At 41.5% G+C, this 256,291-nt stretch overlaps 5 protein-coding genes and 1 long non-coding RNA gene across 6 annotated transcripts; 5 read left to right on the top strand and 1 right to left on the bottom strand.

Annotated features, from left to right (window-relative positions):
• Positions 1 to 54,914: 54,914 nt before the first annotated feature.
• On the top strand, positions 54,915 to 143,170 carry LOC306937148 (uncharacterized protein; the record flags this gene model as incomplete). The annotated part of the gene is made up of 25 exons (XM_079520814.1): positions 54,915 to 55,235; positions 61,032 to 61,121; positions 61,501 to 61,566; positions 62,664 to 62,723; positions 64,963 to 65,022; positions 95,167 to 95,232; positions 97,630 to 97,738; positions 103,700 to 103,770; positions 106,171 to 106,276; positions 112,435 to 112,560; positions 113,748 to 113,921; positions 115,070 to 115,258; positions 116,411 to 116,581; positions 121,779 to 121,853; positions 122,372 to 122,497; positions 122,737 to 122,865; positions 123,110 to 123,193; positions 123,389 to 123,481; positions 133,771 to 134,022; positions 134,343 to 134,426; positions 134,613 to 134,690; positions 137,696 to 137,752; positions 142,560 to 142,718; positions 142,848 to 143,024; positions 143,121 to 143,170. The coding sequence occupies 25 exons, from the start codon at positions 54,915 to 54,917 to the stop codon at positions 143,126 to 143,128; spliced, it is 2,931 nt and encodes a 976-aa protein (XP_079376940.1). The 3' UTR covers positions 143,129 to 143,170.
• A 202-nt stretch (positions 143,171 to 143,372) lies between these two features.
• LOC306936592 lies at positions 143,373 to 167,715 on the top strand. The gene is made up of 4 exons (XR_013791513.1): positions 143,373 to 144,271; positions 149,571 to 149,710; positions 156,700 to 156,849; positions 167,484 to 167,715. It is a non-coding gene; the product is annotated as an uncharacterized lncRNA (long non-coding RNA).
• Positions 167,716 to 180,034: 12,319 nt separating this feature from the next.
• Positions 180,035 to 191,241, bottom strand: nr1d1 (nuclear receptor subfamily 1, group d, member 1). Its single transcript, XM_079519614.1, has 8 exons — positions 190,774 to 191,241; positions 184,945 to 185,226; positions 184,761 to 184,849; positions 184,384 to 184,528; positions 183,400 to 184,133; positions 182,880 to 183,065; positions 182,194 to 182,404; positions 180,035 to 181,765 (listed from the first exon to the last, which is right to left on the bottom strand). The coding sequence occupies exons 1-8, from the start codon at positions 190,826 to 190,828 to the stop codon at positions 181,545 to 181,547; spliced, it is 1,923 nt and encodes a 640-aa protein (XP_079375740.1). The 5' UTR covers positions 190,829 to 191,241; the 3' UTR covers positions 180,035 to 181,544.
• Positions 191,242 to 201,860: 10,619 nt separating this feature from the next.
• Positions 201,861 to 227,302, top strand: LOC306937147 (uncharacterized protein; the record flags this gene model as incomplete). Its single annotated transcript, XM_079520813.1, has 15 exons — positions 201,861 to 202,104; positions 204,674 to 204,964; positions 205,107 to 205,403; positions 206,124 to 206,417; positions 206,516 to 206,851; positions 207,028 to 207,168; positions 208,119 to 208,311; positions 209,364 to 209,541; positions 220,947 to 220,953; positions 222,118 to 222,291; positions 224,291 to 224,608; positions 224,711 to 224,845; positions 226,108 to 226,246; positions 226,472 to 226,576; positions 227,004 to 227,302. The coding sequence occupies 15 exons, from the start codon at positions 201,861 to 201,863 to the stop codon at positions 227,167 to 227,169; spliced, it is 3,018 nt and encodes a 1,005-aa protein (XP_079376939.1). The 3' UTR covers positions 227,170 to 227,302.
• Positions 227,303 to 231,118: 3,816 nt separating this feature from the next.
• LOC306937146 (uncharacterized protein) lies at positions 231,119 to 237,768 on the top strand (the record flags this gene model as incomplete). The annotated part of the gene is made up of 5 exons (XM_079520812.1): positions 231,119 to 231,211; positions 233,489 to 233,532; positions 234,671 to 234,845; positions 235,614 to 235,706; positions 237,418 to 237,768. 5 exons carry the CDS (start codon positions 231,119 to 231,121, stop codon positions 237,766 to 237,768), a joined length of 756 nt encoding a protein of 251 aa, XP_079376938.1.
• Positions 237,769 to 246,916: 9,148 nt separating this feature from the next.
• On the top strand, positions 246,917 to 251,133 carry LOC306936595 (uncharacterized protein). The gene is made up of 5 exons (XM_079520160.1): positions 246,917 to 246,922; positions 247,118 to 247,412; positions 247,861 to 248,235; positions 249,775 to 249,834; positions 250,432 to 251,133. Exons 2-5 carry the CDS (start codon positions 247,145 to 247,147, stop codon positions 251,079 to 251,081), a joined length of 1,353 nt encoding a protein of 450 aa, XP_079376286.1. The 5' UTR covers positions 246,917 to 246,922; positions 247,118 to 247,144; the 3' UTR covers positions 251,082 to 251,133.
• Positions 251,134 to 256,291: the final 5,158 nt, after the last annotated feature.

The raw sequence follows: 256,291 nt of genomic DNA, 5'->3' as shown, positions 1-256,291 counted from the left end.
TGAACCGTGCGGTCACTGGAACAAAGCCACCGTATTAGCATTTGAATACCTGTTCTGTGAACACCGTAAAGGTGTGTGCCTACGTGACAAAATGACCAGGGGGAGGGGATCTTCAGCCTTAATCTCAGTGGGTGCTATTTGCCTTATTCTTTTTTCAGTGGGTGCCCAAGCCCTCAGGCACTCCCAAAGTTGACGCCGTTGGGCGGAGCATACCCATACTCGTCAAACAATCGCACTGATGCTAAGTGATCACTGCGGTCTTGTCGATTGATAACAGTCGAAACAGGTGGAGCGAGAGGCAATGGTTGCAAATGGTCCTTCCGGTGATGTCACCAGGAAGACAGATACCCGATATCGTAGCTGTCGCTTCACATGGAAACCTTGTATGTTCAAATCCGTGACATTTCAGGAAATGGTCAAAAGGAACATGCGTTCCAATAGATCCAATGTAGTTAGGATATTATTGTTATTATTATCACAAGCTAAAGAACACACACTTTCACATTCAACAAAATGTAATGGCAAAAATGGTAGATTTACCATCCCACAACACGTACCATGACGCGTTGTGAGCTTGTAGATCTGCTATTCTTGCTACTTTTGTATGACACTGTAGTGTGAAATATGGAGCTGTGAGGTTTCTGCCTGACAGCAACGATATGACGTTTCTAAATAGAAGCTCTCAGAGTCTGACAATCAGGATATTAGTTTACTATTATGTGAATCTAGATCATGAAATGTATCAAATTTGTTAAAGAGAACGCTTCAACTAAAGTCATTGGCAATTTGGCACCTAGCACAATGAAACATACACATAGTACATTTAGCCAAAAGCTTATGTTTCATACATACAAAGTGTCACAGCATCTGACATTTGTCCCAGATGTAGCCCAGGGCATGCTCTAATGCATGCCCTCTAATCAAGCTAGTGCGCCAGAGCCTGTGACCTTCGGGGTCACCATGGCGGCCTAATCAAATATGGCTGCCACCTACAACGGATTTGAACCAGATGAGCTACAAATGCAAACTTGGTGTCTAGTTCATGTTATTTGACCATTACAAACACGTTGGAATAATTATCATTACAATTGGGTGTGTCTGGAACCCTACTTTTCATATTTCCAAGATGTGGCTATGTGAAAACGAGTTATAACTTTTGACACGTTTGGCAAACTTGGTTGATTTTCTGTTTTTTTTATCATTGGAATTAGATTAAATCTATCTAGAACACTCGGGTTTGCCATTATGGCGTACAGCTTCCTCGCTTTATGCACCTAAACCACCCACTCCAGTGAAGTCCCCACGACGGAGCCTGCCTTCCTCACCAGCCATTTGCAGCATCCTGTTGCATACGCTAAAAGATCTGAGCCTTCTCGAGAAGAACACAGTGCATCAGAGTAGTCAGACAAGTCCAACGGCCTGTTTAGGTGTACAAGGAAACTAGAAACTTGTAGTTGTCTACATTCTCCACCCTATTGGTTGTACCCTATTGGTTGTGTCATATAGTCCACCACCATCTCCTTGGTCTCGTTAGCATTGAGCCAGAAGCGGTTTGCCTTGCTTCAGTGCACAACCTCCTTAACCATGCGTGCTCAACAGTGTTGTGACCTGAGATGGAAGGATGCAGCTGACCACTGCAATGTCATCTGAAAAGTTCTTGTAGTTGAAGCGGAAGTCAGATGTTTATAGGGTGAGCAGGAAGGGTGACAGAACTGTGCCCTAGGGAGGGCCTGTGATGTTCACCAGCACCTCCGAACAGACAACCCTGCAGTCTCACCCTGCAGAGAGATAGTCTGAGATCCATGACACCAAACCATGGTCCACCCCCATCAACGCAAACTACTGCAAGCAGTTGTGACTGAATAGTTTTGAAGACACTTAAGAAGTAAAAAAAAAAAAGCATGATTTTAACTGTGTTGCCCAGGGTGTCAAGGTGTGTGAATACCTTGTTTAGCATGTAGATGATATCATCAAACCCAATGTTCACCTGGTATGCAAACATAAGGGGGTCGAGGTAGTCACTCACCATCGGTAACAATGCAGGAAGATTTCCACAGTTCCTCCCTGTCTTCAGGGAGAGGCATATCGTTTGGATCAGCGGTTCTGGACAACCGGTAGTATAGTATAGTATAGTATAGTATAGTATAGTATAGTAATACTAGTATAGTATAGTATAGTATAGTATAGTATAGTATAGTATAGTATAGTTATACTATACTATAACCAGATATCTCTACTATACTTAGCTCAGGTCCATAGCCCTAATGCCCTTTGAAGCCGTTGCATTAAGGCTATGGGACTGTTATCTTCCTGCCCTCGCATGAAATGCAGACCAGCCTCTCCTCTGTTGCAGAAATTTAAAGAAAGTTTGACCAACTCACCAATACAAAGGCGGCTTGTGTCATTAGAAAGATTACTTTCCTTAGTGGATACACTCTGAGCCCACCACAAGCAAGAATTGCACTTTTTGGACAGAAAGGCCACTGTGCCCTCCACCGATATTGCCAAGAGAAAATCTCATAGACAAGATTTTTCCTTCCGGTGAAACAAATCCCTTTCTGGCCAAAAAGTGCATTTTATACGTGTGGTGGGGGGCTCAGAGTACATCCACTATAAGGAAAATAGGCTTTCTAATAACACAAGCCGCCTTTGTATTGGTGAGTAGGTAAAACGTTCCTTATATTTCTGCAACAGAGGAGAGGCTGGTCTGCATTTCATGCGAGGGCAGGAAGAGAACAGTCCCAATACTATACTATTATAGTATAGTATAGTATAGTATTACTATACTATACTTACGCCAATACCTACTGTACAGTATGTATGAGCATACATACTGTAGGTGGTTCTGGGCAACTACCTATCCAAACAACTCGACACTGGACATATAAATGTCATAATGATAAGTATTCCAACGTGTTTGTAATGGTCAAAAACATGACATAGACACAAAGTTTGCATTTGTAGCTCATCTGGTTCAAATGTTACAGCCAAAACCCTTTTTATGAGCAAACCCATATTAGATTTGGCCGCGATGGCGACCCCGAAGGTCGCCAGCTGTACAAATGTCAGATGTTGTGAAATGTTGTGGTACTTGAATAAATGTTTCATACAATGTGTTGTAATAATTCTGACCTTCTATTACATTTGTTTTTAGTCTTGTCCATTTTTTGCATTATTCCAATTTAGGGGGGCGTGGTAACATTTTCAGCCATTTTGGGCCAAGGTGCGCTACTTTTCTTTTCTACCTTTCATTACACAGTAGGTTGTGACATTTTTTATGTATGAAACATAAGTGTTAAGATGTTCATTAATTGTCTGTATATGAAGTTCATTAATTGTCTGTATATATAAATATCAATGTATGTATATTAATATACCTTTATACTGAAGCATGTGACCGGATACCGGATATGCCTATTTGTCCTGAGATATATATAAGGCGCCTAAATAAACAGTCGCTTGTTGTCATCATCACGAGCAAAGGCACAGCTGCTTCATGAGTCTTTTATTTCTTTGTATCCGTTATGAATGAATTAAGTCTAGCTTCGAATTATTGATTGTCTATCGCTGTAATGGCAGCTCTGCCAACAATAAGCTTTTGGCTAAATGTACTATGTGTATGTTTCATTGTGCTGGGTGCCAATCACTTTTTAACAAATTTGCTACATTTCATGATCTAGATTCACATATGAGTAAACTAAGGCACCAATTCTTCTTTCAGATGTTAGGTATATGTATTTATGACATTTGAGAAAGATTTTGTGTTGCCAAAATTAATTTAACACATTTTACAAGCAAAAACAGCAACACAAGATTTTCGCTTTTTGGTTATATACATTTCTGGCCTGTGACAAAATACTGCAGGATATTATGAGTATAACTTTTAACCCAAAGTCCAGAAGGGTATTATCTATGCAAAAATGCATTGAATGAGTAGTGCCCATGACGCGGGAACGAAACTGAACGAAAAGGGACCTCACAATATGGCCTATATAATTGAAGCTTAGGGATATGGGAAGTTTTCTATATACAAGTGAGGCAGTGATTGTCACCATAATGTGTTGGAAAATAACCATCTTTGTTATTATTAGTCAAGCGGACAGCATCTTTTTTTAGTTTTTCTGGGGATAATGTAGGTCATATTTAAAACTATAATGGTACTAGCAACCCCCCAAATCCTACTCTTATACTTACCCCTATGTGTCAGGATACTCCATGACAAATTTCAGACTTTCATGTCTATTTGTGTATTTTTAGTGAATTAATATTTGCCTTTACACAATTTCGCCAGAGCCATATACCAAAAAGGGGGTTTTGAGGTAGGTGGGACATTTTGACAACTTTTTATCATAGCTCATCATTTTCAGCACATTTTTTCCAATAAGAAAACACTGATTAGAAGTATATTTCCGGGGGGTGCATGATACCCCCCTCTTCCCACTAGACTAATAGGATTAGGAGACACACACACACTCTCTCCGCTCTAATTCAGCGGAGTTCTCGTCTGAAAAGCAGGGCTGGACTGGGTCAAAGGGCTAACATTTGGCTCAAAAACATATTAAAGCAATGGGGGCGGCCCATTCTTTGGGCGGCCCGTTGGCCTCCTGGACATAACGTCAGTCCAGGCCTGATAATCACCGACGAGTTTGCAAAGCAGTGCTTAAATTCGAACGCTGATGTCATGTTGTCCTGTTTTACTTCCAATGTGATTGATATCCATGCCGATCGTGTTTACGTTTACAACTCAATGTGCCGGCAGAAGTGTTGTCCTCTTTCAAGAGGGGTCGAGCAGAGGAGGAAAAGCCTTGTGGCAGCGGTGGCCGAACGGATAGCGGAGTGATCTTGATACTGGAAGGTCGCCATTTCGAATCAGCGGTCCGACACGTTAAAATTACCACCACTGAAGTGCCCTTGAACAAGGCATTGAACCACTACGATGAAATGTGTTCTATGAGCAGGGCCTGGCTGGAAACAAGTTCTTGAGCTTAGCCCAGATACCCTGGGTAAATATAGTAATCATTTCATTTCATTTCTTATCTTGCTCTCTGCTGCCTCCAGGTAGGCAGGGTGTCCTCGACGCAAGGTACGCAACGCAAGCAATATAGTTGCGTAGGCTTAGGATCAGATCTCAACCCGACGGAACGAGACAGATCACGTAACTGACGCAACGCAAGGGAGAAATGTCTCTCACCCTCCGTTGCGTATGTATTCTTGCGTCGATTACGTTCGACTCTGCATGGCACTTAACCCACCAGTGTGTGTAAGGGCTTTTGTAGTGTATTTGTGTGATTTTCTGTGGATTGAAGTAGTCAGAACCCTCACCCCACTAACTTCTTCCTCTTCTCCCCTAGTCGATTGTTGACCGCTGCTTACCCTTTAAAATATTAAATTGTACTGTATAACTTGATGGATTGAATTAAACTAATATTTTATCTTTTTGTTACAATAAATTGAAAGTGATTATCTTCAGAAGCACGTCTCTGCTCCTATGATTACACCGAACCTGTGTTGCACTTTATACTTTTGCACTTTAATTGATGTCCTTGGGTTAAATCCCAAGGTGGCGTAGTCGAAGAATATGTGTATTTCTGCCAAGGTTACATATAAATAAAGTTATTAAAGTTATGACATCATAGGGCCGGAGTTATATTGCATAGACACACATAGTCCATGGGCTCAGACCATAATTTTTACTAGTGAGGGACATTCATGTTTTTTTAAGGTCTATATCCCTAGATAATATTTCAACATGATAGCAGTTCCCAAGTGGTAGCTTAGTTGCAGTTATCAGCCTTCAAAGACACCAACTATAGATTCACAAAATGAAAAATCGCCTAACTGTTTTTTGAATAAAACATGTCATACAGAGGGGAAAATGAAGAGTTATCTGTCTTTCATTCACTTTAACCAATGAACATCATCATAATCATCACTGTCATATCAATATCAATTCTTCAGTATTCATCATCTTCATCATTATCATCACATAATCGATCAGTTTCACTTCAGGTTTGTAACTTGCACATTTGTGCTTTAATTTGTTGGCAAGAGCAATCTGAAAGCTTGCAGGTCCGTACACACTTGCAGGCCATAAGTTCCAGCACAGCCATTTGTGCTGGCGCCCTTTTGCGCAGTGTTCATTGGGTCAGATCAACATATGGAATGTCAGCTCCATATATGGAGATCTAAGGGTGGCAGCGGGGGCAGTGTCTTGAGTCTACGGGGTTGGGTGAGGTCTGGCCATATATGGAGCGTATTTTGAGTGTACAGGGTTTGATGAGGTCAGATTCACCTATGGAATGTCAGAACAGGACAGCTCCAGTTTTGAAGCTCCATATATGCAAATCTAGGTGGTGATCCAGTTTTCTCCATGTATGGCTATCCAGGGTGTGATGAGGGCAGTGTCGTGATCTTCATATATGGAGACGGCCATATATGGATTGTGTCACAAGGCGTTACGGACTGATGGGCATATATGGTCATGTGATGTGTCACGAGGCGTGAGGGACTGACGGCCATATATGATGGTGTGATGTCACAAGGAGAAACAAAACACTACATTCCACTATAATCTTTGGCCTTTGTTGGCAGGCGAAAACATTCAGTGGTAGCATTCTGGTGGCTGATCAACATAACCAAAGTCATATAGTCCTCTTCTGGTTGGACAGCATTTTGAGTATGACCTTGCTCTCTCCTCCGAATAATGTCCACAAGGCCTACAGTGACCTTCGTGATGTGAAGTGCATTATCCACCCAATGGCACAGGGATCTGATTCTTATTGTCTCCACCAGGCCGAAGGCATGGGGAGAGAGTATGTTTTGCACTCCGTCCGTCCGTGTGTCCGTCCGTCCGTCCGTCCGTCTGTGAACAGCTAATCTCTGGCACCGTTAACCCGGTCGATGCCAAATTTTGCACACACACTTGTACCGCTTTGTACAAAACAAAATTTTGGACAGTACACCTACAGATTTTGTCCAAACATCACACAAATTGGTACACAGTCTCTCTAGAGCCATTCAACGAAACAGGTCTTTCAGATTTCTCAGACTCCATCCTGATTGGCTAAGATTGGCTTCCAAAGTTCGCAGGAGTGCTCAGTTTCAAACAAAATGCTGCAAATCATGAACACATCGTGGGATTTCCGTGAAATTGTGCATACACATTCCCACTAGGCCGAGGAAGAAATGCCATGTGAACATTTTCAATTCAGCCTCATGGTGGCGCTATAACTGGCTGAAAAGTGTTTTTACCTCTAACTGCACGGATCTGTGGATAACTTTGTATGCCAACTCCCTAGAGGCCAAGGAAAAACCTTTGCCTGGAATTCTTCACATCTGCTCTTTATAACGCCACCAGGAGGCCGACATATGTAAAACACATTTTGTAATATTACTCCTTCAGATTTTATCCAAATTTCACGCAAATCGGTACACATGCTCTCCATAGTCATGTGATCAAGACGGGTTTGTTTGATTTCTCATAATCCACCCTCATTGGCTACGATTGGCTTCTAAACTTTTCAGGAGTAGCCCGCTTTGTACCCGTTTTGTACAAATCGCCACAACTACTCAACGCAGCGTCCGATTGCGGTGAAACTGTGCATGCATATTCCCACTAGGCTGAGGAAGAAATGCCACTTGACAGTTTTCAAATCAGCCTCATGGTGGCGCTACAACAGGCCAAGCCTTGTCTCACACACACACACACACACACACACACACACACACACACACACACACACACACACACGTTTATATATTACTCCTAAACATTTTGCCAAACATCACACACACTCCTATCCTCCTGGTGGAGACCTGTGCCCAGAAGGGCACTTTTTCTAGTTGAACATGTACATTGATGAATTCTTGTCTTTTAGAGGGGAATGTCTTTTAGAGGGGACGTAGTTTCATAGCACATTGAGAAAAGAAAGGTGAAAGCATTGAGGGAATTTTGGATTACTGGCTTGTATCTTCCTCCAGGATTTTATTGTAGTAGCATGGCCCGCTGCTTCAAGACTGTTATCAGTGTTTGCCATTCGTAGAGCTGCAATCAAACGCAAAGCATGAAGACCTCTGTCAAAGGCTTCTCAGATGCCAGGATTGAGTTATATGCTGACCAGATAGGGATATCCAGGTGTGGTGGTGTTTCCTCAGATCTTTCAGAGGGCAACTAGTCATTTCAATAAGTAGTGACTGCTAAGCCCTCAGGGACATCTTGCTAGGACAGGTCATCTGTTGACATGGTGTACACGACTGGGACATCCTCAGCTGTGCGCATGAAGACTTGAAAGTAGCCAGACCAGACATGCTTGATTCCTTCAAGGCTTGAGCCAGGATTAAAATCATCAAGGTTACATAACTTAATTATGACATTATGACAATTAATCGAATGACACCCTCATCACTGACAAGCTTGATGTAGCCAACTACTTAAACATCTTCTTTACAAACATTGCAACAACGCTGGTTAACAAACTGCCCTCCCACTCTGGGCGTTTTGGTGTAGAGCACATCAAAGCCTTCTACAAAAACCTAGGTGTTTGTAAAGATGATTTTAAAATGGTAATGGTAACAACTGAGGAGGTACTTAAAAAACTGAGCCCTCCAACCCCACAAGGCCACTGGCCATGATAATATTCCCTCCAAATTTCTCAGAGACTCAGCCATTTCCATAGCTCCAATCATCACCCACATAGTAAACCTCTCCATCAAACAGTGACAGGTCCCCCAAGATTTTAAACTGGCCAAAGTAACCCCCTTGCACAAGAAAGGGAGTGTGGCGTTCCACAAGGAAGCATACTAGGGCCTTTAATGTTCCTATATGTAAACGACATGACATCAGCTTGTGACTGCAACTTGTTCCTGTTCACAGATGACTCAGCACTGCTGGTCTCGGACAGGAACAAACTGCAGGTTGAAAAGACCCTCAGCTCTGAACTCGGTAGAATCTGCACCTGGCTCGCTGATAACAAACTATCCTTACACCTGGGAAAAACTGAATCCATTCTCTTCGGATCAAATAGTAATCTCAGCAAGGCAGATGGCTTCTTGGTTAGAGTGGGTGACAATATTATCACACGAAAAGATGAAATTACCTACCTAGGTTCCATCCTGGAGGCTAATCTTTCCGGTGATAAAATGGCCACCAACGTAATCAAAAAAGTAAATCAAAGAACAAGATTCCTTTACAGGATCTCCTCACTGGTCAATAAAAACACCTTGAAGACCTTAACAGGACCCTCGTACAAGGTTTCATTGACTATGCATGCACCTCTTGGTACCACAGCACCTCAAAGGCCCTTAAAACAAGGCTCCAGACCTCCCAAAACAAACTGGTCTTCTTGGCCTCACCCCCCGAACCCACCTCACCCCTGCCCACTTTGACAGGCTGGAATGGCTTAGGGTCGACGACCCTAAGCCATCTTGCAATGGGTCCTGTCCACAAGATTCGATACACCACCAAGATACCCATGTACCTGTCTAAATACTTCCTTAGTGTTAACGAAGTCCACACCCACAACACCAGAGGGAGTGCAACAAACCATGTACAACCCAGATTCGGCACAAACAAGGGACTAAATTCTTTTCGCTCCTATGCCACCAAAATGTGGAACGCCCTACCAACAGTCATTAAGACATGTAAATCACTTGACTCCTTCAAAACCGCACTCAAAGGGCACCTATACGGACGGCTGCAATTCGAAACTGGCCCCCGTAAAATCTGAATCCCTTTCTACCTCCTTTATGATGAATTCCTGTTCTGTTCTTTGACTATATAGAAGTGTCTATTTGTACGTCTCTAAATGTTTTGATGAATTGAACATGGTGGACCCTCTTGTAAACAAGTGTAATGCTTAATTGGGTCGTCCACTCACAGTTAACAGTCTTTGTATTGAGTTTGTGCTTGAAATGTACTGTAATTCTGCAAACTGTTAATAAATATTTCAATCAATCAATCAAAAAGACATTATTTTATGGACATCAAAACAGACTTAGACTGTAAGATCCTTCTCAATAAAGGTAAAGCAAAACATATAGCTATTTATGGGTATCAGCCTAATTATTTCATAATTTATGCAAATATGCTAAATGACAAAAGGTTGAATAATTTAGTCATGGCAAGATACACATTTCAGGACATGTATAGACTCAGAGTCTAAGAGAGACTAAGATAATCCTTGACTAAATTGTGAAAAATGTAGAAATTCCTTATTTTGATCTCATTTCTTTCACGACTTATGCAAATTATGCAAATTAAAAAGGTGGCATGATTGCACTATATGGTAACAGATTAATTTCTAACCATCACAAACATAGACTTAGACTCTTAGATCACCTTTCTAAGTTAAGTAACGCAAAGTTATAGTAATTTCTTGTTGTGGGGATTAATTAGCTAATTATGCTATTATTACTATTATAGTCCTACATGTTTACATACTTTTATATGTCATAGCATTTGTGTGTGTGTGTAATTATAAGTGTGAATCAAACTTAATTGTAACATATACCATCTACAGTAAACTGCACAAAATCCTACTCTGCATATAATGGGAGTTAATGGGGAAACAATGATTGTCCCAAAAAAGTATTAAAACTACTCTTTTGAAAATGCTATCATGTCTCAAAGTACTTATATGGACCCAGCAAACAAAATGGTAGCAAAGAGATTTTGCCACCAAAAATGTCCCTCACTTCTGGTCTGGCCCATGGACTAACAAACACACATGTTAGAGCGCCTAGCACTGCTCAAACATTTTACAAAAAAAGAAACGTTTGTGTAACGAAGACTCTCACTTACATTCATATTAGCTTAACTGGGAGAGTGTTCGTTGGATATACAGTCTCCATATATGGGGATATCCGACTAGGACGCCAGGGCTATATGATATATAGCATGTCTAGTATGACAATCCCTATATTTGGGCCCGAGCCGACCTAGTGCTGATATCAGATAGATGCGGTAGAACCATATATGGATAGATCTAACTGGCTTAGTCATCATGACAAGCCTGGTCGTCGGAGCATATATAAAGGGTCGGCTTCAGGGAAAAGGCAGAAGTCCAAGCATCCTGGTTTAAGTTCTAACCGGACACCACTGCGGGGGTCCTAACCTAAGTAATCAGCAATACAGCCTTGAGCTATTTTATAGTTTGTAAAGAAACGTTTGTAATCGCAGCGCACGGTGTCACTGTCTGTTGATATCAAATTGCCGTGGTTACCTGATATGTCCAATCAGAGTACTTGGATACCGGTCTGATGCCACATAGATCTGTGGAATTCCTAATATGGGCAAAGCTGATGTCATATATGATGTTGTGATTTGAGTAACTCCATATTTTGCCAAATCTGACTTTATGATGTCGTGATTTGAGGAGTTGGATTTAAAAGATGATTCCCACAGTGTGAGTGGCTTAGACTTCACTGGAAGGTTACTAGATAATCAGTTCTGAAGTATTGTTCATATATTTGCAGTTTTATTGTCAGTGCGTGGAGATGGCGTCTGCCAGAGTTCTCCATTATGAAGAGCAGTTCCTGTGTTCTATCTGCATGGATGTGTTCTGTGATCCAATCAGCACTCCATGTGGACACAACTACTGCAGAACCTGTATCACACATTACTGGAACACTAAGGATGTGTATCAGTGTCCACTATGTAACAGAACCTTCCATAAGAGACCAGCATTCTCTGTCAATACTTTTATCTCTGAGATGGTTCAACAGTTCAGGAGTCAGAAATTGAAAGAAGAATACAGCAGAAGGACAGAATCTGAAATCCAGCAGATGATCCAGGACAGACGAGTGAAGATTCAGGAGGTCAAACACTCAGTAGAGCTCGGAAGGAATGATGCAGACACAGAGATAGAGGACAGTGTGCAGGTCTTCAATGCTCTGATCAACTGTATTCGGAGAACCCAGGCTGAGCTCATCGATGTGATTGAACAGAAGCCGAAAACAACAGAGAAACAGGCTGAAGGCTTCATCAGAGAGCTGCAACAGGAAATCACTCAGTTGGGGAAGAGAAGCTCTGAGCTGATGCAGCTCTCACACACTGAAGACAACCTTCTCCAGAACGTCACATCCAGCAACACCACTCCACCCACCAAGGACTGGACAAAGGTCAACGTCCAGCCGTACTCATATTTGGGGACTGTGAGGACAGCTGTGTCTCAGCTGGAGAAGACACTCAGTCAAGAGATTAATAAGCTGTGTGATGTTGATCTGAGGAGGATACAGGAGACCCAACAATGGTTACTGGACTATATGGTTGAGGAATGGAAATGGGTACTGGGCTCTTGATAGCCCTAATGTCCTCCTCCCTGTAAAAGAGGAGCTCCAGAAAGTGGGAGTGGTTTTGAATTATGAGGAGGGTTTGGTCTCCTTTTATGATGTGGAGGCCAGAGTTCATCTGTACTCTTTCACTGGCTGCACCTTCACTGAGAGACTCTACCCATACTTCAATCCAGGATTGAACCTTAATGGTACAAACTCTACTCCTCTGATCATCTCTCTTGTCAATCACAACAATGAAGGACAAGGACTCTGAACCGAGTCCAGTGAGGCGACTCTTCTGCCGTCTGTATGACAAGCAGGTCAAAGGTTATGGCTAAAAGGTTCTGGACAACCAGAACCCCATATGCCTATATATTGGTATATCGGTCAGATAGGCGGTTCTGGGAAAACCACTGTTCTGACCGACTTCTTGCCGGTGGTCACTCTCCCTCGGATCCATGTGGTGATAAATGCAAAGAGTTTGAAGTTTTGCCAGATGGTTCTCGAGTAAGGTTGTTAACTAAAATAATACTAAAAAACGAAAATTGTAATTGAAATAAATAAATAAAATGTAGTTAAATTTAGTGAAAAACAATTACTAACTGAAACGGTTTTCCTGGGTTCTAAACTATTGATTGACTTCTGAAGGCAATACTTATGTCACTCCCCAAGACCAACGTCAAACTGCCTGAAGGGATGCAACGCTCTGATTGGTTCAGAAACTTCAAAGCGGTGTTTCAACTTGAAACCGTCTGAAACTTAAAAATAAAATGTCCACCATTTCCGTTTCACTACGCCTTTAAAATAATTTATCAGTGAACAAAATAATGACAGAAATAATAGTTACTACATCAGTCACAACTTATGTCACATGGCATCATTTAACGTGAGGCAAAACAAAAACAAAGACTGACACAATAACAACTATACATTGATATTGTGACAAAAATATAATCTTACCTTTCAACTGTGGTGTATTTTCACACCCAACTCACCCTAAACTCACTAAAGTAGAGAGATAAATGAACACTCTAGACTAAAGCAAACTGTAGTCATCAGATCGAAGAGAAACAGGCAGAGAGGTGAACTGGAATCCCTCAGAGTAGTATTTATTGCAGAAGTACAAATACAACAGAGTCCAGAACAGAGCTTCAGACCCTGAGCATGGAGCCCAGGGCCCCATATGACTGACCACCGCGGCCAGCCCAGACTAGTGATTTTCCCATTGACAACATGACAAGATATAGTACAGAATTGAATTCAGAGGTGGAGTCAAGATTTACATACATCTCAACAAATGGCCGAGAGACAGCAGATGGCCGTCTCACTGTGTGTTTTGATTCACACCTAAGAACGAGCTTCAAACAAGATATAGAACAAAGCCTAGCCACAGGTACTTCCCTGGGAACTTCTGAAGGTATTTGCACCCAGACTCCAGACTAGCAGTCCCCACTTAACCTGCATCTCAATTTAGCAGTCAAATAAACAATGACCTAAATGTATAGTATAATTATTGGCAGAATATAGCAAATATGGCTATGGACTATATTTTACGAGACCACATTCCCCCCTTATGACAATCACAAGATTGGCATACAAAAAAATACATATAGTCCATATTCAACTGTAGTACACCCCCCTTTGACTCCACATAGTCTATAACACACATTAGGAAAAACAACAACAAATGACACATTACAAAGAAGTACACAAATGATTACAACTGGTTCAGATTACATGTTTACGTTCTTCTAACTGATTCTTCTTCTACATCCTTACAATTTCATCAATGTACACCTAGCATCACTTTTCGACACATCACGACACTCACAATACCGCTGTCTGTAACTTCAAATCACTTTTTTAAACGAATTTCACATAACCTTATCGATCAATGATAGAAATGAAACTTTAAACATACTGACATTAAATGATTTCCGTTACAGTAAGTTACAAATACAATTTCGTATCAGTGGAGAATTCATAAATGATTTCCATCACAGTAAGTTACAAATACAATTTCGTATCAGTGGAGAATTCTCTTTGCGTTATTTCAAACTCTTATGGCTAAAAATGTTACAGAACATTAGGAGGATAATTTCCCTGTTGTTACTCAAATCTAGGATAACATGTTTATAAGCACCAGATCACATGAAACTCTCTCTTTGGAGTTTCACAGGACCGAAATCAAAATAAGTCTTAGACTTATCCTGACCATAACACACCAAATCACATAAACCCCTCTTTTTGGAGATTCACATGAAAAATAAGAAAAAGTAAGGAAGAACACGTTACCCCAGAAGCCAACAGAAATTTAAACCCCTCACTAATAACTCCCATCCCGCAAAGAAAATCGCATTTTAAGCCCTAGAGAACCACAAAGAGTCAAATTAAACCCTCTTTAAACACTGTCGGCACTACACGACTGCCAATTGAATTGCCCTGTAAGTTAATCACTATCCTGACTTTAAACACTGTCGGCACTAAACGGCTGCCAATTGCCCTGTAATTTAATCACTAGACTTTTTGAATACACGACTGCCAATTGAATTGCCCTGTAAGTTAATCACTATCCTGACTTTAAACACTGTCGGCACTAAACGGCTGCCAATTGCCCTGTAATTTAATCACTAGACTTTTTGAATACAGATAACGACTAAATGAATCTCTCCATCCGTTATTAATAAACTTCTTATAATGTCGCACTTCTCATTGTCTCACCTCATGTCCGTTCAGCCATGCTTGGTCAAACAGAAGCTGCATGAAAGTTGCTGTTGAACTCGCGCACCGCCGTCGCTCTGCTTCCATTGTCCCATCCAACACAGCACCATACTCCCCCCTTCCAGACATTATATGAATATGAAACATCACATAAATGACTGGAAAGAAAAATATGAACGCATGTGTAGCTACAGGCCTGATCGAAACAAAGATACGCCGCAAAACGAGCTTGCAGATCCGCTGTTTCTGAAGAATGAAATGAACGTGGTCGCCGTTCGTCCGTGACCACCTCCGCCGATGAAATGAACCATGCGCTGACCGCTCCCCTGCTCGCCGTCCCCCGTGCCGAGTTGATGATCGAAGGCCGCCGTGTGGCTGTCGCGTCGTCGAATGCACCGCTGCCCACCGGCCGGCTGGAAAGTGACGCATGTCGCCGCTGCGCAACACTCCTCACCGGTGGTCCGTCGTCATCATCATCGGTCCGCTGCTCGGTGAAGGCCTTGAAGATCAATCGCCTCCCACGGGTTGGAGATCCGCTGCTCCCCGCCGAGACGTGAAGAGAAGCACGTTTCCCGTCGACGCGTCCGTCGCCGAATCCAGGTCTGCACTCCACGGTCCGTCGGAGATCCGGAGCGCACCGCTTGCGCCGTTGTCCCCCATCTTCGCCGAAGAGAAGACCACTTCTTCTCGCTGTAGACGAACGCCGTGTCGCCGAAAAATCAAACAAACCACCGCTTGCCGAAATCAGACTGAAAATGTCCAAAAGTCCCCGCTGGCCCTCTCCTGCCTGGCGCTGTCGCACCAAAGACACCGGGTTTCGGTCAACATCTATGTGGTGTATTTTCACACCCAACTCACCCTAAACTCACTAAAGTAGAGAGATAAATGAACACTCTAGACTAAAGCAAACTGTAGTCATCAGATCGAAGAGAAACAGGCAGAGAGGTGAACTGGAATCCCTCAGAGTAGTATTTATTGCAGAAGTACAAATACAACAGAGTCCAGAACAGAGCTTCAGACCCTGAGCATGGAGCCCAGGGCCCCATATGACTGACCACCGCGGCCAGCCCAGACTAGTGATTTTCCCATTGACAACATGACAAGATATAGTACAGAATTGAATTCAGAGGTGGAGTCAAGATTTACATACATCTCAACAAATGGCCGAGAGACAGCAGATGGCCGTCTCACTGTGTGTTTTGATTCACACCTAAGAACGAGCTTCAAACAAGATATAGAACAAAGCCTAGCCACAGGTACTTCCCTGGGAACTTCTGAAGGTGTTTGCACCCAGACTCCAGACTAGCAGTCCCCACTTAACCTGCATCTCAATTTAGCAGTCAAATAAACAATGACCTAAATGTATAGTATTGGCAGAATATAGCAAATATGGCTATGGACTATATTTTACGAGACCACACAACAAAAACAAAGACTGACACAATAACAACTATACATTGATATTGTGACAAAAATATAATCTTACCTTTCTGGCGAGCCAAAGAAGTACAGCTCTATTCAGTATTTTAGCTGTGACGTGGGCGCCCCCTCCTGAGATACTTCCGGGTCCTACTTTTGTGTCGCTTTTGTGTCCCCATAGAGTTATACTGTGACGCTCCGTCGGACTAAGTTAGTTACAGACCTGCAAAGGTTGGAACTCCTCGTTAAATGGGACTCGGACCGCTAAGGGCAGATTAAATCCAAATTGCGTGCATGTGCGCGTGTGTGTGTTCAGTTTTGCAATAGACTGGCGTCCTGCGGAGAGGCAGTTGATGTTTCTGAAGTCGGCCTCAGTCATCTGTATTCTGGACGTGGAGATGGGATACCCGACTGCAGGACAGGCCACACTGCTGTCTGTACGCAAAGACGCACAACTTATAGACACTGCACTGCTACAGGTAACGTACGTGTGTGTGTGTGTGTGTAATGTCACACCCCTGTCTCTGTGAGGTTATATGTGATCTTTTGTACCCTAAGTACGACAAGATATTCAAAACAAGTATGGCAAGGCACGCATTTTGAGTTTGACATGATCTATTGTCCCAAAGTGTCATACACGAGATGGCAAAAACATACCAAAGATATCTCATTAGAGCTCGACAGCTCCCATAATAAGTTGAAGCTCCCATAATTATTTTCTTTAGTATGCAAAACTTGTCAGAATGAGTCAGAGCTCCTGGGTTTATCAGGATAATAGATTAACTTCACCAGAATAGTAGCAAAATGTATTGATTTTGTATCTTATTAACAGTTTGCAAAAAAAGTACGGTGATACAGATTTCTCAAAAGAATGCTAACAGGACAACCCAAAAAGTTTATTGACAATGTTTACATGTACAGAAAATACACATACACCACCATCAAAGGGATAAATGCAAGAAAGCCAACGGCTTATTCCCATTGCAGTCCATTCAAAATAATAATAAAAACAATAAATGAGTGTGCGTGTCTGAGCGTGTCTGTGAGTGTTTTGGGAATTAGTTAAATTAAATAATTATTTTCCTTTTTTTGACATCTGCTACTGTTAATTTTGTGTGACACTGTTGTCATGCTGCAAGACAAAGTGACTTGATCTTATTATGTTGAGTGAGTCGTCATAGAGTACCTGCTATTAAGTTGTGGACTGCTTTTGATTTCAGCCTCCCAAGGACAACCTGAGTCTGACACAGTGGTTGGTCTTCCTCAGTTCCTGCACCCTCATCTGACCTGTATGTTAAATTGTCCTCTCTGTCACTCTTTTCTTTAAATGTCAACACCCAACACCTTTTCCCTCAATCTTGCTCTGTAACATTTAAATGTTGTTTTTAATTTGCTCCACAAGGGGGCAGTCTGTGACCTGTATTCTAATTAATAAACCCCTCACATTGAGAACGTCTTTGGTTGCATGTCAAGACTATATTGTTTTTTTTGGGGGAAACAAACCTTTATCATTCAGTATAACTAAAATGACAAAATTAAATAAGTCTGTCAAATAACCATTTCAATGCCTGAATTCTGTGCACGTTTTGGATGATCTCCTGATGTAGTGTGTAAATAGATCGCGCTAGGATTTGTCTCTATTGTCCCTCTACACACAATTCAAAATTCATTTCCATGTGTATTTATTTAAGGTTAAAGGCAGATAAAGTTTTTTATAACATTACTTTACACACTTGCTTATACATTTGACAGATTATTTTTGTCTTTCAGTATCTCAATGTTTAATTTGAAAATAAATTATATTGAAGAAGTATATACTACCCAGCACTAAATATTCTCCAAAGTTGTCATCTGTGCATGAGGAGCCGTTTCGACCGAAAATCAACCGATATTTCCCAGTAGGTTACTTATTACGCCGATCTTATCTAGCCGATCGGACCTACTGCATGTAGTCTGGAGCCTACTGGCTGCGATTGGCGTTGACACGTTAACCGATCTTATTGCTCTACTGGACATGCTGGGAGCCTACTGAAAATGACAAGCCTCCTCATACCCTCACCTAAACATAACCGCAAGCATGTCGCAGCGCGGTCCCAATATTAATGCATGTTCGCCAAACTTAATCCTGTCGTTTTCCGGGTTTTCGTTTTATCAATCGGCGGAGCATACCCATACTCGTCAAACAATCGCACTGATGCTAAGTGATCACTGCGGTCTTGTCGATTGATAACAGTCGAAACAGGTGGAGCGAGAGGCAATGGTTGCAAATGGTCCTTCCGGTGATGTCACCAGGAAGACAGATACCCGATATCGTAGCTGTCGCTTCACATGGAAACCTTGTATGTTCAAATCCGTGACATTTCAGGAAATGGTCAAAAGGAACATGCGTTCCAATAGATCCAATGTAGTTAGGATATTATTGTTATTATTATCACAAGCTAAAAACCTCAGAACACACACTTTCACATACAACAAAATGTAATGGCAAAAATGGTAGATTTACCATCCCACAACACGTACCATGACGCGTTGTGAGCTTGTAGATCTGCTATTCTTGCTACTTTTGTATGACACTGTAGTGTGAAATATGGAGCTGTGAGGTTTCTGCCTGACAGCAACGATATGACGTTTCTAAATAGAAGCTCTCAGAGTCTGACAATCAGGCTATTAGTTTACTATTATGTGAATCTAGATCATGAAATGTATCAAATTTGTTAAAGAGAACGCTTCAACTAAAGTCATTGGCAATTTGGCACCTAGCACAATGAAACATACACATAGTACATTTAGCCAAAAGCTTATGTTTCATACATACAAAGTGTCACAGCATCTGACATTTGTCCCAGATGTAGCCCAGGGCATGCTCTAATGCATGCCCTCTAATCAAGCTAGTGCGCCAGAGCCTGTGACCTTCGGGGTCACCATGGCGGCCTAATCAAATATGGCTGCCACCTACAACGGATTTGAACCAGATGAGCTACAAATGCAAACTTGGTGTCTAGTTCATGTTATTTGACCATTACAAACACGTTGGAATAATTGTCTCCACCAGGCCGAAGGCATTGGGAGAGAGTATGTTTTGCACTCCGTCCGTTTTGCACTCCGTCCGTGTGTCCGTCCGTGTGTGTGTGTGTCCGTCCGTCTGTGAACAGCTAATCTCCGGCACCATTAACCCGGTCGATGTCAAATTTTGCACACACACTCCCTGGATGCCAACGATGAACCTCTGCCCCAGAATTTCCAGAACGGCCTGTTATAGCGCCACCAGGAGGCCGCTTTGTGCAAAACAAGTTTTTGGACAGTACACCTACAGAATTTGTCCAAACATCACGCAAATTGGTACACAGTCTCTCTAGAGCCATTCAACGAAACGGGTCTTTCAGATTTCTCAGACTCCATCCTGATTGGCTAAGATTGGCTTCCAAAGTTTGCAGGAGTGCTCAGTTTCAAACAAAATGCTGCAAATCATGGACACATCGTGTGATTTCCGTGCAATTGTGCACGCACATTCCTACTAGGCCGAGGAAGAAATGCCACGTGAACATTTTCAACTCAGCCTCTTGGTGGCGCTATAACTCGCCGAAGTGTTTTTACCTCTAACTGCACGGATCTGTGGATAACTTTGTATGCCAACTCCCTAGAGGCCAAGGAAAAACCTTTGCCTGGAATTTTTCACATCTGCTCTTTATAGCGCCACCAGGAGGCTGACATATGTAAAACACATTTTCTAATATTATTATTATTTTACATATTCTAATTTTATCCAAATTTCACGCAAATCGGTACACATGCTCTCCATAGTCATGTGATCAAGACGGGTTTGTTTGATTTCTCATAATCCACCCTCATTGGCTACGATTGGCTTCTAAACTTTTCAGGAGTAGCCCGCTTTGTACCCGTTTTGTACAAATCGCCACAACTACTCAACGCAGCGTCCGATTGCGGTGAAACTGTGCATGCATATTCCCACTAGGCTGAGGAAGAAATGCCACTTGACAGTTTTCAAATCAGCCTCATGGTGGCGCTACAACAGGCCAAGCCTTGTCTCACACACACACACACACACACACACACACACACACACACACACACACACACACACACACACACGTTTATATATTACTCCTAAACATTTTGCCAAACATCACACACACTCCTATCCTCCTGGTGGAGACCTGTGCCCAGAAGGGCACTTTTTCTAGTTGAACATGTACATTGATGAATTCTTGTCTTTTAGAGGGGAATCTGAGGGGACGTAGTTTCATAGCACATTGAGAAAAGAAAGGTGAAAGCATTGAGGGAATTTTGGATTACTGGCTTGTATCTTCCTCCAGGATTTTATTGTAGTAGCATGGCCCGCTGCTTCAAGACTGTTATCAGTGTTTGCCATTCGTAGAGCTGCAATCAAACGCAAAGCATGAAGACCTCTGTCAAAGGCTTCTCAGATGCCAGGATTGAGTTATTATGCTGACCAGATAGGGATATCCAGGTGTGGTGGTGTTTCCTCAGATCTTTCAGAGGGCAACTAGTCATTTCAATAAGTAGTGACTGCTAAGCCCTCAGGGACATCTTGCTAGGACAGGTCATCTGTTGACATGGTGTACACGACTGGGACATCCTCAGCTGTGCGCATGAAGACTTGAAAGTAGCCAGACCAGACATGCTTGATTCCTTCAAGGCTTGAGCCAGGATTAAAATCATCAAGGTTACATAACTTAATTATGACATTATGACAATTAATCGAATGACACCCTCATCACTGACAAGCTTGATGTAGCCAACTACTTAAACATCTTCTTTACAAACATTGCAACAACGCTGGTTAACAAACTGCCCTCCCACTCTGGGCGTTTTGGTGTAGAGCACATCAAAGCCTTCTACAAAAACCTAGGTGTTTGTAAAGATGATTTTAAAATGGTAATGGTAACAACTGAGGAGGTACTTAAAAAACTGAGCCCTCCAACCCCACAAGGCCACTGGCCATGATAATATTCCCTCCAAATTTCTCAGAGACTCAGCCATTTCCATAGCTCCAATCATCACCCACATAGTAAACCTCTCCATCAAACAGTGACAGGTCCCCCAAGATTTTAAACTGGCCAAAGTAACCCCCTTGCACAAGAAAGGGAGTGTGGCGTTCCACAAGGAAGCATACTAGGGCCTTTACTGTTCCTATATGTAAACGACATGACATCAGCTTGTGACTGCAACTTGTTCCTGTTCACAGATGACTCAGCACTGCTGGTCTCGGACAGGAACAAACTGCAGGTTGAAAAGACCCTCAGCTCTGAACTCGGTAGAATCTGCACCTGGCTCGCTGATAACAAACTATCCTTACACCTGGGAAAAACTGAATCCATTCTCTTCGGATCAAATAGTAATCTCAGCAAGGCAGATGGCTTCTTGGTTAGAGTGGGTGACAATATTATCACACGAAAAGATGAAATTACCTACCTAGGTTCCATCCTGGAGGCTAATCTTTCCGGTGATAAAATGGCCACCAACGTAATCAAAAAAGTAAATCAAAGAACAAGATTCCTTTACAGGACCTCCTCACTGGTCAATAAAAACACCTTGAAGACCTTAACAGGACCCTCGTACAAGGTTTCATTGACTATGCATGCACCTCTTGGTACCACAGCACCTCAAAGGCCCTTAAAACAAGGCTCCAGACCTCCCAAAACAAACTGGTCAGGCTCCTTCTTGGCCTCACCCCCCGAACCCACCTCACCCCTGCCCACTTTGACAGGCTGGAATGGCTTAGGGTCGACGACCCTAAGCCATCTTGCAATGGGTCCTGTCCACAAGATTCGATACACCACCAAGATACCCATGTACCTGTCTAAATACTTCCTTAGTGTTAACGAAGTCCACACCCACAACACCAGAGGGAGTGCAACAAACCATGTACAACCCAGATTCGGCACAAACAAGGGACTAAATTCTTTTCGCTCCTATGCCACCAAAATGTGGAACGCCCTACCAACAGTCATTAAGACATGTAAATCACTTGACTCCTTCAAAACCGCACTCAAAGGGCACCTATACGGACGGCTGCAATTCGAAACTGGCCCCCTTTCTACCTCCTTTATGATGAATTCCTGTTCTGTTCTTTGACTATATAGAAGTGTCTATTTGTACGTCTCTAAATGTTTTGATGAATTGAACATGGTGGACCCTCTTGTAAACAAGTGTAATGCTTAATTGGGTCGTCCACTCACAGTTAACAGTCTTTGTATTGAGTTTGTGCTTGAAATGTACTGTAATTCTGCAAACTGTTAATAAATATTTCAATCAATCAATCAAAAAGACATTATTTTATGGACATCAAAACAGACTTAGACTGTAAGATCCTTCTCAATAAAGGTAAAGCAAAACATATAGCTATTTATGGGTATCAGCCTAATTATTTCATAATTTATGCAAATATGCTAAATGACAAAAGGTTGAATAATTTAGTCATGGCAAGATACACATTTCAGGACATGTATAGACTCAGAGTCTAAGAGAGACTAAGATAATCCTTGACTAAATTGTGAAAAATGTAGAAATTCCTTATTTTGATCTCATTTCTTTCACGACTTATGCAAATTATGCAAATTAAAAAGGTGGCATGATTGCACTATATGGTAACAGATTAATTTCTAACCATCACAAACATAGACTTAGACTCTTAGATCACCTTTCTAAGTTAAGTAACGCAAAGTTATAGTCATTTCTTGTTGTGGGGATTAATTAGCTAATTATGCTATTATTACTATTATAGTCCTACATGTTTATATACTTTTATAACATACTTTTATATGTCATAGCATTTGTGTGTGTGTGTAATTATAAGTGTGAATCAAACTTAATTGTAACATATACCATCTACAGTAAACTGCACAAAATCCTACTCTGCATATAATGGGAGTTAATGGGGAAACAATGATTGTCCCAAAAAAGTATTAAAACTACTCTTTTGAAAATGCTATCATGTCTCAAAGTACTTATATGGACCCAGCAAACAAAATGGTAGCAAAGAGATTTTGCCACCAAAAATGTCCCTCACTTCTGGTCTGGCCCATGGACTAACAAACACACATGTTGGAGCGCCTAGCACTGCTCAAACATTTTACAAAAAAAGAAACGTTTGTGTAACGAAGACTCTCACTTACATTCATATTAGCTTAACTGGGAGAGTGTTCGTTGGATATACAGTCTCCATATATGGGGATATCCGACTAGGACGCCAGGGCTATATGATATATAGCATGTCTAGTATGACAATCCCTATATTTGGGCCCGAGCCGACCTAGTGCTGATATCAGATAGATGCGGTAGAACCATATATGGATAGATCTAACTGGCTTAGTCATCATGACAAGCCTGGTCGTCGGAGCATATATAAAGGGTCGGCTTCAGGGAGAAGGCAGAAGTCCAAGCATCCTGGTTTAAGTTCTATCGGACACCACTGCGGGGGTCCTAACCTAAGTAATCAGCAATACAGCCTTGAGCTATTTTATAGTTTGTAAAGAAACGTTTGTAATCGCAGCGCACGGTGTCACTGTCTGTTGATATCAAATTGCCGTGGTTACCTGATATGTCCAATCAGAGTACTTGGATACCGGTCTGATGCCACATAGATCTGGGGAATTCCTAATATGGGCAAAGCTGATGTCATATATGATGTCGTGATTTGAGGAGTTGGATTTAAAAGATGATTCCCACAGTGTGAGTGGCTTAGACTTCACTGGAAGGTTACTAGATAATCAGTTCTGAAGTATTGTTCATATATTTGCAGTTTTATTGTCAGTGCGTGGAGATGGCGTCTGCCAGAGTTCTCCATTATGAAGAGCAGTTCCTGTGTTCTATCTGCATGGATGTGTTCTGTGATCCAATCAGCACTCCATGTGGACACAACTACTGCAGAACCTGTATCACACATTACTGGAACACTAAGGATGTGTATCAGTGTCCACTATGTAACAGAACCTTCCATAAGAGACCAGCATTCTCTGTCAATACTTTTATCTCTGAGATGGTTCAACAGTTCAGGAGTCAGAAATTGAAAGAAGAATACAGCAGAAGGACAGAATCTGAAATCCAGCAGATGATCCAGGACAGACGAGTGAAGATTCAGGAGGTCAAACACTCAGTAGAGCTCGGAAGGAATGATGCAGACACAGAGATAGAGGACAGTGTGCAGGTCTTCAATGCTCTGATCAACTGTATTCGGAGAACCCAGGCTGAGCTCATCGATGTGATTGAACAGAAGCCGAAAACAACAGAGAAACAGGCTGAAGGCTTCATCAGAGAGCTGCAACAGGAAATCACTCAGTTGGGGAAGAGAAGCTCTGAGCTGATGCAGCTCTCACACACTGAAGACAACCTTCTCCAGAACGTCACATCCAGCAACACCACTCCACCCACCAAGGACTGGACAAAGGTCAACGTCCAGCCGTACTCATATTTGGGGACTGTGAGGACAGCTGTGTCTCAGCTGGAGAAGACACTCAGTCAAGAGATTAATAAGCTGTGTGATGTTGATCTGAGGAGGATACAGGAATATGTAGTGGATATAACTCTGGATCATGACACAGCACACCCCTGGCTCATCCTGTCTGACGATGGAAAACAAGTGAGTCATCATGGAACCGTAAGGAATAATCTGCCAAACAACACAGAGAGATTCTCTATGTGTGTCTCTGTGTTAGGAGAACAAAGCTTTTCCTCAGGAAGCTTTTACTATGAGGTTCAGGTTGGAGGGAAGACTGATTGGTCAATAGGAGTGGTCAGAGAGTCCATCAACAGGAAGGTAGACATCCGTCTGAGACCCAACAATGGTTACTGGACTATATGGTTGAGGAATGGAAATGGGTACTGGGCTCTTAATAGCCCTAATGTCCTCCTCCCTGTAAAAGAGGAGCTCCAGAAAGTGGGAGTGGTTTTGAATTATGAGGAGGGTTTGGTCTCCTTTTATGATGTGGAGGCCAGAGTTCATCTGTACTCTTTCACTGGCTGCACCTTCACTGAGAGACTCTACCCATACTTCAATCCAGGATTGAACCTTAATGGTAGAAACTCTACTCCTCTGATCATCTCTCTTGTCAATCACAACAATGAAGGACAAGGACTCTGAACCGAGTCCAGTGAGGCGACTCTTCTGTCGTCTGTATGACAAGCAGGTCAAAGGTTATGGCTAAAAGGTTCTGGACAACCAGAACCCCATATGCCTATATATTGGTATATCGGTCAGATAGGCGGTTCTGGGAAAACCACTGTTCTGACCGACTTCTTGCCGGTGGTCACTCTCCCTCGGATCCATGTGGTGATAAATGCAAAGAGTTTGAAGTTTTGCCAGATGGTTCTCGAGTAAGGTTGTTAACTAAAATAATACTAAAAAACGAAAATTGTAATTGAAAAAAATAAATAAAATGTAGTTAAATTTAGTGAAAAACAATTACTAACTGAAACGGTTTTCCTGGGTTCTAAACTATTGATTGACTTCTGAAGGCAATACTTATGTCACTCCCCAAGACCAACGTCAAACTGCCTGAAGGGATGCGACGCTCTGATTGGTTCAGAAACTTCAAAGCGGTGTTTCAACTTGAAACCGTCTGAAACTTAAAAATAAAATGTCCACCATTTCCGTTTCACTACGCCTTTAAAATAATTTATCAGTGAACAAAATAATGACAGAAATAATAGTTACTACATCAGTCACAACTTATGTCACATGGCATCATTTAACGTGAGGCAAAACAAAAACAAAGACTGACACAATAACAACTAGAAATGTCGCAATTTTAAAAAATTGCAAAGTGTGGTTGCCGCAGTGGCTTACATATGCCCCATCCCACTGATATTGCCAGCCAATTACAATGGCTCACCCCTGCGGTCATGCGTAAGTAATTCGGAGGGGATTTATCCCCCCAAAAATAATTTTTCTGCAAGAAACGGTTACATTTTTCGCTTTTGCGGCGCCCCCTATGGATGAAAATATAATCGCTTTTGGCTTTTGGTTGATTAAACCACCCACGACATCTGATTCAAATTTGGGATGGATTGGACATTCCGTTCGTGATTTTAGGCATTTTTTGTAAAATAGGCCCCTCCCGCTAACTTCGGACGACGATTAAGGCCGAACGATACGGACAAAGAAATTTCAAAAAATCTGAAAAAAATTTAAACGCGGTCCGATAGGTCCAGAGATCATGTGTACCGATTTCTGTGAGATTCAGACAAAATCTGTAGAAACAGAAAATAAAGGTGTGTTTTGAAGAAAATTCAAAATGGCGGAAAATCTATCCTGACGCAAATGGGCGTGGCCTATATGGGGAGATGCGTCATGGCCCAAGGAATACAGGGAGAAAGGAATTTTGAATTTACGACCTACGGTTCAAGAGTTATAAGCCAAAACGTAACGTGGGCTGTTATAGCGCCACCATGAGGCCGACCGATGTAATTATAAGTTAATTAATTTTAGTACGTATTACGAATTATCCCTCCAAGTTTTGTAACTATAGCCCTTACGGTCTCCGAGGAAAAAATACTTGAACGTGATTTTTCGCATTTTCCCATTCATGTCAATGGGGAAATTTAATTCACTAATAAATTAATATCAATTAAACTATACAATATTTCTCTTAGCAATGACCAAGCACACCATTCCCGATTTTTCCGTTCAATTTGACATATGGGTCAAGTGCGTACAGTTAAAACTGTGGGAGGAGTAGCGTTTCAAAAAAAGGGTTACTCCAGTAAAATAAACTAGAAATGTCGCAATTTTAAAAAATTGCAAAGTGTGGTTGCCGCAGTGGCTTACATATGCCCCTCCCACTGATATTGCCAGCCAATTACAATGGCTCACCCCTGCGGTCATGCATAAGTAATTCGGAGGGGATTTATCCCCCCAAAAAAAAAATTTCTGCAAGAAACGGTTACATTTTTCGCTTTTGCGGCGCCCCCTATGGATGAAAATATAATCGCTTTTGGCTTTTGGTTGATTAAACCACCCACGACATCTGATTCAAATTTGGGATGGATTGGACATTCCGTTCGTGATTTGTGGCATTTTTGTAAAATAGGCCCCTCCCGCTAAATTCGGACGACGATTAAGGCCGAACGATACGGACAAAAAAAAATCAAAAAATCTGAAAAAAAATTAAACGCGGTCGGATAGGTCCAGCGATCAAGTGTACCGATTTCTGTGAGATTCGGACAAAATCTGTAGATTTAGAAAATAAAAGTGTGTTTTGAAGAAAATTCAAAATGGCGGAAATTCTATCCTGACGCAAATGGGCGTGGCCTATATGGGGAGATGCGTCATGACCCAAGGAATCCAGGGCAAAAATAATTTTGATTTTACGACCTACAGTTCAAGAGTTATAAGCCAAAACGTAAAGTGGGCTGTTATAGCGCCACCATGAGGCCGACCGATATAATTATAAGTTAATTAATTTTAGTAAGTATTACGAATTATCCCTCCAAGTTTTGTAACTATAGCCCTTACGGTCTCCGAGGAAAAAATACTTGAACGTGATTTTTCGCATTTTCCCATTCATGTCAATGGGGACATTTAATGCACAAATAAATTAATATCAATTAAACTATACAACATTTCTCTTAGAAACGAGCAAGCACACCATTCCCGATTTTTCCGGTCAATTTGACATATGGGTCAAGTGCGTACAGTCAAAACTGTAGGAGGAGTAGTACCTCAAATTTAGGGTTACTCTAGCGAAATAATAACTAGAAAGAAGCAATTCTGGGAAATTGCAAAGTGTGGTTGCCTCACTCGCTGATATAGGCCCCTCCCAGTAATTTTGCTAGCCAATGACAACGTCAAGTAACCCTTGTGATCATGTGTAAGTAATTCAGAGTGTTTTTTCCCCCCTGAAATCATGTTTTTGCAATAAACGGGTAATTGTTTTTGCAATTGTAGCGCCCCCTATGGATTAAAATGGAATTGCTTTTGGCTCTGCGTTGATTAAGCCACCCTCGACATGTGATTTGGATTTGGGATGGATCGGACATTCCGTGCGTGAATTGTGGCATTTTTTGTAAAATAGGCCCCTCCCACTAACTTCGGAAGACGATTACGGACGAACGATACAGAAGATCAAAATTCTGACTGTGCTGTTTTAATCGGATAGGTCCGGAGATCATGTGTACCGTTTTTTGTGAGATTTGGACAAAATCTGTAGGTGGAGGATCCAAAAGTGGGTTTTGAACAAAATTCAAAATGGCGGAAAATCTATCTATACGCAAATGGGCGTGGCCTATATGGGGAGATGCGTCATGACCCAAGGAATCCAGGAAAAAAAATTATTTAGATTTTACGACCTACGGTTCAAGAGTTATACGCCAAAACGTAAAGTGGGCTGTTATAGCGCCACCATGAGGCCGATCAATATACTTACACGGTTATTAATTTTAGTAATTATTATGAACCTTCCCCCCAAGTGTTGTAACTGTAGCCCGTACGGTCTCAGAGGAAAAAATACTTGAATGTGAGTTTTTGCATTTTCCCATTCATGTCAATGGGGAAATTTAATCCACTAATTAATTAATATCAATTAAACTATACAACATTTCTCTTAGAAACGAGCAAGCACACCATTCCCGATGAAGCCGGTCGTTTTGACATATGGCTCAAGTCAGTGCGGCAAAAACTGTGGGAGGAGTAGCACATCAAAATAAAGTTTATACAGAAAGAAAAATAAAAGGTAAGGGGAACAATAGTATGGTTGCCCATAGGCAACCACACTAATAAAGTGTTACAACTAGAAAGAAGCAATTCTGGGAAATTGCAAAGTGTGGTTGCCTCACTCGCTGATATAGGCCCCTCCCAGAAATTTTGCTAGCCAATGACAACGTCAAGTAACCCTTGTGATCATGCGTAAGTAATTCAGAGTGTTTTTTCCCCCCTGAAATCATGTTTTTGCAATAAACGGGTAATTGTTTTTGCAATTGTAGCGCCCCCTATGGATGAAAATGGAATTGCTTTTGGCTCTGCGTTGATTAAGCCACCCTCGACATGTGATTCGGATTTGGGATGGATCGGACATTCCGTGCGTGAATTGTGGCATTTTTTGAAAAATAGGCCCCTCCCACTAACTTCGGAAGACGATTACGGACGAACGATACAGAAGATCAAAATTCTGACTGTGCTGTTTTAATCGGATAGGTCCGGAGATCATGTGTACCGATTTTTGTGAGATTTGGACAAAATCTGTAGGTGGAGGATCCAAAAGTGGGTTTTGAACAAAATTCAAAATGGCGGAAAATCTATCTAGACGCAAATGGGCGTGGCCTATATGGTGAGATGCGTCATGACCCAAGGAATCCAGGAAAAAAATAATTTAGATTTTATGACCTACGGTTCAAGAGTTATACGCCAAAACGTAAAGTGGGCTGTTATAGCGCCACCATGAGGCCGATCAATATACTTATACGGTTATTAATTTTAGTAATTATTATGAACCTTCCCCCCAAGTGTTGTAACTGTAGCCCGTACGGTCTCAGAGGAAAACATACTTGAATGTGAGTTTTTGCATTTTCCCATTCATGTCAATGGGGAAATTTAATCCACTAATTAATTAATATCAATTAAACTATACAACATTTCTCTTAGAAACGAGCAAGCACATCATTCCCGATGAAGCCAGTCGTTTTGACATATGGCTCAAGTGTGTGCGGCAAAAACTGTGGGAGGAGTAGCACTCCAAAATAAAGTTTATACAGAAAGAAAACAAAAAGAAAGAAATAAAAGGTAAGGGGAACAATAGTATGGTTGCCCATAGGCAACCACACTAACTAGAAAGGTCGCAATTTAAAAAAATTGCAAAGTGTGGTTGCCGCAGTGGCTTACATATGCCTCTCCCACTGATATTGCCAGCCAATTACAATGTCGTGTCACCCCTGCGATCATGCGTAAGTAATTCGGAGGGGATTTATCCCCCCAAAAAACTTTTTTCTGCAAGAAACGGTTACATTTTTCGCATTTGCGGCGCCCCCTATGGATGAAAATGGAATCGCTTTTGGCTTTTGGTTGATTAAACCACCCGCGACATCTGATTCAAATTTGGGATGGATTGGACATTCCGTTCGTGATTTTAGGCCTTTTTTGTAAAATAGGCCCCTCCCGCTAACTCCGGACGACGATTAAGGCCGAACGATACGGACAAAAAAAATTCAAAAAATCTGAAAAAAATGTAAACGCGGTCCGATAGGTCCAGAGATCATGTGTACCGATTTCTGTGAGATTCGGACAAAATCTGTAGAATCAGAAAATAAAAGTGTGTTTTGAAGAAAATTCAAAATGGCGGAAAATCTATCCTGACGCAAATGGGCGTGGCCTATATGGGGAGATGCGTCATGGCCCAAGAAATCCAGTGAAAAAATGATTTTGATTTTACCACCTACGGTTCAAGAGTTATACGCCAAAACGTAAAGTGGGCTGTTATAGCGCCACCATGAGGCCGATCAATATACTTATACGGTTATTAATTTTAGTAATTATTATGAACCTTCCCCCCAAGTGTTGTAACTGTAGCCCGTACGGTCTCAGAGGAAAAAATACTTGAATGTGAGTTTTTGCATTTTCCCATTCATGTCAATGGGGAAATTTAATCCACTAATTAATTAATATCAATTAAACTATACAACATTTCTCTTAGAAACGAGCAAGCACATCATTCCCGATGAAGCCGGTCGTTTTGACATATGGCTCAAGTGTGTGCGGCAAAAACTGTGGGAGGAGTAGCACTCCAAAATAAAGTTTATACAGAAAGAAAACAAAAAGAAAGAAATAAAAGGTAAGGGGAACAATAGTATGGTTGCCCATAGGCAACCACACTAACTAGAAAGGTCGCAATTTAAAAAAATTGCAAAGTGTGGTTGCCGCAGTGGCTTACATATGCCTCTCCCACTGATATTGCCAGCCAATTACAATGTCGTGTCACCCCTGCGATCATGCGTAAGTAATTCGGAGGGGATTTATCCCCCCAAAAAACTTTTTTCTGCAAGAAACGGTTACATTTTTCGCATTTGCGGCGCCCCCTATGGATGAAAATGGAATCGCTTTTGGCTTTTGGTTGATTAAACCACCCGCGACATCTGATTCAAATTTGGGATGGATTGGACATTCCGTTCGTGATTTTAGGCCTTTTTTGTAAAATAGGCCCCTCCCGCTAACTCCGGACGACGATTAAGGCCGAACGATACGGACAAAAAAAATTCAAAAAATCTGAAAAAAATGTAAACGCGGTCCGATAGGTCCAGAGATCATGTGTACCGATTTCTGTGAGATTCGGACAAAATCTGTAGAATCAGAAAATAAAAGTGTGTTTTGAAGAAAATTCAAAATGGCGGAAAATCTATCCTGACGCAAATGGGCGTGGCCTATATGGGGAGATGCGTCATGGCCCAAGAAATCCAGTGAAAAAATGATTTTGATTTTACGACCTACGGTTCAAGAGTTATAAGCCAAAACGTAAAGTGGGCTGTTATAGCGCCACCATGAGGCCGACCGATATAATTATAAGTTAATTAATTTTAGTAAGTATTACGAATTATCCCTCCAAGTTTTGTAACTATAGCCCTTACGGTCTCAGAGGAAAAAATACTTGAACGTGATTTTTCGCATTTTCCCATTCATGTCAATGGGGAAATTTAATTCACTAATAAATTAATATCAATTAAACTATACAACATTTCACTTATAAATGAGCAAGCACACCATTCCCGATTTTTCCGGTCAATTTGACATATGGGTCAAGTGCGTACAGTTAAAACTGTGGGAGGAGTAGTGTTTCAAAAAAAAGGTTACTCCAGTAAAATAATAAAGTGTTACGATTACAATAGTCTGGTTGCCCTTTAGGGCAACCACACTAACTAGAAATGTCGCAATTTTAAAAAATTGCAAAGTGTGGTTGCCGCAGTGGCTTACATATGCCCCTCCCACTGATATTGCCAGCCAATTACAATGGCTCACCCCTGCGGTCATGCGTAAGTAATTCGGAGGGGATTTATCCCCCCAAAAATAATTTGTCTGCAAGAAACGGTTACATTTTTCGCTTTTGCGGCGCCCCCTATGGATGAAAATATAATCGCTTTTGGCTTTTGGTTGATTAAACCACCCACGACATCTGATTCAAATTTGGGATGGATTGGACATTCCGTTCGTGATTTTAGGCATTTTTTGTAAAATAGGCCCCTCCCGCTAACTTCGGACGACGATTAAGGCCGAACGATACTGACAAAAAAAATTCAAAAAATCTGAAAAAATGTAAACGCGGTCCGATAGGTCCAGAGATCATGTGTACCGATTTATGTGAGATTCGGACCAAATCTGTAGAATCAGAAAATAAAAGTGTGTTTTGAAGAAAATTCAAAATGGCGGAAAATCTATCCTGACGCAAATGGGCGTGGCCTATAAGGGGAGATGCGTCATGGCCCAAGGAATACAGGGAGAAAGGAATTTTGAATTTACGACCTACGGTTCAAGAGTTATAAGCCAAAACGTAAAGTGGGCTGTTATAGCGCCACCATGAGGCCGACCGATGTAATTATAAGTTAATTAATTTTAGTAAGTATTACGAATTATCCCTCCAAGTTTTGTAACTATAGCCCTTACGGTCTCCGAGGAAAAAATACTTGAACGTGATTTTTCACATTTTCCCATTCATGTCAATGGGGAAATTTAATTCACTAATAAATTAATATCAATTAAACTATACAATATTTCTCTTAGCAATGACCAAGCACACCATTCCCGATTTTTCCGGTCAATTTGACATATGGGTCAAGTGCGTACAGTTAAAACTGTGGGAGGAGTAGCGTTTCAAAAAAAGGGTTACTCCAGTAAAATAAACTAGAAAGGTCGCAATTTAAAAAAATTGCAAAGTGTGGTTGCCGCAGTGGCTTACATATGCCCCCCCCCTGATATTGCCAGCCAATTGCAATGTTGCGTGGGGATTTATCCCCCCAAAAAACTTTTTTCTGCAAGAAACGGTTACATTTTTCGCATTTGCGGCGCCCCCTATGGATGAAAATGGAATCGCTTTTGGCTTTTGGTTGATTAAACCACCCGCGACATCTGATTCAAATTTGGGATGGATTGGACATTCCGTTCGTGATTTTAGGCCTTTTTTGTAAAATAGGCCCCTCCCGCTAACTCCGGACGACGATTAAGGCCGAACGATACGGACAAAAAAAATTCAAAAAAATCTGAAAAAAATGTAAACGCGGTCCGATAGGTCCAGAGATCATGTGTACCGATTTCTGTGAGATTCGGACAAAATCTGTAGAATCAGAAAATAAAAGTGTGTTTTGAAGAAAATTCAAAATGGCGGAAAATCTATCCTGACGCAAATGGGCGTGGCCTATATGGGGAGATGCGTCATGGCCCAAGGAATCCAGGGAAAAAAATATTTAGATTTTACGACCTACGGTTCAAGAGTTATAAGCCAAAACGTAAAGTGGGCTGTTATAGCGCCACCATGAGGCCGACCGATATAATTATAAGTTAATTAATTTTAGTAAGTATTACGAATTATCCCTCCAAGTTTTGTAACTATAGCCCTTACGGTCTCAGAGGAAAAAATACTTGAACGTGATTTTTCGCATTTTCCCATTCATGTCAATGGGTAAATTTAATTCACTAATAAATTAATATCAATTAAACTATACAACATTTCTCTTAGAAATGAGCAAGCACACCATTCCCTATTTTTCCGGTCAATTTGACATATGGGTCAAGTGCGTACAGTTAAAACTGTGGGAGGAGTAGCGTTTCAAAAAAAAGGTTACTCCAGTAAAATAATAAAGTGTTACGATTACAATAGTCTGGTTGCCCTTTAGGGCAACCACACTAATAAAGTGTTACAATTACAATAGTCTGGTTGCCCTTTAGGGCAACCACACTAACTAGAAAGAAGCAATTCTGGGAAATTGCAAAGTGTGGTTGCCTCACTGGCTGATATAGGCCCCTCCCAGTAATTTTGCCAGCCAATTACAATGTCAAGTCACCCTTGTGATCATGCGTAAGTCATTCGTAGGGGATTTCCCCCCCAAAAGCATGTTTTTGCAACAAACGGGTAATTGTTTTTGCAATTGTAGCGCCCCCTATGGATGAAAATGGAATTGCTTTTGGCTCTGCTTTGATTAAGCCACCCTCGACATGTGATTCAGATTTGGGATGGATCGGACATTCCGTGCGTAAATTGTGGCATTCTTTGTAAAATAGGCCCCTCCCACTAACTTCGGAAGACGATTACGGCTGAACGATACAGAAGATCAAAATTCTGAATGTGTCTTTTTAATTGGATAGGTCCAGAGATCATTTGTACCAATTTGTGTGCGATTTGGACAAAATCTGTAGGTGGAGGATCCAAAAGTGTGTTTTGAACAAAATACAAAATGGCGGAAAATCTATCCTGACGCATATATGGGGAGATGCGTCATGACCCAAGGAATCCAGGGAAAAAATAAATTTGTTTGTATGACCTACGGGTCAAGAGTTAGAAGGCAAAACGTAAAGTGGGCTGTTATAGCGCCACCATGAGGCCGACCGATATAATTACATGTTAATTAATTCTTGTAATTATTATGAATCTCCTCCCCAAGTGTTGTAACTACAGCCCTTACGGTCTCAGAGAAACAAATAGTTGAATGTGAGTTTTCCCATTTTCCCATTCAAGTGAATGGGGGAAATTAATTCACTAATTAATTCATATCAATTAAACTATACAACATTTCTCTTATCAATCAACAAGCACACGATTCCCGATGAAGCCGGTCGATTTGACATATGGCTCGAGTATGTTCGGCAAAAACTGTGGGAGGAGTAGCACTGCAAAATAAAGTTTATACAGAATAAAATGAAAAGAAAGAAAGAAAGAAATAAAAGGTAAGGGAAACAATAGTATGGTTGCCCATAGGCAACCACACTAACTAGAAAGAAGCAATTCTGGGAAATTGCAAAGTGTGGTTGCCTCACTCGCTAATATAGGCCTCTCCCGGTAATTTTGCTAGCCAATTACAATGTAAAGTCACCCTTGTGATCATGTGTAAGTAATTGGGAGGGGTTCCCCCCCCGAAATCATGTTTTTGCAACAAACGGTTAAGTGTTTTTGCAATTGTGGCGCCCCCTATAGATGAAAATAGAATAGCTTTAGGCTCTGTGTTTATTAAGCCACCCTCGACATTTGATTAAAATTTGGGATGGATCGGACATTCCGTTCGTGATTTGTGCCGTCTTTTGTAAAATAGGCCCCTCCCACTAACTTTGGAAGCTGATTACGGACTAACGATATGGACTATCAAAATTCTGACTCTGCTGTTTTAATCGGATAGGTCCGGAGATCATGTGTACCGATTCTTATGAGATTTGGCCAAAATCTGTAGCTGGAGGATCCAAAAGTGTGTTTTGAAGAAAATTCAAAATGGGCGTGGCCTATATGGGGAGATGCGTCATGACTCAAGGAATCCAGCGAAAACATATTTTTTATTTTATGACCTACCGTGCAAGAGTTATAATGCAAAAGGTAAAGTGGGCTGTTATAGCGCCACCATGAGGCCGACCGATATGATTATATGTTAATTAATTTTGATAATTATTATGATCCTCCCCTCCAAGTGTTGTAACTACAGCCCTTACGGTCTCAGAGAAACAAATAGTTGAATGTGAGTTTTCCCATTTTCCCATTCAAGTGAATGGGGAAAATTAATTCACTAATTAATTAATATCAATTAAACTATACAACATTTCTCTTATCAATCAACAAGCACACCATTCCCGATGAAGCCGGTCGATTTGACATATGGCTCGAGTATGTTTGGCAAAAACTGTGGGAGGAGTAGCACTGCAAAATAAAGTTTATACAGAATAATAAACAAAGAAAGAAAGAAAGAAAGAAAGAAAGAAATAAAAGGTAAGGGGAACAATAGTATGGTTGCCCATAGGCAACCACACTAACTAGAAAGAAGCAATTCTGGGAAATTGCAAAGTATGGTTGCCTCCATCGCACCCGTCGCACAGACGTCGTGGGGACCCAAGGAGTCTGCCAGGAGGTGTTGTGTTAGAGGCCAAGGCCAAACAACATGCCATTCAAATTTGGAGCTGATCGGATCCTGATTAGGTGACATATAGTGTTTTAGTTTTTTCGTAAAAAAAGGCCCTTCCCACTAATTTTACGAGTCAATTAAATGGTCACATCACCCCTGAGATCATGTGTAAGTATTTTGGTGGGGATTGAGCCCCCCAACATATTGTTTTTTCAACAAACTGTGACATTTTGGGCATTTGCGGTGCCCCCTATGGGTGAAAATGGAATTGCTTTTGGCGCTACATTGATTGAACCACTCTCGATATGTGATTAAAATTCCGTGTGGATTGAACGTTCCGTTCATTATTTGTGGCATTCTTTGTAAAATAGGCCCCTCCTACTAACTTCGGAAGCCGATTACGGCCGAACGGTATGGACTATCAAAATTCTGCCAGTGTTCAAGTAATCGGAGAGCACCAGAGATGTTGTGTATCAATTTGTGTGAGATTTGGACAAAATCTGTTGGAGGTGGAGCAAAAAGTGTGTTTTGAAGAAAATGCAAATTTGGTGCAATTTCGTTCTAGACGGAAATGGGCGTGGCCTATGCGGGGAGATCCGTCATGATCCAAGGAATCCATGGAAAAAGACATTTTGATTTTATGACTTACGGTTCAAGAGTTATAGGGAAAAACGTGAAGTGGGCTGTTATAGCGCCACCATGAGGCTGAGTGATGTAATTCCTTTTCAATTAATTTTCATAATTATTATGAACCTCCCTCTTAAGTCTTGTAAATATGGCACTTACGGTTTCCAAGGGAAAAAAATACTTAAATTGGAGCCTTAATTACTCTTCGATCTTCCCATTATAAGTCAATGGAGAACTAATTAATGAATATCAATTAAACTATACAATGGATCTCTTAGCAATGAGCAAGCACACGATTCCCGACGAAGCCGGTCGATTTGACATATGGCTCGAGTGCGTGTGGAAAAAACTGTGGGAGGAGTAGCGAGTCAAAGTATTCCAAAGTAGGGGAACAATAGTATGGTCGCCATAGGCAACCATACTAACTAGAAAGAAGCAATTCTGGGAAATTGCAAAGTATGGTTGCCTCCATCGCACCCGTCGCACAGACGTCGTTGGGGACCCAAGGAGTCTGCCAGGAGGTGTTGTGTTAGAGGCCAAGGCCAAACAACATGCCATTCAAATTTGGAGCTGATCGGATCCTGATTAGGTGACATATAGTGTTTTAGTTTTTTCGTAAAAATAGGCCCTTCCCACTAATTTTACGAGTCAATTAAATGGTCACATCACCCCTGAGATCATGTGTAAGTATTTTGGTGGGGATTGAGCCCCCCAACATATTGTTTTTTCAACAAACTGTGACATTTTGGGCATTTGCGGTGCCCCCTATGGGTGAAAATGGAATTGCTTTTGGCGCTACATTGATTGAACCACTCTCGATATGTGATTAAAATTCCGTGTGGATTGAACGTTCCGTTCATTATTTGTGGCATTCTTTGTAAAATAGGCCCCTCCTACTAACTTCGGAAGCCGATTACGGCCGAACGGTATGGACTATCAAAATTCTGCCAGTGTTCAAGTAATCGGAGAGCACCAGAGATGTTGTGTATCAATTTGTGTGAGATTTGGACAAAATCTGTTGGAGGTGGAGCAAAAAGTGTGTTTTGAAGAAAATGCAAATTTGGTGCAATTTCGTTCTAGACGGAAATGGGCGTGGCCTATGCGGGGAGATCCGTCATGATCCAAGGAATCCATGGAAAAAGACATTTTGATTTTATGACTTACGGTTCAAGAGTTATAGGGAAAAACGTGAAGTGGGCTGTTATAGCGCCACCATGAGGCTGAGTGATGTAATTCCTTTTCAATTAATTTTCATAATTATTATGAACCTCCCTCTTAAGTCTTGTAAATATGGCACTTACGGTTTCCAAGGGAAAAAAATACTTAAATTGGAGCCTTAATTACTCTTCGATCTTCCCATTATAAGTCAATGGAGAACTAATTAATGAATATCAATTAAACTATACAATGGATCTCTTAGCAATGAGCAAGCACACGATTCCCGACGAAGCCGGTCGATTTGACATATGGCTCGAGTGCGTGTGGAAAAAACTGTGGGAGGAGTAGCGAGTCAAAGTATTCCAAAGTAGGGGAACAATAGTATGGTCGCCATAGGCAACCATACTAACTAGAAAGAAGCAATTCTGGGAAATTGCAAAGTATGGTTGCCTCCATCGCACCCGTCGCACAGACGTCGTTGGGGACCCAAGGAGTCTGCCAGGAGGTGTTGTGTTAGAGGCCAAGGCCAAACAACATGCCATTCAAATTTGGAGCTGATCGGATCCTGATTAGGTGACATATAGTGTTTTAGTTTTTTCGTAAAAATAGGCCCTTCCCACTAATTTTACGAGTCAATTAAATGGTCACATCACCCCTGAGATCATGTGTAAGTATTTTGGTGGGGATTGAGCCCCCCAACATATTGTTTTTTCAACAAACTGTGACATTTTGGGCATTTGCGGTGCCCCCTATGGGTGAAAATGGAATTGCTTTTGGCGCTACATTGATTGAACCACTCTCGATATGTGATTAAAATTCCGTGTGGATTGAACGTTCCGTTCATTATTTGTGGCATTCTTTGTAAAATAGGCCCCTCCTACTAACTTCGGAAGCCGATTACGGCCGAACGGTATGGACTATCAAAATTCTGCCAGTGTTCAAGTAATCGGAGAGCACCAGAGATGTTGTGTATCAATTTGTGTGAGATTTGGACAAAATCTGTTGGAGGTGGAGCAAAAAGTGTGTTTTGAAGAAAATGCAAATTTGGTGCAATTTCGTTCTAGACGGAAATGGGCGTGGCCTATGCGGGGAGATCCGTCATGATCCAAGGAATCCATGGAAAAAGACATTTTGATTTTATGACTTACGGTTCAAGAGTTATAGGGAAAAACGTGAAGTGGGCTGTTATAGCGCCACCATGAGGCTGAGTGATGTAATTCCTTTTCAATTAATTTTCATAATTATTATGAACCTCCCTCTTAAGTCTTGTAAATATGGCACTTACGGTTTCCAAGGGAAAAAAATACTTAAATTGGAGCCTTAATTACTCTTCGATCTTCCCATTATAAGTCAATGGAGAACTAATTAATGAATATCAATTAAACTATACAATGGATCTCTTAGCAATGAGCAAGCACACGATTCCCGACGAAGCCGGTCGATTTGACATATGGCTCGAGTGCGTGTGGAAAAAACTGTGGGAGGAGTAGCGAGTCAAAGTATTCCAAAGTAGGGGAACAATAGTATGGTCGCCATAGGCAACCATACTAACTAGAAAGAAGCAATTCTGGGAAATTGCAAAGTATGGTTGCCTCCATCGCACCCGTCGCACAGACGTCGTTGGGGACCCAAGGAGTCTGCCAGGAGGTGTTGTGTTAGAGGCCAAGGCCAAACAACATGCCATTCAAATTTGGAGCTGATCGGATCCTGATTAGGTGACATATAGTGTTTTAGTTTTTTCGTAAAAATAGGCCCTTCCCACTAATTTTACGAGTCAATTAAATGGTCACATCACCCCTGAGATCATGTGTAAGTATTTTGGTGGGGATTGAGCCCCCCAACATATTGTTTTTTCAACAAACTGTGACATTTTGGGCATTTGCGGTGCCCCCTATGGGTGAAAATGGAATTGCTTTTGGCGCTACATTGATTGAACCACTCTCGATATGTGATTAAAATTCCGTGTGGATTGAACGTTCCGTTCATTATTTGTGGCATTCTTTGTAAAATAGGCCCCTCCTACTAACTTCGGAAGCCGATTACGGCCGAACGGTATGGACTATCAAAATTCTGCCAGTGTTCAAGTAATCGGAGAGCACCAGAGATGTTGTGTATCAATTTGTGTGAGATTTGGACAAAATCTGTTGGAGGTGGAGCAAAAAGTGTGTTTTGAAGAAAATGCAAATTTGGTGCAATTTCGTTCTAGACGGAAATGGGCGTGGCCTATGCGGGGAGATCCGTCATGATCCAAGGAATCCATGGAAAAAGACATTTTGATTTTATGACTTACGGTTCAAGAGTTATAGGGAAAAACGTGAAGTGGGCTGTTATAGCGCCACCATGAGGCTGAGTGATGTAATTCCTTTTCAATTAATTTTCATAATTATTATGAACCTCCCTCTTAAGTCTTGTAAATATGGCACTTACGGTTTCCAAGGGAAAAAAATACTTAAATTGGAGCCTTAATTACTCTTCGATCTTCCCATTATAAGTCAATGGAGAACTAATTAATGAATATCAATTAAACTATACAATGGATCTCTTAGCAATGAGCAAGCACACGATTCCCGACGAAGCCGGTCGATTTGACATATGGCTCGAGTGCGTGTGGAAAAAACTGTGGGAGGAGTAGCGAGTCAAAGTATTCCAAAGTAGGGGAACAATAGTATGGTCGCCATAGGCAACCATACTAACTAGAAAGAAGCAATTCTGGGAAATTGCAAAGTATGGTTGCCTCCATCGCACCCGTCGCACAGACGTCGTTGGGGACCCAAGGAGTCTGCCAGGAGGTGTTGTGTTAGAGGCCAAGGCCAAACAACATGCCATTCAAATTTGGAGCTGATCGGATCCTGATTAGGTGACATATAGTGTTTTAGTTTTTTCGTAAAAATAGGCCCTTCCCACTAATTTTACGAGTCAATTAAATGGTCACATCACCCCTGAGATCATGTGTAAGTATTTTGGTGGGGATTGAGCCCCCCAACATATTGTTTTTTCAACAAACTGTGACATTTTGGGCATTTGCGGTGCCCCCTATGGGTGAAAATGGAATTGCTTTTGGCGCTACATTGATTGAACCACTCTCGATATGTGATTAAAATTCCGTGTGGATTGAACGTTCCGTTCATTATTTGTGGCATTCTTTGTAAAATAGGCCCCTCCTACTAACTTCGGAAGCCGATTACGGCCGAACGGTATGGACTATCAAAATTCTGCCAGTGTTCAAGTAATCGGAGAGCACCAGAGATGTTGTGTATCAATTTGTGTGAGATTTGGACAAAATCTGTTGGAGGTGGAGCAAAAAGTGTGTTTTGAAGAAAATGCAAATTTGGTGCAATTTCGTTCTAGACGGAAATGGGCGGGGCCTATGAGGGGAGATCCGTCATGATCCAAGGAATCCATGGAAAAAGACATTTTGATTTTATGACTTACGGTTCAAGAGTTATAGGGAAAAACGTGAAGTGGGCTGTTATAGCGCCACCATGAGGCTGAGTGATGTAATTCCTTTTCAATTAATTTTCATAATTATTATGAACCTCCCTCCTAAGTCTTGTAAATATGGCACTTACGGTTTCCAAGGGAAAAAAATACTTAAATTGGAGCCTGAATTACTCTTCGATCCTCCCATTATAAGTCAATGGAGAACTAATTAATTAATATCAATTAAACTATACAACGGATCTCTTAGCAATGAGCAAGCACACGATTCCCGACGAAGCCGGTCGATTTGACATATGGCTCGAGTGTGTGTGGAAAAAACTGTGGGAGGAGTAGCGAGTCAAAGTATTCCAAAGTAGGGGAACAATAGTATGGTCGCCATAGGCAACCATACTAACTAGAAAGAAGCAATTCTGGGAAATTGCAAAGTATGGTTGCCTCCATCGCACCCGTCGCACCGACGTCGTTGGGGACCCAAGGAGTCTGCCAGGAGGTGTTGTGTTAGAGGCCAAGGCCAAACAACATGCCATTCAAATTTGGCGCTGATCGGATCCTGATTTGGTGACATATAGTGTTTTAGTTTTTTCGAAAAAAATTGGCCCCTCCCACTAATTTTACGACTGAATTAAATGGTCACATCACCTTTGAGATCATGTGTAAGTATTTTGGTGGGGATTGAGCCCCCCAACAAATTGTTTTTTCAACAAACGGTGACATTTTTGGCATTTGCAGCGCCCCCTATGGGTGAAAATGGAATTGCTTTTGGTGCTACATTGATTGAACCACTCTCGATATGTGATTAAAATTCCGTGTGGATTGAACGTTCCGTTCATTATTTGTGGCATTCTTTGTAAAATAGGCCCCTCCTACTAACTTCGGAAGCCGATTATGGCCGAACGGTATGGACTATCAAAATTCTGCCAGTGTTTAAGTAATCGGATAGCACCAGAGATGTTGTGTACCAATTTGTGTGAGATTTGGACAAAATCTGTTGGAGGTGGAGCAAAAAGTGTGTTTTGAAGAAAATGCAAATTTGGTGCGATTTCGTTCTAGACGGAAATGGGCGTGGCCTATGCGGGGAGATCCGTCATGATCCAAGGAATCCATGGAAAAGGACATTTTGATTTTACGACTTACGGTTCAAGAGTTATAGGGAAAAACGTGAAGTGGGCTGTTATAGCGCCACCATGAGGCTGAGCGATGTAATTCCTTTTCAATTTATTTTCATAATTATTATGAACCTCCAGCCTAAGTCTTGTAAATATGGTGCTTATGGTCTCCAAGGGAAAAAATACTTAAATTTGAGCCGGAATTAGTCTTCGATCTTCCCATTATAAGTCAATGGAGAACTAATTAATTAATATCAATTAAACTATACAACGGATCTCTTAGCAATGAGCAAGCACACCATTCCCGACGAAGCCGGTCGATTTGACATATGGCTCGAGTGCGTGTGGAAAAAACTGTGGGAGGAGTAGCGATACAAAGTATTCCAAAGTAGGGGAACAATAGTATGGTCGCCATAGGCAACCATACTAACTAGAAAGATGCAATTCTGGGAAATTGCAAAGTGTGGTTGCCTACATCGCACCGACTCCATCGGGGACCTTCAAACCTCCATAAATCGGACTCCAGGATCGCTGTCCTTGGTGGATATTCTGCCAGTACAAGTATACAGTATAAGCCCATGACATATATGTTCATAATATAGACATGAATGAACAAAGTCAGTCAGGATCGGGATGTATTATTGAGAATTCCACTCTTCAAAGTCGGCGCTCGTAGTCTCGTAAAGGCAGTGACGTCCCTTAAAAGCGACAGGTTCTCTGTCTGCCGTCTCCCTCTGCTCTGTTAACATTATGGGTAACTCATTCAAGTGGTAAATTAAATGTGAAATAGATCCTCTATTGAGAAAACAACAATATATGTTGACAAAGACATACATTTGGAAACATATTTTTATTCAATATAGTCTTCAGTTCATGTCGTATTCTTTTAAAAGTAGGCTAACTACAGTTGAATTTCAATGGACTTCTATGGGCCAGAAGTGGGGCCGCTGTCTCATTTGGGTGCGTGAAATTTAGTCCCTGTGTGTCTATGCATAGGGTTCCCATTCCAAGGAAGCTCTGAGAAGGAAGAGAGTCACGTGACTGGGCTGTGCCATGATACTTTCATGGACACTTTCATGGGAGCCAAACTCACACCGGAAGTGCAATGAATACATGGCAGTGAATGGAGCCAGCTGGACCAGCTCATAACAAACATTATTTATGAACAATTGAGACCTTTTGTAAAGTAATAACGTCTGGAAAATAACAGAAGACATATTATTGTCTGCTGTGTTGTTATTCGATGTGTACACTGTGTAATTTTTTATAGAGGTATGGTATCTAAAGAGCACAAAGTACCTTTCTGAACGCACCAAGTATCGCAAGACTTCCCACCGTTTCCTGTCTGGCAGCCAAATCTCGTGATACTTCGGAGCCAGAAACGATACCTGCTGCTGTTTAGATCCTCAGATAAAATTATATACTGTGCACTCTGTGCACATCGAAAAGTAAGTGATTAGAAAACAACCTGTGATTTGTCTTCTGTTATTTTCCAGAAGTGATTACTTTACAAAAGGTCTCAATTGTTCATAAATAATGTTTGTGATAATTTCAGAGCTGCCAAAACGGTCAAGCAAAGATTAAAAATACTCAACGGTTTCTGCGCCAAAGGAAACTTCGCCGAGGTTTCCGTTGTCTCCTATGCCCGATATATGCTTCTTTTGGAAAAAATCACTATCACACACACAGCGCAGCAAAGGGGTTTGCGTCGGTTTGTATTCTATAATTACCATATAGATTAAGACACATGGGAAGGGACCCTATGTACAGTGTAGTGTAAACAAACAGAGGGTCCCGAGAGGGGCTAATACATTGTGTGAACAAAAGGCTATTAGCCCCATCTGGTGACCTGGGGTGACACCAATACATGTGAACATGATTGACTAGAATACATAGAACATGATTGACATCTCAACTCTGATTGTATACCCATGATTCTGATTAAATACATGATTCGCATGATTAGAGGCAATGCCAGAGATTATTTACAGCATGATTTGACGATTATATAAAAATAGAGAAAAGTAGAAAAAGTTTAAAAACATTTTGACAATATTGAAAGCAGCTATAAGTAGAACCCCAAATAGCCCTATAAGGGCTGTAAATGGTCACCTTAAAGGACGGTAATAGTGTCTACACCAATTTCCAAAATCTGTCTTATTTATAAAAGACAGAACCAGAAAAAAGAGAGAAAACAAAAATACACATGAACTCTATACAATCCTCTATTGGCAATATTTAAATAAATGGCCTAATGTCAAACTCTTCATTGCACGGGTGCCATAGTTTTAAGGTAGTGGATTCACCATAATTCTCTTTAAGAGGAGATTGTCCATATCGCCACCTCATCTTGGAAGGCGTACTTTTTCTATACCCAGGTATCTTAAAGATGAAACATTTTCATCCCCATTTCTGATGGTACTGATGTGTTGTGCAATGCGCATTTTCAATGCACGTTTTGTTTTCCCGACATATGTCCCACAGGGACATCTGAGCAAATAAATTACATGAGTAGTTGTACATGTTATTTTGCCCCTTAGTTTTCCTGTTGATGGGTGATAGAAAAAATGACATTTCTCTGTGAAGTGACATTGAGCACACGGCCCACAGGCACTCTTTGAAGAATGCCGGCTCACTGCATGAACGGCCTGTTCGCGCGGGCTCACGCTGCTGCTTGCAAAACTCCTGAACTGAGCTTGTGCCACATCATGAGTCCTGGCAATGTCTATTGCTCTATCCAAAGTTAGATCGGACCCGACATTGAGCAGCTTCTCTCACACTTGGTGAATTAATCCCAAAGACCACACGTCTCGTACCATCTCTTCACTGTCGTGATAGTTACAGTCCTTAACAAGCAGTCTCAATTCTGTCACAAACTGTTCAAAAGGCTTGTTAGCTCCCTGTACTTTCTCTTGGAACTGGTATCTAGCGAAAGTCACATTCACTTTGGTCTCTACATATGCTTTGAAGCGGTCATAGTATGTTTTCAATACTTTACGTTCCTCCTCTGTAAGTGTCCATGTATTGTAGACATCCCGGCCTTTATCTCCAATCCAGAGAAGCAAGTAGCTGCACTTTTCCTCTTCACTCTTCTTTTTGAAAGGAGCAAAGGACCAGAACATAGGGAGACATATAGCCCCTTTCAGGACCCTCGGTTACCTTTTCTGAATTTTGGACGTACGGTACCCTAGGGTCCCTGACAGCTTATTCCACCCTCCATAGGATGGAGATGTACATACACTCTGTTCACGGAGTTGAGTGTTGGTGAGATGTTTCAAAGATGCATAACGCAGCTATAGGAGACAACGGAAACGTGGGCGAAACTGCATTAACCGCCGAAGCCGTTAAGTATTTTTAATTTTTTTGAAGTTTTGGCTTCTCTGAAATTCTCTCCTCTTCCTTGACTTCCTTATTGACTTCTTGTACCGCCTCCCGCACCAGGGCAGGGTGGTCGGTGCAGAGATGTCGCCGCTCAGGAGGCGGTACAATGGGAAGTCAATAAGGAAGTCAAGGAAGAGAGAGGAGAGAGAAGTTCAGCGAAGCAAAACTTTAAAAAAAGATTAAAAATACTTAACGGCATCGGCGGTTATGCAGTTTCGCCCACGTTTCCGTTGTCTCCTATAGCTGCTGTTGTGAATTATATCCATGCTGTCAGAATGGCAGCCTCTGGTGGACATTCCCCATTCCCTGCATCCACAATCACACATGTGTTTGCCATCACACCACTCAACTCATTAGCCAACCAGTTTAGGTGTGCCCTATATAACCAGCAACTCACCCCACACTCCTCACTCAGTCTCCAGCCTTCACACAGGCAACATGCAGCACCTGCAGATCTCCCTGAGTCTACCCACTACTCCAGCCATGCGTACTTGAGCCTTTGTTCTGCTTTGACTTTAATATATTATTTGTATACAACATGTTGATCGGTTATTGCTCACTTTGCCATAACGTTTAGATAATGCTGTATTCTGAGTACTTTGCCATTGCACTAGTATAGTTGCTAATGTATTCCTTTGTTTGTAGAAACCATGGTGAACGGAGAATAAACTGCCACATTGTTAAGCTATACTTTGGTGTCACAATCTCTCTGACCGGGGATACTTGGGTGGTCAGCTCATAGCCCACAAACACAACCAGAGAATATTTAATAGCTGCGTTATGTATCTTTGAAACATCTCACCAACACTCAAGCGGCGCCGCCGCTCTCCGTGAACAGAGTGTATGTACATCTGCATCCTATGGAGGGTGGAAGAAGCTGTCGGGGACCCTAGGGTACCGTATGTCCAAAATTCAGAAAAGGTAACCGACTCCTGAAAGGGGCTAGGAGACATATCACTTCGTCATATGGTTATTATTGTATTTGTCAAACCGCAAATACAATTTGTCTAATAAAAAAGCAATGGAAGTATTAATTTCTTTCAAAAGTATTTTAGGGGAAAAAAGTTGTATTGTTAGTGTTTTTTGTATATATTGTTGTGTGGTCATTAGTGGTGTTTTATTTTTGTTTGTGATTAGTGCTGTCCAGCGATTATATTATATGCTACTCTATGCATATATGGGACAAGAGTGAGAGTTAAAAAAAAACACTGGTCCATAGTACCAGAGCTAGCCGCAGCCCTCATTAAATCGAATGCCATATTGACCATGCTTGCACCTTCTCCATCCCTATTCTCTATATCACTAAAGACTACGCTTCAGACCTCCCAAAACAATCTGATTCGAGTCATTCGACTACTTCTCGCCTCGGCCTGGGGGATGACTCACCATTCCATTTGGCTAGTTTGGGACGGCTCAGGGTAGAAGGTAGGCCTACTGGTGGCCTAGACTCTCGTATCGTTTTTCATTTTCCCATATTTAAACAAGTCTCAGTGCTTTTCAGTTTATTTTCCTCGTAGAAGTTTTTGTATTGACTTGTGCTTTCGTTTGAAGTGTACCCATTCTACATAGGAAATACAATTTCCAATCTCTCTCTCTCTCTCACACAATATTTGAGTTCAATGAGTTGAGCTTGGAAGTTGGAACTATTTTTCTTAATACTAGAACGCAATATCACTCCGCCTTCTACAACGCTTTGCATGCACGGTGTGGATGTAGATGTAGACTAGAGCCTCAGCCTCGTATCACTCCGCCTCACCTTCCCATCCCCGGGAAATTGCCAATTTCAAGAAGCTGGAAGCACAGACGCACATTTGGTCGTACAACAAGTAAGTTATAATTGTGAATAATGTTTTACAGCAAATGTTTTTATAGTTTAAGTGTGAGTGTTGTGTTGGGGTTGTATTTGAGTACATTTAGCGAATTCAGAGATATAATTTCCATATTTTCCGTCACACAAGAGATTGTAGGCTACAAGCTACATCTTTTAGCTGCTTGCTAACGGCTAACTTTATTTGATGTCATCTTCTAGCCTATAGGCTAATAAACAAGACTTAAAATAGTGGCTGATTTCAACGGTGCACGTTAGTCAACAGTGTTGTTCATGCGGCGCGAAGCGAAGCGTTGTGAGCTTGCAGATCAGCCATTTTCACTAGTTAGTATGGTAGTTTGGGTCCCAGATACACGGTGACAGGTAGGTCGCCCTTTCCATCTCCCCCGCTTTTTTCCGCCGACCTCACGCTGACCGCTCGGTGCGGCCGTACTTCAAGTTCTTGTATTCTTTATTTTGCTTTACTGAGAAAAAGGTTATAAATAAGTTTAGGGTTAGGCATAGTTTTACCGAGGTTAAGGTAGTGCTGCTGAAACCTTGTCATGTCAAGGACCCTTCTGAAAATATGTTATTTCAGGGACCCTGCAGAACCAAATATTTGAGTTTTCAGAAACCTTAGGTTTGGGTTTTTAGAAGGCTTATCCAATTCTGTGCCATGTTTAGAGTCGATGGATTACACAGCACACCTAATTATTGACTGCTCAGAAGTGTCTGATAAAGTCTAGGAGGGTCTTGGAGATAGCATAAACTAGAGGGTATGTGCATGCATAAAGTGAATGGCAGATCGAGTGGAAAAGTGAGTGACAAAGTGAATGTAATGTTTTTTAAAGTCATTTAATGCAATCAAATAGGACTTTTCTGTTTGGATGTATTGGCTGTTAAGGCCAGAAAGTAGTGTTTTGCCACTCGGTAGGCATTCCGGCATAACTTCCAGGTATGATGATGTCACGGGCATACCGTCTATTAGGAGATTTTGTCATTGGTCATTCATAAATACATTTCCTTAGATTTGTATTAAAGGGATAGTTCAGATTTTTTTAACTTAAAGGGATAGTTCAGATTTTTTGAACTTAAGTTGTATGAAATACTTGCCATTAATATAGTGGTTGCAACTGTATTAATTGATTGCCCGAGTCCCATGGTGGGACTTCTGCTCTGGTTTTGGTGAAATATCAAGTAGTTCCGGTCATTTTGTGGGGGGCACTGGGGGCCACGCAGTAAAAGTAAATTAATCCACAAAACTAACGTCATTTGTATTGTTGACCTATTTCTAAAATATTAGTGCAACTTCCGTTCTTTTTTTACCCCTCTATCACACAGAAGTTAGAACTATGTTTTTTGTGTCCATATCACTACGCCCAAAAAATAGTTCCATGTGATAGAGGGGTCAAAGTTGAACGAAAGTCGCGCTAATATTTTAGAAATAGGTCAACAATACAAATTACGTTCGTTTTGTGGATTAATTTACTTTTACTGCGTGGCCCCAGTGCCCCCCACAAAATGACCGGAACTACTTAATATTGACCAAAACCAGAGCAGAACTCCCACCATGGGACTCGGGCAGTCAATTAATACAGTTGCAACCACTATATTAATGGCAAGTATTTCATACAACTTAAGTTCCAAAAATCTGAACTATCCCTTTAAGTTGTATGAAATACTTGCCATTAATATAGTGGTTGCAACTGTATTAATTGATTGCCCGAGTCCTGTGTTGGGAGTTCTGCTCTGGTTTTGGTGAAATATCAAGTAGTTCCGGTCATTTTGTGGGGGGCACTGGGGGCCACGCAGTAAAAGTAAATTAATCCACAAAACTAACTTCATTTGTATTGTTGACCTATTTCTAAAATATTAGTGCAACTTCCGTTCTTTTTTTACCCCTCTATCACACAGAACTATGTTTTTTGTGTCCATATCACTACGCCCAAAAAATAGTTCCATGTGATAGAGGGGTCAAAGTTGAACGAAGGTCGCGCTAATATTTCAGAAATAGGTCAACAATACAAATTACGTTCGTTTTGTGGATTCATTTACTTTTACTGCGTGGCCCCAGTGCCCCCCACAAAATGACCGGAACTACTTAATATTGACCAAAACCAGAGCAGAACTCCCACCATGGGACTCGGGCAATCAATTAATACAGTTGCAACCACTATATTAATGGCAAGTATTTCATACAACTTAAGTTAAAAAAATCTGAACTATCCCTTTAAGAGCTCATATTCCAAAATGGGATATCCAAGTGCAACATTTAAATAGTCACTCATAAAAGTGATGGAAGGTCTTCTGAGTACTGAAACCCTCACCCTCCTGTCTAAGGACTCAGCCAGTTGTACCCATTTAATGTTTTATTTATTATATACCTTTTATATTTGCTAAAACTCATTGTAGGACCCATGAATTGGATTATTGTTTGTTATGTTGATTATATAGATATTTGGTCAATGGAATGAGGGGCTATGGATGATTGATTGACGGGCATAGGGGCTTCAAACACTCAAACGTCACCTGTTCACCTGCTTGACACGGTGAGAGAGAGGGGGCACGTGGGACGCCGTACTTTTTGTTGACCGCTTTACACCGCTTTATGTTTATTTGATTTACTTTATTTACTTTGAGTGGTTACTTTACAACGTTTGAGCACCATAGAAGTTATCTGATTCTTTAATAAACCCCTAAAACACATTGTCTGGACCAAGCAAATTCCTTTTGTTTGCGGAGCGAGTCCGACATGACTCATCTCATCACCTCTCAGCGACTTACATAGTTTAGTCTGTCGCTTACACTCCTATACTGGCATTTGGTGCCCGTGTGATCCTCAAAGTCTCATGTATATAAACATTATGATATCTTCTGTTGATGAATATATTTATAGTGATTGCACTTTTGGGTTTAACTGGTTGGATGTTGTTTGTATCGACTCAGGCAGGGGATGGTGTTGCACCTACGGACATTGTAAATGTGACACCTTCCGTTGTCTGCAGCATACAACGCTGACGAAGGCTACTCGCCAAAATGCGTTCGTTGGTGTGCTGTCTGCTCTGCAGGATACCTTACTACGGTAGTTATGAAACAAAGTGCCTTAAAGTCCTTTAAGGCACTTTGTTCCGGGAGTGCTAGTATAGTAGTATTCTCTTCTTTCCCAACTGTGCAACTGGTAAAATGCTCAGAGATTTTGAGACGAATTGGAGTCGTGCGTACTGCGTGCTTCCTTGATTTAATTAAACCAACAGTGCCTGAAGAAAATAAGGCTGTTCATTCACCACTGTGCAAAGGGAAAATAGTAATGAAAGATATGATTATAGTTGTGGTCAGCAGATGGCAGTGCAGGTACATAGAGTTCTTGATACAGACCGACAGGCCTACAGACACTTGTCTACTGTTACGGTCGTAAAGAGGAGGAGGACACACACACACACACACAGATGTGATTTTGTTTTGTTTTTCCATTTTTTTTTATGAACAAATTGGCTTTTTTTTGTCCTACACAAAGGTAAAATTCCCATTGACAATGAATAGACGCCCCTCACTTCACATGGGTGTGATTTTTATATTCACACCAACAGTAGTGGCAGTAAGTAAAGTGCATGCTTGCTGATTGTTTGAATAGCGCTGGTTCACTAGCACTTGAATTAACCGACAGAACTGTAATCCATCGTTCTGTTATAATATTTATATGGTTTAATGGTTACAATTACGAAGCATAAAAGTAGTAATTCATCCCGAGGAGGAAAATAAAAGTTTGGCCAAAAGTGCTAATGTAGCGTGGTGTTGCCAGGTGGACACAGTTAGGAGTTACACTTACACTAGGTTTTGAGCGCCGCCGCCGTTTTAGTGTTTGGAGACCATCTGCAGTCATTTTGACTTCAGTGAAGGAGCTGATTCAAATTAGTTAGAGGTGAGTGTTCACAAACTCAACTAGTAATGTTTTAATAAGATATGACGAAATGGGCAGATCTACAGGCTCACTAAATCCCGTTGTTTTTCTCATTGTTCACTAAATCCCGTTGTTTTTCCTGTTGTTTCCCATTGTTAGCAAATGGGAACGTAGGCGTGGCCACGGCCGTCTTGAGTGACAGGCACGCTGGCCCATCTCTTACTAGAAACAGGCAGCGCTGTTGCACATCGCCGTCAGGCGATGATTATAGTTTATTATGATTCTATCGATCGACCAACTCGATCGCAAAGTTTGCTAAGAGGATGTTTAAAGGAGTGGTGTGCAACTGCAATGTGCACCACTCTATTATGTTTCTATATACTGCAGTGTAACAACTACCCCAAAAGGTGTTCCCGTCCTAAATGGGTTAAGTGTAGTGTGTGTGTGCCCGTATACGAAGGCTAAATGATGTAATTTAGATGGCATATTATCATGTAGACATAGTTTCATTGTACAGATATTCTTCTGTTGGAGTCCCTCTGAAGTGTGTGTGTGTGTGTGTGTGTGTGTGTGTGTGTGTGTGTGTGTGTGTGTGTGTGTGTGTGTGTGTGTGTGTGTGTGTGTGTGTGTGTGTGTGTGTGTGTGTGTGTGTGTGTGTGTGTGTGTGTGTGTGTGTGTGTGTGTGTGTGTGTGTTGCAGGGTTAATAAGTCGTGCGCGCACACTATCTGGTTGCCATGTCCGACGAGGAACGAAGAGAGCTGCAAAAGGTAACATTAAGCAACCAGCAGTACTAGAGGTCCTGGTAGGATAGAAAACCAGCAGTACTAAAGAGGTCCTGCCTGGTAGAATAGAGAATGATTTTACAGGATTAACAGCACCCCTGATCAATTCAATTGTGTTTGGTGTAATTAAATGATAAACATACTAAGTTAATTGTAAATTCAGGTTGGATGTGACTTGGTGTGGTTAGGTTTTAGGCAAGATTTGTGTTGTTTCAAAGATATTCCTTTTTTCTAATTTATTCTTCGTTCTGATAGAGAACAAAAAAGCAATTGTGCTGTTTGGAAATAGCCTGCTTTCCAGCCTGGTTCTGTGAAGTTGTTTTGTCACTTAGAAGTGACGATAAAACAAATTCATGGAACGCAGCGAATCAGGCTGGAACCCAGGCTGGTTTGGAAATACTTTGAATTTTAATCCGATGAACATGGAAAGCCAAAGAACGATAGCAACCTATCTATAGTTGCATATCCGGTCTACAGAGGAGGATACGGAAACAATTCTGATCTGTGAGAATTACCGGATATACTTTGAGTTGGCTGGCCTTAGACACAGATGTGATTTCGTTTTGTTTTTCCCTTTTTTTTTTACGAGCAAATCGTCTATTTTTTGTCCTACACAAAGGTAAAATTCCCATTAACAATGAATAGACGCCCCTCACTTCAGATGGGTGTGATTTTTATATTCACACCAGCAGTAGTGGCAGTAAGTAAAGTGCATGCTTGCTGATTGTTTGAATAGCACCGGTTCACTAGCACTTGAATAAACCGACAGAACTGTAATCCATCGTTCTGTTACAATAGTCATACATATGGTTTAACTGGTTCACAGCCACATGGCGCCAGAGCTCTACTCCTGAAAGTGCCAGCCGTTTTTCTGCATTTCGCATTTCTGCAAATATTTAATTATATCTCTTCATGAGACAACACTGAAGAAATGAACTGCTGCCAACAAAAGTGAGTACACCTTTAAGTGAAAATGTCCAAATTGGGCCCAATATTTTGTGTCAATATTTTGTGTCCACCATTACTTTACAGCACTGCCTTCATCCTCCTGGGCATGGAGTTCACCAGAGCTTCACAGGTTGCCACTGGAATCATCTCCCACTCCTCCATGATGACATCACGGAGCTGGTGGATGTTAGAAACCTTACACTCCACCTTCCGTTTGAGGATGCCCCAGAGATGCTCAATAGGGTTTAGGTCTGGAGACATGCTTGGCCAGTCCATCATCTTTACTCTCAGCTTCCTTAGCAAGGCAGTGGTCATCTTGGAGGAGTGTTTGGGGTCATTATCATGTTGTAATGCTGCCCTGCGGCCCAGTTTCTGAAGGGAAATAGACGGAGTGCTGCCAGCATTGCTGCAGAGGTTAACACCCTGAGCGCACAGGACGAAGTTCTCCGCCCTTTCAATTAGTAAAGCCCAGCGCTCAGGACAGAGATTCACGGTGCACGGTGGCACAGTCGGTAGTGCTGTCGCCTCACAGCTAGAAGGTCCTGGGTTTGATTCCTGCTGGGGACGCTGGGGGCATGTTCCCTCCTCCGAGTCATCAGTGCCCATACCCGAGGTGGGGTTGGCGAAAGGTCCTTTCTGTGTGGAGTTTGCATGTTCTCCCCGTTTCCCCTAGGGTAGGTACCCTCACAAAAACATGTGGTAGTCCTGGTCTCTAAACTACCTCCCCCTGGCCAGCCGGGGCGCCTGATGGAGGGGAAAATAACTGGTCGGAATAACCTGTTCCTTCCACGCACTACGTCTGGCCAGGGAAATTCCCCCCTGTCAGGTGAAAAGAAGCAGCTTGGACTCCTCATGCATAGAAGGAGGCATGAGGTCAGTCCACTGCCCCCCCCAGGTTGGCAGAGGAAGTGTAGCGCCCAGGATTACATTAGATAATTGGCACTGGGTGAAAAAAATGGGTTTCAAAATCGTGGGATAAAAATTATAGAAAAAAAAAAGGACAGATTGATCAAAAGGACGGAGATTATTGATATCAAAACCGATGGCATCGCTCCACAGGCTGGGAGCGTCTGCTGCGCAACATTCAATGTTATTTTCCGGTGGGACGTCATCGAAAATGTGTGTCCCCCCCCCCCCCCCCCCCCCCCATTTTAGCCGACGAGATCGAAAATCTTAAAATGTGAATAACTCTTGATCTAAATCTTTCTGTCCAATTCTAAGAAAATATTGTGTTAGACGGCCCACCGCGGTGGGCCGTCCCAGTGCTGCCAGCACTGGGAATCTACAGTTAATTGAGGGAACCATGAATGCCAACATGTACTGTGACATACTGAAGCAGAGCATGATCCCCTCCCTTCAGAAACTGGGCCGCAGGGCAGTATTCCAACATGATAATGACCCCAAACACACCTCCAAGATGACCACTGCCTTGCTAAAGAAGCTGAGAGTAAAGGCGATGGACAGCATGTCTCCAGACAAACCCTATCGAGCATCTCTGGGGCATCCTCAAACGGAAGGTGGAGTTGTCCACCAGCTCTGTGATGTCATCATGGAGGAGTGTGAGATGATTCCAGTGGCAACCTGTGACGCTCTGGTGAACTCCATGCCCAGGAGGTTGAAGGCAGTGCTGGAAAGTAATGGTGGCCACACATAATATTGACACTTGGGCCCAATTTGGACATTTTCACTTCAACAGGTTCCGTCCATCCGACGTGTCCACACATCCTAGGAATCCAACTGACGGGTTGCAATGACGTGTGTACACGTCCTAGCGCATCTTCAATGATATCAGGCGAGAGAATAATATTCTGAATTCTTTCCTTTTTTAATTTTTGACTCTTCGTTCATATTAGCGTCCCGTTCACTTAGCTGTTAGCACTGCAGAAAATGCCTCGTCTCTCCTAATCCAGGGCTGTGTTTTTAGTTATTTTGATAACCAAGCTGTACACTGACTACTTTACATAGTATCAAAGTGTAATTTCTTCAGTGTTGTGTTGTCTAATAATCGAGATATGATTATTTGTTTGCAGAAATGCGAGGGGTGTACTCACTTTTGTGAGATACTTTACGTAGACACTTCGTCATTGTACAGAATACAGATATTCTACTGTTAGACGGATGTTATGTTATTAGCTTACTTATGTCTTGTTCTTGTGTGTGTGTGTGTGTGTGTGTGTGTGTGTGTGTGTGTGTGTGTGTGTGTGTGTGTGTGTGTGTGTGTGTGTGTGTGTGTGTGTGTGTGTGTGTGTGTGTGTGTGTGTGTGTGTGTGTGTGTGTGTGTGTGTGTGTGTGTGTGTGTTTAAGAGAGTGAGCGATGCCGATGAGGAGCAGGAAATAATCGATAATTATTCTGCCCATTTCGTTCGGGAGCGGGCATATCTCGATCGGATGCAGAAAGAACTAAATCAAGGGAGGGAAACACATTTAACCCAGAAACAAATCCATCAGAACCGGTCTCGACTCGCTAAAGACCTGGCAATGCTAAAAGAAAAGCAGCGATATCTCGATGACAGTCGGGAGGAGAACAAATCTACTCCTAGGATTTCCTAGGATTTACACTCTCGAAGATGTATTTTCGATAAAATACATCTACGAGAGTCTAAATCTGCTGTTTACCGCAGTGCGTCCTGCCGGCCGATATGAACTTTTCAAATATTTACGCTCCCCGACACATTTGACGGCAAATAAACACCTACAAAAGTGTCACTTACCATGATGGAACTTATAAGTTCCATCTTCTGTCCACTGGACAGCTGCCATATTGTATCAGGATGAAGTGGGAGGGATTAGGAAAGTTACCAGGCTGTCACTCAGACTTCGAGTGAACAAATGGAGAGGCGTCTAACATTATTCAGCGTGGGACCCGCCTTCTAACCTTTCAACCATGAAAAAATGACCCAAAAAAAAGAAATCAAGAATGAAATTAGACATTTGCAATTGGGAAAAAAAATACTTTTTATTCAAAACTAGAAAAACATTAAGCAACTAGCAGTATTAGAGGTCCTGGTAGGATAGAAAACCAGCAGTACTAAAGAGGTCCTGGCTGGTAGAATAGAGAATGATTTTACAGGATTAACAGCACCCCTGATCAATTCAATTGTGTTTGGTGTAATTAAATGATAAACAAAGTTAATTGTAAATTCAGGTTGGATGTGACTTTGTGTGGTTAGGGGTTAGGCAGGATTTGTGTTGTTTCAAAGATATTCCTTATTGTATTTATTCTTCGTTCTAACAAAAAAGCAGTAGTGCTGTTTGGAAATAGCCAATAGTTTCCAGCCTGGTTCTGTGAAGTTGTTTTGTCACTTCGAAGTAACAACAAAACAACTTCACGGAAGGCAGCGAAGCAGGCTGCAAACCAGGCTAGTTTGGAAATACTTTGAACTTGAATCCGATGAACATGGAAAGCCAAAGGACAGTTGCAAGCCCATACTGTATATGTACTGTTGTTGTTGTCGTCCAAAGATAGCAACCTATCTATTGTTGCATATCCGGGCTCCGAGGAGGATACGGAAACGATTCTGATTGTGTGTGAGAATTACTGGATATAGTTTGATTAGGCTGGCCTTAGACCGGATGCATTAGATAATATCTGAATAGAAACCAAGATGATGGGGTTGACTGGTCAGAAAGAAATTAAATGCTGATCAAAACTTTACTTTTATGTGTACTTTGGTTTATGATCCATACTGTGTGTGTAATAGTTGTTACTATGAAAATACATAAGACTGCACAGCTTTATTTAAGTAATATTACACTGCGATACCTTTCTGAACTCTCCATGCGGGCGAGTTCCTATGGTACCAAAGGCGTGTATTAATGACGTTAAAGAACACCCTCTCGCGTAATATTGCAATTATACAACCTTTACCCTTAACACTAAGATAATCGCTGAAAAATAATAATCTTTCAATGACGGATGTAATCACTAAGACCACAATTGTCCCAAGAAACTAGCTAGCCTAGCCACGAGTCTGCTGCGCTCTGAGAGAAAAGCACGGCTGAATTGTTTGTTTTGATTAGCCGGTGAAATAACGTGATTATTTCAACGGCTAGAAGCTGTTTCAACTAATCAGATTGCTTCCTCAAAACGACCTGTTGTATAATTGTACTTACAATGTTAAAACCTCAGAGAAATCGCTGTGGTTTTGTGCTATCGAAAATGGTATCGAATATCAATACTTGTCCATATATCGTTGAAGTTTGAAATCCAGTATTGTGACAACACTACAACAAACATGTCATTTTTGTCTCCACCAGGCCGAAGGCATGGGGAGAGAGTATTTGTTTGCACTCCGTCCGTGTGTGTGTGCGTGTGTGCGTCCTTCCTTCCGTCCGTCTGTTACCAGCTAATCTCCGGCACCGTTAACCCGGTCGATGCCAAACTTTGCACACACACTCCCTGGATGCCAACGATGAACCTCTGCCCCACATTTTCCAGAACGGCCTGTTATAGCGCCACCATGAGGCAGCTTTTCACAGTTTTTACCTAAAACTGCACCGATCTGCATGAAACGTTGCATGCACACTCCCTAGAGGCCAAGGACAAAGTGTTGACCTGCATTTTCCGCATCTGCCTTTTATAGCGCCACCAGGAGGCCGACTTTTGTAAAACAATTTATTTGATATTACTCCTCCAGATTCTGTCCAAAAATCTCACAAATCGTTACACACTATCTCTATAGTCATGTGCTCAAGTCGGAGCTGTCCGATATTTCATATTCCATCCTAATTGGCTATAATTAGCTTTCACAGTTTGCACGATTGCCCCGTTTTGAACAAAAGCCTCAAATCATGAACGCAGCATGCAATTTACGTGAAATCTTTCACACATTTTCTTACTAGGCTGAGGAATATATCCCACCCTTTTCACATTGGCCTGTTATAGCGCCACCAACAGGTTGATTTTTGCAAAACACATTTTTGGAACAAAATGCCTCAAAAAGATGTTTATATTAATCCTAAACATTTTGCCAAACATCTCACACAGTCCTATCCTCCTGGTGGAGACCTGTGCCCAGAAGGGCACGTTTTCTAGTTGGAGCTGCAGTTGACCCACACGCATCTTTTGAGACCAACCGTGGGCAGATCGTGGTCTTATAGCAGCAATATAGTCTTGTGTAGCCAGACAACTATTCCACGATCTCCAAATGCTATATAGAGTCTGGAACTACAGCTCCCGAAATCCGTGTAAGGAAGCTGCCGTTTCCGTTCACGAAAATATATTTTAAAATATCTTTAGAGCTTATTTTTTTATTTCCTTTTCTGCTAAGCAGCAAGCTATATATGCTTAGATGATTTATATTTATATTAGGATAAATCTGCGCGACTGTAAACGAAACGGAAGTGGTGAGGAGGCTCCACTTCCGCTTTATATTTTACCCATGACAGCTCTTCCATGGCTCCAGACCAGGGGTGCCCACACTTTTTTTACTTGAGAGCGACCTTTAAAATGACCAGCTCAACATGATCTACCCACCCAAAAAAACAAACAAAAAAACTGAGCTTTGGAATAGCGGCGCTGGTGTTACATATAGACAAACACACTTAGAAAGTGAAATAGTGGGCGAAAAAGCCTTCCTCCCATTCTGTATGGAAGTGGTAGGTTTCTGGGTTCTTTATAATGCTACTGACTCTGGAAAACAAAGCATTTCCCTACATTTAGAGGCCTTGAAGGGGTCTGACAGGCCCTTCTTGATGTCAATTAATCAAGTCACCTTAAAGGAGAATTCCATGCTAGAAGGCTTTCTTACCTTTCTTACCTTTCTTTGTAGTTGTTACGTCCCCACCAAAGAGGTCCAGGTGTTTTTTTTGTGCAAAAGCTCCTTATTGGCTATTTCCCTTACCATAAGCGCTCAATGAATTGCATTGAATTGAATGGGGCTAATGTTGTGCTAATTTTCTTATTTCCATCGAAATAAGTAGTAAACTGTGCCGCTTGGGATATTATTTACATTATGAAGAGAGGATATATACAAACAAATTATAATTTTGAGCGATGGAAATAAGCGAATTAGCACAACACCCCATAGCCCCATTCAATTCCCATTCAATGCAATTCATTTAGGGCTTATGGTAAGGGAAATAGCCAATAAGGAGCTTTTGCACAAAATAACACCTGGACCTCTTTGGTGGGGACGTAACAACTAAAAAAAAAAAAGGTAAGAAAGCCTTCTAGCATGGAATTCTCCTTTAAGTGGCAGATGCCTAAAAGATGGGTTTTTATATTTGAATTACAATTCTTTAGGGGTATGTCATGTGGTCTACCTGCACAGCCTCTGTGATCTACTGGTACAGTGGACTGGACTCATCCACTGCTAGTTAAATGCACTCTGCATTTTGTATTCTGCTGTTTGGTCCTTACATGCGTATCTGCGGACGAACAGGTACTCAATCGGATGATAAGACAAATGATGCGGGATGCAGACGATCGACATCAACAGGTGATGTAACAGGGTAGAAAACCAGCAGGACTAGAGGTCCTGGGATAGAAAACCAGCAGTACTAAAGAGGTCCTGGCTGGTAGAATAGAGAATGATTTTACAGGATTAACAGCACCCCTGATCAATTCAATTGTGTTTGGTGTAATTAAATGATAAGCAAAGTTAATTGTAAATTCAGGTTGGATGTGACTTGGTGTGGTTAGGGTTTAGGCAGGATTTGTGTTGTTTCAAAGATATTCCTTTTTTTAAATGTATTCTTCGTTCTGATAGAGAACAAAAAAGCAGTTGTGCTGTTTGGAAATAGCCTGGTTTCCAGCCTGGTTCTGTGAATTTGTTTTGTCACTTAGAATTGACAAAAAAACGAATTCACGGAACGCAGCGAATCAGCAAATGGGAACGTAGGCGTGGCCATGGCTGTTCTGAGTGACAGGCACGCTGGCCCAGCTCTTACTAGAAACAGGCAGCGCTGTTGCACATTGCCGTCAGGCGATGATTATAGTTTATTATTATATGTGATTCTATCGATCGACCAACTCTATCGCAAAGTTTGCTAAGAGGATGTTTAAAGGAGTGGTGTGCAATGTGCACCACTCTAGTGTGTGTGTGCCCGTATACGAAGGCTAAATAATGTAATTTAGATGGAATATTATGTAGACATTTATAGTTTCATTGTACATATATTCTACTGTTAGACGGATGTTGTGTTCTTAGCTTACTTGTTCTTGTCTTGTTCTTGCTCACTGTAAGTCCCTCTGGGGGGTGTGTGTGTGTGTGTGTGTGTGTGTGTGTGTGTGTGTGTGTGTGTGTGTGTGCGTGTGTGCGTGTGTGCGTGCGTGCGTGCGTGCGTGCGTGCGTCTCTCTCTCTCTCCCCCCCCCCCCCCCGGACAGGAGACGGAGGCGGACGCGGACAAACAGGTACTCAATCAGATGATAAGACAAACGATGCTTACTTGTTCTTGTCTTGTTCTTCCCCCGGACAGGAGGAGGAGGAGGCGGCGGAGGCGGCGGAGGCGGCGGCGGAGGCGGCAGCGGAGGCGGCGGCGGATGCGGCGGCGGATGCGGAATATTATGTAGACATTTATAGTTTCATTGTACATATATTCTACTGTTAGACGGATGTTATGTTCTTAGCTTACTTGTTCTTGTCTTGTTCTTGCTCACTGTAAGTCCCTCTGGTGTGTGTGTGTGTGTGTGTGTGTGTGTGTGTGTGTGTGTGTGTGTGTGTGTGTGTGTGTGTGTGTGTGTGTGTGTGTGTGTGTGTGTGTGTGTGTGTGTGTGTGTGTGTGTGTGTGTGTGTGTGTGTGTGTGTGTGTGTGTGTGTGTGTGTGTGTGTGTGTGTGTGTGTGTGTGTGTGTGTCTCTCTCTCTCTCTCTCTCTCTCTCTCTCTCTCTCTCTCTCTCTCTCTCTCTCTCTCTCTCTCTTCCCCCCCCCCCCCCCCCCCCCGGACAGGAGAAGGAGGAGGAGGAGTTTTTGGATCAAGAATTGCTGGAGGACCTGTGGCAGAATATGTCCCAGGTAATCCTGGTAGGATAGAAAACCAGCCGGCAGATATGGCAGCTTTTACTCTGAAATCCGGGGGCTTTTGTTCCGTACAAAAACCGGGAGGCATAATGTTGCTTGCTTACCTCGCTATGATTACGATCGAGTCTCTCTAGAAGCGTTAATATTCCGGGCGAGAGGCATGTTGAAGTCAGAAATGAAAACGGAAGTATAGCCATCTGGTCAAAACCACAGAGAGCTCCAGTCCCTAGATTACGCGCAACGAGCATTTCTTTCTGAGCTCTAAACTGGGAAGTGAACGGCATGGCGCATGTGTGAAAAGCAAGGAGCACATTGCAGAAGGATAGGCCAACCCAAAAAAAAGAGAAAAATCCGAATATATTTTATATATATTTGATATCAATGAAAAAGCACTAGGACTTGTGTACACATCGCAATCAGTTGGTTGGATTAGCTAGGACGGCTCCACACGTTGTACGGACGGAATGTGTAAATTGTAGGCATGTAACGATTCACTCAACTCACGATACGATTCGTATCACGATATAAGGTTCACGATACGATTTTTCACGATATTAAAAGAAAAAATATATTTTAAAGAGAAATTACCGTTTTTTAAATTTTATATAATTTATCTTCCCCCCTGAGATTTTTTATTTAACTACATTGCAAAAGTAGCATTACTTTTGACAGTGCAGAAACATAATTGCCTTCCTTGATGAGTATCAACGACCATCATCACCTGGGCACAGTCACAGACACACACAGCTCCCCTCTACAGTGCTCTACTACTGAAAGTGACTATCATTTCTCTCCAAAAGCACTTGAATATGATGGAATATGACTAAAGCTCACATTTCACATTACACACTAGCCCCCCTAAAAAAAAAGATTTCAATGAATCGATTCATATCGTCGGGATTAATATCGATATATATCGATATACGATATATCGTTACTTGCCTAGTAAATTGTAATGTTTTGTTCTTGCTTAATGTAAGTCACTCTGAATTAAGAGTGTCTGCCAAATGCTTAGTGTGTGTGTATGTGTGTGTGTGTGTGTGTGTGTGTGTGTGTCTCTCTCCCCCCCCCCCCCCCCCCCCCCCGGACAGGAGGCGAAGGAGGTGAAGGAGGCACGAGTAAAACAAGAATTGCCGGGGAAGCTGTACCAGGTAACTTTAAGCTAGAGGTCCTGGTAGGATAGAAAACCAGCCCTACTAAAGAGTTCCTGGCTGGTAGAATAGAGAATTATTTTACAGGATTAACAGCAAACAGGCAGAAAAGCAGTAGTGCTGTTTGGAATGGATGTTATGTTCTTAGCTTACTTATGTGTTGTTTTTGCTTAATGTATGTCACTCTGAATTAAGAGCGTCTGCCAAATGCTTAACACAATCAGCGCCGGGATTTCTTTCAAAATAGAAGCTCGGGTGCTGGGCAGATATGGCAGCTTTTACTCTGAAATCCAGGGGCTTTTGTTCCGTACAAAAACCGGGAGGCATAATGTTGCTTGCTTACCTCGCTATGATTACGATCGAGTCTCTCTAGAAGCGTTAATATTCCGGGCGAGAGGCATGTTGAAGTCAGAAATGAAAACGGAAGTATAGCCATCTGGTCAAAACCACAGAGAGCTCCAGTCCCTAGATTACGCGCAACGAGCATTTCTTTCTGAGCTCTAAACTGGGAAGTGAACGGCATGGCGCATGTGTGAAAAGCAAGGAGCACATTGCAGAAGGATAGGCCAACCCAAAAAAAAGAGAAAAATCCGAATATATTTTATATATATTTGATATCAATGAAAAAGCACTAGGATTTGTGTACACATCGCAATCAGTTGGTTGGATTAGCTAGGACGGCTCCACACGTTGTACGGACGGAATGTGTAAATTGTAGGCATGTAACGAGTCACTCAACTCACGATACGATTCGTATCACGATATAAGGTTCACGATACGATTTTTCACGATATTAACTCTTTGAGAGTTTCAAGGATTTCTATATAGTTTTTAGACTTCTCTATGGCAGAATGGCGTTTTTGAATGATTTATTGAAAATTCTCTGCTGTGAATGTGTGACAACGAAAGACCTTCAGAGAAAGCTTGGCTTGTCTGCTTCCAGGAAAAAAATGAACTGAGTTGATAAAATGTTTAGTTTTTGTGTTGGAAGCCATTTAAAAGAGCCTGCATTTACACTGGGTAGTGTTTCTAGGACAACAAAAAAAGTTATGACCGGTTGAAGTTTTATTTTCTAAATAACTTTTTTTCTGCTGGGCGTACATAGCCATGCAATATCTCATTTTAAAGGGTGAGTTGTCTAGTTCAATTAAAATAAAATAAAAAGTTTCTCACATGTACCACTGTAGATATTTTGCCATCTATAAATAGCATGGTCAGTCATGATCAATCTGACCTATCCAGCTAAAAGTCCCCCTAGCTCTGAAATGGAACATCATATAAACTCAATTCTTTTTTGGGGTAAAATTAGACATTCTAACGCACATTTTGATATATACCATGTTTACATAGTCTTACCAGTACCGTGTCTATTCATGCATGTATCTCAAAAACCTGTTGTGAAGAAACAGTTTTGATAAAAAACTCATCCAAGGACATGGTTTTGATATGACTTTGTGCCCATGATATGTATCAAAATATAGACTTGAATGTATACTGTATTATAACAAAAAAATTGGGTTCTTACCATCTACCGTTACAGAGTAAATCACAGTTGAAACTCGCTTAGTCAAACCATAAACCTCAGAATAGTGAACAAAATAGCCATGACAGGTCTAACTCATTGTAAAAGCTTGTCTTTTATTTTTTATGACTACTAACATAATACAATTATAATAAATATTACAGAAAATAATACGATTTTTCACGATATTAAAAGAAAAAATATATTTTAAAGAGAAATTACCGTTTTTTAAATTTTATATAATTTATCTTCCCCCCTGAGATTTTTTATTTAACTACATTGCAAAAGTAGCATTACTTTTGACAGTGCAGAAACATAATTGCCTTCCTTGATGAGTATCAACGACCATCATCACCTGGGCACAGTCACAGACACACACAGCTCCCCTCTACAGTGCTCTACTACTGAAAGTGACTATCATTTCTCTCCAAAAGCACTTGAATATGATGGAATATGACTAAAGCTCACATTTCACATTACACACTAGCCCCCCTAAAAAAAAAGATTTCAATGAATCGATTCATATCGTCGGGATTAATATCGATATATATCGATATACGATATATCGTTACTTGCCTAGTAAATTGTAATGTTTTGTTCTTGCTTAATGTAAGTCACTCTGAATTAAGAGTGTCTGCCAAATGCTTAGTGTGTGTGTGTGTGTGTGTGTGTGTGTGTCTCTCTCCCCCCCCCCCCCCCCCCCCCCCCCCCGGACAGGAGGCGAAGGAGGTGAAGGAGGCACGAGTAAAACAAGAATTGCCGGGGAAGCTGTACCAGGTAACTTTAAGCTAGAGGTCCTGGTAGGATAGAAAACCAGCCCTACTAAAGAGTTCCTGGCTGGTAGAATAGAGAATTATTTTACAGGATTAACAGCAAACAGGCAGAAAAGCAGTAGTGCTGTTTGGAATGGATGTTATGTTCTTAGCTTACTTATGTGTTGTTTTTGCTTAATGTATGTCACTCTGAATTAAGAGCGTCTGCCAAATGCTTAACACAATCAGCGCCGGGATTTCTTTCAAAATAGAAGCTCGGGTGCTGGGCAGATATGGCAGCTTTTACTCTGAAATCCAGGGGCTTTTGTTCCGTACAAAAACCGGGAGGCATAATGTTGCTTGCTTACCTCGCTATGATTACGATCGAGTCTCTAGAAGCGTTAATATTCCGGGCGAGAGGCATGTTGAAGTCAGAAATGAAAACGGAAGTATAGCCATCTGGTCAAAACCACAGAGAGCTCCAGTCCCTAGATTACGCGCAACGAGCATTTCTTTCTGAGCTCTAAACTGGGAAGTGAACGGCATGGCGCATGTGTGAAAAGCAAGGAGCACATTGCAGAAGGATAGGCCAACCCAAAAAAAGGAGAAAAATCCGAATATATTTGATATATATTTGATATCAATGAAAAAGCACTAGGACTTGTGTACACATCGCAATCAGTTGGTTGGATTAGCTAGGACGGCTCCACACATTGTACGGACGGAATGTGTAAATTGTAGGCATGTAACGATTCACTCAACTCACGATACGATTCGTATCACGATATAAGGTTCACGATACGATTTTTCACGATATTAAAAGAAAAAATATATTTTAATCAGCGGCACTCCCATTGGGGTCCAATCACCCAGAAGCGAACGGTACATAATACAGCAGTGCATTAAAATGCGATCTAAAAGCACTATAACCTACTTTATGTTTAAAAAGGCAGCAGCGCTTCACCGCTTATGTAATGTGCACCCATGTATAAATACAACAATCATCCAGAAGAGCGTTAAAATTTAATCTAAAAGCACGCTAATATGTTTTAGCAGCATTTATGTATCAGAAATTATGTTGTACAGGTGGAAACCTTTAAACTTGCAGAGTGACTTGTAGATCGCTTGATGGCGATCTGCAACACTGCTGCCTGCTTCTAGTAAGAGCCAGAGCCATAGAGTAAGACAGAGTTACGACAACTCTGTTCACTTCATGGGGTCAGTCCAATGGCGGCTCTTCTACATAGACCAGTCTATTGGCGAAGAGCATAGCCGGAAGACCGGAAGTTGGCAGAAGTCACTGGACTTAGGCAGCAGCCCAGTTTTAATTAGCTTAAATCCGTTTTATTTTATATCATTTTTTGTAATAGTACAACATAAACATTACAGAGACTTTGTTGTCACTGTACAAAAGTTTAAAACATTGTCATGTTGCACACATGCCTAAAATTGATGATATTTGCGCCACCCTCGTTGAAAACAATGCATTTCAAACTCCCGCTTGTCACTCTCCAGGCTGCATGAACAGCGCCCGGGCACTCAGTTTTCTTCCCCCTCAATGTCATACTCTATGGCTCGTAAGAGCAGCACTTAAAGACCCAAATGGGTACGTCGGCCGTGGCCACACCTAACGTACGCATTTGCTGTCCGAACTGAAAGCAAGCCTTGCAGACTGCTTGTGCCGCAGACTGCTGCAGGGCCTCCTTCAGTGTTGCATAACAGTGACATCACTGTCGAATGAATCCTTGGTATCTTTAGAACCAGCTTCGGCCAGGCTTCGGCATGCAGTCTGTGTCGAGTCCTTTATATCTTTATCCTAACTTCGGCGTGTGTTCTGTGTCGCTAGTACAAGCTGTATTTTCTCACGCTTATGAAACACTAAACAGGATCCTTATTGCATGTCAACAAGTACAACTATCAGATTGTAACCCAGTTTACCCAGGTAAAGTAGTGAGTCACTCTGCAAGTTTAACCCATTTAGACCTGGTGTGACCTATGTTGTTTTACTACACTCACTCACTCACTCACTCACTCACTCACTCACTCACTCACTCACTCACTCACTCAACTGAACTGAACTGAACTCACGTTCAGGTGGACGTTGATGGTAGAGCTGTTTTTAGCAAGCGAGCAGGGTTTTTGTCTCCACCAGGCCGAAGGCATGGGGAGAGAGTATGTTTTGCACTCCGTCCGTCCGTCCGTGTGTCCGTGTGTCCGTCCGTGTGTCCGTCTGTGAACAGCTAATCTTTTCCAGAACGGCCTGTTATAGCGCCACCAGGAGGCCGCTTTGTGCAAAACAAGTTTTTGGACAGTACACCTACAGATTTTGTCCAAACATCACGCAAATTGGTACACAGTCTCTCTAGAGCCATTCAACCAAACGGGTCTTTCAGATTTCTCAGACTCCATCCTGATTGGCTAAGATTGGCTTCCAAAGTTCGCAGGAGTGTTCAGTTTCAAACAAAATGCTGCAAATCATGAACACATTGTGTGATTTCCGTGAAATTGCGCACGCACATTCCCACTAGGCCGAGGAAGAAATGCCACGTGAAAATTTTCAACTCAGCCTCATGGTGGCGCTATAACTGGCCGAAAAGTGTTTTTACCTCCAACTGCACGGATTTGTGGATAACTTTGTATGCCAACTCCCTAGAGGCCAAGGAAAAACCTTTGCCTGGAATTTTTCACATCTGCTCTTTATAGCGCCATCAGGAGGCCGACATATGTAAAACACATTTTCTAATATTACTCCTTCAGATGTTATCCAAATTTCACGCAAATCGGTACACATGCTCTCCATAGTCATGTAATCCACCTTCATTGCCTACGATTGGCTTCTAAACTTTTCAGGAGTAGCCCGCTTGGTACCCGTTTTGTACAAATCACACACACTCATATCAATGTTCCCTCTAATTTTTTTTCGGTCTGAGCAAACACTCAACCCTCCTGAGCAGACATACGTCACCTGCCGTGAGCCCGGGCCGTGACGGTTAGTTGATAAGCGGCGGTTTGTAAAAAATCGGAGAATCTTAATTTCCCTCAATGTCTAACATAAAAATCTAAACATTTAGCTGATACACAGAAATAATACAAAAAGGCATATTATATTGCTTAACCAAATATTTATTTGACCATTGAATTGATTGACGATACAGAGCAAAGTCCTCCCTCCCTCTTCTCTCCCCCCCCCCCTCTCTCTCTCCCCCTCCTTCCATCCCTCTCTCCCTAAACCTCTTTTTCCAGACTCCTCTGGTCTGGTCTTAGCTCTTACTTAGTCCTTTCTGTTAGTCTGTGTGAACACTACACATGAGAACACTGCATCAGAATTCACAACACCTGCACATCAGAACACCTGCACTGTGCACATCAGAACACTACACATGAGAACAGTCAGAACACTGCATCAGAATTCACAACACCTGCACATCAGAACTAACCGACTCCGCCAGATGGGGCAGCAGAGAGTACACTGGGTTCCCCCCTCCTGCTCCCATCTGGGAACTCTCAGGCAGACTTGATGCCCGGCCACAAAATGGCCTGGCCAATCAGCAGCAGCTTCTAGCAGCTTCTAGCAGCTTCTAGCAGCAGCTTCTAGCTTCTAGCAGCTTCTAGCAGCAGCTTCTAGCTTCTAGCTGCTGCTGATTGGCCAGGCCGTTTTGTGGCCGGGCATCAAGTCTGCCTGAGAGTTCCCAGATGGGAGCAGGAGGGGGGAACCCAGTGTACTCTCTGCTGCCCCATCTGGCGGAGTCAGGTTACATCAGAACACCTGCACATCAGAACACTACACATGAGAACACTGCATCAGAATTCACAACACCTGCACATCAGAACACTGCACATCAGAAAAGAGTCACTTGTTTACTCCTCTGTTAAAATAAATAAAATAATCCAAAGGCAGCTCACACCTCTGGTCTGGTTTTAGGCTCTTAGTCCTTTCTGTTAGTCTGTGTGCACACTGCACATCAGAAAAGAGTCACTTGTTTTACTCCTCTGTTCTTCAAAAAATAAATAAAATAAAAAATAAAAGAATCCATGGGCAGCTCTTTCTCCTCTGGTCTGGTCACACTGCACATCAGAAAAGAGTCACTTGTTTACTTTGCTCCTCAAAAAAGAAAAGAGAAAAAAAAGTAATCCAAAGTCAGCAGAAGCCACTTCTCTGGTCTGGTCCGCTTCTTCTGGGAAACAGAGTACAATAGAATAGAGTAATTAGTAATTAATCTTCTAACATAAGATTTTTGCCCAGTTGAAAACACATGTTTGTGTTACTGTTAATACTGTAGTCTTGAAACTGTCTTGGTCTGGAAAATACAAACATGACTAAACAAAATTATGTTAATATTAGCAGTTCTACAACTGATAAAAACAAGCTCTTAATGATTCAGATGATAATTCCTAATGAGTGACAGACAGTATAACACACACATATCTGATCAGGAACTAATGTTACCTTATTTTTCCCGTCTGTCCTTCTCAGTTCTCCAGTGGTTGTACACTTTGTCCAGGCTGATGGTGGTGGCACCGTCTTTGTCTGCTTGCAGCCTTGACTTGATTCGCATCAACTCGTCTAGATGTTCCACTTGAAGACGATTTCTTTATGTTGTTTTGATACGATTCATCAAGCTAAACCCTCTTTCACAGTCTGCACTGGATGCTTGAAATGTCCCACAAATGTCCACAAGCTGTGAGATGTTGCTCAGCTCCTCACATCTAAGTGTTGCAGCCACCATCTGTGCGAATGTGCTGATTGTATTTTGTTTCAGTTTCTGTCTCACAATGTACTTTAAATCAGCATATTCACGGTTGATGGCATCCATAGACTCTGGGCGGAGAATGGCCTGGTATTTCTTTGCCAGCACAGCAACATCTGATGCTCCGTAGTCAAACGTGATGTTGGCTGGACTCAATGCTTCAATTTCAAATGCAGACCACTCTTTTAAACCCTCCACTGGAAAACGAGCATCTAGGTGATCACACAGGCTGTGAATAAACAGGATAATATCCCTGGTAAAACTAATAGTATCCCCATCCGCTTCTGAGGCCCCTATCACCTCTTTGGCTCTGTCACTCCACTGAGGCCCCTGTGCATCATTCAGATACTGTGAACGCAGCTTCTCGATCTTGGCTCTTGCAAGGCAATGTCCTTCCATCACTGTCAGGTTACATTTTTGGAGAGAAAGGCAGAGTTGTGCCAGCTCGCTCAAAACATCTCCAAGAGCAGTGAGTGTAACCTTGTACTTTGGATCACTCAGCTTTTTGTAGCAGTATTTTGCCACTGGATCTCCTTCATCACTGACTCTTCTGCAGTATTCTTCAAGAACAGTGTAGTTTCTCAGAACAGCATTTACAGCTTGGTTGCGTGACAGCCATCGCACTTCATTCAAAGGCCTGAATGACAGTGTATCCTCATCAAGGACCGCTGCTAGTTCCTCAAATCTGCCCTTTTTTACTGCTGACCGGGAGAACATGTTGTAAACACTTCTAAGAAGAGTTTCCACTTCTCTCATCAAAGGCACATGTTTCCAAGCATCATCAATGCCCAAGTCCTCTTTGTGGGCCACACAGTGTTGTTCTGTGAGATGTGGTATTTGGCGTCTCAATATAGCTGCAACTCCATTGTGCTTTCCTAGCATTACTGAGGCACCATCAGAGGTCAGCATCACCATTCTCTGCATGTCTAATTCATGTGTGGAGTAAAACTGTGTGATGGCCTCAACAATAGCTGGAGCAGTGCATGACGTTAACTGAATGATGCCACCAAACTCAGTTTTGTAGTTTACATCCTTTGCCTCCCTGTATTTTATATACAGAACTAGCATTTTGTGCACTGTGATGTCTGTGCTCTCATCTATTATCAATGTATGAAACGGGGCATTTCGAATTTTGCACATACTCTCATTCTGTACAACTGCATTGATTGACTTTACAAACTCAAAGGCATAGTTCTTGCTCCGCCAGTGTTCTGGGATACTCACATATTTTGCAACATGATCATGGATCTGTTGAACAGACAGCATCGATGAGTTCATTTCTATGCCGAGTAGCACATTGTCAATGAGTATTTTAACTTGCTGGCTGTCAGATCTGTTCTTTTGCAACAGCTCATTCCTGTCACATCTTTCCTCTTCATTCTGCAGCAGCAACTGACCGATTCCAACCCCCTTACGTCTCCGTACAATTCCAGCAGCATTCTGGTGCGTTTTGTGCAGAAGGTGGCGCTTGAGGTAGTCCATTTTCCACTCGTCCCATTTTTTCCCTTCAGAAAAGTCACCTGAAACTTTCGCCTCGCAACATGTTTTGCAGATAACTCCTTTCTCCTCCGAAAAAGAAAAAACATCTCCCAGTTGCACATGTTGTCCGTCTATTTGCACAGAGTGCGCCAGCCATTCAGTCTTAAAAGACAGCACTTTCCTCCTTACTTTGGCTGGGTTGACGGTGACGGTGTTAGGCATTATTTTATTAAGTGAATTATCATGCGAGTACGTGCATCCAAGCTAACTGCTATTTGTGTTTGTTTGTGCTCTGCTCAGCTGTAACGAAGGTCACGTGACAAACCTGTGGCTGAGAGAGACGCACGTGCGCAGGTGCGCATGCACAGTCACACACAGGAGGGACCTCGCCGGACCTGTCTGTGTGTGACCTGTCTGTCGCCTAACTGACTGACTCGCCTGTGTAATCTAACTAAAGTTTGTGGACAAATGTCTGGCTAAGTATTACTGTAGACTAATACATGAGATGTGGAGGCGGCGACTTTTTTTTTTCTTCTTTTCTTTTAAATAAAAACTTTTATTTTTTTACACAAACGTTTCTGTGCGCGACAGATTTCATTTGTGCGCGGGAGCATTTGGCCATGTGCGTGCGCGCACGTTAGAGGGAACATTGACTCCTATCCTCCTGGTGGAGACCTGTGCCCAGAAGGGCACTTTTTCTAGTTAACCCTCTTATGGCCACCCTAATTAACAGTGGATTGTGTCTTCTACCTGCACTATTCATATGTTTAATTCATTTTATCAATAGAAAAATCCGTGACATACACACTATCTAATTTTCTATAGTATTATACCCAGTCCTGATGGTGGCGGTAACTTCACCATTATGCCGATTTTGACCAAATAGAGCGAATCTGGCGATGTCATTTCCGGTTCTACGGATCACAACATCCGCTAGTTTTCTTCACTGTGTTACACAGTCAGATGTCCGGGATGCTAAGCTATCATCGTTTATTTTAATAACTAAGTCAAATGAAGCTCTAATCAAGCCCCAAATATCGCATATTACACAGCGATGCACATCCACATTTCCGCCGGTTTTAGGTAGATTACATCGGCCGTTAGCCAAACCAGCCAACAGTTGCTACATTTTGCTACATTAAGCCCCCGATTATAGGGAATACGACATTTACGTCAACGGTTATGATGGCTTTTTTGATTAATTACGTCAATAGCCATAAGGGGGTTAAAGTGCAGCCACACGTAAAATAACAATGAAAATAATGCAGTAAGAGTATAAAACAGTAGTGAAACATCAACTAAGAAAGACGGTTGGAGAGGCTTATTGACGGTATCAGCAAAGAATGCAGGTGTCGATCGCCGTTACCATGTGTTAGACCCCTGGAAACTGAAGCATTCAAAATACAAAATAATTGATAAAATATCATGTGAAGCATAATGTGGTTTCGGAATGGGTTTTCTGATACTGGTATAGGTATCGGCACAACTCTACCTGGGTCCATTAGGAACCCCCTCAAGGAACCCTGAGGGGGTTCCTTTGATTACCACTAGACTAGAGTCACAACTCTACCTGGGTCCATTAGGAACCCCCTCAAGGAACCCTGAGGGGGTTCCTTTGATTACCACTAGACTAGAGTCACAACTCTACCTGGGTCCATTAGGAACCCCCTCAAGGAGCCCTGAGGGGGTTCCTTTGATTACCACTAGACTAGAGTCACAACTCTACCTGGGTCCATTAGGAACCCCCTCAAGGAACCCTGAGGGGGTTCCTTTGATTACCACTAGACTAGAGTCACAACTCTACCTGGGTCCATTAGGAACCCCCTCAAGGAACCCTGAGGGGGTTCCTTTGATTACCACTAGACTAGAGTCACAACTCTACCTGGGTCCATTAGGAACCCCCTCAAGGAACCCTGAGGGGGTTCCTTTGATTACCACTAGACTAGAGTCACAACTCTACCTGGGTCCATTAGGAACCCCCTCAAGGAACCCTGAGGGGGTTCCTTTGATTACCACTAGACTAGAGTCACAACTCTACCTGGGTCCATTAGGAACCCCCTCAAGGAACCCTGAGGGGGTTCCTTTGATTACCACTAGACTAGAGTCACAACTCTACCTGGGTCCATTAGGAACCCCCTCAAGGAACCCTGAGGGGGTTCCTTTGATTACCACTAGACTAGAGTCACAACTCTACCTGGGTCCATTAGGAACCCCCTCAAGGAACCCTGAGGGGGTTCCTTTGATTACCACTAGACTAGAGTCACAACTCTACCTGGGTCCATTAGGAACCCCCTCAAGGAACCCTGAGGGGGTTCCTTTGATTACCACTAGACTAGAGTCACAACTCTACCTGGGTCCATTAGGAACCCCCTCAAGGAACCCTGAGGAGGTTCCTTTGATTACCACTAGACTAGAGTCACAACTCTACCTGGGTCCATTAGGAACCCCCTCAAGGAACCCTGAGGGGGTTCCTTTGATTACCACTAGACTAGAGTCACAACTCTACCTGGGTCCATTAGGAACCCCCTCAAGGAACCCTGAGGAGGTTCCTTTGATTACCACTAGACTAGAGTCACAACTCTACCTGGGTCCATTAGGAACCCCCTCAAGGAACCCTGAGGGGGTTCCTTTGATTACCACTAGACTAGAGTCACAACTCTACCTGGGTCCATTAGGAACCCCCTCAAGGAACCCTGAGGGGGTTCCTTTGATTACCACTAGACTAGAGTCACAACTCTACCTGGGTCCATTAGGAACCCCCTCAAGGAACCCTGAGGGGGTTCCTTTGATTACCACTAGACTAGAGTCACAACTCTACCTGGGTCCATTAGGAACCCCCTCAAGGAACCCTGAGGGGGTTCCTTTGATTACCACTAGACTAGAGTCACAACTCTACCTGGGTCCATTAGGAACCCCCTCAAGGAACCCTGAGGGGGTTCCTTTGATTACCACTAGACTAGAGTCACAACTCTACCTGGGTCCATTAGGAACCCCCTCAAGGAACCCTGAGGAGGTTCCTTTGATTACCACTAGACTAGAGTCACAACTCTACCTGGGTCCATTAGGAACCCCCTCAAGGAGCCCTGAGGGGGTTCCTTTGATTACCACTAGACTAGAGTCACAACTCTACCTGGGTCCATTAGGAACCCCCTCAAGGAACCCTGAGGGGGTTCCTTTGATTACCACTAGACTAGAGTCTATGATGTGCTGATATGTTCTCTGTAGAACAGAATAACCCTTCAACACGGTCCATATATTTGGTTTTGTTACTAAGAAAAAGAAACATTTGTAATGGTCCATATTGTCTCTGTCGCCACTGTTCCATTATATGGAACCATAGCAATACAGTACAGTAAGTCATTACTTGCGCAAGAAGAGCACGCAAGTACTGCGATCGGCTGGGTATGTATGTCGGAGTTGTCCACCCACCAATGGGTATGTAGGTATGTATGTCGGTGTTGTCAACCGGCCAATAAGGGACCACCATTCTTGATGACGTAATTTGGTGTCAACATACTACATACATTTGTCACAACTTAAAAAGGAGAAGGTCAAATCCAGGTTCCTTGGATTTAAAGTTACTGTGCTGAGGCCAACTCTGTAGTCTGTACTAAGTATTAAAGCTACTTCTCAGCACATCTCTCCCCCTAAGGGAGAACAGCCTGACCCCCTCTCAACTCTACAAGTGAAACTAGCTAATGACAAATCTACTGTGTAATTTATGGAGACTGTAACATTAACACAACTGACCCCACTGTTCCCTACACGCTATATGACACAAAGTGTGTGTGTATGTGTGTGTGTGCGTGCGTGTGCGCACACCCAACGTGTGAGAGAATTTCTGATTGTTTAAAAAGCCAGCAGCTGGAAGACATCTCCTTTCAATGTGTCCCCCAAAACCTCATCCACACACCTCTATTTCTCTCTTTCTGTCTTTTTTCCCAAGTTCCTCCCATGTCTTTCTCCAACCCACCTCCACAACTATGCCCCTCGATTTGTATCTCTTTCTGTCCCAGTGTATATCTCCTGAGACTCACCCTGTCTTTGCTCATTTATCTGCGTACATGCATACCGGTACCTACCTTCTCACTTAATCCATCCATTCAATTCACATTGCTTTATTGGCATGATAAAATAAGTTTTATATTGTCAAAGCATACATATAACATAAACCACATTATGTATGCAGTATAATAATTGAAGGAGAAAACGAGTGTTTAACCTATATCCTAACAATGGTTATAATGAAAATAATGTACAATATTTAGCTACCCATAGTAAGTCTTTATGTGTGCATTGTTAATGTTAATGTTAATGTTAATAAAGCCACACAATTTAGTGTTCAGTGGCGCAGCCTCACTATACAGGGAAAACCCAATGGCATCGTCCTGCATTGACAAACTGGCTGTGTACTCCTATAGGACATTTGATGTAAACATTGGGCTGTTACAGTAGATGGATACAGTCATGGACTGTGGTGTTGAAACGTTTTGGCATTGTCAGTGCTTTTCAGTACATTAACACTGCAGGCGGCCATTTCAGTCAACTAGAGTGGTGCCTACTTGGAACGATGCGAGTTGGAAATGTATGCCCCACCCAGTTATTATGTCTGTGTCCCTTTTATGCCCATATATGGAGTTCTTTATCAGCCATGCCCAAATGTGGAGTCTATGCAGATGTCAGAACAGGCCAGCTCCATATATGAAAATATAGGGGTGATCAGGTCCAGACCCCGGGCAGAGGCTTTTGTGCTCGTTCTGGACAACCGGCTATCCGACGGACTTGACACCGGGAACTGCACTCCCTGTGGGCGTGTGGAACGTGTGTCGAACTGGAAGTCGGTGGGGCGAACGGTTCTGGAGTTACGTGGATTACATACGTACGTGTGTAATACTAGAGCGGGCACTGGCCTACTTGGAACGATGCAAGTTGGAAATGCATGCCCCACCCAGTGTACCTTTTGTGCCCATATATGGACTTTTTTGTCAGGCATGTCCAAATATGGAGTCTATACAGATGTCAGAACATATTTGTGATGTCGGAACAGACCAGCTCCATATATGGAGCCCGGGCAGAGTCCTTTTGTGGCGGTTCTGGATAACCGTGGGTGCGACCCACCCAGTTATTACGTCTGTGTCCGTTTTATGCCCATATATGGAGTTCTTTGTCAGGCATGCCCAAATATGGAGTCTATGCAGATGTCAGAACAGGACAACTCCATATGGAGATCAGGTCCAGAGCCCGGGCAGAGGCCTTTTGTGGCAGTTCTGGACAACCGTCGGTCTGACCGACTCGACACCGGGCACTGCATTCCCTGTGGGGGTGTGGAACGCGTGTGTCGAATGTGAAGTCGGTGGGGCGAATGGTTCTTGACTTACGTGGGTTTCAGACGTACATGCGTATGTACACACACAGATACTTGGTGCATTTATAGTTAGATTGGCATCATCGTGACAAGCATTCAGCATTCATAAAGAGTGGTTGTTGCCCTTGAGGAGATGCAGGCAGCATTTGCCACACTCCTCGCGGGAGACTTGCTATTTTGTATATGTAATGTTCCTTTCATAAGAGTACAGCATACGTGCGTGTGAGCAGTGCATTACACACATGGCGGCCTCCTTACAGCGCCTTCCGTCCGCAGGGAAGCATCTTGTTAAGAAAGTATTTAAACCAACAGACATCTTAACCCGGCCCGTTGGATCACGCAGACTTCTGGCGACTCAAGCTCATGCTGCCAATCACGTTGTCCTTAATGTCCCTGAAACCAAAGTGACAGCCTTGGAAAATGGACTACGCGTTGCTTCCGAAGACTCTGGTCTCTCTACATGCACAGTGGGTCTCTGGATAGATGCTGGCAGTCGGTACGAGAAGGATAGGAACTAGAAAGAAGCAATTCTGGGAAATTGCAAAGTGTGGTGGCCTCACTGGCTGATATAGGCCCCTCCCAGTAATTTTGCCAGCCAATTACAATGTCAAGTCACCCTTGTGATCATGCGTACGTCATTCGTAGGGGATTTCCCCCCCAAAAGCATGTTTTTGCAACAAACGGGTAATTGTTTTTGCAATTGTAGCGGCCCCTATGGATGAAAATGGAATTGCTTTTGGCTCTGCGTTGATTAAGCCACCCTCGATATGTGATTCAGATTTGGGATGAATCGGACATTCCGTGCGTGAATTGTGGATTTTTTTGTAAAATAGGCCCCTCCCACTAACTTCGGAAGACGATTGCGGCTGAACGATACAGAAGATCAAAATTCTGACTGTGCTGTTTTAATCTAGGGAAAAAATTAATTTGTTTTTATGACCTACGGGTCAAGAGTTAGAAGGCAAAACGTAAAGTGGGCTGTTATAGCGCCACCATGAGGCCGACCGATATAATTTTATGTTAATTAATTCTTGTAATTATTATGAATCTCCTCCCCAAGTGTTGTAACTACATCCCTTACGGTCTCAGAGAAACAAATAGTTGAATGTGAGTTTTCCCATTTTCCCATTCAAGTGAATGGGGGAAATTAATTCACTAATTAATTCATATCAATTAAACTATACAACATTTCTCTTATCAATCAACAAGCACACGATTCCCGATGAAGCCGGTCGATTTGACATATGGCTCGAGTATGTTCGGCAAAAACTGTGGGAGGAGTAGCACTGCAAAATAAAGTTTATACAGAATAAGAAAGAAAGAAAGAAAGAAAGAAAGAAATAAAAGGTAAGGGAAACATTAGTATGGTTGCCCATAGGCAACCACACTAACTAGAAAGCAGTTCCTGTAGAAACTGCGTGGGCTCGCTAAAAACGCAATGTATAAAGTTATAGCTGTGTCTGTGGGACCAACCACCAAGTTTGAAACCTGGGGACCGGAGTACAAAAAGTTGTATAACAATTTGTAAAAAAAATAATATACCGTAAGCAGTAAAGTATGTGGAAGTAGTATGATGCCCAAAATGTGGCAGAATAAAGTAAGTCAAGTTATAACTGTGTCTACTAATGATTTGTAATGTATGAATAATGCTTTACAATGTATTCTTGATTAATTAAGAAAAGGTAAAAAGAAAAAAATACAACATCAATGGATATGAAAGCATTAATGAGCAGAAATTGTATTAAATAGCATACGTTTACATGTAAAAAAAGGGTCAAATAGCATATAGGCCTATCTTTAAAAGCATAAACACAATGATTATTGACAATGGTCTACGATTTTTCTTTCATTTTTGTGTTTTTAAAAGTTTTTTTAAGTTTTTGTTAGGTTTATTTTTTTTAAGTTTATTTTTTAAGTTCATTTTTTAAGTTTTTTAAGTATTTAAGTTTTTTTCAAGTTTTTCTTTAAATGTTTTTTTCAAGTTATTTTTTAAACGTTTTTTTTTTCTTTTAAGTTTTTTTTTAAGTTTTTCATTTTTAAGTTTTCTTTTTTAAGTTTTTTATTTTTAAGATTTTTTTTTAAGTTTAAAAAAAAAAAAGTTTTTTAAAAAAAAGTTTAAAAAAAAAAAAGTTTAAAAAAAAAAAGTTTAAAAAAAAAAGTTTAAAAAAAAAAAGTTTTAAAAAAAAGTTAAAATAAAGTTAAAAAAAAAAAAAGGTAAAAAAAGAAAAAAGTTTAAAAACAAAAAAGGTTAAAAAAAATATATTTTTTAAGTTTATATTAGTGTTCCTATTGGTGGTGTAAGTCCATAAACAAATTTTCAGGACTGTATCATGCTGCAAACAAAAGTTAGAGCTGTGTAAAGGCCAGCCAATGGGAAGACAGAAGGGCGGGGCTTAAGCAATTAATTAAGTACAGCGTGCTCCTATTGGTGGTCTAAGCCCATGGAGCAAATTGCAAGACTGTAGCATGCTGCAAGCAAAAGACAGGGTTTTTGTGTGTGTGTGTGTGTGTGTGTGTGTGTGTGTGTGTGTGTGTGTGTGTGTGTGTGTGTGTGTGTGTGTGTGTGTGTGTGTGTGTGTGTGTGTGTGTGTGTGTGTGTGTGTGTGTGTGTGTGTGTGTGTGTGTGTGTGTGTGTGTGTGTGTGTGTGTGTGTGTGTGTGTGTGTGTGTGTGTGTGTGTGTGTGTGTGTGCGCGTGTGCATGCATGCGTGTGTCTGTGACTCTGTGTGTAGAGCCTAATTGCACAAATAGCAGATCTACAAGCTGCGTGCGTGCGTGCGTGCGTGTGCATGCATGCGTGTGTCTGTGACTGCACAAATAGCAGACCTACAAGCTCACAAGGTTTCGCAGAGCAACTCATTGAGATCAGCTGTGGGAGAGTAAAACAGTGCTTCACTATGACTGGGAGATTTCAATGGGCCTGAATAGGGAAAAACCTATGCCCGAACAAATTGCTCTATCGCAAAAAGTAAAAGTCGAATGCAAATATTTCTTTCACTGTGAGTGGCCTGAGACATTGAGGTACAACATGTACGATTGTGGTGTTGGTACGATCGAAAATGTGGTTATAAGAGCGAGTTAAGAGTTGTCTTCACGATACTTTCCTCGTAAGAATTATACAATGGAGGTCAATGGGCAGCTTGACTGTATTTGTGTCACTTAAAAGGCTGTAGTTCACATTCTGTATGTATCTGTGCTTTGGTGGTTACATTGTGTGAAAGAGGACATGTGTGGCTACAAAATGACCAAAGAACATCTGTGTAAAGTGAATATTTTGGCCGGGACGACAATTTGTTTGGTAAATTTCCAAGGAAAGAATTTCAGTTTCCACACTCTACTCAAGGAGGCCCCGCACTCTAAGGGGACACTGATTGGGCGAAACGGCCTGCGATTGAACTGCGATTTCGGAAAAACCGTGTAACATATTCGAATACGGTTTGAACCACGACAAAGTCCACAGTCGTGTGAGCTAGCTAAAGTTTAAATCACGTTTCTACGACAAAGTATGCCAGAGTAATGAGGCTGCAAAAGTGAGGTTGATTTAGAGATAAAATCCCATACATTGTCTATGAGAGAAAGATTTTATAAATAAAGTTAAATATTTTAAAAAGTATAAACTTTTTCAAAAAACCTTTTTCACCAATGAAAATTCAAAGATTGATGAACATTTTAAAGTTTGAATGGAGTTTCAAAGTGAAAGTATGACAGAGTAATAAGAGCACAAAAAAGTCAACTGTGAAAAATGGGACGTTTCTCCCATCGACTCTCATTATAAAGAATGTAAAAAAAAGTTTAAAAGTTTAAAAGTTAAAAAAGTATAAACAATTGTAAAAATCTAAATGCAAGCACACATAACTGCAAAGAGCTGAACAGTTTGAAGTTTGAACTAAATTTCTAGCATAAAGAGTGTGAAAGTAGTAGGAGGACGAAAAAAAGGGCGGAAATTGGAAGTATAAATATAAACTGGCAAGAACTAGTGTGTGCTCGCTGTTGCGAGCCCACAAATATAAACTGGCAATAACTAGTGTGTGCTCGCTGTTGCGAGCCCACAAATATAAACTGGCAATAACTAGTGTGTGCTCGCTGTTGCGAGCCCACAAATATAAACTGGCAATAACTAGTGTGTGCTCGCTGTTGCGAGCCCACAATAAAGTGTTACAATTACAATAGTGTGGTTGCCCTTTAGGGCAACCACACTAACTATACATTGATATTGTGACAAAAATATAATCTTACCTTTCTGGCGAGCCAAAGAAGTACAGCTCTATTCAGTATTTTAGCTGTGACGTGAGCGCCCCCTCCTGAGATACTTCCGGGTCCTACTTTTGTGTCGCTTTTGTGTCCCCATAGAGTTATACTGTGACGCTCCGTCTGACTAAATCTGAGACGAAAACAACCACGAAAGTCTAATTTTACCGCTTTCCTCGCAACAACAAAGCTGCGCTGCTCTCCCAAATCTGGCTGTGACAGGCCGTCTGCCCCACACGGAATACTATCGCCATTTTATTTATTTATTTATGTGTCAACTAAATCCTCATTAATGCAAACTAGATTCAACATACTCAAGCCTGCAAACATTCTAAATATGCCCCCGAAATATTTTACTGAGCAAATGGACTGTTACCACCTTCAATAATAATGACTAGAATTTCGCGGGCTCATCCTAGCGCCACGTGTCGACAAATAGGAAGAAGGCAATAGCGGAAAGGCGATAGTCGACTGTATTTTTGTTTGTTTTTTTTACTTGGAAAAGCAAACATGGCAACCATGATGTTTTCATATATCCAGTTGCTTGGGAAGTGCAAACTTGGCAACCTGGATGAGTGGCCCTATTGTTCGTTTTGCTTGTTTTTATTTCCGGCTAAAAGCAAGCATGGCAAGTGGCAATGTTTCTATATACTGTACCAAGTTGCTTGGATGTGGTAAATGTGGCAACCTAGCGGGAATAGTGTACTGTAGTCCTCTGCACTGTCCTGTCCTGCACTGTGCTGCGCTGTACTGTACTCCACTGTGCTGGACTCCACTGTGCTGTACTCCACTCTACTGTACTCCACTGTACTGTACTCCACTGTACTGTATTCCACTGTACTGTACTGTACTGTACTGTACTGTACTGTTCTGGACTGTACTGTACTCCACTGTACCGTACTCTACTGTATTCCACTGTACTCCACTGTACTGTACTGTACTCCACTGTACTGTACTCTACTGTATTCCACTGTACTCCACTGTACTGTACTGTACTGTATTCCACTGTACTGTACTGTACTCTACTCTACTCTACTGTACTATACTCTACTGTACTGTACTCCACGCTACTGTGCTCCACGCTACTGTACTCCACTCTACTGTACTCCACTGTACGTACTCCACTGTATTCCACTGTACTCCACTGTACTCTACTGTACTGTACTCCACTGTACTGTGCTGTACTCCGCTGTACTGTACTCCACTGTACTGTACTGTACTGTAGCATACTGTGCTGTACTGTGCTGCTGTGCCCTGTGTATGTGTGTGCGCACGTGCGTGTGTGTATGTGTGTGTGTGCAGTGAAAAGGGGAGGTGCCGGGGAATGAGAAAGTTGTGATGTAATTTACATCGCAGGGAAATGTTGCGCAATGTGACAAAGTAATATTTGTACAGTAAATATGACAGTTGCGTGGATGCAATGTAGTGCAGCTGGATTCTGGGAGCGTGCAGATTTTGTTTTGCATGGAGAGATGTGTGCTAACAGTGTGGTTTGGTAGGAGAAGGAGCATGGATAAACGGCCATGTGCTTGTGTACCCCCTGTCTATTAGGGTAGAAGGATAATAATAGTCTTTATTGTCTCCACATCATATATTCTTTTTGTCATGTACACTTTTACAAAACATTAATAATTCTACTCGAGTTGGAAGCATTAAGACCCATTTTAACCCTCAATGGCTTCCTTTCTGAAAAATAACGTCATTGTAAAAAGATTCACGCGTTTAGATATTCTATTTACAATGAGATGCGGACGGGAGCTGGTGCCACTTGGACCCGGACGTAACGTAGCACTACAAAATGACGTCGGACTTAAATACTGAATAAAGAGGCGATAGGCCTCAAATATTTGGAATCACCACTAGATGGCGCAGCGGTAGTGCTGCCGGCATCACTCCAATATGGCACCTCAAACACGCACGTAAACATGCACGGTCGCACTGAATGTATACGTTACTAATTTCTGCCATTCATAAATAAATATATGAGAGTAGAATAGGAATAAAACAAGTTCTTGTTTTGTACAGCGTGACTTTTTAACGTTTTAAAGCAACCGGAAATTACGTTATCACTCCAATATGGCGGAGGCACTGTTACTATGGGAGTGTCGCCTCTTTAAGAATCTCTTTGAATGAGTGGCTGCAGTGCCGACCGGAAGAGCACCAGCACTTGCCGCTGGTGCTTAGCGGAGGGTGTGGTGTTGTAGAGGAGGTCTCCCCGGACACGTGCGTATGTCACACTAGTCGAAACATAGCAGGGATTTTTGTCCAGCGTCCACTTTAGTCTGGAAATGTGGTAATTTTGACCCCTGACCTCGTGCCAATTTTTGTTTTACACCTCTGCTGCTTAGCGGAGGGTGTGGTGTTGTAGAGGAGGTCTCCCCGGACACGTGCGTATGTCACACTAGTCGAAACATAGCAGGGATTTTTGTCCAGCGTCCACTTTAGTCTGGAAATGCGAGTTTTTGACCTCTGACCTCATGCCAATTTTTGTTTTACACCTCTGCTGCTTATAGTCCATGAGCCGGACAAGTTTTCATTATGAAATGAGTGGGCAAAACCATACCTATATTAAATTGTTTAGAAGGTCAATATAAGTAAATTAATATATGATAACACTTCCACAGGAGCAGCTTTTTCATATTTATCACACATTTTGTTATTTTCACCTATATACATGATGGGTGAATAGGATGAAAAAAATTAAGAACTAGTGATCACCATGAAACTTCCCTAGTTGATTAATTACATGCAAACAATAGAGCTCCGAAGTCTGACGTCACTTTCAGTAGAGGGTGTCAATCTCCAGGTTCATGTATTTGTTTTTTGCATTGAGATCCCCAAACGGCGATTTTAGGTCGCTTCATATAAGAACTGTGTTTGAAAAATAAACCGACCACCTCGGCGTTTCTCTCAGGGGAGTGGCTGTGCGTCGTTAATGATGTCCATTCATATTTGATACAGCCAGTTTCTAGAGAAAATGGAATTAATGTGACCGCAAAAGCCTTGAAACTACATATGAATGCAATGTCGCTGAGCATATACGTCACGCCCAGCTGTCAACATATTGCGTTCCTGAGATTCCTCGTTGACGTAAGCTCAGCTGGTGGTGACTCGACTCGTACTAACCACGATACATTATATATCAATAAAATAAAAATAAAAATAAACGTAATTAACTTTCAGTTTCTGTTGTGCGACGGGCTGCGGGCAGAAGCAGCCTACCCGGAAATGTAGTCTCTGGGTTGTTTGGCTCGTTTCTAACGCTTATTTTGTTACTCTTTGGGTATATTTGTACATTTCCACCTTCAGTCGATGCTTCATATCCATATGAGTGAAAAGGCCCGGGTGATCGGTTTATTTTTCAAACACAGTTCTTATATGAGGCGATCTAAAATCCCCCTATGGAGAGTACAATGCTTATAAAAACATACATGAACCATGGCGCTCACTGCCCTCTACTGGTAGTAGAGGGCAGTGACGTCAGGACTTCGGTGCTCTATGATTTATTGTATTACAAGTTTTCTGAAATTGTATATTTAAATATGCAAATTAGGTATAATATAGGAAAATATGCCTGATTTTGCCTAACTGACAGAGTCAACATTCTTATTTCATTTTGTTAACATGTCAAAGTCAAAGGTTTTAAACGAGGGAATATTCAATGTCCATATACCGGTAGTAGCCAATGTATCATGTATAAACTATATCAACTATAAATGTAAATATAAAAGTCTCTGTGTCTGTACAGCTGTACGTCTGTAATCCATGTAACACGAGAACCGTTCGCCCCACCTACTTCAAATTCGACACACGCGTTCCACACCCCCACAGGGAGTGCAGTGCCCGGTGTCGAGTTGGTCGGACCCATGGTTGTCCAGAACCGCCACAAAAGGCCTCTGCCCGGGCCACAGCTGACATCACAAGGCCTCTGCCTCTGCAACTCTATATTTGGGCATGCCTAAATACGGGTTCGTCCCACCGACTTCTGACATCTGCATAGACCCCATATTTGGGCATGCCTGACAAAGATGGGCATAAAAGGTGATACCGCTGACATCACCATGACTTGACCAGCTCAACAGAATGATAAATTGGCTAATAGATGGCAGTTACAGATCACCTTTTTTACATGCCAATATGCCGAAAGGTACCCGAGCCTACCGCAACTGGATGCGTGACACACAACAACGTGCACAGAGAGCGGAGTCAGACAAAGCACGAGATGCACGCCTAAAGCTGCAAGATCTGTGATTGGTGTCAATGCGGGATGCACACTCGGTCCACGCTTCACCCTGTGTCCAACCGACATCATCTATCCATTCACTCTGCCCCGCCAACAGTTTCCAGTGAGACCCTACTTCGGCATGACTGTCAATAAGTCTCAGGGCCAGACACTACACCGTGTTGGGGTCTTCTGCATGAGGGACTTCTTCAGCCATGGCCAGTTCTATGTGGCGGCCAGTAGGGTTAGCAAATCAAGCAGGCATTCTTGCTTGAGATGAAGAGACAAACAAGAAGTGCCAGTTTATCAGCAATGTTGTTTTTAAAAGAGGTCCTTACAATATAAGTGCAGTGCCCGGTGTCGAGTCGGTCAGACCCACGGTTGTCCAGAACCGCCACAAAAGTCCTCTGCCCAGGCTCTGGGCAGGGCTACTGGTAAATTCAGTCCTTTATTTCCGAGTCAGTCAAGGCTACCTCTGTGATAATCAGGTCCTCTTCTTGGGGTTGGTTATTGCATGTTTGTAATTTGCACATAATGTGCATTTCAAGCCATGTCAAGCACGTGCATCCTGGGAGCTTGCATTTGCGACTGCAGCAGCTGCAACACTACATCAGGAGCTGGAGATCCCAGGGGTTGACACTAAGGTCTCAGAGGCACTTGCCCGTCGGGCAAGTAAAGGTCATGGCCACTTGCCCCCCAAAATATATTGTAGGCCTACATTTTGCATTACTTTTTTACTTTCTACTTGCATGCTTGCAATGTTTCCTTTCCCAGTTGAAAACTTTGAAAATTATGTTTTTTTTAAGTCACAATAGGCTACAGTGAACAATCAAGTTATGTAAATACTATATTTTATTTTAACAATATGAGGTTTATTTTAACATTAGAGGTAGCTCTCTTCATAGTTGTTCTTCCATTGGGAGGACACCTCATTACTGGAGGTTCCACTTTCACACATCCATTAGCATACTATCAGTATCAGCTAGCCCGTCTCCGGACCCCCCGGGTTGAGCTCCTTTGGACCCCTACCACGTAGGGTCCGGTCTCACCGGATTCAAGCGACATGGGATGCAATCTGATTTCCCCTGACTTACCCCTGTGCTGCGGTGTGGGTGTCACACTGACATATTCAAAAAGAAGCATATGAACGCTATAGGAGACAACGAACCTTCTGACCCCCCCCGCGAACGGCTCAGAAGCCGTTAAGTATTTTTAATGTTTGTACGACCGTTTTGGCAGCTCTGAAATTCTCTCTTGTTGACATCCCATTGTACCGCCTCCAGCCTCTCGGTTGGCTAGCTGCGCCTCCCTACGCGCCTCGTAGGCGCAGCTAGCCAACCGAGATGTCAACAAGGAGGGACCGAAGAGAGAATTTCAGAGCTGCCAAACGGTCGTACAAACATTAAAAATACTTAACGGCTTCTGTGCCGTTCGGGGGGGGGGGGGGTGAGAGGGTTCGTTGTATCCTATAGCGTTCATATGCTTCTTTTGGAATATGTCAGCGTGACACCCACACCGCAGCACAGGGGTAAGTCAGGGGAAATCAGATTGCATCCCATGTCGCTTGAATCCGGTGATAAGGAACCCTACATAAAGTCATCAAAATGTCAGAAACTTTAACGTAGGGTTCCGAAAGGAGCTAAGTATCAGCATGAGTATTGAATGACTGGCAACCATTAAACAACGACGTTCTGAAAACACAATAAACCAACCAGTGATGGTATTGTTGACAATTGGCAGGCAATGTATATTGATGTGTGCACTGTGCACGTTCTGCGAGATTTACTTTGTGGTACAACGGTGGTGTGTGCGTGAAAACAGCTGATCCACACACAAGCTCACGGCGCATCGCATCCCAAGCGTTGTGAAGCATGCATGCAACATTCGAGGCGCGACACCGCCGTACGACGGAGCATCACCGCATAGTGTTTAGCATAGCTTTATTGGTGACTCGCGAAGCGGGTTGTGGCGTCGTCATGATGCCATGTTTAGATTGTTTCCCGACTGAACATACCGGTCAAAAAGCTGGGGAAGTCACGGCAAAACTTTGCAGAGAAGGACGGTGCTGTAGTAGCAGCCATGGAAATGCGACAGTCCACTCCTCGAGAAACTTTTGCTGACGTCGTTCTGACTCATTTACTTTTTCTGTCATCACTTTTTCCTCTCCGTGACTGTGTCCGTAGTATTTTTTACCATTTCCCCAGGCTGCTGGCCTGTTTTGGGGGGCTCAAGATTTTGCAGGAGCAGCTTCACGCGTGCTAGTAGAGCTACAGTAGGCACGTTTACATGTCACGTTCTAATCGGGTTAAAACAAGGTTTTAAATACACCCGATTTAAAATATCCATGTATACACCTAAATAAACCCGATCAAGTCCGACCCGAGAAATTCTAATCGGGTGCAGAGGGGTGGTCTAGACTTTTTTTAGACCCGATCAAGAGGACATTTCTTCCATGTATACACCTTAACCCGATTAGAATCTGATATGTTCTTTCTGCACATCAAATCGTCGGCAATTTCTGTTGCTTAACCTCCTTGTTTTTGGCAGTGCGATGAGGCGGTATTCCTCTCTCGTTCCCTCTCCCCCTCTCTCTCTGCAAGCGCACGTGCGCGCACACACACGGAACTATTGCCGAAAATCTCCCATGCAAATAAAAAGTATAAATAAATAAAAGTGTTGCAGCCACTGAGATAATGGATGATGAGAATCACTCGTAGGCTACCTGAAGTTGCATGCGCTGCCCCCCCCCCCACCCCTGCCTCTGTGATCGCAGATCTGTTTCTGTTTGGCTGAAGAAAGTTGATATCCAATACTATGCCTACATGCCATTATGGTTTAAACTTGAAGCTGGTCAGTTTAGTGTGCTTCAAGTGAGTCAGAGTCGGACCAGCTCCGCTGCTTCAAGTCAGAGTTGGAACAGCTCCGCTGCAGCTACAGTAATTGATTTGACCTAGTTTCACGTCTTTTGCTAGTGATGGTGGCAGCGGTGGCCGAACGGATAGCGGCGCGGTCTAGATACCGGAAGGTTCCCAGTTCGAACCAGCCGTCCGACACGTTAAAATTACCACCGCTGAAATGCCCTTGAACAAGGCATCAACCACTACGATGAAATGTGTTCTATGAGCAGGGCCTGGCTGGAAACAAGTTCTTGAGCTTAGCCCAGATACCCTGGGTAAATATAGATTTCATTTCATTTCATTTCATGTAATCAATACATCATTTGGAACCACCTGCGTAAAATTCCACATTAGCCTATTTTACATTTTAAATGGCTTGCATGCCATGTAGCCTACTCTTAATATTTTTCATTGTATATAGATATTTAATATAATATTCTTTCCATTGCAACTATAGGGTAGGGTAAAATGTGAAAGCTGAATTAATAATAAATAGTATAAAGACGAGACGACTCAGACCATAAGGGTTATTAATTACTAGCCACAAAATAAACTGGAAATCAATCAACTCCGACGTCTGAAGGCTCTACCATTCAGTAGCCTACCATTGCTAAACAAACACAGTCCAAGTAGGCTAGTTGCATTCTCGACAGAGATGAGAGAGGAGAGATGGAACCCAGCCAGCACGCCCACTTGGGTCCCATGTGGTTTCAATGCGGGATACATGGGTACAAGTGGGAATGGGCTTGAACTGGGAACATGTAGTTCCAACATGGTCTACATGTGGGCTAACTTGCATGGGTTGGAAGTGGGCAAGCCTATATAGGTCCCACGTGGTCTACACAAGGGCTAACTGGCATGGGTTGGAAGTAGGCAAGCCCATATTGGTCCAACATGGTCTACATGTGGGCTAACTTGCATGGGTTGGAAGTGGGCAAGCCCATGTAGTTCCAACATGGTCTACATGTGGGCTAACTGGCATGGGTTGGAAGTGGGCAAGCCCATCTACAAGTAGGGCTGTAGCCTGTAGGCCTACACAAACAGCAGCGTTGTAACAGTAGGCCTATAGAGCGTCGCAGTCCCGCCCCCTACATGGCCCAGGAAATGATTCTCCGTTCATTTTCCTCATAGACATTTCAGAAAGTATTTATTTTATTTATTTACTTTTTGAAATGTCTATGGGAAAAATGCATTGGGATTCATTTCCTGGGCCATGGTAGGGGGCGGGACTGTGGCGCTCTATAGCCTATAGGTATTAGGTAGGCCTACCATTACAATCCCTTTGTTCTTCTGCTCATCTTCTCATTTCTCAAATTCTCATTTCCCCCATCAGAAAAGTTGAAGTCAAACTGTTCTGCTGCTTCATTAACGAAACAAATCCAAATACATCCAGTGGCGGCCTTATATATGTTTCAATCGTTTCAATTGAAACGGGCCTCGAGCATTGGGGGCCTCCCGATTAAAAAAACCCAAACAAAAAACAGTTCAGTGTGTGTAAAGGCGGGAGGGAAGAATGGGTAAAAGTGGGAAAACACATGTGGTGACCCATTTTATAGTAATAATAGGCCTATTAATAATAATATGGTTAGCTGTGTGTATAATAATAATAATGTATTATTGAGTGGTGCAGCCACTTAAGGAACGGCAATGTGTGTCCCTATGTCTGTCTGTCCGTTTAGGGTACCAACAGGTGACAAAGTGGCGCTGTCGAGCTTCACACCGTGCACAGGTGCATGATGGGAAGTTGAGATTTTTTTAGTGGAGTGTACTCTCAGCCTACTGTACTGTACTGTACTATACTTTTACATAATAGGTAGTTAAAACACCTTAGAAGCCTGGAACTATTTAATCCATTTCATCCAGGGTGCCCATCATTTGTAGCGCACGGACCACTTTTACCGGCGCACCGGAAGTTGGTGTGCATGTCTGTGTAGCAGCTAACAATAGCCACACCACTCTAGAGTGTCGTTCGACAACAACGGGAGGTCATAATAAATCTATCGCGACTAGCGACTGGACCGCGGAAGGCCGTCAAACACAGGCTATTTTTTCAGAATTAGACGGGATGATTTAGATCGGGAGTTATGATCGTTTTAAGATTTTCGTTTTCGTCAGCTAAACAGGCAGGGGAGATTTTCGATGACGTGTCACTTTTTGACACGTCATCGGATCGGGCAACAAGCGCTCCAAGGCTCTAGAGCGATGCGAACGGTTTTGTTTTCATTAATCTCCGTCCTGTTTATCAATCTCCGTGTTGGGCACTTGACCATGACCTTGAACTTGGACGGAGAACTCTGACTTGGACATCCAAGGTGTTAATCAACTAGTCGACTAGTAAACTAGGCAACTAGTCAACTAGTAAAACTGACTAGAAGTGAATGCCCTACAGTACAATGTAGTACAGTATGAGTACAGTATAGTACAAGTAAGTACAGTACGACTACAGTACAAGTGCATTACAGTATGAGTACAGTACAGTACAATGTAGTAGGCTACAGTACAAGTACGGTATCAGTACAGTACAATGTAGTAGGCTACAGTACAAGTACAGTATTAGTACAGTACGAGTACAGAACGAGTACAGTACATCCAGTGGCGGCCTTATATATGTCTCAATCATTTCAATTGAATTTAAAAATGATGTAATTATTATTATTATTATTATTATTATTTGTAGTAGTAGTAGTATTGCATTGCATCACATCCTTCCAATCAGCCTAGTCAATTATTCATCCTCCTCCTGTACGTCCACTTACCACTAGTTGGCATCAGCTAATAATTGCTGCAGGTTTTTTTGTTTTTTTGATAATAATTATTCATTATTAAAATTATGACGTCATGAACGGGGCCTCCCGCGTGCACTCACTGCACTAGCAGCGCTGAGACACTGACAAAAAAGAGGGGAAAAAAACATTTTTTTTTTTTTTTTAATAATAATTATTAATTATTAAAATTATGACGTCATGAACGGGGCCTCCCGATCTCTAAGGCCGCCCCTGAGTACATCACCACTCTGTTCAGATGGGTCTGATTTCATTATACAAACAGCAGCTAATCTGATTAAAAGTGGGCACATGTAAACACCTGATCGGATTGAACTTGCCCCATGTAAACACTTGATCCAAAACCTTCAATCGGGTTTATTTTAATCAGATTGGAAGAAAGGTGTCCATGTAAACGCACCTAGTGTGTGTGGTGGTGGTGGTGGTGGTGGTGGCGGTGGCAGGGGGTTGCTTGGGAGAGAGATTCTTCTTCTTCTTCTTCTGTTGGGATTTCCGGCAGTGTAGACGCTTTCGCGTATTACTGCCCTCCACAGTTCAGGGTGATACTCCGCTTGGTGCTCTATATATTTTGAAACTATTCCACCCGTGTGCACGTCGCCGTGTTCCCCTCACAGTCTATGGTTCCAATTCCCCATTGATTCTTATCCGGCCCCAGTCGTCTGAGACGACGGGAACCCTTCTTTCAAAATTTTGTTCAGCTCATCTCCAGTGACACCCCCCACATTTAGGAACCTCCTGGCTGCATCCAGCACCATATTGATCCTTTCTGATTTCGTTTTAATTTCCGCCGCACAGTTAATAACCATGGAAATGAACGCTAGGAAATGTCTCTTGTCCATGCTTATGACCTTATCCCCCTCCGCGGTATCCTCCTGTGTGTTCTTCTCCAGAACTGCATGCTGCACTGTCACCGTAGTGCTCCCCTCCACTCTCTTCACTGCTTCCGCATATGACAGCCCCCTCTCTTCTCTGATTCTGCTCACCTTCTTCTCCTGCACTTTCCTTGGGCATTGCGCTGCCCCTGCATAGTGTGCCCCACTACAGTGTACACACCTGGCTTGTTCCTCTTTACACCTCTCTTCGTCCTCGCAGTTGTCCTTCCCACACCTCCCACACAGTTTGCTCCCCACACACACGGCAGCGACATGGCCATACCCCTGGCATCTAAAACATCTTAATGGCGCTCTCTCAAATGGCCTGACCCTGTAACATACATAGTCCATGTATACTCTCTCAGGTAACACATTCCCTTCGAACGTCAGCCGTACGGACTTTGTCTTCTCTCTTACTCCTTCCCTGAACCGAGATAGCCTTCTCGCTTCGCACACACCAACAACTCCCACAAAAATGCTTTCCTTCACTTCCAATGGCACTCCACTTATGACCCCTCTCCTTTTTTCTCTTCCCTCAAGCTTAAAACAGCTCACTGGACACCCTTTAAACCTCCTGATCCTCACTGCTTTGTCCATTTGTTCTTCATTCCTGCACTCAACTATTACCATTCCTGTTCTCGTGATCCTCACTAGTCGTACATTCCCCAGACATTTTCCACAAACTCTCCAACTTCACGCGGGTTGCCGAAGATGCCGTCTTTTTGCTCGACAGCTGTCATCCCGACTACAAACTTTTCCACCCCCTCTGCTGATCCACTTGAGGCACTCCTCCTTCTCTTTCCATGCGATCTCATATCGCTGTCATCTTCAGCAGAACCCTGGCTTCCGTTGCCCTCTTCCTCAGCCATTTCAAAACCCCCACGTCCTCCTCCTGTATCCTCCCCTCTCGTTTGTCTCAGGTCATCGTCAGACACGGTCGGGTTGTAGAACGGACTAGTGGGCCTACTTTCTCTCATTTGTCCCAGCTCATCATCGTCAGACATAGTCGGATTGTAGAACGGATTAGTGGGCCTCGACGGCAGGGGGCTGGATGGGTTGTACCCCCCCTCGTTCCCCGCCACCTTCTTCCTCACTCGCCCCTTCTTCCTCCCTTTTCGACTACCTCCTGTGTCCTCCGCCATCCCTCCGCCTCGACCAATACGTGCTGCCTTCTCCACAGCGTCCCCCAGTCCTGACAACTTCTTGTCCAGCAGACAGCCCAACCGTCATACCGTTTCATCCAACCAGACTCAATTCATACATCATGCAACAAGGTCGCCCAGTGATGGCGTCAGTGACTATGAAAACGGACGACGCCTTGGGAGAGAGATAGAAAGCAGGGGAAGATGCAGAGGCAGCGCGCAATGACCACGTTCAATATCTCATGTTGTGTAAATGTTTATATAGCCAACTAAACTAAGACGTTCACTCAAAATGCACACTTGCCCGATCGGGCAAGCCGGTAGCAACCTTCACCTGCCCGACCATTTTTTTTACTTGCCCCGGGCAAGCGGGCAAGTGTTAGTGTCAACCTCATCCATTCGACATTTCTGGCCCAGCCATGCTGAACTAGGCTTGGGACTTGCAGGTGTTGTTGAAGACTCCCTCTCCAAATGCCAGCCTGGTAGTTGGCACGCATGGCATGCATGAAAAGACAGTCCTTGCATGGTGTCAGCTGGCTCGACTCAAGTGCCCCACGTTGTGCACAGAAAAGCTGGTGACGTAATGTGTTGATGTCCTCATTCAGCATATACTTTCAAATTGGGAAAGACTTATTTTCAAATTATTCCATTTGTGTGCAGAATCTTGCATTAAAACGCCATTTAAGCATATATGAAAGTATTGAATTAGTAAAATGACTATTCCAATCAATTACCCACTTGAATTATGCAGAAAGGTGTGATTATAGGTCTCTACACAACACAATCAAACGTTGATCATATATTTTTGTAAGAATGTGTGTGGTAATATAGGTGTCCACATATTCAATGCATGATAACGACCACTAAGCTATGTGTCTTCAATGGTTATCATGCCAAACTGTGAAGTAGAGATGCACAACAAGTCAAAAAAAATCACACCAGTTTTGCCCACCCATTTGATTCTATAGCTATGGCCCTGGCTCGTACTATAATAGTGTTTCTGATTATATCTCTAGAGTTACAAAAAAAAGTCCATGCACTCCAGTGAATAGCATTTATCCATTTATATAACTTTTTAATTACTTATCTTTACACAGAAACATTACTTATTACTTATTTTTTACACAGAAACATAATGTGTGTCCTATAGCATCGTTTAAATGCGTAATTTATAGTTTTAATGTGCAAATTAATCTTTTTTTCAATACTCTAGAGGGTACTCTTATTTTGAAGAGATCGTCCACCGGAAGTCTTATATTTGCTAGAAATTTGCCAAAAAAAACACTGCCCGGCAAGTGAACCAAGGAAGCTAACTTGAAGTGAACGCCGAAGTGTGTTGGCTGAACATAGCCCTTTGCGTTTACAACGTTATACCGATTGTTTTCAATGGACTGACTGCGACGAACCGCGCGTACTATGTGGATAGTTCGTTAAAGGCTTATTCGGTTAAATGTAGTTACCAAATGGTTCGCTATTAAAGTTTGTTTGACAGACGACGAGTCGTAACTAGCCACTGCTAAGCTAGCGACCACTGCCGAATCAGTAGCATGGACGACAAGCACACGAAGGTAAAGCCTGAAAAATCCTTGCAAATTATGTCTTTGAGATTTTCATAATGTTGCTGATGTCTGAGGTGGGTGGGTCTTTCAGTACCTTCATGATGCTCAGTGACATCATAGAAGGCTATAGGTTTGTTTCCCTGCCCACATGTTTTTTTCTAAAGGAAGGTGATTGCACCCGTGCTTAGTGATCGTGATAGAGAAAAATCCCATACACTTCACCAGGAATGGGTCGACCAAAGGAGAAGTTCCCAGTTTCATTATTATTTTTTTGTGCACAAATAAGGCATGTGCTGCTGTGCACAGCGGAGATAATGCACAACTCCAGGTATCAACCAAAACACTGACTGAAGTGTTTCAGTTCACATTTATTTTTTAAATGAACAATGAACAATATAACACAATGGTGAAAGTAGCTTTACAAAGCATGCAATTATTAGGTTAATTGTCCTGTGGGTGTGGGGGTGCTTGAGTGTCCTCCTTCAAGGAGCAAGGACCCCGGACCCCAAATTGTTGTTAGTTGTCAAACGGTTCATGAGCTATGCGTGGTCAAAGTTTGCATTTTCAATATAGCGCCACCCTTTGGCCAATGGTTGTGGGCTTCGCATCCTCACCGTTTGGCATGGCCCTCTACCATATCTCCAAATTTCGCGAAAACCGACTGCACGGTTCAGCCAGAACTGCTATTTTTGGCGGAAGAAAAAAAACCCAAGTCCTTTCAGGACTGCTTGGTCCTTTAATAATTTGTGTGTGTGTGGCGAGCGCTCTGTGTGTGGCGAGCGCTCTGTGTGTGGCTCTGTGTGTGTGGCGAGCGCTCTGTGTGTGTGTATAAATACCATGTTTTACCTGTTCCAGGTTCCTGCTCCAGGTGACGATCCTCTTCGGTACAGCAGCGGCAAAAGAAAAAGCAAAAAAGTACTTGTAAGTGTTTCTACATAGCAGCAGCATTGATACTTTTACTTAATTATTTTATATTAGAAATTCTAATTATATGATCTAAATAGAGCGTCGCAGTCCCGCCCCCTACCATGGACCAGGAAATGAATCCCAATGCATTTTTCCCATAGACATTTCAGAAAGTATTTATTTAAAGACGGTTACGCCACGGACAAAGCCAACTCGAGTCGTGACAACTCATGACAACACAAACAATATTTTGGACCAAACAAATAATTACCAAGAAGAAAAACAACAAAAAGTGTTGTAACCTGCCGTTTGCTTCTTCTTTCTAATAATTTTTTCGGCCCCAAAAATTGTGTTTGTTCTCATGATTTGTCACGACTCGAGTTGGCTTTGTCCGCGGCGTAAACGTCTTTAAATAAATACTTTCTGAAATGTCTATGAGGAAAATGAACGGAGAATCATTTCCTGGTCCATGGTAGAGGGCGGGACTGCGACGCTCTATAGGCTATGCAGGTGAAAAACGCAAAACAAAGAAAAAGACAACATGTGATGTGACTGGCTGGAATCAGTGTAGACTAGAGTGTCCATCTGGAGATGTTTGATGCCTTGGTCTCTTTGAAGAGATGGATGGATGAGGGACAGAAAGTCTGGACACTACATTTTAAATTCTGGCATGCATTTTTATATTTCAGTCATTTTATGTTATTTGTAAACCTGTTATATTGTTTTTATGAATGTAAAAAATAGATTACATATTGGTGCTACTTAGATTTTGGTGGGTGCTCCTAATTCTTTTCTGGTGCTCCTTCATTTTAAATTGGTAGCACCAGTGCTACCAAGTAAAAAAGTTAATTTCGAGCCCCGAAGGCGCTTCCAATGCGCTCATTTCCAACGCGCGCCAAGGGAATATATCTTGTTCCAGGAGTTTGCACATAGAGCGCGTTTTTTCATGCATTTTGCAGATCCGAAATCCACGAAAAAATTACGTGGACCAGCAGCAGTGAGGATGATCCCCCATTCCCCCTGATGATCTCTGAGTCTTCCAAAATCCAATCTGAACCGTCCCTCGAGTTGATCATGATCACTCTGATAATTTTCAAACATATAGGCTAGCGCTGTATCTGCAAGATTCTGCATGGATTGCTATTGTACAGTGCAGCGGGGGACTCGCAGAAAGACAGTGGAGAGGACGCAATTAATGCTGTCAGCCCGCTGATCAGTGATCACACACACACACACACACACACACACACACACACGCACACACACACACACACACACACACACAGTTCCAAGAATACGCTATAATGTCCATATCTATGCTATATCCCCTTAAACTTTTATATAACTTGCCTATTCCAACCTAATTGTCATGAAACACAACAGCCTTTAATAATTATGACAACAGCTAAAGTTTGTATGTAACGTTGTCCATCTGTAGACTAGAGGAGCCTAGTTCCATGCAGAGAGAGCTCCGCCTCCACCAATCTGCATTGCAAGCCACAATGCGTCGCTGATGCAATGCGGTGTAGGCTTGTAGATCAGCTGTAGATCAGCTCTGTTCCCTGCGTGTATTTTAAAAGGGAAGAAAATAAATAAATAGCGTGTGACAGCATGTCTGTGGGAACCGATAGAGAGAACCGAAATTGAATTATTGTAATGGCTACCCGGTACCCAAGCATGTTCGGTTCGGTTCGGTACATGCTTGGTCCCGAGGATCGGGACCCACCCCTAGTGCTGATATATTGTGCATGTTGGCTCACTGGAAAGACTCTGCTACACCAAAATGAGGTACAATGACCCTTATGGTTGCTTGAGGGGATTCCTTAAATGTCACCTTACAGGTCTGTAACTCTGAGAGTGTACACAGGTCCATTTGGTTCCATGTGTACACTCCGAGTTATGGGGGTCATTGAAATTAAAAGGTTTGAGAACCACTGTACACTATATGGAACAGAGCGTTAATTAGTATCATTTATAAGTATTGCACATAGCTAAATGTTTAAGCATATATTTCATATTTACATGTCGAATTCAGCTCTGACAGTTATTTCAGTATTCTTTAGTGTATTTAGTGTCTGCCTGTGCTATTAACTCATTTTGTATAACAAACATCCTATCCTTCCTATCCTCCTCTGTCAGCTCTGCCATGACTTATCCTGCGTCTTATCCTGGGTCACATATCTGACTTTTATACCACTTAAATGGTATAAAATAAAAGATCGCTTCCTCTGCATCGGGTAAATTGCAGATCACGGATCGAGTCATTTTGAGTGAAAATCGTCCAATCACAGAACGGTGTCTTATATGATAATGGAAGTGGTGTTAAGTGATGCACATACAGAAATCATAACTTCCACAAAGAAGCCATGAACAGAAGCAACAACTGTTTATTGTCACCATTTGTTGTTACAGGCTAAAGAAAAACAGAAGCTGAAAACAGAAAACAGAAAACAGAAGCTGATTAACAAAGTGAGAACATCAAAGATATGTCTGTCGGAGCTGATGGATGCTCAGCATAACAGTGAGTAACAGTGAGAAGTTTTATTTATTTTTTTGAATAATTATTAAATTGTGAATTACTATTAATATGTACCACATAAGCTGTGAACTTAATATTTTTTATAATTCCTACATGTCTTTAATTTATATTTTGGTATAACTGTTACAATTCAGTAGCTTAATGCCAGTTATCATGAAATGAAATGATGAAATGATTACTATATTTACCCAGGGTATCTGGGCTAAGCTCAAGAACTTGTTTCCAGCCAGGCCCTGCTCATAGAACACATTTCATCGTAGTGGTTCAATTACTTGTTCAAGGGCACTTCAGCGGTGGTAATTTTAACGTGTCGGACCGCTGATTCGAACTGGCGACCTTCCGGTATCAAGACCGCTTCGCAATCCGCTCGGCCACCACTGCCACTAAATCACCTTTATGTGACCATTCCATCAAAACCAATATAAGGCAAAACTTTCAAAATGTCATTATGCTTTAAGTAATATGTGACATGTCAAACTAGGGGGTTCATGATTCGGTTAGTTTTCGACACACGTCCAGTCATGTATATACTATGATGTAATTGCATTGTATAATTACATGTATTTACGGCTTGGTTGAATCCTTGATTCTGATTGGAATCACACACAATGTGATTTGCACAACTCTCAAGAATGTCTTTGAAAACATTTGAATCGAGAAATAGACGATGAAGTAAAAAAATTGATTATATATATATATATATATATATATATATATATACACACACACACAACACTTCCTTCTTTTTCAAGGCTACTGTGCGCTGGGCAGTCCTACAATATAGCCTACACTGATCAGTGATCTGATGGAATAGGCTACTTTCATTGCCGTGAGAAAATACCTCGTTTTGTTGTCTACTTTTTGGTCAATGTATTCATTTATTCAGTAAGTACCCTGCCTGCGAGTTGGGTCGTTTACAGCAGTTCCGTGACCGCGGAGAGCAAAGGTCCGTTTCTCAATGGATGTGTCATCTAGGAGGGTTATTAAACAAATTGAGCCCCCATGTAAATCGCAAAAATGTGCGGAATTCATGAGAGCCCCAAATCCATATGGCCACCATCAAAAACCTGTTAAGGTTAGGCAAAAATAGCTAAAATTCATTCTGCTTTCAGTAACGTGTCAAACTAGGGGGTTTTCATGATTCTGAATCCATTCCAAGCATTAGTTTTGCACAAAAAACACTCCTTGGGCTAAAAACAGTCATAGCGGTCATCACAAATGTGATGAGGTCAGCACATTTGAGCACATTTGGGCAAGTGGATATGGCGTTCTTTTTCCTCCTGATCAGGAGTACTATTCCATTCACTATATTTAAATTTTAGTCTATGGAACGGCATATTTTTAGGGCACTTCTGCTTCCTATAAAACAGCCAGAAACCATGCACTCACCGGCTTGGTTCTAGAGACGCTCCGATCACCGATCGTGCAAAATTCACTGATCCGCAAATCCGATCAAAAAAGCTAAAAGCTGTGCAGTTTTCATCCAAAAGAATGTGTCACTCTCTCGGTTCTCCACTGCTGTACCGGAGAAGTATAGCACTCTCGGTTCTGCACTGCTTACTGGAGAAGTATATCACTGTCGAGGGCAGCGCAACTAATCTCCCCCCACCCCACACAGCACACACACAGGCTGCATTCGAATTCATTCCATATGCCCCCCCCATATGTTTTTACAACTTCTTCTTAAAAAATAAGGTGCTGTAGGGTTATTAATTGCAAAGAGGCAGGTTGATCTGCGTGAAAACAGTAAAACTAATCAATATTTTCACTTGACAAATACACTGGGTGTAACAAGAGGAATTCATCTTTCATATATTATGACATTTGATCAAAATATGTTTTTAAAACATTTTCAAAAAGCAATTTAAATGTTGGTAACAGGGTTGAAAAAATGTACCTGCATACTCAAAAAATAAAATAGCCTGAGATGGCACGCCTCATGTTTCTGATAGGTACCAATCTACTACTCTAAAATCAAACACTGAAAATGGAAAATGGCACGTTTTCATAGAATGACCCACGTATACTATTTACCCTGGGTGTGCGTGTGTCTACGATGTGTAGCCATCTGTTACTACATGTGAAGTGCACAATACTGGGTTTAAAAACAGCTGAAACATGAGTGGAGGCTGTCAAATTCCGCCCATTGCGTGGCCCCATCACTAGGATTCCTACATTCTAGTAGGCTATGTGGCCCCGTAACTAGGATTCTGCCACCCAAAGGGAGGCAAAATTCTATTAGGCTACAAGATAAATGTGTCACGGAGGGAGCTTTAACGTGAGTAGTTTTTACATGGCGTTTTCTCTTCTGCAGAGTCTCTCTTCTGCCGAGTCTGCCTTCACAACCTGTTCTCATTTTTAAAGGACAACTTTTTTTTCCAACCAAGGTTGTTATTAGAGAAAGTAAAAGATGAGTGTTCATTGAGTGGTGCTCCTTACGGAGCTATGTGTGTGGGTGGCTGGCTGGCTGGCTGGCTGGGTGGGTGTGTCTGAGCATGAAAACAGCATGGTTGTTTCTTTCTTTACAACATTTTATGTTGATTTATTTTTATTTTATTTACCATAGTCCTACTAGACCCCATCTGGCCACAAAAGATCACGGGAACTACTGGTGTGAAGGAGGAAGTGACATCTTCACATATTGAGCCTACAACACACAGTATGGGAGCCCCCTATAGTATCTCTACCTCCACACCAGTAGGTCCCGTGATCTTTTGTGGCCAGATGTAATTTCTTGGGGTCTAGTAGGATTTGAGTAAATAATAAAAAAGTAAATTACCATAAAATGTTGCAATGAAATGCATATTTAGCCCCATGTTCGAATGCCCCCGTCCCCCTGTAAAAAATCCGAAAGAAAGCATCAAATGGATATTTTTTAACACTCAACTTCTCTAATATTCATTCACATTCACATTCTCTAATAACAACCTAAAACATGAACCGTGGTTGAAAAAAACTAAGGTTGTCCTTTAATCAATTCAAGTAACATTATGTGATTAAACATGTTTGCGTGGTTTCTAATACTGAGCATCTTAGTTAACATTATAACTATGCTCCGAGGCAACTGCATGTGTGGTGTGTGTGCACCGTGTCACATGTAGGGGTGCAACGGTACAGTTGGCCCACGGTTCGGTTCGTACCTCGGTATGGGGGCCACGGTTTCGGTTCGGTTTTGGTACAGTTTAAAAATAATAATAATAATAAAAAAAAACATTTATTGTTTATTAGCAATGAAAGAAAAATCGTTTTATCCCCTATCCAGACACAATCCAGTATTTTCTGCCTTTTCATTATTTTAAAAGGATCCTAATGAGACAAATATGCCTTAAAACCTTATACTTGCCCTCTATAACTAAAATTAAAAAAAAAAAACACTTTCTTTCATAAATAGAGAATCTTTCACTCAATAGGAACTGGTTCTGTCGCAAGTTGATGATGTCATATGTCCATGTGTGGTCCAGCCCTATGGAATATATGGAATGCTAATAAAAAGTTTAAAATATTGCTTTGATGCTCATATTATCCTTAGGAAGTATTACGTTTTTATTAGCATATGCATTCCATACGTTCCATAGGGCTAGACCATATGGACATATGACATCATCAACTTGTGACAGGAGCAGTTCCTATTGTGAAAGATTCTTTATTTATGAAAGAAATCAAATATTTAAAGTGTATTTATTTATTTATTTTAGTTGTAGAGGGCAAGTATAACGTTTTATGGCATATTTGTCTTATTAGCCAGGGATCGTTTTAAAGGAAAAATAACCTTATATCGCTATTTAACACTGGCATAGACGGAGATCTCCGCCTTATCAAATAATCCCGCTCCGCGCCCAGGATGGAGATTAATCACAGGACGGAACATTAATGATATCATAACCGAGCACACCAGTCTACATGGTGGCAGTGTCGATTGAGCAACATTCGATGTCATTTCCGGTTGGGACGTCATCCAAAGTGGTCCTGAAGCAACAAATCGCTGGGCGCCCTGATTTAATGGCCCTAAATACCCCCGGGCACTCCTCATCATTATTATACTCGAGGGATAAAAATGCACGTATGCACTCACATGTGCAGGCTGGCCGCATGCAGGGAAGAGAGGAGAGGAGAGGGATTCACAGGGAGTGTGTGTCCGTGTCGCACAGAAAAATACTAAAGTTTAGTTTACAATAAAGATCTCTGCATGAGGATTTAAGGATATTATGCTTCTATTATTACAAGAAGGGTTTCTATCTAAAGTCATGGAGTATTTAGTTGGGACTTTTCTGACGGAAACTTCTTTTAATAAGCTCCTGCACAAATGCACAAATCTTATCTTCTGGCGGTGTCCCTTGTACAAAACATTTTCAGATAGGGGTCAAATACATATCATTTTGGTGGTCGTTGACCCAAACAAGTTTGAGAAGTACTGAATTAGAAGGCATTTGTAGAATTGGCCTTTTAATTGGCCATGGTAAATATCAACATGTTGGGGTTTTATTTCCAAGGGGCGGTTACACACAGATTCCAATGTCACAGCAAAAAATAGAATAGTGGGCTCTGATTGGTCACCCATACCTATGGTGTGAGGGAAATGAAATTCAAATTGAGTGCCAGACCAATTTAGATCATTTAGATCTTCAAATTAATCCAGATCTAAATGAGATGGCTGATCTAAACGCCACAATTGAAGTACAGAAAAAATCAGAAGTACAGCTGAAGACTTATTTAGAAAAACTGGATGCCACACTCCAGAAGCTGAATGGAGATGATATGACAGGTGAGTGAAGTTAACTCTTTTTTCCCCCCAGGTACGTATATATATATATATATATATATATATATATATACGGACGTCGACGCTAGGTGGCGTCATATCCCAGGTCCGTATATATACACGTACCCCAACGTATACTCCATCTATATAATGGTTGAGGCCTATGGAAGCTTTTAACAGGCAGGCAAACTCTGTCTTTTAAAGTGAACGTGTATGGTGGCACTGGGAACTGGGGTTTATGCTAACAGCTAGCCGCAACTATATATATATATTTTTTGAATAAATATGAAATTGTGTAATTACTATTTATACTGTCATCATTACAGGGGATTTGGAGGTAGATAATCTGTACTACTGCTGATGCACAAATCTTATCTTCTGGTGAGGGGCCCGGGGGGTCAGCCCTAATTTTTTTTTCGAATAGACTGAAGGCAATTTACCTTTTTACAAATAAACTATATTTAAAAAATATTAAATAAACTGTGAACTGGTTAATATGTGTAGCCTACCGTCACTTTAAAAGCTTAACTTTGTTTACCCGGGCAGTGCTGGTTGGCAGGTATTTCTTTCTTGATCCCCTCTTGTCTTGATAGTTTAAACATGATGTCATGGGCCGCTATGCTCAAGTGGCATGATAAGCCCAAAGCGTATAATACCGGGTACTCAATATGCTTGTGATCCTTTTTTTTGGATATGTTATCGAGCTCCATCCCTAATCGGCATCAGGTCTTTCAGGCTAGGCTATGTGTCTCACCCCTCAGTCCTGGGACTGAGGGGTGGTCTTTTAGATGCATCCCAGGGACATTTTATGAGTTCTACTTCAACAACGTTGGAGTACAGTACTTAGTACAGTATTGCATCCCAGGACCTCCGGAGGGTGACATGATTGTGTCCTTTCTAAATTTAGGATGCAGGATGCAGGCTATTTGCACCGCTGACAAGTTATATTGTATGAACATACTCTACCATAAAGTATTTACCCGCCTAGGGTTTTCTGGTCATTTTTTGGTCAGTTTGACCTTTTCAACATGAATTAACAGTATGTAGAAAAAATGTTTTCTCCATGAAATGACTTCTGCTTTTTTTATTTACTGTACTACACACATGATGATCGTAAATGTCAAGCATGTACAACCCCCCCCCCCCCCCCCCCCCCCCCCCCCCTCCCTCCATCAATATAACAGGCAACCTGTTCCAGTTTCCTGATCCAGGTGACCATCCTCCTGACCATCCTCTCAGACTGAGTAGCAGACTTGTAAGTGTTTCTACATAGCAGCAGCATTGATACTTTTACTTAAGTAAAACAGTAATTTTTCCACCACTGATTAGAAGTGAGTAGGCATATTTATAAATACCATGTTTTACATCGAAATTATTTTATATTAGAAATTCTAATTATATGATCTAAATAGAGTGTCGCAGACCCCTACCATGGACCAGGAAATGAATCCCAATGCATTTTTCCCATAGACATTTCAGAAAGTATTTATTTAAAGACGGTTACGCCACGGACAAAGCCAACTGGAGTCGTGACAACTCATGACAACACAAACAATATTTTGGACCAAACAAATAATTACAACAAAAAAAGTGTTGTAACCTGCCGTTTGCTTCTTTCTAATTATTTTTTCGGCCCCAAAAATTGTGTTGTCATGATTTGTCACGACTCGAGTTGGCTTTGTCCGCGGCGTAAACGTCTTTAAATAAATACTTTCTGAAATGTCTGAGGAAAATGAACGGAGAATCATTTCCTGGTCCATGGTAGAGGGCGGGACTGCGACGCTCTATAGGCTATGCAGGTGAAAAACGCAAAACAAAGAAAAAGACAACAGGTGATGTGACTGGCTGGAATCAGTGTAGACTAGAGTGTCCATCTGGAGATGTTTGATGCCTTGGTCTCTTTGAAGAGATGGATGGATGAGGGACAGAAAGTCTGGACACTACATTTTAAATTCTGGCATGCAGTTTTATATTTCAGTCATTTTATGTTATTTGTAAACCTGTTATATTATTGTTTTTATGAATGTAAAAAATCGATTACATATTGGTGCTACTTAGATTTTGGTGGGTGCTCCTAATTCTTTTCTGGTGCTCCTTCATTTTGAAATTGGTAGCACCAGTGCTACCAAGTAAAAAGTTAATTTCAAGCCCTGAAGGCGCTTCCAATGTGCTCATTTCCAACGCGCGCCAAGGGAATATATCTTGTTCCAGGAGTTTGCACATAGAGCGCGTTTTTTCATGCATTTTGCAGATCCGAAATCCACGAAAAAATAACGTGGACCAGCAGCAGTGAGGATGATTCCCCCTGATGATCTCTGAGTCTTCCAAAATCCAATCTGAACCGTCCCTCGAGTTGATCATGATCACTCTGATCATTTTCAAACATGCGCTGTATCTGCAAGATTCTGCATGGATTGCTATTGTACAGTGCAGCGGGGGACTCGCAGAAAGACAGTGGAGAGGACGCAATTAATGCTGTCAGCCCGCTGATCAGTGATCACACACACACGCGCACACACACACACACACACACACACACACACACACACACAGTTCCAAGAATACGCTATAATGTCCATATCTATGCTATATCCCCTTAAACCTTTATATAACTTGCCTATTCCAACCTAATTGTCATAAAACACAACAGCCTTTAATAATTATGACAACAGCTAAAGTTTGTATGTAACGTTGTCCATCTGTAGACTAGAGGAGCCTAGTTCCATGCAGAGAGAGCTCCGCCTCCACCAATCTGCATTGCAAGCCACAATGCGTCGCTGATGCAATGCGGTGTAGGCTTGTAGATCAGCTCTGTTCCCTGCGCGTATTTTAAAAGGGAAGAAAATAAATAAATAGCGTGTGACAGCGTGTCTGAGGGAACCCAAATTGAATTATTGTAATGGCTACCCGGTACCCAAGCACGTTCGGTTCGGTTCGGTACATGCTTGGTCCCGAGGATCGGGACCCACCCCTAGTGCTGATATATTGTGCATGTTGGCTCACTGGAAAGACTCTGCTACACCAAAATGAGGTACAATGACCCTTATGGTTGCTTGAGGGGATTCCTTAAATGTCACCTTACAGGTCTGTAACTCTGAGAGTGTACACAGGTCCATTTGGTTCCATGTGTACACTCCGAGTTATGGGGGTCATTGAAATTAAAAGGTTTGAGAACCAGTGTACACTATATGGAACAGAGCGTTAATTAGTATCATTTATAAGTATTGCACATAGCTAAATGTTTAAGCATATATTTCATATTTACATGTCGAATTCAGCTCTGACAGTTATTTCAGTATTCTTTAGTGTATTTAGAGTCTGCCTGTGCTATTAACTCATTTTGTATAACAAACATCCTATCCTTCCTATCCTCCTCTGTCAGCTCTGCCATGACTTATCCTGCGTCTTATCCTGGGTCACATATCTGACTTTTATACCACTTAAATGGTATAAAATAAAAGATCGCTTTCTCTGCATCGGGTAAATTGCAGATCACGGATCGAGTCATTTTGAGTGAAAATCGTCCAATCACAGAACGGTGTCTTATATGATAATGGAAGTGGTGTTAAGTGATGCACATACAGAAATCATAACTTCCACAAAGAAGCCATGAACAGAAGCAACAACTGTTTATTGTCACCATTTGTTGTTACAGACTAAAGGAGAACAAAAGGCAGAAGTGCAGAAGCTGATTGAAGCAGCGGGAATATCACTCGCTGTCGTGGAGGAATGTCTGGTCTCTCTGACGGAAGCTCAGCTCAGTGAGAAGTTTTTATTAATTTTTTTGAATAATTATTAAATTGTGAATTACTATTAATATGTACCACATAAGCTGTGAACTTAATATTTTTTATAATTCCTACATGTCTTTAATTTATATTTTGGTATAACTGTTACAATTCAGTAGCTTAATGCCAGTTATCATCACCTTTATGTGACCATTCCATCAAAACCAATATAAGGCAAAACTTTCAAAATGTCATTATGCTTTAAGTAGTATGTGACATGTCAAACTAGGGGGTTCATGATTCGGTTAGTTTTCAACACGCGTCCAGTCATGTATAAAATGTATACTATGATGTAATTGCATTGTATAATTACATGTATTTACGGCTTGGTTGAATCCTTGATTCTGATTGGAATCACACACAATGTGATTTGCACAACTCTCAAGAATGTCTTTGAAAACATTTGAATCGAGAAATAGACGATGAAGTAAAAAAATTGATTCTATTATATATATATATATATATATATATATATATATATATATATATATACACACACACACACACACACAACACTTCCTTCTTTTTCAAGGCTACTGTGCGCTGGGCAGTCCTACAATATAGCCTACACTGATCAGTGATCTGATGGAATAAGCTACTTTCATTGCCGTGAGAAAATACCTCGTTTTGTTGTCTACTTTTTGGTCAATGTATTCATTTATTCAGTAAGTACCCTGCCTGCGAGTTGGGTCGTTTACAGCAGTTCCGTGACCGCGGAGAGCAAAGGTCCGTTTTTCAATGGATTTGTCATCTAGGAGGGTTATTAAACAAATTGAGCCCCCATGTAAATCGCAAAAATGTGGGGAAAATTCATGAGAGCCCCAAATCCATATGGCCACCATCAAAAACCTGTTAAGGTTAGGCAAAAATAGCTAAAATTAATTCTGCTTTCAGTAGCCAGGGCTTGACGCTTAGCATTTTTCCAAGTAGCACGTGTGCTACTAAGTTGAAAAATCTAGTAGCACACAAATTATTTTAGGAGCACGATGAAAAGTTAGCAAATGTGTTTTTGAGGGGCTAGCTATACAGCTTTAGTCCCCACACGTCTCAAGATTTGACATTGACAATGAACGGAGAAATTAGGTCAAAATTCAGCTAAATATGACATAAATGAAACATCAAAACATTAAACGCCATTGACAGGAAAATTTACGTCATATGTAAACGAGCAAATCAGCTAACCAATCACAGGCAACAGGCATTCTGATTGGCCAGTATGAGATGATTCATGATGATGTATGATGATAAGAGTGCCCCTCACTTCACACAGGTGTGATTTTTCTTTAATAAAGTGATATGAGGCAGGGGCGGGCAATATGGCAAAATATTATATCACTATCTTGATATTCATCTGGATTTTTTCCGTTGCTCGTTATGCAGGCCACTGACTAATATGTATCCAGTGGCAGCCAGGTGACAGGTCGGTCATTCGTATTGCGCTGCGCAGCCTGCGCGCACACTTTTGTAAGCGAGGTGCTAAGCAAGGGTTGTTTTGGTTATCAATCAATCCGTCCACTCCATGTGCGTGCGTGCGTGCGTGCGTGCGCACGTGCACTCTTTGCGTGCACGGCTGCACGCTGTTTCACCCACGTTTGGTAAAAGTTATATCGAGTGATGTTTGAACATTCCAAACTTTCCAAATAAGTTTAGTATTCAACGTGTCGGGGTCCAAGCAACTCCTTCTATGCTATCATGCTATCCTGCTGTGTTCGCTCCGCTGCTGACAGGGAAGAGAACTTAGCAGCCAGCAACACAGGGAGGGGCGGGGCGGTGGGAGCAAAGGGGACAGATCTTCAAATGAACGCTGCATTGAGCCTCAACACGTTGTTAGCTTGTAGATCTGCTCTTTTTGGCGAACAACACCGCCGTACTAAGAAATATAAATTTAGGAATAGAACCTCGACTATAGAATGTGCACTTGCCTTGTCTTTATCATGATTGAATGGTCAAATTCTGTAGTCGCACCGGTGCTACAAATTTAAATTTACAACTCGCACGTTGCTATTTTTAGTAGCATATGCGAGTACCTAGTCGCACTGTTTTGCACAAAAAACACTCCTTGGGCTAAAAACAGTCATAGCCGTCATCACAAATGTGATGAGGTCAGCACATTTGGGCAAGTGGATATGGCGTTTTTTTTCCTCCTGATCAGGAGTACTATTCCATTCACTATATTTAAATTTTAGTCTATGGAACGGCATATTTTTAGGGCACTTCTGCTTCCTATAAAACAGCCAGAAACCATGCACTCACCGGCTTGGTTCTAGAGACGCTCCGATCACCGATCGTGCAAAATTCACTGATCCGCAAATCCGATCAAAAAAGCTAAAAGCTGGGCAGTTTACATCCAAAAGAATGTGTCACTCTCTCGGTTCTGCACTGCTGTACTGGAGAAGTATAGCACTCTCGGTTCTGCACTGCTTACTGGAGAAGTATATCACTGTCGAGGGCAGCGCAACTAATCTCCCCCCACCCCACACAGCACACACACACAGGCTGCATTCGAATTCATTCCCTATGCCCCATATAGTGCACTACGTTGGGGTTCCGCCATTTTGTTTTAGTGTCCGAATGTGTAGTGAGCATTTTTGCACCCTAATGTAGTGGACTGTATCACTCGGCATACGGCAGAAATGGATTCCGCACATCAAAATCATATAGAAACAACCCATTAAGCACAATTATTTATCAGAATGATATCCCATTTCCAGTTTTTAATGATTAATTATGCTAATTACTAAATTTCTGACCACATGGTTACCTGTATCACTCGGCATATGGCAGAAATGGATTCAGCCCATATCATATAGAAACAACCCATTAAGCAAAACATTTTATCAGAATTATAGCCCATTTCCAGTTTTTTGTGATTCATTATGCTAATTACTCAATTTCTGACCACACGGTGACCCGTATCACTCGGCATATGGCAGAAATTGATTCAGCATCATTGATTCAAATCATATAGAAACAACCCATTAAGTACTTTTCTTCAAGAATGCATACAGGGTCAGTTTCTAAAGGTTTTACTGAGATGTCAACCCTGTTACTTTTATAACTTGTATTTTAATACAACTTAATAAATTAAAAAGCAAATGTAAAGTCAATTCATCTCATATGTTAATTAAAAGTGACCAGTTATCCACACATTTTTTTGTAATATAAAATATTTTGTTTTGACAACTTCTTAAAAAATAAGGTGCTGTAGGGTTATTAATTGCAAAGAGGCAGGTTGATCTGCGTGAAAACAGTAAAACTAATCAATATTTTCACTTGACAAATACACTGGGTGTAACGAGAGGAATTCATCTTTCATATATTATGACATTTGATCAAAATATGTTTTTAAAACATTTTCAAAAAGCAATTTAAATGTTGGTAACAGGGTTGACAAAATGTACCTGCATACTCAAAAAATAAAATAGCCTGAGATGGCACGCCTCATGTTTCTGATAGGTACCAATCTACTACTCTAAAATCAAACACTGAAAATGGAAAATGGCACGTTTTCATAGACCCACGTATACTATTTACCCTGGGTGTGCGTGTGTCTACGATGTGTAGCCATCTGTTACTACATGTGAAGTGCACAATACTGGGTTTAAAAACAGCTGAAACATGAGTGGAGGCTGTCAAATTCCGCCCATTGCGTTGCCCCATCACTAGGATTCCTACATTCTAGTAGGCTATGTGGCCCGTAACTAGGATTCCGCCACCCAAAGGGCGGCAAAATTCTAGTAGGCTACAAGATAAATGTGTCACGGAGGGAGCTTTAACGTGAGTAGTTTTTACATGGCGTTTTCTCTTCTGCAGAGTCTCTCTTCTGCCGAGTCTGCCTTCACAACCTGTTCTCATTTTTAAAGGACAACTTTTTTTTCCCAACCAAGGTTGTTATTAGAGAAAGTAAAAGATGAGTGTTCATTGAGTGGTGCTCCTTACGGAGCTATGTGTGTGGGTGGCTGGCTGGCTGGGTGGGTGTGTCTGAGCACGAAAACAGCATGGTTGTTTTTCACCACCTGTGCGCAACCTCACACACACGCACATATTAACTGTATATATGGTGATTTCGGGTGTGCCAGTTTTTGCTGCTTTCTTTAGTTTTAGCGATTTTAACTATTTTTGACAGGGGGGCGGGGGCGTTTGAGGCTAAAATATATTTCTTTACAACATTTTATGTTGATTTATTTTTATTTTATTTACCATAGTCCTACTAGACCCCATCTGGCCACAAAAGATCACGGGAACTACTGGTGCGAAGGAGGAAGTGACATCTTCACATATTGAGCCTACAACACACAGTATGGGAGCCTCCTATAGTATCTCTACCTCCACACCAGTAGGTCCCGTGATCTTTTGTGGCCAGATGTAATTTCTTGGGGTCTAGTAGGATTTGAGTAAATAATAAAAAAGTAAATTACCATAAAATGTTGTAAAGAAATGCATATTTAGCCCCATGTTCGAATGCCCCCGTCCCCCTGTAAAAAACCTGAAAGAAAGCATCAAATGGATATTTTTTAACACTCACCTTCTCTAATATTCATTCACATTCACATTCTCTAATAACAACCTAAAACATGAACCGTGGTTGAAAAAAACTAAGGTTGTCCTTTAATCAATTAAAGTAACATTATGTGATTAAACATGTTTGCGTGGTTTCTAATACTGAGCATCTTAGTTAACATTATAACTATGCTCCGAGGCAACTGCATGTGTGGTGTGTGCACCGTGTCACATGTAGGGGTGCAACGGTACAGTTGGCCCACGGTTCGGTTCGTACCTCGGTATGGGGGCCACGGTTTCGGTTCGGTTTTGGTACAGTTAAAAATAATAATAATAATAAAAAAAGAAACATTTATTGTTTATTAGCAATGAAAGAAAAATCGTTTTATCCCCTATCCAGACACAATCCAGTATTTTCTGCCTTTTCATTATTTTAAAAGGATCCTAATAAGACAAATATGCCTTAAAACCTTATACTTGCCCTCTATAACTAAAAAAAAAAAAAAAAAAACACTCTTTCATAAATAGAGAATCTTTCACTCAATAGGAACTGGTTCTGTCGCAAGTTGATGATGTCATATGTCCATGTGTGGTCCAGCCCTATGGAATATATGGAATGCTAATAAAAAGTTTAAAATATTGCTTTGATGCTCATATTATCCTTAGGAAGTATTACGTTGTTTTTATCAGCATATGCATTCCATACATTCCATAGGGCTAGACCATATGGACATATGACATCATCAACTTGTGACAGGAGCAGTTCCTATTGTGAAAGATTCTTTATTTATGAAAGAAATCAAATATTTAAAGTGTATTTATTTATGTATTTTAGTTGTAGAGGGCAAGTATACTGTTTTATGGCATATTTGTCTTATTAGCCAGGGATCGTTTTAAAGGAAAAATAACCATATATCGCTATTTAACACTGGCATAGACGGAGATCTCCGCCTTATCAAATAATCCCGCTCCGCGCCCAGGACGGAGATTAATCACAGGACGGAACATTAATGATATCATAACCGAGCACACCAGTCTACATGGTGGCAGTGTCGATTGAGCAACATTCGATGTCATTTCCGGTTGGGACGTCATCCAAAGTGGTCCTGAAGCAACAAATCGCTGGGCGCCCTGATTTAATGGCCCTAAATACCCCCGGGCACTCCTCATCATTATTATACTCGAGGGATAAAAATGCGCGTATGCACTCACATGTGCAGACTGGCCGCATGCAGGGAAGAGAGGAGAGGAGAGGGATTCACAGGGAGTGTGTGTCCGTGTCGCACAGAAAAATACTAAAGTTTAGTTTACAATAAAGATCTCTGCATGAGGATTTAAGGATATTATGCTTCTATTATTACAAGAAGGGTTTCTATCTAAAGTCATGGAGTATTTGAGAAGTACTGAATTAGAAGGCATTTGTAGAATTGGCCTTTTAATTGGCCATGGTAAATATCAAGCATGTGCAACATGTTGGTTTTATTTCCAAGGGGCGGTTACACACAGATTCCAATGTCACAGCAAAAAATAGAATAGTGGGCTCTGATTGGTCACCCATACCTATGGTGTGAGGGAAATTAAATTCAAATTGAGTGCCAGACCAATCTCACCAGGAATTTGTTTTTCTCCAGATCAAAATGAGATGGCTGCTCTAAAAGCCTCAATGGAACTACATGAAGAATTAAAAGTACAGCTGAAGATTTATTTAGAAACACTGGATGCCACACTCCAGAAGCTGAATGGAGATGATATTACAGGTGAGTGAAGTTAACTTTTTCCCCCCCAGGTACGTATATATATACGGATGTCGACGCTAGGTGGCGTCATATCCCAGGTCCGTATATATACACGTACCCCAACGTATACTCCATCTATATAATGGTTGAGGCCTACGGAAGCTTTTAACAGGCAGGCAAACTCTGTCTTTTAAAGTGAACGTGTATGGTGGCACTGGGAACTGGGGTTTATGCTAACAGCTAGCCGCAACTATATATATATATTTTTTTGAATAAATATGAAATTGTGTAATTACTATTTATACTGTCATCATTACAGGGGATTTGGAGGTAGATAATCTGTACTACTGCTGATGCACAAATCTTATCTTCTGGTGAGGGGCCCGGGGGAGTCAGCCCTAAATAAATTTTCGAATAGACTGAAGGCAATTTACCTTTTTACAAATAAACTATATTTTAAAAATATTAAATAAACTGTGAACTGGTTAATATGTGTAGCCTACCGTCACTTTAAAAGCTTAACTTTGTTTACCCGGGCAGTGCTGGTTGGCAGGTATTTTTTTCTTGATCCCCTCTTGTCTTGATAGTTTAAACATGATGTCATGGGCCGCTATGCTCAAGTGGCATGATAAGCCCAAAGCGTATAATACCGGGTACTCAATATGCTTGTTATCCTTTTTTTTGGATATGTTATCGAGCTCCATCCCTAATCGGCATCAGGTCTTACAGGCTAGGCTATGTGTCTCACCCCTCAGTCCTGGGACTGAGGGGTGGTCTTTTAGATGCATCCCAGGGACATTTTATGAGTTCTACTTCAACAACGTTGGAGTACAGTACTTAGTACAGTATTGCATCCCAGGACCTCCGGAGGGTGACATGATTGTGTCCTTTCTCAATTTACTGAGTCTAAGGATGCAGGATGCAGGCTATTTGCACCGCTGACAAGTTATATTGTATGAACATACTCTACCATAAAGTATTTACCCGCCTAGGGTTTTCTGGTAATTTTTTGGTCAGTTTGACATTTTCAACATGAATTAACAGTATGTAGAAAAAAAATTTTCTCCATGAAATGTCTTCTGCTTTTCTTATTTACTGTACTACACACATGATGAAAATCGTAAATGTCAAGCATGTACAATACCCCCCCCCCCCCCCCCCCCCCCCCTCCATCAATATAACAGGCAACCTGTTGGTTCCTTATCCAGGTGACGATCATGCTGGCGGCCACAGCCTCGCGCCCACCGACAAACCTCTCACTGCGCACCGAGAGACACAGCACGGGGCCACCGCCATTCACAAGAACGCCGCCGACTACAACAAGAACATTGCACAGCTTCGGTCTTGTTTAGGAAAAATGAGAGATTTGGAAGATATTACAGGTGAGTGAAGTTAACTCTTTTTTCCCCCCAGGTACGTATATATACGGACGTCGACGCTAGGTGGCGTCATATCCCAGGTCCGTATATATACACGTACCCCAACGTATACTCCATCTATATAATGGTTGAGGCCTACGGAAGCTTTTAACAGGCAGGCAAACTCTGTCTTTTAAAGTGAACGTGTATGGTGGCACTGGGAACTGGGGTTTATGCTAACAGCTAGCCGCAACTATATATAATGTTTTTTTGAATAAATATGAAATTGTGTAATTACTATTTATACTGTCATCATTACAGGGGATTTGGAGGTAGATAATCTGTACTACTGCTGATGCACAAATCTTATCTTCTGGTGAGGGGCCCGGGGGGTCAGCCCTAAAGAAATTTTCGAATAGACTGAAGGCAATTGACCTTTTTACAAATAAACTATATTTTAAAAATATTAAATAAACTGAACTGGTTAATATGTGTAGCCTACCGTCACTTTAAAAGCTTAACTTTGTTTACCCGGGCAGTGCTGGTTGGCAGGTATTTTTTTCTTGATCCCCTCTTGTCTTGATAGTTTAAACATGATGTCATGGGCCGCTATGCTCAAGTGGCATGATAAGCCCAAAGCGTATAATACCGGGTACTCAATATGCTTGTTATCCTTTTTTTTGGGATATGTTATCGAGCTCCATCCCTAATCGGCATCAGGTCTTACAGGTATTTCAGGCTAGGCTATGTGTCTCAGGGACATTAGATGCGTCCCAGGGACATTTTATGAGTTCTACTTCAACAACGTTGGAGTACAGTACTTAGTACAGTATTGCATCCCAGGACCTCCGGCGGGTGACATGATTGTGTCCTTTCTCAATTTACTGAGTAAGGATGCAGGATGTAGGCTATTTGCACCTCTGACAAGTTATATTGTATGAACATACTCTACCATAAAGTATTTACCCGCCTAGGGTTTTCTGGTCATTTTTTGGTCAGTTTGACATTTTCAACATGAATTAACAGTATGTAGAAAAAAGGTTTTCTCCATGAAACGTCTTCTGCTTTTCTTATTTACTGTACTACACACATGATGAAAATCGTAAATGTCAAGCATGTACAATCCCCCCCCTCCATCAATATAACAGGCAACCTGTTGGTTCCTGATCCAGGTGACGTTCCTGCTGGCGTCCACAGCCTCACTGCGCACCGAGGGCCACAGCTCGGGGCCACCGCCAGTCACAAGACCGCCGCCGACTGCAACAAGAACATTGCATTCCTGAAAGCCTCGTGTGACCAATTGCGGGAACTATATGGTTTACTGCAGATGAGAAAACGAAATGAGGAGCACATGACGAAGAGTGAGAGAAGTTAAATATATTTTTGAATACATATTAAATTGTGTAATTTCTATTTATAGAGAATCTGAAACTCATAACTACTGCTGATACACAAATCTTATCTTCTGGCGGGGTCCCTTGCACAAAACGGTTTACAGATAGGGTCAAATACATAATTTTGGTGGTCGTTGACACAAACAAGTTTGAGAATTACTGAATTAGAAGGCATTTGTAGAAACGGCCTTAGGTCTTTCAGGGCAGGCTAGGTGAGACACGATGTATCGAAAGAAGAGCAGGGACACAAAATACAATCACCCCAATTGTACAACTACAAGTTATATTGTATTAACACACTCTACCATACCGATTGGACAAAAATAAAATGTAATAAATATATTTTTTTTTCCAATTTGTCCAAAAACGTTTCAGTTAGTATATTCTACATTATAAGCACATGGTCATATACCATTACATGTTGAGTTAATGCTTTGATAGTTTTATAATCAGAGTAAACTTTTGTGGAGATCTTCTCAATTCTCGTAGTTACTTTGAGTGACTAATAAATAATGACATTCAGGATGGACAATCAAATCCTTTTGGATTTGGGGAGAAGTCGTTTCTGCATCTGGTCTCTCTCAAGCAGAAACAATGAACCGGAAGCAGCGGGACAAAAATCTGATATCTCCATAATTTGAGTAATTTCGAGTTGTAGTCTTGTTAGTTTGTGTTTGCATGTGTGCTGTGGCACAGCTTCAATATGTCATCAGTCTCGCGTTGATCCCGCCTCTAGCGGCCGCATACTCCCGCATATCGCTCCAATCAGAAGGGGGCTAGTGCGAAGTACTTGATATAAACAGATCAAAACATAAAGTTGGACACACACGTGCACACACACACACACACACACACACACACACACACACACACACACACACAAACTGTACAGCTGCCTTCATTTGAGCTGACACACATAACGAGCCATCGTTAATTGTGTGTGTTTGTGTGTGAGAGAGGGCCATACTATTCTCCACTATGATGAAGGTACACGTTTGATATATCGTGAAGCCTTACTGTACATTAATGTTGGCCTATATTTTGTCTGTAAAAACATATTTTGAAGACTCCTGCAATTCATTGAAAAATTGATTAATTGGTACCATCCCTAATTCCTAGAACCTTCGCGTGAGGACCTATTGGGAACCTGTAAGTTGCTGAACATACAGGTTCTGAGCGAGCTGAGCGATGAGACTGGATGCTCTGACCAAGAGTTAGCGGAAATGATTGCCGAACACTACTTAATGATGCATTTCCAGGAGACCTATAACAGACATAATTCTTGGCAAGGTAAGAAGTTAAAAATATTTTAATAAATATTAAATTGTGTAATTAGTGTGGTTGACCAGACTATTGTAATTGTGGGCTCGCGAGCACACACTAGTTATTGACAGTTTATATTAATTTATTATTATTATTTTCGCCATCCTACTACTTCCACATACTTTATGCTAAAAATGTAGTTCAAAGTTCAACATGTTCAGCTCTTTGCAGTTATTTATACTTTCACTTTTTAACTTGTTTTTACAAAGATCTCCCCATATAGGCCACTCCAATTTCGGTCAGGATAGATTTTCCGCCATTTAGATTTTTTTTCCAAAACACAATTTTTGCTGCTACTCCTAGAGATTTTTGTCCAAATCTCTCACAAATCGGTACACATAATCTCTGGACCTATCCGATTAAAACACCACAGGCGTAATGTAATCCGTATCGTTCGGGCATAATCGTCGTCCGAAGTTCCACATTTGAAACACGTCGCGGGTGGTTTAATCAACCCAGAGCCAAAAGCAATTCCAAACTAGAAAGGTCGCAATTTTAAGAAATTGCAAAGTGTGGTTGCCGCAGTGGCTTACATATGCCCCTCCCACTAATATTTCCAGCCAATTACAATGTCGCGTCACCCCTGCGATCATGCGTAAGTAATTCGGAGGGGATTTATCCCCCAAAAATCATGTTTTTGCGACAAACGGTTACATTTCTCGCATTTGCGGCGCCCCCTATGGATGAAAATGGAATTGCTTTTGGAACTTGGTTGATTGAACCACCCGCGACATGTGATTCAAATTTGGGATGGATTGGACATTCCGTTCGTGATTTATGGCATTTTTTGTGATATAGGCCCCTCCTACTAATTTCGGACGACGATTACGGCCAAACGATACGCACTACCAAAATTCTGCCGATGGTGTTTTAATCGGATAGGTCCAGAGATCATGTGTGCTGATTTTTGTGAGATTTGGACAATCTGTAGAAGGAGCAGCAAAAAGTGTGTTTTGGATAAAATTCAAAATGGCGGAAAATCTATCATGACGCAAATGGGCGTGGCCTATATGGGGAGATGCGTCATGACCCAAGGAAGCCAGGGAAAAATAATTTTGATTTTATGACCTACGGTTCAAGAGTTATAAGCCAAAACGTAAAGTGGGCTGTTATAGCGCCACCATGAGGCCGACCGATAACATTATACATTGATTAATTTTAGTAATTATTATGAACCTACCCTCCAAGTTTTGTAACTATAGTGCTTACAGTCTCTGAGGAACAAATACTTGAATGTGAGAAAATGCGAAAAATCGCATTTTCCCATTCATGTCAATGGGGAAATTGTATTCACTAATAAATTAATATCAATTAAACTATACAACATTTCTCTTAAAAAAATACAAGCACATCCTTCCCGATGAAGCCGGTCAATTTGACATATGGCTCAAGTGCGTACAGTCAAAACTGTGGGAGGAGTAGCACATAAAAAAAAAGACTAATCACGTGGAATAATAACTAGAAAGCAGTTCCTGTAGAAACTGCGTGGGGTCGCTAAAAACGCAATGTATAAAGTTATAGCTGTGTCTGTGGGACAACCCACCAAGTCTGAACACTGGAAAAAAGTACAAAAAGTTAAAAAGTATAAAAAATTGTAAATAAATAATAATATAAGCATAAATAACTGCATAAAGCGGAACATGTTGAAGTTTGAACTACATTTCTAGCATAACGTATGTGGAAGTAGTAGGACGCTAAAAAAGAAAGTTGGAAAAATAACGTTATAGCTGTGTCTGTGGGACCAACCACCAAGTTTGATACCTGGGGACCGGAGTACAAAAAGTTGAAAAGTATAACAATTTGTAAAAAATAATAATATACCGTAAGCAGTAAAGTATGTGTAAGTAGTATGATGCCCAAAAAGTGGCAGAATAAAGTAAGTAAAGTCATAACTGTCTACTAATGATTTGTAATGTATGAATAATGCTTTACAATGTATTATTGATTAATTAAGAAAAGGTAAAAAGAAAGAAATACAACATCAATGGATATGAAAGCATTAATGAGCAGAAATTGTATTAAATAGCATACGTTTACATGTAAAAAAAGGGTCAAATAGCATATAGGCCTATCTTTAAAAGCATAAACACAATGATTATTGACCATGGTCTAAGATTTTTCTTTCATTTTTGTGTTTTTTAAAGTTTTTCTTTAAATGTTTTTTTTAAGTTCATTTTTAAAAGTTTTTTTTTTCTTTTAAGTTTTTTTTAAGTTTCATTTTTAAGTTTTCTTTTTTAAGTTTTTTTTTAAGTTTTTAAAAACAAAGTTTTAAAAAAAAGTTTAAAAAAATAAAGTATAAAAAAAAAAAGTATAAAAAAAAAAAAGTTTAAAAAAAAGTATAAAAAAAAAGGTTTAAAAAAAAAAAGTTTAAAAAATATATATTTAAGTTTATATTAGAGTGTTCCTATTGGTGGTGTGAGTCCATAAACAAATTTTCAGGACTGTATCATGCCGCAAACAAAAGTTAGAGCTGTGTAAAGGCCAGCCAATGGGAAGACAGAAGGGCGGGGCTTAAGCAATTAATTAAGTACAGCGTGCTCCTATTGGTGGTCTAAGCCCATGGAGCAAATTGCAAGAATGTAGCATGCTGCAAGCAAAAGACAGGGTTTTTGTGTGTGTTAGAGTTATCATCGGGCCTGAAAATGAAGGCCCGGCCCTACCCTACCCTAACTGGGTCGGCCCGAGGCCCGGCCCGACCCTAACAATTACCATAATGTCAAGCCCGAAAACCCGAAAAAGCCCGAGTGGAGAAAAAAAGGAAAAAGAAAAATGCCACTATATGGCCACGGCGCCGTGGATTATTGAGACGAAATAAAGGATTTATGTAACTCACGTTAATTGGCTGATAATGTTCCATTTTCAACATTCTAATGGTTTCCAGCAATTTCCAGGGGTGAGTAAACATCTTCTGAATCAAAGTAGCAGCGATCCTCTGAAGTGCAGTTAATTATGTCCAATAGGCTACTGTCCCGTTAACAAAGTGCAACCTTTTCATCGTTCACCGTTGTGCAACAGTCCCGAACAGAGCTATACAATATTATGACAATTGTCAACTTGGCTATAATCTACTAGGTTACTGTATAGTTTACATTAATCATTGCCTCTCAAACCCACATACCACGCGTAATGTGCGTTGCCTAACCAAAATAACAGACATACAAACCATCAACATGCCGCTCGATGGCGTGTCGAGTCTGTCGACAGCTTGCAGATCTTTTATTTTGGGCAGTGGTCACACAACAGGCGCGCTGCGCTACGATGGGGAAATTAAATAGCTGTAGGCTACAGCGCGCTGCGATACGATTTGTAAACCAAATAGCTGTAGCCTACAGTGTGACTGTAACATTGCTTGGTCATCATGTAACTATATTACGTGTATGCAGGCGCTTTCATAGTTATATGGAGCATTTACCGTGGTGACGTTGATTAGGTAGCCTAATTTAGCTTATTCTCCCAACTGGGTTCAACGAGACAGCAGTGTCTCGTTAAGCCCCGACGTTTCCAAAACGAGCTATTGCGGCTGAATCGATGGTCTTATAAAACATTTAAGCATATGGCAAGTTGACTTAAGTTATATAGTTGATGCTGAGCAGTAAGCAGCTCATTTGGTTGGCAAACCAGAGGCCAGCCAGCGGTAGCAAGTTCAACAACCACCGTTCTATTCTGTCACTTTGGTGCGCTGCTGCTGATCATCGCCTCCTCCTTCAGTCACATATAGTATAATAGCCTAAACTGTAAAAGTGAATCGCCAACATTCACCAGCTCAGCCCTCTTCATATTAAATAAATACATTACACAAACAACAGAATTGTTATTTTTGTTATAATAAAATTATTTAAAAAAAAAAGAGAAATCACGGAAAATCACAAAGCCCGAGGCTCGGCCCGGCCCGACTAATTATCGTGCATTTTGGGCCCGGCCCTACCCGAAAATGTCGGGCCGGGCCGGGTTCGGGCAGAGATTGAGAACTCGTGTGTGTGTGTGTGTGTGTGTGTGTGTGTGTGTGTGTGTGTGTGTGTGTGTGTGTGTGTGTGTGTGTGTGTGTGTGTGTGTGTGTGTGTGTGTGTGTGTGTGTGTGTGTGTGTGTGTGTGTGTGTGTGTGTGTGTGTGTGTGTGTGTGGAGCCTAATTGCACAAATAGCAGACCTACAAGCTGCGTGCGTGTGTCTGTGACTGCACAAATAGCAGACCTACAAGCTCACAAGGTTTCGCAGAGCAACTCATTGAGATCTTGTAACTCTAATTTTAGCCCTGTAATTAAGCCCTTATATGTCTCAGCTGTGGGAGAGTAAAACAGTGCTTCACTATGACTGGGAGATTTCAATGGGCCTGAATAGGGAAAAACCTATGCCCGAACAAGTCGAATGCAAATATTTTTTTCACTGAGTGGCCTGAGACATTGAGGTACAACATGTACGATTGTGGTGTTGGTACGATCTAAAATGTGGTTATAAGAGCGAGTTAAGAATTGTCTTCACGATACTTTCCCCGTAAGAATTATACAATGGAGGTCAATGGGCAGCTTGACTGTATTTGTGTCACTTAAAAGGCCGTAGTTCACATTCTGTATGCATCTGTGCTTTGGTGGTTACATTGTGTGAAAGAGGACATGTGTGGCTACAAAATGACCAAAGAACATCCGTGTAAAGTGAATATTTTGGCCAGGACGACAATTTGTTTGGTAGATTTCCGAGGGAAGCATTTCAGTTTCCACACTCTACTCAAGGAGGCCCCGCACTCTAAGGGCGCACTAATTAGGCGATACGGCCTGCGATTGAACTGCGATATCGGAAAAACCGTGTAACATATTCGAATACGGTTTGAACCATGAAAAGGTCCACAGCCGTGTGAGCTAGCTAAAGTTTAAATCACGTTTCTACGACAAAGTATGCCAGAGTAATGAGGCTGCAAAAGTGAGGTTGATTTAGAGATACAATCCCATACATTGTCTATGAGAGAAAGATTTTATAAATAAAGTTAAATATTTATTATTTATACTTTGTCAAAACAACTTTTTCACCAATGAAAATTCAAAGATTGATGAACATTTTAAAGTTTGAATGGAGTTTCAAAGTGAAAGTATGACAGAGTAATAAGAGCACAAAAAAGTTTAAAAGTTTAAAAGTTAAAAAAGTATTTGTGACTTTGTACCCCCCCCCCCCCAGTTCAACAGTGGACAGTTCAACAGCTGGAACGCTACATTGTTGATGTCGAGTATAATATTTCTCAACTGAAAATTGGTGAGTGAAGTTAAAAATATTTTTGAATACATATACAATACATATTTGAATACATTACATTGTGTAATTACTATTGACACTGTACTGTAATCATTACAGTAGAGAATCTGAAAATAATAAACTACTACTGCTGATGCAAAAATCACATCTGGTGGGGTCCCTTGCAAAAAACATTTAAGATGGGGGTCAAATACATATCATTTTGGCGGTCATTGACACAAACAAGTTCGAGAAGTACTGAATTAGAAGGCATTTGTAGAATTGGGCTCAGGTATTATAGGTCTTTCAGGGCAGGCTAGGTGATTGATTGATTGAAATATTTATTAACAGTTTGCAGAATTACAGTACATTTCAAGCACAAACTCAATACAAAGGCTGTTAACTGTGAGTGGACGACCCAATTAAGCATTACACTTGTTTACAATAGGGTCCACCATGTTCAATTCATCAACACAAAATACAATCACCCCAATTGTACAGCTACAAGTTATATTGTATGAACATACTCTACCATACAGGTTTGGATCCTTCCATCATCTTGGATGCAGATATGATCCAATTTGAAACAACTTACATACAACAAGGTGTTACAAAACTGAAATGGATGAATGAAGCTGCACATACAAGATTTGATGCATTGCACGGTGAGAAGTTAAAAATCTTTTTCAATAAATATTAACCCTCCTATAATAATAATGATATGGTCTTTGGGTCATTTTTACCCGGTTTTACATTTTCAACATGAATTAAAAATATGGAAAATATGTTTTCTCTATGAAACGTGTTCTGCTTGGCTTATTTAGTGTACTAAACATGTGACATGAAAATGGTAAATTTCAAGCATGTGCTACCCCCCATCCCTCCATCAACATGGAACACCCAGATTCTTCTGAACACCTCCGACAGCTGGCAGTTAAAATTTTGCCTCAGGAGATGAATCCCTGGTCGGAGGAACAAATAGAAGGGCTTTGCTTACGTATATCTGAGGTGCAGAAGTGTCTGAGAAACGAAGGTGAGAAGTCAAAAAATGTTTTATTTCTATTGATACTGTAATCACACAATCTAGATGTATCAAAAGAAGGGCATGGACGCAAATTGCAACTACAAGTTATATTGTATGAACACTCTACCAGACAGATTGATGACATTTTAATTTTGTCCCATCTGTACACTACTGTACTCTGTAAGACCCGGTTCTGCTTGGCTTATTTACTTTGCCCCCCCCCCCCCCCCCCCCCCCCCCCCGATCAACATAGGTCACCAGATTGAATTTCTTGACTTTAGTGACCCTACACAACGGCTACAGCTGCTGCTGCAAGTGCAACTGCTTGATGATCCAGGTGAGAGATGTTAAATATCTTCTTGATATCTTGAATAAATATTAACCCTCCTAGGGTCTTCGGGTCATTTTGACCCCGGTTTTACATTTTCAACATCAATTAAAAGTATGTAAACAATGTTTTCTCTATGAATGTCTTCTGCTTGGCTTATTTACTGTACTAAACATGTGAACATGTGAACCATCGCCTACAAAGACAAACTGCAGACCAAATACCGTACAGAGACGACTAATTGTCGACTAATTGATCACCTGAACAAAGTACTCTACAAGCTGATATCTAAGAGAGGTGAGAAAAGTAAAATCTTTTTGAATAAATATTAAATTGTGTTATTTGTATTGATGCTGTAATCATTACAGGGAATAATGAGGTATAGCGAAGGAGATTAGCATGTGGACATGGCGGACAAAAGCGCAGTTTTTTCACATGCTCTCAATCACCATATGTTTCATTTTGGAAGGGGGGGCACATCCAATTCAGTAGCTTAATACCTGTTAGCGCCATTTATGTCACCATACCACTGACAACCTATATAAGGCATTTTTAAAAAATTACATTATGCATTACAATTGACAATTTTCTCGCTCTTAATCCAGAGCGATTTACAGTAAGTAAGAACAAAAAACGTAGTAATACATCGAAACGGAATATCTATCGAAGGAAACTGTACACTATAGAGTGTTATGTCTTACATTAAGTGCTAATTAGGTTACATAGGTTGAGCCTATGCATACGCCTGTAGGAGATCGAGGCTAGGGCTAGTACTACGGCAAGTACTATGGGCTAAGATGGAGTCTGAAGAGGTGTGTTTTCAGACTGCGGCATAAGATTGGGAGTGAATCTGCAGTTCTGATTGCAATGGGAAGTCCATTCCATAGTTTTCGAGCCAGAAGGTAGAAGAGTTTGGGGCGTGTGCAGCGTTGTCCCTGCGTTTTTAGCGAAGGTACTTCCAGCTTCCCTGCTTCGGCTGATCTGAGCAGTCGGGAAGGTTTGTAGCGTCCGATCAGACTCGCAAGATATGGCGGTGCCATTCCTTTGGTTGCTTTGAATGCCAGCATCAGAGTTGTGTACTCTGTGCGGGCAGCGACCGGGAGCCAATGGAGGTAGCGGCGAAGGGGAGTGACACAGTGAATTTCGTCTGGTTAAAAACCAGGCGACCTGCGCAGGGCCGTGCAGAGAGCACTAGGGGGGCAGGGGCTCAAACTCCCAAAAAGGGCACATGTGTGGGCGCGCGTAGCGCGCAGCGATTTTTGGGGGTGGTCTTTTTGTGGTGTCCTTCCCTTGTGCCATTTCATGTCATTGGACAGTAAAATAAGCAATATGTTCTCATTAGTCTGAAACTAAAACTGACTGATGGCAGATTAAAAGATAATTCATTATGATAGTGGCATTTATCATTACTTGAACCAAATGTTCGTCTTGAAGGGCCAATGGCACTTATTGGCCCCCCACACAAGCCCTTATTGGCCTCCCACATAAGCCCTTATTTCCCCCCCACACAAGCCCTTATTGGCCTCCCACATAAGCCCTTTTTTGCCCCCCACACAAGCCCTTATTGCCCCCCCACACAAGCCCTTATTGCCCCCCCACACAAGCCCTTATTTGCCCCCCACATAAGCCCTTATTGGTCCCCCACACAAGCCCTTGTTTTCCCCCCACACAAGCCCTTATTGGCCCCCCACAAGCCCTTATTGCCCCCCCACATAAGCCCTTATTGGCCCCCCACAAGCCCTTATTGGCCCCCACATAAGATCGTATTGGGCCCCCACCCCCCCCCCCCCCCACACACACACACACACACACACATCTCCTTATGTGGCAATACAAAAAAAGGAAAAAAAAACAACTTTGTTTTGCCCTTTCCCTAAAAAAAATAAAAAATAAAACTTATTTTTTATTTTTGAGAAAGGGCACTTTCTGCAAAAGGGCAGGTGCCTGACTGTCCAGGACAACACCAAGGTTCCTGGCTGTTGGGACAGACGTTACCAAGGCCTTGTCTGCGGAAATAGTTAGCTCCCGCATGGGGCAGGACTTGGCTGGGAAGAAGAGAAGCTCAGTCTTGTCTGGGTTCAGCTTGAGGTGGTTAGAAGACATCCACTGTGAGATGTCAGCCAGGCATGCAGTGATGCGCTCTTCCACCTGAGTAGCAGAGGGGGGAAGGATAGAAACAGTTGAGTGTCATTGGCATAGCAGTGATAAAATAGATTGTGAGCAGAGATGATAGTGCCAAGGCGGGATTTCGTGTATAGGGAGAAAAGGAGTGTACCAAGTACAGATCCCTGTGGGACCCCAGTTACGAGGGTTCGGGGGGATGATAGCAAACCTTTCCAAGAAACCTGGTAGGTTTGGTCGGTTAGGTAGGAGGATAACCGCTTTAGTGCGTCCCGCCAATGCCTAGATCAGCTAGGCCCTAGCTGACACCCTAGCTGCTAGGGTCTAGGAGAAGAATCAGGACTGCAGAGTGGGAAGCAGCCTGGGCAGCATGTAGTGCTTATGTGACTGCGAGGAGTGCAGTTTCCGTGGAGTGGGCCTTCTTGAATCCTGACTGGTTGGGATCCAGCAGGTGGTTCTGTGAGAGATGGAGAGAGAGCTGGTTAGAGAAAACACATTCAAGAGTTTTGGAAAGAAAGGAAAGGAGTGATAACCGGTCTGTAGTTCTTGACATCTGAGGGGTCAAGAGTGGGTTTCTTTAGGAGTGGTGTTACTCTGTCTGACTTGAAGGCAGATGGGACCCAGCCTTTGGTTACTGAGGTGTTGATGATGGAGGTGATGAAGGGGAGCAGTTCATACTTTAAGTAGCATGTGACAGGTCAAATAAGGGGGTTTTCATGATTCTGAATCGATTGCAAGCATTAGCTTTGCACGAAAAACTATCCTTGGGCTAATGTCGGCTATTACTGTCAAATGTGATGACGGTAATCGCTGTAATAGCTGTAATCAGAATCATGAAAACACCCTCGTTTGACATTTGTAGAATCGGCCTCAGGTCTTTCAAGGCAGGCTAGGCGAGACACGATCTAGATGTATCGAAAGAAGAGCAGGGACACAAAATACAACTACCCCAATTGTACAACTACAAGTTATATTGCATGAACATACTCACCATATGGATTGGACAAAATTTAAATGTATTAATACATGGTTTTAAAACAATATAATTAGTGTGGTTGCCCAAAGGGCAACCAGACTATTGTAATTGTAACACTTTATTATTAGTGTGGTTGCCTATGGGCAACCATACTATTGTTCCCCTTACCTTTTATTTCCATTTCCTTTTTATTATTATAGATAAACTTATAATTATATCGGTCGGCCTCATGGTGGCGCTATAACAGCCCACTTTACCTTTTGGCTTATAATTCTTGAACCGTAGATCATAAAAACAAAATTATTTTTCTCCCATTTGCGTCTAGATAGATTTTCCGCCATTTTTAATTTTGTTCAAAACACACTTTTGGATCCTCCACCTACAGATTTTGTCCAAATCTCACAAATATCGGTACACATGATCTCCGGACCTATCCGATTAAAACAGCACAGTCCGTGCACAGTATCGTTCGTCCGTAATCGTCTTCCGAAGTTAGTGGGAGGAACCTATTTTACAAAAAATCCCACAATTCACGCACGGAATGTCCGATCCATCCCAAATCTGAATCACATGTCGAGGGTGGCTTAATCAACGCAGAGCCAAAAGCAATTCCATTTTCATCCATAGGGGGCGCTACAATTCAGAATCAGAATCAGTTTTATTGTCACATCACAGGTTTACAAGGTAAAGAAGTGGGTGAAATTCGTTTTTGTACATCGTTCCCATCGCAACGTTAATTTCCATAGAAAGAAGAGGGGGGGGGGGGGAGAAGAAGAGGGGTGGGGGGAAAGTGGGAAGGAGATCAAAACAAGAGAGCAACAGAATCTACATATTTACAAAAACCTGAGATAATAAAACTAACTAAGGTGCCTGAGCATAGCAGCAATGTATGTATACTGTGCATGTTATACTTATACTGTGCATGATATACATATGGACGTTAAGGTGCTTAGAGAAAAAAAAGAGCAATAACAACACAACAAGAGCAACAATAGAAAAACAAAAAAGTCAGTGCGTTATACATGGGATTAAGGTGCAAAAGGTCAGTGCGTGTCCACCTAGGGTGGACTGACCCTAGTATAATCCGCAAGTAGCTCCATGAGGGAGTGCAACAAAAAGTCATTTGTACCTGGTGTAGTCCACAGGTGTGTCCGAGGGGGAGCTAAGTCCAAGTCCAAGTCATTGTCCCTGGTATAATCCACAGGTGTGTTCAGGAAGAGCCAGAAAAGTTTTTGCACTGCCTGCTGTCAGGCTGCTGAACAAGGCTTATGCCTCATTCAGCATCCTGACAGCAGCCGGATTAAAACTGCACCAGAGCCTGGTGGTGGAACTCTTGATACTGCGGTAGAGCCCCTTGCCCGGTCGCGGTCGTTGTAGGGGTTTGAACAGTCTGTGACTTGGGTGGTGCTTGTCCTTGATGATGCGCTTGGCTTTGACCACGCACCGCCTTTTGTACAGTTCCTGGAGCGCTGGGAGCTCGATTCCCATTATCCGCTCTGCCGATCGCACTACTCGTTGTAGGCTGATCTTTTCTCGGGCAGTGCAGTTCCCGTACCAGGCCGTGACACAGCCTGTTAGGATGCCTTCAACAGAACTGTTGTAGTACAGCCTGAGGATGCGGTTTCCTACTCCGAGCTTCTTCAGGCGGCGGAGCCAGTACAGTCGCTGCTGAGCCTTTTTCCTCACGTGTGTGGAGTGAGTCTCCCATTTGAGGTCTTCCTCGATGTGTACTCCGAGGAACTTGAACTCGCTGACCCTTTCCACTGCAGCACCGTCGATGAGGATGGGCGCATGGTCTCTCCGCGGCCTCCTGAAGTCCACGATCAGTTCTTTGGTCTTGTCGACGTTAAGAGAGAGGTTGTTCTCCCGGCACCAGAGTGCCAGTGATTTGATCTCCTCTCTGTAGTCAGACTCGTCGTTGACGATTCGGCCTATCACTGTCGTGTCGTCCGCGTACTTTATGATGGTGTTGGAGACATGTGTGGCTATGCAGTCATACGTGTACAGGGAGTAGAGGAGAGGGCTCAGCACGCATCCCTGGGGTGCTCCGGTGTTGAGGGTCAGGGGGTCGGATGTGATGCTGCCCATTCTCACCACCTGATGTCGGTTGGACAAGAAGTCCTGTATCCAGTCGCACATGCTTGGGTGTAGCCCTAGATCTCTGAGCTTTTTGTCAAGTATTGCTGGGACAATGGTGTTGAATGCTGAGCTGTAGTCCACGAACAGCATACGTACATATTTGTCCTTCAGCAGCTTGTTGTCCATGTGCGAGAGGACGGTGTGGAGAGCCATGGCAATAGCGTCGTCGGTGGATCTGTTTTTACGGTATGCATACTGCCACGGATCCAGCGAGGCAGGTAGCGTGGAGCTGATGTATTCCCTCACCAGTTTCTCGAAGCACTTGCTGACGATCGGGGTGAGAGCGACAGGTCTCCAGTCGTTCAGGCATGTCACTTTGGCCTTTTTGGGAATGGGCACAATGGTTGACATTTTGAACCCTGCAGGGACCACAGCCTGGGAGAGGGAGAGGTTAAAGATGTCAGCGAAGACACCCGCCAGCTGGTCTGCACATGCCTTAAGGACCCGGCCTGGAATCCCATCAGGTCCGGCTGCCTTGTGGATGTTGACCCGTGCGAAGGCTGTACGCACTTCTCTCTCCGAGATGGTTAGAGGGTTCTCCTCTGCTGGTGCTGCTGATGGCCCCGCTTGGCTGCCGCGGTTGGGGCTGATCTCAAACCGGCCGTAGAAAGTGTTCAGTTCGTTGGGGAGGGAGGCAGGCGGGTTCACCTCGCTTCTGGTTCTTGTTTTGCAGTCTGTCAAGGTGTGTACCGCCTGCCATGTGCTCCTGATGTCGCCATTGCTGAGTTTGTCTTGCATCTTTTTTGTGTAGGCCTTTTTCGCCTTCCTGATGGCGCTGTTTAGGGCCGCGCGCGTCGTGTTGCGCGTTTCCACGTCGCCAGATTTGAAACCAGCATCCCGTTCATGCAGATGTGCACGTACTCCGCTGTCCATCCATGGTTTCTGATTGGGATAGATCCGAACTGTCTTTTTTGGGACTATGTCATCTATGCACTTACTGATAAAGCCAGTGACTGAGTCTGAGAGTTCGTTGATGTTATTCCCAGCGGCGTTCTTAAACATCCCCCAGTCAGTCTGGTAGAAGCAGGATTGTAGCATAGCGTCTGTGTCCTCAGACCAGATTCGGATTTCCTTCTCAACGACCGGCTCCCTTGCAAAAACAATTACCCGTTTGTTGCAAAAACATGATTTTGGGGGGGAAATCCCCTCCGAATGACTTACGCATGATCACAAGGGTGACTTCACATTGTAATTGGCTGGCAAAATTACTGGGAGGGGTCTATATCAGCGAGTGAGGCAACCACACTTTGCAATTTCCCAGAATTGCTTCTTTCTAGTTAGTGTGGTTAACCAGACTATTGTAATTGTAACACTTTATTAGTGTGGCAACCAGACTATTGTAATTGTAACACTTTATTAGTGTGGTTGCCTATGGGCAACCATACTATTGTTCCCCTTACCTTTTATTTCTTTATTAGTGTGGTTGCCTATGGGCAACCATACTATTGTTCCCCTTACCTTTTATTGTCTCCACCAGGCCGAAGGCATGGGGAGAGAGTATGTTTTGCACTCCGTCCGTGTGTGTGTGTGTGTGTGTGTGTGTGTGTGTGTGTGCGTCCGTCCGTCCGTCCGTCCGTCCGTCCGTCCGTCCTTCCTTCCGTCCGTCTGTGTACAGCTAATCTCCGGCACCGTTAACCCGGCCGATGCCAAACTTTGCACACACACTCCCTGGATGCCAACGATGAACCTCTGCCCCACATTTTCCAGAACGGCCTGTTATAGCGCCACCATGAGGCAGCTTTTCACATTTATTACCTAAAACTGCACCAATCTGCGTGAAACGTTGCATGCACACTCCCTAGAGGCCAAGGACAAACCTTTGACCTGCATTTTCCGCATCTGCCTTTTATAGCGCCACCAGGAGGCCGACTTTTGTAAAACACATTTTTTTATATTACTCCTCCAGATTCTGTCCAAAAATCTCACAAATCGTTACACAGTATCTCTATGGTCATGTGCTCAAGTCGGACCTGTCTGATATTTCATATTCCATCCTAATTGGCTATAATTGGCTTTCACAGTTTGCAAGATTGCCCCGTTTTGAACAATAGCCTCAAATCATGAACGCAGCATGCAATTTACGTGAAATCTTTCACACATTTTCTTACTAGGCTGAGGAATATATCCCACCCTTTTCACATTGGCCTGTTATAGCGCCACCAACAGGTAGATTTTTGCAAAACACATTTTTGGAACAAAATGCCTCAAATCATCCAATTGCCATCAAAGGCGTATGAAGAAATGGCTACAGAGATCATGTATTTCTGTAGCCATTTCTTCAGTCATGTGATCAAGACGAGTCTGTTGGATTTCTCAGATTGTACACTGATTGGCTAACATTGCCTTCCAAAGTTTTCAGGAGTGGCCCGTTTTGTACAAAATGCTGCACATGTCCTGCTCATCCAGAATTCTATCCTCAGAGATGCTATGAGTGATCTGGCTCTCCTCAACAAAATGAAGACAATTGTTGCAAAAACAAATAACAAAAAACATCCTCCTAAACATTTTGCCAAACATCACACACACTCCTATCCTCCTGGTGGAGACCTGTGCCCGGAAGGGCACTTTTTCTAGTTAGTGTGGTTGCCTATGGGCAACCATACTATTGTTCCCCTTACCTTTTATTTCTTTCTTTCTTTCTTTCTTTCTTTCTTTCTTTCTTTATTATTCTGTATAAACTTTATTTTGCCGTGCTACTCCTCCCACAGTTTTTGCCAAACATACTCGAGCCATATGTCAAATCGACCGGCTTCATCGGGAATCGTGTGCTTGTTGATTGATAAGAGAAATGTTGTATAGTTTAATTGATATGAATTAATTAGTGAATTAATTTTCCCCATTCACTTGAATGGGAAAACTCACATTCAACTATTTGTTTCTCTGAGACCGTAAGGGCTGTAGTTACAACACTTGGAGGGGAGGTTCATAATAATTATCAAAATTAATAAACATGTAATTATATCGGTCGGCCTCATGGTGGCGCTATAACAGCCCACTTTACGTTTTGCATTATAACTCTTGCACGGTAGGTCAAGATCCTGACGCCCATTTGCGTCAGGATAGATTTTCCGCCATTTTGAATTTTCTTCAAAACACACTTTTGGATCCTCCAGCTACAGATTTTGGCCAAATCTCACAAGAATAGGTACACATGATCTCCGGACCTATCCGATTAAAACAGCAGAGTCAGAATTTTGATCTTCTGTATCGTTCGTCCGTAATCGTCTTCCAAAGTTAGTGGGAGGGGCCTATTTTACAAAAAATGCCACAATTCACGCACGGAATGTCCGATCCATCCCAAATCTGAATCACATGTCGAGGGTGGCTTAATCAACACAGAGCCAAAAGCAATTCCATTTTCATCCATAGGGGGCGCCACAATTGCAAAAACACTTACCAGTTTGTTGCAAAAACATATTTTCGGGGGGGAAAAAACCCTCCGAATTACTTACGCATGATCACAAGGGTGACTTGACATTGTCATTGGCTAGCAAAATTACCGGGAGGGGCCTATATCAGCCAGTGAGGCAACCACACTTTGCAATTTCCCAGAATTGCTTCTTTCTAGTTTCTATCTATGTTTCTTTATTATTCTGTATAAACTTTATTTTGCCGTGCTACTCCTCCCACAGTTTTTGTCAAACATACTCGAGCCATATGTCAAATCGACCGGCTTCATCGGGAATCGTGTGCTTGTTGATTGATAAGAGAAATGTTGTATAGTTTAATTGATATTAATTAATTAGTGAATTAATTTTCCCCTTCACTTGAATGGGAAAATGGAAAAACTCACATTCAACTATTTGTTTCTCTGAGACCGTAAGGGCTGTAGTTACAACACTTGGAGGGGAGGTTCATAATAATTATGAAAATTAATTAACATATGATTATATCGGTCGGCATCATGGTGGCGCTATAACAGCCCACTTTACGTTTTGGCGTATAACTCTTGAACCGTAGGTCGTAAAATCAAAATATTTTTTTCCTGGATTCCTTGAGTCATGATGCATCTCCCTATATAGGCCACGCCTATTTGCGTCAGGATAGATTTTCCACCATTTAGAATTTTCTTCAAAACACACTTTTGGATCCTCCACCTACAGATTTTGTCCAAATCTCACAAGAATCGGTACACATGATCTCCGGACCTATCCGATTAAAACAGCAGAGTCAGAATTTTGATCTTCTGTATCGTTCGTCCGTAATCGTCTTCCGAAGTTAGTGGGAGGGGCCTATTTTACAAAAAATGCCACAATTCACGCACGGAATGTCCGATCCATCCCAAATCCGAATCACATGTCGAGGGTGGCTTAATCAACGCAGAGCCAAAAGCAGAGATGTAACCGTTTGTCGCAAAAACATGATTTTTGGGGGATAAATCCCCTCCGAATTACTTACGCATGATCGCAGGGGTGACGCGACATTGCAATTGGCTGGCAATATCAGTGGGAGGGGCATATGTAAGCCACTGCGGCAACCACACTTTGCAATTTTTTTAAATTGCGACCTTTCTAGTTAGTGTGGTTGCCCTAACAGGGCAACCAGACTATTGTTATTGATCATTTGGATACTTTGACGCAATACTCCTCCCACAGTTTTTGCCGCACACACTCGAGCCATATGTCAAATCGACCGGCTTCATCGGGAATCGTGTGCTTGTATTTTGCTAAGAGATCCGTTGTATAGTTTAATTGATGATTAATTAATTAGTTCTCCATAGACTTATAATGGGGAAGCCCACTTTGTGTTTTGGCTTATAACTCTTGAACCATAGGTTGTAAAATCAAGATGATTGTTGCCCTGGATTCCTTGGGTCATGACGCATCTCCCCATATAGGCCACGCCCATTTGTGTTAGGATAGATTTTCTGCCATTTTGAATTTTCTTCAAAACACACTTTTATTTTCTGATTCTACAGATTTTGTCCAAATCTCACAGAAATCGGTACACATGATCTCTGGACCTATCTGACTGCGTTTCAATTTTTTTCAGATTTTTTAAAAAAAAATTGTCCGTATCGTTCGGCCTTAATCGTCGTCCGAAGTTAGTGGGAGGGGCCTATTTTACAAAAAATGCCTAAAATCAAGAAACGGAATGTCCAGATGTCGCGGGTGGTTTAATCAACCAAAAGCCAAAAGCGATTCCATTTTCATCCATAGGGGGCACCGCAAATGCGAAAAATTTAACCGTTTCTTGCAGAAACATGATTTTGCGTTTTTCCCTATAACTCTTGAACCGTAAGTCGTAAAATCAAAATGTCTTTTTCCATGGATTCCTTCTCTTACTGTACTAAACATGTCATATGAAGATGGTAAATATCAAGCATGTGCTCCCCCCCATACCCCCCCAGATACACAGTACAAGAACTTACCTCGATCAGAAAGTACTTTGGACGGAAAGTTGGTGAGGGGGCTGGAATTCAATTGTGAAGACCTGCTTTACATGCATGACCACCAGGAGAGAGTTTTGATTGCCATACTCTCTGTAAACAAGAAACTGGAAACTGCAAAAGAGAGTCGCATTATAGACCGCAACCAGATGTCAACGATCTTGGTGCGTTCCTCACAGATAGAAAAGCTGCAGGCGGATCCGGAAAACAGAGGTGAGAGAAGTTTAAAAATCTTTTTGAAACGATGTTAAATTGTTTAATTTTTATTGATGATGCAATCACACGATCTAGATGTATCGAAAGAAGGGCAGGGACGCAAAATGCAACCACCCCAATTGTACAACTACAAGTTATATTGTATGAACATACTCTACCATACAGATTGAACAAAAATAAAATGTATTACCGGTAATACATTTCAGTTTTAAAATGAAAATGTATTTTAATTTCGTCCAATCTGCACTTTACTAGAGGTATTCTATGAAAGAGGTATTTCTATGAAATGTCTAATGCTTGGCCTATTTACTTTGCAGAGAAAATTGCACGGCTTTCAAAACAAGAGGATCACATAAGTCTTCTGAAGGTCCGACTGGGCAATCATACAATATATCATCCAGGTGAGAGATGTTAAATATCTTCTTGAATAAATATTTACCCTCCTAGGGTCTTCGGGTCATTTTGACCCGGTTTTACATTTTCAACATCAATTAAAAGTATGTAAAAAAATAAATCTCAATGAATGTCTTCTGCTTGGCTTATTTACTGTACTAAACATGTGAACATGTGAACCACCGCCATCAAAGACGACCTGGAGACCAAATGTACCATACAGAAAGAACTAATTGACCGCCTGGAAGAAATATCCAACGTTCTGGAACCAGGTGAGAGAAATTAAAAATCTTTTTGAATAAATATTAAAATGTGTAATTTCTATTGATGCTGTAATCATTCACAACTAACCGCTATCTTTGTCAAACAAAACTGTCTTAGCTTTGGTTTTTGACCAATGCCCACTTCAAAGATAATCTGATCTAACACGTGGAGCAAATTAATTAATAATGAGCTATTGACAACTAGCTCAGCGATGAGTAGCCTACAGACTCAGAGAGCAGCCCTGCCTGCTTGCTGCACTGCTGCTGAATGATCAGAGCGGAGAGAGAGAGGGAGGCATAGTGCCGGCCCTGAGCAATTTGGTGCCCTAGGCAGGATTTATCGTGATGCCCCCTTGAAAAATGACCATGCCCCCCTTGTATTCTAAAGCACTGTTTTTTTTTTGCTTGGTGGATGCCCCTCATGATGCCCTAGGCAACTGCCTGTTCTGCCTGATGAGAGGCCCGGCCCTGACATGCATGGCATGCACTCTTTCAAACTTCACCGTGCGCTCCGTTAATCGCGCGTCAATGAAATTGACGCCGTTAAAAGGAATTTGCGTGCGTTAACTTTGACAGCCTTATACAAATGTAAAAAAAATCTTCAAGTAATAAAGCTGAAACATGAACTAGTGTTTTGAAGCAGAGAGCGACTGACTATCTGGTTTGACTCGGTCGGATTTTGACTCTTTTTTTTTTTTTTTCACCAAATGCCAATAAAATAATTTGGGTTGCGCATATTTAATAGAGTCGGTCGGCAACCGGAGACCAATTATTTATTTTGATCGGCCTTGTAGTGATAATGCATTGCCGGTGTGAGTGTGGAAGGGAGGTGACTTTGGTGGCAGTGCAATGAGCACTGTACTGTCTGTACTTTACTGTACAGTGCTGTACTGTACTGTACTGTACTGTGCCTTGCTGTACTGGACCTTACTGTACTGTAGCTTACTTTACTGTACCGTATTGTGCTGTAGGGTACTGTACCATGTATGGTACTGTAACATAATGTACTGTATTGTAGCATACTGTACCTTACTGTAACATACTGCACTCTAACATACTGTACTGTATTGCACGGTACTATACTGTACTGTGCCATACTGTACTGTACCATACTGTGCTGTACTTTACTGTACCATACTGTGCTATACTGTACTGTACCATACTGTGCTGTACTGTACTGTACCATACTGTGCCATACTGTGCTGTGTTGTTGTATACTGTAATGTACTGTTCTGTGCTGTACGGCAGAGTTTCCCAACCACCAGAAAGGGATTTTTTTTCACCGGAGGAAAAATATTCTCTGAGGCAATTCTCTGGGCAATATCGGTAGAGGGCGCAGCGGAGTAACTAATTTTTTTTTCCCCCGGTGGAAATAAAATCCCCTTTTGGCCAAAAAGTACCGTTTATACGTGTGGTGGGGGGCTCAGAGTGCGCCCACTAAGGAAAGTAGGCTTTCTAATGACACAACCCGCCTTTGTTTTGGTGAGTAGCGAAAACGTTCTTTTTATTTACGCTAAAGACGAGAGGCTGGTCTGCATTCATGCGAGCGCCGGAAGTTGAGAGTAACATAGCTCTAAATGCAACGCATTAGAGCTATGGACCAGAGCTACCTTGTAACGTTGTGTTCCCGAAAATGTATTCCCGCTGAAATGATCATTGGGTGGGGACTAGTAAACACAGCCGCACCGCGTGACGTAGTTATCTTACACGCAACACTTCCGCCACTTCCGCTGATAGTCTTTTCAGGGTAGGTCTTGCCCAGGGTGCCTCGGAGGACAGTCAAGATGGGCAGTGTCGGTAGGCCAATCACAGGCAGGCGGGGCGTTACCATGCCTATGCTCGGACACAAACGGAATTCACGTTTCACACACACAGGCACAAACACAGATCTCCATGTGGGACACCGGCTGACAGTTAAAACGGGTGCTATGACAACGTATATCATTAGGTTCCCAAGTTGCATCGTTCCCAAGTAGGCCGGTGGCCGATTGCAACGGGCATGTACAGGTCTAGTTTAGGTCAATGATATATAACAATAAAGGGTAGCCTATTTAAGGGCTAGTCAATTGTCTTCCGTGAGGAGACCCCCCCCCCCCCCTTATTGCCGGTCTGTGAACATTTTATGAACTGTCAGCCGGTCCGTGACAATATAAAGGTTGGGAACCCCTACTGTACGGTACTGTACCATGCTGTATTGTACCATACTGTATGGTACTGTAACCTAATGTACCGTACTGTACTGTAACTGTATGGTATTGTAACATACTGTACTGTACCGTACTGTCCGCTACTGTGCCATACTGTGTGCTGTGCAATACTGTTGCACACTGTGCCCTACCATGCTGTGCTGTGCTGTGCTGTACTGTACTGTGCTGTGCTGTACTGTACTGTACTGTACTGTACTGTACTGTACTGTATCATACTATACTGTACCATACTGTACTGTACAGTAGCGTACTGTACTGTACCTTGTGATGTACCATACTGTAGCATACTGTACTTAGTGTACTGTACTGTGCTATGCTGTCCAATACTGTACCGTACTGTACCATACTGTACTGTAGCGTACTGTACGGCAGTGTACTGTACCTTACCATGCTGTACAGTACTGCACTGTATCATACTGTACAGTACTGTACTGTACTGTACTGTAGCATACTGTGCTGTACCGCACTGCTGCGCCGCCCTGTGTGCGTGCGTGCGTGCAGTGAAATGGAGTGGGGTGGGTGAAGGTGGAATGTGTGATGTAATTTGCATCGCAGCGAAATATTGCGCAAGAACAGTGTCAGACAAAAGTAATATTTGTACAGTAAATATGACAGTTGTGTGGGAGCAATGTAGTGCATATGGATTCGGGTGGCATGCTGGCTTCTTTGTGCATGGAGAGATGTGTGCGGACGGAGTGGTTTGGTAGGAGATGGGGATGTCGGTAACGGTTAATTTTCCAGCCGGGTAGCCGATGGCATTATCCGGTTAATGAATGGTTGTTGTTGTTTTTTTTTTTTTTTTAATAGGCTACTCCAAGCGGAGAGACGATGACCCTAACCCTTCAAACATCGAAGCTACAGAAGGTACGGTGGACCGACAACATTCGTTATTATATCGGAGAGAATGTACAAACAGTTTGCACACTCTTGAGTCCGAGTTACATTAGTACACCGAGTTACTGAGGATTTTATTGTGTATCTACTGACCAGTGTTGTAACTAACGCCCTTACATCACGTTACGTTACCCAACGGCGCTACTTTTTGCAGTAACTTGTAACCTAACGCTTTATATTTCCCCATTCCATAACGGCCTTATAGTTATTGTGTGAGCGTTACCCGCGTTATAGCGTTATGTTAACTTATGTGATCCGAGTGAAAAGTCTCCCCATGCAGCGCCGTGCCCGTGAGTAGAGATGCAACCGATCCGATATTATATCGGGATCGGCCTCCGATCCAGCTTAATTAATGTATCGGAGATCGGATTTGACGCAACCGATACACGCTCCGATACAGGAGGGGGAAGCGTGTTTAATGTTTACTACAGTCCGTCCTGCACAGACAGTGCAGTGAGCGAATCCAACCTCCAGTATGTACAGACTGCAAACAGACTATAGAAAAAAGCCCCACTAAGGTGCAATATGCAAGAGAATGGAATCACTTACAGACTTAACAGTATTAGAAGTGTAAAGTTTACCCATCGTCGCACGGATCAGTCAAGTCACTGCATGCGCAGTTCAGTTGTGTGGTGGAGACTCATCTCCACACCACAGCTGCGTTCTGACATTGTTGTTGATGAGATTGCTCTTGTAATCCATTCTTCTGCACACACGTGCTGTTTAGCGCTATGTGAATCAATCTTTGTAACTTTATTATTGCCATTGGAAAAAAAAAAATGCTGTGACGATGATGAAGAATAAGCGCACGTCGTCGTCGCGGTTAAATCCGTCTTTATATAATTGGCTCAGTTATCAAACCATGACATTGTTGTCAGAAGCTCAAATATTGATTCAGATTGTAAGTTTAGTGCAATTCTTAAGACAAAGACAGAGTTTGCAAACTAAAGTAGCAAACACAACACCAGCACCATAACAAACGTCCTGAGACCTGAGGTATTTTTTTTCTCCCCGAGTTCTGTCGGTAAGGCTCAAGGCTTTTGTCACATGATAGCGCAGCTGATTCCAGGCATCACATTAGGGGTAAAAGGTACCAGTGTACATAGCAATAATAATAATTACTATTATTATTATTATTATTAATAGACCATAGTATTAATTAACAGGTTACATGCAGGCATCACTTTAGGGGTAAAAAGGTACCTTTGCACATAATAATAATAGAAAACCATAGTATTAATTAACAGGTTGCCATTTCCTTAAGGTTTACAGGTTAAACACTTCCTATTCTTATTTTTAAACACTTAACCATAAACATCCCCTCTTTGAATTTAAATGTAAGGCATTTGTACATTATTTGCTATTTAGAGATATGCTGTGTATTACAGCCTTGTGTAACATTACACAACAAACAATATTAATAGTATGACTGCTCTATTATTTGAAGCCTATTCTACAATTAAAAAAATCACACCCGTGTGAAGTGAGGGGCACTCTTATCATTGTACATCATCATGACGTAACATGTCTATTTGCTCAGACACTATGATGTAAATTCTCCATTCATTGTCAACAGGAATTTAATGTTTGTGTAAGACAAAAATCTACACTTAGCTGAATATAGGAGGGGCTTGCACCCCTCAAAAATAAGGGGACTTCCCTCAAGTCAGACCACTCGTTAGTCAGACCCATGCTGCGGGTTACAAATCATCGTGGCTTGGGTTAGGTTAGGGTTTAGGATAGTGTTAATAATGGTCTGACTAAATTGAGATCTCTAACCAATGCCACGCTACCAAAAATAATGTCAATGCGCATTTTGTATTTTAATTTTTTGCTATGTAAAATATCGGATATCGGGAGTGTATCGGGAAATTTCAAAAATTAATATATCGGATCGGAATTGAAAAATCAGTATCGTTGCATCTCTACCCGTGATTCTATCTGTCATACAGGCGCGTCTCGTCTCGCAGAAGAGGTCATTGATTGGCTAACGTAGGGACAGATTTCAGGGTAAGCCAATCTGACAGAGTAGGGCGGGTCTTTCGTATGGCTGTGGTAAACAACAGTTCTAAACACAGACACACAAACCCTCGTAACGCATACACAGAAAACGCCGGTTGAACGAACATTATTACCACACGCTACAATGGCAAATGCGGATGACAGCGAGATCGGATGCTTTGTGGGTTGGAAATGCAAGCATTATTTGAGTACTTGCGGGTCAAGGAAATGTTTTAACATGCCATGGAGTGTCCCCGCTGTGTGTGATTCGATTCCCCGTACTTCCTTTATTATTACTGCTGCGTCCCTCCTGCGCAGCACAGTGCCTGACGTTAGCCGTGCGTTAGCCTTGCACACCGTTGCATGCTAACGGATCCCCGTGGCCACCTCCCCGGGCACAGTGATAGGGCTGCCCTCTCCCCCCCCAGAAAAACATTGAGGTGAAAATGCTAATTATGTGGCGGACAGAAAGCATTGTCCACAATGCAAATCTAAGAAAGCATCTTAAATCAGTCCATGGGCTAGGCTGCCTCACATCACCAAAACAGACAAAGATCGATTTTAAATCGCCACAGAGGCATGTCACCAAGAGTCAACTTGACAAAATGATTGCCACTTGCCAGGTATGTTGTTAAGGATTAGAGTTCTCATCGGGCCTGAAAATTAAGGCCCGGCCCTACCCTACCCTAACTGGGTCGGCCCGAGGCCCGGCCCGACCCTAACAATTACCATAATGTCAGGCCCGAAAACCCGAAAAAGCCTGAGTGAAAAAAAAGAGAAAAAAAGAAAAATGCCACTATATGGCCGCGGCGCCGTGGATTATTGAGACGACCGTGTCAGAGAACGCACTAATGGTCTAGTCGCCGAAATAAAGGATTTATGTAACTCACGTTAATTGGCTGATAATGTTCCATTTTCAACATTCTAATGGTTTCCAGCAATTTCCAGGGGTGAGTAAACATCTTCTGAATCAAAGTAGCAGCGATCCTCTGAAGTGACGCAGTTAATTATGTCCAATAGGCTACTGGCAATATTATGACAATTCAAGTCAACTTGGCTATAATCTACTAGGTTACTGTATAGTTTACATTAATCATTGCCTCTCAAACCCACATACCACGCGTAATGTGCGTTGCCTAACCAAAAGAACAGACATACAAACCATCAACATGCCGCTCGATGGCCTGTCGAGTCTGTCGACAGCTTGCAGATCTTTTATTTTGGGCAGTGGGCACACAACGAGGCGCGCTGCGCTACGATGGGGAAATTAAATAGCTGTAGGCTACAGCGCGCTGCGATACGATTTGTAAACCAAATAGCTGTAGCCTACAGTGTGACTGTAACATTGCTTGGTCATCATGTGACTATATTACGTGCAGGCGCTTTCATAGTTATATGGAGCATTTACCGTTGATTAGGTAGCCTAATTTAGCTTATTCACCCAGCTGGGTTCAACGAGACAGCAGTGTCTCGTTAAGCCCTGACGTTTCCAAAACGAGCTATTGCGGATAAATCGATGGTCTTATAAAACATTTAAGCATATGGCAAGTTGACTTAAGTTATATAGTTGATGCTGAGCAGTAAGCAGCTCATTTGGTTGGCAAACCAGAGGCCAGCCAGCGGTAGCAAGTTCAACAACCACCGTTCTATTCTGTCACTTTGGTGCGCTGCTGCCTGCTGCTGATCATCGCCTCCTCCTCCTTCAGTCACATATAGTATAATAGCCTAAACTGTAAAAGTTAATCGCCAACATTCACCAGCTCAGCCCTCCTTCATATTAAATAAATACATTACACAAACAACAGAATTGTTATTTTTGTTATAATAAAATTATATAAATAAAAAATCACGGAAAATCACAGAGCCCGAGGCTCGGCCCGGCCCGACTAATTATCGTGCATTTTGGGCCCGGCCCTACCCGAAAATGTCGGGTCGGGCCGGGTTCGGGCAGAGATTGAGAACTCTATTAAGGAGTCTGTTCCTTTCAGAGCACTGGTCAGCAAAATACTAGTGAAAGCAGGGCCAATGTGCAGAAATACATTTTCCAAATACCTGAACAGTGAATATTCTAAAATGGAAGATGAGCTCAAAAATACATTTGATGAATTAGAATATCTCTCTACCACTGCAGATACACTATATACACTATATGGACTCATTTTTTTTTTGATTATTATTTTTTTTTCATATTGCAAATTTGCACAGCACCATTTGTTTAAGTAAAGTAAAGTAACTTATCTAAAAAAGTTACTTTTTTAGATAAGTAACTATAACTCTTTACTTTTTAAAAGTAACTTGAACAACACTGGTTGTCACATAATGTCACAAGACAGAGCCACAGGCAACGAGACAGACAGACAAACAGACAGTAATGCAGATGTAATGCAGAATGATTTTTAAAATATATTGGAGTTTTTGTTGTAGGCTATTATATTACGCGTATATACGTAATATATTGCATTACGTAGTGTGCATTACCCAACACTGGTGCCAGAGGAGCCTTCTGACATGGAGGTGACAGTCTCCAACAAGAAGGAAGAATACAGCAAGGACATACACAGTGGTGGCAGTACAAGTAGTCTTTCATAAAAGTAGCAATAATACCACAATGTATGTAAAAATAATAATAATAATAATTAAAAGTAAACCCACATATGGGTCTAACCCTAACCACTGTTTGGGAAACAGTGCACAAATATCGGAATCTTTCATGTCACTTGTGTGAATAAATACAGACAGTAAATTAGCTTTACTGTTTTCTCTGTCTTGTTAACAGGAGGAAGGAATTTCTTCATCGTTGGTGCCCATGTCATGGCAACATTTGTTGACGAACTTAAACGCAATGGACAGAACAAGAAGAATACTGTACAAGAAAGTGACTACATCCTGGTTTTCTGCCCAAATTCTGCTTACAAGGAGGCAATAGAGATGCCAAGTGAGAAATGTTATATTAATAATAAAGATTAATTGATGTATGAATCGTCCATCCTGATTAATTAATGCATTAATTTTTCTCTCTCTCTCTCTCTCTCTCTCTCTCTCTCTCTCTCTCTCTCTTTAAAAGGTATGGGTAAACCAGTGGTTCTGGTGGTGATGCATCACGGCTGTGATGTTCAAGAAAACGGCACTAGACATGCGACCAGCGAAAATGTCAAACTCACTGTGGACACTCACTGGGATTGTACCACAAGAATTTGCAGCCACAATAAGAAAGCCGTCAATAAAGTCCTGGAGGCTTTTGGTAATTCTTCTAAATGTTCAGAACATTTGCGTCTAGATAGATCCTCTGCCATTTTGAATTTTCTTCAAAAGAAACATTGTGCTCCCCCTCCTACAGGTGCTTAAGAACGCCGGGACCGTGGAGGGTGGATGGAGGGTGATTAAGCCCCGGGGGGGGGGGGGGGGGGGGGGGCAGCCATCAGGGGTGTCAGACGAGTGGGGGTGGGGGTCAGCTACCAGGGGTGTCAGCTACGGGGGGTGTCAGACGGGTGGGGGGGGGGGGGGGGGTTTAGGTGGGGTTCAGCTATCAGGGGTGTCAGCTACGGGGGGGGGGGTGGGGGGGGGGTAGGGGGGCTGTCAGCTACGGGGAGGTGTTGACTATTGGGGTGTCAGCTACACAGGGTGTTGATTATCGGGGTGTCAGCTACACACTACACAGGGGTGTTGATTATCGGGGTGTCAGCTACACACTACACAGGGGTGTTGATTATCGGGGTGTCAGCTACACAGGGGTGTTGATTATCGGGGTGTCAGCTACACAGGGGTGTTGACTATCGGGGTGTCGGCTACACACTACACAGGGGTGTTGATTATCGGGGTGTCAGCTACACAGGGGTGTTGATTATCGGGGTGTCAGCTACACAGGGGTGTTGACTATCGGGGTGTCAGCTACACAGGGGTGTTGACTATCGGGGTGTCAGCTACACAGGGGTGTTGATTATCGGGGTGTCAGCTACACAGGGGTGTTGATTATCGGGGTGTCAGCTACACAGGGATGTTGATTATCGGGGTGTCAGCTACACACTACACAGGGGTGTTGATTATCGGGGTGTCAGCTACACACTACACAGGGGTGTTGATTATCGGGGTGTCAGCTAAACAGGGGTGTTGATTATCGGGGTGTCAGCTACACACTACACAGGTGTTGATTATCGGGGACGGGGTGTCAGCTACACAGGGGTGTTGATTATCAGGGTGTCAGCTACACAGGGGTGTTGATTATCGGGGTGTCAGCTACACACTACACATGGGTGTTGATTATCTGGGTGTCAGCTACACAGGGGTGTTGATTATCGGGGTGTCAGCTACGGGGGGTGTTGATTATCGGGGTATCGGCTACCGGGGGGTCAGCAACAGGAGGAGCAGGAGTGAGCAGAGCCACTGACTCCACCCCACCATCTCTGACGCCACTGTCCAAAAGCTGGGTGTAGACATGGAGAGCTTGATCACAGTCCCATTGGCAGAGCACACCACACCAGCAACTCCAAGGTAAACCGTTATTTTCTCACTATACAGCCAATTGATGTTTGACGTATTCGTGCAGAAACCTCATATCTCCTTATTCAAATGTTTTGTGTTTTTTGTGAATTAATGTCCTATTTGATCTGCAAACTCAAAATGTGGCGCGAAGTGGCACATTTTGTGTGTGTGTGTGTGTGTGTGTCTGTCTCTGTCTCTGTCTCTCTCTGTCTCTGTCTCTGTCTGTCTCTGCCTGCCTGCCGGCCAACCAGTTGTGGAGATATGGCTTATAGAGTAATGTCTTGCAGAAAACAGCAAGTTGAGAAAACAGGCTTGAAAGGTTCACTTCTGTGGACTCTAACATTACACCTAGCTACATGTTTGGGCATTTATTTCATATTTACATGTCGATTTCAGCTCTGACACTTATTTCAGACATGCTCTAGTATGTGAAGAGTCTGCCTGTGCTATTAACTCATTTAAAAAATGAAAAGAAATTAAATTAAAATTTAAAAAAAATCTCTGGTGAAAAGCTGAAGTTTTTGTGCGATGGCAGTTCCTCAGTCAAATCTGGTCACATATAGTAATGGTTGAGACAAAGCAGATGTATTATGCTGCAATGGTGGGAATGGGATACAGGTATGTATCCCATAAACGATAAACAGAAATAAAATATAGTATTAGCATGAACTTGAATATCAAATTGAACTTAAATATGCACAGCAGGATGAGGCAATCACTAAACAACAGATGCACAGTATATTGAAAGGCCATCAAACACTGGTAGGCTACACTATTATTAAACCCAAACTATGCATGTTAAACTCTAACAATACAAATTGTCTGCACAGTAGGCTATAGTTCTACAAGGAAATCAACACTCCATGTGGTATATAACATATTAAGGACACATAAACGGTCCAAATGTTGATAAACACATAAATAAATCAAATACTGTAACACAGAGTAACAAACAGCATACAAACGGACTAGAGGCAGTAGGGAGCTAAACAAACCAAACAACCATGTGCTGTCAATATTATATTATATGATATTATTTAACTACTAAAGTAACACTTATGACCCAAACATAGTACTTACTTCGATTAAAGAACGCACAGAGGATACACTTGGAGAAAACAAATACAATACACAGCTCTCAACAGGTTGGACTGACTGACCATGCTGATGCCAAACACTAAACTGCAGGCCACTAGGCGGCACTGACAGGCCGCAATAAGAACAATATGCACAAACAATAGGGGTGTGCATCTCTCCCTTACAAGACGATTCGATACGTATCGATACGCATGGGCTACGATGCGATTCGGGGACGATACATTTTATATACAGAACGATTCGATTCGATTCAGTCCAAATCGATACGATTTCGATTTTGTGGAACTTCATGGAATTTGATGCGATGCGATTCGATACGTTGCGAACTTGAGATCTGACACATTTAACCTTCTATAGATTTGTTATTTGAAGCTAGATCTATAAAGAATAGGGTTGGGACTTCATTAAAAAACATCTAATTAATTGGAGGATTTGTGATTGATTAATTAATCTCAATTAATCACATTTTAATCGCATATCAATAGGCCTATTTGACCTGAGCAGTGAGCTTTTATTTTCAAATGGATTTGGATATGAGTGAATCAATGAATAGTGACTACATAAGCATAGGCAATAAAACAAGTAGTAATAATAATAGTGATAATAATATTATTTATATAATGCTTCTCCGAGTACTTAAAGACACTTTTCAAGGAGAACATGAGAAAACAAATAAAAACAACTTTATTAGAGAAAAACTAAGACTATGGAATAAAATAAATGAAAGCTATAGCAATATTCCAGAGGTGGGTTTGAATTTATAGGTGGTGGCATGTCTCTGAGCTTTGGAAGTGCATAGTTTGACAGGTCTGACTGCCTGCTGTGGACAGTGAAACCCTGACCATTAAACACGGGCAGACGCAACGATACAGTCTATCATTCAAATCATTGTTAAAGCTCCAAATGATATTCCCATTCGTCTTTGTGTCTGCCCGTGTAAACGCAGCAGCGAGTGTGAGGGGTTGGGGAACGGATGGAAAGTACATAGTGTTATTAAGGAGGACTCCTAACTATATGGAAGTTAAACTAACGTTAGCTCCCATGCTAGCTACTAGCTAGTAGCTTCCCTCGTCAGACAACAGAACACCACCACAGATCGGGTGGAAGCTGTTGATATCACTGCTTGTGCCCGTGGATGGGAAATAAGATTTAAAAGGCTATGGAAGCGTGGATGAAAGCACAGATGTGTGCAATAAAGTTGTGTCGGATCTGCCTGTGCACCCCGTCTGCTGCTCGTGTGTTGTGAGTGACTGTCGCTGGCTGCTGAGTTAAAGAGCGTCATAAGCATGCACCCTTCCTGCGCTGGAAGTAGCAGATCTACAAGTTATCTACCCGTCGCAATGCACAGCGCTTTGGGCTTGTACATCTGTGTTTTTCCCGCAGTTAGTTGAATTATATCGATTCACAACTTTAGAATCGAACCAACGTCCGATCCAGACGCTATTTTGACCGATCCAGACACACGTGCATCGATGTAGTCGTATCGTTAATGTTAAAATCGATTATCGATTCATATCGATATTTTTTGACACCACTAACACACAAGAATCACAGGCCAGATTTGAACCCACGAGCCTGTGCTCCAAAGTCAAGAGCTCTACCAACTGAGCTAAAGATGGGGAACACTAGACTGTAAGAGGGGGGGAAGAAGAAAAATGGAGGGGGAAGAAGGGGGGAGAAGAAAGAAGAGAAATCTTGAGAAATCAAGGGAATGGATGCAATTCTAATTCAGCTTCATGTAAAATCCTGCTGGAAGCGATCATTTATGCAAATAGTTTAAAAAAGCACTGAAATGTTTAAAACTGTCGTTTCTGGGAAGGGGAAGTATGAACCACAAGGTCGACAGTTCAAGCCCTGCTTTGACCAAGGCCGCCAGCTCGAGCCCCGCTTCGTCCAAAAGTAACCTGACCATAAGAGGTGCTCATGCTGTGTTTTCTATTATTTTACACAATGACAAGTTTGATGTAAAGTGTAGAGTCCTGTCCCTCCACACCAAGAACGATATGTATGTTTTTCTATGGCAGAGATATACCACAACTAATGGTAATGACAGTAGACATTGACAGTGGTGAACGGCAGTCGCTGGCATCTGTTTCATAGTAATTAGATGAATGCAAACTCTTAACAGGCAATCAAATTCTGTATTGTGTAGGCCATTCTGTAGCTCATTATTATATGTGCCAATTGTTATTGAGTCATAACAAATCTTTCAAATATCACTTAATCAAATTAAATTAGCCTACCACCATTATGACTTACACTAAAATACAGTAGCATACACATACCCTATCCCATCCTATTCACACAGGAGGCAAATCAATTCGAATTACTATATAAAATATATGAACCATGTTAGGTTATTATTAATACAAGTAAACTTTATATGGACAGGGTTTGAGCCACTGCAATTTCCTGACATTTGGACATTTAAACATCCCCCTCTAGTCTAGTCCTAGAGTGTCCTAGGAGGAGGTGAAGACATGGTGGAAGACCATCTAGAGGTCCTTTGTTGTCTATTCTGACACCTGCCACACAGCCTCTTTGGACACAGTTTAACAGTTTGAAATTGTTAATTTGTTTAATGGACAGTGTGACAATGAATTTAGACAGACATCAGCGCAGGGATGATGTCTACCTATGTAGAATGTACCAACTACCACTGCTTGTTTTATGACATCATCCGTACATGTCAATACAGAAAATATTAAAATAGGGAGGAGTAACCTGTGTTGCAATTAAATAATGAACCGCAATACTATAAAATCCTAACTCTAAGAGTATACAAATGGAACCAAATTGATCTGCCCCATCTTCTACAGAGCATAGGAGCAATAAATAAATGAGGTAGAGTAAACATATCTGCAATGCATATTGTCACTCATCAATCAATCACTCATTTGATTTCTAACTGTTGTAGCCTTTGGCCTATATACAGCATCAAACTCATTTTTACCCATTATAAAATGTTTTCCATTAGGGACTTTAAGCAACGACTGTTTTCAGGACTGCTCCGCTAGGTGGAAGTACGGGAGCTGTGACGCCGTCGCCGTATTTGTCAAAAGTGTTAAGCAAGCAGGCGACGGCGACATTGGTTCCCATGGTGACGTGTCTATGTAGCATGTGTCAAACTTTAATACACCACGTCGCACGTCAGCTAACTTGCCGATATAAGGTGCTGGAGCAATCTGTTATTCTAAAACCGTTTTAATAAACATGGTTAATATGACATATGGTATTAATGTTATTTCTTCATTCAGAGCATGCCAACACATTACACAGCATAAGACAGGTGATGGAGTAAATTAACATGGTTATCATTTCAATAAATGGTTATGACATGGCTTTGTAGACACTACGTGTAAGTGTAGCTTCTCCCGTAGTAGAAAGGGCTGCGACGGCAAGCAGGTTTATGTATCGAGCACTGATCCATGTCCGGTTGCCGTAGCCGACTGCCGTAGCCGTCGTTGCTTAAAGTCGCTAATATCTAGGTGAATGGCCCATGCACCTGTCATTAATGGCTATGAATCAGACCCATTGAAAATATTGATTGGGGTCAGGGGACCCCCAGGGGTCCTTAAGTCAGTTCCAAGTGGTCCCCAAAATAAATGATTCTTACCAACAAAAATGTGTTAAAACCTTAAATTACCTCCTCGTTTTCCTGCGTCTTTCTAAAGTTTTATTTCAGGTCTTTCTATTTTAAGGGTTTTTCTAGGGTTCAAATAAGGTCCTTCAATCCATTTTTCCTGGATGCTATTTTAAGGTGGCTGTCTTGGTAACTTAACTTGGTAACAACTGTCTTGATTTAAAGGGCAATTCACTCACACAGCACTACATTTGGGTTTAACTTTGGCTCTTTTTGGTCTCATGGTTCTCATACTTACAGTCCTTTATAACTATTAGAGTATTTATCTCATTATTATCATTTAAAAATCTATTAACTACCACCCCGACTTCATTTGTTCATAAATGCAAGTTTGTTAAAGGACACATGGAAAGGAAATTGCAACAAGGTACAAAACTATCTATTCAAAACAAACGAAATGTACTGTAAAACTTTCTGCACGTTTCTGTTTACTTTGTTCCGACTCATTTACAGTACATGTTGACTGTAGATTTTTAGGTGTATGTGCAGATAGCTGTCTAATCATTAGACAGACTCTAATGTCTCTGTCTGTCTCTCCCCTTCTGTCATTCTCTCTATACTCTGTAGATGAGAGGAGGTAGAGCAGGCATCATGGAAGAGTGTTTCGATGGCCGTATGTCTCAGCTGAGCGCCACCCTGGTGGAGGTGACGGAGCGCTTCACCAGTCAAAAGGACATGCTGGCTGAGATACAGGCCCTGCATGATAGGTTGGTAGTGCATTGCACAAGCTTTTGTTTTTAACTAGCTTAATTTTACTTTCATTTTCATGCATTTCTCAGGCCCTAGTTGTAGCGGCCCTCGATTTTGTGAAAGAATAAGATGTGGATGGTTTCAACGGGTGTTTATTTCTCAAAAGAAGCACCAGTCAGACACCGTGAAAACTATAAAAATAGGAAATAAATACTATTACAATCATACAATTTCATAGTTTCACATAATAAAATCTGTGCATTAAATTCATCACTTCAGTAGTACAAACAATAAAATGGTTAAGTTACGGTCAATTATAATTAATGCAGTGATACAATAACTCAATTAATTTCAATGTAAGACAAATACCAAAGCAAAATGCACAATAGCTAAATGTACCAGAAACCAAAAGGAAGCTCAAACAAAATACAATAATTAAGCCCCAAATCAAATCATTGAAAACGAACAAACAAAGAAACGCTCCTGCAGTGATGTAAATAGGTTTTCAATGTAATGGGTCCCGGGATGCACAGGTGGTCATTCAAATGAGTCCCAAAAAAATCTTACGAGTCCCAAAAAAAATCACACCTGTGTGAAGTGAGTGGTGCAACGCCGTGAGGGGGTTCGCGGGTGGGGGGAGTTCCAGACCCCCAGGAATGCCCCCCAGGGGGCCGGGCCGGTTCCGGCGTGCCGCGCCGCGTCCGAAACGGTTGAGAAATGACAGTTACCGTGTGGCGGTCCCTCTACTGTACTGTAATGTACTGGCACCCCCCGAAAGCATCATATATACAGTTAATACTAGTGATCGACCGATATGGTTTTTGGCCGATATATCCGATCACCGATTAGTGGACAATCAAAAAGCCGATAGCCGATATTATGAGCCGATATGAATTTAAGTTAAAAAAAAATGTTTTACAGTAACATAAATTCCAACACAAGAATTCCTTTAAATGCATTGGAGAATATTTATCGCTTATAAAAAAAGGAAGTGCAAACATGTAGCAGCATATATATATTTTTTTTCTCTATCTATCTATATTTGGGCATGCCTGACACAGAAGACAGAACTCCACAAGCTGGCTGCATATAGCCTACTCCCTATTTGGGCATGCCTTACAAAGAACTCCATATATGGGCATAAAAGGGAGACAGACATAATATCTGGGTGGGGCATTCATTTCCAACTTGCATCGTTCCAAGTGCCTACGGGCACCGCTCTAGTTTATCAAAATTGGTGATCTACAAGCCCACAGCACATTACATGTTGAGAATGTAGATGGCTAACGTAGTTCTACCACTGCTCTCTGTGACTGTCCCTCTCACGTGTGGATTTTATTTTGGTTAATTAGTGTGGTTGCAGGGCAACCAGACTATTGTAATAAGCCTATCTCACAGAATTTCCCCACCCCCTTAATACGCCCCCTTTCGGGGTTAGTGGTGATAGCGTGACGTCACTTTATAGACGCTACATGTTAACAGAGGTAATTTAAGAAGTCTACAACTTTTGTTTTCTCAAGGTAAGGTTTGTTCTATCTGTTCGAGCTGATTTACCATCTTGTTTGCTTCATAATAATATTGGTCTGTCACATTTTTACATTAGAAAATGTACTTAGATTCTCCAGAGAAAAAAACGTGTAAATGCTAATGTTAAATGACACCACTATTTACCGGAAGTGGGCGTGGAAAGCGGGCTGTGAGATAGGCCTATCGTGGGCTCGCAACAGCGAGCACACACTAGTTATTGTGGGCTCGCAACAGCGAGCACACACTAGTTATTGCCAGTTTATATTTGTGGGCTCGCAACAGCGAGCACACACTAGTTATTGCCAGTTTATATTTATACTTCTTTATTCCAATTCCCGCCCTTTTTTTCGGACTCCTACTACTTTCACACACTTTATGCTAGAAATGTAGTTCAAACTTCAAACTGTTCAGCTCTTTGCAGTTATTTATGCTTGTATTCTTATTTTTTATACTTTTTTAACTTTTTAACTTTTTAACTTTTTTTTACATTCTTTATAATGAGAGTCGATGGAAGAAACGTCCCATTTTTCACAGTTGACTTTTTTGTGCTCTTATTACTCCGTCATACTTTCACTTTGAAACTCCATTCAAACTTTAAAATGTCCATCTATCTTTGAATTTTCATTGGTGAAAAAGTTGTTTTGAAAAAGTTTATACTTTTAAAAATATTTAACTTTATTTATAAAATGTTAATCTCATAGACAATGTATGGGATTTTATCTCTAAATCAACCTCACTTTTGCAGCCTCATTACTCTGGCATACTTTGTCGTAGAAACTTTAGCTAGCTCACACGACTGTGGACTTTTTCGTGGTTCAAACCGTATTCGAATATGTTACACGGTTTTTCTGAAATCGCAGTTCAATCGCAGGCCGTATCGCCTAATTAGTGCGCCCTTAGAGTGCGGGGCCTCCTTGAGTAGAGTGTGGAAACTGAAATGCTTCCCTCGGAAATCTACCAAACAGATTGTCGTCCTGGCCAAAATATTCACTTTACACGGATGTTCTTTGGTCATTTTGTAGTCACACATGTCCTCTTGCACACAATGTGACCACCAAAGCACAGAAACATACAGAATGTGAACTACGGCCTTTTAAGTGACACAAATACAGTCAAGCTGCCCATTGACCTCCATTGTATAATTCTTACGAGGAAATGATCGCGAAGACAATTCTTAACTCGCTCTTATAACCACATTTTCGATCGTACCAACACCACAATCGTACATGTTGTACCTCAATGTCTCAGGCCACTCACAGCGAAAAAAATATTTGCATTCAACTTTTACTTTTTGCGATAGAGCAATTTGTTCGGGCATAGGTTTTTTCCCTATTCAGGCCCATTGAAATCTCCCAGTCATAGTGCTGGCACGGTTTTACTCTCCCACAGCTGAGACATATAAGGGCTTAATTACAGGGCTGACATTAGAGTTACAAGATCTCAATGAGTTGCTCTGTGAAACCTTGTGAGCTTGTAGGTCTGCTATTTGTGCAATTAAACTCTACACAGTCACAGACACACGCATGCATACGCACGCACGCAGCTTGTAGATCTACTATTTGTGTAATTAGGCTCTACACACAGTCACAGACACACGCGTGCATGCACACGCACACACGTGCGCGCGCACGCACACACACACACACACAAAAACCCTGTATTTTGCTTGCAGCATGCTACAGTCTTGCAATTTGCTCCATGGGCTTAGACCACCAATAAGAGCACGCTGTACTTAATTAATTGCTTAAGCCCCGCCCCTCTGTCTTCCCATTGGCTGGCCTTTACACAGCTCTAACTTTTGTTCACAACATGCTACAGCCTCAAACTTTGTTACATGGACGTAGACCATCAAGAGGAACAAGCTGCAATGGCTTAATTGCTTAAGCCCCGCCCCTCTGTATTCCTATTGGCTGGCCTTTACACAGCTATAACTCTTGTTTGCAGCATGATACAGTCCTGAAAATGTGTTTATGGACTTACACCACCAATAGGAACACTCTAATATAAACTTAAAAAAGAAAACTTTTAAAAAACTTTTAAAAACACACAAATTTAAGAAACATCTTAGACCATCGTCAATAATCATTGTGTTTATGCTTTTAAAGATAGGCCTATATGCTATTTGACCCTTTTTTACATGTAAAAGTATGCTATTTAATACAATTTCTGCTCATTAATGCTTTCATATCCATTGATGTTGTATTTTTTTCTTTTTACCTTTTCTTAATGAATCAAGAATACATTGTAAAGCATTATTCATACATTACAAATCATTACTTACTTTATTCTGCCACTTTTTGGGCATCATACTACTTCCACATACTTTATGCTAGAAATGTAGTTCAAACTTCAACATGTTCCGCTTTATGCAGTTATTTATGCTTATATTATTATTTTTCACAATTTTTTATACTTTTAAACTTTTTTAACTTTTTTCCAGTGTTCAGACTTGGTGGGTGGTCCCACAGACACAGCTATAACTTTATACATTGCGTTTTTAGCGAGCCCACGCAGTTTCTACAGGAACTGCTTTCTAGTTGGAACACTTTATTTTTCCACTCGAGTAGTCTTTTTTTTTAATGTGCTACTCCTCCCACAGTTTTGACTGTACGCACTTGAGCCATATGTCAAATTGACCGGCTTCATCGGGAAGGATGTGCTTGTATTTTTTTAAGAGAAATGTTGTATAGTTTAATTGATAATAATTTATTAGTGAATTAAATTTCCCCATTGACATGAATGGGAAAATGCGATTTTTCGCATTTTCTCACATTCAAGTACTTTTTTCCTCAGACTGTAAGCACTATAGTTACAAAACTTGGAGGGTAGGTTCATAATAATTACTAAAATTAATCAACGTATAATGTTATCGGTCGGCCTCATGGTGGCGCTATAACAGCCCACTTTACGTTTTGGCTTATAACTCTTGAACCGTAGGTCGTCAAATTTATTTTTTCCCTGACTTCCTTGGGTCATGACGCATCTCCCCATATAGGCCACGCCCATTTGCGTCATGATAGATTTTCCGCCATTTTGAATTTTCTCCAAAACACACTTTTGGCTCCTCCTCCTACATATTTTGTCCAAATCTCACAAAAATCGGCACACATGATCTCCGGACCCATCCGATTACAACACCAACTGCAGAATTCTGGTAGTGCGTGTCGTTCGGCCGTAATCGTCGTCCGAAGATAGTAGGAGGGGCCTATTTTACAAAATCACGAACAGAATGTCCGATCCATCCCAAATTGTAATCACATGTCGCGGGTGGTTCAATCAACCAAGTTCGAAAAGCAATTCCATTTTCATCCATAGGGGGCGCCGCAAATGCCAAAAATGTCACCGTGTGTGTGTGTGTGTGTGTGTGTGTGTGTGTGTGTGTGTGTGTGTGTGTGTGTGTGTGTGTGTGTGTGTGTGTGTGTGTGTGTGTGTGTGTGTGTGTGTGTGTGTGTGTGTGTGTGTCCGAAAGAGTGCTAGACTTCCACGTAGAACAGTGTGTGACCGAAAGAGTGCTAGACTTCCACGTAGAACAGTGTGTGACCGAAAGAGTGCTAGACTTCCACGTAGAACAGTGTGTGACCGAGAGAGTCTTCAGTGCAGCCAGGATAAAGTTGCGTCCTGTGGATGCAGAGGTTGTTGGTGTCCATAACTATAAACTGCGTTTTGGGATGCAAAACGCAGGCAATTTACATCACTGCTCCTGTACCTCACTCCGCTTATCGAGGGTGCTATGGTCTGGAAAGGCCACCTTGAGCTTCATACAACTTCATACAAAGTCACAGCAAGCAGGTACTTTGTCACCAAACGATCACACTCTGTGACGGGCACTGTGGATAATACAAGTGGTTCAGTCCACTGAAGCTACAAAACATCTTGATAGTTCAAGATGACCAAATAAATCAACAGTGTACAAGGATGAACATAGCAAACAAACAAACTTCTCATACTGTGTTGCGCTGCTGCGTTCAAACATGCCGTCTTTCCCCCTTGTCACTCTACTCTCTAGCTGTGTGTAGGTGAGTGAAGCTAACAGGCTTCAGCTATATGCACTCTAACCGGAAGTTTCACAATAAAAGTACCCCAAACATACAGGAAGTGTCAAAATAAGCAAAGAAAATAACAAACTTCAAAGTAAAGACATGATTGAAGTTAAAAGAACCAAGTGTCACTGGCACTTGCACTAGTTATTTGTGTTTGTGTTGGGGACAAGGATAGGGTCGGGATCAATTAGGATTTTAGTGATTTTTACTTTTTAGTTCCTTATCGATTGCCTCTTAGAGCAGATTCAAACTGTTCCCAAATACAATTGCCTGGTCCCTGCTGGCCATGATTCACATCTGCCTTGATTCTTCCGCACCCACTTCAACTGTATTCAGTGCATTCACACTGCAGCAATCCGTATCAGAGTACATTTCAATTGGTCTCGACTCCGAGACTTCCTCCATGCGGTCCCGGGAATGGTTGGGTGCAGTGTTGGGAAAGTTCATTTATTTTATGAACTAGTTCAGTTAACAGTTCAGATTTGTTTTTAATTATTGCCACAGCCCATAGCCATATAGAACCGCAGACTTGGGGATTAATAAAGTGACAACTTTTACAATATCTCCATTACCATTATCCAAATTAATTCCTTATTACATATACTTTTTACATTTTGGGGAAAAATAGCTCTTTGCCATGTGAAATGTCACCGAATTCTTATTATGGGCCAACTTGTGAAAGCTGCATGCTTTTATTGTGAAGGGTCTCCGTTCTTACAGCCTGCAAGCTCACAGCCTCACAGCCACAGCCTGCGTTGCGGACTGGTTGTATATATAAATGCACCATTTATATGGCTTACATAGCCTTAGTGGCTATGCTAGCTAGGGTTAGCGTTTGAGGCTAACTAGTAGTTTGTGAAACTAACAGTGTTAGTGGCTACAATCTCAGCACTTATTCAAAGTGTATTTATGTTTTTATAATAGAAAAGTTTTGATTCTGTCAAGTTTAGTCGAATAGTTTAACAGACCCGGAATGCTCTTCCGTCCTATTTGAAACCCTGTAAGAAAACTTAACACCTTGATAAGGGAGAATGCTCTGCGTCTTCAACAGAAGTGCAATTTGAATGCCAGAGTAAACCCCGGGGCCATGCATATAAGGAGGCAGAGTGGGCCATACATGGACCACGGTTTACACCCAGCCAAATCAAATTGTCTGGGAGCTTATCATGTAATGCTTCTGTGATCACGCCAGATGGCGCTCTTTCCCAATGCAAGTCACTGAGCGTAGTATTAATTATAAGAACAGTCGTACATCAACTGAAGCAATCAAAATATGTGATGTGAATGTGTTATGACGTGTTATCGGAATGGCATAGACTGGCATACTCGCCGATACCGGTTCGATACCAGCATTGTAGGCAGTATCGGCAGCTTTTCCGATATTAGTTTAAGTGTGTGTGTGTGTGTGTGTGTGTGTGTGTGTGTGTGTGTGTGTTCAGTTTTGCAATAGACTGGCGTCCTGCGGAGAGGCAGTTGATGTTTCTGAAGTCGGCCTCAGTCATCTGTATTCTGGACGTGGAGATGGGATACCCGACTGCAGGACAGGCCACACTGCTGTCGCACAACTTATAGACACTGCACTGCTACAGGTGTGTGTGTGTGTAATGTACTCTTCATGTGACGCTCTGACTGTAGGTGCGCTACCCGTTCAAAACATCAAAATAACGGTAGTGGGTCGCACAAACGTTTCGCCTATCCAGCCTTCATCAGTGTGGAGAGTGACTGAATGTAGGTTTCTTTTAACACTAGTGTCTGAACTCATCTCACCTACTACTCTGACGGCTGAAAGGTCAGGATGACCGTGTTTTTCGTGCAATTCCATTGGCCACTCTCTCCCTGCATCTCTTCTAATGCTCTTCACACCTCTCCCACCCGCGGCGGGGGGTCAAAAGTCAAAGTCGTACGATTTGTCACACCCGTTACCGCAGTGAAATTTGTTCTCCGCATTTGACCCATCTCTTGGAGCAGTGAGCCGCAGCCAAGGAGCGGTGAGCTGCAGCGTGCGCCGCGCTCGGGAATCATTTGATTAGTAGATTTGACCCCCAATCCAACCCTTTGATGCTGAGTGCCAAGCAGGGAGGCATTGGGTCCCATTTTTACAGTCTTTGGTATGACCCAGCCGGGGATCGAACCCCGACCTCCCAGTTTGAGGGCGGACACTCTAACCACAAGGCCACTGAGCTGGTTTGACAGGGTTGACGACTTGCCATTGTTTTCTAAATGTTACATTCCAACTAATTCAAGGCAGCGTTTCAACTCGACAGGACAACTCGACTTATTTTTTTCTTTTCACTTCACCAAACTATAATTATAGTGACGGTGTGAGGCTGAGCGCTATATTGAATACCCTTGCGCAGCGTGAGGTAATTAACGCCAGCTGCCTGCAAATTATTTGGTCTTTGATTGTGATTAACAAATTATATATATATATATATATATATATATATATATATATATATATATATATATATAATCCTTTTAGACCAAATACAATACTGGGCGTTGGGGGTGTGTCAGCTTGGTCAGGACTCCTGACTCAGGAGGTAACAGGTGGTGCACCAACACAGTTTGGTAATGGATAAAACACGGTACAACTTTGTATTGAGCCAATAAAATACCACACGTTATTGTAACAGCCAGAGCCAGGCGCATTGCTCAGAGTCAGACGAAATACGACATTAGAGTTATATATATATTGTCATTTTGTCTTGTTGTCATTTTTATATAGAGGGGGAAACATTATAGGCATTATTGCCCTTTACGTGTATGGGTAAAGGGCAAGGGCTTATCGATGTAATTCATATATATTTGATTGATTGTGCCAGCTCCAGCGCCAGAGGTCCGCATCTCAGCAGCAGCAGGTTTATAGCAGTACGATTTATATACCATAGGATAGTTCAAGTCCTGTGACGCATCACCGCCACAAATAGTGCTACAGCGTTATCTAAAATGCACTTCCGCATACCTCACCGGCAGTTACTTGGATTCATGAACATTTACATGCCTCCGCGAGAGGGGGAGAGAGAAAAAAGGAAAGAGCCGTGCGTGCAGATCAGTACCACTGGTCGCTTGCAGAAAAGTTTACAGGCAGAGGACGACGGACAGAACTGTTATCTTTTGACTGACAAAACATTTAGAGGTTCGGTAGGTCTATCTGGTTGGAATGATTTCAAACACTTTCATTTTTATTTGGAATCTCATCGGCAAGCATTCTTACTCCAAGGAAAGGAAATGTCGGTCGGGTCAAACCGACCATTCAATAACATCCCTCATCATGGATAATAATCAATTATGAAAAATATCCGTTTTAATCACATTTTCACAAGAGGTACATGATCTACAGGGAAAACTGCCTATCATTATTGGTTCAGGTCTCTTCATATGCATGTCAGCCTTCACAAGTCAGTCTCTTAGACTGGTAGCCCTCTTAAAAGTAAATAATGGGGGGTGTTGAAAAACCTTGTTGAGTGTTCTGTCTGACGACAATATGTGCCTGTGTTTTGAGACAGCGTCTTTGATACTGGGACTAATAGAATTAAACCTAAGTACGTAGTTAACAAAAAAGGGTTTCTTGGTTTTTGTTCTCTTGGTGAACAATTATTTTTCCTCTAGTTTATTTACAGTCTCGACCACTTGACAGCCATGACTCTGGATAACTCTTTTCGCTAAATCTGTTTAGCATGTTGTGGCTCTGATAAATGTAGTCTTCCTCAGAGCTACATAAACGTTTCAATCTGTATAATTGACTCACAGGTAGACTCCGTTTTAACACTAGCACGTCGAAACGTTTCAAACCTTTCAAAATCGGTCTGTCAGACCTATTTTGAAATTTTGAAGTGGATTTTCTTTGCCCATGAAGTCCTGAGAAAGTTCCCCTTGCATGACTTTTTTTTTTTTTTCATCTGAAACGTTTTGGAAATATGATTTTAGACATACTTCTACTACTAAACCTGCTCTTTTTCGGTCCGTCCTCAGACTCCTCACCCTTTCTCCCCCCGCAAGCAGTGCTGTTCACACCTCCCTCCTGGCTGGAGACGGGCATTGTTCAAGCTAATGTGTCATTTGCATTCCAACTACTTCCACATGTAGGCAAACTTATACGAATGTACTCACAACATAGACTAAGAGGCCTTCTACATGAGAACGGCGCGGGCTGTTAGCCGCGCAAGTTTGTGAACGATATAAAACTTTCCTTCGTCCACATTGCGGTTATGTTAATTATTATGCTGTATAGACGAGACCGGTAAACTGCTCCGTATTCAAGTTGTAGTACACATGTAGTACACATGGCCGGCCTGTAGATGGCCACCCAAAAAAAAGAAAAAGCTTATTCTAAGAGTAGGCTATATGAAAGCATTTTATAAATTATACTATTGGTATTTCACACAGGTGTTGCCAAATAACTAATTATCTTGCCAGTCAGATGCGCATATGACATATCTAGGTCATATCAATTTAATCAGCAGAGGTTGCAGAGCAGTGCTTCTCACTCTGCACACACTGACTGACCAGCTAAAGTTTATTCCTAGGCCTACTTTAAACCATAATATGACAAACCTTGGATTAATTCTTCTGAAAACGAGCAGAAAACACAAGGTAGGCCTAAGTGATTCACACATTCAGACGGGCATTATTGGAAATGGAACGAGTAGCTGTGTGCTGCTGCTGACCACTGCGATAAGCATTATGACAGGCGTGTGGCAAGAGAGAGAGAGAGACGAGTGCATTATATAACTAGAAAGGTCGCAATTTAAAAAAATTGCAAAGTGTAGTCGCAGTGGCAACTAATATTGCCAGCCAATTACAATGTCGCGTCACCCCTGCGATCATGTGTAAGTAATGGGGGATTTATCCCCCAAAAAATCATGTTTTTGCGACAACCGGTTACATTTCTCGCATTTGCGGCGCCCCCTATGGATGAAAATAGAATTGCTTTTGGAACTTGGTTGATTGAACCACCCGCGACATCTGATTACAATTTGAGATGGATCGGACATTCTGTTCGTGATTTATGGCATTTTTTGTAAAATAGGCCCCTCTTACTAACTCCGGACGACGATTACGGCCGAACGATACGCACTACCAAAATTCTGCCGATGGTGTTTTAATCGGATAGGTCCAGAGATCATGTGTGCTGATTTTTGTGAGATTTGGACAAAATTTGTAGGAGGAGCAAAAAGTGTGTTTTGGAGAAAATTCTAAATGGCGGAAAATCTATCATGACGCAAATGGGCGTAGCCTATATGGGGAGATGCATCATGACCCAAGGAAGCCTAGTAGCCTTGTAAATCATTTTCATTTTACGACCTACGGTTCAAGAGTTTTAAGCCAAAATGTAAAGTGGGCTGTTATAGCGCCACCATGAGGCTGACCAATAACATTATAAGTTGATTAATTTTAGTATGAACCTACCCTCCAAGTTTTGTAACTATAGTGCTTACAGTCTCTGAGGAAAAAATACTTGAATGTGAGAATGCAAAAAAATCGCATTTTCCCATTCATGTCAATGGGGAAATTTAATTCACTAATAAATTAAAATCAATTAAACTATACAACATTTCTCAGAAAAAAATACAAGCACATCCTTCCCGATGAAGCCGGTCAATTTGAGATATGGCTCAAGTGCGTACAGTCAAAACTGTGGGAGGAGTAGTGCGTCAAACAAAAGGTTACTCTAGTGGAATAATAATACGCATGAACTAGAAAGCAGTTCCTGTAGAAACTGCGTGGGCTCGCTAAAAACGCAATGTATAAAGTTATAGCTGTGTCTGTGGGACCACCCACCAAGTCTGAACACTGGTTTTTCATTTTTAAGTTTTCTTTTTTAAGTTTTTTATTTTTAAGTTTAAAAACAAATAAAAAAAAGTTTAAAAAAAAAAAAGTTAAAAATAAAAAAAAGTTTAAAAAAAAAAAAGTTTAAAAACAAATATATTTTTAAAGTTTATATTAGTGTTCCTATTGGTGGTGTAAGTCCATAAACAAATTTTCAGGACTGTATCATGCTGCAAACAAAAGTTAGAGCTGTGTAAAGGCCAGCCAATGGGAAGACAGAAGGGCGGGGCTTAAGCAATTAATTAAGTACAGCGTGCTCCTATTGGTGGTCTAAGCCCATGGAGCAAATTGCAAGACTGTAGCATGCTGCAAGCAAAAGACAGGGTTTGTGTGTGTGTGTGTGTGTGTGTGTGTGTGTGTGTGTGTGTGTGTGTGTGTGTGTGTGTGTGTGTGTGTGTGTGTGTGTGTGTGTGTGTGTGTGTGTGTGTGTGTGTGTGTGTGTGTGTGTGTGTGTGTGTGTGTGTGCGCGACTCACCGTCTCCACACCATAGCGCAAAACGGTCATAAGCTGCGCACTTCTTAAGCTGCACGCAGCTTAAATTCTGAGTTTTTAGACAGCTGGTGGATGGAAAAGAAGCTCCACCTCCGCGGAAGACTTGAGCGGAGGAGAGCGTTTCCGGGAATCTGGCCGTCGCGCAAGAATTCAGCGGAGGTGGAGCTTAATTTCCATCCACCAGCTGTCTAAAAACTCAAGCTTTAAGCTGCGCGCAGCCGAGAACGTGCGCAGCTCTTTCGACCGTGTGGCAGCACCTACTCTGTGTGTAGAGCCTAATTGCACAAATAGCAGACCTACAAGCTGCGTGCGTGCGTGCGTGCGTATGCATGCGTGTATCTGTGACTGCACAAATATCAGACCTACAAGCTCACAAGGTTTCGCAGAGCAACTCATTGAGATCTTGTAACTCTAATGTCAGCCCTGTAATTAAGCCCTTATATGTCTCAGCTGTGGGAGAGTAAAACAGTGCTTCACTATGACTGGGAGATTTCAATGGGCCTGAATAGGGAAAAACCTATGCCCGAACAAATTGCTCTATCTAAGTCGAATGCAAATATTGTTTTCGCTGTGAGTGGCCTGAGACATTGAGGTACAACATGCACGATTGTGGTGTTGGTACGATCGAAAATGTGGTTATAAGAGCGAGTTAAGAATGTCTTCACGATAATTTCCTCGTAAGAATTATACAATGGAGGTCAATGGGCAGCTTGACTGTATTTGTGTCACTTAAAAGGCCGTAGTTGACATTCTGTATGTATCTGTGCTTTGGTGGTTACATTGTATGAAAGAGGACATGTGTGGCTACAAAATGACCAAAGAACATCCATGTAAAGTGAATATTTTGGCCGGGACAACAATTTGTTTGGTAAATTTCCAAGGAACGAATTTCAGTTTCCACTCTACTCAAGGAGGCCCCGCACTCTAAGGGGACACTAATTAGGCGAAACGGCCTGCGATTTCGGAAAAAACTTGTAACATATTCGAATACGGTTTGAACCACGAAAATGTCCACAGTCGTGTGAGCTAGCTAAAGTTTAAAGTTTCTACGACAAAGTATGCCAGAGTAATGAGGCTGCAAAAGTGAGGTTGATTTAGAGATAAAATCCCATACATTGTCTATGAGAGAAATATTTTGTAAAAAGTATAAACTTTTTCAAAACAACTTTTTCACCAATGAAAATTCAAAGATTGATGAACATTTTAAAGTTTGAATGGAGTTTCAAAGTGAAAGTATGACAGAGTAATAAGAGCACAAAAAAGTCAACTGTGAAAAATGGGACGTTTCTCCCATCGACTCTCATTATAAAGAATGTAAAAAAAAGTTAAAAAGTTGAATACAAGCATAAATAACTGCAAAGAGCTGAACAGTTTGAAGTTTGAACTAAATATCTAGCATAAAGTGTGTGAAAGTAGTAGGAGTACGAAGAAAGTGGCGGAATAAAGAATAGGAATAGGAACTAGAAAAGCAGTTCCTGGTGAAACTGCGTGGGCTCGCCAAAAAACGCAATGTATGACGTACAGTAGTAAATGTATTAAAGCTGAAGGAAAAGTTAAAAAAAATACAAAAAGTTAAAGTATAAAAATTTGTAAAAAGAATAGTATAAGCATAAGTAACTGCATAAAGCGGAGTAAAGTATGTGGAAGTAGTATGATGCCCAAAAAGTGGCAGAATAAAGTAAGTAAAGTTATAACTGTCTACTAATGATTTGTATTGTAATCTTGATTAATTAAGAAAAGGTAAAAAGAAAAAAATACAAATGGATATGAAAGCATTAGCATTCTTTAAGTATTCTTTTTTAGTATTTCTTTAATTGTTTTTTAAGTTTTTTTTTTAAAGCTTTAAGTTTTTTTTTTAAAGTTATTTTTTAAACGTTTAAAAAAAAAGTTTTTTGTTTTGTTTTTTTAAGTTTTTTATTTAAGTTATTTTTTAAGTTTTCTTTTTTATTATATTATAGTGTTCCTATTGGTGGTGTAAGTCCATAAACACATTTTCAGGACTGTATCATGCTGCAAACAAGAGTTATAGCTGTGTAAAGGCCAGCCAATAGGAATACAGAGGGGCGGGGCTTAAGCAATTAAGCCATTGCAGCTTGTTCCTCTTGATGGTCTACGTCCATGTAACAAAGTTTGAGGCTGTAGCATGTTGTGAACAAAAGTTAGAGCTGTGTAAAGGCCAGCCAATGGGAAGACAGAGGGGCGGGGCTTAAGCAATGAAAGCGTGCTGCTATTGGTGGTCTAAGCCCATGGAGCAAATTGCAAGACTGTAGCATGCTGCAAGCAAAAGACTGTGTGTGTGTGTGTGTGTGTGTGTGTGGGTGTGGGTGTGTGTGTGTAGCCTAATTGCACAAATAGCAGATCTACAAGCTGCGTGCGCATGCATGCGTGTGTCTGTGACTCTGTGTGTAGAGCCTAATTGCACAAATAGCAGACCTACAAGCTCACAAGGTTTCACAGAGCAACTCATTGAGATCTTGTAACTCTAATGTCAGCCCTGTAATTAAGCCCTTATATGTCTCAGCTGTGGGAGAGTAAAACAGTCCCAGCACTATGACTGGGAGATTTCAATGGGCCTGGATGGGGGAAAACCTATGCCCGAACAAATTGCTCTATCGCAAAAAGTAAAAGTCTAATGCAAATCTTTTTTTCGCTGTGAGTGGCCTGAGACATTGAGGTACAACATGTGCGATGGTGGTGTTGGTACGATCGAAAATGTGGTTATAAGAGCGAGTTAAGAATTATCTTCGCGATAATTTCCTCGTAAGAATTATACAATGGAGATTTTCAGCCATTTTGAATTTTCTTCAAAACACACTTTTGGATCCTCCACCTACATATTTTGTCCAAATCGCACAAAAGTCGGTACAAATGATCTCTGGACCTATCCGATTAAAACAGCACAGTCAGAATTTTGATCTTCTGTATCGTTCAGTCGTAATCGTCTTCCGAAGTTAGTGGGAGGGGCCTATTTTACAAAAAATGCCACAATTCACGCACGGAATGTCCGATCCATCCCAAATCTGAATCACATGTCGAGGGTGGCGTAATCAACGCAGAGCCAAAAGCAATTCCATTTTCATCCATAGGGGGCGCTACAATTGCAAAAACATGCTTTTGGGGGGGAAATCCCCTACGAATGACTTACGCATGATCACAAGGGTGACTTGATATTGTAATTGGCTGGCAAAATTACTGGGAGGGGCCTATATCAGCCAGTGAGGCAACCACACTTTGCAATTTCCCAGAATTGCTTTTTTCTAGTTTATATCTGTTCTCCAAAAATAGCTCCTCTACAAGCATGCGCGCTGCAGATCGGCTATTTTTGGAGAAGAGATTTATAGACATTATGTGCAAATATAAAATAGCTGTGATACTTATATGTAAGTGGTTATGGTGAAATAAACCATTAACACTGGTTAGTTTGGAGGGGGCGAGGGGACTATGACATCACCGTTTCAGCATATTAGGCGGCATTCGCTGTACACACGGAGACGTGAAAGTCGCGTCTCCAAACTTTCCCACTCTGGAAGGTAGTTTCAAAATTAGCCGTTTAAGTCCCCCAAAACGCCGTCTCCGTGTGACAAAAAGGGCAGATCGGCTAATTACTTGCCCGAGAAACACCGAAATCGTCCTCGTGTGTATACCACCTAAAGGTCTCCACACACCGGGCGCGAATTGGATGCGAATTCGGATTTTTAGCGGCATTTCTGCATCGGTTTTCCGAAAAACGCGGCCGGTGTGCAACCACCTTAAATGTTGTTTTAGATGTTATATTTGTTATATGCGGTTTGCAGAAATAACTGTCTCGAAACGGATAAAAATATATGGTGAAATATGGTGTGTTGACTGACTGGCGTATTGTTTCCACCAAGCGCATATAGCTCAATAGATATAAATACATGTCGACTATACACGCCATCTTTATAGCATAATTATGTTGGAATAATAAAGTTTATAGCATTGTGACTGAGCTGTGACTGACCCGACCGACATTTCCTTTCCTTGGAGCGAGAATGTTTTAAAAGTGCCAGCCAGCCAGGTCGTCACAAGTATAGTACTATAAAACACCGCCACCATGAAGTCATCAGCGCAAAAAAAAAGAGATTTAAATCGTGCTATACTCGGGCAATCTTCAACCGATTGTTCTAATTCCAAATGGCCTATAATCCGTGAAGTGTAAATTTTCATTGGGTGTATAATTCATGTTTTTTTATATGCTTTTATTAAATTATATGAGTGAGATGCTAACATCGGCATATAATGCTCAAGCGCAGTTCACGTGCACTGCATGGCTCTGCTCGACTACACACAGTACTACAGTAGGTTATGTAGTGTAGGCCTATAAATTATGGTTTTATTCAATTGCAATCTACCGGTACGTAGGCCTACAGTTTATAATGAAATCATTGATTTGTCCGCTGCTTCCCCTTGCTCAATCAGAACATGTAGTGGTTACACCTGTGTGTTGATACGCTCCCTCTTACAATTAAATCAAAATGCATTGCCTGCAGGCCCTGCAATGTTTATTGTTTACCATACTAAAAAAAGTTGACTGCATAGAACTGTATGTAACCAAATGATGGCCAGGTGCAAGCGACCAGTGGAACTGATTTGCACGCACGCACGGCTCTCCTTTTTTTTTCCTTTCTCTCTCTCCATCTCTCACAATCAATCAAATATAGCCTATATTAATTACATCGATGTGCCCGGCCCCTTACCCATACACGTGTAGCCTATAATGTTTCCCCCTCTATATAAAAAAAGATTTATATATATAATCCGTTAATCACACGATTGTGTGATTAACGGATTATATATAAATCTTATATATAATGGTCTTAAGACCAAATAATTTGCAGGCAGTTGGCGTTAATTACCGTGCGCTGCACAAGGGTATTCAATATAGCGCTCACACCGTCACTATAATTATAGTTTGGTAAACTGAAATGAAAAAGAAAAAATAACTTGAGTTGTCCTGTCGAGTTGAAACGCTGCCTTGAATTAGTTGGAATGTGACATTTAGAAGACAATGGCAAGTCGTCAACCCCCTGCCGCGGGGGGAGTGGTGTGAAAGAGATGCAGGGAGAGAATGGCCAATGGGATTGCACGAAAAACACGGTCAGCCTGACCGTTAGCCGTCATAGTAGTATTGAATTTAAATCAGTCATGCTAGTGTTAACGGTGCTCGGTGGTGACTCTCAAAGCGTAACAAGTTATTCTTGTCAGTAGGTTTTCTATATATGGTAGTTTTTAATTAGTTTCCGACTTATGATTTCTACATCAAGGAAGTGTATTGAATTCGATACCTGGCACTGCACTCCCTGTGGGGGTGTGGAACGCGTGTGTTGAATGTTAAGTCGGTGGGTGAAACGGTTCTCGAGTTACGTGCATTACAACCGTACACACATGCACACACACGTACGTGCGCATGCAGAGCTGTGGCGCATTTATAGTAGGATAATAGATTAACTTCACCAGAATAGTAGCCTACCAAGATTGATTGATTTTGTACCTTATAACAGTTTGCAAAAAGGTACATTGTTACAGATTTTTACAAAAGAATGCTAAAAGGATAACCCAAAAAGCCGAAGACGTATTTCCATTGATGTCCTGTGTATTCAATCAATCGAGAAAACACTCACCCAGCATCCATATTGTGGGCAAAGCTTTCCCTGAAAATAGCAGATCAACAAGCTTGCAGTAAGCTCACAACATAGCATTGCGTTATGAGCTTGCCTATCAGCTATTTTTCAGCGAAAGCGCTTCAAGCTTGTGGATCTGCTACTGTTCATTTTGTGTGACACTGTTGTCATGCTGCAAAACAAAGTGACTTGATTTTATTATGTTGAGTGAGTCATCAGTACCTGCTATTAAATTGTGGACTGCTTTTGATTTCAGCCTCCCAAGGACAACCTGAGTCTGACACAGTGGTTGGTCTTCCTCAGTTCCTGCACCCTCATCTGACCTGTATGTTAAATTGTTCTCTCTGTCACTCTTTTCTTTAAATGTCAACACCCAACACTGATTCCCTCAATCTTGCTCTGTAACATTTAAATGTTGTTTTTCGTTTGCTCCACAAGGGGGCAGTCTGTGACCTGTATTCTAATTAATAAACCCCTCAAATTGAGAATGTCTTTGGTTGTAAATCTTTGTTTTTTTGGGGGGAAAACAATGCTTTATCATTCAGTATAACTAAAATGCACAGAATTCAGGCATTGAAATGGTTATTTGACAGACTTATTTAATTTTGTCAAGTTATGGATCTCCTGATGTAATGTGTAAATTAAGATTTCTCAAATTTTCATGTCTATTTAATAACTTAAGGTTAAAGGCAGATACCGGTATTTACTTACACTTAATATTCTCGAATAACGTTACTTACTTACACTAAATATTCTCGAAAGTGGTCATCTGTGCGTGAGAGGCAATGGTTGGAAATGGTCCTTCCGGTGATGTCACCAGGAAGACAGATACCAGATATAGTACCTGTCACTTCAGGTGGAAAGTAAACCTTGTATGTTCAAATCCGTGACATTTCAGGAAATAGTCAAAAGGAACCTGCGTTCCAATGGATCCGATGTAGTTAGGCTATTATATATCACAAGCTCTTGTTAATACTTTTACATTTGTTCAATATTCATAAAAACCTCAGACCACTCACTTTCACATAAAAAAATGTCATGGCAATAATGGTAGATTTACAATCATCCCACAACACGTTGCACCATGACACGTTGTGAGCGTTTACTGTAGATCTGCTATTCTTGCTACTTTTGTATGACACTAGTGTGATTTTTTTATTTTTATAAAACAAACAAAAAAGTTGAAATATGGAATTGTGAGGTTTCTGCCCGACAGCAACGATATGACGTTTCTAAATGGAAGCCAATTACATAATGGAATAAAATGGTCTTAAAGCCTAGCTGAGCGATACAGTGCCAGCAAATGCATCAAGGCTTTGAATCTCTGTACCGTGGTTCAGTTAATTTATACTCTAAAAACCTATAGGCACATGAACCCTAGTGTGCCTTTTCTGGGGCTGACAATGTGTTGTGACTGCTTGACTGCTTGTAAAAACAGTGATTTTACAATATAAAGTCTCAGAGATAGTAATGCCATTAAATGGGGGTCCGTAGCTTAATGTATGTCAAACTGGGGGTCCTTGAAATGAAAATGTTTTTAAAGTGACTGCTAGAGCCCTACAAATGGGCGTCCACAGGCTAATAAATGTCAATTTGGGGGTCCTTGACATGAACAAGTTTGGGAACCACTGCTCTAGTCTCTCCTGATTGGTGGAAATTGGCAACCCACCTGTAAATGTATTGTTCATTTATTCAAGAGCTGCAGAGACAGACCCCGGCCTGTTACCTGTTATTTACCATACACTATACTGACTATAGCAATGACTACTATCAGAGAGCTTTTACGTTTTAACACTGTTTTGTTTTTAACCAAAACATATTACTTAAACTACTATAATGCAGAATATAATTATTATGGTCGGGATCCGGAATCGGAAGAAACAAATCCAACATTGAGGAACCAGAATCAGTTATACTGTATTATACACTTGGAACCATTTCCATAACCGGTTTAATCACACGTTCAGTGGTTCTCAAACTTTTACATTTCAAGGACCACCAGACCTCTGATAGTATACAAATAGAACCAAATGGACTCCATTTGTCCATTTGGATCGCCCAAACCTAAATCTATTGCACCGGATAATTTACCCCTTAGCTGGGTGAAATCTCCAGCAGTTCTTCTGTTTGATCACTAGGGGCCCCCCTCACTGCCTCCTCTCCCGCCATGGGCCAGGGCCACTTAGAAGGCATTCCTCTGCTCACTGTAGCCTGGCTGTGACATAACCAGTACCCAAACCCCCCACACGTTAGGTAACTCTATAGGCCCCTACGTGCCACACAGACAAAGGCACCACCTTTGTTTTGGTCTCGTCCACACCCCGATATCTGTACGATACGATAAATTGATTCACGCACACAAATATGACAAGGAAGCCCTAAAGACAGAGAAACTGAGCATGATGTTGTCTTCAATGTAAACTGAAAGGGGAATTGTATTGTGTGAGGGTATAGCCCGCAGCTTCAAAAACTGGGCTTGTGCCATGATAGTTATTAGCTCAAATCCCCATGCCGGAATGGGGACTGTGTGAATCACCTCATCCTTCTAACCGTATAACTGTCTTAAAGGACCACTTCACCACTTTTCAACCTATCTTCATATAATAGGTCCTCACTAATAATCATGATAAAATGGCACGATTATTTTCTACTCTGTCTGTGTCTCATAGGAGGGCTATGGGCAGTTTAGAAACCGTCTTCCAGTGACATCATCATTAGGCAGATTATTTTTTAAACAAGATTTTTTTACAAAAATGTTTAGATTTTTACACTGGCTGCTACCACCCCCACCCACGTATCTTCTGAATGCAGTCTTTGTCAACTCGCATGTTCAGAAATGTGTTAAAGAAATGATAGTCTATCCCCTACAAATGCATTGTCCTCATGGTCCATTTGCACCACTTGCCCACTGTTACCTGTAAAGCTACATAATTATGTTTGTGTAGACGACATAAAGTTATATAAGTTACTTAAAAAGTTATGATAATTCTTTCCTCGGTTGAACTGAGATGACTCAGTCACTCTGACCCCTTTCTTTGGCCCCGCCCAGCCCCACCGCATGCTGTTGTGTGATTGGTCCTTGTGGGATGCTGGGGCTTTGTGTGCCGGCCAATGGAGAGCAGAGAGGGAATTTGGTTACGCTGGCCTGTTGTTTGTGACCTACTTTGGTACCGTGTGAGAGTGGTACACACTACACACACGCCACCTCTCTCCTCGACTCTGCCCCTCATCTCTTCATCTTATCCATTATAGCTCTCACTTCTCTTCCTCCTCCTCCTCAATGGACCTCATCTGTTCATCTTTCCATTATAGCTCTAGTTCTTTTCCTCCTCCCTTCTCTGTATACTTTTCAGCCGTTATTGTCTCTCGCTTGCTCCCACACGGCAAAGGGGATGTTTACGGGTAATCTGAGGTGATGCCAGGTACTTTGGTGGTGGTTGTAAGTGGAGCTGGTCGTCTCCCGTTGCTTTCACAGCATAGCATAAAGCCAACTTTACAGGAAACCACAGAATGAGTCATCATTACCGGTAGAAGTAGGCTACTCGGATTACTCAATTTTCTTAAGTAAAAGTATAGCACAATGTAATACCCTTCCTATCAGAATTATGAGCAGTGAGCAGCCATTCTAGGGTGCTCAGGGTGAAATTAGGGGTTAAGAATTTGAATACGAGACGGCTCGCCCCTTTTCCAACTCGCCCAAAGCGGCGAAGATCGGTCGCCTCAACGGGAAGAGCGGTCGCCCCAACGGGAAGAGCGGTCGCCCCTTCAGTCTTGACATACATACAACATGATGTGTGATGATGTTGCTTTGCCTTATTATTGACTCTGAGTTTTGAAAGTAAAGAAGAGTTGTGTTTAAGCTGTCATGGTCCACTGATTCACAATAGTAGCCGAAAGATTCCACGTAAATTGCACGCTGCCTTCACGATTTGAGTCATTTTCAAAAATCCACCTGTCTCCACGGCTCGGGGCGAGCCGTCATCACTTTTCGAAATTCTGTGGCGAGCCGTCTTCACTTTTCGAAATTCTGTGGCGAGCCGTCTTCAGAGTGGTACACACACGCCGTAATTCTGAAAGTAACCAGTAAAACAAAGTGGCGTACAATTATAATTTATAAAGTATCAAGAAATGCAAAGGCGCCTCAAATTGTAGGCTATTTAAGTATTTGAGTAAATGTACTTATAGTTACATCCCACCCCTGCTAGCAGGTTGAGTCTGGTTAAACTTAGAGTTCAACCCAGTCAAACATGGCCAGGTCTGGTTATAATACAAAAATAGTAAAATACAGTAAGATACACAAAAAAATGCCAAAATATAAATGACCAATGCATTTTCATTTTGTTAGCTATTCAGGGCTGGAACCAGGGTATGGGTTGTCTGGAAATATTTCAATATTCACTCAAATATATCTTATCCACTTAAACTCTATACTTAGTTGACCAGATTGCCACAGGCTCTACTAATAAGCTCCCTCCTGTTTTTGCTGTACACTAAATATCTTCGCCAGAATATTTCTAACAGCTGCATTAGCTTTTCCACAATATAGCCTTATCTTTGTTCACTGACTGAAAATATCAGCATCCATGATGCACCCACACAGTCTCCAGCAGTTACTGGCTTTTTATTTTGGGTGCCATCAGAAAAATGCACATAAAGTGCACAAAGATCCGCACACCGTCTGCACTTGCAACGTGATCACTTTATTAGGCAACGTTTCGGTCAAAGACCTTCTTCAGGCATCAGATGCTCTGAAGAAGGTTTCTGAATACATTGAGCCCTGCCAGTACCTACGCACCCGTCTTATCAGGTGTGCATAAGACTTTGTTGCCTATTTTGGGTGCTATGAAAACATAAGTGAAATACTTGTAGAATTCCCTCCATACTAGTAGGTCATGTCGATGTACATAATTGTGTCTCACACATTTGATCTTCCTCTGCCCCCTATTTTGCGTTTAGCTATTTTAAATGGAATGTAGAATTCATTATTATCCTTGGCTATGGATTTGTTTTATGAGAGACTGGAATAAGAACTGATACTATTTTCTTAGCTAGGATATACATTTTAACAGTTTGTACTTAATCAAGACAAGTATGTTCTCTGTGAAGGCATGTACAGTACAGTAAGAAAAACACATTCTCCATAACGGCATAAGTAATTGATAGAAAAAAAGTCCTTTTGGATGTGAGGTACAGGACAAAAGCAGAGATGGTAGCTCCTTCTCAGAGGCCTCATATCATCTTTGTTGGGTGGAAACCTCATATGTCCAAAACTTACTTTTCTGGATTTCATTCTAGAAGTTCAACTTCAAAATGGGTCGTTTCGAGCTTGTGGATCTGCTACTTTTGATACTTTTGTGTGACACTGTAGTTAATATGATCAAGTAGGGCGTACACACACACACACACACACACACACAAGTTACACTGCCTATACCATTCTGATGGGAACCCATCACTGCCTGGTGATACCGGCCTTTAGTCTACTGATTCTAAACCATAAATTGTGACATATTGCGTATGTCACATCTGTATCTCAGATTGCAGGACAAGTGAGTGAAGAATGTTTATTATTGTTCTTCCATCTGCTGATGGTGGTTTGGAATGGAGTATCTAATTGTATTCTTTAAATAGTATTTCTATCTCATCTGGCTCATGTAGTAATTGGTTAGTTGGAGGGTTGCTTATTTTATTTTATGAACTGTTTACACAGGCATCTTCCCAGGAGTCTAGTTGCTTTTGGACCTGAATGATTCATAATACATCTAATAAAGGACTACCTTATAGGGTCCTTACCTTACCTACTGTATAACAAAGTCCCTTAGCTGTTCTAAAACCACTGTAAACCCATGCCCTCTTGGGGCTCATTGCTTTTATAATATTATTGTTCCCACATCGGCTGGCTTTAATGTGTGGCATATACTTTCTCAAGTTGACACACAAAAGACATTCTAGGCTAATAATCACACAGCCTGTATGGTAGATTTTAAAACCTCAAAATGGGTGCAGGGAGGATGGGGACATGGATGGTGTAGGCTACTATTTAGTTTCATCCATAACTATTCTATGAGTAGAATAGTTGGTACCATGAGAGGTGAAATGTAACCCTCCACCGCCAGGTAAATCTCCATAGGATCAAATGATATCACGATGAATGGTGTTCTTTGTGTAAGCTAACGCTTTATGCTGTGGCTTAACCGCACCCTACACCAACTTATTTCCGTGTGGCATGGCACGCACCACGCAGTACATGTGCACGGTATTTGGATACGCTAAAGATGTGCTTGTTTTTTTAATCAATTGTTCCAGGAACCCTCTTTAGTCTAGTGACTAACTAGACTAGGGGGTAAAAAATACATATATATCTTTTCTCCTATACATGAATTTACATCTTCTATAAAATATTTGCTATGGTCGGGCCTATAATGTGTTGTAACTACATTTATAATGCACTTATAAGGCATTATAACACTTGCATAACAAGGTTTATGAAGTGCTGGTCATAATAAACTCAGTGGAACAGCACATTTGAACTACCGGGTCTTTAATGCATTATAATGCTGCACTACTTAAAGGTTGGGTCTTTCTGTAGAGGTCCCCCAAGGGCAATTTATTACATGGGACAGAATGATTTCTAGGTTTGTGTGGGCCGGGCAGAGGCCAAGGGTCAGATTTCAAACCCTTCAACTCCCAAAGGAGAGAGGGGGCATGGGTCTTCCCAATTTAAAAATGTACTATTATGCGGGATGTTGGTGTAAAGTAGGATGTTGGTGTAAACCAGATTATATAGCAAAATGGAAAGATATGGAAAAGGAATTCGACAAACATCCCATTCAGAATATTATAGGAGACAAAGAAAAGTTTAAGAAAGTAAAACACCGTATTGATCCAACCACCCTATTTACACTAGAGATCTGGTTTAAAATGGTTTAAAATATATAGGTTAGAAGAGGATATAAAGATTTTAAAATGGATGGCGTTTGATAGTTCATTTAAACCTGCAGTGCATGATAAGGGATTTAAAATATGGAGTAATAGAGGAATGACAGCCTGGTGTGTTTTGGAGAAAAATGGGGCATTGGAGAGTTTCACAGATTTGAGTGTTAAATACATGTTGGATAAACATGATTTCTTCAGGTATCTTCAACTAAGGGATTATTATACTAAGGAAATCAAAGGGAGGCCCTCCATAGAAGTGAATGGTATTGTCCAAATTATTAAAAAATATATACAAAGGGAAAAAGATTCGAATTATATCAGCAATATATACAACTTTGATGAGTGGCAGTCATTCAACGGAATATATTAAAAATAAATGGGAAGCAGAACTAAACATAGAAATTACGGAAAAAGATTGGATACATATGTGGAAAATGCACCAATCATCTACCAATTCACGGATATGGAGGGAATTCTCTTTGTATTTTGTAGTTTTGTGTCTAGGAAACTTGATGGGGGGAAAGATACGAGGAGAGGATAGATATCTGGTAAACATTTTTTTTGGCGGCAGGAAAGAAAGCTATCACAAGAAAATGGGGACAGATGGAACCTCCAACACAGGGACAATGGGAGGATTTTATTCAGGAGATACATCTCATGGAGAAACTGACACACCGTCTGAGGCTACAGAAAGAGCAAATGGAGGACAAATGGTCCAAATGGACAACATTTAAGACTGAACAGAATGAATAACAACAGTACATGCCTAGAAATATGTTTGAAACGCAATGTCGATTTTATTTCATTTTATTTTTTCATGTTTGTTTGTACTGTATGTTTTCTTTTTCTGTATGTGTTTTTCTTTCTTTTGCCTTTGTTCAAAAATCAATAAAAATGTAAGTGATAAAAAAAAGGTTGTCTTTAACGCATTATAATGCTGCACTTATAATGCTTCATAACTCTCATTATAAATGCTTATAATTATACATTACAACAACTTTTACCTAGCTACGTTAAGGTTGTTATAATGTGCTGTTTTACTGAGCTTATAATGCATTATGACCAGCACTTATATGTTATAAATGTTATAAGTTGTGTTATAATGCATCAAGCACATTAAAGGGATACTTGAACCCCAAAATAACTTTTTCCCCTATATCGATTACTCACCGCATGGAGACTTGAATTCATGGATCTGTTTGTTTTTGCTTTTCTAAGCCAATCATTTGAGGAGTTTCTTTGTGTCTCCATATAGACAACAAATGGAGGATCTTTGCGTCTACATAGGGAACCAGAGCTGGTCATGAAATTATTGGCTTAGTGAGTAATCGATAGGAATAAAACGTATTTTTGGGGGGTCAACTATCCCTTTTAAAATGCATTACAAATGTGGTTACAAGGCATTACAGACCTGACCGTCTTACCCAGTCGGAAAGTTGTCAAACATGTGAATATCTTGATGAATGTATAGGAAATATAGACCTATGACACATAATTAAAAATGATATCGATATACTCATTTACTTTGTAACACTGCCATGGATTGTCACAGAAACGCCAATGTTGGAAAGGTGTGGTCATGCTGAATAAAAGCGATATCACGTGTAAAGCAGTCATAGCCTGCATGGGCGTTGCATAACAAACAAGTGTCCTACTTCCAAACAAAGTTGTCTTAATGATGAAGTCTCCGGTCCAAAACAAATGATCGGTGGTGAGAAGAATGTCGACATAGTTGCCTATTCAATGTAGCTGCACGGAAAGGACACTTGAGGAAAAGTGCTGCCGGTCTAAAATGTGAATATACTGTATTCATCATTTTCTTCTTTTCATATTATGGAAACAAATCATGTTGAAATTGAATAGAAATATTTAATTTACATCCACTTTAGTTTTCTTTTTGGTTAAATCATTTCTTAAGAATGGAAATGGCTTTGGCAAATGAACCATCACTTATATGAAAAAGAATATGTGAACTGGTAGCTCTGTTAGTTTTGAAAAATGTTGACAAATGTTTTTGTTGACAAAAGTCTTCTCTTGGTGGGTTTGCTGGCACAGTAACGGGGGTCCGCTGTCAAATACATTAGCAATTTGGGGATCCTTAATAACATTCTAGACTGGCCATTTCTTCAGATCAGGCTTCATCAACATACTGTAAAACAAAAAGCCTGAAAATGCCAGTAGGAGCATTTCTAGGAATATTCAAATGGACTCAGGCAGGTATCTTTCTATATGGTTATCTGCTGCTTTCCTACAGCAAAAAGAGGTGATCATGAAAACTGATTTACAATTACAATTCAGGCATTTAGCAGACGCTCTTAATCCAGAGCGACTTACATTTAAGCAATAACAAAAAGCAAGGCATACATCACATACAAGTAGTTATCATGAAACATGCGTAAGCTAAGAACGTAACAGTGGAATATCTATGTAATGAAACTATATATAAACTATACATACTATACTATATTATACTATACTGTACATATGTACTATAAAGTGCTATGACTACATAAAATGCAATTCTAGTGCTGTAGTGTCTATGTAACATGCTATAAGTCTGTATAAAATGCTATCTAAGTCTACATGAAGTCCTATCTAAGGGGGCTAGGGCAAGTGCTACGTGCCATGATGGAGTCTGAAAAGGTGGGTTTTCAGACTAATTGGGAAGATTGGGAGTGAGGCTGCAGTTTTCTCATAAACCCACTGCTGTTACCCCGGGGATGGAAGCATGAGGAAAACATCACAATTATCACTGTATATTGATATTTTAGCCAAGCCCTCGTCCTTATCGAGACGTTTTTCAATGTTTTGTTTATTTGGGACATATATTTTCTTATGTAACTCGTAGACAATGCCTGCTCTCTCCACGTGAGATATTACTGGATTCAGCAGCACAACCACGCCCATCCAACAAGACTGTGGTGTAAAGTAACATTTACTCAAATTTTGGGGTATGTTTTACTTTCTTCAATATTTCCAATTTTCAATACTTTTACTTCTACTCCACTAAGAGGCAAATATTGCACTTTTTACTCCACTACAATTATTTGACAGCCTTAGATTTAGATTATTTACAAAACATACATTAACCACTTAAGCCTTATATACATTTCGGCCATTTGAATATAGCCAATCTCACAATGTGTCGTGATGAGACACATTGTGCGACACATTGTGAGCTTGTATAGATCTAATATTTTCAAAAGATTTGCATACATTTTGAACTTGTGAAATGAGACATTCTGCACAATGAGTACTTTTAGATGCCAATACTTTTGTACTTTTACTCAAGTACATTTTTAATACTAGGATTGTACTTTCTACATTGCAGCATTGATACTTTTAAAAATGTCCTACATGCATCAATATATTCACATATTTTTCTTTCAGGGTACACAACCTTCTGACTGCTATGCTATATACAGTATGTCAACTTGAAACCTATCAGTAGGGTTATCCCGATCACGTGATCGTAAATCGGGGCCGATCACGTCATTTTCAAATGATCGGAATCGGATCGGGAGAAAAACACATGGTCGATCCATAGTATCAATATTATATCCATATCATGATATTAGATTGGATATTGTCTGTGATTTTGGATATTGCACTATTGTGATATGGCATAAGTATTCTATAAAAATATAAATATCAGATTGGGAAAAATCGGTATCGGCAGATACTCAAAATCAAATGATCGGAATTGGATCGGGAGCTAAAAAACGTGATCGGGACATCCCTACCTATCAGAGCTTGTTTTATTAATCTAATTATTGTATAGATGTAAACTCCCCAATGTTAACCATTCGTACAGATTAACAAAAATAAAATAAATAATAATTAGTTTCTTAGACACAGTTTCAGACACAGATTTGCCATTGTGAATGTTTCCTTTTTCATTGTTTTAATAACTGCAGTTGCATCATTCATTGCCACGTTAATTGTCTCAGCCTATTCAAATGGTGCTTTGAACTGCTTCCTTCAGTTTAGAAGTGTTGTGGGCCTAAGCGTTCTAGCAACTTCACACGATTCCAGGCCCACAAAACTAAACTGGAGTCACTAGAAAGCTTTTTATCAATTTCCTGCTTCAGATCTTTTAGTTAATTTCTTCAATTTGTCTACTTTACGCTCGGCTCAACCCTGGCTGAAATTGCACATTTCCAACAGATTCTGTGGAGCAGTGAGCAGTGAGTGTTAAGTCATCCTTTGAGCAATGAGCATCATCATGAATTATTTCCTTCTTGTCCATCACTTTCTTTTTTACTTATAGTTTTCACTCCCCCACTAATTTCCATACTGTATTGTGTGCCAATAAGTGAATTAAGGGGTTAGTTTGAACTTGTTTTCAGGAGCTCAAAATTAAGCAGCCACCTGCTCACCTCACCACCTCTCACAGGTTTCCAATCACAGCAAAACGGTTGACTTTCAAACCTCTCTCACTGTGGTCATTAGGTAAATTACAAACTGCTGATACCCACGTCCTAGGTGGTATAAAATTAAACACTTATAATATTACATTTCCCACATCTGCTGACTAGTGACTATGCTATGTGGCAAAGCCTTTCCCAAGTTGAAACAACAAATGCTAGTCAGGTTAGGTATGTAGCCTATTATAACCTCAAAATGGCTGCTAGGGTTGATGGGGACATGGAAGGAGCAGGCTACTATTTCATTGCATCCATTTCAACTATTCTGAGTAGAATAGTGGGTGCTATGAGACTTGAAATGTAACCCCCCACCGCCAGCTAAATCTCCATAGGATCAAATTATATCATGATGAATGGTGTTCTGTGCCTTAACCGCACCCTATTTCCGTGAGCACGACCATGGCAAATGGTCGGGTGTTTGAATATGTTCAAGATGTGTTTATTTTTTATTTATTAGGGGTCCAAACAGCCACGATCCAGGAACCCTATTTGTCTGTTCTCATTGTTATTTTTATCCACAAAACGTGTTTGTGCAGCAAAATAGGGACGTGCTGACCATTGGGAAATCCGGGACAACTCCAGAACGACCGGTCCAGTCCAGGCTTTATTTTTTTTTATATAGGCCTATATAATTAGGCTGCACCAAACTGAATTAGAGGCTAATTCGCTGTCACCTTTCATTGGTTTGTATTTGGGTCTGTGATGCTGGAGGGCAATTTTTTTCCGGCATGCTGCCGAAGGGTCTCTCCAACTACATTTACCAGGCTGAATTACAGGCCCGGCACAGTGGCACGTAAAAACGTAAAGAATTTAGGTTTGCAATTTCCGACCACTATACTCTCAAAAAACATATCCAACCGTACAATAACCTCAAGGTGGCACTTTTTAAATCAAGTTTACATTCTTGCAATTATTTAATAGGCTACTATGGCTTGGACAAGAGACAATTCCTTTAGCATTTCCCTCAGGTTCATCCGAAACTTTGCTCCACTGTTCTTTAAATTTTATGACTTTTTAAGCATTTTCATTTTTTTTAATCTATTTTCAACATCTTGTCAGAAACTGCAGAGTCAGTCATTCCAAAACGTAGTCAGGACCATCCAACAGTCTTCACTGGTCTCAGGTTGTTGAATATTTTGAAATGCCATTCCATTTGAATGTTTCAATTATACCTACAAGCCAATATTATTATTTTTTAATCAAAATAGCATGTGTCATGTGAGTCTTCCCTGAAGGTCATAGTGTATGACTCGTCATATGTGTAGACTCTTAATAGTCTACACATATGACGAGATGCACCGGAACAGCCTGAATGTGGCTTGAGACGCGGTGGAACCCATTTGTTTGTGACTCCGTTTGACAGTTTCGAAACCTTCAGTCATACCAAACCAGAGTGCCCAAAATCAATTTCTTTGGAAAGCAGAGGGAGGAAGTTCACACAAGACAATGTGATAGATGTTTATTTTTTAATTTTATTCATAATAATGCCTTTTACAACATAAGACACAGTTTAAAATACAGACAAACGGGACATTTGAATTAATTCCTTAAAATGCATGTAATTTAAGTACGTTCGTTTAAACCTTAAACAATTGTGCCCCACACACAATTTCATGGAATAATCACATTTGCACCATGAGCAAATGTCATGGCATATTAACAAAATATGTTTTATACACAATTCCCCAAACTCTTCAAGTATATATTTTGTATTCAATGGTATTTTACAATGGATTTGTACATGGGAACTGTGTATGTGTGGGGGTGTGTGTTAAACAAATGCATAATGTATCACTGCATATGGTGAGAGAATGGGATCTTTGAGGCATCAATATGAACACACAATGATCTCTTCGAGGGTTCATGCTGGTATGTGTGTGTGTGTGTGTGTGTGTGTGTGTGAGAGCGTGCGTGCGTGCGTGCGTGCGTGCGTGCGTGCGTGCGTGCGTGCATGCGTGCGTGTGTGCTTGCGTGCGTGCGTGCATGCGTGCGTGCGTGCATGTTGATGTTGCTGGTTGAGTGGCCTGGAAAGTAGGCTTCTTGTATCATTTGTGTCCTCACTGTAGTACAATTAAATTCAAGTCAGAGTTTTACTACCCCCTTTTGAAGCACACCATTACTACAGAAGTACCCTCACACCATGTCCTTAATATAGTCCTTGCTTTGCAAGTAAACAGTCATCACTAAAATTCCCCTAACCCCATTGGCTGGCTTGGATGCCAGTCAGTTAAAATAGGGACAAAGGGAAATCCGTTTTTTGTCCCCCTTAAAGTTATAAAGTATCCTAGTTTCCTAACCTTTCTTCAAGTGTCAAATCTCTTTGATTTGATTTGTTGTACTTCTTGGTCAATAAAACAGGATCCATAGCCTGTATGCTCTTCTTTTATCCAGCCGTTCAATTGTTTATAGTGTTTATAATTTATTGCCATAAACTTTGTTTGGCAATGAGTCAATGTGTCACTTGCTTGTCACACAGCAAGCACTGGGGATAAGTTACTTCTCGGGCAACGTTGCAAAAAGTCTCGTCAGGCAACAATTCAAAAAGTCTTGTTTTTACCGTGGCAAGCGACATGTTGCCCATGTCGTCGCCACACGCCAATAAGTGATCATGAAATAATCGGGCCTCAAGGAAATTCTACAGTGGCAGTTTGATGATGATGATGATGATGATGATGATGATGATGCAATATTCAGGCGCCAGTGAGGAGGGAAGAGAATTGCCTCGAAGCAGCATCTTGTTTCTTCCCCTGTACAGACTTTGACACTATTTGATGACCTCATCGGCACGCAATAGACAAGAAGGGATGATGACAATAATGATGCTATATCAGAGGCCAATGTGGTTGGAAGGTAGGAAAGAAGGCAGGATTCTTTCCAGGTGGGACATTGCTGTCACTGTTGATGTTATATAGCGCCCCCAGCCAACACGACAGTGGCCACGCAGCGATGGGGCATCAGACGATGCGGAAGGAGAGCAGGTTCTCGGAGTGCATGTTGTTGAGCGTGCGCAGGTCCGGCAGCTTCAGGAGGAGCTTGGTGAAACGGGAGGAGTCACTGTGAAGGTGGTTGTTGTCGATGCCGGGCGAGGAGGTCTTGTTGACCAGCGAGCGCAGAGCTCTGATCAGGTTCTCCTGGAGGTGTTCCACCGAGGCCACGTTCTCTATACCAGACCGGTCTGAGAGAGAGAGAGAGAGAGAGAGACAGAGAGAGAGGTTAAATACCTGGTACATGCTGAAATAATGGAGGCATTGTTATCCGGTCCATCCCTCTTGGGTTGCAAGTAACTCTTTGGGTTAATCGAATAATCAAGAAGACCGTTTATTTTTCTTATATAACAACCAATCGATCGACCACCCTATTTAATAATTCGCCACACAACAGTGGTGTGCCACAAAAAAAATGAAAATAGCACATATACAAGCGTACATGTTGCAATGTGATTTTGAAATTTTCAAATTTTTTGGGGTGTATTGTATTTAAAAACAAAAAGAAAAATCACCTATAATGACATGCCTATTTATTATTATATTTGTAATCATCAATGAAATGGATTAGCTCAATAAATGGTTACACCCTTACATCCCTCCATCCCTGCATGCCTACCTGCAGACACCAGCACCACGGCGGTGAACAGTCCCAGCTCCTCTGTGCTGAGCTCCAGCAGGGCCAGTTTGTGGCTGAATTCAAACATGGCCCCCAGGAGCTCCCCCATGCCCATGGCGCGCAGCTCCTGCAGCCCGTAGGTGGCGCCGGAGATGAAGGTCACCGTCTGCTCCTGGACGTTGAACAGCGAGGAGAAACGCACCATCAGCACCTGCAGGGGGACGAGGGTGGATGAGAGAGGGTTTAGTGGTGGTTGATTTCTGGAAACAATAATGTATTACTTTATTCAGTTAAAAGCATTGTTTGTTTTGCATTCTAGAGTGCTTGTGTGTGGTGTTGTATGTCTTTCAAGAGTATGTTGGTGACTGTGCGTAAGTCTTTACTTGTAAATAATATATCTGACACATGAATACAATGAATATATGGGCCTCTGTGTGAGTGTTTATTACCATCATTTTCAGTATGTGCGTGTTCCTGTGTTCTGCACCCCATGTCACCTTTACTCTTTCTAATGGTCTTTCTATAGAGTGCCGAAGTCTGCCATAATTTACGCTTCCTACCTGGGTCACAAAGATTCTAAGATGACCCAATGTTATTTTCCACAGAAAAAATGTCCGTGACGCCAGGACTTCGGTACTCTATTTTCGCAGGCTCTGGTTCTATTCCTGGAGGTGTGCTGTGTGTACCTCGAAGGTGCCGGCCTTCAGCAGGGTGACCTGGTCGTTCTGAGACAGAGCGCTGAACCCTGGGATGTGCTTGGCAAACTCCACCACCTCCCTGACGGCCGGGGTGAAGGACAGGGAGAAGTCCTCCCAGATGTCCTGGGCGGACTTGGACGGGTCCGCCTGGGGGTACATGTTCATAGGACATGCCTGGACACACAGAGAGAGAGAGAGAGAGAGAGAGAGAGAGAGAGAGAAGAAGGTGGTTTAGGATCGATGCTCACTGCTCAGAACATTGGTTCTCAAAGTGGTGTGTTCTCAAAGGGGTCCTCGAGGAGGTTCGAAATGAGGAACAGTTTAAACACTTAAGCCCTATTTTACTTTTATTTGGGAAAAGCAGATCTAAAAGCTCACAACGCGTCGAATTGTGGCGTGTTGTAAATCAGCTATTTAAAAGAAAATGTTGACAAATCTTCTTCAAATACATACAGTATATTTGGGCTCCTTGACATGACAAATGTAATGTCAGTGTGCATGTTCTCACCAGCACAATGCCCGAATGGTTCTTCATCGGGCAGTTCTGCCCCTGGAAAGCGTGGCTGCCCGGTCCCTCTCCTCCAGTCAGGTTGATGTTATGCAGGCTCCGCCTCCCGTTGTTATGGTAGTTGTGTGGAATGTTGCGTCCGTTGTCGTGCGCCGCCGCCGGGCAGCCGTTGCGCCCCCCGGACACCAGGCTGTTGTTGTTGTGGCGGAAGATGGTGTTGTCCAGGCCGTTGGCATGGTAACTGCCGGGGCAGCGGTTGGGCCCCCAGCTGTCCAGCTCACCGCTGTGCTGCTGCAGCGCTGGGGGCGTGGCCAGCTTGTCGTGGGCGTACAGGAAGGTCTCGCGGTGCGCACGGGCGATGGCGCTGATGGTGGAGTCCACCCCCGGGCTGGGGGGGCAGAATGGGGTCGGAGCAGGCGGGGAGTGGGCTTGGGGAAGGCTCTGGGTGGCCAGGGCAGCGAACGGGAGAGGAGGAGGAGGGGAGGAGGACACCGGGGCCGGTGGGGAGGGGCAGGACGGTGCCAGGGGCAGCGCAGCAGTGTGCTGTGGCTGCTGGGGGGCCAGGGTGATGCCGGGACACGGGGAGGCGTGGGGAGGCGGGGAGGACGAGGAGAGGCTGGCAAGCTGGAAGTCGCTCTGCAGCTGGTTGTTCACCATGTTGTTCATCATGGCGCTCTGCATCTCCGCCAGCATCCTCTGCTTCTCGCGCTTCGGAATGCGACCGAAGCGCACGGCTGGAGGAGAGAGAGAAACGGCAATACGTAAAAAATGCTGTCCTCCATCCAGTAACTCCTATGTGTGATATAAATTCTAAATGACGGGACTTCTATGGGTGTCAGAGAGACAGGCAACTATCAAGTGATTGATAGTTGGGTACCAAATGGACCTTTATGTGTCTGTAACACTAAGAGTTATGCAGATAATGCATACCATTACTTTCAATTAAAAGCTTTGAATGCTGCTGTGTACAGTGTGTGTATTCACCATCTCTGCTCATGCCGACTGACAGGCACTTCTTGAAGCGACACTGCTGACAGCGGTTCCTATTGATCCTCATGATGATGCAGGTCTCATTCTTCAGACACTTCTTATACTGGATGTTCTGCTGGATGCTACGGCGGAAAAAGCCCTGGTGGTGGAGACCAAAGAGGCACGTTACTGACTGGTTCTAGTCGACCGCACTGCGTAAAAGGTCAGTGACTGACTTCCTGACTGACTAATGAATGAATTTCAGACTGCACTGAGTGACTGATGAATGACCAACTGACTGACTGACTAGGCGAAGCATCAACTCGTGGACTGACTGCCAGATAATTTAAATTAAATCAGTGTGTGTGTGTGATTCTTCAGTAGCATCTCACCTTGCAGCCCTCGCAGGCGTGGACTCCATAGTGGAACCCCGAGGCCACGTCACCGCACACCTTACACAGCAACACCATGCCATTCAGCTCTGTAAGACAATGTCAGTGGTGGTCAGAACACTCGCTTGTACAACACAATTTTACAAAAGCAAAATGGCTTGATGGAGTGATTCTGAACACTTACTGGTGAGACTGGCCACAGACTTGCTGGGAGAGGCCCTGAGTGAGGCCCCATCATCTCTGCCCCCCCGCGGGGAGCCACTGGATGAAGATGAGGAAGAGGAGGACAAGCCCTCCTCCCCCGCGGAGCCTGAGCCCGATCCTCCGCCGCAGAAGAGGAAGGAGGGCGGCGAGGAAGAGGCCGAGGTGAAGAACGCCTGAGAGTCAGAAGTGTCGCTGTACATGGAGACGGGACTGGTGTGGCTGGGCGAGCCGGCGCTCGAACCCACGTAGGAGATCACACCACCTGGAGGTGAGAGGAGGGGCGAGATTATTATTATTTTTGTTTTATTTATTTTCTTGCGTTCTTTCATTTATCCTGATCTGAGAGTATAGAGGCCCATGACTCAAAACAACTCTACTTTCTAGGAATTTTGCAAAGGGAGGGGATGGGAGTGAAGAGGAGAATGGAAATACTGTATGTCTGAAGCTAAAAAAAAGGCTCTCTTTCTCATTCCTTGATCCTTCCCCAATGTCTTTACTTTCCATACAAGCAGTTCCCTGACCTTATTACAGTCTACAGACTGCTTATATCGTAATCATTGCAAAGAATGTTAATGGATAATAGTTATTCTTCTGCCCACCTGGCAAGAGAGAGAGACCAGAGCCACAGCGTTATATGGTTAAAGGGTCCAGAGCTTTATTTCCACTTCTCTGTCACTCAGTTTGAACTTCTGGGAATGAGAATTTGTTGCTAGGAAATGTTGGCCCAAGCACTGCCCTACTGAATGCTTTATCTTTTTGTACTGTCTGGAAATGTTTCTTCTACTCGTAGGTAATTTCAATGACATAATTATGCAGATTATACAATAAATTGTTACCAGGTGCTTTATACGAATAACAAACAAATACACTAATAATATTAAAAAAAAATCATTATCCAATAAATTGGTTAATACAAATTTCTGATTAAATCACTAAGGCAGCATCAGCATTATTTTTTATTTTAATATTTCTATCACTAACCACAGTTATGTAACTAATCAATATACAGATGGCTAATCTGACATGTGTGGCCTGCCCTACAGCATAACTAATCAATATGATTACTGTACTGAAGATGGATGACCCAACTTCACCTCTTCCACCCCTCAACGCCCAAATTCCTTTCAGAGAACCCCACCATTCCACATGTGCAACAGCTTAGCCTGTTTTATAGACCGTCCTGCTTTAGCCATGAAGACCAGCCCCACTGACTAAACTGGAAAATGTTGATTTACTGTCAAGATTATATGACACATGATGTGAGGGATATAGGCTCCAGCACCAAATCATTTTGGATGCAAAATTGACAGGGATGTGGTTCCAGGGAGCAGCTGCTTGGAGAAAACCTTTCCAGTGCATGAAACTGGTTAGATTTAGCACTAAAATGTGCTAAATGATGAAGATGGCAATACATTTGAGACTCAATTAATTTGGTGCCAATTCTACCGTGGTGCCATGTTCATTGTATTACAAAATTAAAACGATAATATCCATTAATGTATTAATGATATAATCAATATATCAATATATCAAATGCACAGAAGTGCTAAACCGCAAATGGATGAAGAAAGAACGCCACCCCTCAGTGACACATATCTTGTCTTTATCTAGCTTATATTTATTTCCATGATTTAGGAGCTGCTGACCAGAATATAAGGGCTGTTGATGTGGAAGCCAGCCAGTGTCCATTATTCCGTCTGTGCTGCACAGACAGGTGGTAGAGACATGCTGATTTGATTTTAAGGACACGGAGCCCTCGTTGGAGGGAGTCAAGTGTTCTGGCCTTTCTCATCGTTTGTGTGGCGGTGTCCATGCACGTGCCAGACCTGCACATGGAGTCGTGGACCCATCTCCTCTCCTCTCCCAGGGGGCTAGACTTATGCCCATTTCTTTTTGCGAGACTCCACTGTGTCCTGTTTCATAGCGATGTACCCAATAAATACATAGATACTGTATAGCTAATCATCGAAATATTTCCCATTCAATATTTGCACTGTAGGACACTGAAAACGGCACCATTGCCATAAGACAGGGAGACAATGATAAATACGCCATGAAGGTCTGAGGAAGGGCTTTGGACCGAAACATTACCACTTCTAAGTAAAGTAAATATATGTCTGGGAGCATAAATTAGTGTGCAGACTTTTTTATTCTTTAGACAATGATAAATATGCCTTCCTCTTGCTCATTGTCAAGTCTAGTCTAAAGGCCAATTTATGCTTTATGCTTTCAGGTTTCATCCATTCGTTAATCTCGCTAGTAGCAAGTATAAGCAAGCCAATCGGGTAGCCAACCAGCCAGCCCAAGCCCCCCAGAGTTAACATGATTACATAATAAAATAAGTGTTGTAGGGACAAGCACAGAGGGTCACAGGGTCACTGTGTCAGGTGTCACCACAACAGAGCACGTGCTCTGAGGCCATGGTACTCCTCTTGGCTCCTCCTCTCAGCCCCTCCCCTTGCACTGTAACACATGCTATCACTGTTGTCCTGTCTGTCCAGCAGACCACCAAGCTGCTTTCTCCTTCCCTCCCTTCCTCTTATATTTCCTTCAACATCTCTGTTTCGTCTTTCCTTTCTGTCTCATTCTCCTCTCATGTTTCACCTTCTTTTTGTGTGCCATTGTTTAGGTCTGAAAGCATAGGCCTAGTATTTGTTTAATTAATGTTAGATTAAAACAACATTTCTGTTGGTGGATCGCTTTTGTATTGTAAATAAATCTTGCTGACCAGTCAAGGCCACCCTCTACAGGCATCCACATACAGTAGGTCACCTGCATGACCTGTCACCATTACAAGATGACATTCTTCTTATTGGCCTTCAGCCAGGTTTCAATACAACAATAACTCGGATATTGGTTCAGGCTGAAGTGTGACAGCAGTCAATAAGTAACTTTAGCGGAAATACTGAAAAGGAGGAGGAGAGTGCTATTTTATGACAATTTTGTTGTGTTCCGGAAAGGACAGAGGGTGATCTGTACTAGTAGGCTGTACTAGTAGGCTATACACAAACTGGTGTTGCACTGAAATTGTTGACATATCAATTTATTTTAATGGGGGTCAGAGGGGTCAAGTTCAAGAGACTGAACTCCAGTCATGGCTGGCTGGAAGTTAGTCCCTTTTCTTTCTTTCTTTCTTTCTTTCTTTCTTTCTTTCTTTCTTTTAAATGACATTGCTGAGATTCTCTTCAACTTTAACCTGATGCAACGACCTTGAAGTAATATTTGTGCCCATTCATTTTCTAAAACGTGCTAAATGGGGGTTTTACAATTGGTAGGCGGCAGCAGAGAATTTGCCCGGACTCGGAATTCGATAAGTCACCGTTTACGGTGCAACGCTTGTTTTATTTGCTGCAGCGACCGCCTCCCTCGTGGCGGCTCTTTGTACGAGAGGCTCGCGTCACGTGTTCCAGGCCACGTGCGTCCTCCAACAGCAGGACAGGCAACGAGACTGGCTCTGCTGTACGCCCCGCCCCCGCCAGGGCACCGCCCTCTGGAGAAGGTTCTCACGTTTCCTCCATTCATCCCCTGCACGCGCACATGGACGGATTTCTCCCTGTGTGGCGCTGTCCTTGGTACCTACCTAGATCTGAGGACGCTGTTGCAATACTACTAGGCTACTGGAATAGTACTGGGGGGTAGGAAGGGTGTACAACAGCAGATGGTCACTGCGAAAAAGATCTGTCACAAACTCTTGAATAGAATAAATTTAACATTTCTCTATTTGTCTCTGTCTATTGTCAGTCAGCTATACGACGTCTCCCGTTCTCAGAAAGCTCTCTCCTCATCACGCAGAGTCGCAGACTCAAAGGAAAGGTATAAGCATACCTCTGACAGTTACAAAAGTGCCTGTGGGGATATTGTAGTTACACCTTTTCAAAGTCACATCTAGAGTTGCGAGGCCATTGTCTGCCTTAGATTGGTTTCTTAATGTGTCCCACTTTCTCCCTGCCACGGGAGGGGTTATCCCCCCCCCCCCCCCCCACCCTCCACTCCCGGCCTAAACAGTCAAAGAGGCACATGGCAGGCATGGCTTGCGTCACTCACTCAAACAAACAAATAAATACATAAATAGACATGTCTGAGTCGAGAATGGAGGGGGGTGATACGATCGCCTATAAGATCAACTTTACTGATACCATTACCACCTATAGATAAAATAAAATATTGTGATGCTGGCCTTATGAATAAATGCAGAGAATATAAAAATGAATCATGTAAGGTCTGCATTCTGCAATGAGTATAGATGGATATATGCACCTATATATTAACAGTCATAATTCAGACATCCATTCAGTGTGTCATGAGAGTGCGTGAGGAGAGAGAAGAAAGGACAGGATCATGTGTGGCAGAGAACAGTGAGGCCCCTTTTCCACCGGTTGGTTCCCAATGGGAACCGGTTCAGTTCTTTTTGGTTTTTAGTCCATGAGCCAGAGCTCCAAAATTGAAACGTTAATTATGAATTGAGTGGGCAAAACCATACCTATATTAGATTGTTATCACCATTAAACTTCCCCAATTGAGTACTTACACGAAGACAATGATTTATTGTATTACAAATTTTACATTTTTAAATATGCAAATGAGGCATTATGTAGGAAAATGTGCAAAATAATCGAAAATATGAAAAAGCTACTACTGTGGAAGGGTTATCATGTATTAATTTACTTGTATTGATCCTATAAACAATTTAATATAGGGTATAGTTTGCACACCCATTTTGAAGCTCTGGCTCATGGACTAAAAACCAAAAAGAACTGAACCGGTTCCCATTGGGAACCAACCGGTGGAAAAGGGGTCACAATATACTCATGGGATTATGTAATGAGCTCAAGCTGTGCTGTGTGTATGGCCAATGCATGGCTGGACGCCGCGGACAAAACAAAACGCACATGGCTCGGTTTACCGGGCCATGTGAACGTAAACTATAGTGCTGGCTGGGACACGCGCGCGCTGGCCCGTCCACCACCTGACACAGAAGAACGGCTGCCATGACCCAGTTTTCCAAACTCGGCCACGGGACTTAACCAAAGTCTTTGGGTAGAACGGAAAACGTTTAAGTCTTGTGCAGTCTGTAACTTCTAATTTCTTCGAACGCTTGCATCTATTGCTTATAGCCTATAGTCCTATATACCACCATCACACAATGAATGTATTAATTAGGGTATAGGCTATACCGTATAGCAAAGCAGCCCCAGAATTTAGGCTAAACATGGAGTCGCTTTGAGTCTCATGCAGAATTTGGTAATTCCCCAAAGTTTTGATTCTGCCAAAATGACTATAGGTTAATTACGTATATTTACGCACAAACCCATTCAACAACCATCTGGCACAGTCTCATTCAACTCTACCAAAGATTTAAGAGTGATCCGGCTAGATACGTGATTTGACATGATCAACATTGACATTTCATCATACAACACATCATGCAAGGGGCTTGCCGTAAAATTCGTTACGCGTTAAAGCGCATTTTACGCACAAGACGCTCAACTGGTAGAGCTACAGCTAGGCTACTCCATCAACATTTAACATCAATTCCAAAGGCGCAACAATGCAGGTCACACACTGAAACTAACATGCAATATGACTAGTTACGCACAGCACCGGCGCAGCAAAAAGAAAACTGGGTTATATGCGGATGTGCTGTTTGGCATCTAGAGAGCGATGCGCTTTCCCGGCAAGTTGTAGCCTGTTTAACTAAACGAGGTTTTCCATTCAATAATCAATTTCAAAGCCACAGCACGCAGACCTAAATTATAACCTAATCACAGGCTACATGAACAAAAACACACAATATTGTACCATGTTTTACCTGTGTTGTTGTTTGTGTCCATCGCAGTCATTCTGAGTTCCAAAAAGTCTGTCATGCAAGGAATCTTCTCCAAACCGTGGAGCTGATCTCTTCTTCTGTCTTGGCGTAGAAGCCCGGGGATATTGACGGACGGCAGAGTTTTGCCCTGTCCTGTTTTCTTTCGGCAGTAAAGTCAGCGCTCGTGAATTTAATTATCAGAAATATAACCTCCTCTCGTCCCCCAGGAGGCAGGAGATCAGCAGCCGGAACAGTGATTTAACTGCCTGTGCAGGGACCAGCGGTAGACTCGGTGTTCCAATACTCATTCTCAGTTTCACAGTGTTTACGTGGAAAACAAAAATTGCGTCTTTGATGTGTTTGTCTGTCTGCGTTACTCCGTCTCTATCGATCCGTCGATATCTAATCTGTGTCTAGAATAGATGTGAGTCGCACTTTCCCTCTCCTCTTGCTTTTTGCTCGCTCCCTCCTCCTTACTCCCTCCTCCTTACTCCCTCCTCCCTCCTCTCTCTCTCTCTCTCTCTCTCATCCCTAGAGAATCTGTGCGCGCGCACCGAGAGGAAGGCCTGCCTGTCTTCTTTGGTCGCACGCGGCAGAAAACGGGACCATGTGACCGCTGGGGGAAGAGCCTCGTGCCCCAGTGACACAGTTTCTCTCCACACAGATCCCTGTGTACTTTTTAAAATCCCCGTGCACGTGGAGTCGCTGGCTATTATGTCCCGAGTGACCATGGGACATGTAGTCAAAATGTAGTCATATCTTTGTTTTTTCCACCACTTATTAAGCTACTTAAAGTGCCAAAGTAGGCTACTCAGTATGCAGAATGTCCCATTTCACAAGTTCAATATTTATACCAATCTTATGAAACTAGCGATAAGTGGTTAATGTATGTTTTGTATAATCAATATCTACAAAGTAACTAACTAAAGTTTTAAAATAATTGTAGTTGAGTAAAAGGGCCTACAGTATTCTCCTCTGAGATGTAGGTAAGAAAATTGGAAATACTCCAGTAAAGAAAAAAGACATCAAAATTGTGCTTAGTGTGAGTGTGTGTGTGTGTGTGTGTGTGTGTGTGTGTGTGTGTGTGTGTGTGTGTGTGTGTGTGTGTGTGTGTGTGTGTGTGTGTGTGTGTGTGTGTGTGTGTGTGTGTGTGTGTGTGGAGGGCGGGGGCGCTGAGTGGGTGGTAGCAGAGGAGGAACATATATAGCCAGAGGAGTGTGTAGATTAGCATGCTGTGCACACTGCACACATACACATGCTGCGAAGTTCAACGAGTTCATGTTTAAAGACATGTGAGCTGTGGACTGGAGTGCATGGAGATGCACTGAAACAACCCCTGAGGCCCAATGCATATCAGGATGAGGATGATGATGATGATGATGATGATGATGATGATGATGATGATGATGATGATGATGATGATGATGATAGCAGTCAGCATGAGCAAGTCAATAATTTGTTTGAGTTTTCTGCTTAAATGCCATGCAGCAATGGTAGTATTTGAAAAATAATGTTTAAGTGAGTGATTGAAATCTTTACGGACACAGATCCATATTATGGACAAATTAATGTTTGCACACCAACAACAGTCAAAGGATGAAAACCACAAAAAGCTTGAGAGCATTCATTGTGGTCCTTTGGTGTAAATGCTTGTGTAAATTGTGGATGATAGATTATAGATAGATGGATGGATGGATGGATGGATGGATGGATGGATGGATGGATGGATGGATGGATGGATGGATGGATGGATAGACAGACAGACAGACAAACAGACTGCCAAGTATACTGATGCATTTATATAGTGCCTTTATCCAAGGCGCTTTACAATGTGCATTATATTCACCTATTCACACACATTCATATACACCGACAGCAGAGGAAACCATGCAAGGCACCATTCTACTGGTCACTCATCGGGACTCGGGAGCAATCATGGGTTCAGTGCCCTGCTCAAAGGACACTTTGATACTAACTGGGGGAGAATGGCTGGGGTCAAACTGGGAACCTTCCGGCTCCCAAGTGGCCGCGGCTCTACCTCCTGAGCCAGAGCCACTGCCGCACTCAGGCGCACTGCCACACTGCCTGTCACTTTTGTGTATACTGTATAGGTTTGTGATTGACAACTCACTTCACATGATATGAATCATCCAATGGGTTTTGAACAATAGTGTCGGGCTAGAGTGGAAGGCTTGTGATTGTGAGGTTAGTTGTTTGAATCTATGGCCCAGCAGAGAGGACATATTTGAAAGAATGTGCATGGTGAATAGCTGCTTCACCAGCACTGCTGTGGTAACCTTCTTGAGCATTGGCACCTGATTCATCCGCAACGCGTTGTGAGCTTGTAGGTCACGCCATCATGCAGAAATTAGGCATTACAATGACTTACTTATGTTTGGTATACTGGGACAGCCATTCTGGGGGAAAAAAGAGGACATAAGATGAAATTTGAGGCAGAGTGTATCATAATTAAACACCCCTTAGAACCCAAAATGGAAGTTAGGACAAAGTCCTAACTTCCGTTTCGTAATGTCACAAAAAAGTTTTTTGCTGTAGGGGAAAGCATGCTGGTAGAGCGGATCTGCAGCAAAATAACAGCTTTGAAACCTTATTGGTCAGAATGGAACCACACAGAAGACCAACAACTTAACTGTGTAACATTAAATGTGACATTAACACTGATTCAAGATGTAGGTTAATGTATTTTAGGTTGTCAGCAAGAAACCAATAACCACCATGAACAATCTGTGCCGTGTCAAGCCAATTCATAGCAGCCCCCACCTCGACTATTGTTAACCGCTGTACCTGTGTGCAAGCCTATTAACTGCTCCAGTGGAGCAGGTGAGTGGCCACCATGCAGTGAAGGGCTGCGGTACACAGTAAAAATCATCAGTGTTCATTTAACCCTGTCGATCTCAAACTTTTGGACTCCCATAACGCTCCGAGTTACAGAGGTTTTTACAGTGTATTAGTGCAGGGGTTCTCAACGTTTTTGGCTGGGGACCCCCGGAAATGCTTTGGCCATGTCTCGCGATAACCACAACCATTTCTAAAATAAAACGTATTGGGGGAGGTACAGAGGAGTAAGTGATGCCTGCAGTGTGGATAATTTCAAGACAAGAAAGCTGGTTGCACCAGACCACATGAAATTCTAGAAAGGATAGCATAGCTGAAGTATAAAATATAGGTTTAAAGTGGTTAAATTAACCCATTAAAACCAAGAAAACATCTGTGTCATTTTTTATGAGATATTTTACTCAAATCTTTGCTTCTGGGGGTCTCTGGAACAAGTTTGAGATGGCAGAAAACTTCTCAAAAAACGTCTTCCACCAAAACACTGTGAATCCGACTGGCCCTACCTGCCAGCAGCCCCCTCAAGCTCTGTAATACAGGTCTGCACTGTGAGACAGAAGACAGAAGGAGATATCTGCTCTAATCAGATTAAAGCATTTAATTCCCAATTATATTACCCTGACCTGGGCATGTATCATTTTAACAAGGTGTGAGTGTGACCGCACAACAATGACAAGAGGAGTGGGCTTTTGTGGTAATATATGACATGAAGAAGGGCGGAGGGGGTGGGGTGATCAATACAGGAATCATAGGAAATCTTTGTTGGGTCACAGGTGTCTGTTTTTTCTTTCTTCTTCCACACACGCAAAGGTGGTGTCTTAGTGCCAGATGTGACTGCTGTACCCCTCAGCAGAATGTGTTATTTGTTGTTGTCGAAAAGATTGTCCTTTTGTCTCTCTAGAAAATAGAGCACATAATTTACACATGACATGGATGAATCCCTGGGAGCACTATATGACCAGTCTTACATCCTGGTGAGTGCACTTTTGGCATGTATAATGTTTGGTATATAGGCACACAAGCCATACCCTGCTGCGGTGATTGCCTGCCAAGGATGGCATGCTGTACCCGCATGGCAAACAGTCTAAAAGAAAGAGGACAGAGAAAGAGAGAATGAGAGAGCTGAGTACCACATTTAAAGTTTTTTATATAGGAACGTATTTTGTGCTCAGTGACACGTATGAGAGAACACAATGTGAGCTAAAATGGAACAGTACAACCAGAAACGGGTGAAGAACAAGCAATCTAGTGAAATTACTTAATAATGCCGAAAATGAAATCTCTGCCTGTGCCCATTGATAGCAATGGCCTATTTACTTCAACACAAATAAAAAGGACTTGATGTTGTACATGGTGTTATTTTTTTATACTGAAAAAGCTTTTCTAACCCTGACATAAGTCATCATCAGTAATATTCAGTTTTCAGCGTTATTTTGAGGCAGATTATCATTTTGGAATGAAACCTTGCTCCTAAGTGACTGTAATTATTTGACCTTATGTTTTATTAAAAATAGAAAAAGAAAAACAGGAACTCAAAGGCAGAGCGTAGGCGTAAACCCCCTTTCAAACGCTCCAGAGCAGAGAAATTCCCCTTTCAAGCGCTCCAGAGCAGAGAAATTGCCCTTTCACCAACTTCCACCCCTCTCTTTCATTCAATGGGCTTCTAATACCAGCAGAATTAGGTTTATATTTATCAGTAAACGTAATCCTTTGTGGAATCAAAGTATTTTTGTTATAACAGATTCATTGATTGATTGATGGATGGATGGATGGATGGATGGATGGATGGATTGATTGATTGATCACTGTTTTTGACACAAACAAAATCACCCTATAGCTCCATAACCAGCAATAGGCCTATATAGGCATGCTATAATATTCCTATACAAAATAGTAGAGCTAGCCTCCAGAAAAAGCACCAAACACGCACAAACTCATATCAATCAACGACACACGTCACATGCCGGGTTTTATAATGGACCCTGCTGACGACGCATAAAGTGCATACAGTGGCAAATTGCGCAGCATAGGGAGGGTGTTTTACATGACAGGAATTGTTTGTCCTGACTCCTGAAGACAGTCAAGACACTAGTCAGACATTGACCGAATAAAACATGGGAGGAGGCAGAGGGAGAGAGAAAGGGGACACGGAGTGTGAGGCGGGGTGGGGGGGGGGGGTGTCTATCTTTTTCAAAAAGCTCTCATGCATCTCATCACGTTTACGCCTCACATTGGTTACCTATAGCCCCCCTCCCCCCACGAGGCAAAGATATCTGATGATGAGGTGGATGAGGCAGCAGCTCCCACTCATCAGTGATCACGAGTTGGTTGGTGGTCAGTGCCAGAACAGTGTGGAAAACATGTTGGCTATAGTGGTTCTCCTCTGTGTGATCCGCGACCGCGTAGGGTACACGCACCCAGGGGTCCGAGTCCGACTCCGAGGGAGTTTGATGCAATTTTCGAAAAATACAGACAAATCTTGACATCCTTCTACCCTAATAGACAGCACAGTATGCTACAGTACAGTACATTACAGTACAGTACAGTACTGTACAGTATGGTAAGGCACAGCACAGTACAGTATGGAACAGTACAGTATGGGACAGTATTGTACAGTACCGTATAGTACAGTATGGCACAGTTCAGTACGGTCCAGTACGGTACATTATGGTACCGAACCATACAGTGCGGTACAGTACAGTACAGTACAGTACAGTACAGTACAGTACAGTACAGTACAGAAGAGAATAGAGCAGAACAGAGGAGTACAGTACAGTACAGTACAGTACAGTACAGTACAGTACAGTACAGTACAGTACAGTACAGTACAGTGGAGTATGGTACAGTAGAGTGGAGTACAGTACAGTACAGTGGAGTACAGTACAGTGGAGTACGGTACAGTACAGTACAGTACAGTACAGTACAGTACAGTACAGTACAGTACAGTACAGTACAGTACAGTACAGTACAGTACAGTACAGTACAGTACAGTACAGTACAGTGGAATACAGTACAGTGGAATACCGTACAGTACAGTACAGTACAGTACAGTACAGTACAGTGGAGTACAGTGGAGTACAGTACAGTACAGTACAGTGGAGTACAGTACAGTGGAGTACAGTGGAGTACAGTACAGTACAGTGAAGTACAGTACAGTACAGTGGAGTATAGTACAGTGCAGTGGAGTACAGTACAGTACAGCAGAGTACAGTGGTGTACAGTACAGTACAGTACAGTACTGTACTGTACTGTACTGTACTGTACTGTACTGTACTGTACTGTACTGTACTGTACTGTACTGTACTGTACTGTACTGTACTGTACCGCTGTACCGCCATCTGTAAGACGCCCATTTACCCTTATTCTAGCAACTGGTTTAGAGTAGAGTGCTCTTATACAATTAACTGATTCCTTAGAAAAACCCATTCGCTCCAGTACTTGAAACAAAAACGGCCATGAAACACAATCGAAGGCTTTTTCCTGGTCTAGGCTTGTCAACAACAACCTGGTTTGTCTCTTTTCAACATGATTGAGGACATGTAGGGTACGTCTAATGTTGTCCTGAGCTTGTCTCCCCAAGACAAAGCCTGCTTGGTCTTCGTCGATCAGATCTGTAATAAATGAATTGAGCCTTCTAGCAATGATGGTGGCATAAAGTTTATAGTCCTGATTCAAAATAGAAATTGGTCTATACGAGGCGCACAGTTCTTTGTCTTTGCCCTCTTTTAGTATTACTGCCATGATGGGGGGATAGCTGTGTTCTTAAGGGTCCAGTTGAAAGAGGCTAATAGAAGTGGTGTTATTTCCTCTTTAAAAGCCTTGTACCATTCTGCTGGAAGACCGTCACTTCCTGGTGTTTTATTGTTCTTAAGTCTGCTTATTGCTTCATCTAATTCTTCTCCTGTGAGTTTCCTTGTCATAATTGAATTTTGTTGTGTACCAATGTGGGGTAAATCTAAAGAGTTTAGAAATGTTTGCATGTCTTGAATGTCTGCTTGGGGTGGTTGGGTGTATAATGTTTTGTAATAAGACTCAAATGACTTCTCTATGTCGTCCAAGTTGCTAGATGCCCTTCCTGTTTTGGGGTCTATAATTTTAGTTATGGTATTCAAGGTCCGTTCTTTACGTAATCTTCTAGCTAACAACCTTGTGGCTTTTGGGCCTGCTTCATAATAGTTTTGTCTTAGGAATTTGTGTTTTCTTTTCTATGTCTTCTTTATACATTACATCAATCTCTTTCCTTGTAACTTTGATCTGCTCTAGTAATTGTGGCATGCTATTTACTTTGTTTATTACAGAACGGACAGCAATTATTTTCCCTCTTATCACTGCCTTTAGAGCATCCCAAAGTATGACAGGAGTGACTTCACCATTATCATTTATTTCTATGTATGATTTCATTTCAGTTTGTATCTCTTCTGATATTAAATTATTGTTAAGCAGACCAGTATTCAACCTCCAAATAGTTTTCCTGGGTCTACTGTCTAAATATAGCTTAAGATATATTGCTGAATGATCTGAGACATCCATAGGACCAATAGTGCATTCTTGTATTCTGTGCCTGTCGTTATTATATATAAATATATAATCAAGTCTAGCATAGACGTTATATGTAGCTGAAAGTTTATAGGTTTCTCCCTGTAAAAGAATGCAGTCCTGAATGACTTGAAGGAATGCAGTCCTACTGTGTGGGTCAGCACTTATATAGGTTAGCGGGACGTGGACATGATGTCACATGTAGGCCAAGTTGGTGTGTCGTAGATGACTGACGTCATAGACTGACCTGCTACTACTCTGACAACTGCTACAGCTATCCTATTAGTGTTGTAGTCGAGTCCACCTAATAATAAGGGAAAATTAGCTAAATGTGTGGCAAATCTGCAAAAAAAATGCTTACCACTAGCTTTCTTCACAAATGTGTTCATAAAGGTGTCTACTATCACAGAAAAAATTGTTCCAACCCAACTCCCTTGGGAAACTTTGTGACAGCTGCTGAAAGTTGGGGTACCATAAACATCCAATATAAGGCAACATTTCATTATACTTTAAGTAGCATGTGACATGTCAAACTAGGGGGTTTTCATGATGCTGAATCCATTCCAAGCATTAGTTTTGCACAAAAATCACCCCTTCGCCTAAATATGGCCATAGCAATCATCACAAATGTGATGAGGTCAGCACATTTGGGCACATTTGGGCAAGTGGCTATGGCTGAATTTAGCCCAAGGAGTGTTTTTGTGCAAAACTAATGCTTGGAATGGATTCAGCATCATGAAAACCCCCTAGTTTGACATGTCACATGCTACTTAAAGTATAATGAAATTTTGCCTTATATTGGATGTTTATGGTACCCCAACTTTCAGCAGCTGTCACAAAGTTTCCCAAGGGAGTTGGGTTGGAACAAATGTATATGTGATTGTAGACACCTTTATGAACACATTTGTGAAGAAAGCTAGTGGTAAGCATTTATTTTGCAGATTTGCCACACATTTAGCTAATTTTCTCTAACTAACTGGTGGAGACTTTAATTAAAAGTATTTTAAAGTTCACGTCAAGGAGAAGAGGTTCTGAAATGTTAACTTTTACAAGTGGGTCAATCCGTGCAATATATAGGCTACCCCACAGTCCACACCTGCTAACCTACTGTCCGCGTGACTGCATGCACACTTTGCACAGTCCTGGTAGCCCGCAGCAGCAGCAGACCGGGAATTGTGTGCAACATATGATTGAGGATGAACTTGAAAAAGGTGTCGACGTCTCAATTCTGCCAGCCCAGTGAGCCCAGTCAGACCACTATACTCATGATCATAGATAGGCTACCCTACTTTAGATTAAAATAAAATAAATAGGCTACTGTCGCCTATACTCAGCATGGATAATCATGACATGATAAATAGGCTTATAACTATACACACTGTAAGCCACTGTCGCGTAAGTGTCATGCCATGTGAACGGAGTTCTGCTAACATAGTTGTGTGTGTGTGTGTGTGTGTGTGTGTGTGTGATAGGAGGAGCACTGGAGTCGAATCCTCACTTCACCCCGCATGACGACAGGAGGGTCGAGTTTAGATCACATAGGCTGGAGGCTAGTGCCGCTAGTCTGTTGTCAGGCAACCGTTCATGCGTGGATATATCCATTTGCTGCCTGTGGAGTGTGTGTGGACGGCAAAACTAGCCTATTTGTTATACAAATCTAAATGTAGATCCACTATGACCCCAAACAGTTGTAACTGTAATATAACTAAATTGTAGATGCGTTTAATAAGTTTACACACATGAACCCACATTTGCCTGACAACCGTCTGGCCAATCACAGCGAGGGCATCCGTCCGCGCTATGGGGTGTAGCCTCTGAAGAGGGAGGAGCTATGTGACGGGTGTCCCGCTCGGTCACCAGGCTGCTACACGTGAGCGAGATATGGAGCTGAGCCTGTCAGCTAAGCAGTGCTGCGGAATTCTGTGCTAGTGGTTCTCAATCATTTCATGTCAAGACAATTAAGGACCCCTGCGGACCCCCACTTGAAAATATTTTTGGTCAGGGACTCCATGAGAGAAGATGTAAAAAATATACCTACCTATTTATGTTGGAATGTATTTTTTTAAATAAATCCACTTTAAAAAATAGGCTACAAGAAGCTTGTACATCTGGTATTTAAAAAAGGGAAAAAAATAAAAAGAAAGGTGTCCCGAATCCCTACTCCCTTTACTATTCAGAGCCAGAAAATTGGAGAAAATAGCAGATCTACAAGCTCACAACTTACTTGACACATTGTGAACTTGTAGATCTGCTATTTTCAGCTAAGAGATGGTGTAGTTTATAGAACGCCATATAGGCCAATAGCAAAACCTTAATTTCAGTTACATACCAAAGCCTTTATTTTCATTTTTATTCCAAACATTAAATTGACATTTTGATTATAAATTGAAAGCAACAAAATATAGACACATTGACATTGTTGTTAGACAAGTCATAGACAAGGTACGCTGCCTGGTCCGTCCTTCATGTTTGACTGTACCTGCATGGGGTAGGGCTTTAGACATTATGAATTACTATCATATTTATTAAGCTACTACCATCAAATAAGAAATCACATTAAAATGTTTAACATACTAACCTCTGCTACAGCCTAAAACATTTGGGACATTGTCTATGTTCCTATAACTTGGTTGTGTAGGTTCAACTTGGGTCACAGTCTCAGTTACATAATCCAACTCTCTGCCCCAATACTGATACTGAGACAAATAGTGCCCTCGTGCTGCCAAGAAGAAGAACTGTAGTTGAAAGGACCTGGCTAGTGACTACAATAAAACATGAAACTTTGTCCAGATGTCTTTTAACAGTTTGCGCAAAAGTGTTCTGAGGGGCACGGTCGGTAGCGCTGTGGCCGCACAGCTAGAAGGTCCTGGGTTTGATTCCCGCTGGGAACGCTGTGGGCGTGTTCTCTCTGCCCATACTCTAGGTAGGGTTGGCGAAAGGGCCTTTCTGTGTGGAGTTTGCATGTACTCCCCATGTCTCCTAGGGTAGGTACACTCACAAAAACATGCAGTAATCCTGGTCTCTAAACTGCCTCCCCCTGGTCAGCCTATGATGGAGGGGAAAGGAACTGGTTGCAATAACGTGTTCCTTCCACGTGTAGTAGTTATACTGGGGCAGCTAAAAGGATTTAACCCAAGAAAAGCACTATGGTTTGTTTCCATTGGGGTCATGTGTATTCAGTTCATCGAAACATTTATACAATACTAGGCAAAAGTATAAACGAGAAGCAATCAAAAATGTAGATATGTACAGTAAACAGTTGGGGGGGGGGGGGGTGGCATATTTTGTGGTAAGCTTGGACTCTTTACGGGGGCCAGTTCCGAATTGCAGCCACCTGTAAGTGCTCTTTAAGAACACTTACATGGCAATTACAGGGATTCACACTTTTGTATGACTGTTTAACCCCTTGTTTGAGTCAAATCTGGGTTGAAAGAATCGGTCATGTGTCTTCGCATAATCATAGAGCAGTCATTAGAGTGGAACTCCCCACTATATGTCAACTTTGTCGACTACAAAAGGGCACAGTGTACATAGAGAGACCACCTGGAAGCTACTGAGACACCACAGAGTGCCCACTAAGCAAAACAGCTATTATGGAATGACCTGTAGTGTAGAGAGTGATATACAATGGACAGCTCATAAACCAGTTTGAGATAGAGCACAACAACAGAACAAAGGAAGAATGGAATCCGGTGGACATTATGGACACAGATGACTTCGATTTTGCAGACGACCTGGCACTACTGTCACATAGTCACCATCACATGCAAGACAAGACCAAAACCCTTGCAGAGACTTCCTCACAAGTAGGATTTAACATCCACGAGGGCAAAACAAAAACTATGAGGATAAATACGACCAGTGCAGAACCATTCATTCTAGGCGACACCACGGTAGATGAGGAGTCCTTCACCTACTTGGGGAGTATCATCAGCAATCAGGGTGGTACGGATGCGGATGTGAAAGCTAGGATAGGCAACGCAAGAACAGCATTTCTACGGCTCACAAACATCTTGCGCACTAGAGAGATACAGCACAACCAAAATCAGAATCTTCAACTCCAACGTGTAATCCGTCCTGCTTTTTGGGTCAGAGGCATGGAGAATTACAAAGATCACAATAAATAAAGTTCAAACCTTCAACAACAAATGTCAGCAGTTCTGTGGATGAAGTCAAAACAACTCCCAGCAGCAGACAAAATTGAATGAAGAAGATGGAGATGGATCGGACACACCAGTGTCAAACACCACCAGACCGGCTCTGACTTGAAACCCTCAAGGGAAGAGAAACAGAGGCCTTTGTGGTGCTATGGTACCAATGGTACTAATCATTTCTATAGAGTCTTTGTTTACAAGACCCTATCAGTCTCTCTCCACCATGGGACTCTTAATATGGAGAAAAATACTGTATTTGAACATGAGTGAGTGCCACGTTTCATTATTTTATCAATTGATGTTTCCTATATTAATATATTGAAAATATGTAGGCCTATTGCCCCATTTACAGATCCTTAAAGTTTCTATTTCAATCTTAGTGAAGACAAAATTCTAGCTCAATCTTTGATAGTTTGGTATTGAGTTGAGGCCTTAAGGGCATCATTGTATGTATGAATATTTACTGGTCACAGTTAATGGCACATGTATTGTGCCATTGACATTGAGTTAGACTGTCAGACAGCCTTTTGACATTCATAAGTCAAATTGACAACGTGTGTGTTGGGGGGGGGGGGGGGGGGGGGGCAAAGAATATGAACACTGCAAAACTGAAAAACAAGATGCGAGTATAATCAATGTATAGATCAGAATCAGCTTTATTGTCACATCACTGTTTTACAGGTAAAAAAAATGATGAAATTAGTTTTTGTGCGCAGTTCCCATTATGTCATTTTTTCAAAGAAAAACAAAGAAAGGGAAGAAGAGAGGGGGAGATCAAGGCAGGAAAAGAATGAAAGTTTGAGCACTTTTACCCCAAAAGTAAAGGTATAAAGAGTTTTCTTCTGTGTGGATCTTAGATATTTACAAGCTTTTGCCACAAACAGTAGCCTACAGCCAGAAGGTATTTACAAGCTTTGCTATATTTACACATAGTGGGTGCGTGAGCATGTTGTATCCATGTTGTTGTATATATCCATGTGTTTCAAAGTGTAATGCCATATATTATGGCATTACACTTTGACATTATGATGTTTCTCCCATGCAGTGTCTGTGTTCCTGTACATACCTCCACATACTGGTAAGAATGTTCACTGGACAAAAGGAATACTTGAAAGAAACAGCTATACATTTTGAAAATGAAATGGTAATTTTAATTAGGATGTTGTTGTTTTTTTACTGATAGAAGGTGCTCAGATCAGATTAGTAGGGTCTTCTCGATGCTCTGGAAGAGTGGAGATCTATTATAACAGCCTCTGGGGAACAGTCTGTGATGACAGCTGGGACCTGAAAGACACTGAAGTTGTTTGCAGAGAGCTGGATTGTGGGACAGCTTCAAGCTTCTTCAGCACGAATGGAGGGGGCGGTGGTAACATCTGGATGGATGATGTTGCTTGTTCTGGTAGTGAATGCTCTCTGACTCAATGCTCACATCGAGGATTTGGGACACATGACTGCTCCCATTCAGAGGATGTTGGTGTTGTTTGCTCAGGTAATATTTCTAATCTCTTCTTTCAAAATTGATCTTGTTAAGATAGCATTACCATTGATAGAACCTTATTGAATATTTGATTCTGAATCACGGAAGTAGTGGAGTCCAATGTTCACAAACGCAGTGTGTGAACCTAATTCATCATTATAAGATAATAATTAATATTAACATAAATTGATGTTTTCTTCTGCAGCAGGACAACCATCTCCTACTCTGTCCACATCCAGTTCAGCTCTTTCACCAGGAGAGAAGTTGATCCTCACCTGCTCCATTTCAACCCTGTTCTGTACACCTCTTGATGTGCATTTTTACAAGGATGGATCTTTCATTGGACAGGCTTTAATATCCAAACAGACAAGTGGAATATTAACACTGTCCAATGTTGACTCTTCTCGTCAGGGAAGTTATACTTGTCAATACTCAACTCCTAGCATCACAAGCTCCTACAGCAGCCAAGTAAACCTCATGGTTGGTGAGTAGAATGCTTTTATGAACTTAACCATTAGGAAACTATGAGTAGACTAGACTATACTCTAGTAAAAATTACTCCAGGATCAATGGGATAAGAAGAAATATGTTTGGCCTTTGGCATAGATTTGAGGAAATTAAAAGAATATAGTCTAACTCTAACCCCATGTCATGTTTATTTTTAGAACTTCTGTCAAACTACTTGCATCACTTGTGCAGAAGTGACATAAAACTCAGAAATTAGGCTTGATTGGCTGCTTTTATGAAAGATATATAATAATATTCAAACTTTATACTGTAAATCTGACAAATAAATTGTATTAGTCAGCTAATCCTAACCTTAAAATAACACACTGTCGTATAATGTTTATGATTAGAACGGTTCATTCTTTTTTATTTTCAGTGAGTCTCCCAAAGCCCAGCATCTCAGTGAATCCTGTCAGTGAAGTCACTTGGGGTAACACAGTTGAAATCACCTGTTCGCTCTCAACACAGCATTTGGGTGGAACCCTCACTTTGCGGCAGACCTCTGGTTCAAGAAAGTTCCAAACCACCAGTGGCACGTCATATACCTTCAACATCCCTAATGTGGAATTTGATCACGAAGGGTCATACCAATGTCAGTATGACACAACAGTTTCAAGTAGACGCTTCAACTCTCCTGAAAGTGACCCTGTTAAGATCTATGTTACAGGTGGGGAAATAACTATTGAATTAATTCAATTATTTTAAATGATAATCTAGTGATTCTATCTAGTCATACGTTTTAAACTAAGATACAATGCCAATAATAAAAACCTTTATTTTATTTCACACTCATATCCTACTATCTTCAGTGAATCTCCCAAAGCCCAGCATCTCAGTGAATCCTGTCAGTGAGGTTACCTGGGGTAACACAGTTGAAATCACCTGTTCCATTTCAACTCAGCATTTGGGTGGAACCTTCACTTTGCGGCAGACCTCCGGTTCATTTAGAAAGAAACAAACCACCAGTGGCAGATCCTATACCTTCAACATCCACAATGTGAACTTTGATCACGAAGGGTCATACCGATGTCAGTATGATATGATGACAGTTTCAAGCAGGCACTTCAAATCTCCTCAAAGTGACCCGGTTCAAGTCTCTGTTACAGGTGAGGAATTAACTACTGCATTCATTTCAAAACGTAGTTACATAATTGTACAGCTGGTCATTGCCGGGCAGTTTGAGGACTGGGTCTGGACTAGGGCATTCACTTCTAGTCATTTTTACTAGTTGACTAGTTGCCTAGTTTACTAGTCGACTAGTCGACTAGTTGTTAAACCACCTTTTATGTTTAAAAAAAATAATATTTGTACATTTAAAAACTGTGTACATTGGTGACTATAACTATAATCTACCTGATATTGAGGCCTACAAAATCGGTAAAAAAAAAATGAACTTTTTTGTTTTGTTTTTCTTATCAACTAGTCGACTAGTACCAGCAAGGTCGACTAGTGGATTTACTAGTCGACTAGTAAACTAGTCGACTAGTTGCTTAATGCCCTAGTCTGGACCTATGTCAGAGTTTTGTTGATTCTACTCATATACTGAGTTGGCAAATCGAACCTTTCAAAGTGATAGCATAAATGACTGATTTAACATTACTATAGTGCCACCATTAGGAGTATTAGCCCACAATGCCAGTTAAGTGAGTTTGTCATAGGAATGTACCTGTGTGCGAAGTTTTGTTTATTTTCATGCATGGGAAGGCCGGTTTCCTTATTGGAAGAGAAAAGAACAACAATGGCCGGCAGCATAGCTGCTTGGCGCTTATATACAATGCCAATAATTTAAATGTTTTTCTTCCTTATTCATGTCCTACTATTTTCAGTGAGTCTCCCAAAGCCCAGCATATCAGTGAATCCTGTCAGTGAGGTTACCTGGGGTAACACAGTTGACATCACCTGTTCCCTCGCAACTCAACATTTGGGTGGAACCTTCATTTTGCGGCAGACCTCCGGTTCATTTAGAAATATCCAAACCACCAGTCGCTCGTCACATACCTTCAACATCCCTAATGTGGACTTTGTCCATGAGGGGTCGTATCGATGTCAGTATGAAACAACAGTTTCAAGTAGACGCTTCAAATCTCCTCAAAGTGACCCTGTTAGGTTCTCTCTTACAGGTGAGGAAATTAATGAAATAATTATATTCAAATTGACTAACTAAAGACATGTCTTAAAGTTCCAGTAAGTAGTATGAAATATGTTTCTGTGTGAGCAGTGAGGCTGCCGCAGGCCAACATCTCCCTGACGACACCGTACACAGAGCTGGTCTGGGGTCCTGGGCATTCAGAGGTAACCATGGGTTACGGCTTCTCCATCACCTGCTCCATTGAACCTCAGTATCCTGGAGGCATCTTCTACCTCAAGTTCCTCAACTTCTCTGGCTCCAACACCATTATCATACAGCAGTCAGCAGGACATGACTCTGCCTCTTTCCAGTTCCCTGTAGCAGAGTATGAACACCAGGGCAACTACAGCTGTGTCTATGAAGTCACCATGTCCAAACGCAATTTCACTTCTAAATGCTCAGAGCTGCTCAGCATCTCAGTCAACCGTAAGAAGTTTATTTCAAGGATCAATAAATGCACACACAATCACATACTAGATCTAACAAACTAGTTACTTGTATATTTAAACACTTTCTTTCTTTCTTTCTTTCTTTCTTTCTTTCTTTCTTTCTTTCTTTCTTTCTTTCTTTCTTTCTTTCTTTCTTTCTTTCTCTTCTACCAGCCTCTCCAATCCCTCTGCTAGTGGGTGGTACTGTAGGAGGTGGAGGTGTGCTCCTGCTCTTACTGCTGCTGCTGATTGGTCTCTGTCTGATGTGGAGGCGGAGACTCAGAAAGCCTATGGTCAAGACTGATTCCACAGCCTGTGAGTTAATTATCTCCGCCAGGCCGAAAGGCTGGGAGGCGACCCTGTCCGTGTATGTAGCCATGTGTCTGTGAGCAACCGGGAAAATTTGCACGCACACTCTAATTGGTGCTATAACAGGCCGCGTCATAATTATAATAATCAATCATTAAAAAAATCCCTAATGTATCTTCAATGCATCTTCAACATATGACATTTGAATTGTAAGGTTCTGTGTTTGATCCCATGCCCAAGTATCAAGGCTTGGGTAACTAAGATGTTCGTATACTGACAGATGGTGGTGTGCTCCACCTCAGCAATCTATCTCCCAGGGTTCTAGCTATTTACGTTCATATTATTTTTACTCAAGTAATTCTAGTTTACTTAGAGGACCACTTCACCACTTTTCAACCTACCATATATAATTGGTCCTCACTAATGTTCATGATAAAAATGCCATGTATCTCGTGGGAGGGCTGTGGGAAACCTGTGCACCAGTGAAATCATCGATGGGGAATCCTGAAAAGTTGCAATGCGATAATGGAAGCCATCGTTCTCATGATAATAAAAATCACACCCGTGAGGGGCGCTAATATATTAATGTCTACTCATGTCTAACTCATGTTGATTAGGTGATGTAATGGTGATGTAAAACAAACAGTGACAAAACAAACATTAAATTCTCTTAGTGTTAATGGCATTTAATGTTCGTGTTAGGGACAAGATGACGTACATTTTCCCTTCATTGTCAATGGCGTTTTTAAAACAAACATTGAACTAAAAACAAACATTAAACTTCTATATAGGAGGGGCTACCTCTTGATGATGTTTTGTGTAAAGGTGTTTGAATTGCCATATTGTTGAAATATAAACTGGCCTTACTATGTACCAGTACTTAGATTTCAATGAGATCAAGCTGGTATAACATAGCCTATATGACACCAACACTGATATACTTGATGTCTTCCAAGGTGTGATGAACACCTACACCACAGAGGGCAGAGCCAATGATGAAGATTATGAAGAAGTGTTACAACCCGACCTAGGGGTCACTGGGCGCAACACAATAATGGACTCCCTGCTTCCCAGTCCCCAAACACATCCAGCCAACACCAGCTTAAAAGGCCAAAGTACAGTGGTTTATTGTCTCATTGGAACAAACAGGTAATCAGGGTGGCTTTCACAGAACAGAACCTACTAATACTATACTTACTTACTTACTTACGTGTCTATTTGTACGTCTCTAAATGTTTTGATGAATTGAACAAGGTGGACCGGACCCTCTTGTAAACAAGTGTAATGCTTAATTGGGTCGTCCACTCACAGTTAACAGTCTTTGTATTGAGTTTGTGCTTGAAATGTACTGTAATTCTGCAAACTGTTAATAAATATTTCAATCAATCAATACTATTACTATACTAATTAAGAAAGGAAAAACAAGCTTACCTTTAACAAAAATGCATATTCTTACCTATTACTATAGAAACACACCCACCCCTACAGTACCAAGGCTGAACTAAAACACATTAAGGACATTCCACAAACTCTTGTTTAAACAGTATACTGTTTTAGGTCGTTCTTAAAGATGTCCACAGAGGCTCATGCAGCTCTCAACACCTGCATGTGGAAGGGCTTTCCAATGTCTGGGAGCTACAGATGAAGGGCTCTGTCAGCTTTTGTTATTAGTCTAGTACGGGGAATGACTGCTAGACCAAGCCCTGGTCAGCAGCAGACCTTAAGGTCCTACTGGGCACACAGCATTGGAGAAAGTCAGTTCAATATTATGGGGCCTGACCATGCACATACTGTATAAGACCTTGGCTTGAACTACTGGACCCTGAAATGAACAGGAAGCCAGTCCAAGGAGGCTAAAGTAATATGATCGACATGGTTAACAGTCTGGCAGTATAGCATTGTGGATTAACATTCATCTGTTACTCAGGGAATAAAACATGTATAGGTCACCAACTTTCTGTGCGTGTTGAGGTGCGTAGTCTGATCATTACGGACGCTAACGCCAAGGCTTCTGACTGAGGTTGTAGCGCACATTGGTTTTGAGGGACCCAATACAAACAGTCACCTTAGGAACAATTTTATCTGAGGAATCTGAATGAAGTTACTCGCCATCCAGGACTAAATGGCACACACTAAATGGCACACAAACACACTAGCAATACATTCAAATTAAAATGGTGTCTTCTCTTTGTCGCCCTCAGAGACTGCATGGCAGCCAGCAACATACACAGATACGTCTACTACAACCCTGGTGCGGTAGTAGAGGAAGAGGAGGACAATGATGCTATCCATGCTAATACAGACATGCACCCAGAGAGCAGCACCAAAGAACACCTGAACCCTGAAAGGAGATCAGTGGAGGGCCAGAGTGATGTCGACGTAACTTATGTTACGAAACCCTTTTGGGTCTAGGGATGAGTTTGTAACATAAAAATCACACCTGTGTGAAGTGAGGGGCGCTCTTACCATATCGTACATCATCATGTCGTAAAATAGACACTATGCCTATTTGCTCAGACGCTATGACGTAAATTCTCCATTCATTGTCAATGGGGTTTGTGCAGGACAAAAATACCGATTTGCTCATCCACATATGATGTAAATTCTCCATTCATTGTCAATGGGAATTTAATGTTTGTGTGGGACGAAAATAACAATTTGCTCGTCCACATATCACGTAAATTCTCCATTAATTTTCAATGGGAATTTAATGTTCGCGTAAAACGAAAATCTACACTAATAGCTGAATATAGGAGGGGGCCGAGGGGCTATTACGCCCCTCAAAAATATTAAAGTTTGAATTACCGGGATGTTGAGCATGATAAGTGCAATTGGAAACCACATGGTTTTGGAAGTGCAAAGTGATGTTTTAGTGAGGTTCTTTTTGAGTGGTGTAAACCACTCCTACGACTGGCTTTGTTAGTTTACGTGTCTGTCTGTCTGTCTGTCTGTTCGTACCAAAAAATGAGCATAGATCTAGGAAAGTGGTCACTCAGTTCACACGGGTGTGATTTCATTACGTCAGACATTACGTCAGACCACAGCTGATCAGGCTATATAAGACCTTACACCACTCAGTTCACACGGGTGTGATTTTTAAAAGAACATCACTAAAACAGCACTTGTAATACTAATAGTATTACATGTACAAAATGTATGCACAGGGCATACAATAAACCATAAAGAAGCCACTAGCAAGGGATACAGGTTTTGCCAAAATAACAAATGGAGCAGCTAGGGAAAACAAAGACAGACTAACTAACTAACAAACTAACTAACAAACTAACTAACTAACTAACTAACTAACTAACTAACTAACTAACTAACTATAACTAACTAACTAACTAAAGAACTAACTAACTAGTATAGTGAAAAAAGCACGCCTGCCTGCCTACCTACTCTAACTAAACCAATGTTCAAAAATACATAAGTGGCAAACATCGGGGGTGTTGTCGGGGTGCCGACAGTATGTAGAGGCTTCTGTCTTTCCTGTCCCAATTAAGGCAGCATATACTGTAGGCCCACAATTTTAGTAGGAGAACGAACATACAGTAGGCCTAAAGTACAAAAGTACAAAGTTTGCTCTGGGATTCAAACACAATAAGGATTACAAATCAAGGCTACAAAGGGACAGGGCTACAAGGTGAAATGGTTGAGAGAGTGAACTGAGGTTCAGACAGCTAACTTATGATTGCCTAGCCCTAGGTAAAGGCCATGCCATGGTACTTTAAATACAGTCAGTTCAGAATTCAGTGTATTTAGTCGGTTACATTGATTTAATTATACAGAATTAAAGCAGTACCATACATGTGTCACAAACCGTGACCTGTTCTGTCACCCTGATTTTGTAGTATTCTAGTGTCTTGGTTTCCTCTAGCTACTGTTACCTGTCTTGTCTAACCAGTTGATTTGCCAGCGTTTCCACCTGCCTCTCATCTTGCGCTCCTACACTGGATGTGTACATTTGGATGTCAGGAGATGGATCTCCTCTGTTACAACTTTACAGTTAGTTCAGGTTTGTATATTTTTGAAACATTCTGCTAAATAGAAATGTTGAACTGTCCTTGATTACAAGGCTATAGTACGCTATAATCTCTTGGAAGCTGTAAATTAAACATTTCTGTTATTTAGGTTGCATCATGCATTTTCACTATTTGTACTTTGGCTTTTATACTGTTGCCATTGTTTTGGTTTATGTACATTATAGAAATTATATATAATGAGGCCCAAATGTGACTGTCAACTGCAAACTTCAACTCATCATCTCAATAGTTTGACTGTGCATGACACCCCATAATCATTTCAATGCATATCACTCAACTGCTGTGGAAACAAAAGGAAATTAAATCTGTATATGTTAGGGTGTAAACTTATAGAAATAAGATCTGAGCTTTTAATGTCACAAAGATGACACTGCATAACTTAAAATATATTTGTGTTGATATTAATTACGTTTTAGTTTTTAAGGTACATCTATGGTGCTTGATGTTGGTGTTGAAATAATTGTATGTCAAGTCTGACCGAGGCTGAATGTATGTGTGCTGCATGTCACTGCTCTTTAAAAAGTCAGTAAAGGCTTGTGACCAAAAACAACTTAAATGTCTCTTGTCTTTTCTTGTTTAATTTCTACGCAAAGTATAATGTTGTTAACACTCATGATAACATGAGTGTTACTGTTAAATAAATAATTTAAGAAAGGTTAAGATGTTATATCCTTGTGTTTATTATTACAATTCAATAAACCGTAGCTTGAACTCACATTTTGAATTCATGGTGTTCTGCCCTACTGGGGAAATATTCTGCCCATCCTTGTATTAGGCTTATAATTCTCATTCAGTCTATATACACAGTATTTTAGCATGTGAACTAATGGTAGCCTACTTTCATTTAACACATCTTCATGGGATATGATTGCATTGTCTTCAATTGGATTATGCAGAGGGGGATTTTATGACAAAGTCGCTTATACAGAAGCTCAAAGTGTCGCTTTGCTACGAGTTGTAAACTTGCAGATCGGCTATTTTCAATATTCATGTCCCAAAATGCCAGAGTTAATGTTGAAGGTTATTCCCACTGAATCTGTATTTATTGCACGGAAAAAGCGGACGACAAAAATGTATATTGAACCGCGTACTTCTTTGTGACTTCTCTCACACTGACTCCAAACTTGCCCTCTGACGAGTGGCTGAGACGGTGTAATTACAATCTGATGGACCAATAAAAAAATACAACAGGAGTGCCAATCAGAAACAATCATTTGCACATCACATCACTGGGTCTATTACCTTGTTGGAATGGTCACCCTGACTAATAGTTTGTAAGCTATGTACAGGCTACTACTTTATGTCTGAAAGGGGCGATTCGCCCAGGGCGCCATGGCTATAGAATCGGCCCTTAAGTGTAGCCATGCTTCAGTTGAACTACTTCTGCTCTGCCCTGGCTCGAATCCTGTGGAGGTTTTATTTAATTTATGGACAGCCATGTAATGCAGTACACTCTAAACTTCACATTTGTATCCAAAATACACTCTTAATTGCTTTGCAAACAAATGTAGTGCATTTGATTAGTAGGAGGTTTCTGGCTGAAAATATGTTTTTCACTTCCTCATGTGACAAGAGCATACACAGCAAGACCCAAGAGCTATGGCACTGAGCTGTGTAAGAATGAAACTGACAGTAGGCACTAGGCAGTATAGGCCCAATTTTACTTTGAGGGTGCATGTCATGGTACATGGTGGAAAAAATGAGGTTGGTAACCACTGTGAGCTTGTGCAGTCAATAAGAAATGTCTAACAACAAACGTGATTACACCGATTAATACAATGTTATTGTTACTTATAGTGTTTGGCTTTATGGCTTTTCGCTCAGTTTAGAACAGTAGAATTGTTTTTTTTTAACCTTTTTAACCTTGAACAGACTACTTTTGACCTATACTGTGTATTGTTATTGGTGATCAATAAACTAAATAACTATAGTCTAGAGAACGTAAATGGAAGAGAACTGAATGTCAACAAAGAGGAAGTGTCAATGCATGGTTTCCTGCACAGAGAACTCACCACATCTTCCTAATTCAGTCTTCAACTCCACTGGACAGTGACAGAGAAGACCCTATCAGTCTCTGTGCAATGGGACCTGCAATATGGAGAAGAATCCTGTGCTTGAACATGAGTGAGTGACTGGTTTTATTAACCTGTGTATTATTATATTGAAAATAACGTGTTTTCCCCATTTACAGATTCTCAAAGCTTCTATTTGAATCTTGGTGAAGTGAGAAGTATTGTTGAGGGCATCATTGTGTGTATGAATATTAATATGAAATATTAAGCCAACTGGCACATAGCCCATAGTGTTTCAACACAGTGTTGTCTGCTGTTAGATCTAGATCCTAGAGACATACATTGTGGCATTGATATTGTGAGTTGTTAAAATGGCTAAACTGTTAAACAGGGGTCAAATTCACACAGTGAACGACCATACTGGTCGTGGTGGGCTTGGGAACAAAATGCTTAAGTTATATACACACCAACAATTATTCAACAGTAATACATTAAATGAGTTAATGTTAAGTGTTAAAGGAGTAGTTCAGTAGTTCGATGTCATCGGTCAGTATAGGAGTCTCAGTAGGAGAGGAGACTCCGCCGGTCATCAAATTATTGGCTCAGGAATGTGGCTAAAACAAAAGAATCTCCATAAATTCAAGGTTTCATGGGGTGTGTAATTGATAGAAAATAAGTTGGGTTTTTTTTGTTTAAGGGCAACCCACACACCAAGAACGATAATTACAATGGTGAACGATATCGTTTTATCAGGTCACTGTCAGAGCGCTTTGGTTTGACACATCACATCATTATTATTCATCCGTGTGGATGGATGCTCACATCATTATACTTATCTATCAATCTAGGTGTGGACAGCCTTTTACTGTGCATGTACAGTATGGAAACATTGTGTTTAAAATACACAATATCTAGGTCTCTTTTTCTGTAAGGCCGTGTGGTGATTTCCTCATAGCCATGACATTGTGAATATCATCGTGTGAAAAGAGGAAGATGACAGAAGTTGCGATAGTTGCACTGAATGAGACAAGAGAGTATTGCGTCAATTGTCAAATAGTAGGCCTTCAATAGAATACAGTAGAATACTCCAAAAGCACTTTGGCTTAAACCAGCTCAGTACTAGATTTTGTCCAGTGGCCAACAATCAGTTTTTCCCCACATCAATGATGGATAATGCATTTCAACATTGGCACAGGAATGGACTGGTGTTTTTCTGTGATCTCTTTTCTGATGAGATGTTCATTTCTTTTGAAACACTTGATGCAGTTCATAATATACCCAGATCTCATTTCTTTAGGTTTCTTCAAATTCACCCCTACTTACCACCCAAGAATCAATTGGACATTAATATTGGAATTTAGCCCCACTGGGGAAAAACGTGTGTCTGTGATTTATGATTTGATACGGGATCTAAAACCAGTAACCTGCGACAAGACAAAAGCTGCCTGGGAGAGAGTTCTGGGTGTAGAGCTCCCTGAGGAGATGTGGGAGGACAGTCTACTACGCCATGGTTTAATTCAATTTAAATACTACATCGACTTCACTATTCAGGGGATAAACTGGCCAGGCTCTTTAACATCCCAGACCCTGGATGCCCAAGATGTAGCCAGACCCCAGCCTCATTAGGCCACATGTTTTGGACGTGTCCTTCCCTCACTACCTACTGGAAGCAAATATTTGACGTATTCTCTCATATGTGTGGAACAGTGGTGACCCCTTCTTTCCACACCGCCATTTTTGGCATAATTCCCCCAAACTGTAGCCTACACTCACATCTCCACAAGCAAATGCTTTGGCATTTGCGTCCCTATTAGCCCGTAGACTAATCCTCCTTAATTGGAAGTCCGACGATAAGGCACCTTCTTTTCAACAATGGCTAAAAGAAGTATCATTCCTGCCTCTGGAAAAACTCAGGTATAGAGTGGACAGAGCCCAAAAAAACTGGCTTGGAGTGCCTTTGTGGAGTTTGTTGAGGACTTTTCGTTTCAGTGAACTGTAATCCGGACTGTGTCCCTATCTTGACTCTCTTTTTGACATGCTTTGTCCCACCACTTTGTTTTTGTTTTTTTGCTTTTGTTTTGTTTTTGTTTTTTTAGGGGGGGGGGGGGGGGGGGGTTGTATATGTATGTGTGTTTTGTGTGTTTTCATTGTGTACATGTGTAATGAAGAAATGTAAAAATAAAGTTTACAAAAAAAGAATACAGTAGAATAGATATTTAGCCAGCCTGCTTGAAGGTTCTCCCGTGTTTGTCCCGTGTTCTCTTTTGCAGATTACTGTCACTAATTGACATAATGTGCATATTTAATTAGATAAAGGCCATTAGACAGGTTTGATTGGCACCTATATACCTACCTATCACAGTATTTAATTGCGCCACATATTCTTTATACTAAAATGAGCAGCAAAGTGCCTATAGTTATTTTGTCACTGGATTCCTTGGGTCATGACGCATCTCCCCATATAGGCCACGCCCATTTGCGTCATGATAGATTTTCCGCCATTTAGAATTTTCTCCAAAACACACTTTTTGCTTTTCCTCCTACAGATTTTGTCCAAATCTCACAAAAATCTGTACACATGATCTCAGGACCCATCTGATTAAAACACCAACTGCAGAATTTTGGTAGTGCGTATCGTTCGGCCGTAATCGTCGTCCGAAGATAGTAGGAGGGGCCTATTTTACAAAAAATGCCATAAATCACGAACGGAATGTCCAATCCATCCCAAATTTGAATCACATGTCGCAGGTGGTTCAATCAACCAAGTACCACAAGCAATTCTATTTTCATCCATAGGGGGCGCCGCAAATGCGAGAAATGTAACCGTTTGTCGCAAAAACATGATTTTTGGGGGATAAATCCCCTCCGAATTACTTACGCATGATCGCAGGGGTGACGTGACATTGTAATTGGCTGGCAATATTAGTGGGAGGGGCATATGTAAGCCACTGCGGCAACCACACTTTGCAATTTTTTTAAATTGCGACCTTTCCAGTTTATATTCATATTTGAATAGAAAAGAGAGGTCGCACACAATGCATCGCATCGCGACGCATTGTGAGCTTGTAGATCAGCTATTTTCAAATGGTCGAAATGTATATAGGGTTGAAGTGGTTACAGTAATGTATGTTTTTCTAATCAAAATGTAAATCTCCAAAGTAACTAGTAACTAAAGTTTTCAAATAATTGTAGTGGAGTAAAAGTACAAATGTTGGCTCTGAGATGTAGTGGAGTAGATGTAAATGTATTGGAAATTGGAATACAGTCAAGTAAAGTACAAATACCTCAAAATTGTACTTAAGTACAGTATTTGAGTAAATGTACTTAGTTACTTTCCACCACTGGGTTAACGGCAGGAGGATGAGTTAACAAAACGTCAACAAAGAGAGAAGTATATGACCAAGCTGTCCGTCTGATGACAAAAAAGATTACGAAAGAAAGGAGAGAGACAGAAGACACAGAAGTGGTCAATGTGATCCTCAACTTCATATTGACATCTGTTGTCCAGATCATATCTCACACCAGGGCTGCAGGGCTGAATCATTCAGGCCGCGGTAGTCAAGTCATACACCCAGCATTTCATATTCTGCATTTTAAGTGTTGCAACACTTATACATACACGTGTGGGGATTGAAAAACCATAAAACCTGGGTGATCTACTGAATGCTATCAAATTGTATGTTTATTCACGCAGCATAGTACTGTACAGAATGAATGATACATTCTCTGGCTGATTTTAGTTTCTACCCTTCTAAGGACTAGCTGAGACCCCAACTTTTAGAACCAATGGTGTAGTGACAGGCGGGAACCCCTTTTGGTGTTTTAAGAATTATGTTATACTTTAGCTATTGAAAAATAGCAGATCTACAAGCTCATAGTGCGGCACCGAGTGCCGCGCTACGAGCTTGTAGGTCTGCTATTTTTGAAAAATCGAGAAAATGTGGTGCAAATCTTTGAATATATATTCTGTCAGAGCGATCGTTTTTAACTCAATCTTTGCTTCATGGGGGATCCCTGGAACAACATATTTTCAGATGGGGGTCGGCGGCCAATTACATATATTTTTGGGGTCCTTGACATGAAAAACTTTAAGAACGACTGACATAGAAACATAGGCTTTTCAGAAAACTGTCAGGATTTAGAAGACATTTGCAGAAACGTCTTCAGGTCTAAATGGGTTAAGAGCGTACCGGACCGCATCTCCATGATATGATCTACTGCACCACGGATATGTCAACATGAAGTCGAAATGAGTCATAGTTCTCTCTTTTTGTATCTTTTTGTCATCAGTTTCCTCCTTTAAGTGAAAGAAAAGTAGTGTCAAAATATCTTTTGTATATTCGGTTTCAGGCCGTATGCGGGTATAGTAGCTTTTCGTGCTGGGGCCCTTTACTTTAGAATCATATGATAGACTGACTGATCAGCTGGTTATGTTCTTTCACCACTTTATTATGTGTATATGTAACAATACATAACATTATATGAGAGCCGCTATAATTAAGATTTCCAGGGTGAATGCCTCTGACTTAATTGGCCTAATTTTCTACAGTGCCACCCTGCTCTTTGGGCCCTGCAGGGCTTGTGCCCAGAATTTCCCATTCAGGAATCCAGCTCTGACGCATCCCCAAAGCTAGTTAGTGCAACCAGTCTATTGTAATTGTAACACTTTATTAGTGTGGTTGCCTATGGGCAACCATACTATTGTTCCCCTTACCTTTTCTTTTCATTCATTAGTGTGGGCAACCAGACTATTGTAATGTAACACTTTATTTATTATTAGTGTGGTTGCCAGACTATTGTAAAACGCTACTCCCACAGTTTTGACTGTAGGCACTTGAGCCATGTCAAATCGACTACTTCATCGGGAATGGTGTGCTTGCTCATTGCTAAGAGAAATGTTGTATAGTTGAATTGATATTAATTAATTAGTGAATTAATTTTCCCCATTCACTTAACATGGGAAGATCTAAAAGTCCAACTCAAGTATTTTTGAGTTGGACTATGTAAGCGACTGCGGCAACCACACTTTGCAATTTTTGAAAATTGCGACCTTTCTAGTTATAAATATATTTGCTCTGTCTGTTCGGTTATTTGGCGATGTTGCGCCGGGGCTCCGACCAGCCCATGCAGTTGGCAGAGTATAGAGACTAACACGCACAGGGTGAACTAAATGTTCCAATAATAGCTTATATTTGATGAACTCAAACGTGCATTTTATAGGGTTTTTATTAATTCATATTAATCATAAACACTTACAATCATACATTCACACGTTCTGTTCACACTTCCCCCAACACAAGATGATCTCAGTACCCTGGAGCTCTGTCCTATTGGTCTGTAGTTCTACCCTGCTCTGTTGGTCAGGAATTCTAGCTACCATTTCACACTCTAAACTGTCCCAGATCTTGGTAAAGCTTAGCTTGTCCTTGATGACTTTCAGACTTAGTTCAGTGATAAGTGTATCACTAATTATGTGGTTTTAAATCTACGTTAACATTAATTAATTGCCATTAATCATTGATCGATCAGGACACAAGAAACACAAGAACACTTGGTTACAATCTAAACATCATATTACATCGATTATGAATAATGCACAATTATATATAGCATATAATACATACCGCTGGCGTCTGCCTAACTACATGTATCACGTTCGTTGGTATTGGTGAATCTGCCTAATACTGTGCTACACAGAATAGTCACAGTGGGCTCTGACTGAAATCACACCTCCATGCTAAACACTTTCCCAATCAGATGCCACTGACCATCCTGCCTTTCTCCTCTGAGAGGCAGTTTGTGGTGCAGTCAGCTTCCTGCCTGCACCGCTGACCTTAGCTGTTAGACTATCACATATTTATTATTTAGGCTTTTTACCAACCCAATATATAATAGGTTATTTAGAACACATTACACAATTGAAAGGAATTAAAGATAGAAGTTACTTATTCCCCATTGCCATGTTCTACTTGTGTGAGTTGACACTGCTCTGGGAGGTGCCATAAACTATAGACCCTTCACAGCTGGAATGCTGACAAGCAGCCAACCCCCCAGCAAGGAAGTGGCCTGGCTGTGACCTCCCAGGCTCTCCTTAACTCACCAATGAGCAGTAATTCCCTCTAGTATGGAAATATATCCAGACCCCATAATCCAAATACATTTTCTCCCCAATTTCTGAGAATTAATCTTGCACACCCATAAATAACACGACACTGTCTGTATGTTTTATTCACATTAATGCAGTGCCGGTAAGGTGGCCCTAAGCAAGATTATTTTCTGTGGCCCCTCCATGTCAGGCTCCAGAAAAAATAGTACATTTGCGATGAAAATCCTTCAATCAGGTGCACTTTGAAATCAAAATTAAGAGGTTAGACCTATAAAGAACTACACACATCATATTAGATTATTATCATCTTTACTGTGCTATTGCCATCAATTAAATCAACTAACTGCAATCAACTGCAAACCATTTCACCCGTGGGCAGTGGTCCACTATATGTCACACTCACTCCAGAGGGCCACAATGCATATAGTCAAAAAATAGCTGATCTACAAGCTCAAAATGCGACGTGTTTTGTGCTATCTGCTATTTTTGCTAATTGCTAATTAATTATTTTTAGCTACCGGTATTTCTGAATTGGAATCCTGAAAATTAACATTTTTATTTAATTTCAAATACATATATAATATATATGTATTTGAAATTCTTATGTTCACTTTATGAACTTAAATGCAAATACATTGGACATAAAAAACTAGTACTAGTCATTAAGCTACTAATATAGACTGAAGTAATTAAAGCGGGTCATGCTTGCATGTTTGGAATTTGAACAGCTGAAATCAATAATATATCAGTATTCCGATATTAACCTGCGGGCCGCATTAAGTGAAGGTGGGGGACACATGTGGCCCCTAGGCCACCAGTTGATATTAACCTGTGGGTCGCATTAAGACTGTTGCAGACCCCTGCATTAAGTGAAGGTCGGGGCCAAATGTGGCCCCTAGGCCGCCAGTTGATATTAACCTGCAGGCCGCATTAAGTGAAGGTGGTCCCCAGGCCGCCAGTTGATATTAACCTGCGGGCTGCATTAAGTGAAGGTGGGGGCCACATGTGGCCGCTAGTCGATATTAACCGGCAGGCCGCATTAGGCCGCCAGTTATTAACCTGTGGGTCGTATTAAGTGAAGGTGGGGGCCACATGTGGCCACCAGTTGATATTAACCTGCGGGCCGCATTAAGTGAAGGTGGGGGCCATATGTGGCCCCCAGGCCGCCAGTAGCCCTATATGGGATAGGGGATACATTAAAAAAAAAGAAAAAATCTTCTCCTTGTGATGTGGCCCCCTCAGTGGTTGTGGCCCTAAGCGACCACTTATATTGCTTATGCCTAGAACCGGCCCTGCATTGTCACTTGTCTGTCATTGTCAGTTTAAACACACACTGTCAAGATCAAGCAGGCTTTGCTGACTTCACCTTTGAAACCAAACAACAACCAAAAATGAGTAAAGGGCTGGAAAAACAAAACAAAACTGTCAGAACAAGTTTTATCTGCATGTTACTGTAATGTTACTTATAACTGTTATCACAATGAAAAGTACTACAATGTCACATGCCAGGGTTTTAGACACAAGATACAGGAATGCACATTCCAAAAATAATCAATTTAATCAATGAAACCTTTTTTTTTTTTGCAATTGTGGTGAAAGTCATTTTTGTCTCTGCTCTGCCAGACCGAAGGTATGGCCGTGAGTCTGTGACTATGTTTTCGCCTCTGTCCGTCTGTTTGTGCGTGTGTCCGTCCGTCCATGTGTCTGTCTGTCCGAGTACAGCTCATCTCCAGAGTAGTTGGCCCGATCAACATGACTGCACATACATATACATTCTAGTGCCACCAGGAGGCCGATTTTTTCTTTTACTCCTAGATTTTGTCCAAACATCACGCAAATTGGTACACATTATCTCTCTATAGTCGTGTGATCCAGACGGATCTGTCACATTTTTCATATTCCATTCTGATTGGCTAAGATTGTCTCCCAAAGTTAATTTGCAGCCAGGAGTGGTCTGTTTTGTTGAACAAAATACTCCTACAGTACTCCTATACATTTTGATGAACAGATTTTGATATACAGATGAACGCAGCAGCCTCCGATTGCCGTGAAACATTGTTGGCCCACATTGACCTATACCTACCCTGGCGGAGAGCTGCGCTCCGAGGAGCACATTATTCTAGTCTATCAATGTATTTCAAAGTGTAATATGCCAATAGTATGGTATAATATGTGATATGTTGACATGATTTGAAAAAACATGAAAGTAACTAAGTATGCTCTGTTTCCACCGACAGTGTCTGCTTTCCTGTACATACCTTCACATACAGGTCAGCACCTTCTCTGAAAAAATAAATACAAATAATAATAATAAAAAGAAAAAGTTAATGAAATGAAAATTTTAATATGGATGTTTTTTTGTTTTTGTTCATAGAAGATGCCCAAATCCGATTAGTTGGGTCTTCTCGGTGCTCTGGAAGAGTGGAGGTCTATCACAACAACAGCTGGGGAACAGTCTGTGATGACGATTGGGACACGGATGATGCTGAGGTGGTTTGCAGAGAGCTGAACTGTGGGATGGTACAGAGTGCTCCTGGAAATGCCCATTTTGGCCGAGGGACTGGTCCAATCTGGATGGATAATGTGCGTTGTTTGGGAAGTGAAAAGTCTCTAACTCAGTGCCCAAACAGGGGATTTGGTAAACATGATTGTGGTCATTATGAGGATGCTGGTGTCAACTGTTCAGGTAAGAGTCGATGTCATGTCACTCATTTCAAATAAATGATTGTATATGAAATACACAAATGTGCAACATTCTTTTTTTCTATCCTTTTCTTTCTTTCTTTCTGTCCAGGCCCAGTGGTGAGGCTAGTAGGTGGTAGACAGTGTTCTGGCAGGGTGGAGGTCTATCATAGTGGTCAGTGGGGGACGGTGTGTGAAGACAACTGGGACCGGAAAGATGCTGAGGTGGTTTGCAGAGAGCTAGGATGTGGGACAGTTTCCATCACTAAAAAGAAGTATGGGGAAGGTACTGGTCAGATCTGGATGGATGGTATTGCTTGTTCTGGTACGGAATGCTCTGTGACTCAATGTCCACATCATGGATTTGGGAAACATGACTGCACACATCCTGAAGATGTTGGTGTTGTTTGTTCAGGTAAGATATGCATATGTAAATTGTATTAGAAATTATCTTGTTGAGATTGCATCACTTTTGATATAACATGGATTAATTTGATTGCAATTCACTGAACAAGTGGAGTTCAATCTTCACAAGTCGTTCCTCCAAACAGTGATCTGATCGAAGCAGCAGTCCCTCAATGTGAGCTGTTTCTTCTGCAGGACAAACATCTGGGCCATCTGCTAGACCATCTCCTAGGTTGTCTGCATCAAATTCAGTTCTTTCAGCAGGAGAGCAGTTGATCCTCACTTGTTCAGTTTCACCCCAGCGCTGTACACCTCTTCATGTGAATTTTGACAAGGATGGATCTTCCATTGGACATCATCACACCATTTTACAAACCCAACAACAGACCAATGTTGGGATGTTAACACTGTCCAATGTTAAATCTTCCAACCAGGGAAATTATTCTTGTCAATACTCAACTCGCAGCACCACAAGCCCCTACAGCAGCCCAGCAAAAAGCATCTTTGTTGGTGAGTCAGGAGTTTCAGAAGAAATATAATCTCTACTGTACATAAAGGATTTCTCCTGCGTTTGGGGGATTTCACCCATTTTGCGTGATCAACCTGGTCAAACCTCTCTCTTATCAATGAGAGTGGGAATGTTACTCTTTTACTCTTGCTTTATGTATATTTTGTCTGGATAAACTCCAGTACCACATACAGTTGGGTGCCACCGATATTGTCCCATTTGACCCATTTAGGCCTGACCTCAAAATTTTTAAAAATCCTTCTAAATCCTCTTTAGTTTTCTGAAATAAATATTTTCACGATTTTTCAAAAATAGCAGACCTACAAGCTCGTAGCGCGCCACTCGGTGGCGCGCTATGAGCTTGTAGATCTGCTATTTTTTAATAGCTAAATTATAACAATGTTTAAAACGCCAAAAGGGGTTCCCGCCCAAAATGGGTTAACAAAATGGGCAAACCTCAGCAAAAAGAAAAGGACAATATCGATAGCCTCCAACTGTACAGTGTACACACTCCTGTAGGTGTATTTAAATTGAATGCAATTATAAAGAGATTGTCACTTTTAATTAGTGGTTATTATTAAAGATGGCTCTTTTGCATCAGTCATCAAATCAATTTTTGTAATTGTCAAACTCCCCAAATCCCCCAGAATACTAGAAATTACATCTACTTTGTTAAATAAATTCTTGGGGAGAACTAACAAACCCCCTCCTTGGCGGAGTGGTCAGTGTCACCCCCATAACAAAGTCAAACTGTCCTACATCACTTGTATCCAAGTGGCATAAAAATCCAGATATTAGGCTTCATTATTATCCTTTTTTTTAAACTACACATTTTATACATTTCGGGTGAATTATAAAAAGATTGTGGGATGATCCATCTTAGCTTACTCATGTTTCATGATAACTACTTTTTATGTATGGGATGTATTGCCATGCTTTTTGTTCTTGCTTAACGTAAATCGCTCTGGATTAAGAGCTAAATTGTAAATTGTATTAGCCGTTTGCTATCTTCTGGTTCATGATCCTGGGTTAATTTTTGCTTTAAAAAGAATCTGACTGTAGTAACTACTACTAATAGCTAACGTTTTCAAATAATTGTGGGTGTAGTAAAAGTACAATATTTGCCTCTGAGATGATAGATAGATAGATAGATAGATAGATAGATAGATAGATAGATAGATAGATAGATAGATAGATAGATAGATAGATAGATAGATAGATAGATAGATAGATAGATAGATAGATAGATAGATAGATAGATAGATAGATAGATAGATAGATAGATAGATAGATAGATAGATAGATAGATAGATAGATAGATAGATTGATTTGCTGTAGCCTATGTGAAATATCTTTGTTTCTGTGTGAACAGTGAGGCTGAAGCAGCCGAACATCAACCTGACGTCTCCACACACAGAGCTGGTCTGGGGTCCTGCTCATTCAGAGGTAACCAGGGGTCACAGCTTCTCCATCACCTGCTCCATTCCCCCCCAGTATAATGGAGGCATCTTCTACCTCAACTTCTCTGGCTCCAACAGCGGCAGGCAGCAGCCTGAACCGGACCCCACCCACTCTGCCTCTTTCCAGTTCTCTGCAGCAGAGTATGAACACCAGGGCAACTACAGCTGTTTCTATAAAGTCTTCACGTTTACTTCTAACTGCTCAGAGCTGCTCAGCATCTCAGTCAAACGTAAGAGACCAATTGATGTAAAGGGTCAACACACATCTTCAATTGTAGATCTATTTTCACTAGTCCTTTCTGCCTTCCTTCTTATTTCTTTCTTTTTTCTAGCCTCTCCAATCCCTCTGATAGTGGGCGGGACTGTAGGAGGTGTGCTCCTGCTCTTACTGCTGCTCCTGATTGGTCTCTGTCTGATGTGGCGGCGGAGACACAGAAGGCCAGCGGTCAAGACTGATCAAACAGCTAGTGAGTATTATCTTCATATTGATACATCAATCTATTCCACTAACTAGTTGCCCACGTCTAGCTATACTAGATGGGCATGGGTTAGGTGAGTTCTGGGTGTAAGGCCTAGTAGTAACCTGACCAGTTTGTTTTGAGAGGTCTGCAGTTTTGTTTTTAATGTGCCTTTGAGGTGCTCAAGAGCTGCGGTCTGGATCCTGAGACCTGGCAGGCCAATGAAAATGACAGCTCCAAATGACGCTCTGCAGTCAAACATGGAGTAGAGGAGTCTGAAAAGCGTTGCATCCAGGAAGCGTCAGCTCCGAAAGACCAGAGCCAGCTCCTCCCTCTCACCTAGCCGGCCCCCAGACATCACATGCCCTCACTGCAATAGGGCATTCCGTGTGTGGACCATGGCCCAGGGTTTGATTTATAGTATGTTAATTCACTAGACCATTTAAAGATTTACATCAACTTAACAGGTTCTAAATACGAAAGTGACAGTAAGAATGGGACAGCAACAAGGATTACCCCCAAGATTACAATAAAATTAAAGTCATAAAACAGAGAAGAGAAGCTAAAATGTAATCAAATACTCAATCTACAGAGGACCTACAGTGAGAAAAAAGGAAGCATGCAGGGAGGATGGAGTGCACAATACCAAAGTGTAAGGGGGGGGGGGGGTGGGGGGGGGGGGGGGGGCATCGTTGTGCATCGCTGTACACGTGCATGGAGCGGCCTCATCGGCCATCTTCTCACCCACAAGATGTGAAGTTAATTGGTCATCTTCATCTTGGATGAACAAATTCACCCTTTGTCAAGCCCCACCCATTGGTTGCCGTTTCGTGGTTGGACAAAAATCCTTTCTCTCCTTCCACTACCATTGAAATAAGGTGTTTTTCAGTTGCTTCGTATTGATATTCTGTGCATTCAATTCTTATTTTAAACTTGGTGTCAGTAAAAAGGAACATCACATGTGCAGCAAAATGGTGAATCCACACAGAGTTTATTATCACACCTTAACCAAACACGATGCTCATCCGTCCTGATAGTAATCCACTTCTTCGTACGGATTGTACTGTAGCTTTTCCTTTGCTGTTTGAGAAACTCATAATAATCATAAAATAAATGCTCTAAAACGTTCTAAACAATGTTCAAACTATGAATATGATCAACTTCTCTCATTCCAACTGGTGCATCAACCCTGTTACAGTGTTAAACTTGTTGGCTCTGAACCTGTTACTGCTCAACCCTGTTACCTCTGAACCAGTACAATTTCCTCCCAGGCGCGATGAACGTCTATAACACAGGATGCAGATCCGATGATGATGATGATGATGATGATGATGAAGGAGACTACGTCAATGCAGATGTCTCCACCTGTCACCATGTCAATGATGATGACAGTAATGACTATGAGAACGGGTCAGTACACAGATTTGAAATTTACCTCATTTGAAGAATGCCTCATGAAATAATGATTATAATAATAATCATCATCATCTTGATCGTCATTATCATCATCGTTATCATCATGGCACATGAGGACTTTTCTTTTTGAAGTTCAAGTTGGTTATAATGTGGGTAAAATGTGTTCCCATCTCCTTTATTAACATATACTTAACTCATGTCTTCTCTTGTCGACTTCAGAGACTACAAGGAAGCCAGCAGCATGCACAGACACGTCTACAACCCTGGTGAGGACGAGGAAGAGTCAGAGAATGATGATGATGATGACAGAGATGATGAGAATGGGTCAGTACACTGAGTGTAGGAGACAAATGTGGGAGACACATATGTGGTTGGACTAACTCAAATGTAGTTGTTATTTATTGTGTGGGTGCTAGGTGTGTTCGTTTTAATGTCTAAAAAATGTCAATGTTTGTAATGCTGAAATGTGTGCGTTCGGTTTATGAATGGAAAACGGGAAAATTTGATTTTATCATATTTCTGCTGGTTTGGGGCTATAATATATATAGGCCATAATTTAACTTTTTTTACGTTGACTTTTTTAAGGTTGGCATCGGATATTCTGAATGTGTTAATGTTTTAGCTACTTTCAACCTGGTGTCACAACTTTGGGCAAAATTCTAAATGTGTTCCCCATCTCCTTGTGCGGTTCATTATTAACTTACAGACATTATGTTGAACTCATGTCTTCTCTTGTCTCTGTTGGCCTCAGAGACTACAAGGGAGAGGAAGAGGAGGAGGAGGATGCTATCTATGCCAATGTAGACATGTACCCTGAGACCAGCAACAAAGAACACTTCCACCCTGGAAGGAGAGCAGTGGATGGTCAGAGTGCTGAAGATGAGCAGGACAACATCTATGCTAACTATGATGGCTAATATATGAGACCTTGTTCAACAGCAACTTAATACATTTGATTCAATTTAATGAAGTATTAGTTTGGAATCAAGTAAGCACATTTTTAATGAAGGTTGTGTTATATTGATTTAATTTGATGAATAGAATATGGGCCTAAGTATTTTATGTGAAAATGTACATAAAAAAAGAATGCATTTGGAATATGGTCTTTTAAATAATGTAAAGTAACATTATCATCGAACTTTATTTTTAATGACTAGGCTACTAAGCTACAGGTTTTGCAGCAATTTGTAGTAGGCCTAATTGTAGAAATAGTAGGCCTAATTGTAGACATAGTAGGCCTAATTGTAGAAATAGTAGGCCTAATTGTTTAAGCATGTTTTAATCTATATATATTTCCAAATATATATATATTTTACATTTTGGAAATAGGAGACGTAAAAAAAAAAGTCAACATTGAGGTGCCCACTCTTACCTGGTGCCCACTCTTCTGGTTACCATACTTAATCTTTTTATGTTTTGGAGGTACTGGCCTGTCGCTGTCCATTGACGGTGGTGCTGAACCAGTCACCTGTGTGTGCGTGCGTGCGTGCGTGCGTGCGTGCGTGCGTGCGTGCGTGCGTGCGTGCGTGCGTGTGTGCGACTGTGCGTGCGACTGTGCGTGAGAGAGAGAGAGAGAGAGAGAGAGAGAGAGAGAAGCAATAACCCATAAATGTATAAAGAGAGCTTTATATTACAGTGTGTATAAATATATATTTTATTTTACCCACTTTAAGATGTAAGGGCTGTAAAGTCAGCTGCTGCCCGAAAATTACAAGTAGGAGCTTGCTCAGTCCCTTAATGGTATTTTGGTCCAGCGTCACCCGTTATCTATTTTGCCGACACCGGTATTTGCGCCTAGAGGTGTGGTCATATAGGCGTGTTGGCACGCTTTCCCCTAAATTGCTATTTTGGTCACACACATTTGGGAAGGCGATAGTGGAGTTTAAAACCACCCGTAAGCCATATGCCAGCAGCCAAATTAGTTTGGTATAGAGCGGCGCGCTCTATTGCAATTTTCTATTGCATCTCTTTGTAATTTTCCTATAATCAGCAGAAGTGAGTGCTTGCCACTTCCTTGTATCCATTGCGTTTATATAATTGTATAATCAAATAAGTTATTTGTGCCAGGCATTGTGCGGCATGCGCGATTCCATTTGCTTGTTCAGTTTCATCACCACATAGCGCAGCAAATGGGGTTTAAATTATGTAGTGTTAATTTAAGTCAGATAGTGTACAAATTAACATTGAGGATTTTACTGTGAGGCCTGCAGGGGCAGGGGTGAGGTGGGTTCGTGGAGTGAGGCCAAGTAGTAGCCTGACTAGTTTGTTTTGGGAAGTCTGGAACCTTGTTTTAAGGGCCTTGGAGGTGCTGTGGTACCAAGAGGTGCATGCATAGTTGAAGAAACCTTGTACGAGGGCTCCTGTTAAGGTCTTCAAGGTGTTTTTGTTGACCAGTGAGGAGATCCTGTATAGGAATCTTGTTCTTTGGTTGACTTTTTTTATCACATTGGTGGCCATTTTATCACCGGAAGGATTGCATCCAGCTCAGTGAGCTCACTGATGTGCTATTAAAACCAATTGCTAGCTGTTAACGGTGTCAAAAGTCTAAATCTAAAAAAAAAACAGCACTAAGCCACCCCCTTGTGACCAAAAAAGTAATCATTTCTACTCTTGTTCTTTTCATTTCAACACAAACTATAAAGTAAATTTCTATTTTGTAGTATTTGAAATAAAGCTACATGTTGATCATGATACAGGTGCATCTCAATGATTTGGAATATTTTGTAAAAGTTATCAAGTTATCGCCATGCATAATCATCAACATTAAAACAAAAAAAGGCTTTAAATACTTCACTTTATGCACAATGAATTGAGAATATATGAAAGTTGTATAAATTAATGTTTATTTATTTTTTATACGGCGACCGTGCCTTTACTGCTGATGCATGCAGTCTGCCTTTAAAAAGTCTTAAAAAGTATTTTGATGATAATGTTTATGTTTTGTTTATTGCACTCTTGTTAAGTTGTTATTGTGGCATTTATGTTTTTGTTGTCATGGCATTCATTTCATTGTTGATGTTTTTGTCTCACCCTGTACAGCACTTTGGTCAATTTCGATTGTTTTAAATGTGCTCTATAAATTTGATTTGATTTGATGATCAACATAGGATAATTAAGGCGTGACGGAGCACGATTGTTTATTTCCGTGTGACAGGCTAGTCGCCTACTTTCGTTTGCATTTGATTTGGAGCCGACGAGACGACTTATTTTATTATTGCCAAAGGTAGGACTGAGAGGACATTTACAATTCTAGGCATACAGAAGGCTCTATAGACTCGCAGCCACTCGAGACTACTGTTAATTTAAAACTTTGCAGATTTTCCGACTTGGCAAGTTGGCCGCCTGATATCAAACGACTTATCAAGAAAGATATTCCCCCGATCGTTTGTTGTAGCCTAGCCTGCATGCATATATAGCATACTTGCTGCCGTCTTTTGATGGTTCCGATTCAACAATGGATAAGTAAAGTAAAGACTATTACATTTTGTTACGTTTCCCTTATTATTACGTATTGCACTTTGCACCCCTTTGAAATTAATTTAATTGTGAGTTTTGTGACATGCGGCCGCGCGTAAACGTGCATGAAGGGAGTGGGACGATCCACGCGCGCATTCTCATGAATGTAGCAGAGAGGGGGGGGGGGGGGGGGGAGACCGACAGACAGACATCAAATAGCTTTTCAGTACACAAAGGGATCCAAATGGCCACTAAAGAACAGGTTAGGGTTAGATGTGTCATCATGTAGCCTATATGGCCGTTTTAACAGGACTTGTTACAACAAGAATCACAGTGTTACAGTGTCATCCACAAGTTACAACTGAACTAGGGATAATAATAACAATAAACAAGATAAAATAATAACTTTTCCACCTACAGACTACAGTATACTCTCTCTCTCTCTCTCTCTCTCACACACACACACACACACACACACACACACACACACTGACAGACAGACAGACAGACAGACAGACAGACAGACAGACAGACAGACAGACAGACAGACAGACAGACAGACAGACAGACAGACAGACAGACAGACACACACACACAGACACACAGACACCCGGAAGAGAGGGCACTCGCACTTTGGAGTGGAGAAGAGTGCAGGAAATCCCTTCATACACATGAAGGGACATGTACATTTCCAGACATGTGAGATGAATACTATTTGGTGTTCTGATACCTGCTTCCCATGCAAGGCCCCACCATAAAATAATGGATAGATATATAGTAAATTATAATATTCTCTCTCTGGCTGCAGAAGGAAAAGATTATTAAATTTAGGTCTAATTGGATTAAATATGTATACATTTGCAACCAGATTTTATAGAGGCAAGGATTGTCTTACTCATGTGCCTTATTTTAATTAATGCTCACATGATGCTCACTTCATGTACTATAATTACAATATTGTATTTTACCTTTTACACTTTTTACCTCTACCAATAGTTTTATTTTATGTTTTTTATCGTTTTGGCTGAAGAATGTATAAACACCTTTGGACAACCAAATAATTGTTAATTGAAAAATGATGCTCATTTCACCCTGGAAATACAATACAATATTAGCCTATATGACGTTTTACAGACTGTGTAGGCCTACTGTTAACACATAACCTTATTAAAGATGGAGTGCCGTGAGTGCCCCCCTTAAACATGATCATCAGGTATACTATGCATGACTATACTAGGAGGAAGATATTATTTTTTCAAAAAAAGTTTACTCAAATCTGTAGTTGAACTTGTTCAATTTGTTGATAACTGAGTGATCTTTTTCTTTCGGCTCATTCCCACAAGGGTCGCCACAGCAGATCATCTATTTCCATCCGCTTCTGTTTTCTCCCTAATCACTCTAGCCACCTGCATGTCCTCTCTCACCGCATCCACCTCCACTTTGGCCTTCCTCTCCTCCTCGTGCCTGGCAGCTCCATCTACCCCTCACCCCTCCTCTGGCCATGTATGTCCAAATCATTTAGGCCCTCATTTAACAACACGGTGTATGCCCACATTTGGGTGTACACCATATTTGGGCTTACGCCGCGTTGATAAATGAGGGCCTTAAGGTCCCTGCACACAGAGAGCGGTTTTCGGATTTTTAGCGGCGTTTATCCATCGGTTTTCCGAAAATGTGTCCAGTGTGCAACTTTAGTCTTGGATCTTTTGCAAATCTAACCTTTTTTTCTGACTTCTTTTCAGATCCCGAATCTTTATTGCACCTCCTTAATCCATGATGCCACACCATTTTCTATTAGAGCTTCTTCAGGAGCTTGATAATGCAGAATTTGAGAATTTCCAGTGGTCACTGCGCACCAACTCAGATGGCAAAGTTAAGAAAGCCCAGCTGGACGGTGCAAACAGGCTGAAAACAGTAGATGTGATGATACAAACCTATACAGCTAAGAGAGCTGTGAAGATCACAAAAATGCTTCTGAAGAAGATCAGTAGGAATGATCTAGCGAGGAAACGGCCAGACACAACCAAAGGTAATCTAATTGAAGCCACTAAATGTAATTGTTGTCATGTCATGTCATGTCATGTCATGTCATGTCATGTCATGTCATGTCATGTCATGTCATGTCATGTCATGTCATGGCATATTGTATGGTTTATCATATATCATATCATATATCATATATCATATCATATCATATATCATATCATATCATATCATATCATATCACCTATAGATTTGAGGCATGGATTAATTTAAGTGCTAACCTTGCAGCATAAGGGTTCACAAAATAAAATGTTTTGTCATAGTGTATAAAGGATAGACTGTACCAGAGTTTCATACTGTATGTACTCGTTTGCTAATATAATACAATAATACACATTTAATATATTGTCGCTGTCGGCAGAAACCTTGTATCTATATTTAATCTTTTTATATTCTTTTCATGAATGAAGGTTCACATTTCTTCTATTGTATGACGGTGTCACACAAAAGTTGTGTACTGAGAGGATCTACAAGCTGACTCTCTCTCTCAGTCTCTGTGTATTTCTATCATATATAATTGACTGAGATGTACAAAATCCAAGATAAAATACACATGTCCGCTCATGTTGTCTTGCAGGCCCTGGTTCAGCTAAGCGAAAAACAGACTATAAAGTAAAGGTAATGAAGTTTGTCTGTCTTGATAGAATAGCTAACACAATAATAGATTTTTTTTTCAATGTACTTGCTGCATGTATTTTGTGCTGTAGTAGGTCTGTTTATGTGTTAGTTATAACGTGCTGTCCGATGAGTTGACAATGGCCCGGTTTCCCAAAGGACACCTCTTACACCATGGTGTAAGAGGTATGGTGTTGCACATGCTCAGTTGCCCTCTAGGCCGCACATGAAGCCTGTGTGCGGCCTAATTGGCTGCATGGCAGCCAATCAAACACTATGTCCTTTTTTGGGAAACACTGTCAAACACAACAACATAGAAATAAACAACCTAGACTAGAGCACAGCCATACCTGTCCTCATTGCGCACGTAAGGCCACCTGCATGAATACACAAACCTGTTTCCCTAAAGCCTCTTTAGCCTACACACACCTGTTGACATGTGGCAGTATTAAAACCATTCGCAGAGAAATGTGTGGTGCGAGTGGTGACTTTCTTCATCTCATTTAAATATAAAAACGTATATATATATTAAGGCCTACTTCAGCATCAAAGAAATTAAATTAAATTTTTTTAAGAGTGAAGAGAGCCTACTGTCAGCTGTCCAGCAGTCCAAATATTATTACATTACATTTCAGAATGGTAGACCTGAGGCCTGAGGCCTACTACCATTGCGTGGCACATCTATGCACGGAATGTCTATGTTCACAGGCTTCATGTGCGGCCTAGAGGGCAACTGAGCATGTGCAACACCATACCTCTTACACCATGGTGTAAGAGGTGTCCTTTGGGAAACCGGGCCATTGAGTATTGATTGCAGCCAGAGAGAGACCGTCCTGTGTAGCCAAGTGAAACTTTGACGTAGAAGAGAAAAAGAGAGGGTCGAGTGAAAGAGTGTTCTAACAGTCATCGTGGTCGAGCCGATGACTCAAGCGTGTGTGTTTGTGTGTGTGTGTGTGTGTGTGTGTGTGTGTGTGTGTGTGTGTGCGTGTGCGTGTGTGCGTAAAGACAACCATTATCATAGAATCCTACAATATAGTTCGGAGCGATCTATATCAGTTTATTGTATCATTGTTTGTTTATTCATGTATTCATTTATTTCATGTTCTGTCTGCCACTGACAAGAGGGGACCCAAAAGGAAAGATCCCAATGCACCCAAACGGCCCACGTAAGACATACATATCAAGCACACTCTAAATACCTCTGTAACGCACGCACGCACGCACGCACGCACGCACGCACGCACGCACGCACGCACGCACGCACGCACGCACGCACGCACGCACGCACGCACGCACGCACGCACACACACACACACACACACACACACACACACACACACACACACACAAATGAAACATGGCACTATCCCCCCCCCACCCCCTGCTATTCATTTCAATGGAAGTTGCTCAGTGGCGTTTTGAAGCACCCGGAAGACTGCCGGAAGTACCATTATGACTCAAGGCTCGAGTGAGCGGAAGGTGAGAGCGGTCTCAATTTTGAGGTCAGGGTTGACGCACGTTACGCACATGATGTCATTGAACGTCCGGCCACCTCCATGAACGTGCTGCAGTTCCAGTTTTGACCAGTAGGGTAGCGGCAGCTTCAACGTTGGACAGCCGTTCTGGGGGCTTGTACACAGCCTTTAGATCTGGTGGTTGATTACTACAGCAGCTGCCACTGATTGTGACTGTCCTCATTTGTATGTAAAGGTTCATACATTTGTATGTATACAAACGCCCTCTTCGTGTATTGATGAAGAGTTGAAGTCGGTCGAAGTCGGTCGAAACGTGAAACTGAGTTACATTGTGCACATTTCCTTCCTTTCCTCCAGTATAAGTATTTGTTGTACAGCACCTGAGAAGTTTCTGTTGGGATGTCCGTGCTTCCCTTTGCACTCTATTTCGAATACATCCCCACCCCCCAGCCATGATATACAAGTACACCCCCTGGTCAAGACGTAGTATGTCACATTGATTTACGCCAATCAACCCTTGATGCCATGTGTGCCAAGCAGGGAGGCATTGGGTCCCATTGTTATAGTCTTTGGTATAACACAAGGGAAATTCAGTCGCCAAAGGTAGCACAGCAGCAAGATACAATTACAGGACAAGGATAGTACTGTAGTAGTACTGTAGATCCAAACGTCCTCCATAAATTACACATACATACCAAACGCACCAAAACAAGCTTTGTCATAATACATGTATATCAAACACAACCAGTAACAACAAACTGCTGTCTCTTTGTATGTGTGATGTGCTTTGTGTGTATAATGTGTTATATGTTTTGTGTGTAATGTGCAGGTCTGCATTCCTCTTGTTCTGCTCTGAGCATCGTCCCAGTGTGAAGCAGCAGCAACCAGGTCTGTCTTTTGGAGACCGCGCCAAGACACTGGGAGAGATGTGGAAAAAACGGGCCCAATCTGATAAACAGCCATATGAGAAAAAAGCCCAAGAACTACGAAAGAAATATGACACGGTATTTATGACAGATATAGATCAGACAGATATAGATCCATCCTTCCTTCCATCATATCATACAGAACCATAATGTTAAAGTTGCACTATAACGTTCATCTTCTGATCCGTATTGGAACCCGATCATTCTTTCCATTGAGCTAATAGAGTCTGCCTATTTGCACAGGGGATAAATTGATTTTGACCTTCAGGTAACAAAATAAAATGTTTCTATTCTATTGGTGAGACATGATCTTTGACACAATCTAAATGTCTCAATAGAAGAGCAGGAACACAAAATACATAATATTGAGTTATATTGTATTGACATACTCTACCATATAAGATTGGACAAAATTAAATTTTATTCATTAAAAAAGTTACATAGTGCTGCTTTTTTGTCAGTTAATATGAATTCAAAATAGGTAGACAGCTAGTTCCTTAGAGAATTTCATATATTTAGATGGATTAGAGGGGTCAGTGTGACCTGGGAAATAGTGCACCTGAGATTTTATTTAATTAAAGTGTATTCATTCATTTTGACCAGACGATGCAGTCAGTTTATTAGAGGAGATGCATACTAGATGCAGTGTACATTCCATTTACGTGTGTGTGTGTGTGTGTGTGTGTGTGTGTGTGTGTGTGTGTGTGTGTGTGCGTGCGTGCGTGCGTGCGTGCGTGCGTGCGTGCGTGCGTGCGTGCGTGCGTGCGTGCGTGCGTGCGTGCGTGCGTGCGTGCGTGCGTGCGTGCGTGGGTGCGTGCGTGCGTGCGTGCGTGCGTGCGTGTCTAGGATGTGGTGGCATATCGTAAGATCTCTCAGGGAGGTGATGATAAACAACCATGTGAGAAGAAAGCCCAAGAACTACAAAATAAATCTGACGCGGTATTTATGACAGATATAGATCCATCCTTCCTTCCATCATTTCATACAGAGCCATAATGTTAAAGCTGCACTATAACGTTCATCTTATATAAATTGATATTGGGATAAATTGATTTTGACCTTCAGGTAACAAAATAAAATGTTTCTATTCTATTGGTGAGACATGATCTTATTGTTATATTGTATTAACATACTCTACCATATAAGATTGGACAAAATTACATTTTATTCATTAAAAAAGTTACATAGTGCTGCTTTTTTGTCAGTTAATGTTAATTCAAAATAAGTAGACAGCTAGGGCTCCATTTTCGTCACCGCTAAACCCCATATCCCTAAACCTCTTTGCCTTTTTTTTTACTATTTTGAAAAACATTTTTGAATAGTTCAATTAGCCAATCTACATTGACACATTGTGAACTTGTAGACTGGCCATTTTAACTATTCAAAGAAAAATAGTAAAAAAAGGCAAAGAAGTTTAGGCATAAAGGGTTTAGCGGTGACGAAAATGGAGCCCCTAGTTCCTTAGAGAATTTCATATATTTAGATGGATTAGAGGGGTCAGTGTGACCTGGGAAATCTGAGTGTATTTGTTCATTTTGACCAGACGATGCAGTCAGTTTATTAGAGGTGGTATACTGTAGATGCGCACATTCCATGTACACGAGCACGCGTGTGTGTGTGTGTGTGTGTGTGTGTGTGTGTGTGTGTGTGTGTGTGTGTGTGCGTACGTGCGTGCGTGCGTGCGTGCGTGCGTGCGTGCGTGCGTGCGTGCGTGCGTGCGTGCGTATGTGTGTCTAGGACATGGTGGGAGGCGATGACAAACAACCATGTGAGAAGAAAGCCCAAGAACTACAAGATAAATATGTCACGGTATTTATGATTGATTGACAGATCGTTCCTCTTCTAACCCGTATTTGAACCGGGTTTCTGTGCTGATATTTTTACCATTGAGGTAATAGAGCCTGGTTGCTTGCACAGAGGATACATTGGATTTTTACAGGCAATTTTGTGTCTATTGTCTAGGTGAGTAGGTGAGACATGACCTTTGACACAATCTAAATGTCTCTAGAAGAGCAGGGAGACTAAATACAACCACCCCAATTGAGTTATATTATATCTACCACAGATTGTACAAAAAAAAGCCCTAACATTGTATTAATTAAAAAAGTTTAAACATAGTGCTGCTTTTTTGTCAGTTAATATTAAATCAAACTAAGTAGAGAACTTTCATGCATCTGAGATTTTAGTTCATTAAAGCGTATTCATTTATTTTGACCAGACGATGTGGTCAGTTTATTAGAGATGATACGTTCATACTGTAGATACGCACACTCCATTTGCGTGTGTGTGTGTGTGTGTGTGTGTGTGTGTGTGTGTGTGTGTGTGTGTGTGTGTGTGTGTGTGTGTGTGTGTGTGTGTGTGTGTGTGTGTGTGTGTGTGTGTGTGTGTGTGTGTGTGTGTGTGTGTGTGTGTGTGTGACATGGTGGCATATCGTACACAATCTCTCAGGGAGGCGATGAGAAACAACCATGTGAGAAGAAAGCCCAAGAACTACAAAAGAAAGATGACACGGTATTTATGACAGATATAGATCCATCCTTCCTTCCATCATTTCATACAGAGCCATAATGTTAAAGTTTTTTAACCCGGTTTTCTACACAAGTGCTGATATTTTTACCAATGAGCTAATAGAGCCTGGTTGCTTGCACAGGACGACTATGATGAAGGTGACGATTATGATGACGATAAGGATGATGACGATGAGGATGGAGATGATGCAGACGACTATGATGAGGGTGACGATTATGATGATGATGAGGAGGGACTCGATGATGCAGACGACTATGATGATGGAGTCGATGCAGACGACTATGATGATGGAGTCGATGCAGACAACTATGATGATGGAGTCGATGCAGATGACTATGATGATGGAGTCGATGCAGACGGCTATGATGATGGAGTAGATGCAGACGACTATGATGATGGAGTCTATGCAGACAACTATGATGATGGAGTCGATGCAGACAACTATGATGATGGAGTCGATGCAGACAACTGATGATGGAGTCGATGCAGACAACTATGATGATGGAGTCGATGCAGACAACTGATGATGGAGTCGATGCAGATGACTATGATGATGGAGTCGATGCAGACGACTATGATGATGGAGTCGATGCAGACAACTATGATGATGGAGTCGATGCAGACAACTATGATGATGGAGACGATGCAGACAACTATGATGATGGAGACGATGCAGATGACTATAATGATGATGATGAACAAGAGAGTGATTTCAGCCGGTTACCGATAAGACCAAAACAAACTGATTCGACTGCTTCTCTGCTTGGGGCCCCTGACGACCCACCGTTATCCGCTTCTCTGCCTGACGACCCACCGTTATCCGCTTCTCTGCCTGGGGCCCCTGACGACCCACCATTATCCGCTTCTCTGCCTGGGGCCCCTGACGACCCACCGTTATCCGCTTCTCTGCCTGTGGCCCCTGACGACCCACCGTTATCTGCTTCTCTGCCTGACGACCCACCGTTATCCGCTTCTCTGCCTGGGGCCCCTGACGACCCACCGTTATCCGCTTCTCTGCCTGTGGCCCCTGACGACCCACCATTATCCGCTTCTCTGCCTGTGGCCCCTGACGACCCACCGTTATCCGCTTCTCTGCCTGGGGCCCCTGACGACCCACCGTTATTCGCTTCTCTGCCTGGGGCCCCTCATGACCCACCGTTATCTGCTTCTCTGCCTGGGGCCCCTGATGACCCACCGTTATCCGCTTCTCTGCCTGGGGCCCCTCATGACCCACCGTTATCCGCTTCTCTGCCTGGGGCCCCTGATGACCCACCGTTATCCGCTTCTCTGCCTGGGGCCCCTCATGACCCACCGTTATCCGCTTCTCTGCCTGGGGCCACTGACGACCCACCGTTATCCGCTTCTCTGCCTGGGGCCCCTGATGACCCACCTTTATCCTATTCTCTGCCTGGGGCCCCTGATGACCCACTTGTATCAAACACATTGGATGGGTCAGGGTAGAAGACATGTAGGGTTAAGCAACTAAAAATCACACCCGTGTGAAGTGACTAGTGAGTTATCATCATACATCATCTCATGAACAACTGAAAATTGTTGCCACAATCCATAAAGTCACGTCATATTTATTTGACAGACATATGACCTAATTTCTCCTTTCATTGTCAATGGCAAATATGAGACGTGTGGGGACAAAAGCTGTATATAGGAGGGGCTAGCACCCCTAAAAAATGGGATTGGCTTTCAACGGGACTGGGGTCGCAAATTAGCCTCGGCCATAAACCATGTCCCTGTCAAATATATACCCTGTGTGAAGTGAGGGGCGCTCTTATCATCATACATCATCTTATTCCGGCCAATCACAAGTTGCGTCCTCACTTTTGTCTTCAGTGTTTGTGTTTCGCAATGTTTGTGTACACGAACACTCAAAATTGTCCATTCATTGTCAATGGCATTTAATGTTTGTGTAGGACAAAGTTTGTGTTAGCACACACACTAAAAGTTGGACATAGGCTCAGCAATAGTCAATGGGACAACAACGATCTGGTAATCCCCACCTATAGAACATCGTTACCCTGACACCATCCCTTAAAAATGTGGTTCACTGGCTTCCTTCAAAACAGGCCTAAAATCCACTAAATCTCACTTCTCCCATAGAAAGGTGATGGCATTAAGAGCTTCAGAGCTTTAGGACAAAGGGGAACCTGGCTGTGGCCTCCTGACTTGAAGGTTGGATGAGGAACATAGCCTACGTTTTTGAGGGCTCCTATATACAGCTTTTGTCCCCACACGTCTCACATTTGCCATTGACAATGAAAGAAAGAGAAATTAGGTCATATGTGCCTCAAATATGACATACATTTGTGGCAACACAAACATTAAATGCCATTGACAATGAAGGGAAAATTTACATCATATGTAGACGAGCAAATCGGCTAGCCAATCACATACATTCAGTTGTTCATGAGATGATGTATTATGATAAGAGCGCCCCTCGCTTCACACGGGTGTGATTCTTCCTTTTTGAGCAATGCATTGACTTTTTATTTGATGACTTTATGGATTAGGCCTACTTGATTTTTGAGAAGATATAACATTTTTGTTCAATTACCTTTGGATAACGTTTGGAATTATTCTTTTGATACTTGACCCATTGGAGATGTTGAAAGGAACTTTACTTTGTGGGAGTTTGTCGGAGATTGAACATTTTAATTTATACTTTGAAATCTTTATGTGATCTTGATCGTGATGTTCAATTGAATTGAATTATTGTTTTGGTTGATCAAGTTTAAGACAGATACAAATATTCCAATTTAACTTCAAAAGCAACAGTTTTGTGTTTTCCTTTTGGTCTGCACTACATTTAGGTTACGACGTTACTGACGCAGGTACAGGACTTTTAGTTCTTTAATGTAACTCAAACATACAATTTTATGGTTCTGATTGTGACCCCTTTTTTACTGTACATGTGTTTTATATTTGTTGATGTTATGGAATTTTGGTGTTATACTACAGTATGTTGATGAATTGAGGACCTCAATGGAAGGTTTTAGGTTTTTGTGTATGACTTCATGCTGTTTGCATTTATGTATAATATAAATCTATAATAATACAAATATTCAAATCAATCAATCAATCATACAGATTTTGTCCAAACATCACACAAATCGGTACAGATTATCTCATGTGATCAAGACGGATCTGTCAGATTTTCCATATTCCATCCTAATTATATATATCCAACATTACCTACCTGACCTGGTGAATACCTGTACAATTTTAACCTGTTCTCTTTCTTATATTATTTAAGAATTTGGCCAATGTTTGACCAGTTTTTATATTTTGTTGATTACTTTTGATGCAGTATTGGTCTTCTTTCTTTCTTTTTTTAAGTATTAAAAAGTTCTTAAAAGTCCTTAAATTGTCACTTCAGTGTTACCTGGGGACCCCCCAAAATCATGTCTTAGCCTCAGCCTTAAATGTTTGTTTTTGTTCAAAGATAATTAATTATTACTTTGGCCAGCATTTTGTAATCTGTATTAAAGGAGCATTCAGTGATTTGGGTGATTTGGAAAAAACCCTGGTCCGCCCCGGTAACAAGATGTGCACATGCACACGCTCTAGTCTACAGTGGGGGAAGTACAACAGACCAACCGCACGTGCACCAAGGCCCGCCCCACTCGATAATGATTGGAGGAAGGTCCCTCACATCCTGATTGGATGAAGGCTTTGCCACCCAAAGCCCAAACCGAAACTAGGGTTTTTTGACCCCAGGGGCTCACTGGGGACAGGGAAGAACTCCTTATATGGTCAGCACACTTTATAGTAGGGAGGATTATCCAAAAAATAAGAAAAAATAAGTGATATTTGAATTAAGTGAAATCACTGAATATACCTTTAACCAATATCAAATGTCTACAATTATCTAATCTTCTATCGTAACATTACTCAATCCCTTGATTGAACGCTGCAGTGAGAGTGAGAAGTACTGGTTCTTTGTAATTTCACCTAAGAGGGATATTGTTTGCTCACTAGACAAAGGTTGAATTTCTCCTGATATAAAATTGGGCTTTCTTATACATTTCAGAACACATTTCTTGACCAACTCTTTTTTATTTTTAACTGAAGGATTATTCTCTTCTTTTGTACAGAGCTAGGACTCCTGAATCAGATATTGTACACTGCTAAAATGTGATTGCAAAAATAAATAAATAAATGCTCTCCTGCAATGGCTCATCAGGAGCTCAGTGAGGTTTGACAGCCTGGTCTGTATATCATTGGATTTACAGTGTATGTACAGCATGACTATGACACATTTAGACAGCTAATACAAATAATAATAGGCTAATAATAATGAAAATCATTTAACATTGATCACATAAATATATCTTAAAATGTAATGAAACAATAGTTTGGTGTGTAAATTATGACATAAATTGGTAATGGGCAGTAAAAGACAACTTTGGGGATTTTTTCAACCAAGGTTCATGTTTTAGGTTGTTATTAGAGAAAGTATGAGTGTTAAAAGCTTTCCATTTGCTGCTTTCTTTCGTTTTAGCGTTTTTAGCTATTTTTAGCATTCGAACAACAAGTGGCTAAATATATATATTTACAATTTCTTTATTGTTATCAGGCGTCTTACTGGTATATATATGCCATTATTTAACCATTGAGCCATGGCCCAGGCCATGTGTCCTAAGTTTTAACCACTTTCAACCTGGTGTCCCAATTTTGGCAAAATTCTAAATGTGTTCCCCATCTCCTTGTGTGGTTCATTATTAACTTACAGACATTATGTTGAACTCATGTCTTCTCTTGTCTCTGTTGGCCTCAGAGACTACAAGGGAGAGGAGGAGGAGGAGGATGATCTATGCTATCTATGCCAATGTAGACATTTACCCTGAGACCAACAACAAAGAACACTTCCACCCTGGAAGGAGAGCAGTGGAGGGTCAGAGTGCTGAAGATGAGCAGGACAACATATATGCTAATATATGAGACCTTGTTCAACAGCAATTAGAATTCAGTTTGATTCAGTTTGTCAGTTCAGATTTTTTCCCCCTAAATGTTTATCCCGCGATTTTGCAACCCATTCTTTTCACCCAGTGTCAATAAATGATCTAATGTAATCCTGGGCGCTACACCTCCACTGCCAACCTGGGGGGCAGCGGACTGACCTCATGCTTCCTTCTATGCATGAGGAGTCCAAGCCGCTTCTTTTCACCTGACAGGGGGCAACAAGTTATTCCGACCAGTTCTTTTCCCCTCCATCAGGCGCCCCGGCTGGCCAGGGGGAGGCAGTTTAGAGACCAGGATTACTGCATGTTTTTTTGTGAGGGTACGATAGGGGACACGGTGAGAACATGCATGCAAACTCCACACAGAAAGGCCCCTTCGCCAACCCCGCCTCGGTTATGGGCACTGATGACGCAGAGGAGGGAACACACCCCCAGCGGCCTGTCAGTTCAGAATTAAGTTTGATTCAACTTAACTACGTTTTAGTTTGGAATCAAGTAGGCACATTTTTAGTAAAGGTTATATTATATAATTTGATGAATAGAATTATGGTATATGGGCCTATATGTGCCATGTGTTATTGAGGATCAGATTTGTCATAGCCTGTAATATTTTATACACAAGTAAAGTATTTGATGTGAAAGTGTCCATAAATAATGCATTTGGAAAATGGTCTTAAGTAATGTAAAGTAACATCATTATCAAACTTAAATGTAGCTTAACCTTCAACTTATTTGTAATGACAGGCATGTAGGCTACAGGTTTTGTAGCAATTTGGTAATTGTAGTATGGGCCTATAGTATGTAGCCTGGCTAATAAGCCAGACTAATATCACACAACACTGTCGCGGTATATCAGTCTGGGCTGGCTCCACTTGGATTTCATTTCCCGGGGAACATTTTCTCTTTGACGCAATTGGTCAGAGCTACTGTCAGTCAAAAGTCTCAAGCATTGAACGTCACTGTACCAAAGCCCGCCTATATTGCATACCGTGTCCCGATTGGTCCGACCTGTTCTCTGCTGTAGGAAAGAGGCGTGCTACTGAGCCTCGCCAGACCGTAATCCGCTGGTAGGCAACTTTTTTTTGCCAACGGCTGATTCGGTCTGGTTTATTAACCAGGCTATATAGTATGGGCCTATGCATGTTTTAAACATGCATATTATTGTATTTACATTACTTAAGTAATGTAGTTTTTTGGGGGGAGAGTACATTTTGGTGCATTTTGCACACTATTCTGGTTACCATTTTATCAAGTAAGTAAGTAAGTAAGTAAGTAAGTAAGTAAGTAAGTAAGTAAGTAAGTAAGTAAGTAAGTAAGTAAGTAAGTAAGTACATTTTATTTAGCCTCAGCCCAGCTCCTAATCCAGACAACAGTCTTGTCAAAACTCGACTATTGTAACTCCCTCCTCACTGGCCTACCGGCATGTGCACTTAAGCCTCTCCAACTGATCCAAAATGCCGCAGCTCGCTTGGTCTTCAACCAGCCAAAATTCTCACATGTCTCCCCCCTGCTCCGCTCCCTGCACTGGCTCCCGGTCGCTGCCCACACAGAATAAAAAACTCTGATGCTGGCATTTAAAGCAACCAAAGGTATGGCCAGGCCCGGCGCCACGAGGGCTCAAAGGGGGTACTTGACCCCTCAACTCGACCTCCTTGACCCCTAAAATAGTGTCAATAATACAATATAAAACTACCCTTTGTGCTGGATTGGTTTTCTAGTGATATTTGGCAGTGACATTCACTAGCAGCACTGGTTATAACAACTCGAAACATGCTGCTACAAACAAAAACATGTATTGTACAGGCATGCAAGGAACATCTAACATGCGTCATGGCCATCTCCCATCTGGAAAGAACAGAAGTACGACATTCCTGAGGCACAGGAATTTAACACATGTTAATTCGGATCAACTGAATGTATGTGTCGACATATGATTGTCTGCCATTGGGGGGGAGGGGTGCTATTGATGCAATGGATCAGAGCAAGTGGCAAAGTGGGCTGTGGACTATTGTGGACACGCTGAAGAATGTATTCTCTGAGCACAGACTCAGTCCACTTAATGCGGTCTGCAGGTTAATATCAGAATACTGATATGTTATTGATTTCAGCTGTTACAATTCCAAACATGCAAACATGACCCACTTTAATTACTTCAGTCTATATTAGTAGCTTAATGACTAGTACTAGCCTTTTTTATGTCCAATATTTGCATTTCAGTTCATAATCATAAAGTTAACATAACATATAAATGTATTTGAAATTAAATAAAAAATATTACTTTTCCGGATTCCAATTAAAAAAATAGGTGAAAAATAATTCAGGATTCCAATTTTAAAAATAGCAAAAAAGCAGATCTACAAGCTCAAAATGCATCGCACTGCGACACGTTTTGAGCTTGTAGATCAGCTACTTTTGACTATATGCATTGTGGCCCTCTGGAGTGAGTTTGAAATATAGTGGCCCTCTCCATCATCAAAGTTGCCCACCCCTGACCTATCCAATGTTGTTTTGTAGCCTACTGTGATGTTGGCAAATGGCAATAATAGCACAGTAAAGATGATAATAATCTAATATGAGTTCTTTATAGATCTAGCCTCTTCATTTTTATCTCAAAGTGCACCAGATTGAAGCATTTTCATCGCAAATTTAAAAAAAAATCTGGAGCCCAGGGGGGCAAGCCCCCCCCCCGGACCCCCCCTGGTGGGGCAGTGCTATCATTCCAATATTGCATATGACAAGCTGAGTCAGAGAACTGACACTGCCTGCTTGATTTAGCAACACAATAATATTGTGGTGCTAAATCAAAACAGCAAATATATATATATATATATATATATATTTTTTTTTGCCCCCTCAAAAATCTCAATTGACCCCTCAGTCATTTCATCCTGGCGCCGGGCCTGGGTATGGCTCCCCCATATCTTGCAAGCATGATTAAACCCTACAAACCCTCCCGCGCACTCAGATCAGCCAACGCAGGGAAGCTGGAAGTACCCTCACTAAAAGCACCGGGACAACGCTCCACACGTCCTAAACTCTTCTCCCTTCTGGCCCCAAAACTGTGGAATGCACTTCCCGTTGCAATCAGAACTGCAGCATCACTCCCGATCTTCCGCCGTAGTCTGAAAACCCACCTTTTCAGACTCCATCATGGCCCATAGCACTTACCCTACCCCCTTAGACAGCACTTTTTAGACTTAGATAGCATTTTAAACAGACTTATAGCATGTCATGTTGACAGCACAATAATTGCATTGTATGTAGTCATAGCACTTCATAGTATATATGTACAGCATAGTATAGCATATATGTATAGTTTATATGTATAGTGTCATGATATGTTCTAGTTACGTTCTTAGCTTACGCATGTTTCGTGATAAATGCATTTTACATATGTGATATATTCCCATGCTTTTTTGTTCTTGCTTAATGTAAATCGCTCTGGATTAAGAGCGTCTGCTAAATGCCTAAATTGTAAATTGTATTTATAAAGCACTTTTCAAAACAAAGTTACAAAGTGCTGTACAGTAAAACAACAGTAGTAGACAACTTGACCTATATGAACATGCCTTAATGTTGTAGGCCAACTTAACTATACTTTATCTTGTTATGTTTAGAGTTTAAAGATACATTTTGCAAGATTGTCACAGTGCTTTGCAGTTCATTTTATCCCTGTGTAAAAAAAGCTGGCTGGGTCAGTGTATTGGCCTGTCGCTGTCCATTGATGGTGGTGCTGGTGTGTGTGTGTGTGTGTGTGTGTGTGTGTGTGTGTGTGTGTGTGTGTGTGTGTGTGTGTGTGTGTGTGTGTGTGTGTGTGTGTGTGTGTGTGTGTGTGTGCGTGTGATGGAGAGAGGGGCAGAGTGTATAATAGAGAGATTCTTTTAACGTTTTTGATTACAATGAGCCAACGAGAGCTGACCAAAATATTCCAGTAATCTCTTTGATGCTGTAAATAAATAGGATGCTGTTTGTTAAATAGGCTTATTTTTGTTATTTGTCTCCACATTGATGGACTCTTCTAAACAATCATAATTTTAAAGTTGATGTAAAACTCACACATTTTTACTTTGGTTATTTTACCCATTTTAAGATGAAGTTAAAAAACATCACAGCTGGAAAAAACACTGTTTTTGATATGGATTATCTGTCTTTCTTCTTTTTTTAATTTATGTTATTGTGCTGAGATCAATAATTACCGTAGATGTCAAAATGTTGTAGAGTGTGTGGACCAGAATTCTAAATAAAACGGGTCGCCCCCTTGTGGCCAAACAAAGTAACAATCTTAAAAAAGAAAGAAAAGATTTACTAGGCCTATACACAGCATCTCCAGACTCAAATACTACACGACAGTGTGATTTGAGTCTGGCTTATTAGCCATGCTAATCTTGTTCTTCATTTCTATTTATTTGAGATAAAGCTATTTCAGAGAACACTTTTTAAGACCTTTTTTAATATTGTATTTGTTTTAACAATTTTGAATACATTTTACATCGAGGTGCCCAGTGTGCCCACTCCTACGAGAGACATGATGACGTGAACGATAAAGTTTGTGATCCACCTACGGATGTCATGTGACCTTTTTGACGTAAAGTTCCTTTCGTTTTCATTGGCGCGAGCAGGCGACTTCTGTTTGGCTGGTTTGGTTATAAGGTAGGATAATAATTATAAATATAGCAATACTGGACAAACGCAAAAGGTTAAACTCTCCCCAATTGTTTTATTTTACGATATATGAATACATAATGTTATTTAAACTCAGCCACTGATTTTGAGTGAGTTTTTATTTCGATTTTAAAGATTGAGGATTTTAATCTAACATTCTCTTCTGACTTCTCTTCTTTTCAGATACTGAATCTTTACTCCAACACCTTAATGGCAGGCCACAAATATCGTCTATCAGATACTTTCGATGATTTGGATGATAATGAATTCGTGAAATTCCAATGGCAACTGCACAACGAGGGCGTCATTAAAAAATGCAAGCTGGACAAGGCAAACAGGGAACAAACAATAGATGCAATGGTCCAAACATATAACGGTGATGATGTTCTGGAGGTCACGAAAAGGATTCTGAAGAAGATACAAAGGAATGATCTACTAAAGAACATTTCAAACAGTGGGTCAGATTCAGATTCCAAAGGTAATTTCAGTTCATTCTTATTATCATATCATATAGCATATCATTCTCCCCTGCTGACGGGGTCAAAATCCAAAGTTAGTTTGTGAGAAGATACAAATTATCTCAAAATCTTTCTCAGTCTCTTTTATAGTATTTCAATCTTTTTTTTCTTAATCTATTGCCATTTTAACACTATGGGAGTAATTTATACGCAGCCACTTAATTAATTAGGCCTACACCTAGATTGTACTAAATAGTGCTCATGAAGTAATTTAGGCATGGATTAGGTGCTGTCCTTATAGCTGTCTGTTAAATTAAATGATTTGTCATAGATTAGAAGGTAAGGTAAGGATTAGAAGGATAGCATTTGCCAGAATATATTAGGCTATATACTTGTTTGCTGCTATAATTTATTATTATTATAATTATTTTATTATTATTATTATGAGTCCCCCATCTTGTCTTCAAGGTGCTTCTGCAACTCAGGCTATGACCCAGGAAGACAAATCTGCATCGGAGAAGTTGCGGTCCAGGAGGAATGTGTTCATTCAAGGAGTCTCCGGTGCCAACCTGAACCTTCTACTGGACGGACTTCTGAGAAAGAACGTGATCAACGATGCAGAGATGGAGTCGGTCAGAGGTGAAAGTCTCACGTCGGACAAAGCACGGGCGATTGTCGACATGGTGCGGAAAAAGGGAAACAAGGCTTGTTCCAAAATGATTGATATCGTTGTTCAGCTGGACGCTGAACTTGGTGAACGACTGCATCAGCCCTCACCTGCAGATCCGATGGACAGGCCAACCCTCAGTGGGATGACCCTGCCCCTGTACAACAGATTCACAGGTAGGCAGTGATGGAAGTAGGCTATACTCACATTTTGTACTTAAGTACTTAAAGGGGAAAACCACCCATTTTCAACATTTTACTATGTCATTAATATACCTTAGAGCTGTTGTGTGGAAATAATAAAAAAGTCCCCCCATTTTGTGTTTCCTAGAACTGTAATTATGAAAAAAATCATTAACATGGTGAAACACATCTTGATGACATCATCAAGATGTGTTTCACCATGTTAATGATTTTTTTCAGACCTCTAGTTCTAGGAAACACAGAATGGGGGAACTTTTTTATTATTTCCACACAACAGCTCTAAGGTACATTAATGACATAGTAAAATGTTGAAAATGAGTGGAATGCCCCTTTAAGTATCAATACCCGATTGTAGAAATAGTCTGTTATGAGTACAAATTAAAATTAGTATTGGTATCAAAAAAGTATTGGTATAAAAGTATACTTAAAGTACTTCATTGTGCAGAAAGTAAAAGTATTGGAAATTGGAAATGCTCCATTAAAGTAAAAAAAATACAATCATAATCATTTTGTGGAGACTGCAACTGTTATTTCAAATGCAAATGCTATTGGCAATACTATGACATATCTTGTGCACCGACAGGCCAGAGTGCATCCATGGAACACCATCAACGTAAGTCCATATGTATGATAAGTCCACATTATACACTAGCAGAAATGGAATTGTATTTTGTTTATTTTTCAATGTGCCTTTTATGTCAAATAATACTAATGATGGCATTGTTGTGTGGCACATTTGTGTTTTAACAGATCCAAGATTTGAACAGCCCATGTTTGATGAGTGGAGTCAATCCTTGACACAAACACGTCAAAGTAAGACCACAATACAATATTCATGTCACATAAATAAAAAATCACACCCGTGTGAACTGAGTGGTGTAAGGTCTTATATAGACTGATCAGCTGTGGTCTGACGTAATGTCTGACGTAATGAAATCACACCCGTGTGAACTGGGTGACCATAGCAACCGTGCTCATTTTTTGAGCACAGACAGACAGACACGTAAACTAACAAAGCCAGTTGTAGGAGTGGTTTACACCACTCAAAAAATACCTCAAGATTTTACCCAAGTACTTGAGTAAATGTACTTTGTTACTGCCCAAAACTGCAGGTAGGGCGTCACGATTACAAATTGAAGTTGACATGATGTCACACAAAATCATTTGGCACACTGTTTTAACATAATGTTCCAACCATAAAATAACAAATAAACAGAAATTAAAGTTGTATTCATATTATGAATACAACACAACTTTAATTTCGGTTTATTTTTTATTTTTAGGCTTCATAATCACAAATTGCACATGCAGGGCAGATAAGATATGACAAATAACTTCAACATAAAAAGACATTACTGACTCAATTAATAATATTAAACGTGAGACTAGTTCCAAATTAATCGAATCGAATCAATGGCAACACAAAAGGTTGTCATAAACATAAGATAATTTAATTATGATATAGTTGAAATACTACTAGATATAACTTTCTCCCCCCATGTTTTCTTAAAGGTGCTGGCTCAACTCAGAAACCTCCAGAAATGAATCGGATGAATGAATCGGAATCCAAAGGTAGGTCCTGAGAAGATAAAAATGGTCTTAGGGTGTGGTTTCATCATATGCATTACTTTTATTCTGCATATGATGGCGGATTTTGCTTTTCAATGGGAACTGAGATTGTTTTGGGGAAATCCGCAAATGGCAACAAACTGCGTTCTCGGTCGCTGCACCAAACTTGTGGTGCAGCGACAACCAAAATTGTGATGCAGCACCCAGTGCTGTTTCTCTTTTTTTCCCCACCCCGCACAGAGACAAAAGAACACTTGTCTTTTCATTGAGTCACAACTCGCTCAGATCACGCTCGTTTAAACTACGAAATTAGGGCTACATTTGGTATATAGATCGTGCATGTATGGCAGTCTCTACGAAACGGTATCAAGCAAACTTGTTCCCATTGAAAAGCATCGTCAGAATCCACCCTTATCGGCAGAACCAACGTTTGGTGTGACTGTATCCTTTTCATAAGATTTCAGACTTTCTAGTTGTATGTATTGTATAGTCGGAGTCGGAATAAATAAATAAAATAGGAGTACAGCTGTGTAATAACTGAATGTTATATGGAAAAACACTGATTACATTACATTATGTTTGTTATCTTATCCCTAACAGTCCTTAATGTACACATCCACAACACCGTGTCTGCCTCCAACGAACGTAGCGGCATGCCCCTGCCCACCCTGGCTAACGCTCTCGCTGCTGACTATGGCGTGACAAAACAACAAGTCAAGCTTGCTGCTAAGAGAATGGAAAATATGGGCATGCTAGTCCAAGCTAAGAATAATGGTACGCCAAGCTATAAAGTAGCAAAGGGAAAGAAGTCTGTCAAGAAACATGATGCAGCCAAGAAGCCTAAAGCTGCTGAGGAGTCTCCCAAAAGGGTGAAGAAACCAGCAGTCAAGAAACCAGCAGTCAGGAAACCAGCAGCCAACAAACCTGTAGCCAACAAACTGGTAGTCAAGAAACCAGCAGCAAAGAAAAAAGCAGTCAGGAAACCAGCAGCCAACAAACCTGTAGCCAACAAACTGGTAGTCAAGAAACCAGCAGCAAAGAAACCAGCAGTCAGGAAACCAGCAGCCAATAAACCTATAGCCAACAAACCGGCAGTCAAGAAATCTGCAGCCAAGACCAGCAAGAAAGTGACCAAGATTCCTAAGAAAGCCACAAAGAAATCCACAGTTGCCAAAAATGCCCCAGCAAAAAAAAAAACAGCTAAGCCCAAGGCAGTGAAACCAAGGAAGGCAACCTCAAAGAAGAAGTAAAGACCCTGAACATTACGTCATTATCATTACCCAACTCTTATCCTCAGTTATGCCCCTGTTTAATTGTATTTAATAGTTTTATGTACAACCGCCAGGGATATAGTGGAGCCGTGGAGCAGTGCCCCCACCGTGCTGAGCTGCACACGCTATATTATACTATATTGTTGGTTAATAATTAATTGATAATAGGCCTACATAAAATCTGTTGCAAAGGCTAGTTTTGTCATCCAAACCCTGCCCATATAGTAACTACATTTTAGACTAGAGGTTACCATTTATTTTGTTAGCTTAGGCCTACTGCTGGTGACTGCAGGTGTCTGCCTGAATCTCATAGCTCAATTTCTCCCCTTGTCAAGGGAGAAATCTATTGCCATTATTATATACCTCTTTCCATTGGGTAGGACTGGACATAACATATTGTTTTAAAACCATGCTTGATAAAAATCGAATTGATACTTGTGTAATGTCATGATTGGTTTTATGGCTTTTCTTCTTGTTTACAACAGTAGAAACAATTACAAATATTGATTGCTTGTTATTAGCGATCTATGAATTTAAACTACAGAGAAACTAAATGGAAGAGAAAAGAAACATACACAGTGAGTGGGAAAAGGGGTGGGTGGGGGATTCAGATTTTACGGGGGCCAGTTTTGAATTGCAGCCGTCCGTAGGTGCCCTTTGAGAGCAGTTTTGAAGGAGTCAAGGGATTCACATGTCTTAATGACTGTTGGTAAAGTTCCACATTTTGGTGGCATAGGAGCGAAATGAATTTAGTCCCTTGTTTGTGCCGTTTTAGGACAATCAATGTAACTAGCCTAATAATCATTAGAAATGTTCTTCTAAACATGTTGGTCTGAAGAAGTTGACCTTGCCGTTATATGATCTAAGTTTAATTAAAATAAGTTTAATTAAAATGAGATCAAATTAGATCAAAACCTTCGTCAATTTAAGGCACAGACAGTCACTTGTGTCATTTTTTTCTTATACATAGTGATAATGATAATGATGATTCAAGACATAGTCACAAAGTGCTTTACATAACAGGGTAAAAAAAATTGCATTGTATGTAGTCATAGCACTTCATAGTATATATGTACAGCATAGAATAGCATATGTATAGTTTATATGTAAAGTGTCATTATATAGATATGTTCTAGTTACGTTCTTAGCTTACGCATGTTTCGTGATAAATGCATTTTACATATGTGATGTATTCCCATGCTTTTTTGTTCTTGCTTAATGTAAATCGCTCTGGATTAAGAGTGTCTGCTAAATGCCTAAATTGTAAATTGTAAATTGTATTTATAAAGCACTTTTCAAAACAAAGTTACAAAGTGCTGTACAGTAAAAACAACAGTAGTAGACAACTTGACCTATATGAACATGCCTTATAATGTTGTAGGCCAACTTAACTATACTTTATCTTGTTATGTTTAGAGTTTAAAGATACATTTTGCAAGATTGTCACAGTGCTTTGCAGTTCATTTTATCCCTGTGTAAAAAAAGCATGGCTGGGTCAGTGTATTGGCCTGTCGCTGTCCATTGATGGTGGTGCTGAACCATTCACCAGTGCAAGGTGTGTGTGTGTGTGTGTGTGTGTGTGTGTGTGTGTGTGTGTGTGTGTGTGTGTGTGTGTGTGTGTGTGTGTGTGTGTGTGTGTGTGTGTGTGTGTGTGTGTGATGGAGAGAGGGGCAGAGAGAGCCTATTTCAGCTATAGCCTACTATATTACAGTGTATAATAGAGAGATTCTTTTAACGTTTTTGATTACAATGAGCCAATGAGAGCTGACCAAAATATTCCAGTAATCTCTTTGATGCTGTAAATAAATAGGATGCTGTTTGTTAAATAGGCTTATTTTAGTTATTTGTCTCCACATTGATGGACTCTTCTAAACAATCATAATTTTAAAGTTGATGTAAAACTCACACATTTTTACTTTGGTTATTTTACCCACTTTAAGATGAAGTTCAAAAACATCACAGCTGGAAAAAACACTGTTTTTGATATGGATTCTCTGTCTTTCTTCTTTTTTTAATTTTTTTCAAACAACACCATCCCAGTTATTGTGCTGAGATCAATAATTACCATATATGTCAAAATGTTGTAGAGTGTGTGGACCAGAATTCTAAATAAAACGGGTCGCCCCCTTGTGGCCAAACAAAGTAACAATCTTAAAAAAAAGAAAGAAAAAAAGATCTACTAGGCCTATCTTGTTGTTGTTACAGTGACGTTCAATGCTTGAGACCTTTGACTGACAGTAGCTCTAACCAATTGCGTCAAAGAGAAAATGTTTGAACCCGCCCCCCCGGGAAACAAGATCCATACACAGCATCTGCAGACTCAAATACCACACGACAGTGTGATTTGAGTCTGGCTTATTAGCCAGGCTAATCTTGTTCTTCATTTCTATTTATTTGAGATTTGAGAGAACACTTTTTAAGACCTTTTTTAATATATATTTTTTTTTAACAATTTTGAATACATTTTACATCGAGGTGCCCAGTGTGCCCACTCCTACGAGAGACATGATGACGTGAACGATAAAGTTTGTGATCCACCTACGGATGTCATGTCATACCTTTTTGACGTAAAGTTCCTTTCGTTTTCATTGGCGCGAGCAGGCGACTTCTGTTTGGCTGGTTTGGTTATAAGGTAGGATAATAATTATAAATATAGCAATACTGGACAAACGCAAAAGGTTAAACTCTCCCCAATTGTTTTATTTTACGATATATGAATACATAATGTTATTTAAACTCAGCCACTGATTTTGAGTGAGTTTTTATTTCGATTTTAAAGATTGAGGACAGACATCAAATAGCTTTTCAGTACACAAAGGGATCCAAATGGCCACTAAAGAACAGGTTAATCAAGATGTATCATCATGTAGCCTATATGGCCGTTTTAACAGGACATCCACAAGTTACAACTGAACTAGGGATAATAATAACAATAAACAAGATAAAATAATAACTTTTCCACCTACAGTATACTCTCTCTCTCTCTCACACACACACACACACACACACACACACACACACACACACACACACACACACACACACAGACAGACGGACGGACGGACGGACGGACAGACGGACATATATATAATGGATAGATATATAGTAAATTATAATATTCTCTCTCTGGCTGCAGAAGGAAAAGATTATTACATTTAGGTCTAATTGGATTAAATATGTATACATTTGCAACCAGATTTTATAGAGGAAAGGATTGAATGACTAAACATAATGTCTTACTCATGTGCCTTATTGTCTCCACCAGGCCGAAGGCATAGGGAGAGAGTATATGTTTTGCACTCCGTCCGTGTGTGTGTGTCCGTCCTTCCGTCCGTCTGTGTACAGCTAATCTCCGGCACCGTTAACCCGGCCGATGCCAAACTTTGCACACACACTCCCTGGATGCCAACGATGAACCTCTGCCCCACATTTTCCAGAATGGCCTGTTATAGCGCCACCATGAGGCAGCTTTTCACATTTCTTACCTAAAACTGCACCGATCTGCGTGAAACGTTGCATGCACACTCCCTAGAGGCCAAGGACAAACCTTTGACCTGCATTTTCCGCATCTGCCTTTTATAGCGCCACCAGGAGGCCGACTTTTGTAAAACACATTTTTTGATATTACTCCTCCAGATTCTGTCCAAAAATATCACAAATCGTTACACAGTATCTCTATGGTCATGTGCTCAAGTCGGATATGTCTGAGATTGCCCCGTTTTGAACAATAGCCTCAAATCATGAACGCAGCATGCAATTTACGGGCCAATTTTCACATTGGCCTGTTATAGCGCCACCAACAGGTTGGTTTTTGCAAAACACATTTTTGGAACAAAATGCCTCAAATCATCCAATTGCCATCAAAGGCGTATGAAGAAATGGCAATCGGTACACATGATCTCTGTAGTCATGTGATCAAGACGAGTCTGTTGGATTTCTCAGATTGTACACTGATTGGCTAAGATGGCCTTCCAAAGTTTTCAGGAGTGGCCCGTTTTGTACAAAATGCTGCACATGTCCTGCTCAGCCAGAATTCTATCCTCAGAGATGCTATGAGTGATCTGACTCTGCATTTCCTCAACAAAATGAAGAAAATTGTTGCAAAAACAAATAAAAAAAAACATCCTCCTAAACATTTTGCCAAACATCACACACACTCCTATCCTCCTGGTGGAGACCTGTGCCCGGAATGGCACTTTTTCTAGTTTTAATTAATGCTCACATGATGCTCACTTCATGTACTATTACAATATTGTATTTTACCTTTTACACTTTTTGAGTGGTGTAAACCACTCCTACAACTGGCTTTGTTAGTCTGTCTGTCTGTCTGTCTGTGCAGAGAAAATGAGCATGGTTGCTACGGTCACCCAGTTCACCCGGGTGTGATTTCATTACGTCAGACATTACGTCAGACCACAGCTGATCAGGCTATATAAGACCTTACACCACTCAGTTCACACGGGTGTGATTTTTTTTACCTCTACCAATAGTTTTATTTTATGTTTTTTATCGTTTTGGCTGAAGAATGTATAAACATCTTTGGACAACCAAATAATTGTTAATTTCACCCTGGAAATACAATACAATATTAGCCTATATGACGTTTTACAGACTGTGTAGGCCTACTGTTAACACATAACCTTATTAAAGATGGAGTGCCGTGAGTGCCCCCCTTAAACATGATCATCAGGTATGCTATGCATGACTATACTAGGAGGAAGATATTATTTTTTCAAAAAAAGTTTACTCAAATCTGTAGTAGAACTTGTTCAATTTGTTGATAACTGAGTGATCTTTTTCTTTCGGCTCATTCCCACAAGGGTCGCCACAGCAGATCATCTGTTTCCATCCGCTTCTGTTTTCTCCCTAATCACTCTAGCCACCTGCATGTCCTCTCTCACCGCATCCACCTCCACTTTGGCCTTCCTCTCCTCCTCGTGCCTGGCAGCTCCATCTACCCCTCACCCCTCCTCTGGCCATGTATGTCCAAATCATTTAGGCCCTCATTTATCAACACGGTGTATGCCCACATTTGGGTGTACACCATATTTGGGCTTACGCCGCGTTGATAAATGAGGGCCTTAAGGTCCCTGCACACAGAGAGCGGTTTTCGGATTTTTAGCGGCGTTTCTCCATCGGTTTTCCGAAAATGTGTCCAGTGTGCAACTTTAGTCTTGGATATTTTGCAA

Source organism: Electrona antarctica (genome assembly GCF_951216825.1).
Source record: "Electrona antarctica genome assembly, chromosome: 14".
NCBI classification, from domain to species: Eukaryota; Metazoa; Chordata; class Actinopteri; order Myctophiformes; family Myctophidae; genus Electrona; species Electrona antarctica.
Note: the sequence above shows the minus strand (reverse complement) of the source record. Positions and strands in the feature narration are given on the sequence as shown.

Bases quoted from the DNA above. Each gene is read 5' to 3' on its own strand.
- nr1d1 (XM_079519614.1), bottom strand. From the start codon at position 190,828: ATGACAGACTTTTTGGAACTCAGAATGACTGCGATGGACACAAACAAC. The intron at 184,850-184,944 runs GTAAGTGTTCAG...ATTGTCTTACAG, and splicing joins GTCTGTGGCCAGTCTCACCA to AGCTGAATGGCATGGTGTTG. The intron at 184,134-184,383 runs GTGAATACACAC...TCTCTCCTCCAG, and splicing joins AGTCGGCATGAGCAGAGATG to CCGTGCGCTTCGGTCGCATT.
- LOC306936595 (XM_079520160.1), top strand. From the start codon at position 247,145: ATGGCAGGCCACAAATATCGTCTATCAGATACTTTCGATGATTTGGAT. The intron at 247,413-247,860 runs GTAATTTCAGTT...CTTGTCTTCAAG, and splicing joins GTCAGATTCAGATTCCAAAG to GTGCTTCTGCAACTCAGGCT. The intron at 249,835-250,431 runs GTAGGTCCTGAG...TATCCCTAACAG, and splicing joins GAATGAATCGGAATCCAAAG to TCCTTAATGTACACATCCAC.